The 284,200-nt window shown below is 43.3% G+C and overlaps 2 protein-coding genes and 1 long non-coding RNA gene across 7 annotated transcripts; 1 reads left to right on the plus strand and 2 right to left on the minus strand.

The window, feature by feature from the left end:
- The first annotated feature begins 36,244 nt into the window (after positions 1-36,244).
- SHISA3 (shisa family member 3) lies at positions 36,245-39,839 on the plus strand. The gene is made up of 2 exons (XM_045531735.1): positions 36,245-36,561; positions 38,364-39,839. Exons 1-2 carry the CDS (start codon positions 36,285-36,287, stop codon positions 38,801-38,803), a joined length of 717 nt encoding a protein of 238 aa, XP_045387691.1. The 5' UTR covers positions 36,245-36,284; the 3' UTR covers positions 38,804-39,839.
- LOC123624129 lies at positions 39,833-44,515 on the minus strand. Its single transcript, XR_006730066.1, has 3 exons — positions 43,564-44,515; positions 42,360-42,826; positions 39,833-41,310 (listed from the first exon to the last, which is right to left on the minus strand). It is a non-coding gene; the product is annotated as an uncharacterized LOC123624129 (long non-coding RNA).
- Positions 44,516-45,415: 900 nt separating this feature from the next.
- Positions 45,416-225,273, minus strand: ATP8A1 (ATPase phospholipid transporting 8A1). 5 transcript variants are annotated; one of them, XM_045531741.1, is made up of 36 exons: positions 225,134-225,273; positions 197,728-197,842; positions 196,363-196,462; positions 195,309-195,407; positions 189,161-189,206; positions 184,236-184,276; positions 175,738-175,811; positions 173,165-173,234; positions 171,896-172,023; positions 166,877-166,988; positions 165,375-165,540; positions 163,591-163,718; positions 161,285-161,362; positions 160,250-160,338; positions 148,481-148,553; positions 146,277-146,382; positions 144,986-145,068; positions 143,410-143,459; positions 140,975-141,044; positions 133,613-133,697; positions 130,914-131,053; positions 119,408-119,546; positions 115,370-115,434; positions 100,287-100,459; positions 86,821-87,004; positions 86,624-86,734; positions 80,583-80,657; positions 80,356-80,478; positions 76,979-77,057; positions 73,951-74,012; positions 72,453-72,509; positions 71,447-71,554; positions 58,274-58,362; positions 57,453-57,545; positions 51,913-52,004; positions 45,416-50,104 (listed from the first exon to the last, which is right to left on the minus strand). In XM_045531741.1, the coding sequence occupies exons 1-36, from the start codon at positions 225,180-225,182 to the stop codon at positions 50,007-50,009; spliced, it is 3,450 nt and encodes a 1,149-aa protein (XP_045387697.1). In that variant the 5' UTR covers positions 225,183-225,273; the 3' UTR covers positions 45,416-50,006. The 5 variants fall into 5 exon arrangements, with proteins under 5 accessions (XP_045387697.1, XP_045387692.1, XP_045387694.1 ...); XM_045531736.1 differs by lacking the exon at positions 175,738-175,811 and adding an exon at positions 178,383-178,456; XM_045531738.1 differs by lacking the exons at positions 80,583-80,657; positions 175,738-175,811 and adding an exon at positions 178,383-178,456.
- Between the last annotated feature and the right edge of the window lie 58,927 nt (positions 225,274-284,200).

Here is a 284,200-nt window from a genome sequence, read left to right on the forward strand (position 1 = left end):
TGCTTGTCCCTTCAGGCCTGTGGACACACTAGGGCGTCTCCATTCCTCAGACCTCCTTCTGTTGATTTAGGCCAGAGTGAATGTTCAAGAAAATAGTATTTTTCAGGTCAACATCTCATTGCTCAGTTCAACCTCCGACACCAGCCCCCAGGGCTCTGGTAGCGCAGGGTCCCCGCCTGGGCATCTAGAACGTCAGTCACTCGACGCGTGTTTCCTGAGCACTTACCGTGTGCCAGCTGCAGGGTCAGAACCGGGGCTGAGGCCAAGAATAGGACCGGCGAGGCCCTTGGTCTCCTGAAGGTCACATTCAAGTGAAGAAGACAGACCAAATAAATAAAATAATCACGGACACAGAGTCGCACTGTGAGGGACATAACCAGGATGATGTCATCAAGACTAATGAAGACGGGGATGGCCCAGGAAGGTGTCTCTGGGAAGAGACATTTCAGCGGAGCCTGAAGGGTGAGAGGGAGGCAGCCGGGCCGGGGGGAGAAGGGACCCAGGTGAAAGACTCTTCGTCATCTTAGTGCTGCTGGACCACAATTGGTCATGGCTTCTCTATCCACTGGCTTGTTAGAAACCTGAGCTTTGGTCTCGCTTAAAATATTGCATGAACTTAGCCAGTTGTGATGTTTTGAGAGTCAAAGCGTTATCCTGAGACATGGAGCAGCTTAATTTCAGAGAAATCTCCCCTGCAGAACTGCTGCGGCAGGCGGGGGTGCTCTGCCCACGGGAGGGAGCCCAGCTCACCCCCCGCCGGGCTCATGACAGCCCTGGCAGAACCCCAAGAGCAATGATCTCCCGTCCCCAGTGGAGAAATTGCTTCCCGGTTGTGAATGGGTCACCAGGGGGAGTCGGTTTTCCTTCCAGAGGTCACGCGTGCTATTCAGTGCGTGGTTCCCAGCTCAGGCAGAACTGGGACACCCTCCTGTCGTTTGTTAGATTTCGTGATGACCTCACCCTCCGAAAGTGCCGCGAGGCGTATGTGCGTGTTTTAAACATTTAACTGGACATAAAATTCATTTCACTTTGAGGAGTTTTGAAGAATTGATGAAACCCCAGGTGTTGTAAAACCACTGTTAGGGATTGAAGGATACGACGATCCCGATAGCCAGCAAGAAGAACTAGTAATACCTTCCTAAGACGCTTATGTTTCTCAGGCCGGGAGGCAAGCTAATATTCTGAAACAAGGCAAACTCTGAAAAAAAAAAAAAAGTGCAAAGCTTACATACGAGTGTCTGTTTAGGTGGAATGCTGGGTGATTTGCCTCACTTTTGAGAGGAGCCGCTCCTGAGTTTACCACGACTCCACACGGAGAACTCCGGGGGCTGCCGCTCTCTGCTCATGGCCATGTCTCCACTACATTTTTAACGTCAACAGATGAGACTGGTTTTGTTTTAGGTTCATGTATACGTCTTTATTGAGTAGTAGAGATTGCACCAGACTTTTCCATTAGGTGACTTCTTAAATCCAATCCCCCTTAAGCTTCTGACATTTGTATCCAATTGGAATCTGATTATAGACTACCTCAGAAAATGTGTTGACCAAGAAATCAGAATCAGTCTCTTTTCATTACCTATCAAGTTGTTGTGTTTTCGTTTGTTTGTGTTTCAGAGACACGGTCTTGCTCTGTTGCCCAGGCTGGAGTGCGGTGGCACAATCACAGCTCACTGCAGCCTCCACTTCTGAGGCTCAAGTGATCCTCCTGTCTCAGCCTCCCAAGTAGATGGGACTACAGGCACGAGCCACCACACCTGGTTAATTTTTTATTTTTTGTATAGATGGGGGTCTCACTATGTTGCCCATGCTGGGGTCCAACTCCTGGTTTCAAGTGATCCTCCCATCTCGGCTTCCCAATGTGCTGGGATTACAGACATGAACCACCGCACCCAGCCTGAGTAACTTTTATAGCTAATCAGTGTATATCTCAAGTTCATGATTAAAATTTCCTCAAGTAATTCCAGTTACAGGATTTTAAAAGTTTTTTTAATAAAAAACTTTTCTGTACTTTTATTTATCATGATAACATTCCTTGTTCTGAATAAAATGTTTATGAGGAAAAAGAGAGTGGAGAAGGCCATCTTGATCAATCCAAAAACTGTGGTTACTTGATTTCCTGGGATTTCTTTCTCTCATCATCCCCATTTTTAATTTGTAAAAGTTAGTGCCTCTACTAAAACATAAATCTCTCCCTCTGATTTACCAATTTCCCTCAATTTAGTTTTCATTCATGCTAATCTGTAATAAAATAGCCTCATTAATATCTCACTTCATCCAGCTGGGAGAAAAGATGTATTTTAAATCTGACATTGTTTAGCAAAGAAAATATAGCACACCTCTGCACATTTTTTGAAATTCTGAATGCTTGTTATAAGTAACACAACATTTCAACTTAATGCCACAAATAACCTATAGATATTAATATAACTGCTGACTAATGAATGTGTTTCAAAGATTTGTTAGCAGCCAGACACCATTAGCTTTTTTTGATGAACACACAGAGGTTACAATGGATTCATTTACTGACCTATAATACAGAATGTCCTATTCAGAGATTTATCATACTAATGTCAAACCTACATTCATCAAAAAAAGTGTTTTCGCACTTCATCTTTACCCAAGCACTGTGCCAAACACTCGCGATTGTCAAAAAGTATCGATTTTTCATCACATGTAACAATACGGTGTAGAAATAGTTCTCCTTTATGTTGTGACAGCAAAGAAAGGCAAGGTTCAAGATGATTTCTCTTCTGACGCTCATTGAATTCATGCGGAACCCATCTACCCAGCTTCTTCACCTTGCCTGTTTGTTTCAAATGGTCCAGTATTGTTGGACTAGTAACGTCAAACCTTGCTGCTAATTCACACGGAGGTTGAGATGGATTCGCTTCCACTACAGCTTTCAACTCATCATTACGCAGCTTGGTCTCAGGTCGCCCACATGGCTCATGTTGAAGATTAAAATCACCAGAATGGAACTTCTCAAACCATCAAAGTACTGTGTGTTCATTAGCCACGTCCTTCCCACACGTGTTGTTGATATTTTGAGCTGTCTGTGCTGCATTGGTTCCACGATGCAACTCATATTCGAAAATAACACAAAATTTTCACTTATCCATGGTTTCACAAAAATTGCTCTAAAAAAATTTGAAAGATAATCCCAAGCCAGGAACGTAACTGCTCATTGAAAAGATTCCACAAAATCTCTCTTCTCCTCTGTAGACCCCTGAGCAAGATGGTGACCAGCATTGTGCCTTACAGGTTTGTCGTTGTTCTTTTGCTCTATTCCAGTTCCATGATCCTGTCACATTTCTAAAGAATGCTCAGTAAACAAAGTACCAGGGTGGCAGGAGAATACAGCTGGAGTCACGTTTAGAGACAGAAGCCGGGAGTTCGAGCGTGATGACCCCTTACTGGCTGTGTGACTTTGAGCCGGTCATGTAATCTCCCCTGTATGCTGGGGTGATGGAGTCGGACATCCCAGGTGGCTGTTGTGGGTATCCAATGGGATTGGGGACGGGAAAGAGCTGAACAGACCCTACTTGCTGTTACTGGTCAACTCGCACGGAAAATGATTCCATGCACTTAAATCCCACCGGCTCTCTTGGTCCATCCTTTGGGATCACCGACTTCTAGCAGCCACAGCAAGGTGTGCCCAAGCATGGAAAGAGTCTCATCATCGCCTCCCATAGAAGCAGCGGGAGGGCGTGCCGACGCTCCAGCACACATTTGTAGCGACTTTTCTGGGCTTCACATCAAGTTGAAAACTCACGTCAAAAGGCCTGTGCTTGGCCAAACTGTTTTTTCTCACTCTTCCAGTACCTAAAAAGGATCATATAGTCCTAATTAGGCCTAGAGAGGCCCACAAAAGAAACTTGTTTCCAAGAGCTTTGGATTTATGGACTGAAAACTGTAGGCTACTGTGTATTTTAATATATTCAGAGAGACAATTAAGATAACTTTAGTTATGGTTTTGGAAAACAGTCGGGGCAGCGTTCAACCGAACATATAGCCTTTCTCTGTCAAAAACCAAACGAAAATGACATTTTTGGAACCAACTCACTGTGTTAAAAGCAACCAACCATCTGAAAACACTCAGTGAATTGGAATAAAGTTGTACAAAGTTTTGTGATCCTCAGGAGAGGAACAAAAGTTTGGAAGAAAGTTTAGCTGCCAAACTGCAGAAACGGACAATTCACAAGGAAGGGAGTTCAAGAGCCTACACATGTGAAAAAAATATTCAACTTCACCGAACAAAGACATGTCAGTTAACAACAAAATGCCATTGATAGAGGTAAAAATAAATTCCAGCACTCAGTGTCAGCCAAGCTCTGTAAAAGCAGGCCCTCTTCTACCCTGTGGGTGGGAATGTAAATTGGTATAATCTTTTTGGATAGCAGTTTTGCAAAATCTACAGGAAAAGTTTAACTTTGTAACTTTGCTTCTAGAAATTTGTTCTAAGAAATTTATCATACATTAAAAACGATTACAAATGAGGGTGTTCGCTGCAATCTTATTTACCATAAAGAAAATGGGGAAAACCTAAATGTTCAATAATAGGGAAAGGCTAAATGCATCGGGGTATAGACATTTGTGTGTGACATGTCATGCAGTCTTCAAATTTTATTATTTTGAAATTTACTTAATGACATGGAGACTCTTGTCTATAATGTTAATTATAACAAAAGAGGGTGCAAAACCGTACACAATGTGGCATACCTATCTGGGAAGTCTATGTACAGAGACAGAGTAAAAGAGAATGAAATGTTAATGGTAGTTACCACTGTGTGGTGAGGATATTCAAAGATTCTATTTTCTTCTTTTCATATTTTTGCATTTTCCAAATTATATATAATTAACATGTATACATCATTCTAACACTCAATAAAAATGTAATTTTAAAAAGTAAATATTTGGTATCTCACAAAAATTTCAGCTGAGTCAGCTTCGTATGCAAATGGAGGCCCGACTTGCACAGCGGGAGGGGCAGGTGAGTCCGACCTCTGCTCATTTCTCCAGGAGAGATTCCAGCTGGAGCAAAGTGAGTACGAGAGACTTTCAGTTATTTCAACCACCAAAATCCTCTCGAGTGAGCACAAGAATTAAAGAGGAAGAGGGTAAGAAGAAAAATCCCCTTATAATATCTCTGTTCTTTTTCAGGCCTTTCCCCTCCCCTTCAGTTTAAATTCTATTACGTTTTATCTTTACCTTCTGCCCAATTGATAGTCTGAAAATGAAGACAGAGAGAGTGAGACATTCGGAATTTTCCCAAGAAACTGAATTAAAACGGCCTGGGGAAGCATGACGAGCTCTCTTCCTGCTTAGGTCTGAGACGAAACTGTGTCGTTCCAGGCTTTAGGTGCACACTTGTGAGTCTAGTTGTCTGTAGCTTTGCCGATTTAAAAAAAAAAAAAAAAACAAAAAAAAAACTTTCTCCTTTAGACTAAGTGTAAAATGACTCAGACCTTGTCCAGTATACAAAAAATAGGATGGAATCCAGAGCGGGAAATCAGAGGAAAAGAGCTGGTTGACGTCAGTGTTGGATGTGTCCTGTTGGTCCCTCGCCCTGCCCTCTGTCCAAGACTGACCGTTAGGAGCTGCACCTGTGACCTGTGACCTCTGCCCTCTGGGTTCCAGCTGGCTGTGGCCAGTGGGCGGCATGTGCAGGAGGGGAGAGGCCTTGATGGATCATTCCTCTGGCTCTTTATTCCACTTTCTGCTGGGCCGGGGCTCGTCGGTGGCTTCATCGTCTGCCAGGCAGCCTCCTCCTGTCGCTCTCTCTGGGCTCCAGCCTCTGAGCCATCGTCCTCCCCTTCCAGCCCAGGGAAGCAGGTTCGAGCGGCTTCTGGCTGGTGCTAGACCCTGGGCGCGTTACTGTCCCTCGCTGGTTCTCCTTAGTCCTGGCCAAGCCTTTGTATTAATAAATCATCCTTTCATCAAACACTCCAATCTCTCCTTCTGAACTTGTACCTCCTTCCTGCCAGGACGCTGAGCTTGAACACACCTTCGGGACGGAGCAGCTTCATTCTGTGTCACGGCGACCCCTGAGAATATTCCGATGGCACGTGTGACAGAGCCCACTTTTCAAAATTGTCATGGTGAGTAGCAGAGTTTGTGAACATCTCACAGGGTGACAATCGTCAGCCTTCACCCCTCAGGGTCTATAACGGTGGATCTTAGCACCTAACTGGCTTTTACAAAACGCTGTTGTGCCCAAACAAAGGTGTACTGGAGCAATTTACGAGAATAATGAAGAACTGAGTTTTCATTAGTCATAGAAAAACTGAGTTTTTCATTAAAAAAACTAACAAGAGCAGGTGTGTTTTTATAATCATGACATTGTGACTCACCGGCATTCCAGTTTGCCTTCTCGAGACAGACAGGAAGGAGATAGGGAATCCCAGCAAATGCACCAGAAATTACCCATAATCTGCCAGTCCAGAGAAATGGCGCTGGGCGTGTGTCCCTCATGCAGTATCTCTCGTGTCATGTGTAGTTGTGGGAAAAAGGTGCAGAACTGTGGTTGCATCACGTGACAGCCCGTTAGGGGACTGCCTTTGCCTCAGTGGCTCTAGCTGTCATCCAACCCTTCTCATCAGTCTGTGCAGTAATAACATTACTAATATTTTACTAATAACTGCCTTAGTTGCATCGTCTCACTTAATCCTCATAATGATTCCCATTTTCCTAATTAAGGGTTCACTAACAGGCTGAAAGTGAGACAGGCTGTGGGGTACATTCCACAGTCTCACCAGGGAGCTCTATCCTGGGTCTCTGGGATAAATGTGAGCCGGGTAATACTTACACCACTGCCGCCTGCTGAGGCTGTGACTAACAGATCTCAAAGGGTGAATAGAAAACAGAAGTTCAAATCTCTTCCTCTGGTCAATTTAACTCAATTAAATTGCTAGATCTGAGGTTACTGAGATGAATGAAACACAGTTCTGCCCTACAGGAATCTGAAGCCTCGTTGGTAGACAGAGATATAAACAAATAATGATAGAACTGTAATAAAATGTGATTAAAATGATAATGGAAGCATGCTTAAAATTTAATGGGAAAACAGATGAGGGAGCCATTACTTCTCTGAGAGGTAGAGGGATCTCATGAGAAATTATGTACCAAAGGTGACGGCTAAGCTTGACCTTGAGGAGTGTTTAGGAATTCAGCAGTGAAACTGGTGGAGGAAGAGGTGTTGCAGGCGAAGGGCCCAGCAGGGGTCTGTCTTCTCATTCCTGCCAAAGGCTGAGAGTCTCCCACAGCCTAAGGTCTCCAGTTGCTTTGTCAACACTGCGTTTTCCGTGTCCTGCCCAGGTTTCTGCCTCAGTGCTCTTTGGGTTCAAGAGATTAAAGCACCGTTGGAAGAGAGGCATTGGGAGAGGAGAGCCGGCTTGTTTGCAGTAAAATCCCACCAGTGGTCTTGATCTCAGTAGGACCACGCACCGACTACCCGAGTAAACCCGCTAGACACCCCTGAGTCTGAAATTGGACAGAAATGTGCAGTCTGAGAAGTGGATCACGATGCACAGGGCCTGCCTCTAACCTGGCCTTTCAGACGGCCTTACAGACAACTGTCTGTCAGAGATTCTCACGGCCACAGGGAGTTGGGATCATGAAAGTATTAGGGAAATATCAGGAAAGGAGAATGCACAGTAGGGATTCATCAGCTCAACACTATTACTCATAAGTATATTGTGTTGTATCAGCCCACGAAGGGAAGGGGGGATCTAGAGGACTCTCCGAGTGTCACAAAGATGGATGGAGTTTACTTGACTGAGAAAAGCTGAACAGTTAAATCCAATGTCAGATTTTAAAATATGTGAGTCCTGTACCTTCTTATCTTTGCCCCCGGACACATGTAAATTTCTTCTTGCTAAGACCTGAAGATCTTATTCACCACACTGGCTTATGGCACCTTGCCTTAAACCCTAGAGCTGCTGTTGTCTCTTGTTCTTCCAACATGCTCAGTAGAGACACCCTCAAATCCTGACAAAGAGACGAGTGGACCAGGCAAAGGAAAACCAAAATGTGGGTGGAAAAGAATATATTATTCTTTACTTAGAACCAGAGATCAAGTGGCCAGATCAGCTTTGGCTTCAAAAAGTAATGGGATGCAGCAACAAAAAAGATACAATATTTAGTCATAGGACTCTTAACAGTGGATAAAATTTTTAAAAAAAGAAAAAAGGATACAATACCTTGGAGTAAATTTAGCAATAAATGTGCACATTTGACATGGGGAAAAACAAACTTAAAACACTCCTGAAAGACATAAAAGTAGACTTGGACATATGGAAAAATATCCCCGTTCTTGGATAGAATGACTTGGTATCATAAATATGATAAAGATATCAGTTCTTTCTAAGTTAATGTGGACCTAGCAAAAATACCAATAAACCTTTTTCTGGAGCCAGACAAGCTGATACTAAAGTTCATTTTTAAAAAGCCGAACAAAATTAAAAAACCATGCAAGAATATTTGGGAAAACACTGGGAAAAAAGAGCTACCTAACATATAATATACTATAAAGCCTCTATAACTAAAAGTATCATACTGGCATATGGCTAGATGGTTAGTCCAATAGAATGGAATGTCCAAGAATAGACTCAAATGTGTGTGGAAATTTAGTACACATTAAAGGTGGTATCTACAATCACGAGGGCAACAATAGACTTTTAAATAAATGGTGTGGGGACTACTAGACAACCACAGGCAGGAATAAACTCCATATGGATCAAGAATGAAACCCCCCAATGTTAGGGGAAAACGGGAGACTTTCTCGATAGCACAGTTGTGAGGAGATGCTTTCTAAATACGACTCCAAGTCCGGAGGCAGCAAAAGGCAAGACTGATAATTTGAACTACACACAAACAAGACATATTTGCAGGGGAAATTAAAAAAAAAATCATGACAAAGTCATAGGACAACCGACAACTGGGGGAAAACATTAGCGACATTATCACGGGTGCAGGGCCAATGTCCCTATAGTGTAGCAAGTGACGGGAAGTGGGGTCAGGATGCGTCTCCAGCCTTCTCCTGGCTCATCATTCAGGCTTCCCCGCTGGCTTTCTGGAGAGGCCGCTGTGATTAGCTTGCGTTGGGTCGGTCTGATGTAACATTTCACAGCTACTTGGTTGCCGTTTTTTGCTAACTTGTACTTTCACTCCCTGGGACCTGCTTGATTTATAAGTGTTTTCCCAGTTCACATTCTGGCTGGGCCCTGCACCTGGTGTTTTCCCCGGGCCGGACCTGCTCACTGGGCTCCCAGGGAGACCCGGCCTGGTGTGGGTGGTGGGGGGCTCTGGGAAGGGGGGGACTCCGGGAATGGGGGACTCTGGGAAGTGGGGGCTCCGGGAAGGGGGCTGGGTTAGGGGAGCCTTAGCGGAGATGAATACATTCCAGAATCTACTTAGTTTACAGTCTTGGGGATTTCCAGGTGCTATTAGACACAGAGGGCCCTTTATAGAGTCTCAACAGGAATGGATAAGTTTTCAAAGGAGGGGGGTAAAATAAATAAGTTTTAGGTTATAGATATCTAAACCAAATCTTCATTTTCGTTGTTGTTCCTTGAGGAATCATAGTTGAATGCACACAGACTACATTTCATTGTCTTCACGTTCATTAAAGTGTCAGGGATGGACAGTAGGAAGACAACGGTGTTCTGGCATGAGGGAATGTTCTGGAAAACGAAGGGAATGATGCCAAGACTTCCCTCCATGCTTCACCCCCAGCATCCCCTGTGCTGCCAGGGAGCAGGTTCCGCCAGTGGTTCCTGACGTCCACGTGGGCAGGCGAGGGGTTTCCCGGGAAGCGAATTCGCGCAGAGCTGGGGTCGGATCTCGGCTAGACGCACTCGCAGTTGCCCTGTAAATGCCGCTCCAGCAGCGCTCTGCGTTAGGGGAGGACTTTCTGCTTTTTCAGAGAATTTCCACATCATTTGTCGTATTTGATCTTCGTGTGTGGAACAGGCAGGGGCAGATATTACTGTGCCCATTTTGCAGAGGAGACAACCGGGGCTGACGGAGGTTAGGACAGGCAGGGACAGAGCCCGGCGGAGCACTCTGGGTTAGAAATCAGGAGACCTGAGATAGATTTCAACCTGGCCGTCGCCAGAAACGCTGTCCTGAGCGAGTCGGTTATATGAAGCTTCCCGAATCTCCACTCCAGCTTCAGTTAAAGGAGAGATTTGCACGAGGTGGGCCTTGAGGGCCCTGCCAGGGTTAGTTTCGGGACTTTACCGCTTGCCCCATGTCACCGGGAATTAGTCAGTGGACGGGAAACCGCATGTGGGACCCCTGAACTGCAAACCTTCCCCTCCTGCTACCCTGCACAGAGCAAACCAGGGTCTCACTTGGGACGGGGGGTGGATTTTTCCTTCTGTCGGCTGTACATGGAAGGAATGAGCTTTCCTCTGAGATTGCAGGAAATTTCTGAAATTAGTTTTATTTTCTTGTAATTTTTCCATTCCTCCTATGTATTTTTTCATTAACATTTTCCAGCTTTATTGGAGTATAATTTCCATACCACGAAATTCACCCACTGTAGTCGTATAATTAGATGTGAATTTATAGACTTGTGCAACCATCATCACCATTCGGGTTTAGAACTTTTCCTCCACCCCCAAAATCTCCTTTGCACCCCTGTGCCTCAGTCTCCATTCCTTCCTGCAGCCCCCAGGCAGCCACTGCTATCCTGTCTCACAAATTTGCCTTTTCTGGACATTTCACGTAAATGGAACCGTATCATGTGTGGTCTTTTCCTTCTAGCTTTTTGAACTTCGCGTTCCAAGCACTTCGTCCCTTTTCATGGCCCCACAGTCTTCCGTCGTGTGGATGTACCACATTCTGGTTCTGTGTGCACCATTTGATAACCAGATGTTTGGGTTGTTTCCACATTTTGGCTGTTGTGAGTAACGACGCTGCTACGGACATTTGTGTGCCTGTCTCCATGTAGACACACGCGTTTTATTTCCCCTGCGTAAATGCCTTGGAGTGGAAAGGCGGGATTGCTTTCTAAGGGCTTAAGTGTTTAGATCTCTACCTTTAACCTTTCTACTGGAAAGTGGGGGACAGTAATGAGTAACATGTGCTAATAAGCTTTCTTACGATGCCTGGTTGCTTTTGGAAAAGTGTTGTCTGCCTTAAAACAAGACTGTGCAGTTTGTGACCGGGTGGAGCAGTGGTCTGTTGTGAACTGAGTTGTGTCCTCCCCAAATCTGCATGTGGAGGTTCTAACCCCCCTACCCAGAGTGAGGCTGTGTTTGTGGACAGGCTCTGGAAGGAGCTGCTTCAGGCTGAGGGGCCAGACGGGGGGAGCCCAGAGTCAATACGCCTGGAGTCCCTGTGAGGAGAGGAAGGGACAGCAGGGACATGTGTGCAGAGGAAAGGCCACATGGGGACACAGCAAGACGACCACCTGCTGGCCCACGGAGAGGCCTCGGGGGAAACCGACTCGCTGTCACCTTGATTTCCGGCTTATGTGGCCCCAGAGCTGTGAGAAGGTCAATTTCTGTTGTCTCAGTCACCCGGTCTGTGGTGTTTTGTCGTGGCAGCTCTAGCAAACGAATGCGTGCTCCTGTATTTTAAGAAATTTGCTTTTAAATGCCACCAGCAAGGTGCTTCTGTCACCCGGCACAGATCGTGTCTCCAGTGGACTGAACACTGTTGTCCCTCACGAACCTCTCACAGCCGCCCTCCACTCTGTCCCCGCGTGGGTGGCCGTCTCCTCACGTCACTCCGGCTCACCGTCACGTCCCAGTCACTCTCTGCGGGGCCAACAGCCAAGTCCTCCGTGAACCCTCCTCGCACTTGGGGGCGACTCTCCCCAGACCCCCCTCCTGCCACCCTGAGGGCCGGCTCTGGGCACCTCGGACCCCTCGTGCCAGACTAAGGGTCCCTGGGGACGGGACAGATGGTGTTTGCACTCGTTGTCCTCCTCACCTGACCTCTGGCTCCATGTCTGACACGAAGTGGGAACTGTCTCCGTCAATTATAAAGGACAGCTCAGGCTGCCCAAATATTTAGGAAATTTCGGAGCTTTATGGAAACTTGTAAAAGGCTGGTGGTGAAGTGTGAGCAGAACAGGGATGGCTGTAAACGTGCCCTTGGCACAGCACAGACTCGGGAAGTCCCCGCTGGTCACCGTCAGCCAAGTCCCCTTCCTGCCCCCACCTCTGCTTCCTCGCCCACCCCCGCAGGGGTTGACCCAGCAGAGGGTCCCTTCTGTGGCCAGCGTGGCGTATTCTACAGCCCACGGTGGGTTTTGCAGGACTCCTCTTTTAAAGGGCCTTTTTGAAGGGTGGGAGAAGTTCAAGGTCTAAATAACACTGCAACTCAATTAAAATAAAGTTAAATTTTGAGTTCTGTTTTCCATGCAGTGCTTCTCCAAATGGATAGAATTTAGAAATGCTAGTTAATGCCTTCTGGGGGCCCAAACGTTAAAAAGAGAAAGTGGGAATAGGGAGCCATGCCACCCTCCTTTTGATGATGAACAAGTTTAAAGAAATGTGCACGTACATGCACACACACACATGCACATACATGCACACACATGCACATATATGTGCACACACACGTCCAAGCAGCGTGGAACTACAGAGCATCATTTTCAAATCAGACCCCACCAGGAGCACGGCTTGTGTGGGAATTACACCATAAAATAAAACACAGAAACTCCCCAGGCGACAAGAAAGAGCGAGCTTGTGTGGTAAACAGCCCCAGGAGGGGCACGTACTTCGGCGTAAGTGGTCTCTGCCTTTTTTGGCCCACGTTTTCACGTCTCCCTCGGGTTCCTTTAACTTTTTCTTTCTCTCTCCCTACCACACTCAGTCTCCAGGGATTTGTAGATCTTTCTTTCTTGCTTGTTGTCTGTGCTGAGGCATAGACAAACATTATTTTGTTTTCCTCTCTTCACTCAGCAAATTTCTGAAACACAAAAATCTAGGAGAAAGCAAGGGAGAGATGGGCTGGGGAGAGGATTGCCTGGGCTGAGCCCTCAGCACATGGGAGCCTGGTCCAAGGCTGCCGGCACCGGCAACCCCCACCCCATGCTCTCCTCCCACCCGGCTTCTGCTGGTCTATACCACTGTCTCCCTGCAGAAGGGTCAGTCCACCCAACTATCCAGCACCACCAACGGCAGAGGAAGGCCCGCCATGTGCGCTCCAGAATGGTCCCTGATCCTCCCAGACCTCCTGCTGAGTTGGTTTTCAGCTGTTGCTTCGCTCGCTTGAGCATCAATCCTGAGAGCTGCTGATGCCCTGTCGCTTTCTCAACTCCACTCACCGTTCACACGTTCTAGCTCACAAATGGTGGCAAAGAGCGGACTTCTAGCCATGATGCTTGTGACAAAGCTTGATTTCCTCTCTTCCTTACCCTGCTTTGCTTTCTCCTCCTACCTCTCTGAGGGGAAGGGTCTCTTTGGTAGCGTAAAAAGTCTGGGGCTTTGCTAGTAAAATAACATACTGAAGTTAAAATAAATAGATGGTCAACACTGGCAGGCAAAATGTTTGTCTGGCTTAGAGGGACATGCTAGCGGTTCTCCAAGTCCCCCAGGTGTGGCCCCAAACCGGCAGCTCCTGCGTGGCCTGGAAGCTGGTTAGACCGGCAAATTCTCAGGGTCCTCCCCAGACCCACTCAGCCAGAACCCTGGGGACGCAACTATCCATACAGTGGTTCCCCCTTATTTGTGGTTTTAGTTACCCATAGTCAACCGAGGTCCAGAAATATTAAGTGGAAAATTCCAGAAATAAACAGAAGTTTCAAATCTTGCACTATTCTGGTATTGTTATACTTATTCTATTTTAGTATTAGTTATTGTTAGTCTCTTATTACGACTAATTTATAAATTAAACTTTATCATAGGTATGCACGCATAGGAAAAAACATAGTGTATATAGGGTTTGGTGCTGTTTGCGGTTTCAGGCATCCACTGGGGTCTTGAAATATATCCCCTGTGGGTAAAGGGGGGACTAGTGTATTTTAGTAAGCTCTCCAGAAGATTCTGACGCATGCTTTGAGCCACTGGGTTACACAGTATCCATTTTCCTCTTCTTTTCATAGTGGTAGAACATGGATTTTATTCAAGGCAGCACTGTGCCCAGCTAAAAGATGACATTTCTTACCGTCCTTGCGGGTAGGACTGGCCGGCGAGTGTGGGCAGGGCCGGTGGGTGGGGTCCCCATGCGTGGGTTGTGAGTCATTTAGTTTTTGGGTCACAGAGTGGCTGGCTTTGCGCTCTCTCTGCGTTGGACACCTGATTCAATCTGAGGTCCAAGTCAATCCCTTCATTAGAAAAATAATCCAGGGATTGTTTCACTCTGTCCTTCTGAGTTTTGCTTGGGGCGACTTCCCTGGATCTGACCTGAGAAATAGTCTTAGAGCCCTCGCTGAGCAGAATTTGGAGTGGAAGCAAGGAGGAGCTCCTTGGAGCCGTGGGCACACGGGGTCTCTCGGAGAGGACAGCGCGGCCACCCAGCCATCCTTCACTGAACGGCTGTTACTAAGTGCCGACGTGCTCCAGGAATCATCCCCAGAACCGTGCACGCAGTCCCTACCCTCACAGAGCAGGAGACAGACCCAGGGAAAAAACAAAGATGGACAAAAAATAAAAGCAAGGAAGGGAACGTAAGTGAGACAGTTACAAAGCAGGACCTGAGCCGTGAGGGAAACCAGCAGGACGTTGGCAGAGAAAAGCCGGGTGGGGGACACAGACCCCACTGGCTGTCAGGGAGGTCTCCTAGGGGAGGCGAAATTCTGGGGGAAGCTTGAAAACTGGGAGGGAGGCAGCCAGGCAGCCAGGCAGGGGCTGGGGAAGGGCTGTGAGTCTTAGCGAGTGAGGGGAAGGCAGCGAGCGGGGCGCTGGGGAGGATGTGACAGGCAGGAGCTGGTGGCTTCTGTCTCGGGGAGGCCGGAAGGGCTGAACCCCCAGCTCAGGGCAGAGGGGGGGCTGCTGGCTGAGCAGCCCACGGGTCGGGAGTTGGAGCCGACTTCTCCATCTCCAGCTCCCTGTGCCTTCTCCTTTGCATTTTGTTTCAGATACACGTGTGAGAAGTCACTACAGGACCTTCAGGGCCACACTCGGGAGACAAAGGATGGAAAAGAGAACTGGATGAGGAGGAAGGTGGGCAAGAGCCATGGAAGCAGAGGGGCTCGTGGCTTCTCTGTCTCGGAGAAATCACAACGCACAGCCCTTTGAAGGTAGAGGCGAAGTTATAAATCTTATTTTATTATTCTACTTTCTTAAAGCTCAATTTGTAAAGCAAGCAATTAAAATGTTCAAATTAAAAAGCCAAAGTAAATCACAATTATGAGTCGGCTCTTAATCTACTTATATTTTTTTTTTCCCTCCCTTAAAATGAAGAATTACATTTCACGTCAACTTCCATTGAAATCCCGGGAACAAAACTGTTTTCTGTGAAAGGGAGGTGGAGAGAGGCTTTGTCGTGTAACGTCCCCTCGGCCAGAGTCCTGAAAAGGTCACACGTGGGACAGTCCAGTGGTTCCGTGGGCGTGCGTGTGGATAAGAGTCTTCAGATTAATCACAAGAGTAGCAGGAAAGGGCATCTCGTTACTCTGACCAGGGTGAGATGTCATGAATTTGTCAAATGTGTAAACAAACAAGTTATCACGGGGTGAGCTCAGAGTGCCAGGAGCAGCTGGAGGTCCAGGAGGAAGAGGATTTTCCCAGTGGTCCAGGAGCGAGGGGCACAGGGTCTCCCCCAGTCTACCCCTCTCCACTTGTCACCAGCCAGATGCACGTACTGGAGGGACAAGCTGTCCCTTCCCACCCGCAGTCTCCACTGTGGCGGCCGGGCTCAGGAATGAGCCGCATGACCCGGTGAGAAGCCAGGGTCCCCGAGTCCTGTCTTATGTGTCTTCTCACCAGCACCGGGCCGGGGTCAGGCCGGCCGTCAGAACCCGGTCACCCAGGGTGTCCCAAGATTGCCTTGACTTAATTTCCAGATGCCCTTTTAATCAAGCCAGATTCTCAAACGCTGCACCCTTAGACTGTGTTGTCTTCCTCTCGACTCTTCTGATTAAACTGTTTTAATTAAATTTCTCCCATCGTAGAGCGTGGGGCCTGGGAGTCGGACTTAATCTGATTTATTAAAACAATGTGATGTTGGGTGACGTTCATATCCATTTCATGAGGTTTGTTTGTGCGTAGGTGGTTCACCCTGAAGTCGAGCAGCCGAGTACTTTTCCTTCCGTTCTTCTCTGGCAAGCACAGGCCACGCCGCTCCCTGCTCCAGCTTCGTTGGGGAAACCCCACCGGAAGCCAAAGTGAGGAGGAGAGGAGGAGGAGGAGGAAGAGGAGGAAGATGGGAAGGGGTGAAGGAAAGAAAAAAAGCAGGCAAGGAGGAGGAGGAGCCAGGGCTGAAGGAGGAGCATCAAGAATACCTAGAGGACTGTCGAGAGAGGAGGAAAATGAGGAAAACCAGAGTTCAAGGTGAGACTCAAAGGGGGCAGTCAAGGCCTCTTCTACCATCTTCTGAAGTTTGTGTTTAGGTTTCTGTCTGCAAATGGACCAGATCCTTCCAGCCTTATAGCCATGGGGTGACGCTGGGTCACAAGCCCAGCCCTGGAGCCTGGAGGGTGGGCTGCACTGTCAGGCCGCTCCATTGCTTTCTTGTGTGTGCTGGTCTCCTTCTCTTCTGTCATTTGGCTCTTTTTTAAAAATTTTTTATTATGTTTTTAAGACGCAGAGTTTTGCTCTGTGATCCAGGCTGGAGTGCAGTGGCACAATCATAGCTCACTGCAACCTCGAACTCCTGGGCTCAGGGAATCCTCCCGCTTCTGCCTCCCAAGTAGCTGGGACTACAGGCATGAGCCATTACACCTGGTTAATTTATTTTTTTCTTGAGTATTTTTTGTTTTGTTTTGTTTGCTTGGCTTTGCAAATAGTCTGATAGAGTCCTTACCTTACGTTCCACTGAGCTGCCTCCTCTTTGAGAGCAGAAACGGCATATTTTGATCATTATTTTATCTTCAGGGCCTGGCATGGTCCCTGGCACATCATAGACGGGGCAACAAGTGTCCATTAAACAAGTGAATAGTGAGATATGAGATGGTAACAGGGAATCCAGGAGGAAGTTCTCTAAACAGGAGCGAGACTCAGAACTAAGGTGGGAGGAGAGCACCTGGAGGTGACAGGGTCGACTGTGGGAGGTGCTGGTCACAGCTGTGACAGGCTCCGCATCCCAGAGGGGGGTCTGGGGGACAGAGTAGCCACAGGCTGAGACAGGCCTTGGGGTGGTCTTGGATCGGAGGGTGGGAAGTTGCAGAGGGGTCTGGAGGAGGCAGAGCAAGAAGGATAGCAGAGGGAGGGGTGCTGGGGCCTCGCAGGGTCGTGGAGGTCACGGAAGGAACCGGCTTCGGGAGGGAGGGAGGGAGGGTGAGGCATCTCAGTTGCAGTACAGAGGTCAACAAGAGCCGGACTGGAAGAAAAAAACCCTAGAATTTCTCCCAAAATGAAGTTGTTGGTGACTTTAATGAGAGATTCCTTCTACCATGTGTGAAATGTCTATGAACAGCAAACAGAAAATAGATATATAGACAGAGCTGAAACAACACAGAAATCCACCCCCTGCAGGGGCAGGTCTCCATGTATTCAAGGCACCAAACTGAACTGACAGCAAACTGTGGCTTTTGGTGTCATTGTCAAGAAAATGTCACATGAAACTGGACGAGCAAAAATTATTTTAGAAATAAAAAGAAATCGACACGATCACCTCACTCAAATCCTCCGTGCTTTTTTCTTTTTTCATTCTTTTCGGTAACAAAGAAAGCAGAGACAGAGAACCCTGGCAGAGAAAGCGTATATCTCCATTTAGGGGAAGCGTTTGGAAGCATCTAGTCAGGTTAGTGGTGTATTAATTCACAGCAGTAACAGCCCCATAAATAACAGCTGGATATCGAGAAGAACCTCTGACATGAACTAGAACTTAGACCGCCAGTGGATACACAGAAATAAAAGTTGTTAGTAAAAATGAACTTGGGGTTTCATTTTAAATGGGGATGATTTACTTGGCCAAACGAGGTGATTAACCAAAGAATGATTGTGGAGTCAGAGGGATCCATTTATGTGACGGAGAGTAAGACGACAAGGTTCACTGAGCTTTGTGAGAGATGATAAAAAAGCGGTAAGAACACCCCGTGTTTGCGAGCAAACCGACACCCGGCTGTCTCCGTGAGCTGCTAAACTTCAGATGCACAACCAGAAGCCTCCGAGAAAGGCCTTTGTTGAAACAACAGTGTGACATTTTACGGCATAATAAATACTGCAGGAAGAAACGGGTTAGAAATAGTAGTTTCATGTGCAATTATAATGAAATTATTACTAACTTAATAGTAATGGGGAAGGAAACAAAACAGTAACCCCTTAAAAAGGATCGACCAAAACATCCCAGAAGAGCAATATGAAATGCCCCCCCTTTTTTTTTTTTTTTTCGGTTTCTTATCATTATAAATGATGGACTATCAAAGCAACAGCAAACCCATTAATCAAGACCGTAAACAATTAAAATCTCTTTTCCAGATCCGGGAAAGCATCGGCATTATCAAGACGGTGCCAAAAAAGGGAACATAAATTTTAGCCCGCCCTCTGGATCTGGGAAGTGTTTAGGCTATCCAGCCGAGAAGTCAGAGCGCAAACAGTCTAAACTAAGCTGATAACGACTGATCGTTAATTAGAACTGAAGCCAACTATCTCGGTCTAGAGAAATATCTTGGCTACTCAGCTAAGAGCCAGAAAGCCAAAGGTCCAGGCTGGGTTCACGATAATTAATCATAAGCAAAACCGCCGCCCAGAAAAGCCCCTGTTAGCGAAGGGGGTGGCTTTGAGAAGAAGCAGCCCTGAGACAGGCTGGCAGGGACCCTACTGGGGACAGGGAAGGGAAGATGGGGGCCCTGTCCACTCTGCTTAGACCCCCGAAAAGAAGGCTGAGGTCCCTGGAATTAATCACATGGAACAAATTCTAGGATTGGGAGACAAGCTGGTCATCTGGTAACCTGTGTTTGCTGCAAGAATTCACTTTTATTTTAAATGAGATTCTGGTCTTTGAATGCCACTGAAATAGGAGGAAGAAGGTGTGTGCAGAGGTAGAGCAAGGAAGGGAGCAATCATGGAGATTATTTAAATAAAAGGTGTCCAAAGGGAAATCAAATGTTAGTGGCACGAAAAGTCAGTGACTACATGGAAATATGACGATGACAGTAAGTGACTGTGGGAAGTGAACACGCAGGGATCGTTTAGAGGGAATTTCAGAGCCGGATGCCATTTGCAAGCTCATGCAGACTAATATTTAAGTGCATTTCTGCATCCATAAAATAACATTTTTTTCTGTTTGATCAGACAAGGCACTAAGTGCTTTTATAATGCATATATCCATTTTTCTTGTGAAAATACTGCATTTCGTGGATTCGAGACTGCACATTGTTTTCACATTTTGGTATCTCTGACATTAGAATGTATCTTAAAACCAATGACATGTCATGGCATAATTGGACATGTTTTTGTTAGTGGCCCCTAAAACAGTGACGTTTCTTATCCCTGATGCCATTTAGATGCGATGTAGTTCGTCACCAGTTCTCGCTTATTTGATAGTGACTGTACGTTTCAGTGGGTGGTCGGGCTGTGTGTTATGAAGCATAACAGAGTGTGGGCCACGGTCAAATGCAGGTAAGTACCGTCCAGGGAAGAGACTGGTGCATGATTCAGACCGCTGGGGACAGACAGAACGCACGACAGGCTCTACTAGCACAACAGTTACTGGCAGCGGCAAGATGAGAGTGAGAGTGTGTGCAAGGTCCAGCGCCTTGCGACGTGTCTGTCCCCCACAGCCAGCTCCGACCCCCGTCCCATGGAGTTTGCAAGGCAGAAAACGGGGGGCAGCCCTGAGGGCTACTGAGGTGACAGCTAAGCAGTTCCAGGAAAGGTGCATTTCTGTGCTGGACGCAGAGGGAACAGCCACATGCTGGCCGCGCCCTGAGCTCTTTGCCATGTATGAGCTTGCCGGTACGCTCTGCATGGAGCACAGGGTTCTTCACGGGGACAGAAGGGAGGCGCCTGGGTGCACGTGTACACTATGTGCATATTTTGTGCTAATGACTTGTTAAAGCCTTATGACAGCATAGAGCAATCTTGCTATAGCATCCCCCCCATTTCACAGGTAAGGAAACTGAAGCTCCAACATGGCGAGCGACCTGCCCCAGGTCACCCCGATGACAAGGGTGGAGCCCAGGACCTGAACGCAGGTCCAGGTGGCTTCAGAGCCCATGTGTTTACCCGGGGCGCTCACATTGGCCTGCCTCTGCCAAGAAGACGGTCTTTGGAGAAGGCGAGTATTGGCGCATACTCGGACAGGGAAGGCGGAGAGAGATGGAAGCCAGTTTGAACAGGAGGAGCACTGCAGGTAGGAAGGCTCTCACCTTTGAACTTCCATCCCATCCATGATAGAGGCTGTTCACCCCATGACGATGGCTTTGTGGGTAGTGGTGGTGGACTGCTGTCCCTGTTCCTTCCATACGGTACACGGGCCCCAGAAACCTGAACGAGTAAGGTGTTTGGTCCCTCGGATTCAGACAGTGTGTAACAAAACCTGTGCCACTTTGCCACCAGAAAAGGTGCATGCTTTGTTCCTGGAAGAGGTGACTGAGATTCTCGATGTCTTAATCATCCAAAGAAGGAATCGCACACGCATTATTGTCAGCTCTGAACTCCGTGTACGCAGGCAGAGTGTGTGTGTATGTGTGTGGTGTGTGTTTGTGTGAGTGTGTGTTCAGAGATACGTACCATTTTAAAAGCTATAAAATATAATTACTTGGGTAAGCTTGAAACATGTGTGATATTTCACAAATACCAGTTTGATAGATCTAGGGCATGTTTACATATTTTAAAACATATTAGGGTAATTTCCGTTGGAAAAAAAATGCTTATTTCCCCCCAAAATTCCATGTAAATGGTAATTTTGAATGCATAAGTACATTTTTGGTTAAAGAGAGCCTCATCATCACTTAATATATTACTGGAGATATACACAGATGTTGTTTATGTTTGTGTTTTATGTAAATTGGCTTTCAGTGGAGGAGAAATGTATACATGAGATTTAAACTTGCTATTTTTTACATATTTAGTTTATGTGGTTTGTTTATATTTCACAGAAAGCAAATAGAGGAAAGCAGTAGAAACAGCATATTGTATCAAGCTTTCTGATAATTTTGAATTAAGTGCTTCTTTAGGAATTCAGAGAAATTGTAAGAGGCAATTTAGGAAGGGCATCTCTTCCACGGCTGTCCCTGTGTCATAGAAACTGGTCTTTTCTACATTCCCTGAAGGCGCTGTCACTCCCACCAGCCTTTCTGAGCTCACGATGGCTCTGGGGACCCCATTCCCATCTCAGGATGTGCGTCCTATGGCCTTGTCCATCCAACCTGCAGCGGTTTCCCGCGGCTGCTGTACAGGTGACTGTAAACTTGGTGGCTTGAAATAACAAAACGCATTGTCTCACGGTACCTTCTGGCTCTGGAGGCTTCGGGGAGAATCCGTTCCTTGGTTTGTCCAACTTCCGGTGGCTGTCAGCCGTCCTCGACCCGTGGTCCCACCATTCCCATCTCTGCCTCTCCGGCCACGCCGCCTCCTACAGGCCTGTGTAATCTCTCCTTCTTTCTTCTGAGACACCTGGGATTAGATTCGGGCCCACCCTGACAATCCAGAATACTCTCCTATGAAAATGTAGCATCTCAACCGAGATGTCCTATAAATGTAAAGTAGACACTGGATTTCTAAGACTTAGTACAAAAATGGCGAAATACCTCATTAGTAGTTTTTAATATTGATTACACGCTGAAAAGATAGAACTTTTGATATATTGGGTTAATAAATATAGTATTTAAATTAATTTTACCTGTTGGGGGGTGCACAAAAAACGGACTGGAGTTGATACCAAAGGTGAGGATTAGAGTGTCAGTTACGGACTAGTCCTGCAAGACATCTGGGCTTGCAGAGGAGCAGGGTCAGGGAGCTGCCGGGGAATGAGGGTTCAAGGGAAGACTTTTCATGTAAGGGAAAGGTGTTTTTTTAAGTAGCTACTGGCTTTTGCTTCTCTGTTAAGTTTTTGGCCTAAATAAATCACCTTGTAAATAAGTATCTGTTAGCAAACAGGAAGATTCTAATTTTACTTCATTAGCATTAAGCAATGCTAAGAATTGTAAAGGAGTACCTGTGTCAAAATCTTTGCGAAGACAGTGTTCTAGGATTACCAAATCTGTTTTTAGGGTTACTAGGAATAAAACTAGTAACACGATGGATTGTACATAGTTCCCTGAAATATAGACAATTATCTGGGTTGCAGTACAAGTGCGTGAAATTCTAGAATTTTGGACGAGAACATAAATGGAAACTTCTTCCATTAAGTTTTGATTGGTCATCATGTCTGATTAATCTTAGTAGTACTTAGTGTAGCTCTCGGCGTATAAGTGCTTCATGTACTGGAATGAATGAATGAATGAAGATTCCAAATCTGAAGTACTGAAGAGACCAGCAATACCCCAAATCCACCCGCAGATGGCACCATGCTGTTTCCTATGTGAGTTTGTGTAGAGACAACATTAATGCAAAATCCAATTCTTCATTTCCAGTGCTGGTTAGGAGAAGAAATAAGATCCTCAGGAATACACTTTACTACTTCAGATTTTATGGCGGAATTATCAAAGCACGTTCATGTGTATTTATTTACTGCAAATATCTAAATTCTGCCTCAAAGTTAGGCCCTTTCCTTAGGTCAGACCTTGAAAGGAAAGGAAGTGAGATTGACTTGTAGGTAAGAGGAAGAAAATACCCACAGGTTACCATTAGGAAAATGCTGTGAGCAATAAGAAGTTGAGCTGCTAATTGATTCTCCCCGAGACAACAGTTCCCAACCTCTAAGGCACCAGGGACAGGTTTCATGGAAAACAATTTTTCCATGGATGGGGGTTGGGGTGAGGCGGAGCTCAGGTGGTGATGCACGGCCCGGTTCCTGACAGATCATGGACTGGTGCCGGCCTTGGCCCGGGGGTTGGGGACCACCTAGGATACCCATATCCTCCCACGGCAGTAAAAACAAAGACGTTTTGCACACACCAGGGCACTGGCATGATGCTTAGAGAGCAAACACTGCACTCGGCAGCTCTAGCGTGTTCAGACCGAAAGCAACAAGGAGCAGCCTAAACACGCAGTGTGCTAGAAAACACACAGCCCGACACGGTGTGTAGACAGCAAGTGTAGACTATTTATCGGAGGACCCACATGTAGACAGTGCTCCCGCTGCGACTCTAACGACAGTTATTTTCTGTAAAGTTGGTCGCAATTTTCATAATTTCCCACGTCCATTATTTCACTCACAGGTCTGGGAAGCGAGTGGATGTGTTTTCAGACAACAGTGTCGTGCGGAGGCCTGGCGGCTCCCGCAGCAGGACGGACACACACAGCACATGCACGGTGACAGCCTGCACTGCACAGTGTCACTCACGCACTCACAGTTTGCCACTTTTTTAATGGTCTCATCAGGAAGTTTTCTATGGAAACCTGGACGTGGATACAACCTGCAGATAAATGCGACTGTTCACAGGCAAGAGAGCGGGTGCGTGTGAGCCGGCCGGGCCCTGGGGCAGCGGAGCAAGACAGTGGATCCCAAAGTTCCTGCTCCCTCCTGGTTCTCTTTTCCTCCGGGAGCCCGGTGCCTGAGGTTTCCGGAAGAGCCAAGCAGGGCTGGTCTGGGCCTCTCTGGAAGGCTGGTGAGGTCTACTCAGGTCCTGGAATGTCTGATGTAGCAAATGACCTTGCCGGTAGGCTTATCAGTGAATCTCTGGAGAACAATGTCACTGTTAACTTACAAATGTATGCACGTAAACCACTAAATATTTAAGTGATGCATTAGATAGTCTCTCCATCATCTCTTCTGAGTACACACTTCAGTTGTCTTTGTGGGCGTCTTTCATCCTTCTTTAATGGGGGCCCCTCCCCAGGGTTTGATCGCCAGTCTACACACTCTGTGCAATTCACCAGTTGACTCATTTACCACCGAAATTCCTTAGCGTGGTGCATAGGTCTCACCTCTCCCTCCGTGTGTTCCATGCACCCTTGCTCCAGCGTTACCAGCCTCATGGCCTTTTCAGAGTGCTCTCTGCCCTCTTCCAGGGCAAAATGATCTCTTGCTAGCTACAATCTACCCTATCCCTTTGCCTGGAAGTCTATGTATTCTCCCTCCGACGTAATGACCCTGCTCTGGAAGCCCGTTATTTTTTGACCCACAACATTTGTGAAAGCTGAATATTACACAAATGGGAATGAAATAAGAAATCCCCAAAGTCGATTTTAATATACTATATAAACCGATCTATTACTGAAAAAAAATATGTTTAATTGCAGAAAGAACCATCCAAGGATGAAAGCTTAATTAATTCATGATCCCAGAAATCTGAGCTTTTTAATTAAAAAAAAAGAGACTGTGGAATGACTCTCTGTGCAACACTAACAGACTTAGACTGCCAGCCGGGCAGAGGTGCGTGTGATGCTCAGCGTGAAGGGGCTGTTTGAGAATCCGGATTCTTCAGCCTCCTGCAAATCTCTCAAGTGACCCAAAAACTGGGGGGGGGGGGCCTGGGCTTCCCAAGTGGAAACTAATCAATATATTAAATCTTCAACTGTGTTGGGTCAACTGAGTAAAAAACAGAAAAGATCATTTATTCAGAGAAAACTTTCAACTGCAATTTTGTATCACATAAATAAAACAGCGGATTGATTAATTGACTATTTCTCTATCACTCTGATTTGCAGCTGTGTCGTAGTGGACAGACAGCACGGGGGAGGGCTCAGACGGAAGCCGAGGAGAACTCCAGAGTGCGGTCAGCAGATTTGGCTGTTTGACCAGGGACAAGTCACTCAAGTCTTCTCACAAGGTGACGTGACAATTACACAAGGTGACACATGGCAAATGCCCACCACGGTACCTGACACAGAGTCAGAACTTAAAAATGATTCAGAAAGACCGTCCACACCAAAGAGTGTGATACAAAATTAACCGCCGTTTTGTGAGCTTTATATTTAGGGCAATATGTGTTTTGTTAACCTTCAGGAACCACTTGACCGGATGCAAATTTGAAGAGTGGTCACAAAGTTATCTTTAATGAATTAGAAAAACCCCTCGATGTTCACTCATTATTGCCATTTTATATGACGTTCTCTCCTAAGAAGAGTGTTCCTTGTGTGAATAACTTATTTTTCTTTCTCATAATGAAACCTCTGCGGTGTAGCTATACCATCCAAATGCTAGACTATTTTCATTCAATTAACTTAAATTATGTAATGTGAAAATGAGCGACGGCCTGGAGTTTGAGGGCTGGGGTAATTCTGGTGAGAAATTATATTTCACACGTTGGTTTATTTAGTTAGAATTTTCTCTGGGTAATAAAAATAGTGTTATATAGAAATTAGTTGTGTATAACCTCACACATGGCCATACATGACTCTCACAAATCCTATACTCCGAGTGACGGTGACAGATCCCCCAGAAGGCAAATTTACGGTAAAATAAGGCTGCCCTAGACCTGCTTGGAATAGCTGTCTTGAATAGCTGAAGGTCCCAGATAGCAAAACAATGAATATTGTAACTATCTGGATTGGAATGTTTTCTAATAGTATCATACACTTTTTTTTTTTTTTTTTTTAAACTAAACAGTTCCTACATAGATTACGACACAAACTTTTCTGAATGAGTCCTGTCTTATCCCTTTGTGGCCTGGAGGCTGAAGAATCGGGTCTCAGCCCTAGAATTCGAATCATTCCCTCTGGGCCACACGTGGGTTCACTTTTCTTCTTAGGGATCTGCCAAAGGCACATTAATTGCAACAACCTGTCACAAGGTGTTGTTCTGGCGGGAATGGCTTCAGCCCTGTGAGGGTGGGGGCCCCAGCAGGTCATCTCAGGTCACCTTCTCCTCCTGCCGTTCACCGGGAGTCCCCACGCTCTGGCCTCTGCCGGGCAGGGCTCAACCGGTGGGAAAACTCAGGGGACCAGTGAGGAGAACCGTGATCCTCGTCTTACCCAGCTTCTTCGGGTCACTGAATGTCTTCTGCATATTTGGGAAGATGTCACTCAAAGTGCCCAGGCCACGTTCTCGGGCATGGGACGCTGTTTCTCCCCTAAGCGCCAGTGTGCGGGGTGTGGTGACAGAGTTGGCGTGTCAGACCTGACCTTGGTTGCCGCCGCTGCTACGGTAACTTGCATCATAAATAAGCAGGAAGGAGAGAGAAATTAAAATATACCGGCCGGGCACAGTGGGTCACGCCTGTAATCCTAGCACTCTGGGAGGCCGAGGCAGGAGGATCGCTCGAGGTCAGGAGTTTGAAATTAAAATATACCAATTTTAAAAAAGGGATCTAGGGCAGGGGTTCAAAAACTATGGGTTGTGGGCCAAACCCAGCTTCCTGCCTGTGTTGTATTACCCACAAGTGAAGAATGGTTTTTACATTTTTAAATGGTTGAAAAAAAATTACAGGATAACATTTTGGGACCACTGAAAATTACTTGAAATTCAGATTTCAGTGTCCATACAGAAAGCTCTGTTGGGACGCAGCCATGTCGTTCATTAACGTAGCATCTACGGCCGCTTTCATGGTCTTGAGTAGTGGTGACAGAGACCATATGGACAGCAAGGCCTAAAATGTTTATTAATCTGGCTGTTTTGCCGAAAAAGTTTGCTGACTACTGGTCTAGAAGAATAAATTTTCTTTGTTCTCTGCCTAGAAATTTTTTTTTTTTTTTTGGACTGAAAGGTGGGGCTATTTCTGTGCTCACACCCACTCTTATAAATAACGGGGAACAACTGTCCCCACATCTCATGGTGGAAATACCAAGTATATGCATGCGTGCCTGGGTTTGTGTGCACAGGCACTAAGCATTTATTCACACCTACGTGTATTTCAAGCTGACCGCCACACGTGATGATAATTATTAACAAAAGTGATTCTTGTGAAACGATAATGTTTATTAAATTGGGTCAATAATTTTAACAGTACATTTCAATCTTCATAACCTTCCCCCTGTTCAACCAAGGGTTTCCATTTACCTTTAGGTGTTCGAGATTCGTTAAAGCAGGAAAGAAAGAGAAAGAAACGGTGAACGCCCAGATTTTGGCCACCCGGGGGCATTTCTCTTGTAAGTTCATAGAGAGACGAAGAAGGTCGTGAGAGTCTTCCAAATGGCTTAAGCTCGCCTTTTGTGTGAGGGGCTGTGCCCGTGTGACTTTGGGTTTACGGTGAGTCACAGGGAGAGAGAACTCAGCGAAGGATGTCAGGGAAGTCCCTGACCCACGGGCAGGAAGGGAAACCCTGCCCCGCCGACCACGTGGAGTATGGCTCAAAGTGGGGGGGGGGACACATTGAAGAAGCAACTGGGGGGCAAGTGTGTTCTGGTCGCTCTATTCTAAGTCCAAGTGAGATAGGACAGTGTCAGAAAATTCAGGGTAAAATCAAAAGCAGAGTGGATTTGCCGCGTTCTCTACTGAGGACTTGGGGGACAGCCATGAGGTGTGGCCCTGCTCCACGGTGGGGCAGCTGAGGGGCAGACGGGCAGAGAGAGACACTGAGCCCGCCCTTTGGAACTCTCTAGGCTCCTGTGACTTACGAAGGGATTTAAAAGGTCCCCCCGCCTGTATGGGCAGATTGGACAGACGGCCGGGGTGCTGGCTGGCAGGGCTGAGGGTGGTTCACCTTGCAGCCAGCGGCCAGGGGTCAACTGCTCCTCACAAGCTAGACCCGAGGCAGGGGCTCGGGGGACAGAGACAGCCACAGCACCACCCCGAGAGCCCCGGCGGGCCGGCGAGGAGAGGAGGTCACGGGCTCTATTCCACTCCTAGAGAATAAACCCAGTGTCTGCCAGACATGGACTTCGCCAGTGGACTCATCCCAGAACCCAGGCCAGAGGGGCGCCCGGCAACCGGGAGCATCGGGACAGGAGCAGCTGCCAGCCAGACCCCCCCAGGCCTCCCGCGGTGAGGTCAGCGGCTTCCCCCACCCCTCCCCCCGGGGGAGATCAGGGGTCAAACAGCCCTGCCAGAGAGAGGGACTTTGAACTACCTGGACAAATGACTCCAAAGAAGCATCTTAAACCAGAAGAGTCGGATGCACCTTTAGTTAACTACTTCAATTCCAAGCATGAGTCCCATCCTCCTCTCCCACACGAGAATGCCTAGCCAGGTACGGACAAAGCAGCACTTACGGAAAAAAGGTTGGTTTGTTTTTTTAGAACATATGAATATTAATGTGCTACATTTTTTGACGCTTCTGCTCTATTCAATGTTGTGGCGCAGTTTTGTTCTAAGCGGTGACTTTCAAATGTTTTGATCATACCCCTCAGCAAAAAAGATATTTTATTTAACTACCAAGAACATCTTATATGTCTGAAAATGTCACGAAACCAAATTTACCTTTACAGTGTGTGATGGACTCTCTATTTTCTAGTCTTTTCTGTCTTTTAAAAAATGTCCTTGTCCCACTAAATTGATTTCATGATGTGTTGTGACCTAAGCTTGAAACCCTCTTCCCTAAAGGCCCTAAATGAGATGGGTGAAACATCTGTCCCCTCCTGAGATAGTTCCACCTGCTGTCACATTGTCTGTCCCCCACCAGCAGGGAGCAGTTGTTTATTGAAGCTGTTGCCACAGTGTTTATCATAATAGTCGAGGTGCTTTCGGTTCCGCGTGATCACAACCCAACCCAGACTGGCTGAAGACACAGGTGAGTGTGGAGTCACATCACAGGGTGACCACGGTGGTGCCACCTGCAATCGCAGCCGGGTCACGCCTTTGGGTCTCTCCCTTCCGCTTCTCTGCCTGCCCGGGTCGGCCTCGCCCCCACTCGGGCCTCGTCTCCAGGCAGGGGTCGCGTGCTGATGCCCCGGCAGACATGCCCACAGGTCACGAGGTAAGAGAAACCCTCCCCTCCCTCATCACTGTCCCCGTGACAAAGCTCGTGGAAGGACGTGGCCGGAGTCACGTGCTCACCCCCGAACCAATCGCAAAGTCCAGGGAGGTGAGGAATTTTATTGCTTCAGTGCAATCTCGAGCCCAGCCCTCGGCCAGGAGTGAGCACCATGGCTGGCCGCCCCCCCCGGGCCCCCACGGAGTGGGAGCAATTGGGGTGCCATTGTTAGGATAAGGGGAGAAGAATTCTGCTCAGACCAGGAGAAAAACTGGGGGGGGCGGGGGTAGATCGATACAGAAACATAAGCCCTGTGTGGGCGTATAAGTCATTCTCTCATCAGTAAAGTAACCTGAATTTAGTACCAGACTTTGTAACATTTTGTGGCTTTTTAGGAAGACGGGGAAGTGTGTGGCATGTAAACTCCAGAGCTACTGAGCCCCAGCTTTTGGCTGCTGAGCTGCAATCCCCTTGCGGACGGCTACCACTGTGGTGCTATTTTAAGCCAATTCAGGTAAAGAAGGCAAGAAAGTTGCTAAGGACAAGTTCTCGTTCTGTCCTTGATTATGAAAAGTGCATCAAAGAAGCACAAAGTGGGGGGTGATTACAGAGCGGTGGCTCCACAAAGTCGGGAGGTCGAGCACACAAAGCAGAGAGAACCCCAGTGGGAGAGGGAGGAGGGGACGGGTATATTCACACCTAATGGGTGCGGTGTGCACCGTCTGGCGGAGGGACACGCTTGAGGCTCTGACTCAGGCAGGCAAAGGCAATATATGGAGCCTAAACATTTGTACCCCTGTAATATTCTGAAATAAAAAAATATAAATACATAAAGTTTTTTAAAAAAGAAGAATCCCCAAAGCACAGGTCTGAGCTTAGGCTGACAGGCATTATCTTCCACCTGCATGTTTGGTTGTGTCTGTTGCATCCAACTCTTTTGGCCGATGCCCTTGCCTAGCCCACAGCAGGTGTCTGCAGGCCAAGGTCAAGTGCGCCCTCTGGGTTCCCGAGATGCAGGAGTGGAAATCAGGACCTCTGCCTGGCTGGCCCTTCGTGGCACCAACAGAGCTAACCAAACGCAGACTATTAAAATAAAAGGTCCCTTTGACGGCAATTACGTAGCAGCTTTCGAAAGAATTCTGTATGAATCACAAACTTTCAAGGTGACTTAAAAATGCTCAAAACATTCTGTTACGGCTGGCAAAGGGGAAGTAGGAAGACAGACACAAGACGGGAGTTCCTCTGTGTGTTCTTTCTCCTCTAAAAAAATCCTTTCCCTACCAAAAAAAAAAGACCCCATGAGCAGCAACTTACCATTTTTCCAGGGTCAGCTCACTTTCCGTGCTGCTCCCAACCCTGCTGAAAGCCAAGCCCCACCCCCGGGAGCCCCGGGAATTGGGGTCGGCTTCTCTGCAGGCTGCAAGCTCTGGGAGGAAATGCCCCTTGCTGAGAAGAGGTGGTGTCTGGGGAGAATCCATCTACTGTCAAGGAAGTTTCAATTAAATGTGGGTGCCAATTAATTTAATTTATATTTCTGCATGAAAAATGTCATTCTATTATACATACGCTGGAAGGATGCCAGGAGCCCATGTTAATAAATTACATCTTTGCTGACATAATATGGACTCACAGACTAATCGGATACTTATTACATGCCCACCTGTGCTTGGGGCTACACCTTGGAGAAAGCAGCTGAAATAAATAAGGTCTGCCCGGCAGAGCCTGTCCCTACACCGTGATCGTCTGACACCCACCTTCGTCCTCCTCTTCTCCTGGCTTTGGGCATGTCCCAGGAGAATACCTGGGACAAGGAATAATCGACATTCCATTGCCAGGGGTTATAAATGGGCACATTTAATGAAGGAGGGAATGAATGATGGGGAATTGCAAATAATCTGCTCAAATTAATCAGGGAATAGGCCTACTCTGGTTAGCAGGAAACTTGCTGTGATTGTTGAACTATAGATTCAAATCAGCTGGTGGTGAGTGATAGTAAGACCTACTGGTTGTGGAGCATTAACTTCGGGCTGGACTAGATGCTTTATTTGGGATCCTTGCCGGGTGTTTTGTTTTCAGTCCTTACCATCCTTTCAATCCGTGCAGGTGAGGATTATTCCCTCCCACCCATCATTTTAGAGGCACAAAAGCTGAGGCTCAGCAAGCTGAAATGGCCCTATTCAAGGTCACGTGGCTGGTAAGAGGCGTCCTCCAGCCCAGCCTCGCCCGACTCACCCCCGAGGGCTCTTGCGCTGTTTCTCCTGCACCGGCCGGAGTCTCTGCGTGGGGAGCCGGGTTCTCTCCGACGGGTACGTGTTGCCACTGTTTCCGCGGGGACGGGCCGGTGCCTGCCCCATCGGGCAGTGTTGGCATGCGGTGCTGACGGTTCTTGAGGAGCTGTTACAGCTAAACCATCAGCAGCTGACGATACCGCACCCCTTGCCCCAGCAATTCACCCCGCTCTCCTCTGCCGCAGTTCTGTGTAGTTGTGAAACGGCTGTCCCTCGGTCACACGGAGCGCTCAACTAGTCACGCACCGTTCGCAGGCAGTGACTTACTCAGCATTTACTAAGCCCCCACTGTGTGCCAGCCACGCCGCCAGGTCCCAGGATGCAATGATGACAAAGGAGGTCAGACCAAGGGGAAGAGAGACACCCGAACACAAAACCACAATGTGCGGTTAAACACTCGGAATTACCGAGAAATACGTCCGTTTTGTCATTTATTCCATCACTCATTTATCGGCTCTTTGATTCCTCATCCTCTCCATGATGTGCTGGGAAACGGGCCCCTTCGAAGGTTTTCCAGCCAGGGCAGGAAAAGGCGAAGCCGCCAGCCTGAGTCTGACCCCCGTGCCCCCGCCCGCCTTCCCACCCCTGCGTCCACCTTGTGTCGCGTGGGGGCTCCCACATCCGCGTTTGGACACCCCAGCCCCGTGACAAGTTTGTAAACACCTCCCCGCCTGGAACCTCTTGCAGCCAGGAAGAGCGTCCATAAGGTAAACTTCCGGGCTGTTGGGGTGGGAGTGCTGGGACCCAGGGCCCAGGGCGTGGTACGGAAAGGGAGGACACGGGCTTGGGGGGGCAGGGCGCTTTGGCTCTACTCCCCCCTCCTCTGTGGCTGGGGATGGGGGCGGGGGGAGGAAGGCCAGAGGGGCTCAGCGTGTGGTCCCCCAACCAACAGCCTCTGTGTCACCCGGGGGGCTCATTAGACATGCAGACTCTCGGGTCCCACCGCAGACCCTGTGTTCCAACAAGGTCCCCACGTATTTCATGACCTTTGGAGCAACCTGCTCTGAGGGCCCCGGTCTAACCCCGTCTTGGGATAAATGAAGAGACCAAGGCCACCAGGAGCCCCGGGCAGGAGCAGAGCCTGGCCTGAGAGCGCACTTCTGGGCACCTTACTGTTCCCTAGGGGTAAATATAAGCCACGGCAAATTTGAGAAAAAACCCCTTGGAGTCACTCAGATTGACAGGAGCCTGGAATAGGATTCACGGTGAGGGATCCAGGATCCCAGGAGAATTCCATTAAGTCATGGGCAAAGTAATTAAAGAAATGTTAGTGATAACAGACCACTCCAGGAAGGAACATGAGGAAGGGTTGAGACACTTTCTTGTTTTCTGTTCTGTTTCTGGGTCTGACGCAAGTGAGCGGGACGGACTCCCATAGTAGAAGGGAACTGTCCTTTTTTGTTCCTGTTTTTTCCTGCATTCCTTTGGTCTGTCCCCATCCGCCTTTCCTTAGTACATTTTAGTTCCCAGCCCTTTCTGCTGTGTCCCTGTGGTTCCATTTGCCTTCACTTCTCCGCTTTAGTTTTTCTCAAATCATTCGCTCTGCTCCAAAGAATACAGAAGAGAAAAGTGAGCAGGATAAAGTTTAAAGATATGGTCCAGGGCCGGGCACGGTGGCTCACGCCTGTAATCCCAGTGCTTCGGGAGGCCGGGGTGGGAGGATCACAGGAGCCCAGGAGTTTGAGGCTGCGGTGAGCTCGGATTTCACACCACTGCTCTCCAGCTTGGGTGACAGAGTGAGACCCTGTACCTGAAAACTAAAAATTTATATATATATATATATATGTGTGTATATATATATGTATATATATATATACACACAATTGTATATATGGTCCAGTACTTGTTTCCTGCTGCTACCAATTCCTATCAATTTTTTAAAAAAATATTTTGCTGTGCAATTTTTATTCGTGCATAAAAATAGAGAAAATTGCATTTCTATTTTACCAGTTCTATTCAGCCAGCGACATTTACCAGTGTGTTGCTGGTTGTTTCGGTTCCATCAATCCGTCTTCTGGTCCCCACTGCACGCTGCCTCTTCCTCCTCCTCCCTCCCTCCCTCTTTTCTTTCTTCCTCTCTCTCTCTTCTGTCTCTCTTTGTCTCTGTCTCTGTTTTTCTTTCTCTCTCCTTCTTGCTGGTGTTTATTAAAGCAAATCCCAGACATCATATCATTTAACTCATTTCCTACAGAATTTCCTGGAGGCAGGGCCACAAGAGAGTGCAGGCTGGGGAAATGAGCTCTTATGACTGTTCTTCACCAAAATATGAAATTTGTGTTGCTGAGATAAGAAAAAATATAGAATTTTTAAAGCCTCTTCATAATACCCCAGTTATAGTACTTTATTTTCTATCTCCACGCCCCCCCCAGAGTCTTTGAGGAGAGGGTTTGTGAGAACTTTTAAATCTTCCTTTACTACTATTTTATTAAAAATAGTGCCAGAATGACAGAAACTTTGGATGTTTATGAACCTAAAAAGAGGTGAATATTCTTTCACCGCCATCAAAGAGCATTCTCAGAGCATCACTTTGAAAGTTAAAATTTGTCAATGTAAAGTTGGAAGAGATCTTCTGTGACAAGAAACCAAACACGTTTTTTCCCCCGTGCAAACTCCAAGGAGCTGCCTGTTGTAGTGGGTTTAAAGGCACTTGGAACCGGGACCTGGGTTTGAAAGCGTGAAGCACAGTGCACGGTTGTCTACAGAGGATCAAGTAAATCGGAGGTTTTGTTACCTTCCATTAGCAAGTACCATCCAACTAAATTTGGGCGAAATGCCTCCTAAATAAGTCAAATAGACAGGGGCTTTGAAGGAGGGAATTAATTATTGCTGGTGTCCCAAGGAAAAGAATTCCACTGTGGCAGGAACAATGTAATTAATGGGAGGTAAGCGCCAACAAATCACCCCCTAAAATATTAATGCTATCAAAGAGCAGCTGGATAATGAGAGAAACTTGACCCTGGGGGGACCAGCAAAGGTTGCTGTAGCTGCTGCAGAACTCTATGCAGTTATGATGTCATGAAATTCCTCTACATTTTAAGAAAAATAATATTAAGAGGTGTGGTTCTGGGAAAGTTATTAGCAGTAAACATGTCTCTGTAGTTTTTATCATTTTACTAGAATCATCATCTCTCATTTTTGCTGTGGTTCTAAATGACTTTTCCCCTTAATTGCCCAGGATATTTTTACAATCCAAACAACACTCCTTAAAAAAACAATTAAGTTTTAAAAAAAAAAAAAAGTTTAAGCCTGGAAAGAACATTTCTTTTTGTTTTGGTAGATAAAAACTGAGTACCTAAGAAATTTCTACAAAACAATTTCCCAGTTTAAGTCAAGAAAAAACTGTCCCATTGTTTGTTTGTTGGTAAAAGCTCCAACTTAATTCGGTTTTACTTACTAGCTTATCATTGTCCCGAGAAATACCTCTAAGAGAGCAGTAAAGTTAAATATTTCCACAGTCCCACTTAGCGTGTGAAATGTCGGACATTTATTTTGATAATCCCAATAATTAAAATTAGAAGTCGGAAGTCATTCTTTACTTGGGATATACTTGAACTCAGATTTTTAAAAAGAGAGTGTTTTATGCAGAGCTAAAATAGAAGTTTCGCTAGAACCCAGAGCATCAGGACGCTGCGGGCGTGATAAATGCTTCTGGCCGAAGCACTTGTATTCCTGGTGCTCAGAGCACTTTGTTCCTTTTGTTCCTCTCGAGTCGCCAACGTCTAAATCAGCGTGTTTGACAAATAGGCCGAGAGACACCGAGCACACGCACAGTCCGGGTAACCGAGGGGAGGGAGTGCAGGACGCAGTAAAAACAAGGCACTTGGGCCGCTCGAGGCGCAGCGCCCCTGCATGATCGCCCCCCGGGGACACGTCATTTAGAGAAATGTGTTTCTTTGCCCGAACAGAAGTTCAGATCTGCTCAATGATCATTAATTTTGTTCTTTTATTTCCTTTGCGGGCGGGAACTCAGAAGCCGTGCTCTTTGAGGTTCTGCGAGCTGGCCGGCCGGCGGGGTGACCGGCGCGCAGGTGAGCGGGGGCGGGAGGCGGGAGGCGGGTGCAGTGTGCGTCCTTGGGAACGGTGCTGGGCGTCCCTGAAGAAGCGGAAAGCTCAGTGCGAACGTGCGCGCCCCCTAAACACCGTGCAATTAATTGGTCTCGAGCCTTTAGCACCGGTGTTTCGGGAGCAAGTCCCGGTCTGCAACTGCAGACAGCTTGTTCGACGAGCTTCAGCCACCGCGCTCATTTCTCATGAAATCCGTAAAACGTAAAACCTGCGTCTGCGCTCGCCTGTGCGGGTCTCCCAGGCTGGGGGCGGGCGGGGCAGGGCCTGGCCCCCTCGGGCTCAGAGTAGAGTCCGGGCGGCGGGCGGGGCGGGGTGGCGCGGGGAGGCGGGGACGAACGCGGGCGCGGGGACCGCGGCACCCGCCGTGATTAGCGCCGGCGGAGCGGCCGGGAGGGCGGACTCTTTCTCGACCTCGTGGTCCCCTCCTCCCTCTTCCTTTTTAAAGGACGCCTGGCAGGCAGAGCTGTCAGCAAGGGCGGCCGTTTGCACTTGGCCGCGGCCGGGCCAACTCCTGCTCCCGCGACGCACGGGGCGGGGCGGGGCGCAGCGGCCGCGGGTCCCGGTGCCCGCACGCGGGGAGCGAGTTCTTCTGTCTTCGGGCTCCTCTCGGGGCCCGGCGACGGCCCGGCGTTGGGACGCTGTGCGGCCCCGGAGCCGGCAGCCCCGCGAGGGCCGTGGCGGGCGGCGGCCGGGGGTCCCGCGCGGCGGTGGCGCGGGGAGCGCTATGAGCCGGGCGGGGGGCGGCAGCGGCGGCCCCGGCAGCAGACTCGGCGCCCCCCGCGGACCCGCCCCGGCTCGGCCCGGCGCACCATGCTGAGCCCCGGCCTGCGGAGCCCGCAGCGCAGCCCCCGTCGCCTCCCCGGTCCCTGCTAACTCGCACGGGAGTGGCTTCGGCCGCCGCGCCCCGGGGAGGCGGAATCCGGGGCCGCTCGGCCCTTCGCTCCGGCCGCGTCCCGCCCGCGCGCCCCGCGGAGATGCGGGCGCTGCTGGCGCTCTGCGTCCTCCTGGGCTGGCCGCGCGGGGGCCCGGCGGGCGCCCAGCCGTCCGGGGAGTACTGCCACGGCTGGGAGGACGTGCAGGGCCGCCACCACGCGGGCTTCCAGTGCCCGGAGGACTTCGACACGCCGGACGCCACCATCTGCTGCGGCTCCTGCGCGCTCCGCTACTGCTGCGCCGCGGCCGGGGCCAGGCTGGAGCAGGGCGGCTGCGCCGACGAGCGCGGCGCGCGGGAGCACCCGGGCGTCACGGCGCGTGAGTGCGGGGCCGGGGAGCGGCGGGGGGTCGCGCTTCAGGGCAGGAGCCCCGTCCCTTTGCGGTCCCTCTTCCTGCCACAGGCGGTCTCCGCGGGTCGGCCCAGGGGAAAGTTTGCGAGGGACGCGCACCTGGTGGCCTTGGGGAGGACACTGGACCTCTGGGGAGAGGGGCGTGGGGACAGCGCCAGGCTACCCGTGGATTTTTAGGGGCGGTGGGGGCGCCCTGGTCACTTCGGGGGCTTCGGGAAGTGCGGGCTGCCCGGGAATGCGACTGTGTTCGTCCGTAGCCCCGCAAGGCTAAGGAACTTCTGCCACTCTTTCTGGGGGGTCAGGGGGGGGTCCTTTGCTAGCGTTGCTAAGCCGCTGTCCTGTTCTCCGACTTCCTTTCATTTCTCTGCATCGAATCCCCCTCCCGGCCAAGGACGGTCCCCGGGGTAGGCGACCGGGGTGGAGGGACCCTTAGAGGTGCCCGAATGTCCCCTCCCAGCACGCTGATATCCAGAGGAGAGGGGGCTCTAGTTTCCTTAGTACTCGTTAGACTCTCGAGGTGGGTGGGGGTCAAAATATGCGCTCTCGAGGATTCGAGAAGTAGTTTCTAGAGGAAAGATACTCGGTGGAAAGTGGGAACTCCGCCCCTGGCCTGTCAGACAATTACAGACCCTTTCTTGTGGCTTGGCTGCCCGCCCGGCTGCCCGGTGCAGAGTGAGGGTGGCCGCGGGGTCCGCTACGGGGACCCCGGGCCTGCTCTGCTGCGGTGCCAAGGACGGCGCGGGCGAGGGGCAGGAACCCTGCCGGACGGGCCCCTGGTGTAACCTGGGGCCAGGCACTGCCCTGGGCCTCTTCTCAATTCCGTGGTGGCTCGCAAAGGGCGAGTGTCTGGGGCCCGTTCCCCGTGGCCTTGCCTTCCAGGCCGTGTGGGCAACACAGGAGAAGGCGCTGACAGGTACCTGGCACTCGCTGGCCCTCGTTTTTGGGAAGGTCAGAGACTCCCTGATATATTTCCCCTTCGTGAAAATGGAGCTACCGTGCCCGCCTCGCAGGACCTCCCCGAGACTGGAACCAGTTACCAGTAAGAAAGAGCCAGGCGCACAGTGGAGCCCTGGTCCGCGCAGGGGACCTTCCTTCCCCCTCCACGCTGGAGGCGACATCCCTGCGGCGTTCTCCAGGGGACAGGCTTGGAGAACTGCACAGGGCTGCCCCTGGGGAGGGAAGTTAAAGAGGGAGGGAAACTGGCCTTGGCTCTGTCTGAGGGATGCTCCGGCAGAAACTCGGGTCGCCAACCCCAAGAGCTGCCTCATGATCTAAGGTTCAGTCTGACCTTCCCAGACCTGGGGTGGCAGTTGAGAGAGAGAGGCGTGGAAGAGGTGAGAGGAAGAGACAGAGGGAAGGAAGCAGCCCAGAGCTGACAGTTTGTGACGCAGTAAGAGACATGGTGAATGGGAGCTCCCTATGGATTTTTATTCTTTCTGGAGTCTTATGAAATCCTAGGGGGTCTCATTTAACAAGCCGGGTTCTCATTGCTCAGACTGGAGACTCTGGGTTGGAAGATGGATTGTCAGGCTAGAGAGGGGTCAGAGCCCTAGGTGCACCGCTGCGATGCAGCTCCTAAAACCTCCATTTAAACTCAGAATTAGAGTGACCCCCCCCAACCCATCCTTTCCCTCCAGTGCGTGAACAGGAGGAGGGGCTGTTCTCTCCTGACTCCCAGATGTGCAGCATGATAGCTAACTGCTAGCAGAGGCTATGGCCTCGAGCCGAGACCTGCCTCCGAGCACCTGCGTGTGTGTCTTTGCCTTTCAGAGCCTGTCTATGTCCCCTTCCTGATCGTGGGCTCCATCTTCATCGCCTTCATCATCCTGGGCTCCGTCGTGGCGATTTATTGCTGCACCTGCCTGAGACCCAAGGAGCCGTCGCAGCAGCCGATCCGCTTCTCGCTGCGCAGCTACCAGACGGAGACCCTGCCCATGATCCTGACCTCCACCAGCCCCAGGGCCCCCTCCCGCCAGTCCAGCACTGCCACCAGCTCCAGCTCCACCGGTGGCTCCATCTGCAGGTTCTCCTTTGCCAGGGCCGAGCCCGGCTGCCTGGCACCCTCGCCACCCCCACCTTACAGCACGGGCCACCCAGTCCACCTGGCCCAGCCGTCCGGGTTCCTGGTGTCACCCCCGTATTTTGCTTACCCCCTCCAGCAGGAGCCCCCGCTGCCGGGGAAGAGCTGCCCAGACTTCAGCTCCAGCTGACAAGCGGTGGCCACGAAGCCACCGTAGAGTGAGATGGCAGAAGGGGGGAGCCCTGTCCCATTGCCACGTGCAGCCCTGAGACATTCCCCTTGGCACTCGTCAGTGTCACAGGGTAAGGAACTGTGCTAGGAAAACATGGTGCCTTCTCATCGTAAGGTTCCTGGCTCCACTCACAGAACGCCTGAGTAAGAGAATGGCTTTTTTGGTTTTGTAAACATAGTGACTATTGCATTTCAATTTATGCTACTTGTATTCAAAATATGCAGCAGTTTGACTTTAAAGTTGCAAATTGGCTGAAAATGTTTTACTGGACAATTCAGCTGTACTGTTTAGAAAAGGGGCTGTGTGTTCATTTTTCATATAAGTTGTTTATTGAGTATGATAGAAACATATACATAACTAAGCAAAGAAAAATACCTAATTGTAATTATCAGAGGTTCACTTAAAAATTAACTATTAAGTAAATTTGAGGGGGTACAGAACCACCTATTTATGATTTTGGGAGTAACCTAACCCTGAGTAATATTAGCATAATGAGAACATTTACCTTTTAAATTAATAACTAAATTTTGTTTAAAATATAAGAGTTTTCTTTTTTAAAATACAAGGTTTCAATAACCACATGAGGAGTTTAAACCTATACTCTATTCATTGTAACCAAGAGTCTTTGTAAAATCATTTCCCCCACTGACCTGAGGGAATATTTATTGCAGACTTTTTTGTTCAGCAGCATTTAGTGTTTGGATGCAAGTTGGATAGTTGGGTCTCAAAACATTAATTTGTAAAATGAGTGATGTACAAATGTAAAGATTTGTAACTTAATGTATTTACCACATTGACTGTACTAATTATTAGTAGTCACACTGTAATTTTTATGTTAATAATAACTGTGGAGTTCAAAGTCCAGCTATGGGCTTAATTGTCTAATATTACATATCTCCAGTGCCCCAGAATTCCATGTCCGATGACTACAGGTGTGGGCATCTATTCTGCTGGGTTAGAAGAAATAAAATACTTTATGTTTTCATAAACTCTATTTGAAATTTTAAATCAAGGTGCTTCATTTTTATCTCCTTAGTGATATTCTTTGCTATGTAATGAAAGCAAATGTCTTTACTTAACACACACTTTATATTTTGAAATTTAAAAAATATTTTCTGCATCCAGGCTTGTGAAAGCAGCAAAGGAAGTGAACTTTTGTAGAGGTCTCAGTCTGCCGCATGCAGCCCGCAGACGTGCCCTTGGGCCTGCGGAGATTTAGACATTGGGACATTTCTCATAAGAATCTGGATTTCTGCCTTCTCGTGACAAATAGAAAATATGGCGCCTGCTCTGCCATGCAGACAGGACCCCTGGCATCACCAGCCTCCTGCCTGGTCTCTCCACCTGGCTCAGCTCCTTCTGCCATGGTGCCCACCTGTCCCCTGCAGGTGGGGCTTGGGAGCCCAGAGTTAAATGTACTATCACATGTCACTGTCAATAGTTCTTTTCTGAACTAGTTAGAGGCAGAACTGTGACCCAGGAGAGTTGTTTGGCCCCGTCTCTATGATTTCCAGTGGAGGAAACACACCCAGAGACCTTGTGCCTTTGCCCGGTCTCAAGGCAGAGGGGCTCTGACTGCTAGTCTCCTGCCTTCTCCATACCTAAAAGGGGCCTGATGTCCAGGTATCTCAAATTACTCAACATAGTTAAGGAAAGAAACAGCTAAATGTAAAAGGAGAAGCGTTTATGAGCACGATCTAGAACATACTCCTGTGTTTTCAGACTGGCCTTGTTCGTGGCTGCTGTCAATTGTGTACACTGCTCTTTTTATGGTTTCCAGTTAACCGCTTTTGAGCTCTTACTGTGAGCCAAGCACTAGTCTAAGTATTTATGTGTATTAACTCATTTCATCCTTCCAATAACCCCAACAGGGAGGTATTAGAATTCCTATTTTTACAGATTTGGAAACTGAGGCACAGAGCAGTGAGGTGACTTGCCCAAGGGCCTACAGCTGGTGAGCACTGGAGTGGGTCTGCATAAACAGATCCAGGGTCCGAACACCGGCTTTGAGATTTTGGTGCCTCTCTGTGCATAATCCACCGCAGATTTCAAAAGCACGAGGCCCAGCCTCTAAGGCAGTGATTCTCAGCCCTGTTAGAACCAACGAGCCCTCCTTAGAACAAGTATTTCATGACATCTCTTTAACTGTTCTAAAATGAAATTTATAGATAGTATAACTCAATGCGCACATAAATTTAAAAATAATCAATGCAATGCCCTAATGGTAATTAGAAAGGAGAAAGAAGAGGAGAGTAACTTATTTCAAAATGTCACAGCTTGGGCAGACTTACCAAAAAGCTCAGATGCCAACCCCTGGTGCAGAATCACATGTGGCAGCTCCAGACTCAGACCGACGCAGGTATGCTGGACCGTCAGCTCCAACAACACAGTTTCACTGCTGCTGTTAATGTGATTTTTGAAAAACCAAGTTTGACCTTCCTTTGATCTGCACAGTGGTTGGATATCTGAAAAATTCAGCGTCTATTAAGGCAAACACTACTTTCTAGGTGAAATAGGATTGTTTTTCCACCAACAGGACCGATGATGGGACATTCCAGGGTCACGCTGGTGGCTACCAAGTCTTTGCCGTGCAGACTGCCCACCACTGTAAGGTCTCTGTCACGACCAAGTCCCACCCGACGCATGCCCGCTCACCTGCCTCCACCCCCCGTCTCCTGCCAAAGATACTCCCCCACAATTCCACATGTCCTCCAGACTGCAGCGGTCCCCAACCTTTTTGGCACCAGGGACCGGTTTCATGGAAGAAAATTTTTCCACGGATGGGGGTTGGCGGGAGGTGGAGCTCGGGCAGCGATGCCAGTGCTGGGAGCTTGGACGCCGAAGCTCCCCCCTCTCACCCGCTGTCCTGCTCTGCACCCTCCGCCCGTCCCCGAGTTTCATAAAGACAATTTTCCACCGATGGGGGTGGGGCTGAGCTCTGGACGTTCCCTAACGGGCTTCCGTGGAACTCGCTCCACTGAAAACCATCAGTTTGTCAGCTTTCTCTGGGGGCTGTACTTTTATCTGCCAGCCCTTAGGAGGGCAGTTTATGTCCACTAGGCAGACCAATGCCAAGGAATTCGCAGAGTGGTCACATCTGCAGATTTCCCCTGCTTAGAAGGATGCCCCAATCAGTCAAGTTAACTGGCCATAAATTGTTTAAAATTAGGGAGATACTGTGTACCTCATCGTAATCTAGCTCCAGTGACACAATCAAATCGTATTCCCAAGTACTGATGACATGTGGTACATGTCTTTGACCTTCTCTCTGGCAGCCATGTAGGTGGTAATATTATTATTTACGGTCCTAGGGTAGTAAGGCAATTCTGTGGCAGATGTCTAGATACCATTCTATTTCAGCCTTTGCTGAACAGGACTTGTGGGTCGGGGTTCGGATGAATAAAAGAATAAAATGCAGTTCGGACTCAGGGAGCCGCTGTCTACTATGGACTCCAGCATGGCAACAAGTACTTGTGACCATACGTCACAGGTGTTTGTAAAAGAAGCACGTTACCTTTTTTGCTTTCTAGGAGCTCAGACTGGAGACGAGGATCCCACAAACTGACACTCAGGGAAGGCGTTGTGGTCACTGTGCTGATTACAGGGACTGCAGGATGCCCTGGTGACATGGGCAAAGGACATTAATTCAAAGGACCGGAGCCTGAGAGACACGCAGGGTTCGGGTGAAGAAGACTGGGCAGGGGAAGAGAGCCAGATGCTGGCAATACGGGGACAATACGGGGACAGCACACTGGGCAGGGCACCCTGAGCCCGAGAGAACAAGGAACATTATTACTATGAACCGGAGGCAGAGCGAGGTGGGGAGGGATCAGAGACCGTGGACACTGTGGTGGCCGGATCACGTCAACGCAAGAGGGAGGCTTTGGGGATCTCATGGGCAACGTGATCATATCTTCATGGTAGAAAGATTAGGCAACAAGGGTCTCATGAAATCACCTGAAATCTCATGCTTGTCACAACCTGCCACAGCATCGAAACACAGTGGAGACTTGTCTGATTGATGTTTTTACTCACAAAGAATTTGAGTCCTAACATCCTCAAACCACAATCAGTGCGCACAGTAGGGGTCCAGCACTTGGAAAGGTCGTTATGCCAACAACGAATAACATTTACTAAGCACCAGGTGGGTCCCAAGTACTATACAAGTCGTTCACTGAATCTTTACAACCCTGAAGCAGGGACCATGATTGTGTCTGCTTTGCAGATGAAGTAATCGAGGTGGGAAGGTTAAACCCCACGCCCAAGGGCAGGCGGTAAGAGCAGGACCAAGATTGAACCCAGGCGATCTGCTCTGAAACTCTGCATTCTTCATGACATTAGGTCTACACAGCCTAATTTTCTCAGGGAAAAAGATATCCACTCTACTTTCCAGAAAACCTATAAAGGGAAAAGTGATTAATTGCATCGTATCATACATACCCTATAGGTACCAGGGGCTTGTAGTGGTCAAGCAGAGTTTGTGCTACATTATGAGAATGTGGAATAAAACAACACAGGAATAGAAATAATAGATGATGAACATTTCTCTCTTTACATATGACAAACCTGAGGCACCAGAGAGTGATTTATCACGTATCTTGGAGCCACAGTGCCTGGTACGTTCTCTGAAGTCATTTAAAAGCAGAGTGACTTTGGGCCACTTAACTGAGTTCACTATCTCAGTCTCCTCATTTGTAAAATGGAGATGTTGATAGTACCTTATTGCTCAAGTTTGTCTTGAGAAGTAAGATGTCACAGACACTGTCTCCAATCACTTGCATCCTGCTGGGGACGGAGCTTAGGGATAAGCAACAGAAAGCAGATGAAATACTCCAGGACAAAAATGCAAGGCCACATACCGTGGGAGGGCAGCTGTCACCGCTGACCAGAGCAGGGAATAGAGGAAATGGACCTACCGTTTGACAGAATCAGTCCTGGATAATCCACGGACCCTGCGGTATCTGTTACTGCCTGGGGTGGGGGCCCTCCCACCCTGTTGGGTACTCACGGTCCGTAAATTTATCATCTGCGTTAGAAAACATATTTAACACAGTAAGTTTGTTTTAAAATGGTTACTCATTCCAAAGCGAACAGAATGTACTTTTCATCATTCAAACGGACATATTATTCCCTTATTTTTCCTGTTTATTCTTTGTTGGTGTTATTATTAGCTACGTCTCATGGTGGAGAATTTACAAACCATAGGGTTTTCCCTCTAAAATGAGATACCCAAACAGCTTCCTGAAAGCACATGTAGTCACAACTAGGAATCTGACATCATTCACTGGGCTGGGATCATTTTACCTTTGTATAATCTAAAAAGTTTTAGGATATGTCCAGGGAAAATAGGAATTTACCAGACACGTTAAGCTACTAGGGGAACAAACTGTGAACATATTTTTATAGGTACATGGCTATTTGAAAATTGCAATTAAATTTCATTAGTTATTAATAAAATTGTTCTGCCAGGGAATTCTTATTTGAATTGCTAGTTACAGATTTGGGACTTGAATGTCATAAAAACTGAATGTTAAGAAGTATTTCATATTTTCCAACAGTTTTTATTAGCCTACTTGTGAAGTTATCCAGGTTAGGAATACCTTTCTTCATTAAAGTGAGGTGGCTCTGTGTCACTGAAATGGAAGCTTCAGAGATACCCTAAGCGTGCAAAAACACACTTTAAATGGGATGACGTATTGAATTTATGGAAATGTATTTCCAATTTGCTGTTTCCCTATGGTGCTGTTAGAAGAAATCTTAAATTACAGGGTCAGTATAAACTGCTTAGCTGGATGTGAAAAGTATTTGATACAATTCAGAAGGACACTTCCATAATTATTTTCCCACGGTTTTGCATGGAGACCCGCACCCGATTATCGTCCCTGGAAATGGGGAGCGGACCAGGGGGCTCCAGTCACCTAAGCACGTGTAGACTCCGTCTAATAAAATCGAAGCTTCCCCAGCGCCTGTCTGCAAACCAACCCAATCCTAGCCGTTTACCAAATTGCAGCTTTAGTTTCTCTTTGACCAAAGGACACTTATTCTTTGATACAACTATTGTTCTCGTTGCTGATGTTTCCTGTACTTCTGTCTCCTGTGCTCAACTTTATTATTTTCTGGCTACTTCCTTCAAAGGTGACTGGCAAAACTTGGCCACTTGCTCATGAACTTAAAAAAATTTGATGGGTTTTAGAAAATTTAAGAAATTCATTCTACATAAACAGATGGAGCCACAGATTGGCTGTTTACTTGCAAAATGATTTAAAATACATAACGGTGACAATTCTAGGATGCTTTTCTGACTGTGGAGTAAAAATAATTTTATAAAAAAATTCTTTGTTATCAAAACTACCCCTCTTGCCAAACTAGAGTTAATATACTCCTTTTCATGTTTAAATGGATTAAAATGGATACTTTATATATCACTTGGGTTTGTAAACAAAATATGTTAAAAAGCTATTAAATGGATGGATATACCTTTACAGACTGTAGTTACTATGGATTTAAAGGTTTCATAAAAGAAATGCAATTTCTAAAACTAACCATCAAAACTTCAACAGTTTTCTTTATGTAATGCTAAAGTTTATTTAATTTTTAATAACAATTAGAGGACAAAATGTTTAAAACATGCACATTCACAAAAGGCCAATGACACATAACACTGCATAGAAATGAATATTACTCAACTATAATAACTATTTAGAAAACACAGTACAATCGAACATCAAGATAAACAAACCTGAGAAAACTACTAAAACCACAGATTCAATACTTTCCACTCATGCAGCTTCACAATTTCTACAGCAGTTTGAGCAGGAATGGTTTTTCAGGGAGCTGAAAATACTACTTTATCTTTAATGCAAACTGCAGTTTTCCATAGTAGCTGCCTTCCAAGGTGGACTTTTTCTTTTTAACCTAATAAACTTGAAAATGTGAAAAATGAAGGTTGAAGTAGTTAAACAACAAACTATTTACTGCATTTATGGCTTCTATTCTAGAACCATGAAACATAAAAATATTTTTTATTTTTAAAATCATTCTGCTCACATCTTTGCAAGAGCAGATTTACCTATGGAAAGTTGCTGCTAATTCAAAGTAAGCAAATGTGAAATCTAGCTTTTTTCCAACTTAAGGGAGATTTATTTGCTGAGAAGTTTTGTGAGTTCTATTAAGAAAAGTTCTTAGAGGCAAGCTAAACAAAAGATTCAATTAAATTTGTTCAAATTTGTTTGTAAAATAATCCACTTATTAAAAAAATTTGTGTAGAGGACCAATTAATTTGTCCACTGAATATTAAAATTCCAGGTAGGCCATATAGGATTTTATAAGGCAGAAATAAACATCAAGATTTACAGCAATAGCCATGCATTGGCCTGGATCACTTTAAATATTAATTCATGCAAACCATAAACCTATCAAAAACACAGCTGCTCTCATACAGAAAATAAATCAAGATGAAAAATGGAAAACATTTATTTCCTTTCCTTCAGAATTTAACTTACATTCCATTTAAAGAGCTGTTGAAGGTTAATTAAAATGCAGCAAAGTATAACTAAGTTTCACCAGTGACCTCAGTTATTTTAATGTGAGACAAATCAGACTATGGTTATCTTATGAGGCATTATAGAAAGGTTCATCATTAAAAAGCACTTATTAGGCACCAAACTGCACGGTGTTACCTTAAGTTACAAAAAGAATTCCTGGTCCACGTGATGTGAGTGGGCTGGGCATCTCCTCCATACATTTTGTAGATAACTATTTATAAGGTGATAGATTGATTTAACTAAATAAGTTTTAAAACCAGGAACTATCAAAGGGCAACTGCACAAAAATAAACATGCATGATTAGCTTTGTAATAATAGTGATATTGTTGTAAATAATTTAAAAACAATGACTAATACAATCTACTACTTTCTGACTAGCATCCATTGCCTGAAAAAACATTTTAAATGATAGGTGATAAGCACACAGTGCACACAATGTAGAACAAATTACCATGTGACTTTCCTATTCGATGTTTAGAGTGCTGAATTGCAAAATTAAAACATAAAATTTAACGATCAGAATAAATGCTGATTGATTTCCATAATTCATTTTCCCTTCTGGAAATTATGAGGAATCACTGATTCCATTGAAGGACCCTACAACTGATGGAAATGGCTCACGTTATTTAGCAGAATACACATTCACCTGACTTGATTGGAAACAGTTTTCCATTAAGTTAGCAACAACGCGGACGCAGCCTCACACCAGAGCAGAGTGGAGGGGATGGGAGGGGAGGATGGCAGTACACACATCACTGGAGATCTAACTACGTTCCTGAGAAACACTGTTTTCCTGCTAATAAATTCTAACAATAGAGCATCTTTCCGGGTGTGAGACCCCAATATATTTTTAATATGTATATATAAAATATTTAGAAAGTCCATATGCTCAACACCGTGTCCTAGTCAACATTAAAGAAGCAACTCCCAGCTTTGCAAAGCTAAATGAAGGAGGATTTCCTACTATAAGTAGTATTTTCTGAATTGTAAACATCGTTAAGCAACCGTGTTAGCATTTGCCAGGGTCCCTATAAGGAACTTTAAAATGAAGAGTATGTGTCCTTCATTTCAGAAAACACACGTGAAAAGTCACTTCGGCTGTTTATTGTAATCCTGGTAAACCACGTGACTCTTTAAATTAAGGTTAAAAAAAATCAGAGTGTTTTCTCATTTAAGTTAACACTGTAACGTCAGTGCAATTGCCATGTTATATTTTAAGTTTTACCAAGGCGGTTGCTCCCCACCCCCTGCACCCTACCTCCAACCCAAGAAGCAAACAGATTGACTTAATGCCAATAATTAAAAATAGGACTACGGGACAGAAAGGCATACATTAGCCATATTTCCGATCCTGTCGTTATGCGTTATTAACCGTGAGCATTCTTCTCATGTTGAAGAGCTCCACAGAAACCATCCATACTTCAAGATAAAAAATAAAACTCACGGTTTTCTTAAGTCAGAAAGTTCATTTCTATTATATTCATGACTTTTTTGTACTAACATTTTGCAGAAGGACATCACTAACGACGTGAGGGCGAATGGAGGCCGTTCTTCTGCATTACTGCAATGACGTGTCTCTCTGGAGGGTGCATCATCCTTGCTCTCTCATCACTGTGTGGTTTGACCCCAGCCACCACCGAGTCGCTCCGAACACGCAGGCAGTAGACAGCTCAAGTCTCTGACTTCAGAGTTCTGAAGACGATCTTAGACCCTTTCTTACACCTGTGGTCTTACTGGATGTTCTGATTCATGAGTCTCTCGATCTGAACCTCAAACAGGAAGGGTTTAGGAAATACAGTATGTAAACTTCTTGTTACTTCTAGGTTAGAACTGTGTGTCTGTGTTATGACCCCTTATTTGTAGAAAATGTGGAGGCACACCGATAACTGGCTACAAATACAGAGAAGGAAATGACATAAGATCTTAATTTTAAATCTAGATGGAGAAAAGAGGGTGAAAAGAATGTGAAATTACTAAACTCAAGGGGCGATCTGGAAAATCATCCCTCTTCCCAATTCTAGTCGACTCTCGTAAAAGAGGAAGTTCTCCCCATGTTGCTGGTAAGTCACTGAAAGGCAAACAGGCTTTTGAGTAAAAGGCAAATAGTTTCCTTCGATCTCTGAAGTGTATCTGAAAACGACAATTCCTTTTCTTTTGTTAAATGAAAGCATTTTTAAAAAATGGTGTAGAAAACGGGTGTTGGTTTTTAAACAGCCCCTTCATCATTTATTGTTGGTAGCAAAATAGGCATTTTTCAGGAGATGTCTTGGAAATGCTGAAAATAATTAAACTGAACATACATTTGAAAACACATTAATGAAACCTACTCATGATGAAAACTGTCCTTTAATGGTAAAGCTACAGGCTTGAGTAAAACAGGCATTTTTAAAATGGAGGAAGTGTCCTACTTCTTTGTCCCAATAAGCAGCGTGGGACTAGTTTGGGGACTTCCTTGATGAGTGAACTTGAAGTAATTTTCAGTCTTAAGTAGAGGGACAAGTCACCGTACGCCAGGTGTGCCACGTGAGACAGCAAAGCGTCTGCAGGGGACCAGATAGACCCAAAACACGTCACCAAAGCTGAGCCTGGGTACATCACAAAAGCCCATGCATTTACCTGACCTGTCACTTCAAACATCGCAACAGAAGCCTTGGGAATTCCGCACAAATGCGTCAGCGTATTTTTCTCAAGGGGGAAAACTTGAAGACACATTGACGGCACTCAATCTACGGCACAAGCCAGGGTTTTTAGAAAAATCTAAATGATAATGAAACTTCATTAGAAATGAATGAAACATAAATAACAATTTAAAAAATCAGTCTCATAATGACAGAGTCACTTCTAACACAGGTGTCCTCTAAGTTTAAAAAATAAACAAGACAAATGACAGACAAGCATTTATAAGGCCGAAGGTGCAACATCACAGATTTTAAGTAGCGAATGCCTTGAAATATTCATTTTTGCAAATCACTCTTGCATTTGAAAAGTGGCGCATGCAGATCTTACGGCAGAACTGGCAGTAACTTTCTCTTAAATCTCTGGGCAAATGACTACTGCACTAGAAATACACTTACTGAACTTCCTCGGCAGACGTTTATCGAGACAATTTTTGACACACACACTTAAATAATGCCTTGTGGAGAAAGTTTGCTCAGGAAGGTGAGTCAGTTCCTTAAGAATGCTGGTTTCTTTCAGCATATCCTGAAATCTAAGTCTGGATATCAAAAGTCCCTTTCGCTTAATACCATTTTAGAGTTTTTGCATGGTTGGTCACCTCGTGGCATAGCCAATACGCTGACGGTCAGTGACAGCCTCAGAGTGACGGCGTGAGAACGGTGACCTACTCTCCGTTTGAGAAAGCCACTCTGCAAAGATCCAGGGACATTTTCACTTTCTGTTTACAAAGACTTAGCACACACTTTTAAACATCTGAGCGAGACAACGTCACAGTCTAGTTGCACAGTGCCTACGTCTGAAATACACAGGGATCTGCATGTCCATCAGCGAGGTGAGCTCAGATCCACCTTCCCCCCAGGGACCAGCCTGGAGCTGGTCAGCAGGTCGCCGTGACAACCTGGTGGCTCTCCGTGGAGACGCTGCCTCTCAGTGCCGCCCGTCACCATTCCTCGGGCCTCTGTTTGGTGGTGTCATACGCTCGAATCACCTCAGACTGTGAAACGATGCCATTTTCGTCTTGAGAGAACGCATACCCATCTGTAAGGGAAGGACAAAACAGAAATCGTGGTCACCAACGCGCTGGAAATCACCGTCATTCGGAGTTTCTGAGGAGTCACCTTTTCTAGCTCGGGGAACGAAGGCCTCCGTCCGACCTGCAAAAGCAGGGAGATGCTGAGTTTTATCGTCTGGGGAAGACACAGACAGCTGCAAAATACAGAGGGGGATGACCGCGGTTTGCGGGTTTAGATTCTACGCCTGCTCCCCGGAAGACTGAGCAGGCCCCCTCAATCTCTCAATCCCAACTCCAACCCTCCTCTTTCTTGCTCCCCCACTTCCGGAAGGGGTGAGGGAGTTTAATTAAGTGGGGTCACGTGTTTCCATGTAGGTCAGGTGGCTGGGAGGGAAGGAAAAATGGTACATAGAGGAGGTAAATCAGCTCGATCAATCTCTCCATGGCATCTGTGGGGGGCTGGATTCGGGACCCCCTTGAATACCAAAATCCACAGATGCTCGAGTCCCTTATGTCAGGGGTCCCCGACCTACGGTGAGCTGTATAATTATTTATCTATTACAATGTAACAGTGATAGACATAAAGTGCACAATAAATGTCATGCGCTTGAATCATCCTGAAACCATCCCCCGGCTCCCTGGAAAAATTGTCTTCCATGGAAACAGTCCCTGGTGCCAGAAAGGTTGGGGACGGCTGCCTTATATGACATGGCGTAGAATTTGGATATAAACTGCACACATCCTCCTGATACTTTAAATCATTTCTAGATCACTGATACTGCCCAAGACAATGCTACACGCCAGGTGATCTGCAAAGACTCAGTGCAATACTCGGTGCACAGCAAGTTCAAGTTTTGCTTTTTGAAACTTTGTGAAAATTTTTTTTTCCTGAACATTTTTGATCTGCAGTTGATTGAATCTACAGAAGCCGAACCCAGGGCTGCAAAGGGCCGACTGTGCACGTCTATGAAAATATCACATTGTACCCCATAAATATGTACCATTAATATTTGCCAATTAAGAAAAGTAAGGGGGAAAAGACAAACACGTGCTCGTGGTGGAAAGTGGTCTCCTGCCCGCAGAGCACCCTCTCCCGTCTGGCTCTCAGCATCTACACTCCAGCTCACTGCCGCCCCAGAGTGGCTGGAGGGGCCGCGGGGGGTAAGAAATGACCCCCAAGGGTATCACATCTTCAGAAAAGGCCTCTTGAAGTATAAAGAGCAAAAGCATTAAACATGAGTGTGTAACCATGAAAATAAATTATATGTGGAAACAACATGAAACAAAAGATATATTACTGACACAAATACATTCACTACAGGGCCTTATATTTTATAATCTTCTTCAGATCCTTGAAATGTTAAGAGGGCACAATCCCCCATAATTTCTTACAACTCCAGATATTCATAAATATTTTTGAAAGGGAAAATATATGTTTCCTTGTGCTGCATGAAAGCTGAAAGGCTCTTGCAAAGTTGCTCAAGTAGAAAAGATAACAATACAGAGGCAGCTTTTAAGAGTTAAGATTTACTTTACTTTTTGGGGCGGGGGGGAGGTAAGATTTAAGGAAGCAAGGAATGTGGAACTATTGTTTTTCTTTAACTAAAAGAGCGATTTTAAATTGCTTTCTCTTCTGTTAAAAGCCAGATTGTTGTGACCAGTGGAATCTCTAACCATTGTTATTAATATTTATGTAACATGCTGTAAATGCGCAGAACTTGTTTCAAGGGTTAAGCGGTTAAATATCCCTACAGTCCAACTACTGCTGCTCTAATAATCGCCACGACACAGCAAGGGCAGCGGGTTTATTTAAAACAAGAACCCAAATACTTACGGAGCAGGTTCTGCTGCAGCGATTCAGACCTGTACAAGTTCACGTGGTTCTTCTTAAAGACGTTCTTGAGCAGCTGAGCCCTCTCCGTGAGGCTGCGGAGCAGGTGCAAACGTGTGAAATGAATTGTCAACTCGGCAGAGACCCGCATGTGCAGAACAACCGGAGAGAGTTTAGACTTAAACAAAAGATCGCTCGAGCAATCTGCAGCCCGGTGATTGCTTTCCCCCATTTTCTCAGATAGCAAATGAGATTTCGAGTATCTAGACAGACACTTTTGAGGCCATTTTTCCCATAGCTAAGGAGGAGTTCTGTCCCCAGTAATCCCCTCCGAGTAAACAGCAAGATTTCCTCACCCCCTAGTTACATTCAAGCCAAACGGTGACACAGAACCGCTGCAACATAATTAATAAAAAAAATACAAAATCTTCAGCAGGGTTATTCACTTCTGAAAACTTGGCTAACTTAGTACATACATTCTGAGCATGGCCTTTTTAGAACTAAAAAAAAAACCTTAATTATTACTATATCTTTTTTGTATTGTGCACATATTTGGTGCAAAATATTTTTTAGTTAAAAATATTAATGAAACTAAATATTAACTAAAATTACACAAAGAAGAAATTTTATTGCCTTTTTAATTAGAAAAATTCCATTACCACTCTGAAATGCTATGAAATGTGTTCCTTAATTTCACTTTAAAATAAACTATTTTCAGAAAACAACTGGGCTAGGTGAGATAACAAGGAAGGTAGTTACTTTTCAATGAATGTCTAGAATAATCTTCTCTGCAGATCCAGATAATTATGCAACTTCTAAAAGCACACTGCAAGAAATAACACATCTTTCCCCCACTGCACACCAAACAGTGCTTCACACAGTAGGAACTCAAATATTTGTCAGATAAATCAATTTGAGTAATAATTCTGAAATGTACTTATAAAACATCATCAATCTTCCCAATCATGCCATTTCTCCATGGGCTGATTTATAAAATTTTGGTTTGATATTAAAGAACATAATAAGTGTGAGGAGCAAATAAATAATCCACATGCATTTCGGCAAATGTTTATGCAATTTTGTTTTAATAACTGGAACTGACTCAGTTGAAAAATTTCCATCTTGTGTTTTTCCCACTATAAAAGCTTTAGTTAAATTGCTGTAAGTTATGTTAGTTCTGTAGTTTGCCAGTTTTTTTGAGACCCTGAAATGGAACAATATTTATCGTATATATATATAAAGAATTCTCTGCAAATGAACTCGTGTAAATGATTTACACGAACACGCAGGCCAAAACTGAAGGAAAAATATTTAGAAATGTTGACATTTGCAGTAATCTTCCACACATATTTTTAAGGTCTAGGGATGTTAACTGGTACTATTAGACATATTTTATTGTCATTGGGAATTAGCTACATTAAGGCAAGAAAATGAACTCATCTGAAACTCCAGCGTTTCTGCAAATAGCCGTAAAACTTGTTTTTGTCAGTGAAATAAACAGATATGAGGAATGAGAAGGGGCCATTTTTACAGAGTCACTTTTCTTTTCTTCCTCTACTCTTTAAATGATCTAACATCACAGGCCCTGGGACCCTGGGGGACACTAAAGTGTGTAACTACTTTGAGGAAGTCGCAGTTTCAGCAGGAGGTGGTCTGATTTGGTTAGCAGAGCATCGCAGACGAGGACGGGGTGCTGGACCGTCTCTGGTGCGTAAAAGTGAAACGACCACAGGAGGCCAGGGACAACAATGTATCATTATGTAGCTTCTGCTTTCCCAAAACACATTTTCCAGGTTTCAGGCTGGCCTTCCTAAGTGCATAACACTTTAGCATTGCAACAAGCAAGTGTTAAGAAGGCACACGTGGGCATTTTATCTTTCCTATTATGGCATTTGAAATACGTAACAAAACTTTGTTTTAGAACGGTTCATATAAGGCTGTCACTCAGATGTTGCAACAAGGTAACGTCTAGTGTTAAAAAAAAAAACAAAAAACAAGGAAGTCTCTTTCTTGTGAAAGGAGTACATTGCTCAGGAAAGAGCATGGGCTTTGGAGTCTTGCTCTGGTTTAATTCCAAGTCTGCCACTTATTAGCTGGGTCACTTTAGGTAAACCCTTCTCAGTCATCTCATACCTAACAGGAGGACAATACTTAACTCTCAGGCAGGCGGGGAGGGCTCGGAATTGTCAGCACCGTGACTGACTGCCGCTTAGGAAGCACTCAACAAATGCGGGTCCCTCCCACCCTTATCCTCCAGGTCCCAAGGAATTTATTACAAAAAATCAACTAGAACCGAGAGCATCACAAAACAAAAGATACTTTGTAAGGGGCATTTCGCTGCATCGGTTTGTACCCAGCATTAGCTCAGTGTGAGACGTCTGCTGGGGCAGATGAGTTTTAGTTTATAATGCCCTCACTCTACCTCTTCACTGAGCAAACCGCTAGGTTTTTGCTGTTTTGTTTTTCCTTAGCTACTTCGAGCTTCTTGCTTAAGTCCTTGTAGAGCAGAGAGTCCTTGCTCCAGAATATAAATGCCACTCGAGAAGGGTGCTGAATGAGCAGCAAGGGATGATGAGTTGTGTTTCTCTCGTCTTATCCTACCTTCGGGAACTATCACTTCAAAATTTATGCAATTCTGTGTTCTGTGCCATTGATGTTTATGAGTACTGATGTGGCTATTAAATCACATTGTAAAGTATACTGGTAACATGTCAACATTAGTAGTTATTAATACTAAAACAGTTCACTTTTTGTTGAATAGCATAATACTGAAAAGACAAAAAAAAAAAAAAGAAAAAAAAGAAAGAAAGAAAAAAGACCAAGATACCTTCTCACTAACCATATCTTATTCACAATCCTGGCCAGCACTTTTACTCAATCTTATATGGTCTTTCATTTTCACACCAAGCTATGCAAATTCTGACTTTGTTTAATGCAATTACACAACTACCACTTAAATACTGTTACCTTATTTCCAAACCTACTAGAATACTGCAACTTAGATCTTCGGTGGAGGGAAGTGGAAAGATACCATATTTAAAATGGTATTCCCAAGCCCTGGCCAGCAGTTTGACTCAATCTTGTGTGGTCTTTCGTTTTCATACCAAGCTATGCAAATTCCGATTTGTTTAATGCAATTACACAACCACCACTTAAAGACTGTTACCTTATTTCCAAACCTACTAAAACGCTGCGACTTAGACCCTTGGTGGAGGTTATGTGGAAAGGCACCAAGTTTAAAATGCTATTTCCCTAAGAAACACTGAAAAATGTTAGTGTTGGTATAAACCCATTTACGGTTCTGGAATGTGTTGGACTGTGGTATCTTAAGGAATTTCTAGTGATCTTTGAAGAGTAGTAAATTTTCATCTGTCTATATATTGGTTAACAAGCTATTTTGGTGGACTCATTAAAATGAATCTCCAGGAAGTCAGTAGGTGCTCATTCAATGCATAGCAGGGAGAGCCGTCCTGGCGTCCCGGACCAGGGGGGGACAGACAACATGACAGGCCTGCTCTCTGCCCTGGAGGCAGCAACATTAACGCCTCGTGTGGCCTGAAGACCCTTCCCCCCAGGTGCGATTTTCCTCCTTTCACAGCTCCTGTCTCCCGCCCCTGCCCTGGCCGCCAAGTAGCAGGAAGCCACCCTGGCTGTGCCAGTCACCAGGGGCGGCAGTGGCAGCGGCAACCCGGCGTGCACGCTGCACCCCAGGGCCTGCCTTGCGGGACTCAGCTCGTGGCCACCTGGCTCCCGGGTTCCCAGGCGGGGCTGGGTGGCCCTCTCAGGCCCAGGAGCTGCGCGGTGGCGGGGAGCTCATCTGGCCATGTCCCACGGAGAAGCTGGTGGCCCCTTAGGGCACAAACCGCTGCCTCCCTCTGACTCATTTCACTGATCGGAAGGGGCCACATGTCTCATGGACTCACGGCATCTTCAGGACCCCAAGGTCGTCACATGGGCCTGACATACCAACTGGTGAAGTCACCGATACCGGGCAAACTAAGCGTCCATGAAGGGGCTTAATGTAAGTCTTACTAACATACTCACAACAATCTGAGACATTCACCCCTAAGGACAGTAACAGTATTCGCAGTGGCCTCTCCCTAATAATTGTGAACAAATGGTTTTATTCACAACTTCATCAGCTAGGACTCTTACTACACCTTTTTTTACCACTAGAGAGAAAGATGAACTGAAGAACCTGGTTCCAGGAGGCGGAGTTCACCGTGGTCCTTGCTACAGGAAAGCTGCCAGGCGAATTTCCAGGTGGAGGGGAGGGTGGCGGGGAGGGACAGGTGTTCTCACCACCCCCCCCATGCACCTACGCAGGGGCCCCGAGACAGAGGGCAGCTGCTTTGCCAAGTTGCAGCTACACCACCTTCTTGAAAAAGTGGCAAAAGGAGGCAGAACCGTGCACGGCCGGGTGCAGGGGCTCTGGAGTAACTGGCCTGGGCTCCGGGCCCGGCTCTGCCACTTATAACCTTGGGAACTCTGTCTCTCTCAGCCCCAGCTTCCCCATCTGGAAAAGATGGAGATGGTGGATCTGTGTGGGCTGGTACAGGATTCAAGGAGACAGCACGTAAAATGCAAATGAAGCGCCTGGCATGCAGTGGGTGCTCCGCAAATGTGGGTGCGATTGTTTGCAGAAGAGGTACACACAAGCGTGTGACAGGCCTCGGCTGATGAGGGGGTAAGAGCTGAGGCCCCAGCCCGGCACCTAACTCCATCCTGTCAGACAGGGTGCAAACCGTGAATCAGATTAAGGCGACACATACCAGGGCTTTAGATGTTTCCTGTGGTTTAGATAAAACTTTCGCTCACCTTAGAACGATGAAAGAGAAAAAAACAAAACAAATTCCTGGTACTATCCTCATAATTGTGTTTCATTATAGGCTGGTTTCAACTGATTTTAATTTCTTTTTTACAATGCCTTCTGAATTTAGTGAACTCAATTAGCTTTTTAACTTTGCTTTTCTTGGGAGGGGTGGTGGTAGCGAGGAAGAGAACTTAGAAACATAACTCACTTCATATAGGATAGACATCTAGGTCAGTTCCTAGTAACTACTGGACCACAAATGTGATTTCAGGGCAGTTTGTCCTATGTCAAACAATGATTACGAGTATATACTATTGTATTATGGAGACTGTTTCAAGCTAACAGTCTTCTTTCCCTTTCAGTTTAGTAACACACTAACATTTGCAACTACCATTTATTTCATGCTCATTAAGGACCAGGTACTATGCTACGTGCTTGATAATATTTTATTCAATTCTCTCAACTAACCATGATGTCTGTATTATCATTCCCATTTTATGGATGAGGAAACTGAGGCTCAGTAGCAGTGAGCACCTTGGCTAAGGCCACACACAGCTTAGAAAGTGACAGATTTGATTTTAATTCACATCTCTCTGCTTCCCACATCTGTCAGCACACTGCCTGCTCCATGCTAACTGATAAATGCACGTTTTACCACCTGTTTCCAACCACTAGTAAAAGATAAACTTAAAGTTCACTTGGAAAAGAATATGTTCAGTGTGTAGTGTACCTTTTTCCAAGCACAACTGCTCCTGGGTCTTGAGATTTTGCCTCCAGCTCCTGAACTTCATCTACTAACGTTTTGAAAGCAGTCCTCTTGATGCTGGAAAGAAAAAAAAAAGATTTGCATAGAAACACTCACGTGAAGACTTTATAAGACGAGATATGTCTGGTTTCTTATCATGCCGTTGGTAAGTACAAAGTCACCAGAGTACAAGCAGTTTTAACAGAATTTAAAAATTTACAGTAATTTTGATCATTAAGACAAGAATAATAGTCTTAAAATAAATGGCTTAGGTTTATAATATTAAAACGCTCAGTTATTAAATAAACATCATTATAATTAACTTAAATAAAACCTTTTCTTGTGGGAAGAGATAACATTGTAAAACTTACAATCCTTGAGATAAATTTCGTTTCTTCCATTCTATATTTTATATGTGTTTAGAATCAAGAGAGCAGAAAATCGCTTTTCATAACTATTTAGAAAAGTGTGTTTGGAGGTAGTACAATTTTTTCTTCTACCGTGTATGGGTTTTGGGGCTAATTTTTAAAAAACATACTCTCTGATGTAATTTTCTCCAAAGTAATGCACTCTTCTCTGATGCGAATTGAAACTACCTGCCTTACTTCTCATTTGGTCTTTTACACTAATTTAGTTTTCTACCTCCTGAATCTAGTTCCCACCTTCTTCTTCTTTGTTTAAAATTAATTAATTTTACTAGTTCCCATCCTGCACACTCTCCCTGCTGGGTTGATGTGACAACTAGGGAAGCCTGAGGACTGATCTGCATCTGTATTTCCGCGTGTACGACCAGGCATCGCACTTACACCTTATACACCACGTCGAGCAGCAGGGACGCCACAGGAATGAACACCAGGCCCATCCAGAACACTCCGGAACTGAACAGCATGGCTGCCTGCAAACCAGTGGAAACAACGTTACTTTAAAAACAAAGAAATACATCATTTTTGCTTAGTTTTTACATAACTTTAAGTAAAATCATTGTAACAATACCATTCTATGAGAGAAGAGACAACTCTGATTTTGAACTTATGAAATACCTGCCATTAAGAGCCAAATGTGTTAAAACATGCATTTACCAAATCTCTTCTTCCCTTAAGTAGCTAATAGAGCAAAGTTGTATCATGTACCCAATCTTTTCCTATTTTTATATGAAATTTGTATTATTGTGCTCAGTATATGATGTAATAAACCTCGACCTTCTTTTGTAACTCAGAACACCAAAATCAATCTTTTTGAGCAAACTTAAAAGATACTCTGGATTAAATTCTCTTATAATAATATAACTTGTAAGATAAATCATAGTTAGAAACTAAGTTTACTATTTCTGGCAAATGCAAATTACTTTTGTAAAATTACAGGATATTAAAAAAATCATCCAGATAAATCACGACTATAGTATAATCAAATTAAGATATTTATGAAAACAATAATTTGATTATTTTTGGTTAATATTAATATTAGGTAGGAATAATCTTAATTTTTGTTCAATGATTTATATAACTCATATCAGTGCATACCTGTTATTGCTAAAGTCAAACCAAATACCTAGTACGTAAAACCCAAATAAAACTATATTAAAAATAACTTTAATAATTCCTTTCTATTAAATCCCAAATTGGTACATCAGAGTCCTGTGGGTTGCAAAGAAAATGATTCTGTGATGAAAAAAGTAATACATTCTATTAGTGGTTTGCAATTATAATAAAAAATACCTTTGTAATACAATTAGATTACACAGAGCTTAAAAAGAATAGTGTTGTGCCATAAAACCAAAAGAAATATTTTAGTTTTACTTCTTTTAGTCTATTTGTTAAGAGTAAATCTGCAGCACATATTTAAATCCATAAACACATTGTTATAATTCCATTAAAAGGTAGCCAACTGATGCCTGCACATTTACATTCTACTGAAAAATCATTCAGGGATTTTTAAAAAATCAGATATGGTTCAGGAATTAAAATAGACCTTGAGTTTAATTCTTCCAGGCAATTCCACATTTACACATAAATAGTCCTAATCATCAATCTTTACCAAATATAAAGATTGATTTTAAATTATGTTTCAGATTACCTGTTCATTTTGACTCTCAACTAAGAAACTCATGAACTTCCGTTTAAATTTTTTCTACATTAACTTGGGCTTATTGACACAGACTGTCGGTTCGAGGATGCTAAGGTTTTTCACTACGTAGGATCGAACGGCTTTGAACACTACTAAAATCAAAACACGCGATTCCAAAAAATTTCAGAAAACACATTCTGCCAGGCGGGTTTGAGGGAATAGCACTCATATTCTGGACACCAACAAGATGACAAATATTCTCATAAAAGTCACTTTATTTAATAAGCAAAACATGATCTTTGACATGTTTGCTGACATCCTCAATAGTGAAAACCCACAATAACTATGTAATAGGAAACGTCCATCAAGCCGGTGGGTTTTCTCGGGATTGGAGGAAGCTTTCTAGTAAGGCAACAACTGCAAAAAAACTTTCTTTTTCCTGCTGGGGGGAAAAGGTAAGAGAAGATTCCAAGTCAGGTAACAAAAAATACCCCATTTACTTAGCTTAAGTTTTAATACATTTCGGGGGCAAGAGAAGAAAGATCTCCTCCTGCCTTCGCCACCTTGCATCAAACGTCGCTTGGTGGACAAGGCAGAGACCCGGCTGCTAATTCTGACTATTGTGATGCTAACTACGAGCCTGCAGCCCCCGGCCCCCCATTCAGTCCACCCGCCTTTGGCTGAACAACATGAATTGAGGGGAAAAAAGTTTTTCTGCGTCATATCTGAAAGCCTGTCAGATTTTTTTTCTTCTTTTGCAGAGTTAATCCAAACCTAAGAGATTTAAAGCCGACGCTCGCATGAAAGACAGAGAGTCTCTTTGTGTTTTTTTGGATGAAGAGGGGGGGAAGAAAGTAAAATCCCACAGAGGTATTTCCTTCCTTTCTGCACAAGAAAGCTGCCCTCGCTCAGTTTTGTCTCTCACTTTTCCCATCTCCCCATCGCAGGCAGGTCAGCTGGGAAGGGGAAGGACCCTGCAGACAATGGTGGTGACAGGAGCAGCCTGTCCCTGCGGGCTCCGCTTCCTCCGAGAGCGGTATGCAAATTGCCCCTAACGTGGGAGACCGCTGGGCCCTGCCAAGGGCCCCCGCGGCCCCTCCCCAAGGCCCTGTGAAACCAAATCTGCCACAAAACTGGCTCCCGGGGGACCTGAGAGAGGGGGACCAGCCCGGGGGGCTGCCGCAAAGCTGGTGCTCCAGGGGGCACAGGTCCTGCAGGGGGAACAAGCCACCCCTTGTCTCTGCAGAGTGATGCCGGCTCAACGTCCGGCCACTTGGGCTTCAGACATAAACTGGTGCTGCCCGAAAACGCCACTTGCCACAGAGGAATCGTCCTGGAATTTCCGTGTGAACCTGCAGAGCAAAGGAGGCTCGAGAAAGTCCAGGCTTGTGTGCATCTGGCCGGGCCAAGGGGCCCGAGCCGATGGGGGGCTCACCTGGTGACCCCAGCGGGGCGGTCCACGGGCACCTACGTTCCCACAGCAGAGGGGACCCCGCTTCACCTCTGACGTGCCCAAGTTCACTCTCGCAGGGCAAACCATTCGAACATGCCACCTGCCATAAACCCTCCGCGATGTGGCCCTTCAGTCCACCTCAACCTTTACACTGTAAATACCAGAGTGGCCCAATGTGACTCTTAGTCTTGGATCATGTATAGATGCCTTTTGGAAAAGAAGGCCCTTGGGGGGCTTAAGGCTGCGTCCCTGGACCCCGGCTGGGGCGGGGCTGGTGACACACAGCCCTGGAGGTGGCCCTGGCTTGTCCCTTCCCAGCTCTCGGACTCTGAGGAAGCCACGTCTCCGTCTGGTCCCTCGGCTGTAAAGCAGATCGTAAGAGTCAAACCCGATGATGGCGAAGTGGCTGCTTCTATCAGCTGACGACCCTGATTGTTAACAAACTCTCCCTTCTTCGTTTCAATTGTCAAATTTCTTTAAACACTCCAGTCTGTTGTTCTTTCTAGTGATCTGTCCCACGAGCTTCAAGGAACAAAATTTTTGTCACAATGTCAAATGAAAAGTCGATTTATAAGTTTTATGATTTTCCTCACAGTAATATCACAATGTATGCTTGTCTCCTCTAAGATTTTGAAATGCAATGCTGAAACACAGGCCAAATAACCGATCCCTAATAATGCACTAGCCATCTCAATTTGGTAATTTAGTAAATAGAAGAAAATTATCTTTTTCATACAAATTATTATTGACTATTCACGAATAATGTTAATTTGGGAAAGGAAAATTATTCAGAAGACAGTAGTGCTTCAAAACTTCATTAGTTATAGTTATGTTTTTGGAGGAGAGTGCATTAAGAGAAATTAATACAACTTCTAGAGGGGTTAAGAGTTAATGTTGGCAATGACAACAAAAAAAAATCTAAAAAGTGATTATTAAGCATCTGGATAAAGCTTGGGGCTTTCTAAGCTTAAAAACAGTGAAAAATACTACTAAAGGAAATGCTTTAAAGAACTGATTCACGAAAATGTATAATTTCCACACGTTCAAAAAAAAATAACTGGAAAAGTAAATGATAAACAAGAAGCTGGGAGAATGCTACAAATACATAAAATTCTGTGTTAATATCTGATCATAAAAATAGCCGGTTTAAATTCTTTGTGAGAACAGCTGCAGTCGTGGTAGGCAAAGACCCGGGAAGACGGTCACAAAAGCAGCGGCAAAGTACCAGGAACAGGGAGCAGTGCTGAGTCTCTCTGCGGTCACAGAAACACTAGCACGTTAGACCAGATCTTAAAATGTCACAGTCACAGTTCGGTGCGGTGGGGAGTGGCATGTGTCAGGTGGAACAGGTATTTGTAACAATTCATATTCCCACCAGCAAAGTCCCAGCCTTTGGGGAAGGTATTTGGCAACATGCACCCAGGACAGACATGTGTTCCTGCTAATTCGATGATTCAATTTCTGAACTGTGTGTTACAATTAGGTGCAGCTTTTGCTGACAGGTTAGTATCTCGTGAGACTGTCCTTTGGCCACTGGTCCCGAAAGCATCTTCCCCCACCTGGAAGGGCCCGGGGGCAGCCCCCTCTCGGACACTCACAGTAGAGGAGCATCGTTAGGGCTTCCGGGAGTCACAGTAAAGAATCCTACTGAGTAGTTTTTTAAAGCCAGGTTTCCCAAATATATCTATCGATCGCGGAACACTTTTTCCCATATACTGTTTATTAACATCCCACACAACTAATTTGGGGGAATGAACATATTCCTGTGGGTTCTTTTAAATAACAAAATGTTAGCCAAAGCTAATAGGACACAATGTGGCAGGTCAAGCTAAGGTACGTCCATACGAGAGAATATTATCCAAGTTGACAAGGATGCTGCTCACAGGTTGTGTCAAACACCCCCGAGCCCAGGCTGTTCTCCGCGTGGAAAGCCCCGCTTACACTCATGGCCCAGGTAACCGTAGCACCAGGAAACCTTTCCAAACAATAGCTCGGGGGGCGAGTGCTCTCTCCTGTGTTAGCATCATCATAATTAGCGTCCTACACCCTGAGTATCTGCCGGCCTCCTCCACGGCACTCAAGCTCCTCAGAATGGACTCTCCTTTTCAGCCGTCTGATCCGCTGACACCCTGACACTCCGTAAATCTCAGCCGGATCGAACTGAATAGGGCTCTTATATGGGATAAATTATTAATTTCAGCGTAAAAATAGGGCAGAACATCCAGAAAACCACCAAGGAGAAGGGTGTTTCAGATAAACCCCAATATGTTTGCAATTACTCTCAGCAGCTTTTGATTGCTCAGAGACAAACAGAATGCTTGGCTCGGGTTATCCCAAACAAACAAACAAACAAAAAGAAAATTTGGAAAACATGCAAATCAGATACCAGCTTGCAGCGCTTATGTGCATCTTTCCCCTGGACATTTCTGGGGGGTGGCCAGGGGCTGAGACGGGGGTCAGCCTGTGCATCTCGGAACCAACTGTCAATCTGGCTGCACCATGCAAGAAACCACCTCTGCATCTCTGCCCTCTGGCAAAATGAGTAATGAGAAAATAAATGACTAAAAAAGATGTAGGGGGAAAAGGAGAAACAGCTAGTTGGGACCTGGATCAACCAGAAGTTAAGTTTTCCCAAAAATAGTAAAATTTGACTATATGTATCAGTGCACACTGAGAACGGAACAGGCAAAAGAAAATAGTCTACAAAAGTGCTGAGAGCACTAGAAAACGTGTGGTTCTGAAACATCATTTTCTAGGAATATGGTTCCCAGAATAGGAAAAATAATTAAGAACAGAATTTGTTTTGTTTTATTTTCATATTCTGTATTGTGCTATTTAAGACACTTAAAAGTAACAGAAAAATGAGGGTAGTATTAGTAACAAAATATTTTTTATTAGGAGAAACAATTTAAAAATGTTACGTTACTGCATACATTGTGTAAGACAGGGTACATAATCTCAGTGATCAATATTTTCACTTGTGTCATTCTTACAGGTTTCTGTAATTTTGTGATGAGACAGTGTCTCCTTCTATTGCCCCGGCTGGAGTGCAGTGTTGTCACCACAGCTCACTGCAGCCTTAAACGCCTGGGCTCAAGTGATCCTCCTGCCTCAGCCTCCCGAGTAGCTGGCAGTATACGCACGGGCCACCAGGCCCAGCAAGTTTTCCTATTTTTTGTAGAGACGGGGTCTTACTATGGTGCTCAGGCTGGTCTCGAACTCCTGACCTCAAGAGATCCTCCCACCTCAGCCTCCCAAAGTGCCAGGATTACAGGCGTGAGAAAGCATGTCCTGCCTAATCTTTTAAAAAACCATCTCATGAAGTATCAACAGTTTGATTACTAGTAATTCAGTCTATAAAATACAATGACCTATATTTCAAAGCTATAGAAATGATTTTTAGAAAACTCAAAACTTCAAAAAGTACTTAGCTACAGAAAAGCTACAAAAGCCGATACATGGGTTATGTAGAGAAATGCTTGACTTCCATGGCTGAGACTTTTAGTTGCTCCCCAACCTATTCCTTTCCCTCCATCTTCCTTAGATAGAATCACCTTGATCCTTGGCCAGACACCTTTTCCTCCCGCTTAAAGACTACATTCTTCTGGCTTCCTGGTTGCAGCTAGTTGTGGCCATGTGATTAGCTTTTGGCCAATGAGATCTAAGTAAAAATGCAGTGGCAATACCTAGGAAGGAGCCCAGAACAGAAAGGGCTGATCTTTCTTCCTTCTCTTGTAGACTGGAATGTTGGTAAAATGGCTAGAGCTTAGGCAGCCATTTTAGGCTATGAGGACACACGCCAGGGTTGGCCCTGACGACTGTGCCGCTGCCAGCCCAGTCCAGGACTGCCTGCCTCCCACTTGCCTTCTTTTACACAGGAGAGAAATAAGTCTCAATCTTGTTTAATCCACAGTTAAAAAAAACACTAAAAAAAATGCCATAAAATATCTTGCTTTGGATGAAACACGCTAGGAAACTTAATTGTTAACTTAGAGTCAGGCAGCTTCAGACCACTCACTGATGGTCCCCTTACATCAACACATGACGGAATGCAAGTATTATGTCCAGTTAGGAGCTCTATTGGAACCGATGGCACAAGGTCATTTATAATTTCTTTTATGAGTATTTCTGACAGAGTGGCTGGCCTGTCATTCAAGCACAAGCTGCAGTGGCTCGTGAGCTGGCACGCTGGGCTGGAGGGTGGCCTGTCCCCTGCCACCTCGCTGAGCCGGCTCCCAGTGCTCTCTCCACCATCTCTGCTCCAGCCACGCCGGCCTTCCCCTGACTGCAGAGACTCATTCCTGCCCCAGGGCGCAGGCGCCTGCTGAAAGCTCTTCTTCACAGGCAGGGCCCCTGAGTCATTTGAGCTTCATCCCAACTTCAAAAGGACCTTCCCAGATCTGTCCGCTGTCCTGTCACCTTGCGTTCTTCCTGTCACTTAGTGCTTTGTGAAACTGTCTCTACTCATTCACCATTTAGCCATCTGTCAGCTGGTTTAGTGACTTTCTCCCTCCCATTCCCTCGTCCCCTCAACCTGCACTGCAGCGGGCACATCCTGCCCAGCTAACCTGGTCACCGGGAACAGTGCCCGGCACCGACGAAGCCCTCAACACTCATTCATTTATGGAATGAACCAAGCCAAGAATGAACGGACGCCGGAGCCGATGGTTCAGGCTCTGCCACACCAAGAGCAGGACCCGTTCAGCCTTCGTGCCCGGCTCACCGCGACAACATCCGGGTACAACTCGACACCCATCAACAGCAATGGGGTCCCTCAGGGCAGGGAGCAGTTCTCCATCCATCTCTACGTCCTCCAGAGCCAACTGCAGAGCCTGGCGCCCACGAGACACCCAGTACGCATGTGCTGTATACGGCAGGACAAAGCGCTGCGTCTCAGAAAGCAACGCCCGTCCTCATAACGACTCTAGAGACAGCTCTAGCCGTGCAGTGTCTGCAAACGTTCTGACCCACGATTGCATGTCACATCCCTGCCTCCCCTTCCTTCTCTGCATTTCTGCATATGCTTCTTACAGTTGGGCTTGGGAGTGGCCACTGGCCAGCTGCTTGCAGAGGTGTGAAGGTCTGCCCGTCACATGCACTGTCCGGGGCACGAGGACTGTGGCCAGTGGCGAGTTTTACTGGCCGGGCTCGCGGTCGCTGGCTCCGTGAAGAACATCTGACAGTTCTGGGCAGTTGTTCCCCTCCAGGCCACCGGGCCAAGCGCAGCAACCTCCACCCGCCAGGGCTGCTCTGCGGACCGTACATTATCCCAGGCTACTCGGGCAATCAAAGGCTGATAGATGAATAAGGGCTATTTTAACCAGGAAATTCCTCCTATGAAAAGTAATTTATTATGTCGGATAAAACGGGCAACAGCGCAATTTGCGCAAATCATATCGCTAATGTCGTTTATTAATACCTCTCCTGCCGGGTTGACACCAAAGGGTTCAACAAAGGTTTTTCTTGTTTTTCAGAACGCCTTTACAAACCTCCGCCGAGAGATCTGAGGTTCTGTAAAACACATGCTCGTTCCTTACCTTCAATTTCCTTCGGTAGTTTTATAGATCCCCCCGGCCGGGAGGGCAGGAATGGATGGGGCCGGGGGGCCGGGGGGCCGGGGCGGGCTAGTCCGCGACGCTGCGAGAAATTTAAGTTCTGCCGATACTAAGCTTCTGGTATTAATCCTGATGTGAAATGATCCTTGCTGTAGTTTTTTTATTTTTTAATCTGCTTGACTAATCATATTGGCTCTAAAACATTTTCTTCTAGAAATTAAAAAAACAGCCAGCCACGTCCTTTAGGCAAGTCGGAAAAGCGGGCCAGCATGTGTTTATATAACACGGGCCTTTCCCCCGGGGCCCTCCCTGCCCCATAAATTGTTGTGCTGGTGTGAAAAAAACACAAGTCGGGTTTGAAAAAAAGCCCTCCTCCTAAATCACAACCGTACTTGTGAGAGGCGAGGAAGACAGTGACATATTCAAAGTCACAGCCAGGTTCGTCCCACGATGTTCTCTTTTTTCTTTTCTTTTCCTAAGTCATTTCTGATCCGTGTGACCCATTCCGCCATGTCAGAATAATGTCCTTCGGAACAGTTACGTATTTCAGTCGTTGGCAGTACTGGGATACTTGCTAATCCTTGTCATTTGAGTAGTCACTATTACAGGCAGCACCGTGGAATTGCTGTAATGCAAACAAAGTGCAGAGCTGTAGGAAGGAATGTTCCCCAAACGGGAACTCCCTGCCCACCAACCGAGAACAGCCAGCTCTGGGCTGGGCGGGAGGAGCTGACGTCTGCAACCCAACTCTGAGATCTCTGGGAAACAGCTTTCCGGTCACTTCGTGCACGTAGGATGGGCTGCAGCAGGGGGTGGGCTGGGAAGCTACTCGGTGGCATGAAAAGACCCCCCTGGTCAGTGACAAGGGCAGTCAAGGACAGCTGACGATGGAAATATCACCTGCAGATGACGACCGGTTAGTTCACCAACCAGACAGAAGTAAGTGCTTTGATCGCCGGCACCAAAGCTAAAAGGGCTTTAAACCTGTAAAACTGATAAGGCCAGGAGAAAAGCCACAGTGGAGGGGAAAGGAACAACGAAAGAAGAAATGGAAAAGGAACAGACAGCAGGGTGTGCGTGGGTTCCAGGGACAGACTCGGGCTGGGCTCAACTGCAGCTCAGACACTTAGGAGCTGTGTGGCCTTGAGAAGGCGAAGTAACCACTCTGTGCCTGAAATCTCCGACACGACCCATCCGACGGCGTTGCCTGAACGTGAAATGAGCGAACACACGGCAAGCGCTTCTAACAGCAACTGGCCCTCTGTCAGGACCTGTCACCGCTGAGTGGCAGCCACACACCCTCTGATGACGCAGGATCCCTGCGGTTTCTAGTTCATCGTTTTGCTTAATGAGATGGATGTTATTTACACCAATATTGCTGTGAACAAGAGGCAAAAAGCTGGGATATGAAGTGAGGTGGAATTTCTATAAATGGGGTTGAGGGAGTTAGGTAGGTGTCGAAAAGTGGGAATTAAAAAACCTGGGCATGTTTAAGAAAGAGACAGGCGCACTTTTATATCTGGGTAATTTATGGGAATTCTCCAGGGCCCTGGGCAAGCTGGGAAGTAGCAGATCAACTGGGTGTAAGGACGATGGCTACGAGACAGAAGAGTTTCCACTTGCGAGTAAAAAACAGCACAGCGATGGACCCCTAAGAGATGGGATTGAATTCTTTAAAATTTTAGAGGAAACCAACGGGATTTGGAAACAAAGACCTGGGTTGAATTCTCCGGGTCGCTGGCGATTTCTTTGCTCACCACAAAGGTTTGCAACACGGATTTAACTGAAACAAGGAGTGCCTGGCATCAAACACAGTGCCTGGGGAACACAGTAGGTGCAAAATAGAGGTTGGCCCCGTCCCCTGACGTTGGCAGAAACGGCTCTGTCTTTAGGCAGGGGCTAAAAGGATGAACTAAGAACATAAACTGGAAATGACTGTAAAATCCCGCTCTCTGTGTGACTCTACATCAGGCTGAATATAGAAGCACGAGACCCGTACCCGCAAGGTGCCTAATTTGCCTAATTTGCACCCTGAGACGCTGTTAACTAGAGTAAAATGGTCCGTGCCCTTTCAACATTTAAAATGTTCCTCCAAAGGGAACACAGTGAAGAGGACACAAGAGAATCTCGATCTTAGGAGCTGGAAGGCGACTGCGGAGGTGCCTCAGAACCTTCCGGAACCGGCACGGAGCGGGACGGGGCTGCCCTCCGCAGTCTGTCTGCTCCACTCCACCTGCACCACCCCGGAGGCCCTTGCTAAGCTTTTAGGAAAACAAAACATACATACACAATTAGTTACATCATTTTGGAAGGAACGGCTGCCAATCGACACAGGAAAGGAGCAGGATCCTACAGGTGGGGTCTTTGGCTTAGACACTAATGACCCTGCTAGTGGCTGTGGCAGAAAGGTACCTGCACGCCACGTGGAATCCTGCAGAACAGCCCCAAGGAACGGGGGCTGCTCTGGGTTGTGTTTCATGGTGTGGACTGCATCAAAGGTGTAAGTCAGCTGGTACCTGCTGGTGTTGCTTACAATTATATATTACTATATATACAGAGTATATATCTACTATGTGCATAGTATATATATAGTATATATAGATGTAATACTATATTATATATAATAATATATGTAATACATAATATATTGCAATACTGTATTGCTATGAAAGTTAACAGATGAATAAATGGCCAATTTTGCACACATACATGTAGATACTGGCACATAGATGTATTTTTCGCATATATACACATGCGCGTCTATACATATGTATTTGGCTATACTCTTAAACGAGATATAGAATTTTAAGATATAGAAGTTTAAGTCTGTAAAAGTGTGGACCTAAGAACAGTCACTTCCTTCTGAAATTAGCTGGGTTGTAGTGGAACTAGCGACTGTATACCTATAATAAAGATGTTAAAAACCGAATGTAGCTACAATGTTGCTTTAGGACCTGTGCCTCCAGTGCCCAAGAAACAGTTTCAATGAAGACGATCTTCCCTTGAGCGCGTGCCTGGCATTCTTGCTGTGGCCTTATCATGAAGTTGCTGTGAGGCTCACGGACACAAACACACCCACCAAAACGCTTTGCAAGCACTACATTTAAAGTATTATTCTTTTTTTTTTTTTTTTGAATAATGAAACAGACTTACATTTGGACAAGCTAGTGAAGTCTACAGCTGAATTAATCCACTCTTCATATTTTCGATGGAGAACCAGCTATTTAAACACTGTATTCAAAGTAGCCGTAGCAATAAAACAACAACAAAAAGAACCCGTGTCAGCCCTTGCCACCGTCTGTGACGTGGACAGGAACGTGCCGGAGAACCGACATTCGTCTCACTTTGAATCCAACACAGCATGACCACAGGTCTCAGGAGAAGATGTTAAGTTTTGTGTTTGGGTAATACTGGGAATTCTACAGGCAACCGTAGAATCATATTTGGCTGGCAAAAAGCCAATCAAACTTCACACTTGTCCTGGAAGTAGGTGGTCAACAACTCAGTTCTTGTCATCAAATCTATCGGCCGCAGTTGCTTCAACTATCTGGGTCTGAGAAATCTTGTATTATTCATTTTGATAATAAAATAAACATTAAGAAATAACATAAAACGAGGCAAAGACGTATGCCTAATGAAAAACATATTAGATTAGCGCTGACCTCAGGAAAAAGCAGGTCCAATCAGAGCACATCAAATCAAAACGAAGAATGGAACTGGATTTTCCAAATGGCATCATACATTCATCGATTTTATTTCTTTCAGAGAAAAAAGGACTCAGAGACCAAGGTACAGAGGAGATGCTGAAATTCACAGCTTTCTCTTTTCTTAAAATATATACTGTAAATTCTCTAGCGTTCCCAGTACATGTTTCAAAAGAAGGCTTCATGTTTATTAGAAGGAAGTACACACTCCTTGATACGTCTGGTTTTGCTGTAATAGTAGAGGATGCCTCTCTCTAATAAATTTAACCGCAAAATTTTTTAAAATGTGTCTGCATTGTGCTAATTTATAAAAAGCAGGATGCTGTCAGATAAAATTTCATGAAAACGATCTGTAAACCAGACTGTCAAAAGCAAAAGGTACTCAGGCAGTATTTGGGGACAACAAACACACGGAAACCGCTGGAAAGCGGCCCTCTGACTGCGGTAGAACAAGGCACCGCACCGGGGCTCACGTTACCTTGATTTGCAAGTTACCGTGAGGTCACAGGAAATCCTGAAATGTTTTCCACATTTTCTTTTATACATTTTATGTCAAATTTCCTGCAGTTGAAATCATAAACCCTCCTACTGCTGGAATCTCTTCTGAAGGAAGGGAGATCCTCTGACACCCACCCGTGCACACCTAATAACTCAACTCCTACCAGTGCAACAAGAAACCGAGAGACAGCATTGAAAACGGGCTGTGATAAGGTTGAAATGTCAGGTGCCCTAATTCTTTCAAAATGAAAACCGGACTGCTATGGTTAAGACAACGCAGTGCACTTAATCCAGTGGCAGCAAACTTTTCTTTAGAATAAGAGATAACAGAACAAACAACAGCCTGTCCTGAAGACAGACTCACCATTGCCCCAAATCTCTTATCCAAAATGTATTTGTGAATTTACGGTCAAATTTAAAAACAGCCTCTTCTCTGTAGACATTCTTAACGAGATTCAAGCTCCTGATAACCGTATTTTATTGTTCCAGCTACGTTTAGGAAAGGACATGTCAGATTCCAGTGAAATGTTCAAGTTTAAAATATTCTCTCAAGACTTATCACACTCACAACCGTGGAATTTCAATGGTCAAATACTATTTTTATATAAATCAGCAAGATGGAAAATCGTGCCAAACGATTAAAGTTCATTAACGAGTACCGATTTTCGGGGTTTTGTTGGACTGTGAGTTGTTAGCGCACATTACCTCTCCCGACATGTCAGGGGCCATCGGAACCGCCGGCCACAGGGACGAGTAGATTCCAAAAAACACCACCCAGAGCGCGATGCTGCCCCATATGGCTACGTGGCTGAACTGCGGGGCGGGAAAGACCAGTCAGGGAAACTGAGCACACAAACACGGACGAGACTTTCTCTTACTAGCTTTTTATCACAGCCATAAAAATATTATCTATGGGCATTTCTACATAACTGTGTGTGTGTTTTTAAATTGGATCTTTCACTAAGTGCTAATCTCTTCTACGAAAGTTACGATGTTTGCAGTATTGGAATTTAGAACGCATTGTTCTTTCTCTACACCTTTGGGGGTTTTCTCCTTTTCCTCTTATCTTTTTTACCCTCTGCCGCCTTTAAGCCTCTCTTACTTTTGCTCTGCGTGCTCTTGCTGAAAGAAGTTAGTCACCTGTGAGAATATTATCTGTACGCCAATGACTGTCAGATCCAAATGTCTTGTGCCAATCTTTCTTTTGGAGATAAAACTTGAATTTCTTTTTGTTTAATGGGTCTCTACCTGGATATAGACCTACTGCAAACAAAAAAGGTATCTAAAATGGAACTTGTTTTATCCAGGTTGTGCATTTATAGAAGTCTGGGAACAAATCTTTCATTAATAGTATCAGTCTTCAGAATAATTTTCGCATGGGTGTTCTGCAGAATGCCAGTCTGTGACGCCTCTAAGAAAAGATTTGTAGTCAAGTAAGTTTGCGAGTTTCCCCGCTTCCTGGGACACTCACATTATTCAATAATATACTAAGGGCTCTGAGACGTCTTATGGTAACAAGTTTAACTTTGACTCAGTGTTTCCGGACTAAAACTCCTAGTTCACCCCCATCACCCCGATACCCCATAATTAACAACAGCCTGCAAACTAGGATAAAGGGACAAACTAAGTTAGAATGAAAAATAACCAAAAAACCGGAGCGAACGCGTAAGGACACGAGACACTGGCCGGCTGTCATGAGCGATGCTCTTACCCACGTCCAGTACGACGTCTCCAGTCCGGCTTTCAGACACACGGTGATCACCACGAACTGAAACAGAGGGGAAAACGCCACTTGATTCCATAAACACGACAGTTCATCGAACGACTGAAAGTGGGATTTATGAAGAATGGATAACTCTGAGTTAAACCCTGGGACTACGAGATCGTTTTCTGCTTGCTTTGAACGCCCAGCAAGCCAGGACGCAGGTGACTGAGCTGAGCAGCTACGCGCTCGTGACGTTCGGGTAGAGCCGACAGCTGGGCTGTCTCAGCAGGGTGTCTAATGGCAATTTAGGGTTAATATCGGTAGAAATAAAACTCTTATTAAAGTACAAATATTAATTAATAGAAGCTATATAAAACGCTCTAAAATAAAGAGATTTAGTTTGACATAAAGTTAAAGACAAACACCCTTCTGAGACCCGGGTGCTTCCAAGTGTCCCTAGGAGACATCCACGATGTATACTCTGATTTATTTTTATCCACTCTGTTAAGTATCTACTGATTTCTGTTTTTCCACTCGTGCTGTATGAGAACAGGCCACCAGTCTCCTCAAAGATATTTTTTGCTTTTCTTTAGCTACTTCCAGGGGGTTGATGTTGACAGAAAGGAGCCCCCAGATTTGTCAAAACCTTAATCTCTCTGATACTTAGTGGTCTTAACTTCCTATCATTCCATTATTTAAACACCTGCTACGTAAAGACCATATTGCAATTTTTCCATCCACGGGGAGTGCCCCACGGAGAGCCTGGCATCTCGAGCAGCCGCCCTCTCCCTGCGGGGGGCTGAGGGGTGGCCATGAGCAGAGAGGGCAGAGCCTGGGTCGGAGAGTTCGGCGTCGAAGCCTGGAGTAAACTTTTGTCAGATACCGATTGTGCGCCCTCACGCACGAGCTCTCGAGTCGTCTCTTAAGGGAAAAGGGTTTAAAAACGTGTCTCAGCTCTTTAATGGCAGTGAGCAGAGCAGGGACCCTCTGTGCGTGGTCCACAGAGCTTGGGGTGGTGACCCACGGTGGTCCCGAGCCGCGCGTGGGTTAAATGTGCCCAAAGCCTGGAGATTCCCTCTCATTTGAGTCATCACAAGCTCCAGAATAATTACTGGTTACACACCCAAGAATACTTCGATGATATTTGCCGTAAATTAAGGAACGCAACAAAATATTAACGATGGTGGTCATGTAAAACTGAGGAGAAAGTGAAAAGGAAGAAAAAAGAAAAACCAGGGTAATCAGAGTAAAAAGAAAATAGAGAAAACATTGAACATTGAAAACAACAGCAATTGAAGCCTTTTAAAGTTGGTGAACCTACATGACATTTTAAAAACCTAATATAAACGTCCCTTAAGAGTCAAAACATAATTATTTCATCTTTAAAGGGAACTGTAAACAACTCTTGCATCCAGAAATGCATACATTTAAATTTTAAAATAAAATAAGCACAGATGAAAGGCTCTGATTTTATAGGCAAAGGAGGCGGAAGTCCGGCACTCACGGTGTAAACAAAGTTCCCTAGCAGCAGATAATCCGAGGTTTTCCCGTTTCCAAACACAGTACCTGCAGGAAAAGGAGAGAGGCCTGTGAGAAAGGAAAATGAACCCACAGGTCCACTTTGCACGGCTCTTTCACCCACGGGAGACTCTCTAACCTCGTGAGAGAAACTGGCTCAGCCCACAACTCAAACTATCCACTATTGCTCGACACAATCGCGCACTTTGGTGTGCAGCAGAAGTGCTTTATATACACGTCCCAGTTTGCCACACAGAACAGTACGATGTGTACCAAGTTTCAAGACTCAATAAACACGCTGGTTTTATGGTGTCTTCAAGCACACGAAGCGAAGCCCGTGCACGGCCGTGAAGAACTGCTGGTCCTCTGTCCGTGTTAAGGCACCGGCAGCTGGACCACCCGGCTTTTGCACCAGCAGTGAAAAAGACAAATAATGTTTTAATACTATTAAAAAAATTTTAAGCTATGAAATTTTGACCTCATGGACCCCCAAACAGGTCCTGGGTATTCCCAGGAGTCTACAGACTACTCTTTGAGGATTGCTAAGGCAAGGGAATAAATGAGTATTTGTTATGGCTACATATTATATTGCATGTTTATTGTTCTTCTGTATCCCCATCTTTTCAAAAACTATAAAACAAAACAAGCCCCCCAACCCCTCCTTATTTAAAAATGAAAAATCACGCAAAACAACTGCAAACCCCGCAACGTCAGCCCTGTAAAACACAGTTTATGACGCACGTCCTTCATCATTTAACAGAAGAAAGCGAGTGCTGGCTGGACCAGGTCTCCACGGGCAGAAAAGCCGCCTTAGCTGGAGGTGGGCGGTCAGGCATCTTCCCAGAAAAAGGCAACGAGAGATCTAGAGTCTGCTCTCCAGAAGAGGAAATTACCCAGGAATTCCTTTCAGACTCTGTCATTGCTGTTTTGGATCTATTTGGTTTGAGTTATTGTTGGTATTCGATTTTTTTTCTTATTTAGAATGTTGACACAGCAGTTTAATAGATGCACGTGCCTTGTCTTTCATACCTATATTGATTTTGCATTTTGAAAATGAACTTTACCTGGAAAATTTGTCTAAGGTCAGGGCATCCTGAGTGGTACTCTGGGGTTCAATCTGCCATTGATCCAAAAAGTGGGAATGATCCAGTTGTCCACCAATGGATGAATGGATAAAAAAATGTGGTACATCTGTACCATGAAACATTATTCAGCCTTAAAAAGAAATGAAGTACTGATTCATGCTGCAATACGGATGAACATATTATATAATTCCACTTATATGAAATGTCCAGAATAGGTAAATCCACAGAGACAGAAAAATTAATGGTTGCCAGGGGCTGGGTGGAGGATGGGGAGAAACAGAGAGTGATTGCTAACGGGGACGGGGTTTCTTTATGGGATAACAATGTTCCGGCATTAGATAGTGGTGATATTTGCACAATTCTGTGAATATACTAGAAACCATTGAACTGTACACTTTAAAAGGGTAAATTAATCACCCCCACTCCCTCCCCCAACTCCTTGCTACCCTTCCCAGCCTCTGGTAACCATCATTCTACTTTCCAGGAGATCAATTGTTTTTAATATTTAGCTCCCACATATGAATGAGAACATGTGATTTGTCTTTCTGTGCTTGGCTTATTTCACTTAACATGATGTTCTCCAGCTCCAGCCATGTTGTTGCAAATGGCAGGATTTCAGTCTTTTTTGTGGCTATATAATATTCCACTGTGTATATATATGCACCACAATTTCTTTATCCATTCATCCAATGATGGACACTTAGGTTGATTTCAAATCTGAGCTGCTGTGAATAGTGCTGCAGTCAACATGGGAGTACAGGTATCTTTTCAAGACACCGAATTCCCCTCTTTTGGATATATACCCAGCAGTGGGATGGCTGGGTCATACGGTAGTTCTATTTCTAGCTTTTTGAGGAGCCTCCGTACTGTTCCCCATAGTGGTTGCACTAACTTATTATACATGGGTCATCACTCTTTTGGATGGGGTGATCTGGGAGGGCCTCTCTGATCATAGATCGGAGGTGAGGTGGGGTGGGGTGGGTGGGGTTGGGGGGCAGAGCCAGCTCAAACATCTGGTGGAGAATGGGGAATAGGGTGGAGGTGGAGGATTTCATTCTAAATGTGATAAGTCTCAGGGGGTTTCTGCGGAGGGAGGCACCTGGTCCGATCTGTGTTCCACCAGGATCACTCGGTTACCTGTGGAGAGGAAGGGGCAGGTGGGCAGGGGCAGCCAGGAGCTCTTAGTAGGAACGGCCTGTCCTTATAAGGGATGGACAACTCCTGGGGCAGGGCACGTGTCGTATTTTCCATTACTGCAGTTTTGAAACACTGAATGGCTGGGGTCCTCCCCGGGACCTCAGGCGAGGTCCGCTCCGGGACACAGCAGCGCCAGCCGAAGAACCACAAGGACCTCTGTTCTAAAGCGGCTATTTCATCATTTTTATGTGTGTAGGAAACACGCCATGATCCTATCTCTCCAAACTGACAGAATATAATCATTCCCTCACAATGAGCAGAGAAAGAGCCGACACTTAAAAGATGAACATAAAAACATCTTAAAAACCTCATCCAAAACATTGGCTCAAGTGTGCTTGAAAATACTAGCGTGTCTGATCAGGTTCAGTATAAAGAGCTCGATACAAGCCTCACAGGTACAATAAAATAGGCTACATAAAATATTAGCACTTATTGTCCTCAAACTATACATCAACAGGGGGAGGAAAAAAAAGCCCTAAAATTTAACTCTCTGCAAGTTTGGAAAACATGAGAAGTAAAGAAGAAAGGCTTTGCATATATTAAATCACTTTGCTCCCAAAGGAATGATAAAAATCCTTAACGTGTGTACAATTTTTGGATGCATGCATCTGAGGTTAAGGAAAAATACCATAAAATGAAACAGTGCTTTATTTTTTAACATATACTGACAATGGGATATTTTTCTAAAAAAGTAAAAAGTCATCTCTTAGCATTCATATCCTTTCTACTTACCATACTGAAGGGCTTTTAGTGGAAACCAAAACAGAATAACTGAGTGGAAGAGGCCATTTAAACAATGAACCCAGAAAACCTGAGGGAAAACAAAAATCCATGAGAACCATTTGCGATAAACTAGCTCTGTGAACTCTGACCTTTCTTTTTATCTATGAGCTAGATGCACAAAACGTGTTTCTGCTGGGGCACAACTGTGAATTAATAGAACTGACAGACACTTTCTGCCTCTTAGACTTTCATGGGTCATTTATTTATTTTTATGTTTCTCAAAATGTTTTTTCAGCTTCACTTGAATTTCTTGTACTTTTTAAAAATCAAATAGCAAACATTTAAATTTCTGCCTGAAAAAGAAAATAAAATTTAAAATAAGTGCAGATTCTGAAATTTCTTACATGGGACTATTTTCCTAATTCCACAAGAACTGACTTTTAAAAAGATTATAATTTGGGGAAATCCCTTTCTCTTCCCCATGTACAAATACAAACTTTTCAGGGCTAAAGATACAATGTTTTCTCCTATAGAGAGATACAAAGATACTCGCTACTCTATAAAGATATATACTTGTTAGAGCGAGTATAACATTTAAATTGTATAACCATTAAAATAAACCATTGTGACTAAGACTGCATGTATTTAAGGCTTTCACAAATTTTTAACACTTGTTAATACCAAGTTTCAAATAATTATAACATCATTTAATAGCCACTACTTTTTATGTCTATTGTATGCTAAGAACAAGAGAGCAAGTATCTCTGATACGGTCTTTGTAACATAGATGTGAAAGATTAAGTTATAGAAGGACTGTTTAGAATTCTTATGGCCTTCCGAACAGTTGCAGTTTTGTCATTTAAAAGTGCTTCTTGCAAACAAAACTTATGCTAAATAAAATTGGCATGCATTAATAGTTTTAAGCTGTTCAAACAACAGAAATTAAGTTGCTTGCCTCCCAAAATTTTCCACTGTGATCTCAATTTCTTTTGTTAGTTCACCCAGCCACACTGGATCGTATGATCCAATTTACGCTCCGCTACATTACACATTTGAACTTGTGTTACTCATTAACCTTTGTCTCTTCTCCTCACTGTGTCATTACCACAAGTTTTTATTTGACAGAAAGCACAGGTGGGTGCAAGAAAAATTAGTTCTACTTTTCCATTTTCCTGACTGATACTTATTGTCACATGCTAATCCTTTAACCCCTGTCACGACCTCAGAACCTCCGACCCTTTTTACCATAACAAAAGCAAGCGTCATGATTCAGGGTGACAATGCTTCCACACTTGGGACCCACAGCCACCACTGCGGATACAACTGTGCATTTTGTAGCCATTTGTCCCTGAATTTCCAAACACTTATATGAGGTTTAATCAAAGACTTTTCACTGAAATCATTAGAAAAGTCCATAAACCGTATAAGGAGTGGTTGGTAACTTGCGTATATAAACTAAAAATATTCAAACGGCTATGGACATCGTGTGACCTCTTTGGGTTGATCTGATGACTTTTCTGACTGCCTGGGCTCTGCCGGTAATGAAATACATTTTCAGTAACTAAAGATACAAGAAATGATGCTCCCACATTTGAACCATATACTACCTGGTGAGCCCTTTCCCCGCCACTACTGTGTCCAGACTGCCACTCCCAGAGCACGGGAAGAGATGTGGCTTTTTAGGAATGACTTCGGGTAATCCTGCGAGGATCAATTTAGGTTTTTAAGCAAGAGTGACACGGCCAAGTTTGTGGCTGGAAGTTAACTTCCCAGACGGCACCACGGAGCGCAGGCTACAGCCGACGGGCTGAGGCCGAGGCCGAGGCCGGCACGACTGCCGGGCGGGTGGGAACTCCTGCCAGTTAGTGCCCACCCCCAGATGGCTCCTGCGGGCAAGTAAGAGCTCTAGTCCCTGTCTCTGTGCCGACGGTGGCTCCGTCATTCGAAAACAGCCGCCACAGGTAACGAAAAACATTACAGCAAGGTGGTAGAGTTTAATACAAACTGGGCATCATAAATGAATTTTAAAAATCCAAAAATAAAACATTTAAAAATAGAACCAGAGACACTGAATATTATAAGCAGTAATAGTTTCACAAGAGATCATTTAAAATACTTTTCAGGAGAAATAGTTAAAGAATCCTTTAGTGTGTCTGTTTTTTAATTAACCAAATTCAATTGTTTAAAACAGTGGCATCGAGTTGCACGTGTGTGATAGGTGGACACATGCACGGTGTGTCACGGAGACTGAGTCTCAGAGGAAGGACGGCCTCTTGGCTGTGGACTCAGCAACGTCACCTGCGGTGTGAGGTGAGAGGCACTAAATAAGGCACCTGTTGCCCTTTACTCACTTGGTTTGCTGAGCATGTCCTTGGAAAGCTTTAGGAATTCATAAATATTAAAAATATCCTACATTAACTGTCCTATATTTAAGACATTGAATTAAGATGACATCTAATTATCAGTAATATGCTAATAAACATGAAGTATATGAATGGAAAACTTCCGTGAAGGTGTATTGTATGTGTTGCTTTTATAATGCTATAAAATACACAAATGCTGGAGTTTCGAAATGGCATCGACCTTGATTGTTGTAATACTAAATTTTTCCCCCTTTCTCACACTAAATATAAACTTGAATTATTAACAAATACCAGTAGAAACTTTAGAATATGTACTTGCAGGAAAATAAACCATGCAGAAGATGAAATATTCTTCGTTGCTGGGATGGATACATATTATACTATAGATCATAAGAGATGGCAATATCCTATCGCTTGTTATGTAGCATATAAACCCAGAATGTGATTTTAGATAAAATGTTAGATATTTTATCTTGTGTTTTTTATTTTATGGTTTGGAAACACCGTGTATTATGATTCAATGAGTTACTTCCCAGAGACTACACTGTTAATGCCAGACACAATCTAAAATTCTAATGAGGACAAAACGGAAAATTAGTGAAGAATGCTATAATACCCCTCACCCCTTCACACAAGCGAAGCCAGCCCTTGTCTGTGCTAGATGACTAAGCTCTAGGAAAAGTGAACATTCCCCACAACACTGCAAAGACAGAAGGCCGGAGGACCAGAAGGATGATGACTTCAGCATGCCAGACCAGCCTTCCTGCTGCCTTGCAAATCCCAGTGAAGCACGGTTACGTTTTAATTTAATAAAAAAAAAGAAAAAAAAAAAACCCAAAACAAGCCAAACAACATAAAACCTTTTCCGTTCATATCAGAAACTTAAAAAATGATGACTTGCCCAAGGTTGGCACCTGAGGCTGTCTCGGGCTGGTGTCTCCTTGGCTCTGGAAATCCAGAGGCCCGATGTTGGCAGCGGGAAAGCCAGAACCACTGAACGGGAGCCGGGGCACCGGGTCCTACCTTGGTGTTGAAGTCCAGGGCGTTCTGAGACGTTTTGTACAATTCAGGGTACTTCAACATATTCTCTTTTCTGCACGATCTCTCGAATATTCCAAGGGTTAAGGGCGGCATCGCTGTAAACATCTAAAGTGCACAAACTGGTCATTATGTCAAGCGTCAAAGGCAGGGTAAACCTTTATCTCAAAGTAATTGAATAAAACAGAGATTATCAAATGGTCTAAACTTACCACATTATAAAGACCTATACACCATCTTTCAAAGAGGATCTGTCCAGAAAAGCCATTAACAAAGGCAAACCAGATCTAGGAAAAAAAAAACAACCCAAACCCCCCCAAATTAGAGCTCAAAAACATAAATGCATTACTTAGAATCTGTTGTATCCTAAACCATCACCTAATAGCAGCATTAACGTATTATTGTCACGACTCTTTTGAAAACGTCATCTCTTTGCTTTACTTTTTGATTGAAGAGAATACTTTCATAAGGCATTTGTTATTTAAGTCAGAATTGGTTCTACTTGTTGAATCAAAAAAGAACTATATGAACAGGCAACCACAGATTAAAAACATTAAATACGATCTTGTTTCTCAAAGGTACTTTAGGGAATATATTTATACACTATTAAGTTTTCACAGCTTGAATTACCTTTTACAGTATCTCTCAGGATGTAGTTATTTAAAGATCATTTTAATTATAAAAGTAATATGTGTCTTTAAAAAATAATTTCCTGCAATAACGCAATCACTATTTTCTTCCGTGTTGGTTGTATTCATACAGTTCGTTTAAAGACCGTCACAATTTACCTTACGGGAAACCTACTGTCTATAGGGTCATATCCTCATCATTCTGTAATACGTGTTTTCTTAAGTTGTTATATATCCTTTAAAATGATGTCAACGGATGTATAACCTCTCGAGTGGATATGACCATTTTGGACAATTAGCTTACTAATCCAGGTTTGCTATTAGAAATAATTCTAAACTGAAACCCTAAACATTTCTTTTTCCTTAATGAATTCTTAAAATAGAATTAATGCATTAAAGTATATGAGGTTTTTTTTTTTTTACAATTCTTGATAATTACTGCCATCAGAATGTTAAATTTAAATTTATATATTAAAATATTTTTAACTTAAATTGTATTTTTTAATAAAATCAAATATTAACTACTAGAACATAACATTCTTATACATTTTATAATTCTTTTTAAAATAGAAAACTTTGAAAACAAAATTAAGGGACAACATAGAGAAATTTTTCTCCAACATGTTTAAAACATAAGGGAAACTGAAATGACTACAGTAAATCAATAATAACATTATTTTTTTTAAAAAGCAGACCTAAAATATAACTAAAAATGAAGTTATAAAAATTAAGAGTAAAAAGGCTGGCCGGGCAATGAGATTACATAAGCACAAACACAAAAACAAAACCTAACAACAGCACAAACTGTTGGAGGAAAGCATTCTTGACATGCGCCTCAGTGAATCTGTGAACTAGAGTCACCGCGACTTTGCTACACTTCACGTTTCATTTAACCCCATTACGGAAGCATGAACTGCTACAAATTCACCGTTTATCAATACGAGCCCAGGCTGGCCTCCCTGTGAACAGCTCGGTACCCACACTGATCTTCCTCCTTTCTGTAGTGTAAGAGGATGATTGAGCATGTATGAAAACAAGTGTCTGCTTCATGAGATGGAAAAGGAAACAAAGTAGCGATAGCACATGAAAAATATGTCCAAATCGCATTTGAGTTGCGACACACATAGCAACGACAATAACAAAAGCACAGAAATCCGAGTCAGATCTGAAACTCCTGCTTGCTTGGCTACATGCATTTACAGAAAAATTTTGAGCATTTGCCTGAAACGAGGAGCCGATTCACTTGTACATGCAAATTCAAAAACAACTGAGCATCTTCATGTGACATTAAATTTATTCTTTCCTGGTATTTACAAGTTGACAAAACAGATTTTAATGCTCTCTATTGTGTTTTCACATTTGGCCTTTTTGAGATGTGGATTATAGAAATACATATTTGTCATACTCCTGGCGACGATACTATTTTCCCTGAAGGCAACTGTGATCTATTAGTGTAGAATGTACTAATACATTCTGAGAAGCTCTTTCAGATTTCTTGGGGTATGACGGAAATATAAGGAAATTTTAAATACCAACTTTCAATTATGTCTCTCTAGGCTGTAAAGACATAGTCCAATCTTTGTTGGTTTGAAGAAAGCTGAGGCTGTCTGCATACGATATTCATCTAATGGATACTATTTGGCTCAAGGTTATAGTTTTAAATGCATCTTCAATAATCAATACTAGTATGAGAAGTTTATGTTAATAAATTTGTGTATGGGTAAACATTTATAAATGTGAACGGTCTTCTAGCTTCTTTGCACATAACATTTGGTGCCGACTCAAAGGCAACTATGAGCTTGAAATTTAAGACCTTCCCTCAAATCAATCAATATTTACAGAAAGTTTCAAATTCAAAATGCTTTGCAAATAAAGCAACATGTCTGAGTTCAAAGTGTATTTTAAAATGCATAAATTAACTGCTTAACGACAGAAATTTTTTAAGTGGAAAGCTATCAACACACTTTTATCATTTTATTTTTCCTACTGAGTGGTAGGTGAACATGTTTTTAGGAATTTACTTACTGCATTTTTAAAAGTTACTGTTCTAATATTTTTTTCCTCAAAAGAAGAAATGACTAGATAAGAACAGAACCTTTCAATAGAGTACCCTACATTTTCACACAAATATTTTGACATTCAAGTTTACATATTTTAAAGGAGAAAGAAAAGTTCTTTAACAGTGAGGTAGTCTACCAGAAGGCTGATTTCAGGTTAGATTGAGATTTCTAGTTAAATGATATATCAGGAATATATCTCGTGCTAAATAAAACAACACCTAAATTACTATAAACACATAAAAAATCCCTCCTTTGACTCAACCAAAGCCAAGGGTGCCAAAAGAAAATACCAGTCGCACCGGGGAGGTGGCCAGATTATTTTAAATTCACAGAGAACCTGTCTCCCAGCACAGCTCGCTGGGAAACTATCACCTTATTGACTTCAATCAAAGCTTCTGGAAATGAGAAACACTACATTGTTTCGGGATCTTACCAGAAAACCTGGATGTGACCAATCATTTGAAAGAAAAGGTTTTTTTCTGCTAGGAAGCAGTCAGACATTTCAGAGAAATTAAAAAAAAAAAAAAAAAAAAAAACTCTTTAGAAAGAGCCAATAATTTAAACGAACACCTACGGCCGTGGTGGGACGTCTACTGCGAGTAGGAGCTTTTTCTGTGCCCACCTGCCAAATCTGTATTTATCTGTCTGGCTGGGATTTACGGCAATGGAGTATCTAGACAGCGACATTCCGAGCAAGACAGCAATGGGAAAGGCAGTTGGGGCAGATAATCTGCAAAAACCCCTAGTGTTCAAGGCTAATATGAGCAAAGAAACTTCAGACCTGCCTCTCCTGGTATTATTGTCTAAATTCCACCTCCCGGCACAGGCGTGGCAGCTAAAGCTTCACATGCATTTTCTCCTGGAGCATTTCTGCATGTTAAGCAGCAGCTTATAGACAGTCAATGAGCCCTCTGCTCCCACGCCCGGTCAGCACAAAAAACTGAAAAGAGAGACTGGAGGCTGGCGGTTGTCCTCACTGGAGACATTCAGCGATGTGTTTTCTGGCTATTCAGTCACAGTATTGACATGAGCCATTAACATCCGCAGAACTTGTTTTAGCTGGCAAAGAGTTGGGTATCTGGGAATTGATTTAAAAGGTCAATTCATTTCCAAGACAGCTGAATTATATTCAAAATACATTTCCACAAAGTGCTAAAAGAAAAATAAAAATGAGATTTCCAGTACAGGTCAGATCTCACTTCCTTTTCAACGTGTAAAGAATTTGATCCGGGTTAAATATCTCATGAAGAGGCTTTAAATTCAAAGCCAAGTGAAATTTAGAGCTAATTCACAGAATTATGGATTTGAAACACAGCATGCAGATTTAGTTTTCATGTGTGTTTAATGTATTTTGTTTTCCCCATTAGTACATAAATGTTGCCTGCTTCCTTGTTGATTGTCAATTAATCTGGATTTAAAAAGTGGCAAGTTGAGTACTCTTGTTTCACTTTATAAAATTAAATTTTTATAAGCAGATGTATTGTTAGCAGTGGCTTTAAAATCTTGGCATCTTCAAAAGTTTATGTGAATCAACTGTATTGATCGATATTCTTTTAAGTAACAATGTTTTGGAGTGAGAACATAGAATTAGAAAAGCTAGATACTTAGAGCGGATTAAGAATCAAAAATAATTATTTTAGAGAAGAATCGCAAATTTATATACACAACAAAGAATATTTTCTTGGCTCTCATAAGCCACTTTGGAAATGCATTTTTTCCTCAAAACAGACAATTCCAGACCAAATCTCGCAATAACGAACAATTACGTAAGTTCATGAAGTATCTTGTTTATATTTCCAAGTGTTTGGTAATTTTACCTAAGGAGTGGTAACCTAATTGCAGATTTTTAGTGACCAATAAATGAGATTGCCTGTCCACTTCAAAACTGATTTTCAATTTGACTAGCCTCGGAATAAGAACTAAGCTCAGGCAACACTTTAACAAGGAGGTAAGCTTGCTGACCGGGTCACAAACAACAGCTGAGCCAGAAATGCAGCCATCTCCAGCTAGTTGTCAACAGGGCAGATGTAGACTCTACTGGTGGGTGGGTGTGTGTGTGTGTGTGTTCAGAGTGTCACTTCTCTCGTGTGAAGTATGGAATATTATTTCCACACAGCAAATCGTTAAGCTGTGTCTTTTCTGAGAGATGTGCAGAAATAGTCAGTCAACGGATTAGAGGGCAAAGTGGCAGGAACAGACACCTGACAAGGAGCCCTGGGCAGATCTATGGGGTGCGGTGGGTCCCCGACAGGAGTGGAAGGCGGAGGGTTTTCCAACGGGGAGCTCACTGCCATGCTCTGCAGAACTCCAAGGGGACCATGAAGCTGATTACACTGGAGTTTAATTATTACAAATATAGCTCTGATTATAAAATATGTCCAAAAAAGGCAAATAACTTATCACGTCCTGATGAACCATTCGGTTCACTTATGCATCTGCTATTGTTGTGTTGCCCAGTGGGATAACCTCTGCCCACATGTGGTTCTTGAGCACTTGAAATGTGATTAGTCCAAACTGGCAACATATATGCCAGGTTTTAAATACTCAGGATTAAAAAAAAGAATGTAAAATATTTCAGTATTTTTTTAATAAGTGATTACATGTTAAAATAATCGTTTAATATATCGAGCTAGATACAATACATTGAAATTAATTTATGCTTTACTTTTTGCTACTGTGGCTCCTAGAAAATTGAAAATCATACACGTGGCTCACATTGCATTTCTGCTCACAAGCGCCTGAAGGACAGGAACCACGCTTGACTGGCTTCATAGTTGCTGGACTAAGCCTAGGGCCTGCACCCAGCAGGTGCTACAAAAATGGTCATAGAACAAAACGCATCCTTTTAGAAGTGGTGTTCCTGACCTGGGCTTTCATTTTTAAAATGATGTTATATTTGATCTAGCACGAAAAGGATTATAGAAATCTCGTGCTATCCAGACACAGGAATAAGATATTCTGATAATTTTTAGACAGATTCCTCATTATCCAAACTCTTCCTATTTACCAAGCTCAGAAACCAAAATGTATCTGGATAGCAAAGGGATCTTTGTATAGAACATGGATCTAAATTTTGAAAGATGATAACAACCACAAGACAACCCAGTAATACTAGCAAAGCCATCTATATATCCTTCCTGATTCTGTCCTTTGCCTCCTCCCAGGATCAGAACTGCTGTCCTTAGTTTCGTGTTTATCGCTCCTTCCCTTTCCTTTTTAAATACAATTTTCCACACACGTCTTATCCCTCACTGGTGTACTGCTATCTTTTATATGTTTTTGAGCTTTATAAAAGATGCAGTCCAGTGTGTAGTCTTTTTAAAACGGAAAACGTGACTTCATTAGCCGTTCTAATTCAACATTTCCTATCAAAGCAGCATAACATTTTTAGCTAGAATTTTAACATCGATTACTCTCTGTGACGGGCAAACTTTTTGTTTTAACAAGTTATCGAAAGTGGGCAAATGAAGTATTCATTAAAACAACGAGGAAACATCTTCGTAAAGAAAATTTCCTTAGGTACGTGTGTGAGGGAGGAGGGTTTTCGGTTCAGCCCGCCGTTACCTCGATGATGTAGAGGACGATGTTCTTGTAGAAGCAGTACAGGATGCACTTGGAGACCCTGTTGTAGTTCCAGGCACCGTGGACCATCAGCAAATTCTTCAGGTATTTGAACTAGAACAAGAGTGGAGAAATGAGCCTCCCCCCGTCACAGTGCGGCTGCTGGAGAGGGGCGGCGGGCTCCGGGGGCGATGCCTCACCTGGGCGATGGAGTAGTCCGAAGAGTTCGCCGCCTGCAGCCCCTCGTTGCCGCTGATGCCCACACCCACGTGCGCCGTCTGGATCATGCTGACGTCGTTGGCGCCATCGCCGATGGCGAGGGTCACGACCTTGACTTGCTTCTTCACCATCTCCACGACTTCAGATTTTTGAAGAGGAGAGACCCTTAAATCATAACAAATTATCAGTTACCTCTGTTTTTTTCTTTTGTTTATTTTTATTTTTTTTTGAGACAGAGTCTCGCTCTGTCACCCGGGCTGGAGTGAGTGCCGTGGTGTCAGCCTCGCTCACAGCAACCTCAAACTCCTGGGCTCAAATGATCCTCCTGCCTCAGCCTCCCGAGTAGCTGGGACTACAGGCATGTGCCACCATGCCCGGCTAATTTTTTCTATATATATTTTTTAGCTGTCTGTATAATTTCTTTCTATTTTTAGTAGAGACGGGCTCTCGCTCTTTCTCAGGCTGGTCTCGAACTCCTGAGCTCAAGCGATCCACCCGCCTCGGCCTCCCAGAGTGCTGGAATTACAGGCATGAGCCACCACGCCCGGCCACTTCTGTTTTCTGAACAAAGGAATTCTGAAATGCCACTGTCTTGAAGGATAAAAGCAGCAAAAGATCCGAATGGATAGTTCGCTGAAGAATCATTATGGAAAAGTCTTAGGTTTGCGCTTGTTTAGTTCTAGTTCTGCCACGTTAAGGAAATAATAATGATAATAATAATAAAAAATCTCAGAAGCCAAGCCCTAGGAGGGTAACAAAAGAAGATACAATGCTTAATTAAGCACCAACTTACCAGGATGTTTGCATTAATTTGTTAAAGGAGTAACATTTGAGTTCAGAAATTCCATCACTTCCTCACAAGTAACATCAAGAATTTCTAAATTCTTCACTTCTGATTTAAAAAGAATGTCATACAGGCTGCTACCTAAACCCTACAGTACCGGGAAGGTGAAAGTTTTGAGCTTCTGCAGGCTGGTCGTAAGATAACATACTATTAAAACATGCTTAAAACAACTTAAAACTCCACCTAAACTAATTGGGCATCGGCCAATCAACCTGTTCTCAGGCACCACGGTGAAGCTGTCCCAGAGTAAACATCAAGTGTTTGATGACAGTTCATGGACTTCACTTTCTTCCAAAGCCACTAACGGTCAAGTACAAATCAAGCAACCTCTCACCCAAACGTGGATCAGGAATGGAAGACACCATCTATACCAAATCAGACTTGGTATTAAATGTGGAGTAACTTTTCACAGACTTCTAAAGCCACTTAAGAAATAAACCCCAGGACAATGACAGAAGTGTTCAATGACAGAATTCATTGCATAATTAATATATCATCTGTACTGTATCAGTGATTAAGACAGGAAGACTAAACAATGACTTGGTCTAAAACACTATTAAGATACTAAGTAGTCAGAAATGACTAAACACATATAATGTTAGTAAATGAGAAAAATAAATAGCTAAATTCTTTATCGAGATTAAGTGGCATAGCTGTCTAATAAATATCTGCTGAAACATATGATAAATCATTTATTAATCTACTTAAAAATGAAGATCATTACTCGGAAAGAATCAATACATCTTTGTGCATTTTCCTGATTATTCCACAGGAAAAATTCCTGGCAGTGGAGACTCTGCACAAACACGTCCCTTCGGGAGGCCCCCCCTGCTCTCCTGAACTGCTTCAGCCGGAGCAGCTCTGGTTTTTATTTCAAGTTTGAGAATCACTGCATTAGACTGTGAGGTGCCTGCACAGTGAACTGGTCTCCTCCTCTTTGTATTCTTGGTGCCTAATCCAGAATAGATACTTAATAAATGATTGCCATATGAAAGAATCGTTTTTCGTCTTTTCTGTGGACTTCCTTTCAGAGTCTGGCAATAATAGTACAAAATAACACAACTGTGAACTCAGCGAGGGAACGGATGAGTATCAAGCCATTAACGGGCTATTTCACTCTTAGCCCCCATTTTGGGGGAAGCAATTTTCATATTTTATTTAATTTTTCTTAACAGGCTAATATACATTGGTAAGTCTACTGGCTCTTGGCCAACGTTTATACAGGGACTATGGACGACATTTAGTAAATGCCAAAAAAAAGTGCTCACCGAGAAACGATCTAGAAAGCAAATGGGAAATGGGCATGAAAAGAGAAGCATTTGAAACATTATCAAATTCCCTGGGCTAACGCTATAAATACATAATGAAGTCACACGTGTGATCAATGGAACTAGGAAACGGCGGTACTTTTTTCATAAACTGAATCTGTAATAAAGAAGAAATATCTGCATGGTGAGCTAATATTAGTGATTTCAAGGAGCCTCAGAAAGAGCTGGAGTGAATTTAGTTTTCTTTCTTCGTGGTGATTACAACCAACCGCTGCTTTCTCTGCTTGAAAGTGCAATTTTCAATAAACCCAAATTAAGACTGGATTTTCAATATGCCCAAATTAAAATTAGGATTTTTCCCCCTAATCCGTGGGTATGGTTAACTTTGGTGGTAAGAACAAAGAGTAAGAAGACCCTTAGCAAGAAAAATGCCCACTTAAAAAAAACAGGTGATACAGTGAGAGGCATTCCCCAAAGTAAACCGTAAGTGCTTCTAGCAGCAAGGCATCCGCCTTCCTTACCAAGCTGAAAGTAGATGACTGGTTTGGAAGAAACTTCAAACACAGCGCAAGCCCTCGTACCTGATGGTTTGAGAGAGCAGCTGGTTGCCAAACGAAGATCAGATGTAAGTTCAAATTCATAAAAAATAAAACACACATTCTTAAAACACGTAACTCAAAATACAAATATACAAACTTGTGATGTAGGGCAAAGGACCTCACTTTTCACAGGGCTCTGCTGCTTAAAACCCTGTGGATTACTGCTGCAGAAATCTCACGTGGGAGGCACAGCGCATGGTTTGTTCCACTCCCGTGGAGGCTAGAATGTCATGATTCCTTTTACTCCAGATTATAGTTTTCTCACCCTCCCCAAATTCAATAGCAATTTTTTTTTTTTTAGCAACTCAAAGAGTCTTTCTAGAGCATAGTATCTGGTTTTTCTAGCAGTAACTTTTACTAGATTGTTTCAATGATTTATGAAATATTTAATTAAGTTATTAAGAAATACAACAGGAATAAATGTATTAGTGAACAAGCACCACTTGGAAAGCACGAAATCAAGTCGTGGAAGCAGAAGTTTGCGCATGGGTGCACCAAAGCAGTTTGTGCACATGGACGCCAGAGAGCGTGGGGGGCTGCGGGCAAAGCCCGCCGTGGGTACCTGGCAGGGCCTTAGGGGGATGGGGCTGAAGGGAAGATCTACTATTTTTACAGCATCTATTCAAAACCGTTGTTCGTTGCTACAATACAAGCGGGTTACAATATAGCAAACACAAAATAATAAGACATTAAAAATGAGTGTAGCACAAAGCTTTTTAATATAATTGCCAGTACTTAATAATTTCAGAAATCGGCACAGACTGCAAGAGGCCTCCTTGACCAGGGAGAATGAGACTTGGCCTCGAGGAGGACAGGAGAGTGACCTTCAGGTAAAGGAAACAGCAGGTATTACATTTCACGAACTTCACATGCAAAATTCACGTGCAGTGTATTTCTTCCTCCTGCTGGGTTTCTACCTCTTAAAAGATTACTTACTCCACTTGGAGTTCACTTACTTTCTTGACTTCTGTAATCCTGCTTCTGTATTCGTACAGTTTTCGTAATAGTCTAGAACAGCCGTACCACCCAAGTTAATTCTTCCCAGCGTCTACCCAAAACCACACATCCATGGCGGAGAAAATCTAGGACCTAAACTTTACAAGTGCCAGTAGAGACCCAATGGAGACTTTGGAAACATCATAAAAATGCTGTTTTCTTTCCCCAGATTTTTTTTTTTTTTTTTAACCACTCGTGCGTTTGCATCAGGGTTTAAATTATTCACAGTTCTCTTCTCTTCCACTGTTGCGTTTTCTTCTTCTGGAGAACTAAGAGACTCTACGGAAAAAGACTACACATCCAGCATGTGCCGGAAAGCTCCATCTCTCTTCCCTGAGGCTCCACAGAGGGTGGTCCTTTGCCATACAGCCTAGAAGTGCACTCAGTGCAATGCGCTTTTCCAGTGTTATTTTGGCTGCAGTTTCTGCACATGTTGTTCATTATTTTTCTTATTTGCTATGTAGTAACTCTCGCTGCTCTGAGGACATTTGATCAGAGCACTGGAAATTTTTACCATTTTAGCTAAGAAGCATAGAGGTGGTCCATCTTACGTAAGCCTTGTTTTGCATTCTTTTAATGGGATTAGCTAAATGAATCGCCTTTCTGAATGAAATATGAATAGAGATTATATATATATAGACATATAATAAAGAAAAATTTAAGGGATTTTATAGGTAGCCAAAAGGACTATAATAATTTATCCTACTGGATTGTGCTTTGGGATTAATAACCTAAAGAAATTCTTACATATAACACTTAAAATTACACCCATAATACTATATTATCTCAAACTCTTTATACTGTAAATTTAAAAGTTATTATAAAGCTGCCTTTAGAAGGTGAATCTAGAAAAAACTTTAAGAAGAACATGGAGGAATGTAGTATTTCTTAATTATCCTGAAGTGTTTTATACAGTGACCAAGCCCCAGTGTTTACCAAGCTCAAGGTTTCTGGTAACTATCTAGAGCTCAGAATCACTAGCGAGGGACTCCGCTGTGCTTCCGTTTGCAGCAAACTTCCTGAGATCTCCCCTGTGCCTATCAGTCTGTTTCCCCTTGGGTCATATTCTGTTGACTAATAAAGAAATTACAAGGAGAGAGAAAAACATAACTTAGAAGACCTTACTTGAATCTTTTTAAACTAAAATTGTGTTAGGTTCACTTACAAAGTTTTAAATTGAGAAGGAATTAAAATATGGCAAAAAATCTGTCTTACCTATACCAAAATTACGTAAATATTATAACTTCTAGAAACTCACCATCAGTTTATTCCCGGAATGAAAACAGCAGCTTAAATAGCAAATTCTAAAAATGGTACTTAGCGTGTGGTACACAACGAAACATTCAACCGGTTCTAGGTAGGAGAACCACGCTATTTATTCACAGGACTGATGAGTGAGCTCTCTGCTCGCCTCCAAAACCAACATCTGTTGATGAACTGTGCATCACAGGCATTCAAGAGATCTTACGTTACAGGGCCTGAGTCTACAGGAATAAAATACAGATAACCTTTCCGCAGGACAAAAAAGGAAAGCAACTTTAACAGAACATTTCCTTTCTGCAATGCATTTTAGATATAAAACTTCTCTTTTGTGGAATTTATCTTGTTACAGGTAAACCACCACTGCCTTCAGTTTCAATAATTAAGGTAATATTTTAAATAGGGACTGTTCACGTTGAACATATGTGTTTGAATATCTACATATATAGAGCATGTGTGTGTGTGTGCACACAGATACCCCAAACTACTAATTGGCACATGTATCTTATAAAAGGCACTAAAAAGAAAACTCCTCCCAATAGAAATTTTTATTATAATATTCACACTGGGAAGCATCGTTTGTCCACGATCCTGTTTTCCATTTTCTTAAAAGACAAAACAAAACAAAAACATCTAGTTATTTTGACTCTAACATTGTACTTAGCACACAGCAGATGTAAAAACGGCCGTGGAACTAAGTAAACGAAAACTTTATAAGGAAGAGAAATTCATCACATTATGCCATGATACTAACGTTACAGCTCTAGCTCATTTTTGACCGTTTGCCGTTAAGAAGCAAACTCTGTTTGATCTCCTCTGTACTTAGAGCGAACTCTGTAAAGGATTCTCCAGGCTTTCTCCCACGGATGGAAAAGACAGGTAAAAAATTATCACGTCCAGAGAGAAACATCTACTGCTCCAAAGGAAAGTGGGCATATTCAGATGGACTAGAGCCCGATGACAGGTGCCTCTGCATGTCACAGTAAGAAAGTTCGAACGTCACAGCCAGCTCTAAGCAACAGGAAACGTTAAAAGTTTTTGAGATAAAAAGAGCACGGTAGAAGCAGTTCCGAAAAATATTAATTTGGATTGCTCACCTTCAAAAGACCTAGAAGAAGATGGGACCCTTGGTAGCACAAGCTATTGACAGGAACTGGACCACAACCTGGAAGATGCTGGCAGTCGGAAAAGGAGGTCAGCAAATTTCAGGGTCACAATTATCAACTGACAAAAATCTGTGAGAAACCTCTGGGGAACTAGATAGTGGTGAGAACTTGTCAGAAGCTGCACAGCGAGAGGACAAGAGTGGAATGCTGGGGACCCCTGAACCACACACAGAGGGGACAGCTTTTCAGCTGCCCTGGTCCCCCAAGGTGCCCTGTGTGACCCGAGGGCACCTGGTGTGATGGGGTGAGACTCGGCTGTGTGGGGCTAAGGGGCTTCCCTCTCCTTGCAACTGTGAACTTTGGCTTAGGCTGGGGACTGTGAAAACTCAAAGTCCCCAAAATAACATGCCTGAAAAACAGAACACCCCCAATTCCAGGAGTACATCCCCAGCGCCCTAGAGCTAAAACAACAGGAACAATTGCTACCCTGTGCCTTTGAATGGACAGTCAGAGCTCTCTGGTCACCCTAAGGGCACGGTAACCAGGCAGGGACAGGGTGTGCTGGCAGACTCCTCAAAGCCACCTCACCAGGGAATGCCACCAGACTGCAGCTGCCTCTGACATGAGCAGCGCTCAGCTACAGGAACCAGGGGGTGCAGGTCATTAAATTCAGATGCAACCCAGCCTCCAAATTTACCCACTTAGGACCCAGCTTTCCCCCTTCCCCAAAAAGGACGCTAACGCCTGGTAGGGCCAATTGGGAAAAATGGTCTCACGAGGACAACTTCTAAGACAGGGAAGACTCATGAGCACAAAAGAAACATAACCACCTATAAGAAAGTAAGTTAGCAAAAACAGATGTAAAAAAGCAGGATAAACAACCTTGGAACCAGAACAAGTAGTTATGATAAAGAACCAATTGGAAATAGTCATATAAAAATATAACTGCTGAGATGGAGAAGCCAGTGATGAACTGGACAGTTAACATGAAAGAGCCTAGTGGTTCCAGTAAAAAATCTGTCCCAGAAAATATCAGAAAATTAAAGATTGTGAGAAAAATGAAAAGAAATGAAGTAGGAACAGAGGTGACTACATGTATATAAATGATAGTCCCAGAAGAGAATGAGGAGAGATATGAAAAATAATGACTACTAATTTTCCAGAAAAAGGATACATGTCCTTGGATTGAAAGGGCTCATAGTGCCAAAAACATAGGTAAGGAAATGACACCTTGACACATTATGATTTAATTAAGAATAAGAAAAATTTCTAAAAGCTTCTAGAGAGAAAAATGAGATGACCTACAAAGAAATAAGATCGGACTGACACTAAATGCCCATACAATATTACTTCACTTCAGTTCTAAATTACTTCAGTTCTTATCTCTTTGTGGTGGGGGGGGCAGGAAAGGAAGATGTACTAATACATGTAAACATTTGAAGAGAAAAATAAGCATAAATATATAATATAGTGATCAAAACTTTAGAAAACGCCAGACATAGAACAGAGTGCCAAACTTTCAAACCACTGTAAGAAAATCTGATCTAGACAGTAGAAGTTAGGGGGAGAGAAAAAGAAACAAAAAGCAAAATACATGGAAAACAAAAGGGAAGAAATGAGCAGTAATTATAATAAATATGAATGGGTTAAATTCATTGATTAAAAGAGATTCTTAGGTTAGATTAAAACAACAAGATCTGGCAATATGGTGTCTAAAAGAGACACATTTTATAACAGCATCTAATATAAAGCTTATTTGCACCTACCATGTTCTAAGCCCTTTACTTAACACATTTGATTCTCAGAATGATCCTGTGAGATAAGCTCCTATTATTGCCATTTTACAAATGAGTAAACTGAGGCACAGAGAGACTCTATAACTTAATTAAGGCAGAACAGGCAAGTGGTGATTCGCTGCTAGGATCCCATCCCAAGCAGTGTGGATTCAGATGCAGCATCGGTAACCATCATATTACACAGAAAGGCTAAACACAAGGATTTAGAAAAAAAAGACAAGGCACCTATGAAACAAAAGAAAGCCAGGTTAGACGTTTTAATATCAGACCAAAAAAAAAAAAAAAGAAAGAAAAGAAAAGAAAAGAATTCAGGACACAGAAAAGGCCATAATGGTCAGAGAGAAATCTTTATATATGACAGCATTGCTCTCACCAGAAATATTCAATTAGGCTACAGAAAAGAAACTTAGGTACCATTTATAGGAACAAAAACATTTCAATAATAGATACCACGTACTGACTTATGATTCTTCATAACTCTATGAGAGGATCAATTTTTTCTCTGTTTCAAAGAGGAAAACACAGAAGCCGGATGAGTGACGTGTCACTCAGCTCCTGAGAGGTGGAGCCCAGACCCCGGAGGGCCGGACACAGGTGCCCGAGTGTCACGGCACCGGCCAATGCTGTTCTGTCAGAATTGTGTGACCCGCAGTTCTGGCTGGGGTGTTGGGCGTGGCTGTGTGAACTGGAGGTGGGGATGGAGATGTTGATCTATCTGAAAGGAGAGACACTCTTTATGATGTCGGGTTATGGTGGGATTCTTCAGCATCTAGATTTTGCGTATATTTTTAGACATCTCCTTGCCAAACGTGGACTTCACTGGTGGTGCACATCGTAACCGGCTGCCAGGCTGCAAAATCGCCACGAAGTGACTATTAACCCCGCTCAGCAGAGGTGGAGCAGCAAACGAGGGCAGGGCTGAGCGGATGATCATCACACTAAAGCAAAATACGGGCATTTTATGAAGTTATAAAATTTGTTCAGTGTGTCCTCGTTTAGCTGTACACGTATGAAAGAAATATTCTCTCAACATTTCCAACATTTATTCATATTTTCTTGGAAGCAAATATAGGGTTGACATTCATTAACAGTTTGTAAGTCTTTTCAAAGCCAAACATCTGCTTGGCATCCGATGGTGTTCACAAGTTTTTTTTCTTTAAAGGAATGTCTGTTGAGCATTTATTAGCTTCGTTTGTGCTTCATGACTACCTTTTAAGTAAAACATTTATTTAGAGAAATTCTTAAAGCTAAAGACAGTCCCCCAAGATTCAAGAAGTAGATCTGCCCTAACCCTTTATTTAATGCACTCGTGCTATGACAGAAAATATTCAGTTTCCTCTAGATGTCTCACAGGACCCCTGATCTAAGTGAGGTGACAGGTTTTGCCTGGAATGCCCTCCCAAGTGACAACACTCTCCGAAGCTCTTATTTTATTTTTTTAAACACTACGGGGAAAATGGCCAAAAAGGGGGTTAAACTTTGATTGGAGATGTTGCAAGTAGGAAAAACTGCTTATTTCAATTTAACTTTTGCTTTTCAGAAGACATGAATCCATAACTTATGCAGAAGAACGGTGATTACTAGACGGCCTAAAAGCTGCAGGCTGTGAGCCAATTTTCAACCAACTGTCACAGAACATAAGTTTCAAAATATGTTTAAACTAAACTGACAACTACAGAAAAAATGTAAAATTCTTTGAAAGGCTGGGTTACGTGAACTGACGAGGACCTCAGAAACCACATGCTATTTAACACACATCACGACTCCACTGTGGGACCCCCGTTCTGTTCTGGGGGGACATTAGAAGGGGTGGAACAGACGCTTCCCCAGATTAGGCTGATCCAGGCGGTAGAAAGGCCATTCCCGGCGGAGTGGCCGACAGAAGCAAGTTCATCCAGAAACCGAAAGGGCAGCGAGGGGTCCTCTGGCCCAGAGGCTTTCAAGCTGGGACAGGATGACCAGGAAGGGGGCGTGTGTGTCTATGTGTATGTGTGTGTGTATGTGTATGTGTGTATATGTATATGTGTGTATGTGTGCATGTGTTGTGTATGTCTATGTGTATATGTGTATGTGTGTATATGTATGTATGTGTGTTGTGTATGTGTGCATGTGTGTGTATGCATGTGTTGTGTATGTCTATGTGTATGTCTGTGTATATGTGTGTGCGCATGTGTTGTGCATGTCTATGTGTATGTGTGTATATGTGTACGTGTATGTGCATATATGTTGTGTATGTGTATATGTGTGTATATGTATATGTGTGTATATGTATATGTGTGTATGTGTGCATGTGTTGTGTATGTCTATGTGTATATGTGTGTATATGTATGTGTGTTGTGTATGTGTATGTGTATATGTGTATGTGTGAGTGTGTTGTATATGTCTGTGTATACATGTGTATGTGTATGTGTGTATGTGTATGTGTGTATGAGCATGTGTGTGTTGTGTATGTGTATATGTGTGTGTGTGTGTGTGTGTGTGTGTGTGTTTCCCACCTATGTCAAAGCAGCTCCACTTTTGTTTGCTTTCTACATCCAGGTTCCCTGAAAGATTGGGATTTCTGCTCTATTTCAATCTCCTCATTTCACAGGTCACCAGAGAGATTCCAGTAGGGACCCAAACTGCCACAGCGGCGGCAGAGCTACACCAACAAGCATTTCGAGAATCCCCTTCATACCAATTACACAAACTGTGAGATCTCAGGGTGCAACGCACTGGTTACTGAGATTGGGAATTACTTACCTAGCACAGAGGTTCCCCAGGATAACTCTTGATTTTAGCTGTGTCCACAAATCTCCGTGAGTCTCAGAGCAAGCTTATTTTCCCCCTCTACCTGTCCAAGCAGTTTCAGTCTGTAAAACCTCTAAAACGGTGTATGCAATTTTATGTGTTTGTGTGCGTGTGCATCTTCTTCAGGAGATGGTCCATAGCCTTTGTTTTTTCTTCAAACTATCTGTGATTGCACCAAACGATAACAATCAGTGGGCTTGAGCAAGGGAATCAGGGAAAGGAGGACCACAAAGGAGTTTATAAACAGAAAAACTTCTCAGATTCTGAATCATGCTCACGTGTGCAAACTGACAAGGAATCGATTGGAAAACAGCTTAAGTTTAGGAGGAGAAAAAATCCATAAAACCAGCATGAGCATAAACGAGTTTGGGAAACAGTACTGCCCTGTGTTTCGAAATAACACTATTTATCGGGAGCGTCTGTCTTATAGTGGAGCGAAATGGGGCATTTCCCGATGCCAGGAGATGGTGATCAGCTAGAAACGAGCAGTGACACTCGAGGGGTTGACTTGGAAAGAAGGACACGCAGAACGGCCCCCCTACCCCCACCCAGGGACAGAGCATCACACGGCAACAACACCTCGAGGGCAGTGAGCAACAGACACAAGGACGGTCTGTGCCCGTCGTTTAGGTGCCAAGACGCCACGGAGGGGCACATACAACCGGGCCGCGGCACTGAGGCAACTGTGGGCTCAGGCCGATTCTCCCAGCCAGGCCGGACGCCGGGCCACAGTCCTTATGGGGAAAGAGAGAGTGGGAAGGTAATTAGAAGAAAAAAGGCTGAGCAAAGATATTTTACTTAAGGGAAAAAAACCCTTAAAACTCTAAATAAAACTCAGTGTCTGCACAGGGACCGTCACGGTCCCCAAACACGCATAGAGCAGGGCCGAGGGCGGAAGGGCCACACACGGCTGCACGTGCAGGGCAGAGTGTGTCCCTCCCGGGGGCCGGGGCAGCCCGCAGGGCCACGTGACTTGTGAGCATCCCAAGCAAGGATTTGGGAGGGGTTTTCACAAGCGCACAACATGGTTCTCCCCTCCTAGTTCTCCTCTCCCTCTGCTAGCGTTTAATTCTGTGGCTCGACTCTGAAGACTGGCGGGCGCTGCGGGGTTGGGCAATGTATCCCTCAAACCAGCCCGGATCGGACCCAGACCACAAGGCAAGATGCGGGAAGGACAGCAGGTCCCAAGCCTGGCTCATCTCTCCAGGCGCAGCTCCGCGCCCCACACGGGACGGATGCTGACCCCGGAGAACGGGCCACTGTGATCTCAGCAGCTCCGGATTCTGCTCCGTGCTGTTTCCAGACAGGAGCCGACAGTCCCAACACTCACGTGCTTTTGAGCAATCTTTTGTGGGTCCTCATGACCCCGTTAGTGAGGATGACAACATGACCAAATCTGCCACAAAATGATCCTGATGGAAGAATGTCAGAGCTGAACGTTAGTGACACTCAGTCCAGATACTAGCAAGGAACCAAGAAAAGTCTCTGTAAAAGCCGATTTTAAAAAGCGTAAGAATCCCAAAGTAAAAACGAGAGTCAAAATAATCTCCAACTCTTTCTTCAGTTTGAAGCAAGGAGTGTGGTTATTGCTAATACTAAACATCTGTACAATAGATTGTTCAAGGGCTTTACAGTAATATTATATATTAATACATGCCACAGAGAAGAAAAGACGTTACATGACTAGAATAATTAGACTCCTGGGAACCATAAGCAACTTCGTTCTCTGATTATGATATAATTTTACAGGCTGAAATGATGCTTAGGCAGGATACTTATTTATTGAGTATGGTTTAAATTATATTTCAGAAAGTATATTTCAACTGAAATTTAGGAATGATCTATAAGGTCAGAGACGATAGCATATACAAGATATTTAAGTGAATAAGTCCAGACCAAAAAAAAAAAAAAAGAAACGCGTAAAAAGCAAAACCTTCCTTTACTAGTCAATATATTTTTAAAGACAATGATAAAAACAAATGCAACAGTTTTAAAGATCATGTCAAAAGCACAGATTTCAGAAGCCTTGCTAACATTTTGTCTCCCGGGAAGAGAAAGCAACCTGAAAAACCCAGTCTGACCGGCTGGTAAGATTCAACAAGCGGATGACAGAGAGGAAAGTCCTTCAACCAGAGGGGAGGCAACCAGAGAATCATATTTATGAACCTACTTTGGGTCTTAGGGAGACAGAGTTTGAACAAGTTAGACAAATAGATGTGGAAGATTCTCTCACAAAAATCTCAGGAAGGACTGGAGTCACCTAGTTTACAAAAACGCAATTCTATGAATCAGGCCTTGATAACTTAGAACAGATTTGAATTTAGGATGTAGGCAAGATTATAAATTAGAGGGCAAGGGACTTCACAGTCTACTAATAAACCTCAGAAAAACGCCCAGCTCTTTGGGAAATAACTCACTTCCATCACGCCATTCTCCCAGAATTAAGTCCTAGAAGCGGGATCAGAGATTTAAGTGCAGAAAACCGAACCCTTACAGAAACAATCCCGGGTGGAAATGCAGGTAAACAATCGATTTAAGACACAGGTAATAGCGAGAAGCCCATCAACGCAAATGACGAACAACATTTATCAACGACGGTTAGGACTCACGTTCAGGAACTCTGCTGACAAATCCCATCTCAGTTTGTAAACCCTGAGTCTTGAGTGAATGAGCAAGTGACCTAACATGTACGCATTCTGGGTAGGATAACTTTTTGGAACTTTCAAAATCAAGAATTTAGGATCAAGTCACTCTTTACGGAAATCTGACCTTGTGAAGGAGATTTTACCTGCAGCAAATGACAGCCTTGCATGACAAAGCCAAGTCCAGGAAGTACTGCCGGACTCCGAAGGTCAAGGCATACTTGAGGGTCTTCCCGTCAATTATGAGTGCAAAATCATTCTCTTTCCGAAGAGCATCACCCAGGGTCGTGCAGTGACGGCTGAGTGTTTCCCTTGTGGCCTGGAACATCAGACAGACAAACCATCAATAGCTGCTCCGGTTTGTTCTACTAGGACGCCTTAAGGACGTTTGCAACTACATTGAGTTATTTTTAGTGTTTTTTATGTTTCAGATTGCTTTTATGTATCTCATTGGATTCTTGCAAAAGCCCCTCAGGAGGCTGGACAAAAGTTATCAGAAAAAGCACGTCACTCAACTGAAGTCAAACGTCTCGAGCAGGGTTGGGACTAGGCTACGAGTCACCAGTTCCTCAGGTAACCCAGCAGGCTTTGCTCATACTTCTAACCACACAAGCACAATGCTGCAAAAATATTTTCAGTAAATTATCTTGTTAAAAAAACCTTGTTCTAATTTATAAAGTGATCAAAATTGCTTCATCATGAATCAAGGGGAAAAGTTGGGGAGTGTACAGTTATGCACTTGAAAACATTTTGGTAAACAGATTGACATAGGATGGTGGTGCCATACGACAATAATACCGCATTTTTACTGTGCCTTTTCTATGTTTACATATGTTTCAATACACAAATACTTACTGCTGAGTTACAGTTGCCTGCAGTATTCAGCACGGTTACACGCCGCACGGGCCTGCAGCCAGGAGCAAGGCTACAGCACCCAGCCCAGGTGTGCAGGCGGCCACCCCACACAGGTGTGCGCGGGCACACCTCCACAATCACGTTTGCACCATCACAAAACTGCGCCTCACCTCGAGTTTCTCAGACCATATCCCGTCTTCAGTGACCCGTGGCTGCAATTTAAATAACTTATGGGTATTCTTTCAAAAGTACTCAACGCGATTGAAGTTTAACTCCCAGTCACTGAGAGGAGGAAATGCAGAATCTGTAATCTCTTGCCACCGCATGAATTGGCTTCTGTAACTCTAATCACGATTTCACGATGCCATATTTTAGCTAGGGAGGGTGACAGGTGGCTCGGTAATCTTGATGGATCAAATAAAAGAACCCTTTCCGTCAATGAAGAGTTCACTCTCAGGCATAATAAAAACCTTTAGTGGCAAGGAAAGCCTTGTTCACCCCTACCGTGCAGAAGGGATGTATTTGTCTCCCTCCGTCAAGAATGGCTTTCCCAGCTCTTCAAAGGGAAAAAGACTCCAGATACTTAGTTTTTCCCCCCAAATCCTACAGATGCTTCCCATAACCTAACGGAACCGGCTTTCGATTTCCTAAGAGCCGTAACAGGGTGAAGAAACAACACTGACCTTGCACGAGGAAATACAAGGAACGATTTCCCTATCAGATTTTTGTTCTGAGTGCTAAGCCTGCAGTTACTTATATAATAAACGCAAATATATATTTACATAACAGAATATACCTACAATAAAAATATGATATGCTTCTCTAACAATTTTTACTGTATTCATGGGAGATGTAATTATTGTTCCAATTTAAGGATGTGGTGTAGCGATTTCACAGTTATTTCACAAACAGGAAAGCAAAGGCACAGGGAATTAACATTTTATATTGGGGATTTTTGAAGGTGCTCCTGCAGTGGTATTAAAACGTGGATCACGCTGTAGTCTAGAATATCAGAATCTGTTTACCAAGATCACGGAACCGTGTTGTACTGCAAGTGAGAATGCCCAATTTTCCCAGCAGCAGGGCTTCTCTCCACGGTTCCCCTGCTCCTCATTAGACACAGCGACCAAGGACCACCATGCAGCAGCATTCTTTGCAACATTTTTTCTTTCTTTCTTTTTTTTTCTTTGCATCATTTTCTGCTCACACTTTACATTGGTGGGAGGGGTGGGGAAGAAGCTGTTTTAATTTACTGGTCTCACTCTCCTACTTCCTGCTGGAAATTTTTGTCCCAAGAGGACTTAAGGAGGAAAAAAATAAAATAAAAAATGTCAGTTATAATTGGGCAAGCAAAATTTACTACTGACAATCTGTAGTGGGTTACCCTGCACTGTCTTAACAGAAAATTCATACAGATTAAACAAACAAGTCAATGAACTGATAAAAGAATTTACAAATGATGCTGAGACCGTGCTACACACCAGGCACAGCTCTAAGGGCTGCGCGGGCAGGTGCAGCATCTAAGTTACACCTGCTGCAACCCTGAGCCCAAGGCAGCACTGGGGTCTCCAGTCCGCAGACGAGAGCCGTGAGGCACACGGTGCACCCATACTCCTCACTCGAGAACACACGGCTGTGCACAGCGACACCAAACTGAGAATTAAATTTCAGCGGCGGCCTTTCTCTGCAGGATCCAGCAAAACGCAAAGCAAACTCCAGACAGCACCAGGCACAGCGAGCTACAAACGGACGCCCACCCCGTCCCCCCACCTGTCCCCTGGGCCCTCATCATCTGCCTCCCACTCGCCATTCCCGCCAGCAGAGGTTTCTCTTTACAAAACAGATTTAAAACACAAATCATGTCTCCTCTTGGTCTAAAATCTCTCTGGGGCTTCCTGCTGCCGACACCATAGAGTCCAAACTCCTCAAAATGGCCCTGTTTTCCGCAGTCCAAGCCCAGCTAACGTTCCTTCACAACCTTGACTCCTTTACTGTCCTCTCCAGAGGACAGGCGGCTGCCTTCTGGAACCCAGCTCACCCTACCCGGCCCTCCGGGGCTTACTCCACGCCACCGAGCGTAACTCGCTCCACACTAGCGAGGCCCTCAGTTCCTGGGGGGACCGTGTAACCGCCCCCCGCAGTGCAGGCGGGTCTGCAGCTACAGGTGTGCAGGGAACCCATGCTCATCGAGCGAGCATTGATGAGTCCTGATCTCAGCCCATGGCAACGCTCCACTTTCCCCCTTATTATCGCTTCGGACTGAGGAAGTGGGAGAAAGTCCTCTCCTGGCTCCCTCCTTTTCCAGGGAACAAATAATCCGTGACTTCAGCAGTCTTTCCAACAAAGGCGCTGCTCACCAAAATGCCTCCGTATTTTTTTAAGCTATTGCCCAAGTGACTTCTGGGCCGAACATCTTCAAGGAAACCCGAGATGGACCTCAGGAAGACATCCAATCTCCCTAAAGCTCAGCTGCAAAGCAAGACCGAGAGGCAAGTAAACCCCAGAACCACGAACCGCCCTCGTCACCAACCTGCGGGACCACGGCTCACACTGTCCCCGCTTCGCTCCTCTCTGAGGCGTCTCTAACACCTTAAAATCTGCGAAAGTTCTCCTATTCACGGCACCAGGACCCTGGGTTTCCTTGGTGACTATCACAGATCTTCAGCAAAGCAAAGGGTGTCAGGAGAGGTGACAGAGATGACACTGCAGGAGTCAAACCTCCCCACGGTGAACGCTCCGTCAGCCCACCTAGGGTGCGAGCTAACAGCCACCAAGAAAGCTGCAAACATTTTCTTATTTTAGTTTATGGTTTTCCTTTGTAAGTAGCTCTGTTGCTGGCTGTGGGCTGCCAGATACAAGTTATATTTTATCCTTATTTACTGCCGGGAGTATTTTCGAAATTCTTTTATTTATGAAAGTTTATTGCCTCTCCCCTAAGCCCCGAAGCCATACTTTATGGCCATATTGCATTCAAGCTTATCTCCTGGAGCTAAAGATAAATTTATTACTATATTAGCTGTTGTTCTGCTTTCTTTCTGGCTACCGAAGGGGGAAATGTTTAAACCTTTAAACTCAGTGACTTGTGAAAGTGAAAATATATAAATGAGAAGCTAAATCAGAAAAAGGATAAAAGGCCACAGAATGCAACAAAATAAAAGGTCTGTAGCTCCTTGTTCTGCATGTTTTTATTTGTGGGCTGAAAGCAAAGGAGCAGCAGGGACATTGGGAGGTGAAGGCAATTTGGGGGAAGGGGCCAGCTGGGGTCCGGGCGGCCGGCCAGGGCGGGGAAGGGCCACGGAGAAAGTGGGTTCGCTTGCGGCCACCCACCCTGCACCCCCTGGGGTCTTTCTGGATGGCCCCCCAGCCCCGCTCTCCTGTGCCCACCGCACCACACGGGGCCACGTGGTCCCCGGGCCTCCTACAGGCTCACCTGCCTCGCCAACTCACAGCTCAGCCAACACGTCTCAGCGACACGGCCAGGAAAAAGCCACCTGAGCTGAGGGCTCGACCCCAGCGCTTTTCCCTCACCGGGTGTCGTTGCTGCCAGTCTAGATTTTCACCCACGCCCGGTGGAGTCCGTCTCGCCCAGGGGCCAAAGGCCAGACCTTTTCTCCCCTCAAGACCCCAAATTTGGCCCCTGTCACTTCAGCAAACGAGGACCCCCTAGAATTCCCCCAACCTTTGCCCTTGACCTCAAAACTCCCCTTTACCTAAACTCCCCCCTTGATTCTTGAGCTGGGGGAGCAGCAGTCTTCTTTTCCCACTTCTGTTCCTCTCCCTTCTCTTTCCACCTTCTCTTTCCCCACGGGCACTATTGTCCCTTTTTCCTTTAAGCCCACATGCAAGGGTCAGCTTTCTTATTCCAAAAACAATGAACAAATAAACCAAGAAATGTTCCCTCGACCCTCCTTTTCCCTGAGTCCTCTAGGGGACATGAATGCTTTTGTCTTTTGGATTCTCCAAGGATTTCATCTATACTCTACTTACACGGTGGAGCGTGATTTGGAAAACCTTATCTCCTTACAGCTCTGTCTTCCCCTTGCAACTCGGGTCCTTGATGAAGAGGCCGTAAAAGAATAACCACATTATTAACGAGTGGAGAATACCCCGTGGGATGTGAGAACGGTTTTCTCATGTGACCCTTTGGAGAACTGTTTTCTGTTGCCTGTAAAACTCCCGTATAGTCTTGGATACTCTGAATTAGGATAAAGATGATGTTCACGTGCTTATCTTATTATAGAGGAAATAGAAAACAAAGAGGTAGTCATGATCCAACACCTACCTCTGCCTCAGACAAGATAAATCGCCTAGTAAGTATAATAAAATGATGTACATTAGACTAGTTACTTAGTCATCAAGCCAGGCTGTAGCATAGTAGGCCAAGGAGAAATAAACAATATTTATTTGGTTTATAAGAAACATGCTTAGAAAAGAAAAAAAATTGAAAAAAGAAACATGTTTGGCAAATAATTAGGCCAAGCAGAAATCCTCACATTGAATCTTTGGGGTATAGCCTGGCAAAACAGATAATGTGTTCATAGAACACACAATAAAAATAAAATAAAAGCAAACTTTAAGAAATCAGAGACTAGCAGCTCCATGGTCTTTTTCTTTGTTTTTACATGACCCACAGCGAGGAAACCCTTGATAAAAATCAGGGGGTGTCCTAGACGATGAAATCTAACACAGTTTTACGGTGAGAAATCGAAAGCCCTGGTTTGTTTGGAAGTATCACAGTGAGTTGTCGTTTTCGTTCTGGCAAAACTCTGCTTGGAACAGGGTAAAGAACCCACAGGCCAGATGTGCGAGGAGCGTGTCAGGCCTCAGAACTGTGTTTTCACGGCCCCACATGCAACTCTGCAGAATGCACCTGCAGGAAAACGGCCCTTTCCGGCTTCCAGCCTGTTTTTGTTTTTTCCCTGATTCCTTTCAGAGGCTTACAGGAAAGACAGCACTACTTAGGAACAAATCCAAGGAACACCCTAGTAGAGAATGTGGGACCGTCCCTAAGGAAAGGGAAAGAAAACCCTCTAGCATTTGCCTAGAAGACGGATTAGCCAGGGGTCAAAGGGCAGAGGAGAGGTGAAGATCATGGGTAAAGACTCCCACACGCGTCACCCAGTGGTGGCCCTTCCACACCTTGCTCTGAGGCCGCGGTTGCTTGTTTGCAGTGACAGCAAATACCACGCGGTCTCCACACATAACCCAGAGGGCGTCGGCCTGCGAGGCTAACCCCAAACAAAAAAGTTAAAGAAAACGCTTCCTAAATTTACTGATTCAAAGCATATTTTGGGGTTTGGGTCCAAATCCAAACAAGCACCTGGCATTTATCCTTCTTCCTAGGAATCTGTTCAACGTGTGCAGGTCAAATAATAAACTTATGCTACAAGGAGGATTCCGTTCCCAGAAAGAAGACAACAGTACGTCAAAATTCTGAATTGTAACACTTTGACCTTCAGACACGACATTTAACGACGTGTCTCCACTATGGAACGAATGTCTGTCCCCTCTCCCGCCAAATTCACGCCGAAATTCTAACCCTGATGTCACGGCATTGGGAGGTGAAAGTCATGAGGGTGAAGACCTCAGGAAGAGGATTTGTGCCCTTATAAAAGAGATTCTGGAAAGTTCCCTGCCCCTTCCATCACGTGAAGACACAAGGAGACCCTGTCTACGAACCAGGACATAGGTCCTCAAGAGACACCCAATCTGCTGGCACCTTGATCTTGAACTCAGCGGCTTCCAGAAATACCTGTCTGCTGCTTAAGCCACGCGGTTTACGGGGTTTTTGTTACCGCAGCCGGGGAGAACTAAGGCAATTTTGTTATTCTTGGATCTGTTCTTTGCCTTCATCCGTTGGCCACCCGTGCAGAGAAGGAGCACATAACCGGGGCTAAGGATGGGTCACTCTTGGAAGGTGTGTGCCTTTCACCTTCGTCAGAAAGGACTGACGTTCACGGAGCCCGTATCTTATCAGCAACAGGGTCTCTGTTCTTACTTCCTCCCCTTAGCGAGGGCAAAATGCAACAGAGTGTTAGGAAACTCCTGCCGGAGCCTGGCTGAACAAGGACAGTGACTCTTTTGAAACAGAGTAACGAGCTGGAGGCTGAGCCATGTCACAGGTCCCCTAAGGACCTGCCGGCTGACGCACACACAGATCAGCATCGGTCTGCGTGTGACACACGCGTGCAACCGCGGGCCGGGGACAAGCGAGGCCACCCGTGAGGATGCACACGGAGCCTCCGGACGCCAATAACTCCCAAAGTGAAACAAAACAATGAGGCCGCACCGTGAAGAACCAAGGTCCAGATGCCGAAACTTGCGCCTCGGCCCAGAGCCCCGTTTTCTCACCGTCGGGCAGACACAGAGTCAAGGTAAAGCTAAGCTACTCAGACACCCTTCACCCGCCTTGGAAAGAAAAAAATTCCCTCATGAAAGGCAAAAATTAAGTGAGAAATACTTTCAACCACTAACTTAAGCCGCCAAGAACTCGAAAACCCTCTGGATGGGGGGTGGCTACGTGGGCTTCGAGCTCTGCACGGGATCCCACCACACGTGGCATGGGAACCTCTGACTGTCGGTAAACTCCTTGCTGGGGCACGTATGTTCTCCAACCTACCTCCTCGTTACTTTGTTTATCTTGTTGTCATTCCACTAACTCTGGATGGCAGCGATGAGCGGTCGGAAAGGCTCAGGCTGCATCTTCGCTTTGCCACTTCCGGGCTGTCTTCCTCGGGTCGCCTGTCTGAACCGCATTTATCCCACTCACAGGACTCTGTAGGGTCACCGTGGTGATAAAATGTACTACCTCCTCTTCCTGGGAACCAGGTGCCCTGCCCCGTGCTTGGCACAGAGCTGACGGCCGAGAAAGGCAAGTTCTCTCCCTTGCCCTGGTGTCAGGTCTGACAGACGGACTCACGCATGATGGACAAAGATCTGTGCCCCGTCACCCACGGGATGACATTCGTGTGATCCGGGTGGTGTGCTGTGTTACTGGGATAATTTTAAGTTTTCTTATGCAATCTCCCCATGGTAATTTTATCTCAATCTGCCTTTTGACTGCGAACATTCAACTCTACCAGCTACTTCTGCTACATAAAAAAATAGCTGGAAACCTGTCTTCGCAATTCTGGGAAAGATGGCATTATTGCATCTCTTAGGACACACAGCTCTTTGTACCTAGCAGGAGGACAAATACTTACATAACTAACCGCTGTTTTTCTTTCTCTCTTAATTCCTGCCTTCAGCTCAATACAACCCTTAAACTAAAAATAATTTGAAGGTTACAAACCGGTGTACTATACTATCTGTGTATTTTTTGCATCGATAAGCACACCAATGCACATATCTGCTCTAATAGAACTAATTATAAAGGAAACACCCAGGGCTTGTTTTGCCGACATGTCCTTCAGGCAAAACACCAAGCTAATTTTTAAGTACAGATTGTTTTTAAATTAGAAAAATAAATGTTTACTGGGGGAAAGAACCTCCTTTACTTTAGTCTGCTGAACAGCTACCTTTTAAAACCTACTACAAGTTATTAAAATGTCAAGTGAGAGGATATACATAAGAATCTGAAACCAACACATATTTTATTAGCTGTTTCGGTGGGTCTTGGCCCCCACCTCATCAGCATTTAAGACATGCGGTATTTACAAATTTATGGTCAAATAATGTTTCATTCTTTCTCTACTTTTATACTCTCCAAATGTTCACACTGTAAAATTACGAATTAACGGAACATTCCAAGAACGTTCTTAATACTGCATTACGACCGTATCAAGTATGGATAATGTTAGCACGTTCTCAAAGCCTGAGTTATGACGCCCGTAATAACATATGGATAAACCATCGGGTATTACTCGCTTTTCCACAAGGTGTTATTGATTCAGCGGAACACGGGACATTCCACACACGCCTACGCCACACGTGTGTCCACGACTCCGGCAGCTTCCGCGGGCGTCAGTACAAGAACGGGCGCCTCCGAGCGGAAACGGCGTCTGTGTCCAACCGGCCCATTTAGTGTCCACCTCAGTCACCGTCACTGCCTCTCTTTGACAGAGCATGTGTTTTCCTCCCACATTACAAAATTAAAAAACTTTCCTCCCACATTATAAAATTAAAATCTATTTTTAAAGATTTTATTTATTTATTTATTTGACGTCGTTCTTGATCAAAAAGCTTTGGTGTTTCTGAACGGCTCGTCTGTACTGGAACACAACGTTTCAGAGCGTGTACGCGTACGGAACCAAACCAACATAAAGTAATTTTTCCAGAATGGGTGAGGGCAGACAGGAGGCGAAGTCATTAGAAACACATGGTCAAAGAGGTCGTCCAAAGCAGCTCAGTGGAACGCAGCCAGACGAATGCATTTAATCAATATATATTGCTAAAGATAATGGAGGGAGGGAGAGAGACCGAAAAAACACAAAAAATTCCATGCCATGTTGATGCACAGATACGGGTTTTCCAGGGTCGGGGTAGATAGAAAAGTCTGTAATTGAGGAAGTGGTCCAATCTCCCAGAGGGTCGTGCCATCTAAAGAAGGTCAAGGGTCACAAAATGGAAGCAGGTAAGAGGAGGAAGTTGCGGCACGTGGTGAATTGCTCTCGGCCCCTCGACAGAGGTTTGGGACTTGGGATTATGACAGATTCCATCAGGCAACCAGCTGCTCGTGAGGCATCTAGCCTCACTGGGGCCCAACAGGGGGACACGCAGGGAAGGGTGAGTCCGTGCCCGTCTGCATCTCGTGCTGGGTAGAGGCATGTGGCCCACAAAGACCAACCCGGGGAAGGGAAGGAAAGGAAGAGTGGGGTAGGGGATACAATCATATCATTTAAACAGTTTTGTGGATAAAGGCTTTTACCAAAACCCTCGTGGCAATCATTTTAAACCACCACCGAACGCCTCCTAAATGTTTACTTTAACCTGGGTGTTAAATATTCTCCAGTGGCGGCCGTGATTCCAAGGCGGGAGGCAGCATCCTGGGAGGAGCGGGGCTGGCAGATGCCCCGTCTCTCAGACCACGGCCTCCGCGTCAGCCAGGGAGGTGCTGATCGGAACATACAGCTCGTTTTCCAAAAATAAGCAAATTAAAAATCAACGATTTGGAGAACGTAACCACCAGGGCCCGTAAGACATTGTTACCCAGAACCCCAGAAAAAGTGAGTGTTGGGCCCATTTTCTTAATAATTTAATTAATGTAGGAATACAGGAGAATCATCTGCTGTATTTTCAGTGCAAATCCCAAATGCACACCATTTCCATTATTTTATATGTCCAATAATATCTTATGTGCAGTTGCTGTATTAGTGAAACTGAGTATAAGGTCTTTCCTGAATTCCATAAACGTGCGATGTCCAAACACCGCCATTCCCAGAGGACAGCCCTCTTCCAGCTCCTCTGTGGTCCTGGTGGTGAGGGGCAGAGCGGGTAGGGAAGTGGGCTAGGAGGAGGTTAATGAAGGAGGTTAGTAAATTTGGGGGAGGCTTGCCAGAATGAGTCACTGCAGCCACTGGGGAAGGTCTGGTTATTTAAAAACAAGAATGGGGAGGAGGGGATGGGTGAATTCACACCTAACAGGTACAGTGCTCACTATCTGGGGGATGGACACACTGATCACTTTGACTCAATTTATACAAAGGCAGTTCATGTAACTAAAACATGGGTAGCCCCATAACATTCTGAAATAAAATAAATAGAAGACTGACTTGGAAAAAAAAAAAAAACAATAATGAAACCAAACAAACGTAAGAACAGCTTGGGACTTCGAGCAATCAAGGTTTAAATCTAGGATCCTGCACTCAGCAGCCATGCAAAGTCAAAGTCTTCATCTGTAATTGGGACAAACACCGTCAGCCCCACAGGGACAGTTATGTCTGCAGACACACCCAGCGCATAGTAGGTTTCCTACAGACGGTCACTTTTACGGTTGTGCCGACTCAACCAAAGGTACGGGTGGCAGAGATGCAGAGAAGGCACAAGGCCTGGCTCAGTCCCCTGGGAGATGTCAGCAAGCTCGTGGGGCTACTGGCAAGGGGCAGTCTCATCCGTTAGAAAGCACTGATCTGTAATTCTACGTCTCAGGGAGCTCTCGGAAGAGTTCAGACATGGAGCCAAAAATGAGGTAAAGAATATTCAGGCTTGGGAGGAGGACGAATTTCTTGTAACAGAAACACTATGCATTTGCGAACAATTTCACTTAGGATTCTGCACACAAGCCAGGATCACTGAATTTTGTTTAAAAAAAAAAAGGGGCGGGGGACGCATTTAATTCCATGAGACCAAACTATGGGTTTGGTGGAACTATTTCAGCCGCACACTTCGGCTTGCAGCAGATGCTGTCTGAAATCGGGGGAAAGGGGAACATGATTATCTGTTCATATGTTATTTTCATTTTTTGGAAATGTTTACATTTTTTACTGACCCATTTCTTTCAGATGTAACACCACTGGGCTTTCTTCACCGAGAGCTACTAACGGAGAGCAGTGTGCCGGGCAGCATTAGAACAATCTTCCTACGAGAGGATATTATAACAAAGTATCTTCGCTTCTGATAGGGATACATTAACACCTTCTAAGTTAAACTCAGCTCTCACAGTTTCAAGCCAAAAAGCTGAAGCAGCTCTGCTGATGGTAAAAGAAAATTCGCAGACATGAAGCCGCAACGCTCGCAATAGAGGAAAACTCAGTGTGGTTTAAAACTCGCCTAAACTATTTTCAAAGCAATACAAAACATATCGTATTAGACTCACGGGACGTATCAAAATAAGACCTGAAGTAGCCCAAATTCTCTTTTTCCCCCTTCTTTTCTGGAGTCCAGTCAAGAACGTGCTTATTCTGGATTTCTTTCAGAAGCCAGTCAACAGTGGCCGGCTCCCAAAACAGTGGGGTCTGTCTGCATGATACGTGTAAGCAGAGCTTAACAGGGTACAGATGACAACATCAGCCTTTATGTCCTGCATGTCCTGCAAGTTATAGTCGAAACTTACATGGCGTTAGAACGTCAGGTTAAGCTAGAAAAAAATCGGCAATTCCATAAAGGGTTTTCTTTTACCGTGGTGTTGAAAAATATATATTCTAACGCTTGTTAACTCAATATCCAATGTGGTTAACAATCCATTTTCTGTAAAATATATAAGCAAAGGGGAACATTGGTAAACCTAATCAAACCCAGGGCTGGTTTGGGGTCATATTCTTAAATTAAGTGGAGAAAGTTAAGTAATTTAAGAGCAGGGCGGCTGGTCAAGGTCATGTCTTACAGCAGCTGCCCATGCATAGCCCTCCTTCTCCAGAAATAATGCTACATAAAAGACGTAATAATCATGATGATCGCAATACCTAGCATTGTTGCTAAGTATTTAACAGGCATTGTTCTGTTTGACCCTCACGAGCTCACCCGGGTCCGAGATGGGTATCTTCACTGCTCTTGTTTTATAAATATGGCAGCTGAGAGAGCAAGAAAAGCCTCTTTGCTTCTCATGCTCTGGAATCCGATGAGTTAGACATCCACACTCCACGCTGCTCTGCCACCTGGCTTTGGTCCAGTGACCCTTTCTGGGTTCCTTATCTGTAAAATGGGCACAGCAGTATCTGCCTACTAACATTGTTAGGTTTCAATGTGATGGTCCCTGTAAAGTCCTGAGTCCAGTACCTGGTGCAAAATAATAAGCACTTAAAAAGTGCCAGCTATTGTTGCCGTGGGGACAGCAGTGACAGAACCCGGTGGAGGCAGCAGGGGTCCCTTCTCACAGAAAGTCAGCAGGCGGCACTTCCCTGCCAGTTCACACGCTGCTCCCCGAACATCAGCTGCTGCTGCTGATGGGGCTGAACCTGCGTGTTCACGGCACAGAGACAATCTAGAAAAATCACCCCCGAGGGTCACAGGCGGAGGTGGGCAGGGCTTCTCCAGAGTGAAACCTGGGAACACTGGAAGCCTTTGACTTTGAGGGTAGGAAATTTATTTCTCCAAATATCATGGGTGTTGATTCAATAAATGCACAGGGATTATTCTCTCTTTCTGCGCCCGTTCTATTTCCTGGGCAAGCCGGGCAGTAGAAAGGAGGAGAAAAAACAGTACGAGTGGCTGTGCCTCAGGGGACAGATCCCACAACTCCTCAGAAAAGAGATGCTAGGAGGAGAGACCAAGGTCAAAGGTGTATCATGAGAGATTCAAGAAAGATAGTTTTGACACTGATAAGACATTTGTTTCTTCAAGTCCCAGTTAGTGGCTTAAGAAATTATGGTTCCTCCTACCCTAACTTTATGGGCAGCAAAACTGTGGATCAGAGAAGCTGATTTTAATTTGCTGAGGGTCCCCCCGGTTAGGCTGGGGCAGAACTGTGCTCTCTTAACCACGGTGCTCTTGCACAGAAAAATCTGAGTACCCTCATTAAAATCTGTCACTTGAAAAAATGTACATTCACAATTTATTTCCTAAGATATTATGTTCCTAAGTTTATTACTTAATGTTATTTATTCTTTATGCTGATGGAATGATAATCCCCTATCGTATTATCCATCAGTAGCATCTGAGCGCAGATTGGATGCTTTTCTTTCCCACAGCAATGAAAAAATAAATAACCATTTACCTACAGGCACTCTTGCACGTCTAACGATGTGCCTGAAATCTCCGCCACGGATTTTATGACACAAGATTGGAAAGAGCTGCGCAAAGTGATGCTTCCTTTCCTGCTGGGAAGCAAATGAGCGCACCCGGCAGGTCTGACCCCGACAGTCAGATCTGTCAAGTCACCACTTAACGCCCTGCGAGAAAAACCTTCCCCAGACAGCAGGGCTAGAACGCCTGGCCCTGTGGAGCCGGACAAATTAGCCTTCATCCATCGAGCCACAGCGTCTGCCTGGGATTACCAAGCTGCCACTCGAATCGCTAAGGAGATTTTAACCACCTTACTTTTGCAACATCAGATATGATCTATTCCTGCCAAATTTAAAACTGATAAAAAAGGGAACCCCTTAATTTAAAAGCGCGCAGTGACTCAGTTCTCAAATATTCATAGAGTACTTCCTACGCTAGACCGTTTGCTGGGCGCTGAGAGAGAACGGTAAACCGTCCCTGCCTTCGTTGAAACTGAGGATTCAGCTGAGACCCCTATCACGTTTGGTCCAGCAGAAAGAGGGACTGAAAGTAACTTCGAGGTGTTTATTGAGTGACCACCTGAGAAACCTCGAAATGAAAATCCATGCTGCTGTCTTAACAATACATTGAATATTGTTGGTATTTCACTTTAGGTTTTTTCCTGAGATTACTCTTTATACTTCTTGATGTCTAAAGCACTTAACATGTTTATCCCAAAACTGGAGGAAATGATGGAATGGAATAAAACAAGAGCAGCAAAGGCTGCCAGCTGCTCCGTAAGGTGAGAGCCTAAACCTAGGTAAGAAGGACCCAATGTGGGAAATCCAGGACAGTTTGTCCTGTTTTTGCTTCATCATCCTAGGTCCTATCTCTGATTTCCTGCAAGTGTAGGAAAAGCCACGTGTCATCTGTAACCCACGCTGCCGACAAAGGCGTGAACACCGTCCCTTTTACATCATGGCCCCTCGGCCTCACCAATGCCCCTCATCACCAGGTGTTCTCCTCTCTGCTCTCTGAGTCACAATGACTATTTCAAGCAGTTGCATAAGCACATCTCCTGTCCTGTCTTCCACCTCAAATTACTTTAAAATAGTTGCAGGTCATTTGGCCTACATATTATTTCTTTTTTTACTTCTATTTTATGCTGTATTCCTAACAAATCCTTCCCCGTTTCCCAAATATAACCACAAGTGATCGTAGCCATGAAAAAAGATATCCTAGAAATTTAAATTTCATCCCAGAAGCTAGGACATTAAAAAACATCTGCCCCACTACAGATGGTTATTTTGTGTGTTCAGCAGCATTCACGATTTTTTAAGAGTCAAAATACATATCAACACTAGCGGTCAAAGCAGACATACGATGCTTGATGCACAAAACACTCGGATACGAACACGTCGCAGTCACTTGGCAACCTCCTCACTTAATGCTTTTGTAAAGCGGCTTTTCTGTCTCACGACATTAAGCAAATCGTCTCGCAATTTCTTTCAACTGTCACAGATGCAAAGCTTGAATCAATTTACTTTTTCAGTGTGGTTCGAAACAGTGTACGTTACGTTACAGAACAAGAGCGATAAGAGACCCTTCAACCTCAGGAAGATAAACTATCGCCACAGCTATCCGAATAGGAAATAAAATACAGAACAAGAGCGATAAGAGACCCTTCAACCTCAGGAAGATAAACTATCGCCACAGCTATCCGAATAGGAAATAAAATGCTACAAGATAAATAAGTTATTAAAGGAGTTTTTTTAAAAAAAACCATAATTTTACTTACATCAAGAGAGCCTTCATTGATAACAATCATTCCCATGTTCTTCTTCAACAGTTTGCAGGAGTGCCCTGGGTCCAAACAGAGTAAATTAGTTGATATAATTAATTTCTCCAGAGAAAACCCATAAAGATGTTAAGGTAATAATACGCACTAACGAAATGGCTAAAGATGGATTCACTAGGAGTGACGGCAGCCAGCTGTTTTCCAGGTTTACAGGATGTTAAAATGAAATGCTGTTGCTAAAGGAGGGACGTGCTACAAGGACACGTCTCGGCTGTTAATGCTATCGCGATAAAAAATATGAAGAGAGATCATGGCACGGATTCTCAGTGTCCTGAACGCCGACAAATGTCCACGGATGCCCTTCGTGGTGATCAACACGAAGAGTAAAAGATGGGCCAAGGATCCTTTCCAGGGAAGGGCGCGGGAGGGCAGCGACCTCCCGGATCCACCGGCTCCAGCCCCAGCAGACCCGGGACAGTCATTATCATTAGGTCCTTTCCTCTCCTGCCCTCTCTTGTTGTCCTGCACCTGCTGCCGGGCACAACCATCCCCTCACCAACCCAGCTGCCGGCCCTGTGCCTGCCCCCTGCAGCCGGACGTGGCTGGAACACAGGTGACCCTGCTGCCGACGGGTCTCACGTTCAAAAACCACCGTCACCCTTACAACGACGCTGTCGACACTCACTCCCCGTGTGATCTCATCCCACCTTGCAGTTTTAACGCATTAGCTGCCACAGGAGTTGGATTTAACTCACACTGGATTCGAGCCTGCGGCCTCACGACACGTATGTAACTCACGTTTAACTATGTCGCTTTCCCTGGGAGCCGCGTGGTGCGCAGGCAACTCACGCTGCCATGCCGAGCTCCTGGAAATTACTGCTGATGTTCTTATTGCTACAATTAACACTGACAATTTAGTTGCATGTAACTCACGTGCAGAAAACAATAAAGAATGAATTTTTCATTAAATTGGAAAGGATCGTTTTGTTTTGGAAGTTTTTATTCTATTTTCGTAATAAAACACCACGGCCTCAAGGAAAAACTTTTTTCCTAGTGCGGCAGCCAATGTGTCAAATACCACCTAGACGCGGACCATTCTGGAAGCCCCGTCTCCTGCTCAAGACCTTTCCGGAGCTCCAGACGTGGATACCCAGGCGCCTGCTCGCAGCAGACGCGTGAGGACCGAGCGGGCATCTCCCGCATCTCCGACGCGGCCTATCCACACCTGGGCTCCGGCCTTCCCCTAGAAAACCCGCTCTGCCTTCCGTCCTCCTCGTTTTGGTTACGGGCAACCTCCTCCTTCAGTTGCTAAGACCGAAAACTGTGGAGTCGCCCCGATTCCTCTTCCTCCCTCGCAGTCTACGTCAAATCTATCAGTCAGTCCTGCCGGCGCTGCCTGTGACACACACTGAGAACCCAGCCACTCCCTGGCCCGCCCCCGTCCACCCGGTCGCAGCCACCGTCACCCCCGCCGGCCTCCCCCCTGCACACTTGCTCCCCCGCCCAGCCACTCTCAGCCCAGCAGCCAGAGCCACCGTTTCCACGGGCAACTCAGATCCTGTCTTTCCCTGCTGAGAAGCATCCAGTGATTTTCCTGGTCACTCGGAGTAAATGCAAAGTCCTTACGATGATGGCCCGGGGGCCCCATCCCACCTGGGCTCTGCTGCCCGCTCAGCTCTTCCCCGACTGCTCCCCCTCTGCCTCTGTGCTCTTTCTGGAACAGGAGACCAGCCCTTCCCTGATCATCGTGAGACCAGCTCCCTCTCTGACGTCATTCCTCAAATGTCACCTTCCCAGTGAGTTCTTCCTGACCTCCGTGTTTACAGCTGAACCCCTCTGTGCAACACACTTTATCTTCCTTTTCATTTTCTTCTAGCAACCACTGCCATCTGACACACTGAGCACTTTTTTACTTTATTGTCTGTTTCTCTGGCCAGTAGCTGAACTCCACAAGGACAGAGGTCAGGGCTTCTTCCGTCCCCTGCACTTCCCTGGTGGCTGGCCCTGTGAACACTAACTATACCCACTTGCTGAGGGAACGGGTCTTACCCACCTTGTTCTAGGAACAATCAAGGCCCAAGATTCTAAAAGTTAAGTGTCCCCAGAAACCAACGCCTTACTCTTTCCTTCATAGGAACATTGGCAATCGCTACACATCTTGAACCTTCTGTAGCCTTGACCGCCCATTTTGCTCACACGTTACTCTCTTTATGCCACTATTTGTCGTCTTACTGTTTCACTGTATCTGTGTTTTTGCGTCTCCCAATTCTAACGCAGCCTGCAGTTACCCTCATTCCCTTCCCATCTTCTTCCCCTTTGTCTCTAGCATCAGTGACAATTTTTACAATCAAAATCAACAACTTGTGTGGCATGGAGATTTAAAGTTCTACTGGCTAGTTTTTTAAAATAAGAATCAGTTTTCTATTAATAACATCGATTTATTATAAATTTGCAGATCTGCATTTACAGGATACCTTAGGCTGACTGCTAACACTTCTAAAATAAATATTAGCTATATTTTTAAAAATAGAGAACACTTGAAAATGACTTTCTGAAAACATAGTTTCATGCTGTGAACTCCCCTGAAATGTTTGTTTCCAACGTTGGGAAGTTTTATATGTAATATATATGATGGATATCAAGAGGCTGAATCTATGTCAGGGTTTACAGTGCTCAGGCTACCTAACTATTACCAAATTTGGGGAAAAAAAGAGTGTTTTTTTGGGGGGTATATCATTGACACTACAGTCTTCTAAGACCAAATACTAACTTTCTTCTCAGGAACACTGCTGTTATGGACGGAATTGTGTCCCCAGCCCTCCAACTCATACGCGGAAGCTCTGACCCCAGTGTGACTATATTTGGACACAGGGCCTCTACGGAGGTTACTAGGACTAAATGAGGTCATAAGGATGGGGCCTGCTATGGTCTGAATGTTTGCGTTCCTCCTCCAGAGTTCATATGCTGAAACCTAATGACCCACGGGATGAGGGTGGCAGGTGAGGTCTTTGGGAAGTGGCTAGTCATGAGGCCAGAGACCTCATGAATGGGATTGGGATTCGTGCCCTTCTAAAAGAGGCCCTAGAGAGCTGCCTTGCTCCTTCTACCAAGTTAGAAGGTGCAGTCTATGAACCAGGAAGGTGGCCTTCATTAGATACCAAATCTGCCAAGGCCTTGACCTTCCAGCCTGCAGAACTGTAAGTTTTTGTTCATAAACCACCTGGTTTTATGGGATTTTGTAACAGCCCCCAAATGGAGTAGGACAGGGCTCTGATGCAATAGGACCAGTGTTGTCCTAAGAGGGGGAAGAGACGCCAGGAATGCAGGTGCACAGAAGAAAGGCCATGCGAGGACACAGAGGGGCCTCACCGGAAACCAACTCTGCAGCCACCTTGATCTTGGGCTTCCAGCGTTCAGAACTGTGTGAAAATAAACTTCTGTTGTTTAAGTCACCCAGTCCATGGTATTCTCTTACAGCAGCCGGGGAAACGCTCTCTAAAAAATTGAAATTAGCTCTAGAATGAATGCCAACTAGCAACCTTCTTACTTCCTTTCTCAGAAATAGCCTTTGGTCACATCAGTAAGTGTCCGTACACAAGTCTGCCATGAGCCCAATCTCCAGATTTTCACACACAACTGCAGAAATGCTGCCTACCTGTGCCGCTCACGGACAGAACACGGGGCAGGAGGAAACACAAAGAAGGGGGAAGGCATCACGCGGCTGCAAGAGCTGACGTTTAGCTGTGTCTAGAACCACTCAGCTTTAAAGGGGTATCAGAGCCACAGTAAACAGGTGAGTCTAATATTACAATAAATCTGGAATCCTGAAATACCAACTCTTTCAAATCTTGAAATGTCTCAAATCCATCTTCCAAAATGTATCAACCCTGATTTGATCATTACACATTATTTGCTTGTATAAAAATACCACATGTACCCCATAAACAGGTGCAACTACTATATCCATAATTAAAAATTAAAAAACATATCAACCTATTAAAAAGCACCACGATTTAACGCTTGAGTTAGGTGACTTACCAATGTTAATGGCAGTCTCTTGCTTGTCTCCTGTAAGAATCCAGATTTTGATGTCTGCTTTCATCAGCGTTTCTATGGTTTCAGGCACTTGATCTTGTAATTTATCCTCGATGGCTGTCGCTCCAAGCAGCTGAAGATTCTGGAGAAAATGAGTGGTAAGAATTTTAAGAAGAAAACCCGTTTAGAATCCTTAAGAACAAAAAACCCTAAGTGTGTCTATGTTTTAAAATCAGAGACTAAATGATAATTGGTGGACTTTGGTGCAAATTCCAACTACACCACTGAGTTTTCTCACTTAAGGATCCTTGACTTTCATCCAGTCTCTAGGCATGAGACTGAGGCTCCCTGAAGCTGTCTTACGAAACCCCTCCCTAAGGTAAGGGACTGAGTCTAAAAAAAAAAAAAAAAAAAAGCAATATAGAAGAGGTGCTGGTGGTGGGGAACCAGAAGTCAGTTAAAAAGAAGCAGCCATGTTAAGAAAAAAATAAACAAAAAACTATGGGAGATTACCACGGTGAAGAAGGAATTTTGTTGACCTGTTTGAAAAAGACAAAGGGTAGATGCTGATATTATTAAATTGTATTATAATGTGATACAGTGTCAGGAAATGTTAACACATGACACAATCAGAAACAATGAGGAAGAGAGCAAGAAACAAAGTGACAGCATTAGTCTCTGCAAGGAAGAACAGGCTGAGTGTTTGTCACATTGTTACACATTTGCATAGTGGAAGGTCAGACACTATCAAAGATCTCTCGCTCATTAGATGGCATCTTTCCTAGGAGACTGAACACGACCAATGCGCTCTGGGGAAAGCTGTCCTGATCTCTCAGGAAGAACAACGGTTTCTACTTTCATCTTCCCAAAGAGGAGGAGGAGGTGTTTGGGGTGGGGATGAGAACAATCTCTTGGATGTTAAGGAAACCCAGTTTGCCAAACAGACACAGGTGATGGTGTTCTTGGTCCTAAACACACAGGAATGCAGAGTGATGGATTCAGATTTAGCTGTTTCTTCCCATCACGTGACCAGGCGCTGTAACCAGCCGGACGCCCTTCCCAACAGCGCTCTGCAAGCCACAACCAACCGATTCTCCATCTCCCCCAGTCTCCCCAAAACCTCACCTCCAGCGTGATCGGCTTCGCCATTTATCTTTCTTCTCAACCTCTTTCTCCCTTCTTGACTTCATTTATTATTTAAAGTACAGGCAAGGGCAGAATGCATACCAGGGCAATAGTGTACTGAGGAGATACCTAGAGGTGGTGGTAACAAAGCAAGCCATTTTCTACTTCTTATTTTTCACCACAACTGGAGTCTAAAACAATCTGAAGTTGTGGTTAGGCAGGGAAAATAAAGTTGATTATATATATAAACATGTAAGAATGTGTGTGTGTACATGTGTATAATTTATGCCTGCATCAGTTAGGAATGCTTTTAGCTGTAAGCGATAGAAAAATATGACTAATAATGGCTTCAATAGAGGTTTAATTTCCGCATGTGAGCAGTACTGAAGTAGGCAGCTGTGGACATGAGGGTGGCAGCTCATCCTCCTGACCTCTGCCCGTGTCTCACGGTGGCGATCACTGGTGTAATTATGACAGCCACACTGAAGACAAGAAAGTAATGCCAACTGCATCTGTCTCTTATGTGCAAAAGAAAAGCATTTCTAAAAGCCCTCAGCATGGTTCCAAATATGGCTAATTGGCCAGACTGTATTTCACAGCTAACCCTAACTATTAGCATGTAGCTTTTCCAGCCTCCATAGTGGGGGTGTTGAGGCAGACGGGGGATGGGAACAAGTGCTGAGTTAGCCAGATGACAGTCTCTGCCACCACGGGCACACAGAAGGGCATGCCTGTGCATGGAGTTTGTGCATACATGAGTATGTATGTATGTATGTCTACAGGTAGATGCAAACACACATACCCCGCTGCCCTGCCTACTGAAACTTGCTTCCTCCTGCAAAGCCAAACTCAAAAGTTACTGCTTCTTTTAAGCTTTCTTTTTCTTCTTAAAACAAAACTCCCCCTCTGCTGTGCTCCTGTACAACTTTGCTCATCTTTACACATCTCGCATATTAAGACAAGCTGCTCAAATGCACGACTATGGTAGGTTTGCTCGAAAGTAGGGACCGTGTCTTGTTCATCTTTGCATCTCCACAGCACTGAGAGTCCGCATGCAGTAGGTTTCCTAAGTGAACTAATGACAAAGCAGAACCAAACCAAAATCCAAATAGTGTAAAATATCGCTGCAATCTAGACCATTTTGTTTTCCATATATTCAAAACAATACGGACAGTTATTAAATACACTTGATGCATGACTTCTTAGTATATAATATATAAAACAGGAAGGCAAATTTTCCTTCTTTAAAAAGATAGTATTATCTTATTACCTTTAATGGGAAGCAGATTTGAAATCTATCATAACCTGATGAATAATCATCATCAAGAAGTTCAAGGAAGAAAAGGAAGAACAGTCTGGCATCAACTATGCCAGTGCCACAATTGCTGGATTTCAACATTTAGATCACGATTCTATCAATTCCTTCAGCTACTTACAGACATTTTCAGTTAAATCATGCTGGCTCACATCCCAGTAAAGATTAGGATGTAGCTATGTTCAAATTTTAAATATTCCACAGAAGGCATGATGAGGTTTTTAATGACCATGGGGACAGTTTAGTAACAGAGGCCCTCAAAATTTTCTAAACCAAAAAATTATTTTTCATAATATGTTTCATAAAACACTGGAGTAACTAGATAACATGAGAGCTAAGATATGAACACATCCGTTGGAAATATGTTTGTACATTTTCTAGCTTTAAGGGAAGAAATGAGCTCAGGAAGTATATAGACACATATTGACAGACACAAATGCATACAAATAAAATTATTTCACTGGGGAGATCATGTTGAAATCATATTTGAAAGAAGGAAAGCATCTGATTTTGCACGGATAAAAGGGAAACATTTTTCAAACCAGGGAAAATTAATATAAAGGACGAAAGATGTAGTAGGGCCGGCATGGGGCGCTGAGGAAAGTCACAAGCAGGTTACCATGGAGTGTGTTGGTGGTTGTGATAACAGGAATTTCTAAAAAGGGTAATAAAACATTTCTGAAAATTCAGCAACATTACAATGGGTCTGCTTTGGTGCCTAAAAGGGAAACACTCCACTCAAACAGTTCTTTAATTTTCCCTTTCTCCTAAGAGCTGCTTGAGAAAAGAGCTTATTAATTTTAGTGGTGGGCTCTGCAGACGTCTTTCCTCTTGTCCTGGTGTCATTCCTTGTGAGATTAAGATCTTGAGGGACAGGCTGTTCTGCCTCTGGAAATTAATACCTTTAGCTACAAAACGATCGTTAGAAAAAAGATTCGAACTTGGCGTGCTTTTCCTGAGCATAACACAAGAGTGTTTAGGCCATAATCAATTTCATCCCAAATATGTATTACCTTACACAGACGGGCACTAATGGGCACTGTGGGAATTACATATTCAGCAAGTGTTGAAACGTGGTAAAATTCCCAGGGCATTTATGGAATTAAAAAAAAAACAAAAAAACTAAACACTAATTTTACTTTCAAAATGTCACCATGCCAACAGTTATGAGAGTTTTAGGTTGATTATTCTTAGATATAATACAGATTTAGTTATCACTGAAAAATCATGAAATAATATTTGTTCACCTAAGTAAAGCCTCCAATAATCTTATTTTCTCTTTCAGATGTTCCTAATGTATGCAGGATTTTTAAAAAGGCATGTAAGTATAAAATTTCTACCCTACTGAAGATAAAAAGCTTCATGCAGAGTATTTAAAAACCTCATGTAGAGTCTGGTAAAACACATTATAATAGATTCAGAAAGTTTGTGTTTTCCCCAATAGATGTATATTTTGCTAAATAACAGAACCTCAAAGTGACCTATTTCTATATTAGCAACTATTCTGTCAGTGCTTTGATGATGTCACATTTTTAAAAAAGTTTGTGGTATGTTCCTAAATGAGAAAAGTATAATAATCAAACTCATATCAACTTAGGCTTCAGATTATGACATGGGCTACTGGGCAGACATTTCTTTAAAGACAAAGAAGTAATATTGTTAGGCAAAAGCAAAATGTCACCTCTGGAGTAAATATGGATAGATACTAGTAACGTGTATTAACCTTTACTTTATTATGTAATAAGGTTATGACTAGGAAGATGATGAAACAGCAAGTAGCATTTCCTGAGCAGAGAAAATGGACCAGACACTGGCTAAGCATTTTACATTTATTAATTCAGCTAGTAACTTCAGAGAGGCTGAGTATATTATCTAGGGTCAAACAGAGGAACAGCTGAGCTATGACGATTAAGAAAACACCAGGAATGAAAACATACCCAGAGGAAGCAAATGCGGAGTAAAACTGAGTTGGATGGAAAATCACCAGGTTTTTAAAAACATTTGTCTTTGCTCTTCAGCCTTTATTCGCACTTTGTTTCTACGAATGCATTTCGGCTGCAGCCCTGAGTCATCCTTGCTGGGTGGACTTATTTCCTCATTGCAACTCACTGGCCCCTGTACAGGTGCACACGCTGCCCGCGTCATTCACAGATACACCCTGGACAGCTCAGATTTACTGTTCAGAAAGTTCGCGAGTGGCTGTCCAGGGATGGATTAGGAAGAATGAAGGCTGTAAGACCAGCGAAGAGGCTGTTGCCATCATCATCCTATTTGGCTTGAAAGTATGGTGACCCTGGAATCTGGACGTGCCGTGGGACTCTCAGCCACTGCACAGCACAGGGTCTCAGAGTTGGCTGGGCTCCTCTCTGCTCTGTGTCCCATGGGGCATCACTCTTATTTAAAAGAAAACATCTTGGGAGGCTGAGGAGGGAGGATCATTTGAAGCCAAGAGTTTAAGACCAGCCGAACAACATGGCAAGACTCTGACTCCACAAAAAATTTAAAAAAAAAGGAAAAATTAACCAGGTGTGTTGGTGTGTGCCTGTAGTCCCAGCTACTTGGGAGGCTGAGGCAGGAGGATCGCTTGAGCCCAAGAGTTTGAGGTTGCAGTGAATTATGATCGTGCCACTGCACTCCAGCCCAGCAACAGAGTAAGACCCTGTCTCAAAAAAATAAATAAATAAAAGAAGAAGAAGAAGAAGAAGAAGAAGAGAACTTGTATCTCCTTTCCTTTCAGTTTAAGCTGGGCTACCGCATCAAGACCAAGAGGATTAAACCATCGGAACGGTTTAATCCTTTGCTTGCTTCTGGAGAATCATGCAACCGGTTAATTTTTCCAAGGCCAAAAAGTAGGTTTTAACTTGGTGTTTTTCAAACCACAGAAACCACATTTGAACTTACAAAGCCAAGGGCTTAGCAAAGAAGGCCAGAATTCACACACCCAGCTGAAAGGAATCAGGAGTTGAGAGGCGACTGGGCGTAACTTGCAAAAACAACACATTCATCTTATCTGCGTTGAGAAGACAGGCAACATCCAGTGTGGAAAGATTACCAGGAAGCATCGTGAGGAGGAACCTAACATGCCGGAGAGGAGGAGCCCATGCTCAGAGATACAAGGAAATCTTAAGTACTTCAAACAAGAAGGTTCTAAAGACCAGTTGCGGGAAAATACAAACAACACATTTCCATCTTATTTTTCAAGGAAAACAGAGTATGTTGGATGACGTGCATAGAAGCTGCCTCAGTAAACAGACAGATCACGCCAACTCATCCCCCCGCCCGCGTGCCGATCTAGGGATTATGCAACTGCACACTTGATTACATTTTATTTTTCAGGTCTGCAATATTTTGTACACACTCTTGCTTTCTTCTAAACCAAGCAGGCAGCATAACATGCAGATTACTAACGTGGGATTTGGAATTAAGACAGAGCAGGGATTTGCATCCTTGCTCTGCCAACCACCGGATATAGCTCCATCAGCAAGTACCTTACCTAAGAATCAATTTCTACAACAGGCGGATAAACCTAATAACAGAGCTGTTCCGGGGATGAAATTAGATCAGTCATCTCAAATTTTTTTGAGTAGTGTATTTAAAAAAAAATGTTGAGTATTTATGACAGCTACATTTTTGTATGATGTATTTGTTCTGCTAATATTAATAAATTATGGGCATTACAAAATGTGAAAACAGATTATAAAAAAAGATGAGATAAAACATAAGCAGAAGTTCTAACATTTTCTTGCTCACTGCAGTGGAATATCTTGTGGACTCCACATTAGAGACCCTTGAACTAAACATACAGGGTAAAGAGTGGTAAATGCCCCAAAAGTGGCAGGTCTGATTAGTAGACGAGTTGACTAACTGCAAATGTTCTTAAGCAAATAGTAAAGCAGGAAACTACTGAAATTTTAAACCACAAAATCACCAGTCTATTATGTAAATTTTCATTTAGTCCATAGTACAAATGAAAGCGGTATTTGTGGCTACTAAGAATAGATGTGGTAGTTTTATCTGAAAAAGCGTTCCATTCTAATACAGAAGTTACTGAGAACTTGGCGATCATAAATGTTCAAGAATGTCCTGTTTCCCATTGAGTTTTATATGTCTTTAGGAATCCTCCAAACCATTTGTTGCCACATGTTGCAAAGGGCGCTACATTGTTGCTTAGTCACACCGAGTGTAACGGCTGAACCACGTTAGGCATCAGGCCGTCTAGAAAAATCCCCAAAATGTCAATCATATTTGAGGCAGGAGAAAAGGAAATAATGTAAAAAAAGATCACTGTCCTCTCTTAGTGTCTCATCTCCGTGCCAGGGACTAAGCCCTGTCTGGGATTATGGTTTTTTTCGAGGTCACAAGTTTACTGCCTGTCTCCCATCACTAAAGCAAAGGCGGAGATTTTTCTGTCCCTTCCCCGTGTGCTCAGAGCCTAGAACAGAGCCTGCCACACAGCGGTGCCCAGACGTTCTGTCCAATCTTTCAGCCATATCTCCTCACATTTATATATTAAGTAATTTTGAAGATAGGTTTTATAAATAAGTCTAAACTTCTAAAGAACGCATTCTGTAAAATTATTGGCTTCTTTTCTATTAATAACATATCACTAAATTAATCCTCAGTGATAACACAATTGACACCAGCGCCTTCAGTGTGTGGGAACTATATTATAATACAGGCCAGGCTCGCACTAAGCAAGCACTTACTAAGCTCCAGCTTCTGAATACATTATTTAATTGAATAATTCATTTATTCATCAAACATTTATTGGATGATTAACATCCACTAGACAATCCAGTGCTGGAGATACAGGGATGAATGCGGTGAACACAGTATCTGCTCTGATGAGGCTTCAATGCAGTGGAGGAAATAGGCTAATTGCAAACATGAAATGCACATAAAACACAGCATTGCTGTCTGATCAAACGAGCAGGCGAGATGCCAAAATTGCAGTGTTCCGATTTTACTCTTAAGCTCAGAAATGATCCTCTGACCCACAATCCATTTTTTAAAAAATTTAACAGATAAAGCATTGGATAAGTTTTCATTTCTTAAAAACATATTTCCCAACCTACACCTCATAAGAGAAAAAGAAAAACTTTATCACCAGGGAAATACTGCTTCCATCAGTGTTCAATCTGGACAGGTATTAGAGCTTATACTGTTTTCTACTTTCTGTAATTCTCAAGATAAATGATTGGCTTTTGTAAACAAAGAAGCTATTAATAGGCACTCTATGCAATGCTAAACACATAATTGCATTTGTGTATTGAAGCAAATAAACAGAAATTTTTCAAAACCCTTTTTATACCACGAGGGCATGCCTTCATATTGCACCAATAGCTTAATTATAAAATAAGATCAGAGCCCTCTGTAGTATTAATTTTCAAATGAATCCAGCAGCATAATATGAATATGAGGCAAAAAAACAATCTATGTGCCTTAGCATAAAAATAAAGGGACAGATCAAAGTAAGAAATTTCAGAGAAACCACTGAGAATTAACCACAAGCCTTCAGAATTATCCTGTTATTTACAATTCTTCCTGAGCAAATGCAAATACATTTTTAACAATTGTTTTAAAGACAGTCTGATTTAAAACAAACACAGACCAACACAGTAAGCGGTTTCATAATCTACAAGTATGAGTTCGACTATGTCAACTGTTTTTCAAAAGAACAAGGTTAAGGAAGATAAAAGAGGTCAAGTCTGTTGTCTGAAAGAATGAGACAACTGTAAATTCTCCCAAGTGACGAAGAGAGTCTAAGAGGTGTCACTGTCAACCATATCCAGAGTGAAGTTGCAGTTCTAAGTGGGTCAAGCCAATTGAGGTATGTGATAATTGTAATAATCCCTTTTGCATTTTACTTAATAACTCCAAGAACTTTCTCGTTCCGGAACATTTATTAAGTTCCTGGTAATAAATGTCACCTCTTGGTGCATTTAGTAACAGAAAAAAGAAAAGAGGTGTCAGAAACTCATTTCTGAAACAACTCCCAGCATTAGAATTGCTTTACTACCCTGAAAAGTTTGCCATCTGAATGCAAGTGTGGAGGCCAAACAGAACAATCTGGGAGGAGTGACGATAACTACATTTTATAGAGGATTTGAAAGTCCCAAACCCTCTGGTTTCCCAGTGACCTCACTTAGGGGTAACAACACCCGAGGACTTTTCCAAGCCCCCCATGTCCTCCTTCCTGCAGTGCCCCAGAGGGTGGAGGCCGTGGGCTCCAACTAAAGTTTAAGAACAGAATTTCTAGTTTGAACAAACAGTAATTTGGAGGGGTGAGAGTAGGGTTTAAAAGTACAAACTTCATGTTGCAAAGATTTCACTTCTCTTGTAACATATTAAAAATACTGTTTTCAGGAAAAACTCTACAAATCTTCCAAATTTTGAGTGTCTTTAACGTGACACTACCATTACCGTGTCAATGGGATTTTATATCATCAATTCAAATACGTTTGCAAATCCTGCAAGTCACCATGATGGTGTTCTGATCTTTTATTTTTATTTTTTTATAGAATCTGAGGCTGATGTTCTGATCTTTCGAGAAGCTCATTTTTCTAAAAGGTTCACACATGGAGGTAATATTTGGTTGTCAAACTGTGCTCAGTGGAACCCCAGAGTCACAAAGCCCCTCCTGGACCCCCATGAGCACAAGGCAGAGGCTGGGGGGACAGCTGAGTGGGGGCCTCTCTCCACCCCCCACCCTTTAGCCGGAGCGGCTCTGCTTTCCTCGGTGATTCCCACTACGGTTCAGGCAATAGTTTGTTCGGAAAATGGGTTTTGCTCTTTAAAAAAAAAAAAAAAAGATTTGAAAACTGCCCTCATTGTTCAAAATTTTAGTCTTAGATGCTAAGTCCAATATCATGGTCTGCGTAAAAATAGATTCCAGTCACATCAAAACTAGACTGCATCATCAACACGTCTCAGTTAAAGGAGAGAAGGAAGAAGACAGAAGCGGATGAACCCGAGGACGGTAGTGGCTAAATTTAAAGCCAGGGTGACAGACTGGCAGAACCCGACAGGCCCAGACCTGCCTCACGAGGGTGGTTTTAATGGAGTCAACCGTGACTTCTACCGAACACTCCCCCGGCTGATTATCACAAAGGATGGAAGCTGAGACCAAGACAGAAGTGACAGCTCTGGCTCTAGATATATAATTATAAAAACTCTACAGTCCCCCAACGATCAAGGTTGGCAGAAGCACTTTGCAGAAAAACAGCTTGGTTGCAGGGACCCGTATGTCATTTTGTCCGTTCTTTTTCCCTACAAAGACTTGGGGTCTCTTCTAACTAGTAACATCCTTTGAGGCCCATTTTAAAAGCGACCACCTCTCTGAAAAGCTTCCTTCGGACCAAGAATCTGGGTCCCTTCAGAACTGCTCACTTGGGAAGTTTGCTCAGACCATGGCACCCGGGGGGCTGCGGCCAACCTCCCCGTTGGCTCGTGCACCCCCAGCACCGGCTACATATTAACCGTTTACCGGAAGTTAATTAAGTGGATAACTGGATGGAACCGCAGTGTCGGGACCAGGGTTTGGAACAGGCTGGTGGAGTGAGGGACCCAAACACTTCATCTTTCTGGGTCTTGGATTGTTCAAAAACAGAGAGAGCATGGCTTCTCATGAAGTAAAGAGGAATTAGCTATAAATTCCCCTTTTTCATTTATTTTAGGTAAAAGGTATAAGGGAAATTTCTGTATTTGGAAACTAAAAGAAAAATACATATACTTTCAGTTTCCTCTGGCAACTTGTTTCAATGTAACTCTCGATCGCCATCTGCTGGAAAAGGCTGAACATCTATTTCAGTTAAAAGCTGGAAGTCACAAGGCTTTTAGCCAGATATTAAACAACAATGAGGATAAAAGTTAAACCTAGAAATTGTAAGCTATGAACTCTAGGACATCCAGAGAGTAAGAATGTTGGGCACATCAAACATTCAACTCCAGATTTTCTGCGCTGTGAGAAACGGGAAACAAACAATTTCATATATTTGGAATCCATTTTTAAATATATTTTTATTTCCACTTACTGTATATAAACTGTATCTCATGAGCATTATGGGAAAGGTTTTACTACATTCTGGCTGTGTAGAAAAGGGGACAGGAAAAAAAAATCATTTCCAAACAGGATAATTTAAAAAAATTTTTTTAAATGAGTAAGAAAAACGAAAGATTAAAAATTAATACCATTAATGCTTTAAGACGATATGTCACTTTGGTTGGAGAGACTGAAAGAGATTATAGTTATGATCTCAGATTATTTCACCACATAATACCCTGAAGATATAATCATATATAAATATGTTAGGAAGCAGCAAAAAAACCCTAATGCTCCCCCCACCCAAAAAAATGAGAGAGAGAGAGACACACACACTGACTCTGACTCAGTGAGTCAATTGCTAACAAGCCCCCTACTGCATAGACCTAAAATCTTGGGGGGGGGGGTATCAAGCTGTAAGGCACCATATAGAAATGTCTTCTTAGAAGTAAGAGTAACGTGGGATGAGCAAGTCTAAAGCTCTAAAGTACAGCACGAGGACGACAGTTAACAATAGCAGATTGTATTCAGGATTTTTGCTAAACTCATAGATCATAGCTGTTCCTGCCACAGGAGAAAGAAACAGGGTAACTGGGAGATGACGGATATGTTACTATGTTTCACTATAGTAACTGTTTCACTATATACACTGACTCGTAACATCTCACTGTGTACCTTAAATATGCACTATGAAATTAATTTTACAAAAGGAAAAGCAAACGTGGCTGCCAGCCAGCACTGCCTGTGAGTGGCCCCGTGCTGCTGGGAGCACAAGCTCCAGCCACCTCCCGGGGACAAACCCCAGGGCCAAGCCAAGGGTCACCCCGCAGAGAAGGGCGTAGAACTGAGCCGCTACAAAAAACTACATGCAAATATAAGGGGCGATATCGAGATATCCATCGGGAGGGGATTAAACAGGAAGTGTCGTGTCAAGATATTTTGATTTTTGTCCCACTGGTCCCTTGAGTAAAGACCGAAACTTTCTGGAATCAAGACTTTCTGCGTGATCAAAAGAGCCATCCACGTACCTTTTCGATTAACTCGTAGCTCTCTTCGAGCTTGAGCAGCCTGTTCTGCACGGACGTAGAGGCTCGCTGGTACACGCCTCGCCACTCCTGGAAGTCGTTCTCCGAAATCTCGGCCACAGCGAAGCATAAAGTCCTCAGCCCTGGGAAAGGCGGCACACACTCCTCAGCGCACCCAAGATTTACCCAGAAGTCTACGGTCTGCATTGTCATTTAACAAAGTCTCATTTTGAACAGACCGGTGCAATTCAAACAACATGCTGAAGCCCAATTCAACTGCGACAACATCTTAGTATGAAATGTAGGTTACTATTCCCCCGGCCTTTAAAACTGTCACCCTGCTTATAATCCACAGCCCTTTGATCCATCTTCAACGCCTAGGTAAAGTTTTCTAAAATCCTAATCGTATCAAGCTATTTTCTTTGTGTGACATCTATTTTTTCCCCAGGATGAAATGTAAACCCCAGAGCATGGCTCACACACATCTCACCAGGTGCCTTTAACCTGTTCCCTGCCGTTCACTTCCCTACATAAGAGGGTCCTCACACCAGCGGGTCCCCACTTCTCCCTTTCACGTTCCCAGACACCTCCCCACCGTCTGCCTTGCACGTACTTTGAGACTCGGCTCCTAAAATCATCTCTCTGATGCACTCTCCTGTCACCCAGATCTGACAGGCAGAAATCCCCAAATACACAGTGTCACTGTATGAATGACAGTGTCTCAGACAGGTTTTCCTGTGGGTCTCAAGTAGATTAAGCCCCTGGAGGGCAGGTGTGCAGAATTCTTCACATCCGTAGCTCCAGTGCCGAGCACAGTGGCTGACCATAGAGTGGCTTCACAGGTGGTTATGGGGCCGGGAGAGACCCCACTGCGGTCTACGGGGAGGACCACCTTCCTCTTGCTGGGATACAGGACGGCCTGAGTTACTGCTCTCTGCCCTTGCACATGTGCAGTAACAAGAGTCGAAGGTTGAGGGACAGTGGCGGGAAAGGCCAGTCAGCAGACACGCCCTGGGGACACTCAGACCCGGTGTCCAAGGCGACCTCCCGCCAGGGCTGGGCACCTGCCGATTTCACAACTCGTTTCCCTCCAGCCAGAAGAAAGTCGATGGACTGGAAGAAGGGAGAGGGCAAAGCACCTCAGTCATAGGAGGACGCGGGTATCTGGACGCCCTCTCTCTGCTTCATTTAACTCCTAGAATGACGGGGACCAGATGCCAGGCTTAGTGATCTCACGACAAACAAACAGATCCAGGGACACACGTCAGACGCAGGAAACCAAGAGCGCAGGGTGAGAGTTGCCCGGAGGACTCCACCTCCCTGGAGAGGAGGAGGGTTGGCTACTGACAGCTCACCGAGTGGCACTCACATCTCCAAGGCCATATTGGGACATGTTTCTCTTTGGGACACTTGGCTGTAAGAGTTAGTCCAGGGAGTCGCAGAGTAGAGGCAGCGTTCAGCCCAGGGCCGGGAAGGGCGGGTGGCGGCGGGGCCAGGCCAGCTCACATCCGGCCGGAGTGAGAGGAGCTTGAGCAGCACAAGGGGAGAGGGGAGAGGGGAGAGGGGAGAGGGGAGAGGGGAGAGGGGAGAGGGGAGAGGGGAGAGGGGAGAGGGGAGAGGGCCGGTCTCCCGCAGGAACAGAGAGGCACCGGGCAGCACGCTGGGCGGACCGCACCCGCCACGTCCACCTGAGGCCGGGCCTTAAGGAATCTGAACTCCATGGATGTATGTGTCCCTGCTCTTGCGTTTTGGCGCAGAGTTAGAAGATTCTTCGTGTTCTTGGTTTTCAAAGACAAGAGGTTTTGTTTGTTTGCTTTTTGTTCTCCCTCCTACCCTGCTCTTCCAGTGCTTTTAAAAACATTCCTATCTTTTCTCTGCCTGGACTGAGAGGAAAATAGGTTTGATTGGAGGTCAGGCTTGGAGCCTGGCAACAGTTCCAGCCGAAACAGGCAGGAGGGAAAACCGAGACGGGAGATTTAGATACGGCTGTGACCACCGCTGTCAGGTTCAGAGATGAGACTCTACAGATTCTTGTAGTAACTGACCGTGATGCTCAACCACCTTCGCTTCCTTTTGTCTAACCTGGACCTCCTCCCTAGACACGCACCGTCTGCCGCACACATCACCCATTCAGGAGGGCGAGACCCAGGGCTGAGCTTGTTTACCACCGATCGATTCTCAGGTCTCACACGGAGCCTGGCGTATCGTAAGGGCATAACAAAGTCTCGAGTTGTAACTAAGCTGAATAACTACTTTAACGGTTACATAAGTTTTTAATAAAAAGTCTTGAGTTGAAATTAAATTGCACAACTATGCTAATAGTTTTTAGATTTATTTCTTCTCTGTCTAATTCAGATCAGAATATCTCAGTCCTTTCACTCTTACTTCTTTTCCTAACATAAAATTGCTCACGATACAAGGCAAAGTACCTGAACCGTAAGTGGTACCCATTCTAAAAAGTGAAAAAGATTTACAGGCCCTAGCATCTATCACATAGGGACAAAGTTTTTAAAAATACTGTTTTAGAAAAGTAAAAATAAAAATACTAAGTGGGAACAGCATGCAGTACAATTTAAATTATCAACAATAATCGATATCTTACTTCAGAGATCTCTAAGTAAAACGGTAACAGTAATCCTGCGAGATATCAGAAGACCATTTCTTTTTATTTTAATCATGCTTTACTGCCATATTACACTCACCTTCTGTAGCAAACTGCTCTAAATGTTTGAGGGTAATTTCTTTGTATTTTGAAGTCTCTGCCAGCCGATCATAAATTACAGTGTCCTGGAAAACAAGCAGAAGGTATAAAATGCACTTAATCAAGAATTCTGAGTGCAACAGAGCTGATGTTGGCAACATCCTCAGTAGCAAATCAGTACAACAACCCGTCATCTTTTAGCATTAGTTTTAAAGCACAAAATATTTTCATTTAATAATACTGTTTCCCTAGTGACACTAAGAAATAAGGTTCTAGTCCTGCATTTTCAACTTTCTTCTTTCTCAATCAATCTCTAGTTGTTCCAATGCTCAATATCGCATCGTCTATTGATACCTCACCTGCCGTTCACACACGCTGCAAAATCTGCCCCAATCCCGGAAGGTTCTGCAGAAAACTGCGCAGTGTCCGTAGGTGCTACAGGAAGAATGGCCCAGTGTGGGCTGGACTGAGCTAAGCGGAGAGCTGCTCCTGCTCCGGACTCCTTAGGATTTTTAAAATGCCAGTATATGTGGTGGAGCTTGAAGCAGGCTATATGGCATGTGACCCAAAGTCATTAGATCACAGAACCCTCAAGGGTTACTGGTGCTCACCGAAAACCAAACTTTAAGAAACAGAACTCAATCCACTCAGAGGACCAGTGGGTAGATTGGGGAGAACCCTGGACAAATCTCGAATTGCCATAAATAGCCCAATGTTTCTGATTGAGTCACTTCAGCCTTAAGATTCAGTTTACTTAATCTGTAAAATTCAATCACTGGATATTTTTCAGGTTCTTCTGAGCTTTAACTTTATGCACCACTTAGGTGTCTCTGGTTTTTGCTCTTTTATAAATTGCCTATTATTCCTTTAGTTATTATCTGGCTTTGGTTTAATGCTTTCTGAATTTTAGTATCCAGCCTGCATGGTTTTATTAGACCAGGAAAAAATAAATCATTTACCTGCAATTACTTTCTCAGTGGTATTACCCATTTTGGGGTCTCCAGTCTCAGGGCTGAGATTTGGAAGCAGACTAATGGAGTATGATTTAGAACCCTTGAGAGAAACAGAACTCGGTGACCTCAGAACAGATGGAATATTCCGGGCCCCAATTATGAATTTCTTTTCATTTTTCAGTGGCTGAAGGAGAAGGGGAGCAAAGCAAAAGGAAATGATAATTTCCCCTCATGACTCCTTCCTGAGAATGAAAAGTAGAACTTATAAACTCTATTTTTTTTCCAGAGGCTAATAAAATTTTCAATGAAAACAAGACAGGCCACCTTAAAACTAAGAACGCTTTTAAAAAATTAAAATAATGACAATAAAAGTGATAGGTAATAAAGTGGAAAGATGAGATTCTGCAGCGTATCCAAACATTCTAGTGGAAGAAATTGATGCTTAGAGAAATTGAGTTTTCTACCTTCTTGATAGTGTCAAGAAAAGCAGAGGAAAGGATGTGACATTCTGCGACAAATGTCTAGTCTGTTTTTAAATGACAATCACAACTGTCTGGCCATGCTTACACGGGAAAAATCAATGAATACACACACTTTTCCACCCACAGTAACACTCCTTTACTCAGAGGCTACATCAAGTTTTTGGCAGTTCACCGTTCAGGACCAACAAAGGCTTCTTCACAGGCCCAAAAGCACGTTTGTGCCCTAAGATCACACTAAGAACCTACTGAGTCTACATTCCACATTTGTAGACACCTCTCACTGGATTTAATTATCTGGCCCATGAGAGATAAAAGGAGGAAATCCTGAGCTGGAGCAAGAATGGCACAAATTAGAGTCACTGCCCAGAGAGTCCAGGGCTTCGAGGAACGTTAAACCCATGATTAATAATTCCTCTTTGGTGAATTTCCATTCAAAAAGTTGTGTTTTCTTATTTATCTTTTAGACTGCAGTTCAAATAATGGTCTGCCCTCACGCAGAGTGAACACAGGTTTTTGGACACTTACCCTATTTGCTAAGTGAATAAAACATTTGATGCCATCCTCAACCATCCTGACATGGCACATTGGGTGGAAAACCACACGAAACCACGTTGCCAAAGAGAGACCGCACGATAAAATGCAAGCGTCAACCATAACAAGGTAGCCGTAGAGGTTAAAAAAAAAAAAAAAAAAAAAAAAAAAAAAGGCCTTACACAAGTTCTTACACACTATGATTTATACTGAAGTTATCTAGATAATCCTGCTATAAATTAGCCAATTGCGGTCAAGGAATCTGACTTTGTCGTCGTGTAAAACAATGAGGCGAGACTGACCTGCCCCATGAAGCTCGGCCCCTTTTGAACCAGACCATTTGCCAAAGGCATGAGACACGCTCATACTCCAACACAGACATTCTCCGTGCTCGTGTGCCCTTCAGAATCACGTGTACTCTGTCTCGGAGGTGGCGGTAAACTGCTAAAAGTAACTAATTTCAGATGTGGTTTTTGTATACGGCACAGAATTTTGTTTCAGGGCCACCTAATTTGAAATTTCCAGTCACTTTAAGGCCCCTAAAGCGTTAAGTTTATTAGTCAAGTTTCTAATTTCTTCTCCGGTATGTAAGTTTTGGAGTCAGATTCTCGTTTTCTTGAATAAATTAAATTTTATCTGTGTAAATGTACTTTTCCTAAGTTGGGTCCTGTTACAGACATAAATTACATTGCATACTTTTTTCATTTAAAAATTAACAAAGCAGGACATCTTCACTGCAGAAAGTCTAGAAAAACAAGAAAAGCCACCCATAAACACACACAGTCACTGTCTCTCTGTGCTGTCTTCCAGGTGAGCTTTCAACACTACCTTCCAACTCATGGTCGTACTCCCATCTCTTCAACCGTGTCTATAAATACTCTATTTGCTGATGTTTTAAAAAAAATTATTTACGATTTCTAATTTACATGTATCCTCATTTTCCCTCCACTTTCTTTTTGATTAAAAATAGCTGGGATTTATTTTTCCTACTGAGCTGTAAACATCCCTTGTCAGCCTAGTCTACACAAATGATTTAATCTGGAGCGAATCCGTGTTCCGGCTGCTTTATGTTGGAGGTGTCAGATTCAAAACAGAGTCCCTCGTGTCGAACGCTGGCAAAACTGAGCCAGGGAAGGCCCTGCAGGGAGGGCTCTTACGCATGATTTGCCTTAAAACAGGAACTATGACAAGAAATTTTTCGCAACCACAGCTTACTATGTGAGTCACACAAGGACAGCTCGCAGCTCATACAAAACACCTGGCACTGTCTCACAAACCGAGTCCAACCAGGCAGCCTGCGATGACTCTCAGATCACAAGTTCTACCTAGCAACCGCTGCCACTGACCAGTCAGAGCTTGCCAATCCCACACCACCGGCATCAATTAACTTGCAATGAACTTTCTTTCAAAACAACTTAAGGCCACCCTGGTCTGAGCATATGCCCCCAAATGCAATTGTGTCATTTGTATATTCCCAAATAAAACCTCTTGCTTAGAGATTAATCTATTTTTATTCGGGGTAGACAATGATCATCTCCCTTGGCATGAAATTTCCTCATGTGCCTATGAGAGCTGCTCTTGCTCACTCACTCTCCACACGCATCCCAACCTGGTGCTTTCATGACCCCACCCCCAGGTTGCATGAGCTTTCCTCGGCCTCTCCCCACGATCTCGGTGAAACTCACCACTGTCTTCGGCTTCAAAGTGGGGAGGCCAGCTCCCACCTGGCTTTTTACATAAAGTACTATTTGCCTCATTTCCCCACAGAAGCCAAACTCCAGCCACTGCTCCTTGATTCTGAATCCACAGCCTGTGATGCCTAACTCAAGGCTTTAGTTCAACGAATTGCTTTGATTTGATATTTGTCTTTTGGTCTACAAAGATATTTATCTTGTTTTTGAGACTGGTTTTGTCTTCGTATTTTCTCTTTAAACTAACCATATCCATCCTTGCCATGAGACGCACTGAAGTGTGAATTCCAGGCTATCTCGACTGGAACGTGTTACCCATGACTCCCTACTGGAGCCTTAACTACTTGGGTTTGCTGCTGTCCTCGTCACTGTGGATTATTCTACCAAGAAGTCAGGAGACTTCCCAGATTCCCCTCCAGATTTCAATCTCCTTTTTGGTTCCTCTACTTTTCACTTTTAGCCTTCTTCTCTTTTCATGTGAATGTTTTCTTCCTATGGGATCTCACAAGTCCCCTGCTTTTCATTTCCAGCTACACTTGTTACCTCCTAAGTCTGTATCTGCACCCCAGATTTCCTCCCCAGTGAGATCCAGATATCTCTGCCTCGTGGCCCAGATGCAGCATCCAACTCTCTATCTTGGTGAGCAGTGTCACTTTGTCTCCTTAGTCAGCCAAGCAGAAAGCTGGTGATACTCCTACATAATCGTTCTCCTCTTCACCCACGTGCAACTGATTACAAAGTCCTAATCTCTCTCCTCTCAGTCTTTGCTGCAGTTGTCTTGGTTCAGATCCTCATTGACTCTTGCCTGCACTGTTGTCGATGATCCCAATTGGTAGCTCTGTTTGCATCTCTTTTCAGCCTTCAATCATCTTTCCAAATGGCATGAGAATGATCAGAAGAAAGTGCAAGTTCTTGAGCACGAAACAAACAAACAAACACATGAGCTACCTTCCACCCACTTTTCCAATCACATACTCAGTTATTCCCTGACCAACTACAAGCAGTTTTCAAATGTTTTACATGTTTTTGTCTTTTCATTACTTAACCACATTTCATAGCCAATTTGGGAGTGAGGGCAAACAAACCAATAAGTTAATATATGCAAACTTGTCATAAAAACAGAAACGTAGATCAAAGGATCAAAGCAGAGAGCCCAGAAATAAATCCAAAGATATATGGTCAACTGATTTTTAACAAGGGCACCAAGAGGATAAAATGGGGAAAGGATAGTCTCTTCAATAAATGGTGCTGGGACAATGGGATTTCCACATGCAAAAAATAAAATTGAACCCTTGTCTTACACTGTGAATAAATGTAAACAAACTCAAAATGAATAAAAGATAATGCCAAACCTGAAACCATAAAACTCTTACAAGAGAACATGGGGAGAGAAGCTCCTTAACGTTGGCCTTGGCAATAATTTTTCTGGATATCAGACCAAAAGCTCAGGCTATAATAGCAAAATAAATAAATGAGACTACATCAAACTAAAAAGCTTATGCACAGCAAAGGAAACAATCAACAAAATGAAAAGGCAACTTACAGACTAGGAAAAATATTTGCAAACCATATATCTAATGAGTTAATATCCAAAATTTATAAAGAACTCTAACAACTCAATAGCAGCAAAACAAATAATCCAATTAAAGAATCTCAAAGGATCTGAACAGACATTTCTCCAAAGAAGACATAAAAATAGCCAATAGGTATATGAAAAGGTTCTCAGCACCACTAATTAAAAGGGAAATGCAAATTAAAACCACTGTGAGGTATCATAGCCATACGGATAATGATTATCAAAAAGAGATAGATGTTGGCGAGGGTGTAGGGACAGAGGAATCCCTGGACACTGTTGCTGGGGATTTAGACTGATGTAGCCATTATGGAAACCAGTATGGGGGTTCCTAAAGTAATTAAAAACAGAACTGCCATATGACCCAGGAATCTCTCTTCTAAATACAGACTCAAAGGAGATGAAATCACTACCCTGTGAAGATATTTGCACTCACACGTTTATTGCAGCATCATTCACATAGCCAAGATATGGAAAAACCCAAATGTTCATCAACACACGAATGGACAAAGAAAATGTGGTTCATATACACCATAGAATATTACTCAGCCTCAAAAAAAGAAAGATCCTGCCATTTGACATGACATAGATGGACTTAGAAGACACTATGCCACATGAAATAAGTCAGACACAGAAAAAAAATATTGCACGATCTAATTTATATGTGGAATATATATTTTTTTTAAAAAGAGTTCAAATACATAGATGTAGAGAATAATGCAGTGGTTACTATGGGTGGGTGGAGGTGGAGGGGAAATAGGGAGATGTAGGCCAAAGGATACAAAATAGCAGAGATGCAGGATGAATAAGTTTAGAGATCTAATCTACAACACGAAAAGCAGAGTTAATAAAATTATATTAAGAAAAATTTTTTCCAGAATAAAAAATATATGCAAACTATCGCTATGATTATTACTAAAGTAAATGCAATGTTTTTATTTTTTATTCAATGTTTTAACTTCACAAAGTTTCTAGGTCAAAGACTATTCAAAACTAAAAAAGAAAAGATGTGATTTGCGTGTCGTAAACTAGATATATACCAACCATTTAAAGTGGGTGGTCTTAATGACTCTATCCCTTATCACTGAATGTTACCTTTGGGATGTAGAAGATTTTTACAGTATACTTAAAATTGTGTCCTAATCTTCTCTTTATGTAAATATTCCCCTGACTAGTCTTAAGCTTCTGACAAATCTTAGGTCTTTTCTCCAGTTCAAACTCTGATAATAAAATATACAGAATGAATCAATGTTAGGTGTTTGAATCAATGAGAATACAAAACTGAAGGAATCCTAAAACTAAATTCATGAGACATCATGAAACAATTCCACCAAAATGCTTTAAAACCAAGGCATTTAACATTCTCAAAAGGAATTTAAACAATAGTCTTGGGTTTCTTAAGTTCAATTACCAACTTTCCAAGTGATAAAGCAAGGTTGTTGATGCTACTTAAAATTGGAAAGTTCCAAGCTGGGAAGTTTATAAACTAGGTACCCCGAAAGGGCAATTCAGAAGGAAAATAATGATTGATCTTAATTTTAAAAAAGGCTCCCGTCAGTAGATTTCTCATTTTTCCATGAGTGTAAACATATTTTAACTGGGAAAACTGAGTTAGAATGATGTATTTACTATTTCTGTCAATATAACCTGCCAATACACCAAAGCCAACCAGTAGAAATTCTATGATAATTTAAGAAATGCAAGACAAACAGTAACCACATGAGGAAATTACAGCAGAAATTGTAATCCAATTTTCCCCCCATTCCTATGGTCATTAAAAAATTAGATTGAAACCGAAGTGGATCAGTGTATTCTAATAAAATTTTAAAATAGTTTCTACATTTAACTGTCTTCTAACATAGCGTATACAATATAAACTCCAAATATTATGTATAAAAAATTGAATTATAAAAATAACCTAGGCCAAACTTTTTCAAAGCACCAGATTTACCCAGAAGGCATTCCACATTTCACCAGAAGAGGTGGAACACTCTTGCTATAAAACACCAGCAACAGTGGATGTCAGCAGCTTCATGGGACACATCTGTGTCACATTTCCACAGCAGAAGGCCTGACACATACATTATAAACCATCATAAATCGAAACTGTAAAAGACAAAAATAAAAACTTACGGCTCCTTTGCAGTAGAGTCGTAACTTCCCGGATGGAGTCCGAACAATCACTGACATTCTCTTTCTAGCGCTGAAAGAAAGCGGTTTTCCATCATGTGTCATCATACCAAGGACATGCATATATATGCTTGTCATGTCCCACATGTTTTAATATTCACAATGAAAAAATAAATTTGACCAAATTATGAGCCCTGACCTTCCACATACACAAACTATCCCCTGGGTGTGCAGCTGGGTGCCTTCGAAAGGTACATTATGGTTTTCAAAGCACCAGGGTACCCTACACTGCCCTAGTGGGATAATTTACAAAATAGCTCCCTAGAAACCTGCAAGAGTTAAAACCCACTAGAGTAGAGTCCTGGTTGAACGTTTTCAAATTTGAAAAAATATTTAAGCCAGTATCTTAAAAGATGGATTGTATGTTATGCTTTTTATAAAAACAGAAAAGATAATAATAAAAAATCAATTTCTATTGAAAACAAATGATAACCAATGATACCAATCACACATAAAGGCAAACAACCAGCACTTTAAAAAACAATTTAAATACTTACAACTATCGTCTTTCAATAATTACTAGCAAACCACTGGCAACATGCAAAAAACCTAACTTATGCCGGCAAAGTTAAGCTAATGAGCACAAACATTTTAACACTGTGTTGGTTTTATTAAACACAAATTTAATAAAAACTGTTAGTCAAATGTGTAATATCTTTCAATGCATTAGTAAGAAGGGACAGCAAATAGCACTGAAGAAACAGGGACAGAATGACACAGGTTAGAACTCATTTTGACCCACGAGTTTATAAGCAATCTCTCTAGAACTGTGGGACACAGGACTTCTCAAATGTCCCCATCTATCTGGTTTACCTGATAATATTCCGCTGCTAAAAAACTGAGATGAGCTCAATATACAGTACAGTCAGTTATGGTGTCACAGCCTACAGTCAGGAGTTTCTTCCAGAGGCGTCTAGAAATATTTAGGTTCCCTCTTTCTCCATCTCTGATCCCCCTGGTCCTACCAAGGCAATCTCCATGCTGTACTCCAGGAATACATCTGACTGGCCTCCTTTGTAATGACACCTGGACGTTCCCTCTCAGCTCTCCCCGATTCACGCCTCTCTGAACCCACGTTGGTAACATGGTCCCAAACGCATCACCTTCCCTGCTCTGCTCTTCTCCTGGGGAAACCCCCAAATACTGGGTGACCGGGGACCCTCTTCCGTGGCGCATCATAGGAAGTGGATGTTGCTGGAGAAGGCGCCGTGGACATCAGTGAACACCGGGTATCGGACGGCACCCGGCGCTCGCGACTGCCCGGCAATCCGCCTTCTCCCACAGCTCGCCCTCTCAGCCTGCCCCGGGCCACAGTGTCCCCTTTCCGCTGTCAGAGTCTCCACGCTCCTCCTTCACCCCCGATCCTTTGCATTTTTGCAATTCACTTTGATGGAAGCCTCAGATAAGAAATTCCTTTTCTTCCTGCCACTAAACCTACGTGTCTCTCTCTGTGTGCACCATCCCCTCCAGCTTTCTTCCCGAAATGATGGAGGTAGTAATTCTCCTATCAGACCTTCCTTCCACATGTCTGTGAACCTCCTCTCATCCTTTCTCGGTACCTTACTTCCAAAAGTTATGCTGCTCTCCCCTGAATCTGCCTCTTCTCTCTAAGGATCTTGCGCCTCAGTGTTTAAATACACTCTAGTGTCTCCTGCAAAACTCACCCCAATCCCCCATCCACCGAGCCCCCTCATGGCCTTGACTTTTTGAAATGTCCTGTGAATGGTGATGCAATCTTTAAAGATCCTGCAGCAAAGCCTCACCTGCCTCAAGAACGCAGGTCAGCTGGGAAACTACGTGGTCCCATGGGAGTAAAAAGGCAAAAACTCAGAGATACCACGGATTATAACCGAAGGCCTCTGTTATCTGACCTTAAGAAATGAAGTCAGTAGGGGAATCACTTTGCATTTTGTTCTTTTCTACTAGATGATGAACTAGGTCTTATGCCTAACAGAGACACAGATACAGTTTCTGAAACCCCAAGACAATTAGATGGAATGAGCGCACAATTACAACGCTGGCGTCCCGACTCTGACTCATCTCCACTCCATGTAAATCTGGTGCCTGTAAGCATAACCACGTTTCCAGACCACTCGCCGTGAGACCCCTCGCCACACACACAACACGTGTGAATCCGACACTTACATTTCAGGAAGATTTTTAAACCGCCCCCAGGAACCACAAATTGCAATACTTTAATGAAAGCTGTTTATGATTTGTCTACGGCTACGACAGTTAAAAACATACTGAAGATTTTAATACAGCTGTACAAATTTAAATAAAAACCGAGCATATTTTCTAATTATTTAAAAGGGAAAAAATAAAAATGGATATAAATTTATCTTATCCATACAAATCACAGAGCCGATGTTTTTTACCTGGTGAACTCCAGGACATTCAGCAATTCGTATCTTTCTTCCTGCCCAAGCTAGGAAGAAAAGGAATATGTGATTATATACAGTTGGAAATATCTGAAACTGTTTGGAAATAAACCCTAGTCATGAAGTTTCATGTAAAAAATGTCAACACAAACCTTCCCTTCTGAAATAAAGGAGGGAACTTGCTAACTTTCAGGTTAATTGAGACATAGGAAGTAAAAAGTCCAAACGAGGAGAAAATCGAAAGGAATTCCAAATGCTATGGAATAAAAATTTATCTTTAGGGAAATAATTTTGTGTCAGGAAATACAAAATTAAAAAAAGAAAATACTGAATACAACAATGTTCAGCTATGAATACTGGTATAACAGAAGCAGTAAATAATGATTTTAAGTGAGAAATAATTTATATACAATAAAATAATAGATCTTTAATGTATAGTTCAATGAAAATCGCACAGTTTGACGAGGGTGTACTCCATGTAACCACCACCTCAACTGAGATAGGGAACACCCCACCACCCCATCAATTCCCTGGCGCCCTTTTCTGTCAATCTCCCCCCTCCCCGCCCCCCCGTAGGCAACCACTGTTCTGAATCCTGTCACCATAAATCACTTGTGCCTCATATTGAGCTGCACATAAATGACATCAAGGAGGACGCACTCATTTGTGCCTTTTTTTTTTTTTTTGGCTCAACATAATGTTTTTGAGATTCATCCATGTTGTTGACGAATCAGTAACTCATTCCTTTTTATTGTTTATTATATTCCATTGTAGGAACGTATCGGTTTGTTTATCTGTTCTCCTATGATGGGCATTTAGTTTGTTTCCAGTTTTTAGCCACTATAAATACAGCTGCTATGGATATTCTGCTACAAGTCTTTTTGTAGACATAAACTTTCATTTCCCCTGGGTAACAAGTACAATTGCTGGGTCAGCTTTAAGTTGGCTTTTACTAGAAAATTCTGTAAGGTTTTCCAAAGGGACTGTGCCACTTTTAACACATGTGCTAGCAATATACGATTGTTCCACTTGCTCCACATCCTCATTAACATTTGGTGCTGTCACTATTTTTAATTTTAGCCTTCTTGGTGGGCGTGTCGTGGTAGCCCATTGTGGTCTTAACTGCATTTCCCTGATGACTAACTGTGTTTTCTCATGTGCTTACTGGCTATTCCTATATCTTCTTTTGCGAAATGTCTGTTCAAATCTTTTACCCATTTAGAAAGTTGAGCTCGAATACCTAACTAAAAATTGTTATAATTTTAATAATTTTGGGAGTATGAGGAAGGGTAAAACAAAGGGATAGTGATTTGAGAGAGAAAAATCCTCATTTAACAGAATAGTCAGTAAATAAGACTAAAATTGAGGAATCAAAACACATATCATTTATCACATATTTTCTGAAAATATGAGATGGTGTAAATGCCTGAAGAAACAGGTACCAGCACAGACAGTGGGTGCTTCTGGGGTGGGGAACCTCTATTTACCATGAGCTTTTTGATGTTACTTTACCCTTGAAACTATGCAAATGTACTACTTCGATTAAAAAGCATTTTAAACACAAATAACTTACTGAGTCTATAATCACAGAGTCCGGTGTTCTCCCCGTGAACACAAAGTTCAGTTGCCTGGCTGCTCGGACCAGCGCCCCCTCGTCTGTTGTGGGAAGAGAGGCGAAAGCAAACACGTCATGGAAAACAGTCCATCCCAAATACGAGAGAAACACAGGATTGTAACATCGTTTTCTGTTTAACTAAAGCTCTCTTTATTCTGGCCCATTATCGAAATCCAGTCTTTCAAAAATGCCGAAAGAACGAGGGCAGTAATCTTAAGTGTCTGACATATGTATCGACCCCAGAGTCATATTTCTGAATATTAAGTCTTGCTATTAGTCATAAATTCCTAAGAAGGATAATTTAAATGTACCCCTTAGTCTAGCATATTCTCCAGAAAACCTTTCTCAAAATGAATGGCACAAGATTGCCTTAAGTTTTATTCTTTTCCTCCTAAAAAGTCAAATAGAAAGAACTAATGCCACTAATTGAAGATTCAGTTTAAACAGATTTATTTTTCTACGAAGTAATTAATTTCATGTTATATGAAATCTGTTCAATGCCAAAAGTAGGATGTGGCATAAGAAAACATTCACACAGTTTCTATTCTAATTATATGAGAGGTAACAATGCTCAGATTTTTAAGCAATTTGGTACCTTCTACAAATCACAGGTGCCGGTTTAGAATAGACTTTAAAACACTTCAAGGTCTCTAAAATGTGTTCCTTCTTTTCTAGAATTTTACAATCATCTAATTATCCAATTTTACATTGAAAATAGGCCTAACATCAAGCATAAGTATTAAATATTGGTAACTATACTAATAAATATTTTATGGACTCCCTTCAAAGGTATAAAACTTTCCTCACCCAAATAAATACACAAGCTCCCTGGATTGTCATTTCCAAAGAGGAAAGTAAATTGGTGTTTTAATGTCATATATGCTCACAATTTTTAGGCAAACATACCTTCCTTTTCCTGTTTGCCTAGATGCAAAAGTAGTCTAATAGTTTGTTCTTGGTTATTTATAAAGAAGGAAAAAGTTATTATATGTATGCAAAAAGGTATTTTTCACTTGTGAGAATTTTGTTAAATTTCCATGTAAGTTACGTCATATGCCAAAAATTACAAAGTTATGCATTTTAACACGTCTGTATTTAATCCTGACAGCCAAGAGTTTCTAATTAGTAAATAAATTTTTTAATCTAAAAAGCATACTCAATTTGGCTATCTTATTTTTGAATTGATTTTTTCCTAGACAATCCCAAATTTTGGAACAATTTTCCACAGAAAAAGACTTCACAAATGTACCTGGAGACGCAGCTTGATAAATGATCTTCTCCCCTTCTCGCTCGGGCACTGCCGTGTGGCAGACAGCCATCATCGTGAGAAACTCACATATTATAGGCGCAGTCGGCTGCGGGAAACACACACACAGTTCAGCCCTTTCCAGTTAAACACTAACGACAGCAGGACTTGCCGTCTATTCAGAATGCAGGCGTTAAACACTGGGCGTGCGGATTATAGGCAACTAAGAAGCCAACGTCTATTAAGAAGAAAAAGATATTTTTAACTCAAATTACTCATTCTTCCACTTTCTCATTCATTTTGTCAAATAGAAATCGTACAGTGAAAAGGGCAGAGATGGTTGAAGCCTATCCTTGGGGAAACGTTCATTTACCCGGTTGTAATTCCTGATCCGATTTAAACTTTAGGTTTATCATCTCACTCCCTTACTTCTGCTTGGAGTGATGACGACAGGGGTTTCTCTGAAATGCTCCATCCTCCCTCTCTCCAAAAACGGTAACCTTAGCCTGGTCCGTGTTTCACTGAATAAAAACAAAGAACTGAGCGGCTATGTCCAGTGGACTTTCGTGGCCCGAGGAAGATAGGAAGGTGGATCCTTTCTGCAAGGAACCTGGAGTTCACAGGAGGAAAGTAGCCAAACATTTTAAATTAAATATCTTCCTGTCTAGCTCTCAATCAAGGCGAATGGCATCCAAATTAATAAAGGAAAATCATTTTTTTCTAAGCTCTTGGGCAATAAATAAGTGAAGTGACTGGAAAGGTAAATCCGAACGTTGTTGGAAAAACCTGTGTTCAGGGTAGAAGAGTGGGCAGCGCAGGCAGGGCCCGGCCACCTGACGCTCAGGCTCAGGGGAGACAGACCGGAAACAAACACACAAGCGTCGTTTATTTGCAGCATGATAAGCGCCGTAGATGCAAGGAGCAAATGTCGTGTGACGTGACTCGGGCGAGCCCGTGGTTTTTAATCAAGATGAAATGTTTGAGCTGATGAGGTTTTAGCGTCATGAGGAACTGAGCCACGTGGCTTCCAACATGCAGGAAGGAGACTGACAGGGAAGGTCCTAAGGAGGAAAGAGGAACGAGCTGGAGAAAGGGGAGGCCAGAGTGGCCTGGGGGGGAAGGAAGGAACAGCAGCTCAGGCTGAGGGTGACAACGTAGGTGGGCCGGATCCCTGTGGGAGGACAGAGAAGGCGGAGAAAGGTTTCTAACAGGGCAGTGACGGGACTTGGTTTCCAGCTGCGATTCCAGCTGCCACGAGCAGCAATAACTGGAGGGGCTGAGCCTGGAACCACGGGGACCGGTTGGGAGGCAGGACAGTGACCCGCACAGGGACGCTGGTGGCCTGGGCTGGGCGGCGAGCGAGGGTGAACCGCAGCAGACACGCAGGACAGACTCTGGGAGTCAGGTTTCACAAGGGCGACTCATCAGAGATGCGGATGCAGAGAGGAAAGAGGCATCAAACGCAGCCCTCAAGTTCCAGAAAGAGCGAGAAGACGGGGGACGGTGCAATCCACTGACACCGAGAACGCAGGGGGAAGACGTGGTCTGGATCTAGGTTCTGCTGATCCTGGAGCAAATACTTTGTTGATGGCTCTCTTAAAAACACAAGGATACACCCTGCCAGGGCCTCTCCCAGGGGCAGGGGTGGTGGGTCCACCTGTGTGGGGTCAGCTACACGCTTTGGGGCAACGACTATGAATTCGGGTTTTGACACACTGAGCTTAAAGCGACTGTGAGAAAAAGTTACGGGGCTGAGACTCCAGGAGACGCTGTGATTCGACCTGATAGAATTTGATAAGTGTCGGTAGCTTCACAGGCAGGATGTGGCAATATCTGCAGGGTCCACGTAGATCTGGCCTGGCCTGTGATGCTGAGCAGGTAGTTCATTCCCGCAGATACTGTGAAATTGTTAGTAAGTAGTGAGCTGTTTCATAGAAAATTCTATAATCGTTTCACAGAGAATTCTATCAGGGTCTTTGAAAAGAGAGAGTACGGATTAACGACAATATTAAAACTAGATTTCTAACCACCAAGAATGCATGATGGCCAAGTAAAAAGGATTCAGCCAGAATAGATTTTGAAATTAATAATTATTAAAAATGATCATGTAAGTAAGAAAAGAAATATATAAACATGGAAGATAATTCAGAGAAACACCCATTAGTTTTCATTCATTAATGAAAAGGTAGTGGTTCTATGTCGCTTACATGATTATTTTGGAGATTTTCCAGCAATGATGAATCGCTGAACGTCTTTTCGTCCCCCATCTGTGAGCTCTGCCTAAAGGAGAGAAAACCAGAGTCAGCCCAGATCATTTATACAAGCCTGCTACTTGTTACTTACTTTTAAGTAAATCATTGTGTCTCTAAACCCTTAATAAATTAAATATAACCTGGCCTGCATTTCTAAACACAGTATCACAGACTTTGTGACTGTATCCTAAAATATATTCTAAATGTATCTTAAAATGTGACATCACATTGTAATGAAAAATAATATTTTATAGCTCATTCTTCTGGAGTCAAATTGTATTGTAACAACATGAAGTTTTAAAAAATTAATTTCAAAAATATAAGGAATAAAAACAATTAAATTTCTTCTACTTTCATAATATCTTCATTTTAGAATTCTAAGAATAAAGTTATTATAAAAACAATATTGACTAATTCTTTCACTTTAGCCATATGAGAAGTCTTTATAGTGATGATCATTATAATATGAAATATAAAAACATGAGTAATAAACCATTCACATTTTATAACAATATCTATCACTAATATCTGAGCAAATATTTCTGAACGTATAATATTTGTTCTGTATATATAAGAACAAATCATAAAACTGTATGGAATTTTCTGTGTCGTGGCTGTCTCCAGATCAGCATGTGTTAAGGATCTCATATGATACAAACGGAGTCTGATCCTCTCTGTAAACTATCATTAATCTCATGTCCCTGCAAGTTAATATAAAAATATTCAGTTTCAAAAGAAAAACAAGAAACATTTAAGTGGGAATGTAAAATAAAAGAGTATAGTTTGCAATGTTTAGTAGAAAAAATACATTAATATATATACACCTGAGCTTTTATGCAAAGAAAATTTCAGAATCCACTGAGAAAAAAACATGTCCAATATTAAATCATTATAACCCAGAAAGCTTTTCATCACAATTTTCACAGGTTACAAAGAGTATTACCCATGCCAATGTGTCAAATATCAAGACTTTCATATTTAAAAGCCAGCAGCTTGGGCCGGGCGCGGTGGCTCATGCCTGTAATCCCAGCACTCTGGGAGGCCGAGGCGGGTGGATCGCTCGAGGTCAGGAGTTCGAGACCAGACTGAGCAAGAGCGAGACCCCGTCTCTACTAAAAATGGAAAGAAATTATCTGGCCAACTAAAAAATATATATAGAAAAAATTAGCCGGGCATGGTGGCACATGCCTGTGGTCCCAGCTACTCGGGGGGCTGAGGCAGGAGGATCGCTTAAGCCCAGGAGTTTGAGGTTGTTGTGAGCTAGGCTGATGCCACGGCACTCACTCTAGCCTGGGCAACGCAGCGAGACTCTGTCTCAAGAAAAAAAAAAAAGCCAGCAGCTTGAAGAGAAGAAAAATCATTGAAGAAAATAAAATTTGAAGAAACAGAACATCCACAGAATTTTCAGTAAAATACATTTCTCCAATAAACCAAAGGAGGAAGTTAGAATGTTTATAATAAGATACAACCTTATTAGCATGTAGTAGTTTAGAATTCTCAAAATATCCCTGGGAGGCAGAATGAACACATCATCATTGTTATTATTGCTCTAGTTTTAAAGATGGAGGGAAAAATCCAAGAATTTTTAAATGATTTATCAATGGGTACACAGAAAAGTTAACACATCTTTCTTCTCCAAATATCACCATTTATTAAAATAGTTTATTATTTGGGGCTTTATGAAATTTCTCTATTATTAAACTGTATTCATTAATGGTTTGTCGTTATACCTCCCTACTTATTTGCTAGATAAATCAAAAACATCAAGGAATACTCACAGTAGCATCCTGCATGTAGAAGTCTATTTCCTTTCCAAAGAATTCCAGACTAAAAGCCTTCATAAATCTGAAGATATGTCTTACTAATCTCACCAATTTTTTCATTGCATAAATTTCAGTTACCATGACTGATACAACTTTCCAATGTATTTATAATGGAGTAACTTTAGACACGCAATTGAAATATTTACCAGGACACAGCCCATTCTCCACTCACGAATGAGGGCTTCTACCACGGATACTACTACAGAAGAACTCTTCTCCCAGAAAGAGCCTTCCTTCCCAAGATCATAGACACACAAGTTACCCTGGCTTGAGGTCTGGCGCCAAGACGTGGGTGGATATTTGCAGTCCATGGATGCAGGGTCTTTGCAGGGAATGCCACAAGTGCCCATGTGACAGGGAGTCACTCTGGCTCTGGCCAGAAGGGGTTGAGCCCTGGTCCTGCTCCTCCTCCTCCTCTTGGAGGAAGCGGATCTCAACGGGGGCCTTGAAGACCCCTCCCCGCCTTTGGCAAGACGCTCCCCGGGCTGTCGGCCTTGGCTTTCTCTGTGCCCCGCAATTACTCCCTGGCGTTCTTCACAGACAGTGGGGCAGCCTGGCCTCCTCGGCCTCCTCCGGGTAACCCCAGCAGCCTGGGGGCAGGCGAGCGCCCTGGAGCGTCACCTACAACCCGGGTGCTGCCGAGCAACAGGCCCCCGACTCGTGCCTTGGCCTCCCGGATCGCACACCTTGTCTTCGCCACTCGCTTCTCAGGTGTGCCCGGTTTCCCTCTACGAGTACAGAGCTGCAGGACTTTAAAGTAGATTTCTTGAATTTCTTCCTCAGTTGCTCCAAACAAAAGAAACCAATGGGGACGACCGCGGAGAGGGGCCTCCAGGGTCCAGGCAGTGAGGTAAATGCCCGAACAGGCGATGCTTTCTGAATAAAACTCCACAAGACTGTGTGAAGACCATTCTTCGTGCAATGCCACGAGGTCTGGGCCAGGTGTTGGCCACGCTCACTCTCTCACACCTGAAGGTACCTAACGATTATCTTGCGATGAGCCTCACATGGATGCAAAAGTCCACTTCTCTGGGCCCTCGTCTTCCCCCCTTTGTCATCTGGTTAACATCATTCCCACCCAATAGTAGAGGCCCAGGTTTCCTTCTCTCCCAGCTGTCAAAAGCCATGAAACACACTGATGATGGCCCCCGTCTGTCTTGAAGCTTCTTCTGTGTTGGAGGCCAGGTGACCACAGGCCATTGGCACACGCTCCACAGAAAGCTTTGCAGCGGACTTGGCATGAAAGAACTGCTAAGACAACACCACCCAGTGGCCGTGGCCCCCGCCCCAGGCAGAGCGGGATGCCGGCACCTGGAGGAGCTCACGGCCCGCCAGGTAGGTCAGTCTCCCCATTGGTGCTGAGGCCTCTCCAGGTGGATGCTGTTTCTGGAAGGATCTGCACCTCCCGCTTTTCAAGGGCACTCCTGGTTCCCAATCAAAACTCCTTGTAGAGAGATTTAATTCTTAGAAATGAACTTGTTATTCAGAGTCGAGTCAAGTCCCAGAATATGAACAAGGGATTGAATTCAATTATAATATTTTTGTTCAACACTGGTTTTGACCACAGTAATGAAGCCTGGTTTTCCGTGTGACTCGAAGTATTTCTGAAGGCAGTTATAGCCGAGGAGTTCCAGAAACACCACGTGAAACGGTTGCAGTGCTGGAATAGACTGACAACAACGACTACCTTGAACACGAACACTAACCTGGAGGTGTTAGATCTCATTATTGCAGAGTCACACCTGGAAGAATTTTTCAGTGAGCCTATTTTGTGCAGCGGAATAAATAAATGCCACTCATGTCACACATAATTACAGGCCAGAATGAAATGGGGAAAATAAATAAGATCAGAAAATAGAAAACACAGTGTGGTCCCACCCACTGGTGTTAGTACAGCGATAACACTACAAACCACAGTGAAACGACCAAGCACAGATGCTTTAAGGGAATCCTTCTGAACAATCACCCATGTGAGTATTTACTTAAGTTATTCTTAAAAATATTCCTAAAAATTTTAAGAATAATATGGGAACCACATTAAATAGTTAAGAAAAACTAAAATAAATCTGAGATTTGCTTCAAAATAACAGTGGGGAAAAGGCCCAGATGGATTGAAATTGGTCTTGAGTACCGACATTGAAGCAAGTGGACCGGTACACCTGTCTGCTTTTGTCTATGATTAAAATTTTCCACAAAAAAGTTATAAAAAGAGAAAAATGGTCATACAAATATGTAGTTTGGAAAGTGAGCATAACTCAGGGCTACACAGATGCTGAGAATAACAGATTTTTTTCTCCAATCTCCCAAATATTGATACCATCAATTTAGAGAATGGTAAGATTTTTAATAAAAAGGAATTACTCTGTGAGGTTATATGCTGGCGGATGGTTCTTGGCAATAACAAGAAAACTATATCAATTTTGGAGTCAGTAGCTACTGGCTGGGAAATGATTTTAACTCTGTAAACTATTTATGTTAATATATTTAAAAGAGCAGGGCTTCGGCCACCATCTAATTACTGTTAACGTTAAGAGGATCTGTTTCAAAGGGTTAATACATTACAGATTTGCCTTCAAACTCCACTACATATGAATAAAGTAATCTACATACATTTCAGTGCTAAATATTATTTTTTTTAACCTGACATTTCTGTGGTGAGCACAGGTTCAAGCAGGGCAGTAAAATACACACAGCTCATGCGCTTCGTACACGGAATCGAAAGAGCTTCTCATCACAAGGCGAAGCTGTGCACCGGCAGGGTGGAATGCACTTCCCCGTCCTGGACTTACAGACGCGTCTACACTCTCTGCTTCTGAACAGCGGCAGCGTGAAGGAGTGGTCAGATGCCTGGAGAACGAGAACTCAACCAGGACCCCACTTTCGATCTTGGTTTCGTTGGCAACGAGAACCCAACTTGGGTGAGGCTGGGAAAACGCCAGGTTTGTGAATCTGCAAAGTTGTGTCTCCCCATCACGATAACTTTCCTCCAGTTCATTAAATGCTACCTGCTCCACCTGTTCTTGTCGAACACCACAAGAAATTTCACGGAAACACATTCCAGGTTGAAAAATATTAAATGAAACAGAGAAAAAAAAATCATTTTGAAATTGCAAGGATAGCTTGTGCTCTAAAAAGTAGATATTCTTTAAAGTTCTTTGAAGTCTATAGGATGTAATGTAACCAGCATACATTCTATAAGCAGGCCGATGGAGGTTTGGACTCTGGCTCCCACGTTTAACTCTGGTTGTATACTTTGGGGGCAAAGTACTTATCAGCTTCTTTGCCTAAATGTCACCAACTTTCAAATGGCCACGTCAAAAGTGTCATGAAGACCAAGTGAGAACCACCAGAGCCAGCACTCCCTGTGGGCTTACTACGTCTAGACACTATGCTGAGCACTTGAAAAAAAGGACTCATTTAATCTTCGACACCTCCTCATGATGTAACTACTATTATTGTATTATTTACATTCTTCCAGACGAGGACACTCAGGCAGAGAGTGAAGCCACAAGTTCAAAGGCACCAGCAGAATGAGGATCGGAACCTGGGTGATAAGAATCCGAAGTTCACTTCCCTGACCACACCACCTACCCCAGAGTGGGACGTAGAAGTTCACAAAATAGTTCTTTCTTCACCCTTGCAGGCCTACAGGTAATTATTTTGTAGATGAAGTAGTCAAGCATGTATTTAAAATAAAGCTAATTTTATTATAAAGGTGGCAAAAGGCTTCCCTAGTGCTTCTTATAAAAATCATTAATATCTAAGTTTATATGTAAGTGCAAGTGAAAATGTACAATTTATTAAAAAGCTGACATTTTTTTATTTGGAGTTATCTAGTTCAGAATATCAAATATAGAACTTTCCAAAAGGGTTAAAAAAAGAATTTATTGAACTAGATAAAATAACCTCCTCTTTCCAACAGTCATTAAAGTCTTAAAGCAACCTCTATGGAAAGTAGGGTATTTTAAATGATCTGAGTAATCAAATACCAATTTTAAACATTTCCATCCAGTCTTAAGAAGAATATGGTAACAGTAATTTTCTTCTACTAGGAGTAACCGAGTTATCTTTCTTAGAGAAAATGTGTATCAATTCTACACTAATGACTAGTGTTTAAAATTAACAGAATTATGTGAATGGTGCAGAAAAGCAACAAAAAAGATATAGTCAAAATTTTAACTACACTCTTAAAGGATTAAATAAAAAGGAATATATAAAACATTAAATTTGAATTATCCACCAACAGTAAGATGCTTTGGCACATTTAAAAAATCCTAAAAATTATTTAGTTGGGTGTAGGCGTCAAAACGTGACACTCCACTCAATGAGCATGTGAGGACTCATTGTTTGTCACGTGAACCAAACAGCTGTCTCTGTCATTAACCCTAGGTATTATGAGGTTTACTGAAAATTATTATATATTATTATTATGCCAAATCCCCACTTTATTGAAATAAATTCCCTGTTTAAAAATATTAAATGATGCTATTCAACTTCAAAGCATATTGGAGATGTGGCTTAATCATAAAACACACATGTAATCTGAAAAGTAAAATGTAACCACCTGTAAATTCCCAATGTTCTCTAAAGTTACTCACATCAAAAGAACCAGTTTTCTGAAATTTCATTTCCCACCAAATCACGACGAACTTTAAAAACAGCAGAATACATGTCTACTATTCCTAGATGAAAATGGGAATCCATGGGGGGGTGCATTTTAAGGTAAAACAAACAAAAAAACCCCCATAAGTTGTGAAATTAGACGTATAAAATGCTGTCTTCAATAATTCTAAAATTAAATATATTCAAGTTAACTCTAGTCCTTGTGGTAGCATGGTGTTCCAACATTTGTCTCAGACATTTCATTTAAAAAATGTTCGTTTTGTAGCCTGCAGACGTATTAGAAAAATGGAAAGAAATGTCAAAGCAAATTCCTTGCAGGAGCGTCTTTCCGGGGCTCCGCAGAGGACACACCTGGTGGCAGCAGGTGGCGCTGCTGAGCTAGGAACCCTCAGCGTCAGCAGCTGCAGCTGAAATCCCAGGCAGCCCGGGGATGACTCCGGAATGGACCATTAGCCTTTATTACAGATAAATACTGTAAAACTCTAGCAAGCTGACCTTTACATGTCTCTAAAAGGACTAACGGTTATTCAATACAAAAATCAAGGGTATCTAACAGACGACAAGAAATACCTACTTTATAACACTGGCATCCTACCTGGTCAGCAATGCTTTTTTTCTTTCAAAAGTAGTGAAATGTGTCTAGAAAACAACACGACGCAAACCTCTTAAAGAGATCGAGGACCCGGAGAGGGCCAGGCCGCTTACCATTCATCGGGAGAGCTGCCGTAATCCTCGGGTTCGGGGACATGGCTTCAGAGAGCAAGCAGAGGGGCAGAAAGAGGAAAAACAATCACAGAAAGGCCGGAAACATAAAACCGTGAAGCAGGGAAGTACTGAAAGACAGATCTCCACGAAGCTAAGAAAATGAACTTTTAGTTGCATCCGAAAGCTTGGCAGTTAGCGTAGTAAGTAGAGCACGGTGATTTGCAGTAACTGGGCAGAATCGCCAAGTTCCCTGTAACTGGGAGCCAACGTGCCTCTTTCACCACAAAATTTACTTATTCTGTGCACCCAATTCAGGATTTAGTAGGAAACATTTCAACTTAGCAGTTTAAACTGATGCTAAAGTCAATGGAAAATTAATCATATGTATTGTATAATCAGAATAAAGTATCTTAATGAAACAAACATGCTCAAACCTAGGAACAAAGTATCATACTGATAAAATTTGCTAACTAGATTTCAGAGGTAACTCCCGCTACCATGAGACGATGGTCCCTTAAACACCGACATTAAAGTAAAAGGTAACTGCATTTCTATAACTGAATGGAATCACATTTTAAAAGGTGAACTCATATTCAAACATTTTCACTTAAACCATAATTCACTCATTAAACTATTCTCTACCACAAACAGGAAACATGTTCATCAATATTTTCTTTAATCTCATCCACTAGCTCATTTGAGGACTACGAAAGCCTAATGGATGCATTTCATTTTAACCAGCCAGGCTCGTACTCAGGTGGAAATGGTCCCTGCTACACGACAGGGCAGATTTTCCTACTTCCCTTTTCTTTCATTATATATGACCAGTCAGAATTTTCCCTTTAAGTTAAATTTATTAGGTACAGGTAGAGTTTTAACATATTGACTGACACACTATAAAAAATTTTTTTTCCCTGGGGACATGGTGTTTTATTAAAACAAAAGAATCTTTCCTAATTTATTTTTTTATTGTTTTCTGTGCACGAGTTATACGTAACTCAATCCATGTTTTTAGGATTGTCAGTATTAATTGTAACAATAAGAACATCAACAAGTAAGATTTTCACAAATCAACTGCAGCGTTTTGCTTCACGAGGCCCCAGGCTCAAAACTAGCCTGAGTTAAACACAACCCACGTGGCAGTGCGTGTGTTAACATTCAGAGCTCACTACAAACGTGAAGTCATCGCTGTCTCTGACGGATGCACAATAAACCTTGTTGAAGACTCATGAGATTCTTTCACTCCCTAAACGTCCACTCCTCTCTCTTCACCCTTTCGTCAGCCCAGCCAGGGCAGGGCCTCACCATCCCAGGTCGACTCTGCTACTTCCAAACACTAAACCGCTGCCAGCACGGCATCCGCTGTGTCGCTCCCATCCCAGAGGGGCCGGGCCCTGTGAACCCCTGTTCCCTCTCCCACCGGAGCGCTTCCGTGCATGCTAAGAGGGAGGGCTAACCAAGCTTCTCGTGGGCTGCACGCCCAGAAACGGAGCTGGCACGCTGCCAGGCTCCGCGGGAACTGGCCGCAGCCCCGTGTTGGAAGCAATCGCTTCCCATCGACCTCAAGGCTTGGACCTCAGCCCCCGGACTGTGCCAGGGGAGGGCCCGTACCACCCAAGCGACAAACCCCGGGCAAAGTTCTACTGACTTGCACGGGCTGTGCCCCAGCCCCTGACCTCACATTAGGGTAGGGGCTGGTGCTTCCCGGGTTACGTGGCTTGGAAGTCCCAGAGCTCAAGGGTCAGAGTCCCCCGCCCGCCCGGACTCTGGCACTGCCCTGGCAGAACACTGAGCCTCATTCCAGAGTGTGAGGAGCAGCAGTGACCCGCACGCCTGCTGCCCATCCTGCAAGTTTCCTCGTGGTCACTGCCCCAGCAGCTCTGGGGGCTGCGTGCTGTCCGGCTCTGGCCTCTGTATGCGTCACTGCTGTCAGATCCACCCGGTAAGTTCCGCATGTAATCAAGTTCATCCTGAGATCTCAGCTCCAGTCTCACTTCCTCAGGGACCATTCCCTGACCTCCCAGGTTAGATCAAAGCACCCACCATAAACCCACGTAGACCTTTGCACTGTGTTATGGTTTTATATCTGCCTACGTGATCACTGAATTATCATCCATTACCCCCAATTAGACTGTAAACTTGAGGAGGGTGGGAACGATGTGAACTTTTGCTATTTTATCTCCATCAGCATCTGACCAAGTGCCACATACACAGAGACTGGACAAGATTTGTGGAGGTAGGTGAATAGATGAATGAATGGTGCTGACATTTGTCACCAGTCATGGTGAGCAGTGACACAAACCTGTTGGCTATAATCTAGTACTTCAATTGTGAAGTTTCTCATGGGGAATCTTTTCTCAGGATTAAAGCAGCAACTGATCCTTTCAGCAAACATACTGCTACACAAAATATTATCAAGTAAAGCTATCCACACACTGCATTTATATATAAAAATTGCTTTTAAGAACTTTTACTTAAGGAAAATGTAAATGATATTGTTAATACTAATTAAATGTCTTACTCACAAAAAAGTACTGTTTAGTTTGCTTAACAACATTTTTTCTTTTAAACATCAGAGATTATAACTTGTTAAGCTTCTGGTATTCCTGAAAATATGACACACTATCCAAAGAGAAAACATATTTTGGTTTATACAGTTAAAATCCGCAAACAAGGGAACTTCTGGTTTTTATTTCTAAACCTTATGTTAGATTTCATATCTGGAAAAGGACCTTAGACATCATCTGGTCTCACCATCCTCATTCTAAAGAGCTGGAAATATCTGAAAAGAAATTGTCTAGGGTCACACGGTGAATTCAAGACAGAGCTAGAACTGTGCCTATCACTGTCCCTCATTATTAAGAAACGTTATTTCTCCACAAGGAAATTCATTTCACTTGCAACTTAATCTAAGTGCTGACAATACTCAGCTCAAACCCACCCTATCCTGTGTATCAGTTGCTAATGGTCCATCACCAGCAGACACAGGAATGGCTCCTCAGAACTGCTGCCCAGGAGTGTTTAAAGATCTATTTATTCCAGGAATAAAACAACCTGGTAACATTCAGAAAAGAGGCTAGATCTAATTTTAGTTTTCTGTTCTGATAGTTTCATAATCAATAATTACTAATTTGAAGAACTTGCTTATTGAATTGAAAATTCGACTAAGCAAAAAAGGATGACAATTACTACACAGGTGACTGTAGACATACTATTTATGAATGAATGCAGAATTCGTGTAAAAACAAACATCACCATAAATCCGACAGCACAATAAACTCTAAAATCACAATACGCCTTTTCTTTCCTCCTCTGGGAGAATTATAGGTGAATATATAAATACAAGATGTCAAAAAGTGTGGCTGCAACTCTCCTGCTCCAGGTGCAGTTGGGTAGGGGTCAGGGGAGGGGGGACACAGCTGGGAAGAGCCAGGAGAGCCTCCTTTGTCTACGGAAACTAGGAGATCTTGGAATGAAGGAAGATGCCAAGTAGCATCCAGCCCAGGAACTAGTAACTAAGCTTCTTAAATCAACAGCCTCTTTGCAGTCTGAAAAAGCCAATCAACTGTCTTTTTAACTTCATTTACACACATGGTTTGAAGTCATTTTCAGTCCCACTCTCTCCTAACCCAGAGAACGAGGATATCTAGGAGTAACCATGCACTTGTCAACTTTTTCATGAAATGGTTACTTATTTACCATTTGAACCAGGGCATTTTGAAAATTCAACGCTCTTTGCATCCTGGCTTGCTGCGTGGAGACAGAGAGTGTGAAGAGCCGGGTCAAGACAGAAACCCCAGGAGCAAGTGAGCCTGCGTGAGGAAGAGGCTAACATGGACTAGCCCACAGGGACGGCTGGGAAGTTTGATAACAGCCGCAGTTACCCAAACAGGGGAGTGTGTTCCACCTCTGGATGTCCTTTGCAGAAAATGCAGTAACTTTCTCACATGCCCCTAGAACATTATTTCTGAGGGGCTACTGACCAGTTTAGGGGGCACACCTGGAAGTAAGAAATCAACCAAATGGGCGCTGGACAAGCACCTTCTAAAGGACGTTAATAGCCTGATAAAGGTTCTGATGGTATCCTTTATCCTCCAGATTAAAGCGTTTCATGTCTCTGCCTCCTTCCTAGCATCAGAATTTTAGATTGCTCGGTGACTGCAAAAAGGAGAGATGGTAAAAGAAATAAAGCAAAGGGAAAACCGTGAGAGGAATAATACTATTTTAGCTTGGAAACTGCCCCAGGCCTGACTGCATGTTCTCACCCGTCCAAGCTGTGCTCTAACTATGGCATCCTACCGGGAACCTACTTGTGCCTCATCACCAGGGCCAGAGAGACCCTCAGCACCACTGAACACTGGAGCAACCACTGGGCAGGGCCCGGCCCTCACCCCACGTGGGAACAACAGCAAACTATAAACAGGAAATGTCCAGGTGTCCTGAAATTAAAATACCTGCTTTCTAGGTTAAAAAAACCCTACAATTCTCCCCCAATAAGAACTCTCAAATATATAAAAATGGCCAGCAGTAATTAAATAGGTACTTCTTATTCTAATTGAAGAGAAAATCTCACCCATAAGCGACTCCCGCTATGGTGCATTTCTTAAACTGCATGACGTTGCAGGTCAGGGTGCCGGTTTTGTCAGAAAATATGTATTTCACCTAGAAAGAAGTTTGATATTTCTCATTCATATTTCAGAAGTTTTTTTATGCCAGTTTTTTGTAGAGGAAAAACATCCCTTAAATTGTGCTTTTTATCAACTTTGTTACATTGTAGGGGTGCAGTGAATGTATTAACTGAATACTTTCTGCACATTCATCAAGGAATACATCCAGCGATTTTTTTTTAAGTATTTTAGCAATGAATCATTTCACAGATGAATACTAAAGACTATCAACATATTAGGAAAACCACGTTATATACAAATATGCCTTAATATGGTCTGAATTTCCACTAAAAAGTGCCACTACCACCACTTCACATTTATGAAGCACCAAAACATCTACCAGCATTCTCAGTGTAACGAGCAATTGTAGAATTGGTGATAGCCTGTGCAATTAACTTCATGCAACATCTGCATTGGTAAGAAAAACAACAATTCTGGACTAAATGCTATTTGAAGAGTAAAGAGGTGCAATATGGCAATGGTACAGAGCAATCTTTTTTCAGCTAGCATGTGTAAATGGATTATAAATATACATGTATGTGAATATAGTATGAATTAGAAATCTAAAATTCCTATTTGACTAGACTCACACAACCTCACCAATGAACTTGAACTTCTCCTTCTGAGTTGAAAGCTATGAACAATTCTAATACTATATGTAAAAAATAGCCAATATTTTACATACTAATCAGACCATGCACTGAGGGACATTTGTAGGCTCATTAAGTACCTTACACTGAGAGCAAAATCTGCTTTAAACAGTCTTTTTAAAACTTCATTTACTGAAAAGTGTTAATCACTTCCTAACAAATATATTTATGCTAATTATTCAAATAATGGAAAATTAGGAGCCATCCATTCGTTTGAAGTTGCCACGTTCGGCAGATTATTACAGAGTCTGACTTCTAATTCACCATAGATCAACAAGCAATGGAGTCTACCTGGCCAAGTTCCTCATTCAGATTGGATGTTCGAGCCATCGCAGCCGTGTCTGTGGGTTCATAGTGCATGTCAAGATCCTTAAAAAAAAAAAAAAAAAAAAAAAAAAAATTGGTAAAAGAAATCATTGAATACAACTGGTAATAAGGAATTGGGTGAAATTTTAAAAGAAAATAATAGTATGGAGATACCTCAAAGAACTAAAAACAGAACTACCATTTGATCCAGCAATCCCACTACTGGGTATTTACCCAAAGGAAAAAAAGACATTCTATAAAAAAGACACCTGTACTTGAATGTTTATAGCAGCACAATTCATAATTGCGAAGATGTAGAAACAACCCAAGTGCCCATCAATACATGAGTGGATTAATAAAATGTGGTATATATATATATATATATACCATGGAGTACTAATCAGCCACAAAAAAATGGTGAACTAACACCTCTTGTATTAACCTGGATGGAACTGGAGACCATTCTGAAGTATCACAAGAATGGAAAAGCAAACACCACATATACTCACCATTAAATTGGAACTAATTGATCAACACTTATGTGCACATATGGAAATAACATTCATTGGAAATCAAGCAGGTGGGAGGGGAGAGAAGGGGGTGAGTAAATTCACACCTGATGGGTACAATGCACACTATCTGGGAGATGGGCACAGTTACAACTCAAACGGCACAAAAGCAATTTATGTAACCAGAACATTTCTACCTCCATAATGTTCTGAAATAATTAAAAAAAAAAAAAAGATAAGATAGAAGAATGAATAGGCATGATGGCCGAGCCCGAATACTTTGCAAGGCTATCATTCAAAAATAAGATTAAACATGTTCATAAAAGATCCATTGAGCAGAAGAAGAATCAAAGGAAGACAGTTATTAATCTCATTTAATCAACAGTAATCTCATTTACTAATGAGTAAAAACAGTTACTAATCTCATCGTAAAGCTGCCTTATAAGGAAGCCTGGAAAACCTTCCCAGCCCATCTGTCAAGGACGTTATAAAATTTCTGTGTATTAAAATGGTCATTGAAAAGCATAAGCCTGCTGGGTTCATCCAACACTAAAATCATGTAATTATTTGAAGCAAATACTATTTTTGAAAATCCAAATAAAAATTAAAGCAATCAACTAGTTATTTGACCTTGACAATGAGTTGCCTTATTATTGCTATAAGAAACTTTACATTTTAATTGTATTTGCATATATTTTATTAATATTACACAATTTTTCTGCTACGTATCTCCTGCATGAAGTGAGCTATACCTGCAGCACATTTTAGATTTCTAAATTACACTGATCTTTTACCAATGAATCAGAGATTGACAGCTTAGGTGGATCATTCACCACAAGAAGATAATGAACAGCTGCAAAAGTATCAGCAGTTATATTTTTTTAAATCCTAACATTGTTCATATTGAAAGACTTTAAAATGACATAAAAGAAAGAAACATCAAAATGAACACCAAAATTTCTCAGAATAAAAGAAACATTACATTTTCTGGCAGGTTAGGCCTGAGGATTTATTTAATTTAGTCAAATAACTAGTCAATCATTTTATTTTTTATATCTGAGCTCAGCTATTGTGCCTATTCAGTAAGAACAACAACATATTATATTAAAAACATTTAGGAAATAGATGTCCAAAATATTTTTTCCAATATTAAAAAATATTTAAGAAAAAAAACTAAGGGAAGAAAAATTCAAGCACAGCTGAAATTGTTCACAGTGTGGAAAAATAAACTGCATAGATGAATACACACAATGGATAAGCTGCTGTTGTTACCTGTAGCAAATACAAAAGTAACTGCAGGGTGCTTGACTATTTATGAAGCTGTTTGATAGATCCAGGAATCTCTTGACCTATACAACTACTATGGGATGCAGGTAAGGGAGGTTTTGTCATTGCTACATTAGTGTCAAAGAAAATAAGTTTCAAAGAAGTGACTTAACAAAGTTTTACACACCTAGTAAATTATAACACTAGACCCACAATCCAAATATTTTATTAATAACTCCAAACTCACGGTTTTCCTTCCCCAACGACCACTATACATCCCAAAATAGGCTTCTTGCATTAGATACCTATTTCTCCCTGGTGTCTGGCCTGTAAACTTGTGTGAGTCTGAAATGAGGGACTTTGTTATAATTCTGCTAGGCTCAAAAATGTTACCTTGTATTCAAAAAGGTAGGTATAATTTAAGCGTTTTTCTCCCTGAGAGATCAAAAGATTCCATTGTAAGAAAAAAGATAAAATGTATGTGTAAGGTGCTGACAAACAATAATTCATATTTACCCAATTTATGAAGTATGCCTGGGTAAATTTCACCACTTCTAACGTAACCAACAAGCTGATAGGAATGAGATTGTTGAAAAGGATGATGAAGGTCAAGAAATTCAGTCCAAAATTATTAGCACCACCATCTGTTGGGAGAAGTGGGAAGAATGTCATTTATAGTTTTAATATTTTATTTGCATTGATCAGAAATTTTAGCATAAGAATTTTCCACATTTATATAATATACCCAGATAGTGGGGGAGGAACATTTTTCTGACTAAATAACGTAATTCTCAAATACATCTGTTAAGATGGAATTCCATTATTTGCGTTCAATACATTGTTAATCCAGTTAAAAAACTGTAAAATAGTACTAAAAAGTGAAAGTAGCATCAAGTATTGCAAATCCGGTTCTAAACAGGAAGTTCAGCGATATTAAGGATAACACTGAGGGTTTATAAATGTAAAATCTCAACTGGGTAAATTACTTTTACATGAATTCTAAAAAGCATTTCCAATTGAAAGAACGCTTTAAAAGCAAACGGATAAAGAGCAGCTTCAAAAACAATCCAAACTGTATGAGTACTATTCAGCCCCAGGTAAAGTACTCTCCTAGGCAAATTACACTCTTCCTTCTCAATAATGAAAATAAAACAGCTATACCAAATATATTGTAAAGTATATGAAGAAACAAATTGATGGTAGTAGTAACAGTTCTCACGTTGAAATAATAAACAATGACTATAAAAATAACTCAGAATGGCTGCAAAGTTAAATAAATGTAATAAAAAAATTTTCAAAAAATCAGTTTTTGCTACAAGATCTTACTAGAACTCTTCACACTTCTGGAAATTATGTATTTATTTGTCATCAAACAGAAATACGAACTCACTTCCTAGAAATATCAGGGGGTGGGGAGTTGGGATTAATACCACAATAATAAAAGGATAAATGCTCCAAAAGGGAACTATTAATTTTTTTTTTGTTTGTTTTGAGACAGGGTCTCATTCTACTGCCCGTACTAGAGTACTGTGGCATCAACATAGCTCTCTGCAACCTCAAACTCCTGGGGCCCAAGCCATCCTCCTGCCTCAGTTTCCCCTGTATTTGGGACTAAAGGCACATGCCACCATGTCTGGCTAATTTTTTAAACTTTTTGTAGAAATGGGGTCTCACTATGTTGTGCAGGCTGGTCTTGAACTCCTGGCCTCAAGGAATCCTCCCACCTCAGCCTCCCAAAGTGCTACAATTACAGGCACGAGCCACTGCGCCTGACCAAGGAAACTACTTAATAGCATTTCCTCCAGGACAAGAAAGATGACCATTTAACTCACTGCATTACTGAGTTCAAATCAAAGTACGTTCAGTTTAAACATTTTTAAATTATGTGAACTACTTTTTGGTACATTTTACTTAAATGTAGATATACACACATATGTATGTGTATATAGGTAATGTGTATTTTATTACATCCTCCACACATACTCGATCTACTTTCTTTACCTTATAGTTAACCATTTATGTTAAAATTACTGTAAAAGAATAGTTTTCATTTATGTATATCACGTTAATGGCTATATTCAGTGAATATTTATACTACTATGGACTGCTCGTTATATTTTTAAGGATTTGAAAACCTTACATTTGCTGGAAATCTCACTGAAAATAAAGATTAAATGCCCATCTATCCTGGCAACAAGGTCTTCCTTTTAGAAACAATAGGACATTCCAGAAATCAAGACCGACTGCAAAGCAAATATACGTTGTAATAAAAGAAGGTGCAGTGAGCTCTGCCTGCTTACAGTTCAGATTGAGATACCAGTCCTTTCCGGAATGCCGCCGATTCCAAATGGCCGCGCCCACGGAGCAGACAAGAGACATGGCAATTAGGATACAAAACAAAATCAGAATTTGTACGTTGGTGATCCGTTCCACATTGGAGAGCTTCAGTGGTGGACTTGTTGAGTTCTGTAGAAAGAAACAAGATGAGTAATAAAGATACACACGAACGATTTAGTGACGTGCACTTAGTATTTTCATGAGGACGAGAAGTCAGTCACAGCGCAGAATCTAGATGGGGTGAACAAAACCCACGACAAGTATAATAAGGTGTATCATGAGGCCTCAGTGGTTAACTACCTCCTTTTGTCAAGGTCACTACGCCACCCAAGCTTTTTTTTTTTTTTTTTTTTTAAAGGAAGTAAAACAATAATAATAAGAAAAGGAAATAACATTCCTTCTGCAGACACAGCTTTTGCATTGTGTCAGGTCAGATGAACTACTGGCCCACTTAGGCACACAGGGCATCTGGAAGGATCTACTCCGTGTCTCAGCTCAGAAGAGAGCAAGAGAAGGTGGCCTGAGCCTGCACAACCAGACAACGGGAAATTTCAGAGTATGAAGGCCACGTTTAAAGGATCTCTGATTTTCAAATTTCTGGCAGCATTTAGCAATCGTTTTACTGAACACAGCGGCAATGCAAGTCGTGCTGGCTATCGAGAATAACAAAGGCAAGTTTCCTCACTTGTGTCTGATGATCCAAATGGCTACGTTAGATCTGTGCTAACCAAGACATCCACAGGACAGAAAATTAAATGCCATAATTACTATAAAAGGAAGATTTATAGAAATTTATGAATGACTAGAGGTAGAATCACTAAGGACAGTCCCACTTGCCTGCTGACAACATCTTCACGCCTGCACCAAGCACAGAGGTATTATAGCCCTTAGACCAGATTTCCACTGAGTATCGTAAACCTGAGTTTCCCACGCCCGGCTGACGACTGCACATTGACGGTGCTGCAGTGGACGGGCACCCCGGACACGGGTAAATGTCAGTGCTTTGATGAACGCCGATGGCAAAAATAGCCTTACACATAAATGCTATGAAAGATGAACATCTGATTCGCAAACTTTTTCTTTCAATTAAATAAATTAAATTTTAAAATTTGATCATTGCATTATAGCAAAATTATAAGACAAATATTGTGATGCAGAGCACTCACTGCTACACAGACAACTCGTAACAATCAGTACAAGAGCTAGCAGTGCTGCCAGCGGACCAACACGCAAAATCATCGACAGTCCATGTACCAGGTGATCCTTGGGGAAACTTCCCGGTGCTCCTGCATGCTGTGAGCCACTGTCACTGAGACAATTTCAAGGCCTCACTCACCGGAGTGCCAGAGTCTGGATGTGCGGGGTGGGCTCAGGACACACAGTGTGCTGTGTTTGGGACTATTGCACTGAGATGCATTTTGCAAAAGACTTAAGCCCCAAAAGGTTTCACAGACAAAAATCCCACCTGCATCAGCTTGGTGTCGTGTCCAGTGTAGACGACTATTCCGTGAACCCACTGCGTGTTTCTCAACTGAGCACCTCGAAGAAGAATCTGATCTGCTCCCAGGGGAACGGTGCTAGGACAGATTATGTCGACATCAGAAATGACATTTAATGAAATGCTTAAGAACTCTACAGTCACCACATAGTTTCAAAAAGTTCCATTATTAAAATCACCCTTTACTTGGAAAGCAAGTAAATTTCCCACCAATAATTCCCTTAAACGGGAACAAAAGTGTCTAAGTTACTTCTCCTTAACACCAAACCCGCCGTTTCCCGTAACTTCACCATCTGCGATGGACTGAACTGTGTCCCTCCAACATTCCTGTGCTAGAGGCTCTTCTCCGGCAGTGTCACGGTATTTGGAGGTGGCACTTTCGGGAGGTAACTAGAAGACGCCCCGAGGGTGGGGCCCGCATGATGGGCACTAGTGGCCTTTACAAGAAGAGACACCAGGAATGTCGCTGTCTCCTCTCTGCCATGCGAGGACACGGCAAGGTGGCATCTTTTGCCCACCAGGCACAGGGCTCTCCCCAGAGCCTGACCCCGCTGGTACCGTGATCTCAGATTTCCAGCCCCCATAAATGTGAGAAAAATACATCTCTGTTGTTAAAGCCACCTAGTCTATGGGATTTTGTCACGGCAGCCAGAGCGACTAATACACCATCCCAAATAGCAGGGAATGTTGTGGAATTCAGAGGCTGATGCTGAAACCTATGCATGACTTTTCCTGAATTAATAAGTCAACGTAGGTTTCTGAAATATTTGGAAGTGGTGAGGCTAAGGGATGCCCCTCCACCGACACACACACACACACACACACACACACACACACACGCTTGTCCTTTGAATTAGAAATAGCCTTGTGCATAATAAAGGTTCAAAAACGTACACCAGGCAAGATAACTACACAGCTCTCACCGCGTGCTTACCGACCACCCCAGCCTCACAGAGAAAAGTTCCCGTACTGAAAACCTCTATGACAGTCAGTTTACAGTATTTGAAGATCAGTTCTCCAAAAATCGTGAATAAATGTCCGATGAGCCGTAAGCATTTTGCAGCTATTCATCCCCTATCATTTAAACCACACTTTTAATAAAGGAGGCACAGTTTGGGGTCTTTTGCGGGTTTTTCCTAAGGCTGCCCACTTTGGTGGGTTGTTGGGCGCCACAAACTCACGCCGGGACATAAGAAGGAACAAACTCTCACAGACGTACTGGGGTTCTCGATGGACACGTAATATATGCAATTTAATGGCTCAAGGATGCCTGTGACCAATTCTCCATTTTAATAAGAAAAAAGGCAAGAAAGAAGAAAAGGCAAATATAAAGAAAAATACATTTAAAAACTTTTTGGAGGCTGGGCGAGGTGGCTCATGCCTGTAATCCTAGCACTCTGGGAGGCCGAGGCGGGTGGATTGTTTGAGCTCAGGAGTTTGAGACCAGCCTGAGCAAGAGCGAGACCCTGTCTCTACTAAAAATAGAAAGAAATTATATGGACAACTAAAAATATATATAGAAAGAATTGGCCGGGCATGGTGGCGCATGCCTGTAGTCCCAGCTACTCGGGAGGCTGAGGCAGGAGGATCGCTTGAGCCCAGTTTAGGTTGCTGTGAGCGAGGCTGACGCCACGGCACTCACTCTAGCCCGGGCAACAGAGCGAGACTCTGTCTCAAAAAAAAAAAAAAACCGAAAACCTTCTGAAAAAGGAAAGAAATGATTCTATAAGAAAGTCTGCAGAGAACACGAGACTTCCTTGTAAGTGGAGGAAAAGTGAAACCGAGGCCTTTCTATCTCGTGAGCTTCTGGGGTCCAACAGGCTCTCAAGGCCGTGGCCCCCCGGGCCTTGAAGCTTCTTGCAGGAACGGCACAAATTCTACCAGCTCAGGCAAAACCAACCCAGACAGCTGCGTAACAGCAGCATGTGAATGAATTGTTATGAAATAGTATACTGCTAAAAATACAACTCTCATTCCTAATGTAAAACATTATGCCTTCAGGACCCATCTGGAAGGGAACCCCCTTGTGTGTGTCTCAAGATTCGGGGTGCACTGCCGAGTTGGGCGGGGCCTTGGGCCTAAACCAGGTTTCCAAGAAGTTCTTGCAGAGTTGCTGGTCTCTGCTCTGGGGCACACATGGAGCAGGTGCTCCTCACCTGCCCAGGGGAGCGTAAGGCACCGGCCGCAACTCCCACCTCAGCGTTTGTGTTGTTGTGTTGTGTTGTGTTGACAGGTGCAAACTCTTCAAAAGCAAACTATGCTACTTTTCAATTACAAGGACTCAAGAAGAGTTAGTTACTGTTAGTTTCATCACAGCTGGAATTCCGGGGCTTCCGGCATTAGCCTATGACCCCGGTCCCGAGCTATCAATTACACTCACTCCAAAAGGTCTCCGAGAGCTCTGGGTACTGTAACATAAGAGCTAAATGTGCTACCAATACAAAGGTCTTGAAAATCTGTTTCTGCCTTTCATATAAAATAAAGCGTATTACACAAATTTTTATCTGCACCCTAAAGCTTGGCACCATCCTACAAAGTTCTCCTTCACAGCACAGATTCACTTGGCATCGATCCGATGGAAAACTGACACGGATGGAAGCTGTCCAGTGAGGAACGTCAGACGCGAGAAACGCGACTCGTATACATGGCCAGATCTATCGTTAGTCTACAACCGTATGTTCACGGAAAGATCACCCTGTGCCAATTTTGGAACTCGTAATTACTTCACAGATTACAAAAGAAAGCTTTTGGAGGCTCCCGATGAGGACGACAGTTCAGGGCACACTCCAACGTCCTTTGGAATTCAAACCCTGGGATGAGGCAGTTACAAAACAATGAAAGCGCCAGTCACATTCTCGTGGGCTGAAGCAGCGCATCTAGCCTGGAAGGTAAGTATGATGTAAAGTAGAGGAAGCAGGGCAAGAAGGGCCGGGAGGAGGAAAGAAAGGACAAAGGGGACAGGGAAGACTCTACCCTTCCCGCCGAGTCCCGCCCCATTTCTTTGCTCCCCTTTGCAGCAAACTCTCTGAGAAAGGAGTCTACACTTGGTGTTTTCAACTCCTTCCATCATCTCAAACTCGCATCAGGTGCCGCCTATTCTCATCAAGCTCAAGGATCTCCACTTGCTAAATTCGAGGTTCAGTCTCGTCCCCACTGTGCTTGACCATCAGCACCAGCTACTCACTTCAGTCACTCCCCGCGCCTTGGCACAGTCTCTCCACTCGGTCTCCATCCTACGTCCTTGGACTCGGTCTCTTTTGCTAGTCCCCCTCTTGTCTCAACATCTTAATGTTGGACGGTTTTAGGACAGTCCTTGGATGTCTCCATTTTTCTATCTACACCCTTTTATCCTCAGTGATTCCTTCCAGCTCCACGGCTTCAAATATCTATGCCAACTACTCCCAAATGCATCTCATGAACTCAGACTTCTGTCCCCAACTTCCGATGTCTATTCAACTGCCTCCTGGACATCTCTGTTTGGACATAAACTTATGAAGTCCAAAACTGAATGCTGATCTTCCCCCCCTTAAAGTCCTCCAAGAGATCCCCATTCCACTCAGAATAACACCCTCAGGACGGCCTACAAAGCCCTATATGGTCTGGTCCACTATGACCTCTTGGCCCTTCTTCGATTCTCCTCTTCCCTGATCACACCACTCCCACCACAATGGCCTAACATTCCACAACGACTCCAGGCACTTTCCCACAGGAAGAATGTGCAATGAGATAATTAATAATTTGCACTGACAATTCCTTCTTTCCGGAATCCTCTCCCTCTAGATATTCTAAGGCTCACTCTTCCTCACCTCCTGCTCACTGTTGCTCAAATGCTGCCTTTCGATGAGGCTGACTGCAACCCCCCTAACGAAAAGTGATTCCCTCCCACGGACTCCCAGCCTCCCTTGCCCTGTGCTATTTTTTCCCCAAAACATTTATCACTTTCTAACATAGTATAACACTTTCTTATTTATCATTTTGTCTGTTTGCCCTTCCCTTGCCGCCAGAAAGGAAGCTGGCAAGGTGCTGTGGTCTGGATGTTTGTGTCCCTCCACGATTCACATGAAACCTAATCCCCGATGTGGAGTACCAGGAGCCGGGGCCGCTGGGTGGTGATGAGCTCAGGAAGGCTGAGCTTTTACAAATGGAATCCACGCCCTTAGGAAAGAGACCGTACGTGGGCACCTAACAGATGCCACCTACGGGGAACAGACCCTCACCAGACGCCAAGTCTGCTGCCGCCTTGCTCTTGAACTTCCCAGCCTCCAAAACCGAGCAATAAATTTCTGTCGTTTATAAATCACCCAGTTTACGATATTTTGTTGTAGCAGCCTGCACGGACTAAGACTTAAGAGCAAGAGTGTTTGTCTGCTTCGTTCACTGTTGTCTTTCTAAATCTGTAACGGCCCAGGCTTCCTCGGTTGAATGAATGAGGGAGGAGGTAGGACAACGGAGAGAAGGGCAGGGAGGAGGTAAGAGCAAAAGATGACTGTCATTGATGACATGGCCATGCAGAGAGCGTCGGGAATTACCCAGAGAAGGAGACAAGGAATGACCCAGTACAACGAACCCTTTGGGAGCGGAGTCTGAATTCCCGGAGGCATCTAGAGACCACAGCAAAGGGCCCACGCCGTGAAGACTGGATAGTTAAGCTTACAGCATAAGTATCTGGGCCAAAGAATCATCTACAAGTCATTTATCACCAAACAATGTTCCAGAAGCCTGGACTATCCCTGCCAACAACCAACTGCCAGATTGACAGGCACCCTGGGACCCTGGGGAAGTCTCCAGCTCTACCACGTGAATAGGGTTAATATCCAGCGTTTTCACAAAAGGACTTGGGGTAGGATATAAAAATGCTTAGAAAAGGGGTTTTCAGTATTCAAACTTAGTGCACGAGGAAACAGTTCGCCCCCATCCTCGGAAGACACTCGGCAAACACCAGGGCACAGTGGACTCTGTGTTTTCGGGAAGACGGCTCTTACATACCCGTGTCCATCGAGCCTTATGTTTCCAACAAAATCGTAGAGATGCCTGTTTGGACTTTCACATTCAATTCTGCCAGAAATTCTCATCAAACTGTCGATGTCTTTTATATCCGAGGTTGCTGGTAAGCCCTGTTAGAAATTTTTACATAAGCAAAGAGCATATTCAGTAAGTTGTGTTGGGGGAAGAGGAGGAATTTTGAATTCACCCGGGTCCTAAGGTCTAAGGGATCCCATTTATTTTATAGGCTTTTCTCCCCTCACCCCCTTATTCAACACTCGGTCAAATCATAATTCAAGGATACCTTCCTCCCTGACTTGAGCACAGGTTTTTAGAATAACAACAAGGCAGCTTTTACAAAAGTTCCAAAATATATTCAATAGACTATAAGCTAGTCTGCAAAGATATTTTGAAGCAAGTCCCCAAAGAACCATTTGCTTCCAAAAATAAAATTAATATTTAGCAGTATACAGGCTGAGTCTGTCTTCTCTATCTAAAACAATGGGATAAAAATGGATGGAATTTGTGTTCAAAGAAAGTAGTTTTGTTTCCTTTTCTTTCCATTTTTTGTTTGTTGTTGTTGTCGTTTTTTTAAAGTCCACTGAGAAGGGAAATTCCAGCATGGTTCTTCCCTCGGCCAACAGAAGTGACCGACACTGAGCACGACCCCTCATGCGTTGGCCGCCTGTGCCCAAGTGCTCTGTGGTGACTCAGTTCCACCACATCCCAATCTGCCCACAGGCCATTTTCATCATTCACTGGAACCAAAGGGCATACATTTTTAAGTACCTTTTAAAACTTCATAAATTTTACAACTTTTTTCTGCTAGAGATGGTATGAAAAGTAAATACAGAAATATAAACTATTCTCCAAGACGAATGAGAGTTTTAGAACAGCAATAGAAAGGATGACTTTTTAATATGGCAAAACCAAATAATTATTTGGGCCGGGTGAATAGGGAAAATAAATAAGCTAACACGTGTCAAAGCACTTAGAACTACTGCTATTACCTGAGTACTGGCTATTACATAAAGTCATTAAGAATATGACAAATAGTATCTCTACAACGGGCCATGTTGCATCAGGCAAGTCAATCCGACTCTTCCGTGATACTCAACATCAGTTTATAAAACATCTCTCTTCACAATGGTTCAATGAGGAAATATTTGCAATTAGAAGCACTTCAACTCAAGACAGCACCACTAAGAAAAACTCTTAATTCCTTATGATAAAACAGCAGTGATAATATAAACCTGTAGTAGCTCTTCTTACCTGTCTAATTTTCAAGTTTGTTTCACCATCTAAGTTAGACGTTTCGATGTAGCACATGGCCTGGGGCTCGCTGTTGTTGAGAGTTGAGAAGCAGAGATTTAGTGGAGGGAGGCAGGCATGACAACAACACCTTACTTAAATGCTCAGACTCTGAAGCCTTTCCTCCTAGACAAAGTAGCCGTCACCTAGCTTCTTGATGACTTGCGATCTAACAGCAAGGCGCTGTGAGGCGCAACCATGCATGACAACCCATGGATCAGCTTTTCAGCCAGAAGGACCCAAAAGCAACTTCCTGACAACAATTAGTAACAGTCTTCAAGGTGATGCAAATGATTTGCCACGTCTTATTTAAATTGTTCGTCCACACAGACACAACACAGACTGTATCTGAAATGTAAAGCAGCTCTGTGTCCAGATTTATCTTCAGCTCAGATACATCAAGTGAGGTTTCATGCTCACGGCTCACATGTAAATTGGTTGAGAAAAGTGGTTGATGAGAAAATTCCAGATTGCCACTTCTACAGACTTGCATTGACTCCCTTTTTAGCTATGATGAACGGGATTATATGAACCCATAGAACTAAAATTTTAAGGTTACTTTTAAAAACTATATGAACAAATGTTACAATGAAAGCAGATATGCACTTTTCTCTCTATATATTTTCTGTTTCTATTCTCATAGCAGCAAAAGCTGAAACTAAAATCGGTCAGGTTTGCCATATTGCTCTTTGAACTCAACCTGGAAGATCCATGTCATGGTCCCCACCAGGGTCTTAGCAACGTCTGGTGGCTGGCAGAAGGGGCCTGTGTTCTCCAGTTTTGTCACAGGGTCATCCCCTAGACTGTCCTAGCTCCTCCCTCTTCACCTGCCTATCTACTTGCCCAACAAGTATAGACATGTGAGTTTGCAGCCCAACTGTATTGTCTGATCCTCAACTGTAAGGAAAAGCATTCTGAAACCAATTTCATTAGCCCCTGGTTATACAATAAGCCTAATTTTACTAACATCATATAAGTAACTATAAATGCAATCTCTGATAAGCATGTGGACTTGAAGCTAGAAATAAACTCGCAAGTAACAAACACCTGGAATTTCCTAATCAGCTTCCAATCTGTACATGTGCAAAACCGACTGTTCCACGTTTCAGAAATGGGCATTTGGCTGAATTTTGTGGCCCAAAAATTTGTGAAAGCTGCTTAAAACACATGGACATTAATAAAATATTTAACAGATTCACTTTAAAGTAACCTTTGCAAGTTCTTCAAAATACTCTACAGGCTTTTCCTTCACAAATGCTGCTTTTTCCCAAAGAGAAGTTGTTGGATATGTACATTTTCACTCTATCAACTATTCAACATTTTATTTTTTAATCACTGTCACAATAGTCCTTTGCCTCTGGCAATGGCTCTAAATTTGTGATTTACCCTATGCATACATTTGAAATAAACAGTTCATGGATTTATAAAACACATCTTCTGACAATATGGAAGCATGATGGCAAACAAAATGCTCAATGACAATGTTGATTCATACTCTGGCAGTTAAATGCATCAAATCTTACTGTTCAAGATGCTTATCCAAGGCCAGTGCCATATGAAAATGAGCACAACATTCTAATTCTACTTTTTTCTCTCTGATAAAGTAACTTTGCTAGGACTTTAAACGGCTAGGACATCAGGCAGTTTCAATGGCTGACTTATATCTGAAGTGGGACAAATAAAAAAACGCATACACATTCTGAACTTTCTTAATAATCACTTAAGACAGCTGGCACTGCCGCGGTGCTTCGTGCTGAGAAAGGGCAGCAAGAAGTCTCAGGTGAGGAATCATGCTAGATCCTAAGTACTGCAGCAAACTGTGACGACATCCAAAACACAGACTAGTCAGAGAGGCAAAGCAGGCTTTTTGATTAGTAAGTGGGAAAATGAAACAAGATGCATGTCACAATACAGACACCGACAGACAGCTGAAATGTACCACAGTCACGTGCACTATGTCACCGGGAACGAGTGAGAGAAAAATTGATCCCAAAGCATGCGGTAGGAAATGTACAACGCCAGCTTTGTGCCGGGGGTCCTCTGTGAACCCTACGTAAGCCCAAATGACAGTCATGATCTCTGGAAGGATTCTGTAGGATTTACAGACAATTTAAAACGAGAATGACAAATCTGTTTAAAATCGAATCGATTTTCAACGACTGTTTCATGGACAACTTAACATTGTTCAAAACAATACCCTGGAGAGGTAACAAATTAAGCCTTAGTATTTCGGCATGTTCTTAAATATGAATATATATTAATGGTGCAGGAAATTAAAATCTATGCTCAGTGGCACGTCTCTTGGACTCCTATTGATGGCAACAGGAGTTGAACCTTCCCAATTGGGGGACAAACATCATTCAACGTGGTGCTTGTCAAATGCCTTCAAAACATCTGTGCAATGTCTGTCACCGAGAAGTATAAAAGTTTGTGTTTAAAGGAGGACACAGAACTCAAGCGTATGTGGGTGCAGCTGCTCCCCGGTTTAGGCTGAGGACCCAGGCACAGGCATCTCGCACAACCCGGGCTCTCACCTGGAGGACAGACTGAGGATGTCTGCTGGGAGATGGTCCCCATTGGTCACTTTCACTATCTCCCCTACTGCCACCTACACGTCCCAGTTTCAAATAATTAAAATGGAAAAGAAAATGAACAGAGAAAAGAAAACAAACACATGGACAAAAAGAGACAGAAAGTTTGAAATTATCATAGAAAATAATACGTGTTAATAAAAATGTCTAGTGCCGATTTTTTCAAAACTTATTTTGATCAGGTCTGAAGGTATAAGAAAATATCTAATATTTTAAGAATGACTTATGTGATTTTTAAGCCCAATTTTTAATTTTCAAGGTGAAAACTTTTCATTTTTAAAGTTTACTCATAAGCTTAGCCTATCCAATTAAACAAAAAACATGTTTTATATACAGAGCTACTTTATCTTATGGATGTTCCTTTCTCAAATTCCTCAACTTCATGCCATCCACTGTATTGTCTATTTCTACCCAAAAAAGGAAAGAAATAATTACGGTTTTAAATTTTTGAAAAATGGAGTATACTATATTTTTCATTAAAAAAAAACTTTGTTGAAAATGTGATTATAAAACATTTTCAAAGTTAATTGTATAAGTATCTTATTAACCTTAACATAAAGTTGCAAAGACAAGTTGCGACCTTTTATTTCATAATTAATAAAATCCAGGTAATGCATCATTACCAGAGGGTAAGCCTTTGAATCCAGAGAAAATTTTTCAGAGAGGGAATGAAATAGACATTGCAAGAATCTCTTTAGACTTGAACTAATAGCTTCAGTTATTTCACCCTATTTTATACTTTTTTTAACACATAAATGTAGCAGTTATTTATTAAATGCTAAAATTTATCTTCTTTTCAAAACGAAAGCCAATGAAATACAGTAACTTTCAACCATGTTCATGCTTTCATTTCAAACTACCATGCAGAAGATGCACTATTAGTAATTCATAATTGAAAAATATTGAAAGTTATAATATTATAAACAGTGGTTTATTGTTACTGCTAGATGGTGCTCACATGTAGCTGAAACTCACCGTATTTATTTTGACAGTGGACAGGGTAGCATAATGAAAGTAGTAAATTAGGCATATTCCAACCCTGACCTAGTCATTAGCTAAAGTCAAAATTTCTCTTCCTGTTAAATGATCATGAAAAACTATTGCTTATTTCTTTAAAGTTAATGTAGGTTCAAAAGACCTAAGTAATGCAAAAACCCTTTGGGGGGGGGCGGGAAGAAAGGTAGTATTCTGCTACTTGGATCAAAATGTTCGTCTAATAGAACAACCTTTGAAGCCTACTAAATAACAAAAAAGCAATGAATCAGATCATTTTAACGTATAATAATTTTTGGAGGAAGTTGATCACTGTGGATACTATATTAAGATATAGCAACTGTTTTGATCTACTGATATTGACAGCCACCAATAGATGTTTTCAATGCTTAGGAAACAAATCCTGTAAAAATTCTCTAAGAGCTTGCTGGGGAGTTTCTGGGATTGGATAGAGTCAGGTGACACAGATTTTGAAAATTTTCAACTTTAAGTATAAATTCAGGGTGAGATAGTTAATTATCTTTACATTTTTGACCTCTTTCTCACATGGCCAAGTATGGACACAGTTAGCTTTCCTTCAGTTTTAGAAACTCACCCTGATAAAGTTATAAGCAAAGGAAACTAAGAAAAGAAAGGTTGATTTAAAAACATCCATATTGATTTTTCTAAAAACAAAAACCGACAGGCACATGGCACAAAAACGTTGCCAAGTACAGATGGAAACGTTATTACCTATAGTCACCTGCAAAATGCCTGGAGACGCACTTCTATCAATATCTGGTTGAATCTTATTTGCTCAATTAAGTTTCACTAACTTGTCATGAATCCAATCACCTTAAATGATGACCTGATTAAATAGATTTTGAAAAAAGGACACTGTCCATATTTATATGTGGATTTTACAAATAAAACTGTCCAAGGAAATGATGATAAACAACCTCTAAAATATTAAAAACATTTCTTCTCAATTTGTGAGGACTAGTTTTGCAGTTTTGAGACCTAAAACCATTTGAAAGTCACATTCTTTAAACAGTGCCATGTGTTCTGAATACTAATCCATGACTATCTTAAATAGGAGTAAAACAAAAATCATCTAAATTCAGTAACAGAACTTAAAAGAGCAAAATAATTTTTTTCTTCGAAGAGTATGGCATTTCAAAACTGATAACAAAAAAGAATTTACCCATTTTTTTTTTTTTGTACCATTTCACCATAATGATCAAGAAACTTTGCAGGGATTTATGATGATCATGATTGAAAGATAAAGTCAATAGAACCCAATCCATGTATTATATAAAATAAATGACAGGGAATCTTAGAGTTAGTGGTGCACACAAAAGCATCCGGATACATCCAGAAGGAGCATAGAGTCTCAACTGTAACCTTTGAATTATAAAGTACAGTCCCTGTCACTTATTCTATATGGCAAACATGAAAGAGCCCTTGAAGTCCAATCAATTTTTTAAATGCTTAAATACACAATAAAGAGGTTTAAAATTCTTCGTTTATTCCTTATTTCCTTGGAGAAATCACAAGGTCAATGCAGGGTAGAGAAACCATCCTCTACACTGTTGAGCGTCAGCAGGTATCTCTACCTTGATGAGAGAAGTACAGTGTCAGCAGGTATATACTCTTTGCCTTTAATTATAACTATATCTCCAACATTTACCTGAAAGAAAACTGGGAATTGGTTAATGATCTGCATTGAAACATATTTGCAAATATACAACCTATTGCATCAAAGCATAGAACACAGTCAAAATGGTTAATGGCAAACAAGAACCAGTTGTCTTCACAAAACTGAACGAAATTATCTAGGGATGAGGCCAGGACTGGGGGGATCCTCTAAAAACCGAACATTTTTGTTTTATCAGCTATATAATTTAACAAAATTAAACTATCCATTTTATCCACTTCATAGACATCTCAACTTCTAATACTCTCTCTTTGACACAAAAGCAAAAAGGAGGAATTTACCAATTGAAATTTTTACCCTATTTAAAGAATTTCTTAATGCAGTCTCTCAATACAACTGGAGGAACCATCATGTATCTCATCATTATTCCTCACAATGAACTTTCTGAAGTAAGTATTAGTTAAAATTCATAATTTAGAGAGGAAGAAAGTGAGTCTGAGATTAAGTTATTTGCTCAAGATCACAGTTAAGCGGAAGAGCTTAGACTGAAACCCACATCTGCCTGTCTACAAAGCTTGATTTTGTATAAGTAAATTTAGTGGAACCATCACAGTATTTTAAATTAAACAGCTTAATTTCTTTATTTCACCACCTGCTAGCATTTTTCTAAGCATGATGTGAAGACAAATTAAAGACATACTATGGCCAGAAACTGTTAAAATATAAGTGACAGGTTTGTCACATAGCTTCTGGCAAACAACCCAACTTCAGCTAAGTAACAACTCGGCTTCAACGCATTGACCGAGTGACACTCAGAGCCACTCCCATTATATCGTGGAAGGTGACTTCTCTCTCGGTAGACCAATGAATCTAAAAATAAGTTTCACTACTTAATAGATGGAAGAAAAGCCTGTTTTAATTAAAGCTTTTTTGTTCTTCCCCTTCCCTATTTTTCCTTGAATGCTAAAATAACACTATTGCGAGGAAGGAGAGAATAGTATTTTTAATGGAATTCAATAAAAAATTATTGCAGAGACAGCCCACTGTGTTCTGTTCTACCCAGTTGGTAGGGGGGCTTGTCTTCTTATCAATGGACATGCGCTGATTCCCCAGGGACTGAAGCTCGGGATGCCTTGATGTGAAAAGGATTCATTACAGCTGAAATGTGAAATTTGGACTATCTGAAATTGACAAATTATCAGGGACCTTGGAATCAAACTACCTCAAAAAAGGACAAACAAGAAAAATAAACTGTTAAGTAGAAATGCAAACTGGTCCTTACAATAACATGCCGTGACAGTACTGTGATAGTACACACGGGCGGGAAGATATTAAAAATTCTCTGCAATCACAGCACTTACAGATAATGCTTCTTAGGTTACCATTTAACTGTTCTATTACCTCCTGTTAGTGTTTCCTGTCCAGTTAAACTGTAGGCTTCCTAAAATCAGCATCCCATCTGTTTACAGGACAGGGTTAGAGTCTAACAGACTTGCCAAGAGTCCCTAAATTCATGGCACTGCTTTCTAACATCTTTATTCATTGTAAGACAAAAGAAGGGCTTGTGGTTACTGAACTCAAGAAAATATTAACACCTTACATGGGTTACTGCAGTTACCCCAGTGGGATGGCAAAACCTAGAGCTCGCTAAACACTAGAGTTCTTACTAAAGAATGATAAATTAACGAATGATAAACTTCATTACTGCAAGGAAAGCAGGGAACTTAACCCCTTATGCTGTCTACGTTTCAGATCAATTTCTCAAGGGACATCTGACTACTTCTCTTTCTGGGGTTCTGAGCTTCTAATCCGGCATACCCTTTCCAGCTGGTGTGTGCACAAGATGACTAGACAGAATAAAAGGTCAAGATGGCAAAAATGCCTTGACCACGTATTCTAATTGGAGGAATAGCATGACCAAGCAGTTTATAGAATGATTTAAAAACCCAAATATTTTTGTGCAATCCTAGGTCCCAGTATAGTTATATTTTTATTAAGGGATCTTTAGAGATGCAAAATGTTAATCCAAAGAAACACATTTTGTTGTGGAAACTTCGTGCACTAAAGCAGCTTTACTTGTACACTTGCTACAGCCCACCACGCTGCGCTTCTCGACTGTGCCAGAAGAATCTGCCGATTCCCAGATTCTTCCTCTAGATTCACCACCTGCACACATCTCAAAAGCTGCATCTCAAGGTGAAGAACCGCTCTTTGCGGTGGGGGCGATGAAGCCAGGTGCTTACCTGCCGAGAGTGGAGACGCAGTCCCTCGTGCGGGGCTTTGCGATTGCAACGCTTTCCTTTAACACTAGATACCTGCGACTTAACCTCTTGCAACAGGGAAAAGGCTCAGTGCAGTAACTGGAGAGACAAACTATGAATGTTTCACAGCTGAAGTCTGCGAGTGACTAGATGTCGGAGGGCAGATCTGTGGGTCCCCTGAGGCCCATTAGAGCAACCACAGCAGCCACACGATCAGAGAGGCCGGCAGAGAGAGCCCTGAAGTGAGGCCCCTTCGCACTAAGGCCTATCGTATTACCTTGGCACGGAACCACCATCTCGGTTTTGGTTTATTGATTTTATTTTTAATTGTACACACTATTATATAAGCCAAAGAAAAGACCTGCCTCACAATCTGGATGCCCCAAAACGAGTCAGGCTGCTTTTGTGCCTGTCCACTTGCTCAACAGCCAATTTTACACAGCTGATGTCAGGTCCTGTCCTTGTCACCTATGATTATATTTCATGACACAGGGACCTTTATATGCCCCGCTTGCTGCTGCTGTGAGCTCAGGCGTCGGCTATACATTAAGTATTAATTAAATGAATGGTATAATTTTTTTCTGTTGCCACAGCACGTGAAATTGCAGCTTTTACTTGTCACAAAATATACAACAAGAGTGTAGAGTGCCATAACTGACTTATAAAATACTTTCCCCATTGTTGTATATCCGTGTATTCTCATTTTCACTATTATAAATGATGCTACAATAAAGCATTTGTATACATGTAGGAATTTTCTTGGGATAAATTCCCAGAATCCCCTTTTTATGGTTCTCAATATGAGTAGTCAAATTGCTAATCCACAGTAGCACAGAAATGAAATATTTCATAAAAACTCTGAAATAACCGGTTTTGAATAGACAGCAAATAAGACTTCAATATTGTTTAAATTTGCAACTTTTATTATTTCGGTAAATATTATACTGACTCTGGTTATTTTATTTCTTCCTGTTTATTACCAACTTTTATTTTATGTAACAATGAGCTCAATCTTTTGTCATATTTGGTACAAATATTTTACATACACTGCCTACTTTTTTGTGTTGGTTTTTGTTAGTTTTAAAATCTGTATAATCAAAATCCATAGATCTTGAGATACTGCTGTTCTCCAAGTAATTGTTAAAGTTTTTATCTAACTCTTTTCATATTTTCCAACAACGTTTAAACATTTAACTTTTAGTCAGCTGGAAATTATTTTTACAATAGCTTGTAACTTAGCTATAAACTAAACATTCAAGTATTATTTCTTGAAATTGCTAATCTGCAATCCCAGCATGATTAATTAATCCTTTTACCAATTATTTTTGCCTCTTTTATCAAATATTAAATGGGCTTTATGTGTGGGCACTACATTCTATTCCATACTATTCCAATATATTCCATGCTATTCTATTCATCAGTGTCTATATTTTTACAACTCATCCACACTGTTTTAATAACTTTTGATTTCCATTTTACTTATAGTAATCCTTGCACACTGCTCATTTTTTCAAAGTATTCTATTTTTTTACTATTCATTTTTGCAAATCAGATGAATAATATAGTCAATTCTTGAGGAAAAAACAATGTCTCTGTGACTATACTACATTAATAATTTGAAACATTTTTTCATTTTTTTCTAGGAATATGACATATTTGTACTTGTATTAACGTGAATTTTTAACACTTAAAGCATGGATGCTTTCTTTACAAAGTATGTTCATACACATCTTTTAAACTTATTTGTAAACATCCTACCTGCCACTGGGAATGAGACTTCTTTCTCACTTTATTTTCTAACTTGATATTGCCAACGTAAGAATGCTATTAATTTTTACATATTTATCATGAATTCATCAGTTAGCTTTTATTAATTTTAGTTCATTATCTAATTCTAATTATGAATATTAAAAAACTTCAGCTCTTGTGGCTGAATGACTTTTGACAACACTTTGAGCACCATCTCTCTGTACCTCAAAATGGGATGCCCAGGTTAGATGTAGTGCTTGTCTCCAAAGACGACTGGAAACACCATCATTGTGGGTGAGCATGACTGGGATTTAATTTTTGTCAAAAATAGAAAAAGTTATAGTTGTAATAATCCAAGTAAGTTAGCACAATTTTGAAATAATGATGATTTATTAGGAAAATAAGACATTTTAAAGGTTAGTTTTAGAGTGAAGTAGCAGATGGTTATCTCCTGACTTTACAACTGTTTATTTTCTGAGCAAGCAGTCTAGGTAAGAAGTTAAGAAACTGATATGTAAATCTGTTGGGAGGTGTATTAATACTTATGCTAACTACACTGACAACCCTTGTTAAAAAATTTATAGTAAAATTCAATTTCTCGTACTTAATTACATCCTATCTTCTCTCTAAAATGTTTAAATCCATAAGTGCCGGACAAGAACATAAAAGAAACTTATTTTGAAATTGTTTTTAGCTTTTTTATTTTTTGTCTTGCTCTTCTGAGAGATGTCTACCACAGAAATAAAGCAAGCACAGTCAAAGCATGTTCCTCCTCCTTTTTGCTTTTATGTCAAAGACCAAAGTAAAGAGAGGGGTGAATTTTCAACTATCTGGAAGAAGAGATGTCAGACTCTATTCTAGCTACTGATTTAAAATCAACCAAAAAATGCAATCAATTTTTGATTGAGAGAGATACAAGGTATCTCTTACAGGAATAGAAGGTGGCCATGAACATCACAAGGTAGAATCAAGAGCACAGGCATGAACTGGCCGGGAAATACTGGAATGCAAACAAATCGTGGGTTAGACCTCTACTCTCCTAACAAGATACTGTCTTGTGAGATACACATCGTTAGTGTCCTGGCATCCCGGGAAACAAAACCCGGCCTCCAAAAAGTCTTTTGCCAAGTTACAAAAGTTACTCACTTGTGAATGACTAGAGGTCAAATCTTCTTGCAGAACTAGGGGAGAACTAATAATCATTGCTTACCTTTTGAAAGGTGAGGTTTGTAAAGGACAAACACCTACGTAACACTGGCTACATTATGACTCAACTCATAGCTGCCATGTTAGAGTCCTGTGTGCAAATTAACCTCTGATATTACAGAACTGACTTCCAGTTCATTAGAAGATGATGTTTAATTTGTGAGACTTTTGTTTTAAAGGAATTAGCAGTATGCAAATGTGATTAGTCTCAATATAGGAATTTGAGGTAAATACACAAAAGTAAAATATCAGAACTCAAACTTTCATTTTTACTTGGACAGTAGATGACTAAAGCAAAAAATTATAACGCAAAACAGTTCATGGTTAAATAAAATCTATGAAAACAGTACTCAAAATATACTATGAAAGCAACAAAAGTTCTAGATTTTTTTTTCAAAATAGTCTTTCACTAGAATATTGTGGAAACATTAAATGGATAAGACTAACTGAAGACTCTATGCATGTTTACGTTACTAAAGAGCGTTCCTATTAGTGGAATTTTCACATTTGCTTATATTATATACAAAAATTACATCTACTGGCATACATCTCTATGCATTTTTTTCTCCTGAAACAAAATAAAAATCGATGCATACCTTTTCCCAGTGAACAATTTCCCAAGCACCATTTCTCAAAACTGGAAAGACAAAAGGTAACATTTTTAACTACATTTTTTATTAAACATGAAAAGGCCATTTCTAATGAAAGGACCATTTTTCATGAATAACTTCAAATAAAATAACTAGCAGCAGTTTCTGCAAGTTTTAAAATTATGATAACAGGAATATGCAAAATTATACAAGGAACAGAAACAACCGAGGCACATTGGGGTCCCACAGTCACACATCTCTACAGAGGACAGCCTCTGGTGCTACCAAGGGCGTTCTGCAGCACACAGAGGAACCAACGGGCGCGGCTGGAGGACGCAGCCACAGAGACGATGCGGAAAAGGAAGAGACAGGCTTAGAAACATTTCAGACGCCGTAACAGTAGCAATGTTTAAAATACAGAAAAGAATCACAAGCAGGGAGGTATTAGGTTTTTAATAGGCTAGTAACAATGTAACACATGAAGCCAACAGATGAAGAATCTACACCTTTAAGTTTATGATAATGCAAAAAGCCCCAAATTTTCTGTATTTGGTTTACTGAAGAAAAGTGAAAGAGGCCACTACTCGGTTACGGAGCGAGGTGGGATCTGTTAGTGTCCCCTACCGCTTCACGGCCGTGAGGTCATTCAGCAGCTCCCCCCACCGCGCGTCTGTCGCATACGCTGAATGTGTAGGCGTAGCAGAAATGAGGACACGTTTCTACCCCTCCCCGCATTTATTTCATGAAATACAAAACCAGAACATAGAAATAAAGAAGGGAAGTGCCTAGATCCTACAAACTTGAGACCAAACCCATCTTAAGATACAAACAGTAATACAGGGTTCTGGTGAGGTTATTAATAGAAATCAGCTCACAATACATAAAAAGTTTCTGTACAAATCAAGACTCAAACACTGGCCAAGGATACCAGTCAATCATATAATTCATTGTTGTTTTTCTTTTGGAGCTGGTTCCTAGACACCTAATCCTTAGAACGGTGAAAATAAATGTCATCACAAGTATTACGCCGGTGACTGAATTCGCATTCTAGTTATCTGTAACTGCCGACCTCCTCTGACCCAGCTCTTACCTAGGCTTAGAGAAAGCAAGAAGCAACGGTGACGGGGGCTTTGACGGGACTTTTGCTGTCTTGGGTCAAACGTAGCAGAGCCTCTACCCCGATTCTGGAGGGTAAGAGTTCAAGGTGCACCGTGCAGATGATTAACGATGCCCGGTGAAGAGGATGACAGTAAGTTACATGGAATTGCCACAACGGCCCGTGGTGCGGTGCTGAGCAGCTAACTGCGTCAGCAAAACTGCTCCAGCCCTTCCCAGTGCTACCCAGACACACCTGCCTCGGTTTCCCCACAGCCTCATCAGCCTGGCGGGATTCACGCGAGTCAGACTCGAGTCTGCAGGGCTCAGACTTCAAACACACCCCTCGGATGTAACTCACTTGTACTGAGCAGGATACTCGCTGACAGCTTTGTTTAATGGGTTTCTTTATGGAAATGAAAACACTCTGTTAGAGCAGCGGTCCCCAACCTTTTTGGCCCCGGGGACCAGTTTCACGGAAGATGATTTTCCACGGATGGGGCGAGGGGTGGGGGGTGGGAGGGGAGCGGCTGTAAATACAGACGAAGCTTCACTCTTGCCCACCGCTCGCCTCCCGCGGAGGGGCCCGGTTCCTAAAGGCCATGACCACACCGGTCAGCACCCGGGGACTGGGGACTGCAGTGTTAGAGAATCTTGGACAGAGGGGAAAAAACGACAAGAACTTCTGCCACGTTAGTATTTTATCAGCGCCTGGGACCCAGTCTGGGACCTGCCAGGTCACTGAGCCACCTACTTAACCAGCTTATCTATCTCTGGGGCAAGAGATGGCTCGTTTCCAAAAGTGGTGCTGATGACGGGCACAAACGTAAGGTCTAAATTCCATAACTAGATTCCTGATTGAGCTCATTAATCAATCAGTGAAAATGAGGCATCAGACAAAGACACCAGTCTTCAGTCAAATGGTTGAAAATGTAGGAAATAAAATTACAACTTTGTATTTATGCAGTTGCATAAATGACAGAATCACTCTCTCTTGCTTCATACAAAATAGGGAAAGAAAATATTCATTTCTCTAAGAACATACAAGGGTTAATATTTGAACTGAGGGAAAAGCGACCTTACGTGTTATGTGGTCTTGGTAAACATTTGGAAAATGAAAATTTAAGTTTAATCCTTCAAATGTCTGTCAAAAATTAATTACCTGTCAAAAATACTCCCCTTCCCACTCCTACACACCCACCCCTGCCTCAATTCAGGAGAGTCAATTGAATTTCGTTCTGGTGTGATGCCAACAGAGGACTTTCATGTTAAGCAATCGGAGTTGTCTGACAGCAAACAGTACCCTACTTAACCAATTTTGTTATCTCCTATCAGCTGCCAAACCAAGGAGACCAATACTCAAAAGTAGGCAAAGGAATAAAACAAAAAAAGATACCGTGCTTTTAGAGAACCATTTCAAGTATTAAACTAAAAGCCTGGGTGTGGGATTTCCAAGCGCAGCTACAGATACACAAATCTCCGGAAGCTCAGGCCCTGGTGTACAGTGGTGTAGTATTTGCATACAGCTTAGGAACGTCCTCCCGTTTACCTTAAATAATCTCTAGATTACTTGCAATGCCTCGGTCAATGTTACTATGTAGCAACTATATAGGAAATATGAAAATAGTATCTATGTAAATAGCTGTTCTACTGCATTTTTATATTTGTATTACTTCTTACTGTTATATTTTTCTTTCTCTCAATATTTTCAATCCGCGGTTGGCTGAATCTGAGGATGAGGAAACCCACAGATGCAGAGCAGGCCAGCTGTATTCTGTTGACTAAAAATGGTTTTTATAGCTAAGCCCTAATGTTTTATTTTTGAAATGAGTTTTATAGATGCTCACTATCGAAGCCTTCTCTCTCTCCTGCCTAGTCTTCACTGTTAGCCACAGGGTCACTCTGCAAATGCATGGGGAGGACTGATGAACCAAGAAAGATAACCAAGAAAGAACATTTTCCCTGACCGGTAGACAAAAGGGAATACTTCTGGAAGTAGATCGGGACCCAGAAGATCGGAGCACCTGAGGATACGAGGTGTGGTGGCCCCAAAGCATCACAGCTCTGAGGGCTACCCCTTGGCTGTGCTATGTTGACTTTGTGAGCCGAGGCTTGAAGATAAGTAACCACCAGTCACGGAAGACAGTAACGCTCTGCTGCATTGGAAAAGCATTTACTTAATTTTATTTCAAAAGCTGTTAATGAGTATTTTGAGCAATATGGCAACAAATGCAAAAAGTGCATATTGCCAAAAACACCAGTACTTGAAACATCTGGGTTTTTTCTCTTTCAATTCCTCTGGTTGTCCCTTCACACCCGGACTCCTGGGGCAGCTTCCTCCCTAGGCTACCACGAGGCCCCTGCTCCAACTCGTCCTGCCACCCATCCTCACCCTACGACTGCATCCTGTCTCTTTTTGGCTCACAAACCTTCAACAGAGAAGCTGGAATTCCCTTAGCTTGACCTCCCAAGGCCTGTACAATCTGACCCCAGCCTACCTTTTTAATCCTGTGTTTGTTTCCCGCTGGTATGAATCTCCGTTCCATACCTAGCACTCTAATAGCGGTTTAGCAAACCAGTCCAGAAGTCGTCTTCCTTCCTGTCCAGGAAACCTCGCCGCCTCCTTCCCCACACGTAAGATGTCTTCCCCGTGGTCTCTTGGCTCATCCAAAGTCGTCCCAAAATTCAAGATCTACCCCCAGATACACCAACATTTTCTCTGAGTTTCTACTGCATTTGACATGGGAACCATGATTTGCCACAAAAATCTAGAGAGATGCTGAGATCACGTGGTCCAAATCCTTCATCCTCCACACAATCTCTTACCTCGCACTTGTATGTGTCTTTCCACGCAGCTCTCTCGCCAAACAGGTTAAAGGCTCTTCACGGTTGAAGTTCCCGTCTTACACTTTTTTCGTATGTCTCATAATAAATAATATAATCTCAGCAAATATTTTATAATTCTATTAGATTAATTAAATGTATCTTCCTCAAATATATCAAAAATCAGCACAGGATGCCTTAGGCGTGAGGCGTTAAGAAAGACACAGGGCATTTCGACGGGGCCCCATGACAATAGGAGCCAGGTTCAAATCCTGTGCTTGGCCACCAGATCACGTTGGCAGACTTTGCTGGCCCTCATCCCGCCAGGAGAACCTCAGAGAGGGATGGGGCTCACAGACGGGGCAGCGCAGGGACAGGATATGATGAGTTTCCATGTCCCTGGGCATATTTTTTAAAACAATCTTAGAGCATGATGGTCTGTTTCCTTCTATTGAAGGTCATTTTGTTTTTGGCAGCATGGAAATGAGCTTCTCACACGAAAAGCGCCATGCCAAAATGCCGTGCACGCTGTAGAAGCCGGCCTGGCTTTAGTCCTCTTTATTTCTGGAGCATACACCATCTGCAGGTGTGGAATAGCTCGGAGCACCTGGCTTCCAAATGCTTTTCACCCCAGCAACATCACATCTGATTATTTTCTGTAAATCTTTTCTACGGTAACATCTGCAGATTACACACGAGGAGAGTTCACAGTATTTAACGCCGTCCAGAACAACCGCAGACTTTATGGACTATATTTGGGAGCTCATCACTACGAAGCACTAGGATATACTTAAAACATTGGCTTTCGAAAGCATTATCACTGTAAATCTCTTGAACATGAATTTAAGGGTCAGAGTAATAAACAATACAAAGCAAGAATCAATCTACTCTGAAAAAAAAGCCTAAGAGAGACGCAGCACTCTCCACTGAATTATATTTAATGGAAGCGATTTGAAAATATTTCACGGTGAGTGTATCTGACAAATATGAGAAATAAGACATGAAATTCCTACCTTGTGTCTGTTTCTTGTTCACTGCATTATCAGCTTTGTGTCGTTTCTAAAGTTCAAAAGCAAAAAGAGCAACGGTGAGAAAGTGAATGGAATCAGTAAAACAAAAGAGCATCCACAGCAAAAGAGAATTTCTTTCAGCTCATGTTTCTCCATCCAGGTCGGTCCCTTCCACGTTCCCGTCAGTGTTAAGGAAGTTGCATCCATGGGGAAGGGTCCCGGGGAGCCCGGGAAGGCACTCGGGAATTCTAGGATTGGAAGCACAAGCCACAGCCTTTCCACAAGGCTCCTCCTCTGGGAGCCCAGGAGGATCTTACGTTAGCATGTGGGTACAATTAAAATTTTAATGCACAAGAAAAGTTTGAACTGAAAGGCTCATTTCACCTTTTGCTTAAATAACTCACTCAAAAATGAAGACTGCCCAAGAGAATTACCTATAATAACTACCATTTTAATAATGGTATTGAAATATTCTCAGCTTCTTTTGAAATTCATTATCTAATTAAGCTGAGGCCATCCACTATAATTTAACGAGGTGCTGATGTGTGTCGATGGCTAGAACCAGGCGCATCTACCATGTGCAAACGCCCTTTTCTATTCCCCGCTCCCCAACACCCCACCTCCCCTGGCAATCCCGAGCCACCGAATCACAAGATCCTATCCTGTTCTCCTGGCTCCCAAAAGCACCTACAGAATTAAAGTGTAAACAGGTGAGTTACTCTAAGTCTAGGTGGGTAAGTCCGAAGAGTTACATAAGCCAAGGTTTTATGGCAGTTGAGTAAGAAAACAGAAACACAGAAGGTCAGATGAAAGGTGAGAATTTGAGCGACCAGTGGAAGTTATCTTCCCTACGGTCCAACAAGAGGTTTTCTATGACTTCCGTCTAAACTTACAGCATCTAGTATAATCCATCAGTCTCGTTAACGCTGCAGTAAAGTGTTGAGTGTAACTAACTCTCTGCTCAAAGATTCTATCATATAAAGCTCAAGGTCAAATGTAGCTGTGCATACCTGACTATAACATGGGTTGGAAGAAATGTAAAGCCAGTGAGCTCGTAAGTTTTCCATTCAAGGAAAAAAACATGGTTTTTAGAATCACAGTGCACACACGAAAACACTCTCCAAGAGAGAAGTCTAGAGCTGTGGATCAGCCCTCTGCCAAGACACAGAGGCACCTGGGAGGAAGGAAATCATAGCCAGCAGGGTGACCACTATTTGCGGAAACAATCGGCCGCTGAACTGGGTAAAATGCAAACAGCGTTCAAACCGCCTCTTCGGGAGAACTGCTGACGATGGTTCTAGCCACAGCCACCTGCAGGATACACTGTAACTCGGTCCTAGCCACAGCCACCTGCAGGATACACTGTAACTCGGTCCTAGCCACAGCCACCTGCAGGATACACTGTAACTCGGTCCTAGCCACAGCCACCTGCAGGATACACTGTAACTTGGTCCTAGCCACAGCCACCTGCAGGATACACTGTAACTCTCCGTAGAATGTACTCACCAATAAACAGATATTAATGTAGACTTTTAACAGGCATGTTATTGCTTTCAAAAGTAAGCATGATTTGCCAGAGAATTTCTTCTTAAATAAATTTTTAGTATTCTTTTAAATTTGTATCATCAGAGAATATTTTATTGTTGTAAAACTCTAAAAATACTTTTTTTTTTTGCTTTTTATAGTTTGTAAGAAAATTAGAAGGTAATATGAAATAAGTTTCAGTCCAAAATAATGGCCCAAGGTAAATTTAGATATTCAAAGGAGGTACAAATATTCCCAAATTCATGCACATCTATGACAGACGATGGCTAGACTGCCAACAGAAGGAGACAAATTAGAGCTAATTAATGAAATACTCCACTTCAAACAGGAAATTTAATCTTGGTGAAACCTAAGGCAATTCTAAACATCACTTCCCATCTGGAGAGAATTCCTGCGAGGGGCATCTCTCCTCCCAACCTTCCCCCACAGAGCAAATAAGGCCACCTGTCAAGAATTAAGCGTGTCGATACAATGTAAGGATCCACCTCAACGGGCCAACTCTAACCTTACGACTACAAAAAGAAAGCGTCCAACTTTTGTATCTTAAAGAGGTCATTATTCTTCCTAAACCTAATAGTTAAAAAAATTAACAGGTATTCTCTGAGTTCATACCCCCCACTGTCTTAGAATAAGAACTCATCTACTATCACTGAGAGCTAGTGAATTATTTAACATGATCAATATTTGACGGTCTACAACAGAGTACTGTATAAATAGTAGCATGAACTTCAGGATGCTTAAGTACGTGATACTGACCACGCTCCCCTTCTGGAAATCCTTCCCTCCCGAGGTGTTTTTATCACATCATTGCCGGGTTTTCCATCTGCATCTTGACCCCGGTCTTGTCCCCTCTGTCCACTTGCTATTCAGGGACACGATTCCTTAAGACTTACTCCCTGACCCTCCTCACTCCACATTCTCTTCCTGGTCCAACTCTTTCCTACCCGCAGTTTTACAGTTATAACCAGCACACAAATACATGCCAGGCAGGACTCCCATCTGAGTTCCAGTTATAGCCAGTCACCTCCCTGACATCTCTGTGTGGCCATCGCAAAAGCATCGCAAACTGTGTCCACAGGCAACCTGGGACCTTACACCTTAAGTCTTGGTCCTTGTCTCAGACATGGAACCAAACAGCACTTATTTCCACAAGCCAGGAACTTGTCAGAGTCATTCTTGTACCTCCTTCTCCCTCTCACCACCATCCAACCCACTTCTTCACTCAATAAGTCTGCACCAATAAGTGCCAAGCCCTGTTACCACTGCTGAGCACTGAATAAGGGATTAAACCCAGGGCTCTCATGGAACTTACATTCCCAAGGTTGGGGATAAAATATGAACTATAATATAAGTTGGGTATGTAGCATGTTGGTAAATGATAAGTTGAAGTTTTGTCAACTTTACTTTTAAACATACAGTGAATTCATTTTTCCACTTGTCCCTACCTCTACCAGTTAGTCTAATAGATCTTAGTTTTTTTTTTTATACTAACTACTAGAATATTCTTCTCACTAGTCTGCCCAAATCCTCTGTTTTCCTTCCAATATATTGTCCACTCTTTAGCCAAAAGCATCTTTGGATGATGACTATACAGTTAACGTTTATTCATCATTTACTATACACTAGACACTGTCCTCAGGACTTGATGTGTATCATTTAATCTCATTGAACAGCCCAGGGTCATTACCTGATTAATGTCTGTCTCCTCTACTGGTCTATACCTCCATCACGGCTACTTCTACTCGCTAGATTTATCCTCAGTATTTGTCCCTGCATATTGCAGACTATGAATAAGTATTTGTTTTATAATGAATAAAGTCTACTAGTGTTTAACAAGCTTATAGGAAAGAAGGAATGTTTTCAGTGTTGAATATTTATCAATTAAAAAAAAAACCCTTGATCTTTACCAGAAGAATTAGGATTTGACACGATGCAACTTCTTAAAAAGAGTTCTCCCCATCAATTTTAGAGTATTTTCAAGTATGTATGCCACTTGTTACTTACAGACAAAAATAGGAAATCATAGTATGTGAAGCTGTCTGAAACATCAAGAGTTAAAATGCACTGGGGTAGATAGTTTTAATATCTTACACCTGGGGGCTATATTTATGTTTTATTCTTTATTTTTTTAAAAAAACATTGTTAAATAGAATATAAAGGCAGGCTCACTAGAATGTAAGCTGTTTCACTCACTGATGTGTGAGCGGCAGACACTGCTGGTCTTTATCAACATCCAGTTCTCTACTCACACAGACCCTGAAATGACACCTTCCCTTTGCCATGTGTCAACACGGGGCTGTACACAGATGCGGTGTGCACCATCTAAAGGCCTAAACACAGACGTGAGCTCTCCCCTCCCTCTCTCTCCCCCGGACGCCGCAGAACCTGATTCGGGCTGTGTCCCTGAGTAACCGTGTGTGTGACAGGGGCCCCTCCCACCCTCCATCCCCAACGACCACCTGCAATGTCTTTGAGCAAGTGAAAAACAGTGTTAAGCCACTGACATGTGGGACACGGTCATTATCACAGCAAAAGTTTAACACCTCCTAACAGGTATCCTACGATGCCAGGCACCTAAGTCATGCTGCAAATACTCCTGCTGAATGAACCAATGAGCAGATGTGGTCATTACAACTACTGATAAAGACAGCTCTGTGTCCAACTATCTAAACTGTTATTTGATTTTTTTCCTTCTACGGGGAGTAATATTTCAAACTTTCTGTCAATTTATAGTGTGGTACAAATTTCTCGTTAAACTACTCTCATAATTTTTGGTTAATTTCTGAACACTGATTTCACTAGAAAACTACTCCATATGTCACTGTCATTACTTCACAATGCTATTATTACATTCTTTGCCTGATTAGCTGGTTTCTAATAATACTCAATTATTACATTATGCCAGTAAGAGTTCTGTTAAAAAAGAGATTCTTGGATACAACTTTATTTACCATCTATTTTCAAAGATGGGGTACTAGAAACCAAGGCTAGAGAGCTTACAGCTTTGCTATAAAAACTGGGAAGGCAGTTTGGAGGAGTGATTGTGAGGCAGGGCTCTGGAGCCAATCTGCCTTGTTTGAATTCTCACCCCTCTCCCTCCTCTTTCTCATCTGTAAAATGGGCATAAGATCAATCAATGACACCTTAAACGGTTATTATTATAAGATTTAGTAAATGTAAAGGACAAAAGCAAGTACGTGCAACCCAGAAACACAATCAATGTTATCAATATTGTTGTCAGTGACGCTTCACAATAAAGCATAGACAGGAGCACCGGATGAGATGGAATTCTGATTCCACCACTTTCTTGGGCAAGTTACATGACCTCTCCAAGCCTCAGCTTCCCTACCTTTAAAATGGGGTTAACATCCAACTGTGAAAGTTACTGAGGAAATTCAATGAGGAAAGCACTTGTAAAAGCAATAGCACAATGTCTAGCAGATAACAGGTGCTGAATGAAAACTAGGTTAAAGAAAGAAAGAAAAATGGGTATACAAAGCAAAGAAAGAGACTAAATTGTGGTAAAGACCAATCCTGATGGACAGACAAAATTGTGGTAAAGACCAATCCTGATGGACAGACAAATCCAACCATAACTGAAAGGTTCGCAAGTCTGTGAGAGCAATACAGGCGAGAAGAGAATCTCTTCAATTTCTCAGCGAGTGGAACCCATCCACTATGCCATTTCCAGTCAGGAGGACTATGATATTTCACACGCATGCACACACGTGTGCAAGACCTGTATCTGCTCTTAGGTCCTTGCATGCTTTGGAGCCCAACGATCTGAATGTTCAATTGACCCATTAGAAATGGGTCGGGATGCGACGGCTCATGTCTTCTTCTTAGTAAGATTCTCTACAGAGAAAAGGTTAATGTTTGTAAAACTTGAAATTGGCACTTTCTAAAACACTTCTCAGCCTCTCCTGGCCTTGACATCTAACTTTCCGAAAGCTTGACAGAAGGTCATTTCGGGCAGGCAAAGCAATATTTACAAAGAATAGGAAAACAAAGCAAAGCAAAACCTTGGCATCTTCAAGTAAGATCGTTAAAATAGGTAAACTAGAGGGGGGGAAAGAGCCTGAATTTATTTTATAAAGGGGAAAATGACTTCTCCTTTTTTCTACTACTGTGGAATGATAAAAATAGCAAATTTGCTTTTACTTTCTTTTAGTAAAATCAGAGTAAAGAAGAGGAAACTTAAGAACTACTAAAATAAGGTAAAAGAGAAATCAAACATTTAAAAAGGTGGAAAATATAATATTTAAATTAAAAACAAAAATACCCAAGACCCCATTACATTTAGATAATTTGGAGATTACTTCATTTAGTAGAAAATAAAACTGATACGGTTTTCTCTCCAAGCCAATTATTTAACTTAAATAACAAAGAAACATAACAGAATACTGTCACAAGCATTCAGCAATATTAATCCCAAAGAAATCAACAAAAATTAACCTCAAGGGTTAAGAACATATTCTGTACATTTTTAAGTTGAATGGGTATTTTAAGTAGTCTATGCCAAGATTAAATAACTTAAGAAACTAATATTTTAAAAAATATTAAATAACAGAATCACAATTATTTATGAAAAAAACCAAATACTTACAATATCTTCTATTATCTCTTTGATAGCTGCCACAGCTAAAATAAATAAGAGGGGAACCAGTGTTGTGTAGCGACCAGTTGGTGATACATCGGGTATTTGCTATTTGGAAAAAAAAAAGAGAGAAATCCAATGAGAACTAGAAAGTTTATAGCAGATTTAAAAACAACAAAGTTTTAATGCCTTCTAAAATATGCCTTGCTGATTCTATTATCTTGGGAAACTAACACGGGATGAGGCAATTTGCAGGTATTTAGTAAGTAGCTGGAAGAACGTGTCAATTAGCTCTGCAGGGTAAGTAGTATACAGGACTAACACCTACAGTGGGGCACTGGTTAAATAAGTTACAGTATATCTGTACACTAAAACATCATATGATCGCTAAAATGATATTTTAGGAGCACAATGAATACCTGGGAAAATACCTACACATTGTTATATGAATAAAGCAGATAACAAAACAATATGTATTCTATGATTCCCCTTTCTGTAAACTAAAACAATAAGCAATGCTTGGATGGGGGGAAAAAAGTCAGGAGGGCATATGCCCAAATTTTAAGAGTATTTGTCTCTGGTGGTAGAATAATAAGAGTTTTAAATTTTTTCTTCATGTTTTGTTGTGTTTTTAAATTCTTTTCTATAACTAACACGTGCTACTTTTTAATAAAATGATTTTTTCTGATTATAACTAACAAAAATACAAAGAGAAACTCAAGATTGAAAGCAGTGACTCTGGCATTCTAAGGTTCGGAGTTGACACTTTTACTGCCATGAAAATTCGTATTTTAAGAAAAAGTCCCATCCTCCTTTGCCGCCCAAAATGAACAGTTCTTGCCACATCCAATTTACAGAACATCTGAAAGAATCTGATAAAAATGAATCAGGCTGGAAGAGGTGGCGGAATTCTGACACCGTAGCAGGGGCCGAACCTCCACCCAAACCAGCTCGTCCCTCTGCAGTCAGGTAAGCCCGGGGGGGCTGGCCACATACTCAGCAAAAACAATTGTTAACACCTGAACGTTTGACTTGGAACGAAGGTTTTATGGTGTGACTTTACCTGAAGCAGTGCAATGAAGAGAAAAAATGAATTAGCAGCTCTTCTGAACTGAGAGTAGAGAAATCTTGGAAGGAATGTGATTATGTTGTATTTTGCAGTGCTGGAAAACAAAAATGAAAGAGGCATAAAACTTAATTACTCCATAATCAGCACCCACATTCACAAAGTTCTGTCACTACCGTATAAAAACCAAACGATGAACATTTGCTGCTTCAAACTGCAAGAATGTTGCACAGGGTCATTAACTTAAATGAGCAAGTGAGAGGAACTGGCTACACAAACAGCGAAGAGAGAGAACACCAGGTTTACTTTTCCGCATTATGGCATTTGTCCTCTTTGGCCAGCCATCCTGCCTGACATTACTAGGAGCAGCTCACAAAGAAGAGCAACTTTAGATAAGATCGAGTATGACATGTTGATAGAAAATAAAATCTTGCCAAAAAAAAAAAAAAATCAGCAATTTGAGCAGAACCAGACATTGTGCACAGAGATGTCTTTTCTGGAGAACTTCAGAGAAATGGGGAAGTTTCTGGGGCTTCTGCCTGAACTTTGGTCACGGCCACACCAGGAACCTGGCTGGGACTCCACACTAAACACACCCGATGTGCCCACATTTGTGAGCTATCGCCACTTAGGTCTTGGGAACTTCCAGATCTTCCTCTGGTTTATCAAATCGAATCGAGAAAGACTAAAGGAGATGCATGCCACACTGCCCAGATGGAGAAATGTTACTCTGGGATCTGAGGGTGTAAATATTAATTTTAAACGGGCACTTCTTAAATCCGGGAATTCTGCCGCTCGAGAGACACCGGGCTGGCACTGGGCGCATTGCCTTGGTCTCAGGCCACTTAGTGACCGGTGCTCACAGGGATAGATTTTAAATTACCGCTGGAATAAAACAACGGTGCGGTGACATAAGTCTCACAGTCCCTCCCCATTCCTCAACACCACACCAAATTTCACAAGTATCAAAACCCTGTATTTGCAGACTATTTAAAGAAAAGGAGTTCTTGGTGCAGAATGGCCTCCCCTAAAATGTTAAAACTTGTTCACCAAAACCAACAATATATTGCTCTATTAACAGGTTTGGGGCAAAGGCATTCACCCCCAAATACCTTTCATTATTCAGATACGCAGAATTAGTAGGGTGTGATGAGTGCTTATCCTTCTTGCACTTTCCTGCTTCCAGATTCTTATTAATATTTCTTTATTGGCCAGAAGACGGAGAAACAGCCCAAGCACAGCACCACCAGGGAGCTCTCAAACCTCACCAGACTGCACTAAGAGCACTTTGCAAGCACTTTCATCCTGACCCCTCCGGCTCTGCCCTGCCGGCCGGCCCGTGGCGTTTCTGGCAGCTCCTACCTGACGTGGTTATTGCAGAATTTCGTCAGCTGGGGCTGGTTGATGAAGATAGTCCTGACTTCCTCCTGGTCAGCCAGCGAGGTCTTTTCCGAAACCTCGTCTGTCTTCTCATAACCTTAAAAAGAGACAGTCTTCTCATTTGACAAGAAATGTTGCATTTTATTATCCATACCAAAAACACATTTAATAACGAGTCTAGAATGTAAAACCTGCTAAAAGCTACACGCTTCCTCTTACTGGTGTTATTTTATAATATTGACAAAAAGTAAAATATCCCCACCTAAAATTTCCATTAGATTTAAATGGCAGCATTTAACAGTCATGTAAAAACTGACCCATTTCAAAAACAGCAACATCGATTTTAAATTTTTACTCATCTTTCTCCCATACATGTTCAACTTATTTCCCCCATTATATAAAAAGATGTCTAAAAGTAACACTTTTAAACTTATTTACATTAGATTTTCAGACAAAACAAGATAATTTAAAATATATTCAAAAATTTAAGCATACATATTTATGCTTTTGTTTTTGTTTTTTTTGGTTTTTTTTGATGAAGACAGAAAAAAATAAATACCAAGGTTTAAATAGGCAACCACCACATTGATCTAACTCACTGTGATCATCTTTTATTTTCTCCAATTAGAATTTATGTTCACAAACGAATTTTAAATTTCGCAAGATCACTTCAAGTCATCTCACAATCACTGGAACCACGTAACAGATTTAACTGGGTACCTTGTTACAATGTTGGCAACACCTTATAAAAATACAAGTTCTAGAACAGATAAGGAACAGAAAATATTTTAAACTGCTTATTATACCTTCTCGTGAAAATTAAATGGAATGGGATTAAACCAACTCCTTACTCCGGCCCTAGAAAGAAATGGCAACAGTGTATCTCCAACTCCCGTTTTTCTTCTTTTTTCTGCCTGGCCAATGTCAACTCCTCCCCCAAGACCTGCCCAAAGACACGTGGTCTCTTCTGAGGACTCTCTGATGTCAGAGTGAGTGGACCGTCTGTGTCCCACAGCCTCTGCACCTGCCCACTCTCAGCGAAACACTCACCAGAAGGTTCTGCCTCTGTCTGCTTCTCAGTCGGGTTCCCCCAGCAGGGGGAATGGACGGTGTGTCACCCATCTTCCTAACACCACAGCCAACAGACAGCAGATACTCAGTACACGTTTGCGGAATACACACATACCAAATGTCAAAGGACTGGTCACGGGGCTGCTTTTTGAGGGTAAGCAACAGCTGTTCCACCCACTGACAGAAACCCTCCCGCCAGCCAGCTGCTGGGAACAACCAGACAGCTTTATTTTTATGATTTTATTGTTTTTTTTTTTTTTTTACTTCCTCTGCAAATCCCCAAAGTCATCAGCTACGATGACCACATAGAGAGCTCTGCACGCACACCTGGGCAATCTCTACACATATACCTGGGCAGTCTCTACATATACACCTGGGCCATCTCTACACATACACCTGGGCCATCTCTGCACGCACACCTGGGCAGTCTCTACACATATACCTGGACCATCTCTGCACACACACCTGGGCAGTCTCTACACATATACCTGGGCCATCTCTGCACGCACACTTGGGCAGTCTCTACACATATACCTGGGCCATCTCTGCACGCACACTTGGGCAGTCTCTACACATATACCTGGGCAGTCTCTACACATATACCTGGACAGTCTCTACACATACACCTGGGCAGTCTCTGCACGCACACCTGGGCCGTCTCTGCACGCACACCTGGGCCATCTCTGGACGCACACCTGGGCCATCTCTGCACGCACACCTGGGCAACGCCTTCACTGAGCTACTGCTATCTCGTGGTAACAAAATGATCAAAAAGAGATCCCCTACCACCCTGCCCCAAAGAGGGCAAAACTAAGGTGACACAGTTTCCTTTCCTTCCCATACACTGTTCTATGCTTTAAGGAGGGAAACCACGTCCCTTAGGATTTATTATAATAACTTAGAGAGCTTGTTCACATAAGTCATTAAAATTTACAAGTAGCTCTTCCTCTCCCTGTCTTGACCCCTCAGGACAACCAAGAACTGAGTTGCTTTTCTGTCGTCCCCTCACAGAGAGGAGAGGGGAGGACAGCGAAGTCACGGATCTAGTTGACAGCTCTTACTGAGCCTTTCCGGTAGGTCAGGACTTCAGAAGCCTCACATGTGCCTGAGTCATGCTAAAGGTGAATTCTACCAACAGAAAGAAACATGTCTTAATCAAACCATGCTCTTTGTTATCTCTCACAGTATCTCTTACAGCTTTTTCTAGCAAAACATTGGACAAAGAGGGCACACACTCTTGCATATTTGATGGAAATGGACCCCAGGCATTCGGCTGACTGCTTCTGGGGTCCCTCAGTGACCCGCCTTCCCTGGGCCGGTACTGAGGGGGTCCCAGCTGAACCCTAAAGCCCACTGTGGATAAGGTTCAAATCCCGTATCAAGTATAATTAAGTGGACAGTATTTGGTAATGGCAAAGTCAAGAATAAAACATGACCTTGGATAGTTTCTTACTCTCATTAGTCTCTAGTCCCTAATCTGTAAAACAGAAATATTACATGTTCATCTCCCGGAATAGTTGGTATTAATAATAAACATATGCACAGTACTTAACAAAATGTCTAATATTTTAACAGATTACAATAAATGTAATCTCTTATACGCAAAGAATTAACAGGGGTAGATAATGATAAATTCATAAGCTGGGCCTCTAGAACTGGGGGGCTTTGTCTAGATTCGAGGTCCGGCAGTGTCTCGGGGTGGGAATTCTTTACCTCGTGGTGTAACTGCCAGTCCACCTGCTTTACCTGGGTATTGCACCTTTGGGTCACAGTAGTCTGCAATAGCTGACGAATTAACACAGAGCAAACCAGATTAGCAGTTGCCAGGAAAAGATCCCTCCCTTTTAAGTAGGCAGAGGTTACCCAAGCCTGTAAGATTGATGTATGAATGCATACAACCATGGGTAAACTGATAGTGATAAATAACTGTCACAGGAACTAAAATAACTGAAATCCCATAATCAACTCAACTCTCGCACCTGCCTACGCTGAAAGTTAAATGACCAAGTGACAGTGTGTCTGGTGAGCACTGAAGCCGTCACTCACCAGCGATGAGATGAGAGTCTCACAGCATCAGGCAAGCACGCTGCACCCGATCCATGAAAGGGGGAGATGTCCCCGTAGGACCCCATCTTCCAAGTCTGCTGGAATACCTTGGCAACGCGGCCAAAACGCTTCAAGCCTGTTATCTAACACCTCTCCCTTCCGAAGAGCTGAGACGAGCGCTGACAATGTTTAACTCTAGGACTCGCGCCTTTCCGGACCTCCTTCCTCCACAAATTCAAACTGATATATAATCCTCCAGTGGGATCACCATCAAACCTGCACACCTAGGATCCAAGCTGGCCCCCGTGCGGGTGACTTTGCTCCTGTCACGTATTAGTCTACAAAGAAGTAAGAGGACACTCAAGGCTCCAAATTTCCAAGTTCTTGGAGGCGTCTCAAAATGGCGCACAAGTATAGACACATTAACTCATGGTGTTAACAACACCAGCTACTCACTGCTTCCTCATTTTGGATTCTCCAGAAGAATCACTCACTCAGGCATTCACCCCGATGTCCCAGTGCTCAGTGAGACATCTGATATACACTAATTCCATGATTGGTCTTCTTAAATTAAAAGTTTTCCAGAGCAAATGAGCAGACACATTCACACATGCATCACTACACGGAACTGAACTGAGCAAGGCTCTTTCTCCACCAAAGCACATGGTACAGGGGCTTCTGGGACATCTTAGCTTTTTCAACGTTATGCTCTCCAAGGTCCATGACTTCTGAAAAGTGGCCAGAATCAAACCAGCGTCTCTGAATATTTGATTCTGGTCCAGCTTTTATTGAAATGAGCAAGGAAAAGAATGGAACAGACAGTGACTCAGCAATTCAGAATTCTAGCTATATCGAAAATTCCACATTAAATGTTTGTGACATTCTGCTTATTTCCCCCCCTGCAGAAGAGCAGTTTGGTTTTCTGAATTGTGGTTTATTTCAACTAATGATAAAATGACTTAGTATTTCCTAAGCACACACTGAACCAGAGATATTACCAGGCCAAATTCTGCACTCTTAGTGCCAAAATAACCAGAACTATTTCTAGACTCCTGAATTTCTAGACTCAAGAATTTCAATATACAGAGTAAACAGTCACACGTTATTTTTAATACTGAATATGCTAACGAGAGGACATTACTCTGTTACCAAATAAGGACATACAAGCAACCACCTCTTGGTGACCATTTCAGCTTCCAGCGATAATTTTCATTGTCAAGAAAACAGAAGATGCTGGGGTGTCAGTATCCTAATTACGACTGAAGCGAGCAAGTGTCCGTCTTTCCCTAACAGTGTTTGATCATTTAACTCACCCAGCGGCTGTGAGGTGAGCTCTGGTCACTCTGCCAGTCACTTACGTGACCCCCACAAACCACGTCACCCCTGGGGGTTATTCTCTTGTAAAACGAGGAAGCCAGGCTCATCACAGGAGGCTCACTTTCAGCTCTAAAATCCTGTGAAATTAGTGTCCACTGGGCACCAAGGAGGGGGATCAATATCCCAATTTGTTCAGAAGAGCAGGGAAATTTAAACAACAAAATAAAAGAACTTCCCTACTTGAGACTTTCTGAAGATATTTTTCACGGGAACAGCTGCCCTACTTAGTCTGCAGCCAAAACGCAGTCACGAAGTCAAATGGTGCTTTGTGATCATAACTAAATTCCCACATTTGAAAACAATAAGCAGCGACTATAATCTGTTCCCAACAACTCCCTGGCCCCGACTGACCGGTGACTACTGAGTGAGCTGCCATAGTCTTCCTCTCCTCTTCTGCCCAGGTTCGTGGCCACACGCTTACGCTCACGTGTACACAATGTAGCAAAGAGGAAAAATCATGTAGCAATCGTGTACCATCATGCAGCAAAGCAGAAAAATGCTCAACAGCCACTTAAGTGAAAGGCTGTTGACCTTCCTGTACAAGGAGAGCAGAAGTGTTATCAGGAGCAAAGCCCTGGAGGGAAGGATGGACCTGGCACTTCCAGGAACGTGAGGACCAGTAACTGCCAACAGGCGGAGCATAAAACACAAGGACGCAGGGCCAGGTTGGGAGAAACAACATGCAACCTGAATTTACATTCTCTATGCAGTCGGAATGCACTGCAAGCTTTAGGCAGGAAGATCATTCTGCAGATACTGTGATAAGGATCTCAGTGTCATCCCCCCACTGCACGGTGCAACACACCCCTGCCCCCCATGTGACTCCAAGCAAAAGCCCAGGACAGGAAAGACATGTAGGATTTAAAAAATCCATAATCTTTTATTTGTTTACATGCTAAATTTATAGTATTCTGGATGCGCTGGGTTAAATAAAATAGTGTTAAAATTAATTTTGCCTATTCCTTTTAACGTAGGATTTTAAATACAACAAATGATTAACCACTTAATAAACAAATCTCTTTACAGTCATTGTAACACGGCAATCAGTAATATTTAAAATACAGAATATAATCAGGGAAGGCATCACAGAATCATGCCTAAGAATGAGAGAGACGGTTTAGGTCTATGGTTACTTTAGACAAGTTATTTAATAATTAAGCTTTAGCTGCCTACTCTCTTACATGGGTTCTGTCGGGATCACATGAGACAACATACATGTAAAGCACTTGGGACAGGGCCTGGCTTCTCACACATATGCAAAAATCCTGGCTATTATTCTCATTATGAAATCAGAAAGGCAGACTGTAGGGAACGAGACATAGCCTTTGTAGTCAGGTCTGTGTTCAAATTCAGATTAAGGCATTTCCATATAACACCAAGCAAGTTATTTATCCACTGAGCCTCAGCTTCCTTCCCTACAAAACATGGTTAATGCCATGACATTAGCGATGTAGCACTATACTTGTCATTCAAACAGTTCTTGTCACCCTCCCCTCCCCAGAGATTCTAAAGTTAATCTCCCCTTCAAAATGCTTGATAGAGGAAAAATAAAAGTCTTAAAGGCACTAATGCAGGTCTTAGTATTTAATTTTTTGGATAACATTTAATAGCAGTGACCAGTGTGAGTCAATGTAGACAGTAAAATAATGAACTTTACCATACAATTTTATAAATTAATATTAAATAAGTACATGTTTCCCTCCCTCCGCCCCAAATTGTCATCTGTGTAGGGGGTTATGCAACAGACATGCAGGGGTGGATAGGTGGGAGGGAGAAGAGAACAAAGACACAAAATCATTCTGTTGCCTGGTAATGTGGTTATAGAACCATTAAGCTTCTGCAGACTCAACTTCATTGCAATTATAAGTAAGGCTGTAATTGGAATCAGAATATCTATTATATTATCTCCTAAAGATATTCAGAGAGTCTAACTATATAACCTTTTACTCAATGGCCTCCAATATTAGACCTTAAAGAGGCTGTATTAATTGCTCAAGTTTCTTCACCTAGATTAAGGTCATTAAGCAAACAGTCACGCTTGCAACAATCACAGAATCTAGTAAAGGAATATTAACTGGAAAACGAGCTGGAGACTTGAGGGTTCACCTGCAGAACTCAGGTGTGGTTAGAGCTAGGTGCTACTCAGGAGGAGACTATGAGCATTACCCACGGTCCTTTTCAAAGGCTTAATATATTTTTATTTTTTTCTCTGGGAAAAATAATAATTAAAAGTCCTCATCTAATATATATATTTTTATTATTTTTTTTTTTGCTCGAGCTTCTGGATCAAAACCATCTTTGGCTGGATAATTTATATGTTTGTATTTTATTTATTTTGTTCTTAATGGTATCTTCTGATAGATACTGATACATAGTTTATTTAATTAGAAATACAGAGGCAGTTACTGTAGCAACAAAGGAGATTTGAAATTCCATGTTCTGCGTTGTCGGAGCAGAACGGTCATTTCAAGGGTTCGACTGTGAGCCTGACAGCGGCTGTGCACAGACAGCACAAAAGGAAGGAACCGTCACTCTGGAAACAATGAACCAGATGCTCTAAGGGCTGAGACTTCCATATTGCATTTTTGAATATAGCATCGAAGAAACGAAGCACCTTCGAAAGCGCGGAAGTTAAAATTGAAACTGTTCAGCAATACCTCCCAAATTTCTACACCACGACTGCAGTAGCCAGAGGGAAAATAAAATTTTCAGTTGCGTTCCTATAGGATCGCTGATTTGGGCTCAGTGCAGCAGACATCTGCTGCTCTTCCCAGCTCAGCGTCTGCTCCTCTTGCAAACAGCTCACCGCCTTCCTCTGCAGAACTGCCCCCCTCCCCTGCCCCCACTGCAGGCTCGGGGGACCGATCCATCACTGTGCCCCCTTTTGACCTGAAGGTGAGCACGTGGCCCAGGCAGAGCCTATCACAGTCAATCTGCCGTCTGGGCACACACAGGGCTGCGTCTGGCATCTTGCACCGACTGTCCACTAGTCAAGCTGCCTTGCTCTTCCCTTGACCTTTCTGGAAAGCTCTTCACTTGACTCAAGAACTACCCCACCTACTTAAAGGATATGCCCAGCTTCTCTGTTATGGAATCTCAGCAGAGGCATTTCAGTCCTCTGCTGGAAGCCAGGTCCTGTCCTAGTGTGGAAGGAGAGACAAGGCCACTGGCATCCTGCCTTCTTCAAGAAGCTGAGCCCCGTTCCCTGTGCCTCACCTACTGGCCAACTTGGAACGACGACCAGAACCACAAGGCAACTACCTGCTCAAGAGATCATCAGCCTGCCTGGGACCTTCCCCACCAGGCCCTCCTTGCCGGGTAAGATCTCCTCTGACGTTGCTTCCAGCATGTTCTGGATAACCCTGGATTGCACCCTAAGGAACTTGCACGGAGCCAAAAAGCTTCCCACATTCCTCGCATCCTCTCTGTTGCCCTCTTGTTCATGCCACTGTGACCCCCACTCTTCACCTGCTAGTCCCTCTGAGATATAAGAAGATGCAGTAACACAGAGACATTCACCTGGATAATGTCAAACATGGTTACCTCCTTCAAATATTCACTGTTTTTCATCATACAAAAGGGCTCACTTTTTTAAAGAATTATTCTCAAAATGATGAAGAGGAGGAAATGTCACTGCTCATGTGGGGATTTGCCTGTGGTCAGAGCATGGGTGAGCACGACAGCTGGACAATATCTAGACGTGGATAAAGTCCACCCCAACTCTAACGCTCTAAAGTGACAGACGCATTCATTCATTCATTCAGCAATGAAGCCTGACCTCGCTTCTCCCTCTGTTTCTCCTCTCCTGGGTCTATCCCACCTCAACACAGTTTTTCCAATCAAGACCCTCCCCTGCACGCACAGCCTTGTTAGGTGCTAAACACCAAAGCACCTGCCCGGCCATTCTTCCTCCAAGTGATGTAACCAAACACAAACCCAGCTGCTCTGCCACGCAAAATCCCAGACTCAAGAGACAAATGTTGGTGACAGGAAAGTGGGTTTATTCGAGAGCTGGCACCTGAGGAGACAGCAGACTGCCTTCTCCAACACCCTCTCAAATCCCTCGGCCTGGCTGAAAGGTTTCAAAGGGAAAGGAGTTCTGGGAATTCAGGTGCAGGAGCTATGTGCCGGCCAGCATAGCTTCCGATGGTTATCTTGAGTCGCGGCCGTCTGGCATCAGCTAGACCGTAAAAGAACTGAAGGTTAACTGTTCAGTTAGTTGTTCAGTTTCTGGGAATTCTTAAGCAAACACAATTAGGCATTGTAAAAGAAAGAGTTATTAGTTAGCTTTAAGATGGAGTGACTTACTATTTCAGTGATGCCTACCAAAGTTCTGAATATATCCTACATGTAACAGGCCACTGTACCTATGATACTAATCTTTTGAGCTACATACTTAGGTCTGTCATGACTGAGAATAATAGATGTTATAGATGCACCTAACTTAGGTACTGAGGATGGGGCAGGCATAACGGTACAGGTAAGTGTTATATTAGGAATGTTACTCTAATATGAAGAAGTAACATAAATAACATTCAACCAAGTCCCTTCCATGTACTAAATGTTTACTAAATTTTGTATTTTAATATGAGGCATACAAAAATTCTCAGAACTTTATAGTCTTGTCCGTATCCTGAAAACTACTAATGTATTTTCTTATTAAGACCTGTCGTTAGCATTCATGGTAACTAATATCTTAATTGCCTTTTTGGGAACTGATCTAAAAATAAACAAGTGTGAAACACATCAACAGCATTTCTTGTCCTAAACAGGAAAAAAAGGAAAGGCTCAACACTTCCTGAACTCAGGCTGAATTGCAGCGAGCTCCGCAAGTACTGCTACAAGTGCTAAGTGTCAGACACTGAAGAAAGCATCCCTGACATTCGGAAGAAAGGCTGTCCTGACGCAGTATTGCAAGAAAATCTATGGCATGTCCAGTGTTGGGCTTCACGCATAGTGAGCACTCAGTCTCCTTGGCAGCGAGCCTTGGATGTTAACCTAGAAAAATAATCATCTTGGGCAGGCTGAGCTGTTTGGAAATCATAATAAAACATTTACTAATGCCAACTCATGCTTAAATGGAAACGGAAGTAAAACAATGAAAGACGAAAGCAACTTAATGACATCGCCTTGGGAATATCCCATAGAAGAATGAAATGGTACGTCCCCAATATAGATTTAAAAATTGTCACAGGAGCAGACTGCACTAGAAACGAGGGGTTTCAACCACCAGAAGTCTAGAGGCTCAATTAGCTAAAAGCATCGCTGACGTGCACGGCATCGAGCTCATCTCTGGAAGGTGCAGGAAACGAGACGATGAACAACTGTTACTGCGGACTGGATTCCGATCAGCGCACAAGCAGTACAGCAGTAAGGATCCGCTTCAAACACACAGCTGTACCAAGGAGCTCTGACTGCCAAAGACGGGAATACCAGGCCAAGTCAAATATGAATTCCGGGCTTCAGGAAGACACAGTTCAATTTATTATCAAGACCCAAAAAGGTCAGAAGCCCAGACAGCCCTCTGAAGCAACACCCCGAGTAACTGTGAGAGGCCCCGACAAGAGGGGAAAGCGAGGTGTACTCAGAGAGGCCACTGCCCTGCACAGGAAGGGCTTGAACAAGCACAAGAAAATTAAACAGAGATCCTGGGAAAGGCTGAAAACAGGCTCACATGTTCGACAGTGACTATTAACAGAGGCACAGATATCTGAGAATGGAGGAAAAGTGTTTTGAAAAATGTCAGAGACCACTAAAATGTCTTATCCCTTCATTTAGAACACAAGGAATTGATGGGGTGGGCCTGCTGCCTGGAATCTATGACACGATGTCAACAGACAACGAAATATTAATAAAAAGCAGAACAGCTCGACTCCTACTTCTGCTACTTTGCTTCCATGGTCTATCAAGGATAATCATCTTAAGACTAGAAAGGTTGGAATGAACATTAGTCGGAGGAACTAAAGCAAAAGAGAAGGTAGGGGATTACGGAAGAAAGAAAAAAGAAAAGCCAGCACCTGGCTGCTTTAAATGAATTTGTATCTTACAGAGAAAAAAAAAAAATTATATATATATATATATATATATAAATTGTTTTAACTATAGAACTGTGAGAACCTGCAGAATTAGATTATCACTAATTACAGAAAAACCTCCGTGAGTGAGAGAGAATCTAAAATACGAAGATAAGAAAATTCAGTGGTCACTTGATATCCGCGGCAGGTTGGTTTCCAGGACCCCCTTCCCACTCCCACCTCCTGCAAATAGCGAAATCCGCAGATGCTCAAATCCCTTAGACAAAGGTGTAGCACTTGCACGTAACCTACACACGCCTTCCCGTAAACCATCTCCAGATTGCTCACAATACCTAATGCAATGCCTACACATCCTTGTTCACATGAATTCAGCACAGTACTTGGCACGTGGCAAATTTAAGTTTTGTTTCTGGGAACCGTGTGATTTTTTTTTTTCCTGAACATTTTCCATCCACAGTTGGCGAATCTGTGGCTGCAGAACCCACAGATAGAGAGGGCTGCCTGCGCTCTGCCTGTGCTCCAAAGGGGAAGAAGAGGGACCGGGCAGGTCCTAAACCACTGTTCAATAAAACGAGGGTAGTCTACAGATGCTCCTTGAGAGTTCACAGATGTATACAATGGGATCTACTGCTTCTAAAGGATTTATGGGGGAAAAAATCCGAAAATAATTCAGAAGTTAAAAGAACATTTCCCATGCGCACTGAGAATTCAGTTAACACGGAGCAGAACTTGGCTGTTTTGAAAACAGCGTTTCTCGTACGCAGGACATGGTCTCAGAGACCAGACGGAAATGTTCCCTTGAAAACTGTCCTTTACATCAGTCAAGTCCGAGCAACACTGTTACTGGCCCATGAGTCTGAGGTCGATGCCAGTCAAAAAGCAACTGCAAATGACTGACGGGATGGTTAGATGGATAGTGGCCACCGCTGGGGCCTTCCTTTCCTTTCTTTTTGAAACAGAACCCTTAGAGTTTGGATTTCACCAAGGCTTTTGGCCAGACCCTATTGTCATATTACAAAATGAAGACATGTGGTTCTATGGATCATGCAGCCATGTGGATTCACAGCCACGTAGCTGACACACACACACACGGAAGAGGTGTCTCCGGGAGCTGTCTTTCCGTCCCCGTCTGTGAGCCCTTCTGAGAGAGCCCACCCTGTCCCCCCCCCCCCCGACTCTCCCTGTCCCCCCCTCTCCTGGCCTAGTGCCCCAGCCTGAGGTGTCAGGGTGGACACGGGCACTGAGCAGCCAGGCCAGTGGGGTCCCCGTCTGGGAATGCGGCCTGGTGGTCGGCAGACTCAGCACTGAATGGGGACCGTCACGGAGAGCTGACCCGGAGGGGGTGTCACGGCACTCTGAAGTCACAGGCGTGTCAGAGTTACACAGCGGAGGACAGAACAGACACACAGACAAAAGCAGGTTAACACTGGGCAGAGCGAGCGATGCCAAAGACCCCGTCCCACGAAAGGGCCCCTCGGATAAACGCGTAGCTCAGTGAGGACGCGGGAGCCAGGTGGCCCGGGCTGCAATGACAGGGTAAGACACACAGGACGTGACCCGCCAATGTGCAGGTGACATAAAAACATTGGAATTCAAGATTCTGAGAGGCTGAATTGAAGAGCAGAAATAATTTGCAGCTCCTACAAGTGTGTTGTGCTATTTCAAGTGTGTTATGCTATTTCATTGAACTAAGTGTGTTGAAAAGTAAAATAATTTGCTTACAGCTAACGGCCAAATTCCGCTTCTGTGAACGGTGCTTGCTTACTCAAATGCTTGGTAAACAAGGCCCAGGCCCTGGGGGGGGTGACTACAAACAACTTACTGATAAAGGGGCCGAGGCATGATCAGCACGTAAACAGCCTAACAGCCAGGACAACGTTCCTAATCACATGTAGATGGCTTGTGCAGGGGGTGTGTGTGTGGGTTTGGGCAATCAATATTGGACAATCTTTTGTAACAAGCTATAGCAAAAGTATAAAAGGGCATATGTCCCATTGAACGGGGTCCTAGTTCGTAAAGAGACCACTGCGTTGGTGCTCTGGGACTTGGACCCTGGCTCGAGCCAGCCAATAAACTCCTTTGCCTTTTGCAGCCTTGGACTCTGCCATTCTGTTCCTGGGGCTGAACGGGGAACCGGTTCTAACAGAATAAATTGACGGTCCTATATTAAGGCCTAAAATAATCAACTGTGCAAATACAATACGGGGACATTGGCATAATACGACGTGTAGAACGTAATTTTTGATGGCTTTTATCGCTTCTTAGCAAGAAAGAACTCGCTAAGAATTAGAGCTGAGAATGGAAGGAGGTGTCTTAAAAGGGGGCATCCTTCCTTCTCTGAGAAGTATCCAAGTAGGAAGTGGATAATCCATTGTTAGCAGGCTGTATCAAGTACAGCGTTGCATTAGATGATTTCTAAGTTCTTTTCCAACTCTGGAATTCCATGATTCCTTTCAAAAGGATTTTTATTTTGAAAAGACAATTATAACAGTATCAAAGAGCCACTAATACAATGCCAGTGCAGGGGGCTAGTTTTCATCATTTTGTACATGAAAAAGTATTATTGAATTCATTGCCATGAATGCCTGCAGGATAGTTAACCCCACTGACTTCAGTAGCAATGTATTCACAGGAAGATATAACTGAACTATAGTTCTGAATGAGCTAGCCCTTAAAAAGTACTGCAAAAATATTAATAAACAATGGTGAGAGTTATCTGAGCTATTACGACTTTCCTTTTTAGAACTATTTATGCATTTTAAAACACAAAAACCAGGCAGATAGATGACTGATTCCAACAGACTAGTCCTCATTTGATGAAAAGCAGCAGAAACATCCAAATCACATCATTTCCCTGCTGTGTTATTCTCAGAACGAGTCAGTGGAGTTTGCCTAGCACCTGCTTCTTACCTCCATCGTGACTTTGCAAGAGAGAAAACATAATGCACCTTTGCATTTTAAAGGCCCAACGATCAAGAATAGGCAGCCAAGAAAGTAAAGCCGACCTCGCAGTTGGGGCTTGAGGGGGGCTGTGAGCACAGCACACACACCAGAAACTCCTCACAGCAAGAACAGCAGCTTCCTACTCTCTACAACCAGACGCCGCTCAGGGTAAGGGAAATGTGACCCTCATCTGCCTGCTGAGGACAGGTAGTGTCATAACCTGGCCAGCAAACATCCAACGAGTCCACTGCACAAGGCGAGAACAATAGGGAGCCCACCGAGGAGCACCGAGCACCCCAGCTCGCCCAAGGCCACCCTGACGATGGGAGTGGTTTGGGCTGGCTCGTCTGCCATCAGCATGCGGGCAGCACTGAAGCACCCACAGGACCAGTCAGACCAGACGGGCTCAAAGACCTAAGAGTCATTTGCACAAAACAAAGGCCTGGCTGGCATCCTCCCTTCATCAAGGATGTGGCTGAAAAAGAACACAGAAACCTCCACTCACCAGATTAAACCAGGACACGGGAATGACAGCTGGTGGGCTGCAAAGACTGAAAAGACCCAGCGCTGTGCTCCGTGACATGAAGGCACCAACACCTGCACAGGTGTGAGACTGCCGCCAGCCCTGCCCGGTCCACAGGTAGAACGAGAACAAATGCTGCAGGAGCCTTCTGACTCCAGAAATAAAAGTCACCCGGTGCAGAAAGAACCTCCTAATGCAACGCCTGCACCTCCAGAAGCCACCGCCACTCCCCAGAATCACGAAATCGGCGCCCAGATCTGCTGGCGCACCTGTGGCCGCTGTCAAGCAAGGTGCCGTGGGCCTAACACGGGGATAGACGAAAACGCCACGAGACTTCAAAACCACGTCAGCATTTTAAAAGCTCGGCTTCCAGAATTCGAACAGCTTGATCTTATCCTAATCACTTGCCAGATGCAGATTCAAGAAACATTTGCCTAGCACCTACTTTACAGCAAGTGCTTTCATTTAGTGTATCCACTCTGGAAAACGTCCCCGCAGCCTGGAGCATCTCAAGAGCCAAAAGAACACAATGATGTTCTCATCAACTCTGATTACAAAGCAAAAAAAAAAAAAAAAAAAAAAAACTCCTGGCGATAGAATTGTCAATCCAAAACAGATTAAATCAAAGCAGTTCCTAGATGCCTAAAATTCATAGCAATGGGGAACAGGTAAGACATGAATAGTTACATTTACTGAAGTCCAAAAAAATATTTAGAGAAAATAAATCAGGGCAAGGAGAGGAGGGAAATCTCGAAATCTGGATTTTAGGACAAACGCAATCCTCTTTCTAAGAGGATAAAGAAATGTCTGCAGACGTCTGCCTTTTGGCACACGGGGAACTTCTCACGCTTTTCACTCCTTCATCCCAGTGTTTTCTATTTCAGTAAATGGCACCATCGTTTTGGGCTTAGGGCCCAAAACTTTAGTCATTTCTGACTCCTCTCCTTCCTTCACACCCTATATCCTTCCCATCAACAAATCTGTTAGCTCTGCCTTCCAGCTGTACCCCGACTCTGACCACTTCTCAACCTCCACCCATACAGAGCGGTCCAAGCCTTTGTCATTTCTCTGTGTTTCACGCCTGTCCGAAAGATGGAGTCAGAATCTCTGCAGGTGACACACAGGGGCTGAAAGCTCCTCGGGAGACTGCAATGTGCCTGGTCTCCTCACTAGCCAACAGGCAGACGATTAGCGGCAGGAATTAACATCTTGTCAAAGAAGAACAGAGAGGTTAAGTGGCCTGCCCAAGGCCACACTGCTATGAAGGGCAGAACGCAAACAGCCCTCCAGGACTAGAGGGAGCCCCAAGTGCCTCCCTTCACTTTCTCTGAAGTCAATTATTTACAAGGCGTTAGCTTAAGATGCGACAAAGAGAAGGGACAGCACTAAATGAGTTACAGCCTCCAGTGTTGTTATGCCACAAAACGAATGCACCTTTCTTGTTAAGTGACACCACATCAAACAGCCTGGCACCAACAGACGAAAAACACATGAAACATGGAACAATAAGGACGTTGATTCCATTAGTTTGCTTCCATGAAATTTTTTTTTTTTTTTTTTTTACAAAGGACAGAGCTGGACACATGGAAAAATGTCTGACACCTTATAAAGAAAACCATTAAGTTCAGACTGAAGGCCTTAGTACCCAAGCTTAATTAAAATTAACATATATAGGAACGTGGTTCACCAACCCCAAGGGTAAATTCCACAGGGAAACCCACTTAATAAGACCAAGGGAGAGTCAATTTGGCACCTGGGGAAATTAAGAGGCTTTTTTTTTTCCTCTTTTGCTAATTATATTCACTTGGAAGTCAACAAAAGGCCAACTCAGGTGATGATTCTTTTACTGAACTTTAAACAAAAAGACAACAATCAGTAGCCATCTGGGGTTAAATGAAGCCAACAGTTCAGAACTTTCCCTCCTCTATTAAGTCAAATTCTGGCCTTTTAGAACTATTTCTATCTGTAAAGTACAAGTTACATTATCACCTAATAAAGGAAAGTCTAAATGTGGAAACATTTAGGATGGAGAACTATAAAATGAACACTCACACCCAGGCTGGACACAACACACTCAGTCCAAGGCACCGTGGTGTTTATTTTCTGATGCCCAGAGCCTCACGGGACCATCTGCACCTCCAGCATCCTGAAGCTGGAACCCAGCGCCCACCCATGTGGCCACAGAGAAACACACACAGGGGCCCAACCCAGTCTCAAAAACAGGCTTCATCTCAGCAGCCAGGGAAGGTAGGTAAATTGGGACTTGGGGTAAGTTTTTGCACTGTGTACAGTAACCCGTAAAAGACTGTTTCACAGGTCATGGTGGGACAGATCAGTAACTGCAGGTATAAAGAAAATATATCTCTTGGGAAAAAAGTTTCCACAAAAGTTTCAAAGACTTTTACAAAGTCGTTACGCTATTTTTCTTCCAGCTGCAAATGACTAAAAGATGTGAGCTATAAATATAGGATGAGTAAAGCAATTGATTACTACAAGTAAGCAGGTGAAGCAAAAAACCAGTCATGAGACTGCAGAAAAGTTCATATTCAACAAGCTCCCAGAGTAGGTACAGCACCAGCTAAAAATAGACTAAATGTGTGTATGCTTCATTTGACTGTATTGAATATTCAATTCTGAACTCTAAAGAAAGTCTTTAAAACCTAATCATTGAGTATCGTCACATGACCTTGCCCATTTCTGAGGGGGAAATGAAGAGAAGTATAATTAGATCCATTAGGTAGATGGGTGATAAACAAAAAATTATCAAAAATATCCATATGCTCTTGTTTCTTGGCTGACAACCTATACAGCTTTCTATACAATCTATTCCCCATCCTCTCTGCAAGTAAGTAAATTCAAGGACCTACATCTTTGGGTTTTTTTTTTTTTTTTAAACATTGTTGCACATTAGAATTCCCTGGGAGATAAAAATATCAACGCCTGGTCCATCTCCCCGTAGACTGGACTGATGGTCTGGGATGGGTCTAGGCATCAGTATTATTTAGAAGCCCCTGTTTGAGTCACTGTGCAGCCAGGGTTGAGCACTAGGGGACACAGGGTGGCCACAAAACAAACCATATTCACAAGCCACCCACTCACCCATCCCCCCTGGACACACTGTGCATCCAAGATGGCAGAGTCATTCTTCAACACGCCATTTCTCTAACCTTTGCCAACAGTGAAAATAAAGTTAGCAACGTTGATTAAGGACACTTGAACACATTTATCACAACCGTTCTGGCATAGGTGGTAGACTGAACCCAGCTTAAGCTTAACATATCGAGCTGCATATCAAATTTGGGTAAAACTTATGCACAAAGACCTGTTTCATTTCTTTGGTCAGACACAGGACATAGCCTACGGCCTAGGCAAAAAAAAAGTAGAGTGCGATAGACTAGAAGGTAACTGGAAAGAGTCAACTAGTCACAGCCGTTGGGATGACAAGGTAGCAGCACAGCAAGAGATGCAGAAGAAATGGTCACAGACAGCAGACACACTCAGAATCTCCTGCATGGGACAAGTTTGTTCAGATGAGCTGGCCAAGAGCAACAGTGTGGAAAGTCAAAGCAAATGCTATTTGGAAACTGTGGCAGGCCTGGTTCAGCACCCAAAGTGCTCACAAGTTCTGAGCCCTAGAGCCCAGGAGAGGGTCAGGGACAAGGGTCTTTCTGAGGGAGACGGCCACAGCAAGGCAGGGCCCCCAGAGCTCTCCGAGCTGCTGTGACAGGCACTTGGGGTCAGGGACACGGGGACAGGGTGTTCATGCCTTGTCTTCAGACTGCGAAGTCGGAGCTCCTGAAAGGTCCCTACATGGAAGATTTTGGGGACTAAATCTGTCTGGGGGTGAGGAGGGGACCAGGGGAAGGATGCTCTGCAGAAGCTGGAAGATTGCATTTACAGCAAATTAGCTTTACCTTAGGAGCAGGTTAGCACAGGGACCGAGGCAAATTACCGAAGCTTCACTGTTCTAGACCGGCGCCAGAACAAACCATCTCTCCGATTCGCCCCTGCAGACCCACGTTCGCTTTGCTCCGGTCCCCAAAGCCAAGCTTGTACTCCAAACAGGTCTGGCCCACTAAAAGGGGTTCCTGGTCCACAACCTCAGCTGGCTTTGGCCTTCTCGGTAACAGCCCCTGCCACAGCTGTCACTTGACTGATCTGACGCAGCCCCAGCTGGATCAAGATCAATCATCTCCTTCAAAGATCCTCACACGAAACCACGAACAGAGGCTCGATTTGAAACAGACACCTCCTTTTGCCAAATCAATTACAAGTGTAACTAATCCACGAAGCCAAGTTCCATACAGGAGTCCCTTTGGCTCAACAAATGTGACAGTGACATTGTCCACAGCAGCAAACCACTCAAGTCTGTATCTATTTCACATTTCATGTAAATACATAAATTAAAACTAATAGGAAGACAGGGCAGGATGGTTTTTGCTTTTCAAATCTATTTAAAGAGAGATTAAATAAAAACTGGAAACAAAACAACGGGCTACAGAAGATGCCATGACGTACTTACATAAAATCCCTGAATTGCCCCAAGGGCCGGGTCAAAAGCAGCATTGTCTAAGCTCCAACACAACGTGTGAGGTTTTATACACACGTGATTGCCTTCTGCTGTCAGGGAGAAGGTGAAGGTTCAGATCTTTACTTGAGAGAAGCGTATCTGCACATGTATTTTTAATAAGCTTACTTTGAGCCATGGACGTCTGTTATAAAATTTTGTACTCTGAAAAATTCTAGTAAATCCTAACGTGTAAGCACATGCTAGAGGTATAATCTACGACTGTGCTGCTAACCACGTGAGACAGGGCTAGTCTAAACTGAGATGTGTTGTGATTACAAAATAACCACCAGATTTAGAAAACTTAGCACAAAAAATGTAAACTCATTTTAAATTTTTGTATCAATAAAATGTTGTAATCATGACATTTTGGATATACGGGGTAAAGAAAATATATATTTATAATATATAGATAATTTATTTTTATATTATTAAATTTACTATGACTTATCAGATTTAATATTTGATTAATATTAAATAATTAAGTATGGTATTAAAAATAATTTCACCTGTATCTTTTTGCATTTTTAAATAAGGCCACTAGAATATTTTAAAGGACATAGGTATCTAGCATTTGTAGCTCACATTTTGTTTCTCTTAGTGCTGATCTGAGTTCTGAATGCCAACTTCATATGGTAAGTAGAGTCCACAGAAACGTTAGTTAAATTCTGGCTGGTCTAAATTCTGACCTTACGCCTAGCAGAAAACACAAAGAAGAGTGACATCTTGGCTATTACGTGAGGGCTACTACATGAAGGCTGAAACGTGGTAAGGTGGAAGCAGAGACCACAATGTATCAGCAGATAAAAATGAATCAATCTTGCTGCAATAACAGTATCACCACTGTATACCTGGTCAAATCTCATTAACTGAAAATCTCATTTAAAAATATTTTGCTTTATGATATACAATTTTAAAAACTACAGAGATAAAAAAATAGTTGAAAAACTACCTGAAATGAAAGAATTCAGACAGATGGTCAACTTCCAAATCAGTAGTGTCCACCTTTTATATGCTAACAGTCACAAACAAGAACATAGAAATTTTATTTTTATTAAAAAATGTTTAAAACATTAATTTTTTTCAAGGATCCCATTCACAATATCTTCACAAAATATAAATCATCTAGGAACAAATAATTAAAATGGGCAGGACTTGAGAAAACTTTCCCCAGTATTAAAAAGAAAAATACCAATAAATAGAGAAACTAAGCATAAATGAGTCATTATAAGATGTCCATTCTGTCAATATAAATTTATAAACTTAATGCAATCCCAATAAATATCCCAAAATATTTAACTTGACTCAATGTATTCATAAGTTCAGGTAAAAAAATACACATTAGAAAAAGACAGAAAAGTTTAGAGAAAAAAGCAGTGAGAGGACAGCTAAGAGGACTTTTTTTTATTATTAAGTTGCAAAAAAGAAATTTGATACCAGAGGCCAAAAGAGACCAAAATAGAGAGAGGTGGGGGGAGAAGGGGAGGGAGAGACCGACTCAAAAACAAACTAACAAAAAAACAACTCAAATATGTATGTAAAGAAGCATTTCAAATCAGTATGGAAAAAATGGATCATTAAATATTTGGTTATTATGTCAGGTAGAAAACCATTTGAGAAAAAAATTAGATCTGGATCTTATATCTCACAACAGAGTAAATCCCACAGGAATTACTGATATAACTGTTTAAAATGAAACTCAAAAGTACTAGAAGACCTACAATATGCTGAAATAAAAAAAAAAGTACTAGAAGAAAAATAAGTGAAAAATGACTGCTATCTTGAAATGAAAAATGACATTAAAGCAGAAATTCTAAGAAAAAAAGCTTAAAGATTATACTTCATAAAAATTAACATATATATGCTGAAGTACTACAAAGTTAAAAGATAAACTATAAACATGGAAAAGAGTTAGTATCTTTAAATATAATATAAACATGGAAAAGAGTTAGTATCTTTAAATATAAGAAGCTCTTAAGATTCAATACAAAACTTCTTAAAGGAACATGAGTAAACAATTCAGAAAAAAAAAAATCACTAAAATTACCAAACTCTGTTCAACCTAATAATGAAAGCAATGTAATCTTAAAGACTTATTTTTTGCATTGTATATTCACAAGGATAAAAAAGAACATCACACAATGCTGAGAAGAGAGAAACAGGCACTCCTGTTCATTTTCAGTGGGAGTATAAACCAGTATCATCTTCCTAGCCATTCTGAAATACATATCAAAAGTTATAAAAGATACACATATTCAACCCAGAAATCCTATTTCTAGGAACTTCTCACAGAAATCATCAGAAAGGTGTACAAAGACGCATGTTCAAGAATTGTTCGTTTGAAGAAAACCGAAATGACATAAATGCTGACAGAGGGGATTCCTTAGTAAATTATGCTAGACTAACATAAAAATGCTGTCATAAAATTCACAAAATCAACCTGTGCATTCAACAAATAATTATTGATCCCTACCAAGTGATTGTTCTAGGCGTTGAGGAAGTAAGTAGCAACAGTAGACAAAAATCACATCCTCCACAGAATTTACACTAATCTATGTTGGACAGGCACAGTTGTCCCTGAAATGCTGAATGGGGAGGAAAGAATAGAAATTATGGAGAGTATGACTTCATTTTTCTTAACAAATAAATATATCTCTCCTCTGCTGAAAAATAGCTGGGAAGGATATACACTAAGAGGCTGACATTTCATATATATAAATTTATCTACAATTTATATAAAAATATATAACATATTATGATACAATCACAATGGGATTACACCTGGATGGCATATTTGTGAATTTTACCGTCTCCTCGAAACCTTTCTGCAGCGTGAGTTTTCCCAATGAGCAGGCAGTGCTTCCACCATCAAGAGAACCAAGTTAAGCTCTTCCATTAGACACAAAGCGCAACAGAGTTACCATTTATTTAACAACTAGGAAGTGGCGGCCACATGGCAGGAAAACCACTAGATGCGGAGGGTGCAGCAGTGAGCAAAGCACACGAAATGCTCCCTTTGTGGGGTACTGAGTACATCTGGGTTTAGCTCAGAGCATTTTGCAGACTGGATCATGAGGCATTCTCAACTCTAGGTCATAGATCCAGTTATTCACTCAACCCGATGTCCTACTATGGGCCAGGTAACATCCTAGGGGGAGCAGCACATCAGGGAGCAAAACAGACAAAAATCCCGGCCTTTTAGGGAGCTCACTAGCCAGACGCTGAGATCTTTGAAAGGTTGGGCTCCAGGAAGGAGTGAAGAAGGAGGGAGAAAGTCGTGGCCCTCACAGCACTTCCATTCTAACAAGACCAGGAGAACAGACACCTGCACAGCAAACATTTCGCCAATTAAAAAAAAAAAAATCACTGCAAACTATAGCTGTTATGTAGGCAACGGGCTTCAATTCTCACTGTTTTTGACATAAAATGAAAAAAAATGAATTCTGTATTACAGATGAGAAAACCTAAAATAGCTCTAATGCATTTTAATATCTCCAGAATTCCACTAAGTAAAATGACACAAGTTTTGACATTTGCTAAGACTGATTACACGAGGTATCACTACACTCACAACTTCTCACACGGGGCCGCTTCACTTACAAACCTTGGATGCATTGACCTTCTTGCCTTAGGGTCTCCTTCATTCACTACATCCTTTCTGTCCCATCACCCACTTAGCTGGCACACAACAAGTGCATAATACATGCTTATTAAAGGAACAAAGAACTTTAGTCATCTTTTACCTGGACAATTGAAATAGCCTCCTATGAGTTTTCCTTTAACAATGCTTACAGAAATTACTTTTCTTGTTCCTTTTGTTGTCTTTTAAATAAATGAAACACAGTATTCTATGTAGTTACATTTTAGAGTTGCCACTTAAGAAAACAATCCCTAAAACAACTTCTAAACACAATCACTTAGCACACGTTTTCCAAAACGAAATGCATGTTCTTACATTTTAGCATTATTACCTTCAGCAGAAGAAAATGCAAACCACTGGATAGGTACGTGGTTTTTGTGTACATTTCTTTACTTTGAATAATTTAATGCTTATTTTGTAAAGTATGACCTCTAGAACAGTGTTATTCAAGCAAGAGTCTTTGGCCATCTGATTACCTGATTGTGACCGAGCCTGTTACCTACCCAGTGACCATTCTCCCCTCTCCCTTAAGAGCACAACACTGAGCATCCCACCCCATTGGAAAATTCCATTTCCCAGCTTCCCTTGCAGCTGGGAGCCAATACAAAATAAACAGCCGTTTTTGTGCGGTGCTTTCTACAAAACTTGTTTGTCTCTCGCCCTTACATTTCTCCCTGCCTAGAACTCCTACACAATGGCTGGCACCCAAGCAACCATGTTGGGACATTATGGATGTCATACACTCAGGGTGGTGAAACAGAAAGGCACAAAGAACCAACACCCCTTGTGACCATGCGTGTGCAGCAGGCATAGCTGACCCTGACCTCCCTACACACTAGTTGTACACAACTGACAACAACCATGTTGTGTGCAAGCCTCCATTATTTCCATCCCAGTTTCCAGATCATTAATGCTGTGTTCACACACCCATTTGATTTAGCCGAGATAGGAGTGGAGAGGCCTAAACTTCTTAGCCTTCCGGTCTATCTACTCTTGCTTTCTGGCAAATTTATCCAACGATCAAGGTTTCAGCTATTACCTCTGAATTCAAGATTCCCAAGTTTGATTTTCTCCACATCTGACCTCCAAATTTCTGTGTACCATTAAAACAAGTCCAACTGGATGTCCCACAATTACTTCCAAATTAGAATACCTTCTCTTATGGTATTGACCCTCCTTTTCAATTAGCTTTTAGTAGATTTTCTCAGTCAGTCAGTTTCAATATGACGCAGGAGAGCGCCTCAAAATGTTTCGCCAGCACCAGAATACCCTGGAGGCGGGGAGGACTCATTAAGAATGCAGATTCCCAGGGCAGCACAGATTTATACAGAATCTTCATGAGGCAGCACAGGAAACTGCATTTTAATGAGATACTTAGTATCTCATTAAAATTGGAATTTTAAATTATTGCTTCAGAATTGTTTTTTAAAAAGATCTCTGTCTCTCTCCCACTCTATATTCACTATATAGCTAAGTCCTATAACATCCTCCTATTCCTCCCCTCACCGTTCCTTTATCAACTCCAGACTCCCTCCTGCTTCGGGGCCTTTGCTCTGGCCGTACCCTCTGCCTGGATCAGCCTCACCCCAATGCTCCACCAGGCTGGCTCCCCTCCTCCTTCTGCCAGCATTTCCATGAGGGCTGCCCAACCACCCTACTTACAATTGCAACTCATCCACCAGCCTCACATATCTTATTTTCCCCCCAGCACTTACCACACAACAGATTCTATTATTTGCTTATTTTTTGGTGTGTGTTTTCTTTGTCTCCTGCCTCACCCGGTTAGGGAAGTACCTCCAGGGCAGGGTTTTATCTATTCTGCTCGCTGATGTATCCCAAGTGCCTGGAACGGTACTTGTAGGAGTTCAAGACAGATCTGTTCAATGAGTTAACGATCTCTTACCCCTCCCTCCCCATTCTCACTATTCCACTTCAATACTAGTCTCGACCCTTCGATGATTTTCCCTCCAAACCATCCAACACACTCCCAGACTTAGCTAAGATGCTACTTTTGGGATGTCACTTCCTTATAGTGATTTGGCTCCCAAGTGGCCCTGTCAGATATTATGTATCAGTGTTATGCTTACATGATAGATTAGATGAACTCTAAGATCCTTTTCAAATATTCGATTCTGTATCCAAATGACTCATCTTGGCATTCTAAATGCTCTGTGATCTAGCAGCACACTACCTATCCAAACTCACATCCTACCGCTTCCAAGTTTCCCTCTGTTCCTGGCCAACGTCCTTAAGAACTCTGAAATAAGCCACGTTCACTCTCACCATTTCTTCATGTCACTACTCTACCTCCAACGCCCTCCCGACTACTGCAATAGATGGCAATAACCTTCAGACACTTGCTGCTCAGACTGTGCCCCGCAGGCCGGCCTCATCCAGCATTACCTGTGAGCTCATCAAAACTGCAACAACTCCAGCCCTAGCCCAGGTCTTTGCGATCAGAATCTGCAATTAACAAGACCCCCAGGTGACTCCTATGCACCTTAAAATTTGAGAAGCACTGTGTGAGGACTCATCTCAAATCACACCTCAATGAAGTATCCTTGGCAGGTCTCGTGCTCAGAAATAAGCATTCATTAAACTCCCAATCTTCCATAGGACCTGCGCCCCCCGTCGCAAGCATGATGTTCAATGAACAACATCCCCCCTTTCACAATTTATTCCCTATTTCATTTAAGTCCTTTCTCAATTTGCCCGTAAACAGCTTACAGGCAGGCCAGCTGTGGACCCGGCCAATCTAGATACAGGGAGCAGAAACCCATTCAAATCATTTCAAGGAGGCACGGAGTGGGGAAAGCAGCTTAATTTAATGGTACCTGGAAATGGGACTAGAAAACTCAGGTAGGGAGGGACGGCTGCAAGATCTGGCCACCTCTCTCGGCATCTGTGTCTGCCCGTCCATTTCATGCTCTGTCCTATCTCTACTCACTCATAATTTCCCTTCCTTTTATCAGCACCATTCACCTCCCAGCCTACTCACCTCTGTCCCTTTCTGCTTTGATTTTCCCTCTAAGTCTCTAACTCTAATGCCTCCCGAGAGAGATGATCAGAGCTGACAATCCTTTTGAGCCAAACCACAAGGCCGCGAGTGTCTGAGTCACCTAGGAATTGGCTGCCCCTGGGTGAGGAGTCTACGCTGGTCCAATCAGCTGGGGCCAGGGGGGCTGCAGCTCAGAGCAAGGCCCCGTGGGCAGCAGGAGCTCTCAAAGGAGAATGTGCCTTAGGAAAGGAGGTGTGGGCCGAGCGGGCCATGAGCCCAACACCAGCCCACAGAGTCATTATTTATTGTGTCTTCACCACAGTCCCGAGCAAAATGCTGAACATGTAATTAACTGAAGCCAACCAGTACGGGAGGGAAGGGTCATTCACCCAGCACCGCTATGGACCAGACACTGTGTGGATGCAAAGAGAATACAAAGACTAAGTCAGAAGCAATCCTTGCTGTTCCAGAGCTCTTACTTGAAATGTGTCACTGAACTAGTTCCTCAACCTTGGGCAAGTCACTAAACCATCTGGGCCGCAGTTTCCTCAAGTATCAGATGGTACTCCACCTTCACCAACCTCCAAGAGTGTTGCAAGGTTTCGTAAGGTAATCCTCCTGCAAGTGCTCTGAACAATCCATACGCCAACCAAGGCTACTAATAGCATCCACTCGCATGCCACAGGTTTTGAATTGCTTTCAGCTGTTTTCTCTTGTCCCTGTTTCTCACAATATAGGACCCACCGACGCTATTACTTAAAAGCACAATACCACCTATTACCATTATATTTTCATTACCCCTACAGTTCAAATGGCGACTAGCAACATTCATTCATCTCACTCAGAAGTACAAAAAACAATATATTTTTACTGTATGTATTTTTATGATATTATCACCTATGCAACGGTGCATCTAAAACAGCAATGTCCTACATAAATATTTTCTGGTATATTATCAATAAGTATGTGCTAAATACCCACGTAGCACACGGCTCAGCTTTGACTCTTGTGTGGCCTTCTCCCCAGAGCAGTTTCATTTTAATATTTTCTGAGCACTGGAATCAGAAAATTCTAGATATCAGAGCCCACGGGTCCTGTTTTTACATGGGGGCTCTGTAAAAACAAAATGTCCTGTCTCAAGCCCTGGGATCCGGGACTTCTATCTTTTTTTCCTAAAACCGCTCGACCACCTGCCGCACATTCCAGGGTGGGGGCGGGGCGGAAGGAATCAGTCTTGACCGCAGGATCCTCAGAAACGCATCATTCCACCCTTTGCAGGATTCAAGTACAGGTTTATGGGAAAGAAACAAAAGCCACCAAAATTCGAGCTGTGTTCAGTTTTTGCTTCCCCCTGAGCAAAATCGAGGACGATTCACTGAGCGCCTGCCACGTGCCAAGCAGGACGCTGCGGGGTCCCGGCCTCCGCGCGCTCCCGTGCGACGCACCCCGGGCATCTGTTGCGGTGCTGACAGGTGCGGCCACGCAACAGCTGGCCCCAGGTGCAGCGAAGCAAACCGCCTCCACCTGGAGAACAGTCAGCCGGGCCGGCCAAGGCGCGAGCTTCCGGCACAAGGAAAAACAAAACGAAACCTCCCAGCGCGAGCCAGCCGGGCGCGACCGCGCTGCGGGAGGCAGAACCGCAGGGCTGGGACGGGGGGGGACCCGCTGTCACCCACCCGCAGTTAAGGCTCTGGGCAGGCTGAGCAGCCGGGGACTAGGGACCCCAGGGTCCCGCAGCCCGGGAAGGCGCCCACCCGCTCCGGGACGGCGATGCGGCGGCTGCCCAGGGCCGGGGCCGGGGATCTGCGCGCCAGGCCGGGACGCGGACTGGAACCCGGGCGGCTCGCGCGCTGCGCGGTGCGGGGCGGGCAGGGCGAGAGACCCGGCGGTCACGCCGCGGGGCAAAGCCAGCCCCGGCGCCAGCCGACGACGCCAGCACGAGGGCCCCGGAGCCCGGGAAGGGTCAGCGAGCGCCCCGGAGGCAGCGCCGCGGGAGGGTCGCGGGGACCCGGAGGCAGCGCCGCGGGAGGGTCGCGGGGACCCGGGGGAGGGTCGCGGGGGGCCGGGCGCGACACCCAGACTAGCAGGGCGGAGAGGAAGGACGGGGTCTACTCCCGAGTGAATAAACACCACCCCCACCCGGCCGCGGGCTGGCTCCGAGCCGCCCCCGCGCGCCCCGCGTCCTCACCCTCCGCGCGCGAGCGGATCTCCGACACGGTCCTCCGCATGGGCGACATCGCGGCGGCGGCCGCAGGTGGGTCCCCAGCCCCGGCTGCACCTGTCACCGCGCGGAGCAGAGCGGTCGGCGGCGGCCCGGCCCCCGCACGCCGCGGCGGGAGGAGGAGGAGGAGGAGGAAGGGCCGCGGGGCCAGATGAGCTCTCCCGGCGGCCGCGCAGGGGGCGGCGCGGGGCGGGGCGGGGCGGGGCGCCGGCGCGGGGGAGGGGTCTGGGGCGCGCGCTCCGGGGGCGGCTCGCGGGGGGCGGGGACGCCCGGAGCCTGCTCGGCCCGCCCCACTGCGGACCGTACCACTGCTCGGGGGGGGGGTTCCGCATCAGCCTCTGAGTGCCGGGTCCCTCCTACGGCGTCCGCGACTCCCCCCAGGCTTGGCCCCGGAGGAAAAGGCGGTCTGGTTGCCGCTTCCCCACGTGTCCGGCCACCCTCTGGCTTTTAATAGCAGTGGACCCGCCCGTCGTCTGGAAACGGGGGTTGGGTCTGGGCGGGTAGGCGACGGCGACAGGGTCTGGGGCGCCTGGAGCTAAGTCCCAGTTGGAGCTGGGACGGGACGGCGCGTTCGCCCTCTGGGTGCAAAGTCCAGCCTCCGCCCGCCCGGCTGGACTCGTGGCCCGAGTGGCACCGGCCCCCGCGCCCCGCCGACCCGCAACAGGCTGCGAGGCCGGGAGGCTCCGGGCTCTGAGTCCCGCCGGTCGCCTGGCCCGGTGCGTGCGGGCGCCTGCGAGCCGAGCAGGCCCCGTGCCTCGCCCAGCTCCCGCTGCGGCCTGGCACGGTGCTGAAACTGACGTGTAATCAACTAACTGTAGGTGCTGAAACTGACATGTAATCAACTGTAATCAGCCAACCCAGGTGGTTCGCAAAGAACTTCGGTTATTCTGGATTTTTGCTTTTAGTCAAACCTGCGGAAAGTTGGTTGCAGTAGTTTTTTTGTTGTTATTTGTTCTGTTGTTTTGAAACAGAGTCTCACTTTGTTGCCCTGGCTAGAGTGAGTGCCATGGCGTCAGCCTAGCTCACAGCAACCTCCAACTCCTGGGCTCAAGCGATCCTCCTGCCTCAGCCTCCCGAGTAGCTGGGACTACAGGCATGCGCCACCATGCCCGGCTAATTTTTTCCATATATATTTTCAGTTGGCCAGATAATTTCTTTCTATTTTTTTAGTAGAGACGGGGTCTCGCTCAGGCTGGTCTCGAACTCCTGACCTCGAGCGATCCACCCGCCTCGGCCTCCCAGAGTGCTGGGATTACAGGCGTGAGCCACCGGGCCCGGCCTGGTTGCAGTAGTTTTATGTGAAAAGGGGAAGAGGGGTCTTAGTATAAAATCCATAACTATATTAAATTTTAATTTGTCCCCTCTCCTAGAGACCATCACAACAAAATGTAAACCTAGATCTATGCTAACAAGCTGTCCAGACAAGTACGGTATTTTTAATTCACTGCTGACATCGCCTTCAAGATGAGATGTAGGGTTTTGTGTAGACTCTGGGGACCCGCTGAACTGGCGAGAAAGGTATAAAGTGTAAGGTTGGTGGGGGGTCACGTAGCCCCATACCCCTGCTATAAACCTTCTACCTGAGCAGCGAGCCCGCTTGACTTTGCCACCTGAGCAAGCACCTGGCCCCACCAAGCCCAGCCACATCCTGTGACTGGCGGCACCCCCAGCCCCCACGCTGTCTACCCGACCCTGGTGGGGACATCCTGCTTCCCCAGAACTTGAGGACCCAAACCTAACTTGCTGCAACAACCTGAATAACAAGCCCCCTCGGCTTGTGCCCCTCACCGCACGTAAAAACCCCTTTCTGGGTCCCGGACGGCGCGACTTCTCTGGCCCCTCTCTTGGGACCCGTGAACCTCGCCCGGGAACGCTTAATAAAAGCCACCCTGTTTGGTCATTTTGTGTCTGTCCACTCCTTTCGCTGCCAAAAACCTTACATAAAGCAGAAGCGATTAATAAATTAGAAACAGTTGACCTCTTCCCTCATTTCGTGCTCTTCCTCACCAGCCAATGGAGGAAGGCCTCACGTGGAGGCCTTTTGTATGAGCTCCTTTGAGAGAGACCCCGAAGGGAAAGAAAGATCTGGAGAGGTGTGACCCCAGAGAGAAGCGATTGTTACCAAGCCTCAGGGAAAAATGAAATAAAATCTGCTAACAGCGTCTTATCTCCATCTGGGGCACCTGCCCTGCGTTCACGCTCGGGCAGCCGGAGCATCTTCGTGCGGAGCCCGCTCTGCTCTGCTCGAGTCGGAGGCTGGAATTAGAACAAAGGAAATGTAGTCTCAGTGTTCACGGGGTGAAGCAGGACTCAAATGTATCTGTTTCGGATAGGCATGACTTCAAAGGACGGCCTCGTAGACATAAAGAATGGGACGGTCGTCACCGGCATTTGTATTTCTCCTGTGTCCCAGGACCTCCTTGTATAAAGCAGGCTTCCTCTGGCTTAATGAGCACGAGTCTGGAACAAAATTAAGTAAGCAAGGAAATCAAGGAAATAGAAAAAAAAAAAAGTCACCTATAAAATGAAAAAGAAAGTAGTGCTTTTCTGTTAACTTTATAGGTGTGATTTTATGTAAAGCTAGAATCACTTTTTATTCAAAATCAATGTTCAGCAGAATGACAGCATATGATTTATGAGCAATCACCTTCGTAATTCCTAATGAGCCCTCAAATAAGGTTCAATTCTGCTTGTCTATAAATAGCAATTACCTGCAGGGATTTCCAGGGGTTACCTGTTTACTGCAGAACGAGCCATTCTACACATGTGTGTCCCATTAGCAACCAGCAAAGTTGAAAACATGTCATTCATATAGCAAGTGACAAGTCTTTCATACAGAGAAGAATATTGCATGGTATAGTCTATAGATCACCATGTGTCCTTTCCCAGGTCATGTTATCACTTTACCCATAAGGGCAAGAGTATCCTAACTGCCTCATTTATGAAAAACCACTCACTCCTGATTGCTAGAAGTCACACCCATTTTTATTGGCTTGGAAACTTGATTGAGGTTGTGTATTGCACTAATCTACATACACTTGATTTAAAAGCTCTGGGATCTTCTCACCTTCCATTGTGCAAGAAGTGCACTGTGCCAACCCCTGGCAGGGAACTCCGGTTCCAGCAACATGACCTTGTTACAGGTATAGAATTCAGATGTCAGCAAGATCATGAAAAACTTTCAGGTCCTATGACTACACTGATGATGGACTTGGAAGAGGGTTATTCAAGGACAACTTCTCCAAGGACCAGGCTGTATCGTCCTCCACAAAATATGCATTGAATGCATAATTTATGTGTAGGCTGAGCCAGAGAACTAGGTTCCGGAGGCACCTAATGAAACCTAACCAGCAGAGCAACAAGGTGGCTCACACTTCATGCCAAACAGACAGCAGCCACCACAGACATTGAGAGAAGAGGACTGGGGTGACCAAGGTTGTTGAGCTAGATCTTGAAGTAGGGGTTGAATTTATAGAAATGAACAGGAGACCTCTCTCCAGGTAGAAATGCTGGGCATATAGTAAATACTCAATAATGATTATTTAAAGATTGCTTAAGGTCATTGAAGTGACAGAAGAGCATGTATGTTTGGGAGGAACAAAGAGACGTGATTTGACTACAATAAAGGTTTGCATCAGGATTCGAGCCTGGGCACTAAAGGTGCCAGATTTGGAAGAGTCTTAAACGTCATGCAAAGGATACACATATTTTTTTCTAATGAGTCTTCTGAACAAGTGATGTCCCAATATGCCCACTTTCCAGCATTTTTATGACATTTTCCCTTGAATTTTGCCACAAAATTTCCTTCAACTTTACTCACTAAGTTGCACTCTAAGATAACGAACATTGTGTGGCAAATGCTTAAGCTCAGGAGTTCGAGACCAGCCTGAGCAAGAGCAAGACCCCCACCTCTACTAAACATAGAAAGAAATTATATGGACAGCTAAAAATATATAGAGAAAAAAAATTAGCCGGGCATGGTGGTGCATGCCTGTAGTCCCAGCTACTCAGGAGGCTGAGGCAGGAGGATCGCTTGAGCCCAGGAGTTTGAGGTTGCTGTGAGCTAGGCTGATGCCATGACACTGTAGCCAGGGGAACAGAGTGAGACTCTGTCTCAAAAAAAAAAAAAAAAAAAGATAATAAGCATATTGATTCCTTCCAGAAGTTTCCCCTTGCCCCATGGTATGGTTCTTATCTGAAACTAGAGATGCTTTTTCTTCCTGCAGTTTGAGAGCCCCCCAAGTTCTAGATACCGAGCTGGGTATTGGAAATTGAGCAGTCAGCTGAGAAAGACAGGATCCAGATGCTTATAGAAGTGACGTCACATCAGGAAGGCAAATATTAATCCAATAATTATGTAAACAAATAAATATAAAGTTGCAACTGCATACTGTGCTCTATAGGAAAGGTAGTCTGTATCTGTATATTGACTGTACCCTCAAATATTTCTAGGCTATCCTACCTATATCTAGAACTCTCTAAAGTTGTTTATACGGGCTTTTGCAATATATCTGAAAATGTACACTAAGCGTTTTGTTTCTACTGTATGTTATGGTTTTTATCTTGAAAACACTGTGATGTGTGATATATGGAAAGGCTAACCAGTGAGGAAAAGAAATATTATATAATTTATTTCCTTAATGTTGACCAGAAAGTCAATACTGGAAATGAAAAAATCCCTCCCCAGAAAATCTCGCTTTTTTTCTTGCCATATGACATCACATACAATTTCAGTGAGGAAAAGTGGCAATAAATAATGAGGCTAAAAGTATTAGAGGGGAAAAAGTCCAGAATTTTTACTAAAAATTGAGCACAGTAATAAATGAGATAAACATGATTCTCAAATACAGTTTTGTAATTCCATGACTTTTAATTTAGAAAGAATGCCAGGCTTAAATAAGATGGTTTCCTGATTAATTGAAATGACCCGTAGCTTTCAAATGTGAAATATTTGCCAGTTGTGTTTGGGCCTCTCGGATGATATAGCCTCTGCTTGGGGGTTCATAATTCACTGCAGCGCTTAGTAGATTTATCGGGAAATCATGGTATTTGTTTTTCCTCTGACCCCAAAAACTCTCAGAAACAACATCTGCTGGAAGGAGGGACCATTTATCACCGTAGATTCTTGCCAACTTTGAACTCCGAGGAAATCCACCAAATGGAGACAGAGAATCAATACTTAATCCAGGATTACACTTAGGTATTTACCCCAAAGAAAAGAAACCAAGGGCAGGGAGAGACACTTTAAAGATATAAAGGACGCAAAAGGAGGGTTGTGGAAGAGGGAGGCGTTGGAGGTGAGAGCAGGGCAGGCTCGTGCCGACCGTGGGTGCAGAGGCTAGTCCTCTGCTGCAGATCTGCCCGTCCATGCCAGGCTGCGAATGGCAGCTCCCTCTCCCTGCTTGCGTTCTGCCGTCTGTTTCACATTTACTCTGAACTCTGGAGGACTGATCTTAGCCTGTTAAACTGGAACCTTTCCCCTCCTGTTCCGCAGTCCTGTGCATGCCTCCCAGGCTTCAAAAGCCACATAGCCTCTAACTGAAGCAGCTGCACTCTGTTGCCTGCATAAGCCCTCGAAGCTTCCCATGCCCACCGGTTTGATTTTATACCCAGTCCTCGCCCCTTTTGGCTTCCCCTGGCTTGTTCTTGGTCTAAACGTGTCTGTGCAGAAGGCAAAGGGAGACCTGTAGGTTGGGAACACAAGAAAGAAATTTGAATAGGGACACAGGAGCCAAATTCTGAAGGATCGTGCAAACCAGCATAGGTGAGAGGAAAGAATGCACAAAGTGACAGGGAGTCATGATAGACTCCGGGACACAGGACAACATTGTGCTTTAAAAAGATTCTTGTGATAACAGAAAGCAAAGCGTGCATCAGAGGCAAAGATACCAGCATGGAGATGATACGGCTCTGTTCAATTAATGGAAGAAATGATGACTTAAAGAAAGGAAGCTTGAATGTAATATTAAGCATTTTTAATAATATTCTGGGACCACAGAGAATAAAGAACAAGAGTGTATCAGCAGAAAAACCAGATAATCTCTCTCTAGTTATAGACGTAGTTGAACTTTTGTAAAGAGATACAAAATTCTTGCATAGATATATTTCAACTCTTTAGATGTTGGGTTAATTTCCTATTGAGTCAGAAATTCTGACTTTCAAGGAGGCAGGGTTACCTTTGTTACTTCCTTTGAAAGATGACACATGTATGTTCTATCTGAGCATCTGCATAATTATTGGAAGTGTTTTATCTTTTAATGCTACTAGAGCTTTCAGTGGTTTAGAAAATGTATGATTAAGCTAAAAACCTCATTGGTATCGACCCTGATTTAATACAAAGACCTTGTTAGGCAGGGACCCAGTCTGCAGGTGGCAGATACAGGCCGGGAGGACGGTTCCTAGGAGTGGAGGAGCCACGGAAGGGACAGCACAGCTGACAGTCACAAAGAGCAGGCACTCGAGGTTCTGAGGCTCACACACCTGCGGAGCTGCAGCCTTGTTATAAGAACACCTGTCAGTCATGTATCTCCATCACTTTGTAACATCCCGCACCTCTCTTCAGTCCGGCCCTGGACCAGGTTAATAAAAAGGAAATCTCCTGGGCATCCTCAACGTCTTTCTCCACACGTGGAGACCAAACCATCCCTCTCTGGAAGGTGCTCTGGCTTTGTATAGCACCTGTCTTTTCTGCAGTAGAAGCTGTTTGTGTGGCATTGCTTCCCATCTGGGGTCATTCTGTCAAACTAGTCCTGCTTGTGAGTTTTCCAAGCAAGGAGCCAAAGAACCGCGGCAACCGTCTGCCAACTTGACCACCTGGAATCACAAGATGTGAGTTGTGTTCTCAGTTCTGGCACTTTCTAGTGGTTTGATCTCGGGAATGTCATTAGAAGACCTTTTGGAACCTCAGATTAGCTCGGTGGGGTGACATGCAGGCTCTGCAATCGGACTGATGGATTCCAGCCCAGGTCCCGCCACTCACCAGCTGTATCACTGCAGACACGTTATCAACTCTCCTGAGCCTCAGATTCCTCATCTGTCAGATGGGAATCATTATAATGCCTATTTTATAGGATTATTGTGAGAAGTACATGAGATCATTCACTACAATGTATGCTACAGGTTTTAGCTGCCATTATTATTTTCATTTAGTACACCCAATGTCCTTTTCTACTCTGTGAGTGATATGAAATTACATGATTTTAGGTACTGGAGGCATTTTCCTCAATAATACATTTATAATCTAATAACACCAGTTTATGTGATCTATCATGTGTATGATAAATGGCATCAACGTTGGATATGTAATTTTAATGCAGGATTGTATTTATCACCTGGCTGGTGGGAGTTTTCTGTGCTCTTGAGGGTGGTTGTTGGAGCCCAGAAAGATTATCCAAAGCAAACTTTATTTTAAACAATTAATATTCAATTTAGTAAATTTATATCTAACATAGTTTAAGCTTCCAAATTCAGCTTAGTCATTTTAGTCTACTTACAAATCTAGTACATTTTCATAATTACTTTTAAATAGGTGTTTGATTAATATTTGGTTCCATTTATAAACTTAAACCACCTTGCACATTTGACACGACGTAGATGGAGTTGCCTTCGGTTGTCCTGTCCTTTAGGCTCCCTTAACCTGGACCAGTTGTCAGTCTTCCTTCGGATTTCACAACATTGACGTTTTTGAATAGCACAGGCCGCCTGTTCTGTTGAACGTCACTCAGCCCGGGCTTCGCCAGGAGGTGACATCGTGCTGTTCTCAGTGCGGCCTGCCGGGAGGTACATGACGCGGATGCCCATTACTATTGATGCCAACGTTGACCACCTGAGCTAAGACCGCCACGCTTGTCCACGGTGAGGTGGCCGTTTATCCTTTGTAATTAGTATAATCTGGTGGGGACGTTAGTTTTACATTTTTAACCAATCTTACATTGTAATTCCACTCTGCATATTTGGAAAAGAAGTCCTGTTGTTTCTTTTACGTTTTTCTTTTCCCCAAATCTACTCCCTGCTTGTCCACGTGGTTATTCTCAGCTCTGCCACTGGTACCTGCGCTTACATCTCTGCTGGCCCAGACCTGCAACCCCGTCCACACTGGCCACTGTCTACCCTGGCACAGTGTGGATGGGGGAGGGGGAACCCACAGTTCCCATTGCTCCCTCATCTCGTCGATTCCCAGAACATGACTATAAAAACGATGTGGAATGTACTTCACTGAGAGTTTGGGGGGTTACTGAGAGGAATTATATAATGTGGAAAATAACAGGACGTTTCCTTCTAAATTTATGGCATTTCTAAAAGCTTTTTGTGCCCCGTAGTTTGCCTTATATCTTTGATACAAAAGACATTGAGGCAATTTTTGCCGTAGACCCTATATACCCCTCCTCTTCTGTTATGTGACAGTCTTAGTTTCTGCATGAGATCAAATAAACTTAACAAAAAATACTATTGCACCTAAAAATTAATATTAACGCTTTCATATTGTCACACGTCTAGCAAAAGCTCAAGGTACTTTTGCTTTTAGTGGTTCTTTACAGCCAAGTTGGATGTAAAGCTGGGAAAATTTTCTCATTGTAGAAAATCTCTTAATAGTGACACAAATGAACAGTGATAGTAAAAGGAGACATCTTACTCTGACCTATGAGAAATTTTGTTGTTTCTGGTTTTCCTCCCCAGAATAGATGGTAGAAAAATTTGTAGAGTAAACTGGAAGTATTTCCTTTTGAATGTCCTTTTTCAGACATGTCGGCGAAGATGTTCAGGGAATGTGAGTGAGAGCTGAGGTGCCGTTTTCAGTAAGCGCCAATCAGAGGAGTTAAACACACACTGAAATTTCCACCCTGCCAAAAACCTGGTCCAATGAATATTTCATCTTAAATAATAAGAGGAAAAGCTAATCACACATTCTCTCCATTGCATTTTAGATTGCTTTCTGGCATTGGGAGAAAATAGGTCTTTTTTCTTAACATAACACAGTATGCCTTGGAAATACTGCCAATCGAGAGTGTGGAAGCAGTGGGTGAGTTATTTGGATTGGTCACCTTGAAGAAACCTAAAGAATCTGGCAGGCATTCAACAGCTGGGGATTGAACGAATTAAGGGTAAAATTGATCTGTCTTGCAGCTTCCGTCCAAAAGACTGCCTTCTTTTGCTGCAGCCTGGGAGCCTGAACTCTCTCGTTTCAAACAAGAAGTTTTGGAAGCCCTGACAAATGCCCAGTACGGTCTATCAGGCAGGGTCAGGGAGCCCTGTTTCCTCTCACTCTGACACAGGTATCCGGGCACCTGGCTCAGGCATACAGAGCGCCACTCCAAGCAAAGCGGTCTGGCCCCCTCCCACCGCCAGCTCTGTTCTCTGATTCCCTCATAGCACATTCAACCGTCTGAGCATCTGACTCAGACACAGCAGAGATACTGTTGCTGCCAGAGGATGATAGTTTGTTCTGTTATCCTGGAATGCCCTTGCGCTGAGGAAAGTAGAAGCTGGGGGACTCGATGGATTTTTCCATCATGTGCGTTTCTCACTAGCCCTTCCTGGCTCTATTTCTTTGTGCCATTTTAGGGGTAACAGCCATCCACTGTGCAGGCTGCCAGCTTGTCTGTGGACTCGGTGGGGTGCATTTAATGCAGATGGAAGAGACGCTTAGAGAACAGGTAGTAGAATCAAGAATAGGATGCTTCATTTTTCTGATTCCTTGAAGAATGAGATATTCCACGAAAGTGTGTTTTTCTAGACAGCTGAAATCCCTGCCTTAAACATCAAAACTTGTTTTTTTAACTTTGAGAAGTGGTGTAGCTTAGTGGTCAAGCACACAGACTGTAAGGTAGATTGTCCGTATCTAAATCCTGACTCCATCACTTTCCAGCTTTGTCTAATAACTTTGGGCAGTTACCCTCTCATGCCTCAGTTTCCTTATCAGTAAAGTGATAGATAAACCTTACCTTATAGGATTATTGTGAGGATTAAATGGGATTAAATGAGTTAATATATGTAAAGCATTTAGAACGATGTCAAATACATATACTCACCATTAAATTGGTATTAATTGATTAACACCTTTGTGCACATATAGTAGTAACATTCAATGGGTGTTGAGCAGGTGGAGGGGGAGGAGGGGACGGGTATATTCACACCTAATGGGTGTGGTACACACCATCTGGGGAATGGACATGCTTGAAGCTCTGACTTGGGTGGGGCAAAGGCAATATATGGAACATAAACATTTGTACCCCCATAATATGCTGAAATAAAAAAAATCCTTAAATGTATATAAAGATAAGTGTTTAAATGTCTCAGTGTATGAATTATTGTCTACATGCTGAATGGCTTCTTCAGGTTGCATTAACAGAATTGGGATAAACAGGTTTAATGAATATTGCCAATTTGTTTTTTTAAAAATTTAAAAGTTTACACTCTTACCAACTATGTTGGAGATAGCATATTTATTACAAACTTACTAGCACTAGTTGTTTTCATACAGTTTTAAAAAATATGAAATTCCCTTTATTCTAAGTGAGGATAAGTATTTATTGTCTATCCCTAGATTTTTCCATTTTGTTTTCTTAAGGAATCATGTTAGATGTTAATTCATAAAGACACTTTTTTCTGTCATATTCACTGCTTATAAGTTTCGATACTACTTTTTAAAGTCTTTTTAATTCAATTAATGTTGTTTATTGAAGGAAAGAGATATAACATGCTTATGTAATCAAATTTACTAATAATAAAATTTGTGATTTTTTTAAAATTGTTTTTACATGTACAAAATATTTTCCATCCTGAGATCCAGAGATTGGATCCGTAATCACCTTCATTTTCTTCTACTTTATTTTTTCTTTAACTTAATTTGGTGTGTGGTATGAAGTAAGGCTCTAAATCCATACATTTTTCCCAAATAGCCAACTGTGAATCCCTGGTATTTATTAAATAATCTTTTTCTTTTGCACCAATTTGTAGTGTCTCATTCATTATCTACACACACAAACAAAAATAATACATATAGTTTTAACGTGTCCTCTTTCACTGCTGCCAGAAATGTTTTTGTAGCAGAATACTTGTTTGTGATGTGAAATGTTGGCGAAAGTGCCTGGATGTCCTCACAGCGAAGTCATCACCATTTGGAGCCTAGAGACAAATGAAAGGAGTTCTCTCTTTTTAAAAAAGTGAGTTTAGAAAATGCTGCTCCCCTTGAATGTCCTGTGGGCACTGCAGACTCAGTAGGGAAAGAATCCCTGTATCTGTCGTCCCCTTATAGCTCTCCTGCTGTAATGTTCCCACGTGGGTGATGGCATCGCTTCCGTCCAAGCTCCCTAGATACGAACTTCAGCATCACTTTCCTTCTGCATTTCTGCCCACGTGCAACTAACTATCCCCCAGTGTTTGCCAGTCTGTCCTGCAGTTTGCTGGAATCCACTTTCCCCCTTTGGCTGCTGCTGCCCCTGCTCTCCGGGCCCTGCCCTCCCTCCCCGGGGCATGGAGAGCGGTTTCAAGTCCTTGCCTCCAGCCTCCACCTGTCCACCCTTTGCACAGGTGTCAGGTGTCTCCCTAAATGACGGATCCAAACACGTGACTCCTCCTGCTCCTGGTCCTTGGGTGGCTTCCCACTGTCTTTGGATTCAAGTTCACACTCAACAAGGTACTCAAAGCCGAACTGGAAGTGGGTCTCCTTCGGACTTTCTCTTCTCAGCTCCCCTCATTCCTGGCTACCCAGGAAACTTCTGTTTCTGTCACCCAGGTGTATGGCTCACCTTGACTTTTGAATATTTATACAGCCTTTTCCCTTGGGCTGTTTTGCCCATTATCACCTTTGTCTCTCTGCGTTTTCTTAAGCCACTGTTTAAGTCCCAGATCAAATATCTCTGGCTCTGGAAAGCTCTCCTTATCCATTTAGTCAAACTTAATTGCCCCGTACTCTGTTCTCCTATTGAATTTGTGCACACATTTATCATAGCTCAGATTACCTCCTAAATTATTTAAGAGGCAGTATATCTGGTGAGACAGTGCATTTTAAGGGGACCAAAGTGGCCATCTGTCTTTGTAGACACAGAATATTACCTTATAGCAGATTTCTTTTTTTTTTTTTAGTTCTGGGGGAACAACTTTAATATTCCTTCTTTTTATATAGCTGCAAGGTGAGTTTGCACCTACAGCATGGATCATATCAAAGCCTTTCCCCTGTAGTACCCCTCAGCATTCAGAACTAACCCCCGGGGAAGAGGTAGCTATGTTTGCAGAGAGGCCGGGGAAATCCCAAGAACGTACGGAGATGCCATGCTTTTTCCTTCTGAGCTTTAATGGTGTAAGTTTTCTGATGGATTGAAAAGGTTCTGATGTCCCCGCCACCTCCCGTCTCCACCCCTCGGCCACAAAAGCTATGAAGGACCCGAAGGGCAGCTCGCTGTGAAGGAAGGAAGGTCTGATGAGTGACCTCGACTTGCTACCCTGGCCCTATTTGTGGGGGCTGATAGTTTCTGATGCAACTTGCCCAGGAGCTCTGGCCCGGCACCCTGGCTGGCGGGGTTGTGAGTGCAAACGGAAGGAGATGAAGCCTTGGGATCCCAGGCACGAAGTATCACTGCAGCCTCTGCCAGGTCTGACTCAGCAGGGATGACTTAGCAGCCAAAAGCAACAACTCATTTTCAACAGTGATACCAGGCGGTAGCAACAGAAGTAATGAAAATGATAAACCGAGGTTCACAGGGCCTGGATCAAATGCTCCAGTTTGGTCTCATGACCTACGAGCAGTCCTCCCTGAGCTGGGTAAGCCCCTCTCTCTCCACCAGATTCTTGCTGGGCGAAGAGCTCACAGAACTCAGGGATGGGGCAATGGATTATTAAAAGTGCGACTGTGTTTGCACTCCAAGCTGGTGAGGCAGGTTTTCCAGGTGACACTCGGCTGTGTCTCCCCAATGTCCCCATGAATGTCTGCAGTGTGGCCCTTGGGGCACAATCTTTATATCTCTCCAGTGATGGGAACGGTGATTTGGACATTGTAAACATTTGAATTGAATTGTTTCTATCCCATGTTTATCTTAATGTTTATAACCACAATCATAACACATGTAACATTTAAAAATTTTGTATAAGGAGACATTTTGCACTTGCAAACATGCCTGTTAGCAGATGAGCTGGCTGGAATACAGCATGAAGCAATAGTGCCTCCCTTTTTGGAGTCTTAAGCTGCAGTTATAACTGCGTATTGGTGTTAGCATTATAATAAAATGCTTAGATATTCAGTGCCATTACATTTTCAAAAAATTATTTTGTCTACTTAGGCTGGCACTGGAGAAAATCACAGCACAAAATCAGACCCCAGTTCTCTGGTTTCAAGTTTTTCAAATTTGCCTGGTCTTGCTCTCTCATGTAGAACTTAGTCACCCTCCACCGCAATTTAGAATATCATTTTTCTTGTTTAGAGAGGAGGTTTCTAGGAGTGCCCCCGTACTGAGGAACGCTTACGCTGACCGCCTATAATTTAGAACACATAAATGCGCTCCCTGGGACGTGTGCCTGGTCAGCATTTTCCCCCTAGTTCTTCAAAGAGCCTTTTGTGCCGGTTCTCCATGGCTTGTGTTGTTAGTTCCCTTTCTCTATTGTTTTCTGTTTACATGAAAGGAGGCTCAGTGGATTGTTGGAGTTCCACTGTTCACGCCCTGTGTGAAATCATGTGCCTTATATTCCAGTGGGAACTATAATATGCCGTATTTTTACTGAAATTTATCAGAGTTTTTGTTAAAGAAAATACAGAGGTATTTCTGTAAGGAAAGCAGTCAATGTTGACCTATTTACAGATCTATGTATGTATGTAACGTTCAGAGCTAAGGCAGACCTCTTGCAACGGAGCTAAAAGAATTTCGGAAATTTTGACACAACATCTGACATCGTGGAGTTGCCAAATCTGGAATCGGTTATTGCCAGTATTCTTGTTGAGCAAAACGATAAATAGTGTTATACTTTAAGCCCCTGTTTGTCAGACTTCTATTACTTGCAGCCAAACACAGCCTAGTTCATACAGAACTCAGCAGTACTCCTGAAGAGAAAACATCTGTAGTTCAGTAAAATTGTGGGCCTGCCTTTTAAGAGGGCAGCAATACTAAGAGAAAACAGCCTCTATGCAAGGGGTTTTGAAACCTTGTTGCAGGAACTGGGAGGACTTATCCTGGAAAGGATAATGAAGGGGAAATATGCTAATGTGTAATATATTTGAAGGCCTCTCTGGTAGGTTGCAAACATGGCCACAACTTCCTCCCATCCCTGTGAGCCACTTTGCAATGTGAGAGACCAGTAGGCACCAGACACCTCTTAGTAGAAGTATGAACACTACCTTTGCAGAGCTCTTGGCAAAAACTTTATCTTGAATCAGATCAAGTCCCTAAACTCCTAGCTTATAGGAAATACAGGGGTTAGAAGAACAGATTAAAAGGCTTCATAGAGAAGCAGTCATTAAAGTTTATAGTGTAGGAAACTTTATAAGACAAATGATCTGATTTCTTTTTTTAAAAAAAACCAACAAATTGCAAAGGGGGAAAAGGCAAATTGCAAAGGCATGGAAAAATTTTAAGAGACTTAAGAAACACACAGTCAAGTGCAGTGTGTGATTCTTGTTCGAACTGATTCAAATTAAACACTTTAAATAAAATATATAAGATAACCAGGAACATGCCAACACTGATGATTTGAAAATTATTGTTTAGCTATGATAATAAATGACACTGTGGCTATGTTTGAAAAAAACAACCGTTATATTAAGGATATACAATGAAATGTTTATGGATAAATTGATACTGATATTTGGGGGTTGTTACATAATAATGCTGAGGAACTTGAAACCAATCAGTTTCTTTCCAAGTCTAATGATGAAATGATTCTGTTGCAGTAAAGGAGGAATTGTGGAGAAATAAGGAATTTGTCAGAGAGGAGCATAGTGCCCAGTTTTATTGATTTGGGGGGGGGGAGCAGGTAAGGGGCAAGTCAGCTATAAGCTTGGAAAGGTAAGTTAGGGCCAGAGCTTGGAAGGCCTTAAAAATAGGCTAAGGAATGTGAACAGAAGTCATTATTTCAGTATGTCGGGCACCATGATGTTCTGTACCAAAACTCTGTGATAAAAATCAGTACTAGTTTAAGTGCTAATCACCATGGTTTGTCAAAATATTGGAAGCTCCCTTTGATGGAAGACAAACTTTGAAAAAGCATTAGCTCTATGAAAGGTGAATAGTAAATTTTAATAACATTAGCTTCTTAATAGTGCTAGAAGAACTTTTTAAATAGTTTTATTTTGTTCACCTGGATTATAAATCTCCAGTCTTAAAGCCTCGGAGAACCAGAATTGAAGATCAGATTCTGTGCCCCGAGTAGCAGAGAGCTGAGCCCAGCAGTTTTCCCAGTGCTAATGATTTGCCAATTAAGATTTAAATTCTTTTCATTTTTATTTTTCCCTCAATTTCATGTTTTTGAATCCATAATATTATACATCATTTCTAGAACCATTTCCCACCACAGAATAACGCTGAATTGTGACTTGTTTCACAATATATTTTTTAAAATTGGGCTTTTGTGGACAATCGTCTGAACAAGGATTGCTAATCAGCAGGATAAATTTTGGGACAGAGTGTCAATTATTTTAGAAGTCATCCCGTTCAGGTGTAGGTGGCTCTGCTGCACATTTCCTGGCAGGCAAAACAACCACCTGGGAAGCTGAGCTGTCCGTGTGAGTACACGTTTCCTGCCTTTAGGGAAATGACTTTGGAAAAGACATCAAAGCAGAGGCAGAGCGCTGGTTGCCTCTCTGAATTAATAGGACCACATTCTATTTACCAGACACTGGCTCCTAACTCAGATAACATGAGATGCAAACATTAGTGACATACGGTTCGTGTCACCCACAGACTGAAACTTAATAGTTTGCTTTCAAGTTTCAGATTTGATGAAAATGTATCACGTTGCACAGGTGCGCGTGGCGGAGCAAGGTCAGGAGCATCGCGGGCAGCAGCGGGCTGCGGGGTAGGGACGCTCGTTCCGCTGGTTTATCGAGAAAGCACAAGTGAAGGGAAGAGCTGAGCCAGGACGTGGTCTCAGCTGGAGGGGAGCCTCCGCCTGCACTCAGGGGCGCCGGGGAGGACAGGCTGCACGTCACAGTCACTCCCAGGGTCACTGGCGGTGCTGTTCCCTGCGGTGGGGTGACGGTGGTCGCAGCCCCCGCGGTGGGGCTGCCCCTGCGTGCGTGGGGACATTGTCCAGGGACAGGAGCAGCTGTGAGCTCGTCAACCAATGCTCGCAGCAGCCAGGAAAGGGGCCCGTCCCCCAGCCATTGCCGTGATGTGGGTGGGGCACCAGTAGCATCCTCTGCAGCCCACCCTTTGCGCTGGGACACACATGCATCCTGGCACAGGTCCCCCGGGATTCCGATGGCCACAGCATCTGGGAACACTCGCAAGAGGGCTGCAGGGATGAACGGCAGCTGTGGAGGCGGCAGTCTGTCCCAGGGCTGTAACAATTGCTCATCATCTCCTGCTTTCCCTGCCAATTCTAACTCTCTCTTCCCAGGGGTTGGCACTTCTGCTAATCCGTGTGGGTTGCCTGGGGGCGACCTCTATTTCTGAGAGACGTGAGCCTTTGGGTCCCCCTGCTTTTCAGCGGGCTGTGGTTGCTGTAACTTTCAGCTTTCCAGTTACCACCGGGAAGGGAAGCAGCAGTGGACCCCTGAGGGCGCCACATGTTCCTCCCTGAGGCTTGTTGCCACAGCAGTTGCAGCTGCCTGTGGTTGATCACGGGCAATGACGCTGCCGGTGTGGTAACCCTTTCCTGTGCCCGCTGGTCCTGGCATGAGGATCCCACAGTGAACAGGCAGCGGTTTAGCCTTCAGATTAGGGGGGGCTCTGTGTCCTCGGTGGAGGGATTCCACAGAGCCTAAAACTGCAGGGATGCTATGCACATTTCCCCAGGGGGTCTCTGGGAGGGATGGTAAGCGGGGTTGCTTCTACCTCTGCCCCTGGTTTGCTGGAGCCATTTACTGTCCTTGTTATGTCTGTGTAGCACAATGTAATCACTGCGGGATTGAGGCCAACACTGCATCCTAAAAGGCAGGTCTTATTTGTTCAATGTGCTCTTTCCAAGCTGCTGTCTCAGCTGCACCTTCAAGGCACCAGTTCAACCTTCTTCTGGGCCAGCAGCCTGGATGGCACAGTGTGTGGTGGCAGCAGTGGATGCCGTGGTCACAGGACCACTGCTGCTTCTCCTCGGCTGTGTGGTGGGAGCCAGGTGCCAATGGTTGCAAGGTGACGTGATGCAGGATCTCATGACAATAAATTAGACGTTCTGGGAGCTCCCGGTAGTGGAGCTGGCGGGAAGTGTGAGCAGGAACGGCAATGTCGTGCCTGCAGTATGGGTCAAGCACAGACAGGACGAGACAGAGCCCTTTGCAGGGCGTGTCGGGCTGGTCCCCTTGCAAGACGGTGCCATATTAGGGCTCAGCGTGCTCTGTTGCTGGTGGTTGGGCATTTGGCTGCGGCAACGGCCAGATCAGTGCAGGGGAGCTGGAGCTCAGGCTGATGACCCTTGTGAAGGTCCAGTTCTACCAGCATGGCTGTTGTCGCTCTCGGCTGCTCTCTGCAAGCTCCAGTGAAGCTGAAGACAGACCGGGCGACTGAGTCACCCTGTCCTCTTGGCTTTCGAATGCCTCCTCTGAACTCCGTTCTCTCTAGAAGACACTAATCTGTGATACAAAAGTCCTTACATTACTTGGACCTTCTTTTAGATGTGTTGTTTCCTTAGTGGACATGTTAGGTGTTACAACGAATATAGGCAACTGGGATAACCGTCTACCTGAAATGACATTCTAACACCTCAAGTGGAGGATAGAAATCTTACTTTCATGTAGGTCCCTTAACCCTCCTCACTTTCAAAAAATTATTTCCCCTGCACACACTGAGTAGCACATCAGATGGTATTATAAGTTATTCTTATCAACCATCAAACATGATTGAAAAGCTCACAAGGAGAAGGACGGTCTCTTGCATTTTATCTCCATTTTTACCTATTGCCTTGATATTTTTTCCTTTCATTTCCTTTCTGTTTGGAGAATTTTGTTTAGGCATTTATCTTCTGGAGACAGATTCTCTAGACTGAGGCTGCAGGATCGATTGAGGCCAGGAGTTCAAGAACAGCCTGGGCAACATAATGAGACCCCATCTCTACAAAAAATTAAAAAATTAGCCAGGCATGCTGGAGTGCACCTGTGGTCCTAGCTACTGGGAAGGCTGAGGCAGGAGGATCGCTGGATTGCTTGAGCACAGCAATTTGAGGTTACAGTAAGCTATGATTGGACTATGACATTCCAACCTGGGCAGTAGAGTGAGACCCTGTCTCTAAAAAGCAAATGCAGCTTAGCAGATATGAGAAGCAGCCATTACCCCTAGGGCTAGATACAGCACCCACATTCTGTCCCTCTGCCCCTCTCCTCCAGGGCTGAAATCTGAACCCTGTTGCAGAAGCCACAGCCTCATTGGGTGTCAAAGAAATCACTGTGATGCTACTGTGGGGGAATTTGCTGAAAATCTGCCGTCTAGGGTTCCAGGGAAAGTTGTTTGTGAGGAGATGCCTCCCCTGAACAATGCTACAAAAGTGCTCCCAGGTGGTGATGGCCCCTGGGTGATGCTGCTGCTCTGCACACAGGAGCCTGGAGCTGGGGCAGCTGTGCATGCTCGTGGAGAAGCTGTGGTGCTGGAGGAGCCTGGAGCTGGGGCGGCTGTGCGTGCTCGCGGAGAAGCTGTGGTGCTGGAGAAGCCTGGAGCTGGGGCTGCTGTGCGTGCTCGCGGAGAAGCTGTGGTGCTGGAGAAGCCTGGAGCCGGGGCTGCTGTGCACGCTCGCGGAGAAGCTGTGGTGCTGGAGAAGCCTGGAGCCGGGGCTGCTGTGCATGCTCGCAGAGAAGCTGTGGTGCTGGAGAAGCCTGGAGCTGGAGCGGCTGTGCATGCTCATGGAGAAGCTGTGGGTGCTGGAGAAGCCTGGAGCTGGGGCGGCTGTGCATGCTCGTGGAGAAGCTGTGGGTGCTGGAGAAGCCTGGAGCTGGGGCGGCTGTGCATGCTAGTGGAGAAGCTGTGGTGCTGGAGGAGCCTGGAGCCGGGGCGGCTGTGCATGCTCGCGGAGAAGCTGTGGGTGCTGGAGAAGCCTGGAGCTGGAGCGGCTGTGCATGCTCATGGAGAAGCTGTGGTGCTGGAGAAGCCTGGAGCCGGGGCGGCTGTGCATGCTCATGGAGAAGCTGTGGTGCTGGAGAAGCCTGGAGCTGGAGACGATGCCTGCGTTTTCGGGCCTGGACGGGCACACACCGCAGGAATCTGCCAAGTGAGCGCTCAGAACCGGGAAGCAAAGCCCTTTGCTCGCGCGCGGCCTCTCCGGCGCCCTCTACTGACAGCGCTGGACATTGTGCGACTGACAAGGAAAAGTGTTTAAAGGGCTCAGGTCTATTTCCGCAGAGCAGGTAAAAAGCGAGAATTCGGAGCTGAGAGGCAATACATTTGTGACTGGCATACAGGAGTGGAGAATTTATGACTGGAAATCTATGATAGCACTTGGTAAGAGTGATCGCCTTAATCTTATATAAAGCATTGGCTTAATTATGCAAACCTTGATATCAGTGTACTGATGTTTCCTAGTGATATCGTTATATTGAAATTGCACCTCAAAGCTTTGCATCAGTTAGAAGCATCTTTTATAATTAAAATTGTATGGCACAGGTTATAAGATTGTAGCAAATATAATACTCTTATCTCCAGAGTTCCTAAATTACAAATTACATTTTTAAAAATGGATGCTGATTAGAAGTACTTGGCCTGCAGCGTAGATGTTATTATATAAATTGCAACTTGGTTTGATTTGATCCAGAAAGGTTTATTTTAATATCAATATCAGGAGTCAAATGTTATTTAATCCAACTGCTCAGGTGACCCACAGTTAAGCCCCTGACAACGCACGACCAAGAGGAGATCCAGGTTTGTCCCCAGCTTGACAGATTGGACAGATGGGTTCAGAGACATCTCATGATCCTAGCACCGCAGTGACGGTGGAGCATGGGGAAAGGTCAGCAGTCCTGACGAGTATTATTAATGGATTTTATTTAGAAGTCAGTGCAATGTAGAAATTTTTTGGCCTGGATTGGCATAAATATAGATTTGTATCCATGTTTAACTCATACTTATTTCCTTTTTTATTTCAAACTATTACAGGGATACAAATATTTTTGGTTCCATGGATCATTGTTGAAATGCGAGAGTCATGCTTATAAGTGAGCCTGTCACCCAGGTAGTGGTCACTGTACCCGTTAAGTAGGTTTTCAACCCCCCCCCCCTTGATTTCAGTTAAGTTTTACTTCCCGCTATGCACATGTGTGTGTGTCTGTGAAATCTGGAATTTTTGTCAATATATTTATCTTTTGGAAATTCTCTCTTTTCTCTTACAAGGCGCTGTTTGCTTTCCTCTTCTAGGATCTTTTCTGCAGCAGCATCTTCTTAAGTGTCAACGTTTCAAAGAGCTCCCTCTTTGATTCTCTTTCTCATTTGATACATTCTTTCTGGGGTGTCACAGTAACATCACAGTTAAAAGCACAGAACTTGAAGTTAGAGACATCTTGAATATTATCGCTGCCACTTCCTGCTCTGTGATCTTGGAAAACTTAACATCTCCAGTGGTCCGGAAAACTTGGTATGTCCAGTGTCATTTTCTCATCTGTGAAAATGAGCCATCCTCTCTCACCTCTCAGAATTGTTGAGATGTCAAAATGAGATATTCCATAAAGCCCTTCTTACAGTGTTTGGCACATAGAAGGTGCTGAATAAATAGTGCTAAAAACTGCTCATTTTTTCCAACTTCAAATTATATGCTTATGATTCTATATCTTTAGCTAAATCCTTTCAACTGGGCTCTAAATCTCTACATGAAACCGTCTATATTCGTGGTTTCCAAATGCCAACTTGTGGCCTGCTGTAAGTTAGTGATGAATATTATGCTCGTACAAGAGGAATTGAAAAAAAAAACAGGGACACTAGGTTGAGTTTTAAAATTAAAACAAATCTATTTAATTTAATAAGTTATCTGTTATATTTAGATTCACTCTTTAATTTTTGGTGTTGAGATATCCTTTTGTAAAAATTAAATGTCCTTATTAGTAGATGATAGGTTTTTGTTTTGTTTTTACATATCCTGACTTAGCAAGATAAAAAGTTGGCCGTCTGCAATTGGTTCCTCAGATGTATGTGAATTTTGCCGGCATGTGAACCCTGCAAGCTTCGGAACCTCTGATCTGCTGGACAGCTTTGCTTGAATAAACTGTGAGAACCTCAAATGCAACGCTGTGAAAAGCATGTTTGTTATCCCCTCTTCCCTCCCACAACACTCGATTCCTTTTTACTTCCTGTCCTAAAGGACGTCGTAATCATCCATCCCGGTTGGTTGTCAGAAACCTGAGTCATCCTCAAAACCCCCTAAAGTGCTAATACTCTCACATTCAGCTGTCACTAAATCCTTCAGTTCTCTCTCTTGGTAGTTCTTGATTCATACCTTTGCCTCTATCATAATTTTTAGTTGGAATTGTTTTCTTTCTTCCTCAAGACTCTGACCATTCCAATTCATCATATCCTAAGCTTCCGGAAAGATCTTTAGCTTCCCTGCCTGAGATCCCCAAGGTCTGTCTGTTGCTGCTGGGGTTAACCTTTCAGGACGGCCCCAAAGTCCCCCCCTTCCCACCTGCTGCTTCCCCGCCGCCCCCAATCCTGCCATGATTAGCTACTTGCGTCTATGTTGCCTTTGCATCTTTGCACACTCAGTCCCATCTGCTGGTAAATGTCCTTCTCTCCTAATCTAGAACATTCCAATTAGTTCTTCAAGATTCAGTTCATCTGTCCCGCCATCCCAAGCCTGCCCAGACACCCCGTCTGAGTTTTGCATCTCTCTTCTCTGTCTCAAACCTTTGTCGTAGGAATCCACCACAGTACGATGCAATTTTTTAGGTACAGAACTGCATTTCTTTCTCACCTGTGCAGACTGCTGGTGGGATCCCTTCCTCCGTCTCAGGGTTTCGGTGCTTCACGCAGTTTCTAATACACTTAGGAGCCCAGTAACTCTTAGCTGCATAAATGACTATAAGCTTAATGTTATTGAGTTAATGGCTCTGTTAGACCTCATTTCTTCTCTTGAGAACCTTGAAGATCGAGATCTTAACAAAAAATGATAGATGGCCATTGTAGTGTATTTATCTCATAACCTCTCCAATAGGGAACTGAAACATGCATAAGAACAGTACTTGGTGTGTTGGTGTATGTTTCTATTCTTTACTTTCATTATTAAATAAAAGCGTTTGAGGTACGATGAGGCGCTGGGCAGAGGGACTAGCACGGTTAGCACGGCTATATGTCCCTAGACCAAGGTTTGTTTGTGAATGTGAACTGTACCCTCTCCTGTTAGGTATTTAAGCACGTCTCCTATGTTGTGTGTAGAAATAGCTGGAAATGTGTATATATTTAAAAGAGATTATCAGGTTAGAGCATCTGATCCAATAGCCCATCTTCTTGAGTAAAAGTCCTAAAATCTTAATGGTCAGTATTTGTGGACAGTGTGCTCTTTGCCGTGAATTACACCTCCAGACTTAGCAGGGACCCAGAGCAGTATCCGCTGCTTATCGATAACTGCGCCTTCCACGCTCTGTCTGCTTCCGTCCAGAGCGATGTTTAGGAGACAAGACCCTCTTCGCCTGCCCAGCAAGGGTGGTCGAGTTTGCTGAAAGGCTTACATTATCTAAGCCTGATCAAAGGCTTGCATTTTCTTATGTGTAATTGGTGACATCATATATGTTCTTGATATGTAGTTGGTTATATCATATATGTATGAAAATGCTCTGAAATTATTTTAGTTAGAAGGTGTAGACCTGCCATGAATAAACTCCCAACTGAGCATCTGCGACAGTTAATTCTCTTAGGTGACAAGAGTCTGAAGGAAGCAGTGAGTCTAGTTCATCAGCTCAGGGATGTCACCGAGGACCCCATTTCTTTGTACCTTTCTGCTCCTCAGTGTACTTAGTTTTTGTTCTTCTTTGTTGCACCCTGGTGGCAAGAGGGCTACTCATGTTCTAAGCATCACCATGACACACCGTCACCCCAAAAGAAGGGAATCAAAAGGGAACCTTAAATCATGATTGGTAGGATTAACCATAATTCAGTCCTTGGGGTTGGTACGTTATCAACCCAAACATAATTCGGCTTCTGTTAGCAAGAGAGAAGGGCGAGGTGGCTGTCGGGTAGGCGGCTAGCATTGCCTGCTCCTTACGATTCTTCTCTTTCAACTGTGTGGAACCTAACATGGTCACGTAAAGGCTCCACCTTGGAGTTTTACTTCTGTGATTCTAAGTCTGTGCCTACAGCAACCTTCCTCTTCTCCTTTCTTCCCCCTCGACTCTCCGTGATTTAACCTACGCTTCTCATGGCATCTCTCTGTCACCACCAGTGGATCAATATAGATACTGTTATATATACTGTTATATATATATATATACTATATATATATACTGTTAATACTACATATTAGGTGGAATGACACGAACTTACCAATATTAACAATAATTTTTCCCACAAAAAGTTCATAATTCACCCAAATAACTTGGGATTAATGGAAAACAAGTAATAACTATGGCCAGTAAGGGAGTAAAATCTACTTAAAACCGCCAGAGAATGTTTTTAACAACGGGGAAGAAAAATCTACCTAACTTATAAATTAAACCAGTGAAAGACATCTGACATCTTCATTTGGAACAAAGAAAAAGTCACCTGCTAACAACATTGAATCATCTTCTTAGAGACTGGCAAGGTGCATGGGAAGATGTCCGTTTCTATTCCCACAATCTGAGTAAGTTAATCGAGTCGTAGCCTGCACCGAGAGAAAACGTACAGCCTTGTGACATTTTTTAATAGTGTGACCTGCCATTTACCTCCTGCCTTCTCTCTATCCCAGCTGGGAGTATCCGAATGGCTGCGCGCATTCGAAACCACGTGGACCTCAATGAAGAATAATTAATCTTCTGACAGCAGGACACTTAAAATTAAAAAAAGATGAGCGGAAAAAGCCAGCCCAGAGGTGAAAGACAAGATAAGTGTCTCAAACATCCCAACATGGAGAAGGTCCAGCACTTTGCAGGGAGCCGGGCAGGCTCTGTAACGGGACAGGAAGTCGTCTGGAAAGCGGCATTTCTCACGCACCGGCTGTAAGTCGATCTCCTGGGTGAGAGTATCGGGTTAAACCGCCCTGGCCGGGCTCTCATTTCTGTGAATGTAACGGGACTCCAGCTACAGAATCATTCTTCTGTCGCGTGGTTTCCCACCTGCTGCTCACAGGCTGCTAAAATCGTCCCCTTCCCCAAAGTCTTGCTCACGACGTGTCTCATGCTTAGTCCCCTAAGTCCCTTTGGTGGACGAAATAGATCAACAGTATCAGAAGTCACCCTGAGGGGCAGCCATATAAGAAGGAAAGCTAAGTCCTGGTCACTAAAATGCAGGTCATTTAGCAGCTGGACTGAGACAGCACGAGAGCTCCTAAGGAAGCTAAGAAATGGGAGGGAAGAAAGAGAACGCAACGAAACACACAAATGACACGAAAAGAAGTGAGGGTTTTCAGAAAACGAAGGATTAAAAAGCCAGCTTTCTCACACACGAGGCGATAGCAAAGCAAGAGAAAAGAATTGCAATAGTTGGGAAAACGTGGATTCCAGTTCTGGCTTCACCAGCTATTCGTACGATTTTGAACGGACCACTTAATCTTTCCTTTTAAAAGGTAGTTTCACTGAGACGTAAGTCACATTCCATAACATTTACCCTTTTAAAGTGTACAGTGCAATGCTTTGTGTTAACAGTGTGTTCACAGAATTGTACAAAAATCACAACGATCTGATTTTAGTGTGTTTCATCACCCCCAAAGAAACTCCAAACCCGGCGGCAGTCGCTCAGTTCCCTGCCCCTCCAGCCCTGGCAACCACTAACCTACTTCCCGTCCCTATAGATTTGTCTATTCTGGACATTTTACGTAAACAAAGCCATATGTTATGTGGCCTTTTATGGCTCCTTCTTTAACTTAATATAATTTTTAAGGTTCATCCACAGTGTAGTATGTATCAGAATGTCTTTCCTTTTTACTGCCAAATCATATTTCATTATACAGATGTAAGACATTTCATTTATCCATTTATCTGCTGGTGGGACTCTGGGTTATACTCTCTTCTTAGCTGTAGGGATAATGGTGTTGTGAACATTCCCGTAAAAGGTTTTGTAAGCCATTGAGTCTTGCTGTAGCCGCATCTGTAAAGCAAAACTAAGAGTCTATACTCTGTGTTTCCATGTTTGAGGAAATCTTCATTTTAGGCTTCTTATTGATTTACAATATAGACATTGAAGGCTACAACATAGACATGTTTTCAGCTGATATTTCCAATAACACAATTAGCCATAGCGTATTTCAGTTTCAGCTTTCAGTTAACAAATAGCCAAGAACTCTTTATTTATTAATTAATAGATCCTTAAATTTTCTTTCGTATTAATTTATCCATCCCTCCATCCATCCAATAGTTACCAAATGCTTTTGAGTGCTGATTCTATGCTATTCCCACAACATACACGATGGTAAATAAGAAATTTATATTCTAGGAGAGGAAAGAGGACATGTGCAAATCAATGAAATACACGGTAGAAAGTCAGAATGACATTCACAGCCTCAGCCAGGAAACACTGCAGTTGGAAGGGTCCACACCACCATTCTCCAAGACAGCCAGGCCACAAACATGGGAGCCATCCCTAACTCCTTCCTCTCAGCCTCCCATCTAATTGGCTCTGCAAGCATCTTTCCACATGGTCCACAACTCTGATCCTCATCAACACCGCTTTAGTTCACGCACTGATCATCTCTAGCTTGTATTGAGACAATACTCTCCTCTGTGGGCCTCACCAACACAAATCTGACTACAGCAATCTATTACTTAAAATACCTCAATAATACCTAACTTATTTGCTTTCAATCTGGTGCCTACTAACTTCCCTAGCACCTGCTTTACCAACTCTATAGTTTACTAATCCTTGAAGATCTCAGACCATGCAAACCCTCACGTCTTCAAGTCTTTGCACAGGTACTCTGGGTTCAGCCAAGCTGGAGCTTTAACCCCTGCAGCTACTTCAAGGCCAAGGGGTATTTGTTTATAAATTCATAGTTAAATAGAAGTCCCCAGATATTACGGGTACACGTCTGGTTTCTCTTTATTTCCTGTTATTTACAATGGGAGCTATTAACAGCACTTAATTTCGTCCCTCTGCCTAACAGCGTGAGAACTGCATCCACGCCGATGAGCCCAGAACTGCAGAATAGTGTTGGGTGAGAACCCTTAACAGTGAGGCAGAGCACAGAGGGTTTTCTTTCTGATCCTCTTCATCGTCACCTCATGATCTCTAGATGGCTCCGGAACCTGCCGTGCAAGGGAAGAGCAATGGGCTGGAGCGAAGTGGAGAACAGGGCTGCAGGGGCGTCTGGCTGCGCCTGTCCCTTCCTTTCATCAAGAAATCCTGACTCCCTGCTGACGTGCACCTCCCTGGCCAGCACCACGTCACCCAGGGAGAAGAGGCTGTGCAATGGCACCGAGCGGGCACACCCCCGTGGCTGACGTGTGTGCTCCCCTGGATACTAGCCAGGGACCACTGCTCCTCTACACCCCACCTGGTGTTACGGCAGTCTCATTTCTCGGGTCAGGGCTTTGGCCAGAGAGCTGATTGGAGGATGGGCCAGACAGTCTGTGTTGGAGCAAAGTTCTTACTTATCCAATGTGTTCTGCGCAGAAAATAATCCCCAAGCTCCTAAGTTCCATTGAAATTCTTGATATTCCCCGATGCTTTATTTTTAGTTACTCTCACATTGAAATAAGGCTCTATGCGGTCTTCCAAATTCTGGAGTCTACTGGACTGGAGTCTACTGGACCATCTATAATCTTATAGGTTGTAATAAAAAATGGGAATACACTTTGGTTTGAAAGCTCTTGCATCCTCAACTTGAAACCAATATTTTTCTAAGTTAGGTACAACTTTGTGTCCTCGGCCTTCCGTATCTCCTAAAATTGATCATTTATTAAAGTCCTTAGAATGTTCTTTATCTCTTTCCTGGGTAATTGATACAGCTCTTGAGCTGTTTTCCTTCTGGCTAAGCCAGAATCAGCAGGATATTTAATAATGGATTATTTTGAGGCCCCGGATTTCATTAGGGTTTATAAGTGAGCCCTCCGCTCTCCCCCTGAGGACAGGCATCCGTTTCACATGGTGGCAGACGCAGGGACAGAATCTTTTGTTCTTTTCAGAACCGTTTGCACCAGCTTTAATAACTGGAGGATTTGGCTTTATCCACCTGTTTTTTTCCATGAGCTATTAATATTCTTCCCAATATTATACATCTCCTATGTCTAATTGCAAAGGTCGGTCACCTGGCATAGCCATGAGGAAAGGAACACTATGGCTACAGTTATTATCTAGAAAAGAGACATATTTCTTCACAAGTCTCTAATGTCGAATCCCTTTATTTGTTCTTCAAATAATGAAATAGCAAAGTGAGTCATATACCCGGGGCAAATCTACCGAACAGAAAAAATGCAAATTCCAAGAAAGAAATATTGGTGATTTTTCTAGTATTGGGACAAATATTTAATAATATTTGAATTTTACTATGTTGTACTCAGAAGTTATCTTTATATAATTTGCTACAGACCATAACTTACTGGGCTCTGGTACCAATGGTTGATTTACTGTTCTCTCAGTTACTTAATTAGAATGAATTATTCATAGTTTTTCCTGATGAATGACCTAATTATTATGCTAATCATGATAATCTAAGTCTTCAATATTTTCTAAAGCAGGCTGCCTAATGGAGTTATCAAATATGCGTATAATTATGGTCTTATAAAAATTCAGAAACATGCTTTGACAGGCATTTTAATTTATACTTAGACTTTCAAGAACATCACATGTAAGATATCTTTTGCCTTGAATGATGTATGTTCAGAGCGCAGATGAGTGCCTGGCACACAATGAAACCTATGTCATTGTTCGCAATTAGTTAAATGAGGTGCTAATTTTCCTTTCTTGTGTGTTACCTGTACAGGTATTCTAGCCCTCAGAGTGAGCTGGGCATCTGTATGCTTTTCCAAACCAAGTACATTTAAGCAAAGAATGCTCACCATCTCAGTCCTAGAGGTTTTGTGTTTTTCCTCCTTTTAAAAAAAGACAACAGTAAATATCACTGCTGTCATAGCAAATCGCCACAATCTGGGTGGCTTAAAACTAGAAAAGTTTATTCCTTATGGCTCTTGAAGGCTGCAGTCAAGGTGTCAGTAGGGCCACGCTCCCTCTGGGGGCTGGAGTGAAGGACCCTCTTTGCTTCCCTTCTAGTCCCGGTGGCTGCTGCGATGCTCGTGCCTCTCCTCGGCTCCTGGCTGCATCTCTCCAATTTCCGCTTCCATCTTCACGCGGCCATTTTCCCCGTTGCTGTGTCTCTTTTTATCTTCTTGTCTTCTCCTGGTGACAGCAGCCGTATTGGATCAGGGACCCACTCTCGTGGCCTCATTTTGACGTCACTCATCATATCTGCAGTAAGACTCTGCAGTATTTCCAGATTCGGTCCCATTCTGAGGTTCTGAGTACACATGAATTTTGGGGGATGCTGTTCAACTCAGTACAGTTACCAGAAGGTTTCAGCCCCTTTTCTGTATCTCCCGAAGCAGCTTACCCGGGGATAAGGTTCATCACTTAGCCATTCTAAAAGGTGTGTAAGGGTATCTCCTTGTTGTTTGATTTGCGTTTCTCCGATGAGGCCTGGCGTGGGGCATCTTTTCACGTGCTTATTTGCCATCTGTGTGTCTTATTTGGTGAGGTGTCGGTTAAGGTTTTTGCCCATTTTTCAGTCAGGTTGTTTGTCTTCCTACTGTTGAGTTTTAAAAGTTCTTTGTATATTTTGGATAATAGACCTTTATCAGATGTATGCTTTGCAAATATTTTCTCTCCACGGCTTGTGTTTTTATTCCCTTGACAGTGTCTTTCTCAGAGCAGAAAAATGTTAACTTATATAAAGTTCAGCTTATCCGTTCTTTTCCTCCTGGATCTCATGGATCTTGGGCTTCGGTGATACATCTAAAAGGTCATCGCCAAGCCCCGGGTCATCTAGATTCTCCCCTGTGTTATCTTCTGTAAGTGGTCTGGTGGTGTTACAGTGTAGCTTTGCACATTTAAGTCTGTGGTCCATTTTGAGTTAATTTTTGTGAAGGGTGTCATATTTGTGTCTAGATTCAATTATTTTGAATGTCCAGTTCTTTCAGCACTATGTTTTGAAAAGATTATCTTTTCTCCATTGTATTGCTTTACTTCTGATCAGCTGACGACATTGGTGTGGGTCTATCTATTTCTGGGCTCTCTAATCTCTAATATATGAGGCAGCTCATATATGTTCATCTACGCTTCACCTTAGCAAGGTGACTTGAACGGATGTTGCCAGTTTGATAGTGAAAGGCCAGGTGTGATGATCTCAGACTGATGAGGGAGAGACTCAAGGGCCAACCTAGAAGATTTTTCTATCCTTTTATGGCAGGATTTGGCTTTCATTGGCCCCAGGCTGCAATCAGGTATCTACCTCACAGTTCTACTCTTGTTCCCCCAGGGTTTCCATGAGCCTGTGTGTTTTGTGTGTGTGCTGGCACCTGAAATCCGTACCCCACTCTTGCTTCTGTGTCCCTCTAGGGTTGGGTGGAGAAGCCCAGCAGCCCACACTGTGTTGCTGTCTGCTCTGGAGCTGGGAAGCCGCGTCTGTGCTTTCTGCTGGGTAATGCGCAGGTTGGCTTAGCGGGGGTGACATGCCCGGGGAGCACGTAGACTCGGAGAGGAACTTCCCGTGTTGGGCGCATTCCCAGTTGCCGTGACAAAGGACGCAGTCACGGCCCATTGCTCTGCTGGGCTTTGACTGGAGGCCTTGTTATGAACCACCTTCAGATGCAACTTGAAAAGAATATTTTTCACACTGGCATTTGAGAAATTGTGCTCCAGGAAGTGGTATACACTGACCCTGTCACCAGCCAGAGAACACAAAGTACTGTGGGTTGTTCACGGCTCCCCGAACAATTTCAGCAAAAGAGAAGCTGACGTTTTAAATTTATTGCCTAGCTTAGGAGTGGCAGAACTTACTAAATTCTCTAGCTCAACTCAAATGTTTCCAGTGAGCTACCGTGAATTATACTATTAGTTATATAAGGAGAATCTAAAGTGATCAGTCATTAAAGCAAATTAAAACATGCTTCTGAAGGTCTTTCATTCCATTATGGTTTGTCTAGTCCTGACGGGCAGGTATGATATGGCAGGTATGATATGGCAGGTATGATATGGCAGGTCATCATTGCCGCCAGCAGTTATGGAATGAAACCAATACGTTATTCCACAGAGGTTGCTAGACCTTTAGTGGGGGTATGTATGGAGATGTAAAGCAATATGTGTAATGTGTTTTTTTTTTTCTTATTTTGGTCTCAACAAAATAAAACTCTTGCAAATCAACTTTCAAACCTATTGCATCTGATGAGGACTTCGCGAGTCTGTTGAACTTAAAACAAAAAACCCTTGAAAATTGATTGCTTCTTTCTCTTTGCTTTCCTGTTATAAAGATTCTACCTCCTGAAGGTTGTAAGAATTCTTCTATCTGCACAAAGGTTCACATACAATATGCCTTCTAAAAAAGAAAAGTATCCAATTTAATATTTCATGATACAGTATTTCAAAGGGAAAGCAATAGAACTATGTTTCCGTGTGCTGGCCAGACAGGAACTGGCAGGCACTGCTCAACACAGAGTCAAACAGCCCCAAACACCTGCTCAGAACCAGAATGTGGCGACGGAACAACGGAAACCAAGCAAGTGGGAGGGGGATGGGGGGTGGGAAAATTCACACCTAACGGGTACCGTGCACACTATCTGGGGGATGGGCACACTTACAACTTTGACTCAAATGGTACAAAAGCAATTTATGTAACCAAAATGTTTGTGCCCTTGTAATATTCTAAGATAAAAAAATAAATAAATAAAAAAGACTGGTCGAAACCAAGATGGCAAGGAAATTAGCACCTGCTCAACCTTACGGCTCATCGTACCCTTGTTATAACGTATCAGCGTGCTCAGAGAAACTCCCACCGGTACCATGACAGTTCTGGGAGGGACCTTATTCAGTGAAAATAGGGGAGGGTTCCCAGTTTTAGGGAATCCCCAGCCCTTTCCAAGATATGACATGAATATTCGTGCCCTGCTTAGCCTACGATTAAGCCAGTGCTTAAGTAAAAAAAAAAAAAAAATAAGAAAAACCAAAGGTGCTGTTCTCAGCAGGGAGAATTAACCTCTACTCCGTGGAGTGGATATATTTCCTAAATAAAACTTGCTTTAGCTTTACATGGTCAGCTCGCTCTGGAATTCTTTCTTGCATGAAGCCAAGGATGCACCTGGTCTCCGAGGGATGCCCAGCGTCGGGAATTCCTTCCCTGAGCCGCTGCCCAGGCTGTGGTGGCTGCTCCAAAGATGCCATCACAGGGGAGCAGAGTGAAGCTGGGGGGACTTGGACAGGGGAAGATGTGGGTGCGGCCAGACACGCCCCCCGTGAGCCGCCCCTGCCCAGCGGGCTCTGGCCGCTCTTCTCCACGTGGGAGCGCAGCAAAGCTCATTTATGAACCCACTGAAAATAGCATAAAACCCAGACAACACTGCGAAGGAAATAAGTTAGGATTGTCTAATCCCTCCATCTTCTGGTTTGACTTGCTCAGATCACAGGAGCTACACTCCCAGAATTGTGACAATTGTTTTTACACCTCTGTTCCTTGACCTCAAAACACTTATAGTCTATCTGGGGAGACGGGTGCTGAACAATGAATACATATACAATGAATACAAACATACATTTTAATTAGAAATTGTCCCAAGAGCCATAAATTAAAAGAAAAGAGTGCCATCAGAGAGAACCGCAGGGCTGCAGAGGAGAAGCAGTGAGAAGTGATCTCTATAGAGTGTAGGAAAGTTGACTGGGGCTTGGACAAACAGACGGAGGAAGAGAATTCCAGTCAAAGATCCAGAGGAAGCAGAGGGGCCGGTGTGTTAAGGAAGAGAAAGGAGCACAGTTTGCTTAGGGCAGACGGAGAGATCAGGGCAACGTGAGGACCGGGGCTGGCATGGAGGAGAAGTCGGGCCATCATTCCAGGTGCGGGGTGGAGGCCGCTGAAGGGTGTCATGCTGGAGGCAGGGCTCTGCCAGGATCACATTGACATTTTGCAAAGATTCGTGTGGCTGCCGTGGTGGGAGGGTGGGGGCAAGAGCGAGGGAGCTGAGGACCACTTAGGAGTGCACTGAGGGAACCAAGTCAGGGCTGTCGTGAGTTAGAGCAGGGCACGGGGATGGAGGCAGAGACAGGTGGGCGAGTTCGCAACACCTGTTAGAGCAGGGTTTCTTGGCCTTGGCCCTGCTGACGTTTTGGGCTGGGTGATTCTCTGCTGTGAGGTGTGTCCTGTTCCTTATAGAATGTGTAGCAGCGTCTCTGGCCTCTTTCTCGGCTGGTAGGACTGTCCCCTGTCCCCCAAACCCCCTCGACCGAGTTGTGAAAACCAAAAATGTCTCCAGACTTTGCCAAATATCCCTTGGGTAGCAAAGTTGCCCCTAGTTTACAGCCATTGTATCAGAAGGACGATTCACTGTCATAAACAATGGATTAGGTGTGGAGGACAGGGAATGGGGGGAGTGTCCTGAATGACATCCATTTGCTCGAGTGAGTAGATAGACACAGGATTTATGGAAATGCAGTGACTGGAGGAGGATCTGTTGGAGCACGTGTAGACATAGCAACAGTTCATTTCATACCTGGCAAGTGTAGACGTCTGGAGACTGCACACGGAGCTATGAGGGAGACAGCTGCTCACGTGCACCCGGAGATCTTGGCCGGGAATGTGGGGTTTGGGTGCGATCGTTGATGGGGAAAATACAAATGAGAACAGAAGAGATTTGGGGACTGAACACAGAAAACAATCTGATGTTTCTAAAACCAGGAGAATATGTTATGGAAAGGGAAAAACCCAGCGTGTTTCAAGAAGTAGGTAGGAAACTAAATCGAATGTGCCTGAAACTTCCAGTTATGTGAGGATTGAAAATATCTGTTAAAGTTGGCAAAAGAAGAGGGTAGCGAAACTTAGCTGGTGGTCAGAGAAGTTTCGGTGGAGCAGGAGGGGCCGAAGCCACGGTAGGGTGGGTGAGATGAGAAGGCAAGTTGGGAGAGCAGGAGTGGGGACAGCTACTGCAAAGTGGTTTTTAATCAAGGTAGGGTGAGCGGGAGGCAGGTGACCAGAAGGAGGTCTGAAATCGGGGGCCTTGTGAAACAAAAGGCAGATGGCAAAACAGGATTAAATGCTGCTAGAAACCAATCCAGCAATTAGGCACAGAGGTTGGAAATAAAGGAGAAAAAGAGAATAATAGATTCATCAAAGTCTGTGTGGCACTTCGGGCCAGTCATTTGCTAGGGGAAAGGTACTTGTTTTGGTTAAAATAGGGAGAATGATAATATTATTGATGACGAGGATGATGATAGCTGACGTTTATTGAGGGCTGAGTCTGTGCCAGGCCTCTCACGTGATTTATATTATTTAATCCACCCCAGAAAAACCTGTGCAGTAAATCCTGTTGCTGCACCCCCTGGAGAGAGAAGAGAAAGGGGTTAGACGAATGAAGTAACTTCCCAAGTGTCAGAGCCTCAAAGGCGAAGGAGCCGCTCTAGAGCCCAGGTGGAGCCACCTTGCTCCTGAGCCCAGGCTCTGAAAAGCGGCAGGAAGAAAGAATCATCTCAATTAATCCAATTAACCTCCCCAGAGGTTAAAGCCCCTGAGCTCTCGGCTGTTGCCTTAAAGTTTCGGCCGGCTTGGCTGGAACGGAGGCTGCGTCTCACAGTGAAATTCTCCGTGGTCCTCGTCTCTCAACCCTGTTCTAAGGTAAAGACTGGTTTTCTCTCACCTTTTATTCTTTATTTAGTTTTTATTTGTTTGTTTATGCGTTCAAGAAATCTCACAGACTAACAGGGGGTCGGTCTGGGCTCAGGCAGGACAGACTGATCTTTGAGCAGAGAGGCTGCCGGGGATGTGGATTTCTTGAGCTGATTTCTTCCTCAAATGCTCTGTTTTGGACCCAGAGAAAACATGTTTCCTGCTCTGGCTCTGGGCCCTGCCGGCCAGACCCGCTGTGGATGCTTCTGGTAGCTTCCAGAGGCTGCTCAGAGTCTCTGGTGGTCGGCACGGAAGGGAGGGCCAGTGACTCCCCCCGCCCTGGCCTTCCGTTGACAGTGCCAGCCTCGCCCCTAAATCCTGTGGTGTCAGTCCTAACAGCCACGCTCCCTGATACTTGTGTCCACCAGGACTTGGCCTATCTTGGCCTTAGGTTTTCTGTTGACTCATTTCCGGGAAGGAGCTGTGTGTGCGCGTGTGTCTGAGTGAGCAGGTGCGTGCCCGTGTGTGTGCTTCGATGCGTGAGGCTCTACTCGTGATTGAGGGCACTTTTCTGACACCCGACGCCCTGTTACGATAAAATGTAACCTTTGGCCATTTTCTGAAGAGAAGAAAAAAAAAATGAAACAAGTGGTTCAAAGTTTTATCTAAACAGGTAAATTTGTAGCATTGCCCTTTTATCTTACAGTGTTTCTCAGATAATTCAGTTCCTTTTTTAGTTTCCAGGATGATGACACACAAATAAACTGGTATTTTTGCCTCAACTGCCTCCTTTGCTGAGAATAGAGGCTGTCACGTCAAGGTGAATGAAGAGGGAGACAGGGGCCCGGGGGTGGGGGTGGGGGGTCGGCCGTGTGATTTGCCTAGACATGCTTGACACTTCTCTTTTAATGTTAACAAAAAAAAAAAAAAATTAAAAAAAATAAGAAAAGAGAAAACATGATTAAAAGTGAAAGCGAAAAAACAATTGTGTGGCTTAAATGTTTAATACGCAGAGGTTCTTGAGTCACCAGTATCTTTTCACCCCAAATCTATCCTCCTGCATCTTGAATATTCCTGGCTCCACTAATGTGTGAAAGGTTGCCGGGGTCTTAGAAAAAAAGCCTGGAATGTAGCCTGCTATATAAGGTGAAGCATAGTTTTTCTCTGTGTTAGAAATTGCAGTTAATTTTTATTATCTTTCATATATCATCATTATTATTAAAAGAAGAGCTTTTAAAATAGTAATAAGAAATAATAAAGAGAAAGTGATGTTTTTAAAAAAAATCCAGTTTTTTTAGTCCACGGATCTGGTGACCAGGTATTGGGTGAATTTACCCAGGAAATACAGGGACACTTGGCCAGCTGGTCAGCTGTCCCTTCCGTTCTGTCTTCCATTGCGGTTTCCTTTATAGTTTTGGGGAGGAGACGTTCCCTTCCACTTGTTGGGCTCAGTAGACCCGTGCAAGTCTTCTTTTCTGTGAATCTTGAGCTGCTTCTTTCCAAATCTATGGGCAAGACTGAGCAAATAGATTTTTCATGCCCTTGCCTCTCTGCTCTTAAAAAAGTTCTAAAGACAAACAGAAACCAACTGTCCAAGTATTTATTTTGTGTTGGTTTGATTGGTACATTCCATAAGTGAAAGTGGTATTTTCCTTTTTCGTCATCTGTAGATAACATAGGCATGTGTGTTGGGTTGTTGAGTTGCTTTTATATTAACTTTAGCTAATGCCGCATACTCCACCATAGAACATTCCGTGATTACTTAGTAAATAACTCCAATCACCTCTTAGATTTCTACTTCATCAGTTTGTATAGCAAACAGAACCTTGATAAGACCTAGGTTGATGGCAGAATGGATTTCCTGTGTATGTTGCCAAGAAATTCTTTTTGCCTGAAAGCCTAGTTATATTTAACAGATTTATGTGCCTTTCAAAATTTCCATTGTGCCCCCTTAATAGAAAATTTTGAAAGATATTTAAGAATGCCGTTATTAATGTAAAACACAGGTGGTTGGGTTGGAATTAAAATATCTCTGAAAAAGATCAGAGAGAAAAAACGTATAACATGATAAGTGTTTCGGCTAACATGAAACCCTTCTTGTGATGAGATGAAATACTGTCAAATTCAAGTGATTAATTGTGTTATGGGAGGACATTAACATTTCATGCTGTGTCCTGAAATCTAAGTTATAAAGTGGATATTTCATGGATGACATTGTCCTTCACTGCCATTGGTATTTTAAATTTTCTCTGCTTTATTAACTCCTTAAGCACCCACACTTTTAAAAGTTAAACCAAGGCCGGGTGGGGTGGCTCATGCCTGTAATCCTAGCACTCTGGGAGGCCGAGGCAGGAGGATCGCTCGAGATCAGGAGTTCGAGACCAGCCTGAACAAGAGCAAGACTCCGTCTCTACTAAAAATAGAAAGAAATGATCCGGCCAACTAAAAATATATATAGAAAAAATCAGCCAGGCATGGTGGCACATGCCTGTAGTCCCATCTACTTGGGAGGCTGAGGCAGGAGGATCACTTGAGCCCAGGAGTTTGAGGTTGCTGTGAGCTAGGCTGACGCCACGGCACTCTAGCCCGGGCAACAGAGTGAGACTCTGTCTCAAAAATAAATAAATAAATAAATAAAAGTTAAACCAAAGCCTCAGTAACACTTTTCCTTATCACTGCATCGACAAACTTGAACATGATATTGCTTTTTTCTTCCTCTCTGTTTGCAGTTCACATCACATGGGCAAGAGGGCTCTCCTTTCTCTTTCTCTCCCAGACTGTTTGTCCGAGTCGTTCTCAAGCTACAAGGGTCAGCAGAGGAATCCACAAGTTGGCTCTGTCTGCTGCGTCTGATTGGCCGCACCCGAAGGCGACAGCCTGGTTCTTTTTCCCCCAGAGAAGAAGGGAAAGGCTGTGCACTGTCCCCCAAAGATGCGTGATGATGATGATGATGCGTGTGGGGAAGGGTCTCCGAGAGTTCAGGTCAAAGGTTTATGTAAGTTCACGTTATGACTTGCAGGCGAAGAAAAATTTAACGTGTGTCTTTTCTTAAATTTCTACGACCAGCCTGTTGAATATTCACAGCTGCCTCGGATTTTCGGTGCGTGGTGACAGGTCTTTGCGTGTTTCCCGATGGGCACAGCAGTAAGTGGCAGGCGCTCACCGTGGTGCGGATCCGCTCTCTCAGTACCTGGTCCACTGCTTCATTCTTAGCTTTGTGCAGTTTTTTGTTTCTTTTCTATTTTTCATTACCTTCCCTCCACCCCTTCCAGCATAGAACTTTGGCGGTTTATGCTTCTGTGTTTTCAGGTCACATGTGGTTCAGCACCTTCTGTAAGACGTTTCATGCCTACACCCCTGGGCGGTTTCTCCAACAGCTTGACTTTCTGTGCAAAGGACAAACATAAGGGCTTCCTCTTAGTTGTAACACTGTTACCCAGAGTGGTGTCTGCAGGCCTTTTTGACCTTTAGAGAGAATATGCAGAAAAAAAAAAAATATATATATATATATATATATATATATATAGCGAGTAACGCATACGGGTCTTGGCGCCATGCGGGGCATCCTCGGCACGTCCAGCCTGCACAAGTGCCGTTTGTTACCCTTGGTGGGTGCGCTTGTGTGTGGGCAGCCGGCATGTGTGGAAAAGATACAGGGCAGCTAAAGGGGCTGGGAGGGTCTTTCTTCCCTTGGGGACATTGAATAAACTGTGTTATGTGCCTGCGTTTAAACTGCCACCCATCACATGAGGTCAGGTGTGGAATTTTCCACTTGTAGTGTTACGTTGGTGCTCAGAAAGTTTTAGATTTTGGAGCATTTCAGGTTTAGGATTTTTGGATTAGGGATGCTCCAACTGTGTTAGGTATTGTAAGCTATTTGGATATGATTTAAAGTGTACAGGAGGATGTACATAGGTTATATGCAAATACTATGCCGTTTTATATCAGGGAGCTGAACATCTGAGGGTTTGGGTGTCAGGGGTTGGGGGTTGGGGAGGGGGTCCTGGAGCCAATACCAAGGGATGATTGTACCCTGTTCATGTACTTGTTTTTAGAAATTCACTGACAAGATTCCTTTATGATAGCATTGCAGTGTTTTTTCTTTATTGAGGAAGAAAAAGAGACTGGACACTGATCTAATCAAATTTAACATTTGAATGAGCCTTTTAAAAACTAGGGAGTGCATTTAAGAAATACGATATTATGAGAGAAAGCCTCCCCTTGCTTCAGCTATCAACATGTACACAAAATCATGTGTTGCTTTTGTAATGTAAAAAGAGTGATAATGGAAAAGTCAAGTTTGGGTGTAATAGAAATACAGCAAACACATTTCATCATAGGGCTCGGAGGACTATGCACTTATTTCTTTGAATTACAGAATCAATTGTGAATTTGACATTTTGTGATGAAAACACAAAAAGCTGGAGTTGTTTCTTAGTTTGTGAGGCAAATGTGCTTCGTGTATAATTAATAGAGGCAGGCCACTGCAGACAACAAGGCATAAAACTAAACCAAATAATCATGCGTGCCTCACCTCCCACCACACACACACACACTCACTCACACACACTCACACACACAGCCCCCACTCTGGCCTTGAGAGCACACATTAGATCACTAACAGCCAACATGTTAATTAAACAGTTTCAGGAAGAGTCAGACCAGAGTAGCTGTTGCTGTTCCAGGCAGGTATACGCAAAGCCAGAGCAATTTTCAGCTGCGACCGCAGTAGCCGTATTGCCCCTAAATCAGTCTTCTTTTAGGATGCCTCGTTATCTTGGATGATGCGACTCAGCTTAGACACATCTTTCCAAATCATTTCCATCACTCCCATAAACGTGTCACGACCATATGCTGGCTCTGGCAACGCGATGGATCTCTCCTCTGCTGTGAGCCGTGTGCTCAGGCTGTGGGAGTCGCCGTCCGAGGAGCACATGGGCTGCAGCAAGCAGCTCTCTCTGTTGACTGTGATTCTTGGAAGAGCATTAGAAGATGTCGCATGCAGTAATTAAACAGGTGATGCGGGCAGTTTAAGGTTCCCTGCCTTGGGGTGCTGCTGGCTGGCACCCTCTCCGGGGGATGCAATTGACCGGCTGAGCACAGGGCAAGTTACTAAACACCTCCGTAAGTTCGACTGTTTCAAAGTGGGAATGATACCTTTAAAAAGTGGGGGTCTAAAATCTGGTCTCTTCTTTCCCTACAGAACTTTCCTGTTCGCGGTCCTAAGCCTTGGGGGATTTATTTGTTCTGGGTGGTCTTGGGTTCCCAGTGTCAAGACTGAGCACTGGTACTGTCAAGCCGATGATGGAGTGATCACAAACACAGGGCAGTTTTACACAGTTTATCACATAAACAAAGAATGAAAGTGCAGAAGGAGGCTACACAAAGTGAAAATACGTTCCGGAGACAAGGGAACGCGTCAGTCTCCAAGACTGGAGAAAGACCCGGAAGTCTGAGCACAGCTGCCTTTTATACGCTCGCTGGCTTGTCCCGCCTTCCTCCTGGCAGGATTGGCTGTCGGTTCCCACCTTTTGGGATGATTGACAGGTTGGGGTTACGTAGCCGGTTATAGAACAGGTTACACGACAGGGTAGGCTAACAGTTTCCTTACTACGCATGCGTCTTCCCCAGAATTCTTCACGAGGCTCCGCCCATGCCATGCTGATTAGATGGTAATGAGCTCTAGGTCTGTTAAAGGTCTCTAGGAAGTTCTTACTATGTATGTTCCCTCCAGGGAACAGTTCCCAGCGCAACTTGGTTCCCGCTCTCCGCCCTTAGCCACCTGTGTACCCTCCGCCAGGCCTAACAATCTGGTGGCAGGTATTTGCCAAGGAGTCAGTAGGTGCTGCAGGGTAATGTGTTATTTTTTCCAAGTAAAGTCAACGAAACTTACATTGACTCATCTAGGAGAGAGAAGAATTTCAGGCAGATCAGAAAGGGGGTAGTTAAGGGAATCATTTGTGCAAAAGTCCATCTCCTGCGAGGTCCCTCTGATGTCACCGCTGAGAGAAGGGAGGTGCTGCAGAATCACGGGCTTGCATAGCTTGGGAGGGATTCTTGATCGATCTCCCGACGGCTCCTAGCACACGTCATCTACAAGGGGTGTCACCCAGTGCTTGTGAGCAAACAACATTAACAGAGAAATAAAAATTTCTGTCCTCTAATGACATCTGCTGTTACTATTTGTGACATGCATGCACTGCAGTTGATGGAATCCATAGCTGACATATAAAAGTGACTTTTTACAGATTTTTGTGGGCCTGAGTTGTTATAAGATGCTGGCACTTCAGTCCATTTAATTCAAATTCGGTTGGTATACGTGGAGCGTTCTCAGAGCGGGCTCTGTCTACAAATGGGAAAAGTAAATTGACTACTTAAGGGATTTTAAAGGCTGCTGAAAAAGCCCTCTGCCATCTGGCCCCTAAAACACCTCCTTTGCTTTCTCTTGCCTGAAATTCCACAAATGGGAACTCTAGAATTTTCCTTATACATCCTTCCTCCATAAAAATAAAATAACAAAATTGATTGACCTGTGAAGCTGTTAGAACACTCCCAGAGCATCTGCTCTTGTTACTTTGGACTGGGGCCCAGGTATTAGTATTTTTTAAAAAAAGACTCCCTGGGTGACCTGAATGTGCAGATAGTGCTGATAGACACAGTGTCAGGGGGACACTAGGCTGTATTTGTTTACACGTGGCATATCTGAATGTGTGCATTTGGTGTTTTCCTTTTTCTTTTTCTTTTTAAATCAGATATCTTCCTGAAACACAGGTTACTAGAGGGGAGAAGGATAAGAAAGGGAACTGAGGACTCTAAAGGAAATTGAGAGGTCAAACCAAAGGCAGACTCAGCGTGAGAGACATGTGGATTCCAAAAGCAAGCACTGGTTTACATTGTTGTAGTTAGTATTAATGGCAAACAATGAGGAAATTACAAGCAGTAGGATCTCTTCCCTCCCTTTCCTCCAGCATTTTAGGAGCATCCATATGCAGGTCAGGGTCCTGGGAAGTGGTGAACACCCTGGTCTGCAGGCAGCAGAAGGAGCTTTAAGATGCTGCTGCAATACTTGCTGCTGCTCTGCAAACCCATCAGGGAGACATGCTGTCTCTTCTTTGATTTGAAGTTCCAGATTAATGGGCCTGAAAATTGAATTAGTTCAGTGATTGCTGAAAGATCATGGTAGAAGAAAAACAAGTCAGAATAGTTACAACCTGTGGCTAGTTGCCGCAGAAGCTTTTTCGCTTGATGTTTTCAAAGTCCAAGGGAATCTGAAATGGTAATACAACACGGGCAAATTGAAGTTGGGCTTATAGCTCAAATGTTAAAAATACGCTCAAGTGCCAAAATGTCGTTGAATGAAAAACCAATTAGTAAGAAAAACCAATTTTTTTCCTCCCGGCTATAAATCATTTGCTCTTCTTTGCCTAGATATTTTTCAAGTTTTTCAAAGCAACAAGACTGGCCAAAGAAAGCCAATTAAAAGTGGGATAAAAATAGTCCTCGTAAGGCGTTAACTTATCCTTTTAAATTTCTTGAGAGTTCTAAAAATATTTCTCCCCTTATAAGCAAAAATTGAGGCATCTGATTAAATCGGCTTCCTGACGTTGCTGTGGGATGGGTCCCTCCCTGAGGTAGATTTTCTCTGATGCTGATGAAGCTGAGGTTTCAGGGCACTCAGGTGCAGTAGTTTCAGCCAAGGTCCTGGGAGAGAGAGCACAATGACTTAGAATGGTCACAGGTTTTGCAAAACTAAACCACCAGAAAAGAGATTTTGACAGCAGTCAGGGCCTCTCTTTCCACTCTAAAATTTCCTTGGACATACTTTCTCTTATGGTGTGTGGTATCAGAGGCACTGCATGCATTTTGGGCATCTGGCTAAAAGAGTTATGAGACGATTTGTACAGTTTGCAGTCACTTCAGAGTATACCTAAGTTATTGCTATATATAGCTCACAGGAAAACCCACTTGATGCTCACTATATGACTCACTCAGCCTCATGACCTAAGGGTGCAGTGTCATGATATAAATCTAGGTCTGGAAGTATGTTGGTAAGAGAGGAGAGGGTGAAGCAAAGCTTGAAATGTGTGGAGCCAGAAACTACTCTATGGAACATTCTCTCAAGTGTCCAACATGTAAAACTGTAAGGTGAGGACACAGTTTGTATAGATACCTAATAAAAGCACAAGTTCTCTAATCAGTAACATCACGTCTTTTTTTGATAGTTATTATATGAAATATAATCATCCTGCAAGTGTATTTATTTAGGTGACAGGTATGAAATCACAAGGTACATGTGGGAAGATTGTAATAATTTTAAATAGTTATTAAAGTATTTGTTAGGCTTACATTTGTATTTGCTAAAACAAAAATGAGGCATTCAGCACAACTATTTTGAGATTCATCTGTGTTGCTGCACGTATCAGTAGTTAATTTCTTGTCATTGCTGAGTAGTATTCCATTGCAGGGATAGACCACAATTATGTTTCTTGATATCTTATCAACAAATCTTTGCCTAACCCAAGGCACAGAAATTTTCTCCTATGTTTTGTTTTAGAAATTATATAGTTTTATATTTTACATTTATATCTATGATCCATTCATGAGCCAGCTTTTGTATATGATGTGAGGTATGAATTGAAGTTCATTTTTTTGTATGTGAATATCCAATTGTTCCAAAACATGTGGTAAAAAGACTATCCTTTCTCTACTCAATTGTGTTTGAAGCTTTGCAGAAAATCAATTGACTATATATAAATTGGTCTATTTCTGGACTGTCATTCTATTCCATCGATCAATCGGAGCCAATAGTTAGGTCTTGATTCTAGTAGCTTTACAATAAATCTTGAAGGAAGGCAGAAGGACATTGTTCATTTTGAAAGCTGTTTTGGTTATTCTAGGTCCTTTGCATTTCTAAGTGAATTCTAGAATCGCTTGTCAGCGTCTTACAAAAAGCTTCCGGGATTTTGATTGCAATTGTGTTGAATTTATACATCAGTTTTGGAAGAATGCCACTGAGTCTTCTAACTCACAGAAATGGCATAACTCTTCATTTAGTTATGTTTTCTTTAATTTTTCTTTTCAATATTCAGTAGTTTTCAATATTAGGTCTTACACATACATTAGCAGATATATTCCTAAATAGTTCTTATCTCTAATTTACAAATTGTATTTTCAAAAAATTACAGTTTATAACTGTTGCTAGTATGTAGAAATACAGTTGATATTTTGAACATTGATATTTTGTTCTGCAAACTTGCAAACTCATTTAGTCCTAGTAGCTACGTACATTTTCTGTAGATAGATTATCAGGATATCTGCAAATGACTAGATACGTCTATGGGTGGTGGCATTATCAGGGAAATTTGGGGTGACTGTTATGTTTGACTTGGATTGCTAGATTACTTGTGGTGTTGTTAATAAGAATTAGACACGTAGAGTTAAGGGTATGTTTTGCAAGAGAAAATGTGATTCAATTCAATTCTGGGTGTGTTGAATTCTAGGTTCTCATGAGAACACAAGTGGAAATGTTTAGCAGGCAGTCAAATCCATGTTTGGGGAAGCTAACAGAAATGAAGATATACATTTGGGAGTCATCACCTTAGATGGTGGTCTGCTTTGCAGAAATATATAAAGTAAAAAGTAAAAAAAAAGAGAGTGAAGGATTGAACTCTGGGGAGCATCATGTTTAATTTAGGATGGAGAGGCTTGGATATTTTCATGGGCTGAGAGAAAAGAGAGGAAATTAGAGGAAAACACTTCATTTTCCTTTTCTTTAGCACTTTTTTCAGGATCACTAATATCCATTTGAATGCAAGAGGAGGTGTGTCGATCCCTACTGGGGGGTCATGTTGCCGTCTGTGGCTTGTACCTGGCCTCAGGGTCAATGAAAATAAACTTGTTCCTCAGCCTGACATGGCATTTCTGATATTGCAAATCTCAGGGACAGGTTCCCTGTGATTGTAAGTCTACCTGTGTGTTATAACTTTTTAAAAAAAGTTTTTACTAACATATTCTTTTTATAATTACAGAAATAACACGCATGCATTGTAGAAAATTAGAACACAAAACAAGCAAAAAAAATCCCATTCCCATTCCCCCGGGATCATCCTTGTTAATACCTTTGTGCATATTAACATTGTGCATCCTGTTTTGTAAGCTGCTTAGTGATCCTCACGTTTCCAGTTCAGTAAAGTTTTCTCTTATCTAATTCCCAGATCATATTCAAATTCCCACAATTGGCTCAAAAATGTCCTTTACAGTTGGTTTGTCTAAGTCAAGACCACACCGTGCATGTGGTTATGATGTCCCTTTGGTTATTTTAATTTGATAAATTGCTTTTTGTTATACTGCTGACTTATCAAAGAGATAGTTATGTGTCAAAATCTTAAAGACTCAGTTTCCAAAAAGCAGCTGGCCTATTTTGATAGAGCTGTTCACGAAAAACACAATTGTAATCAAAATCAACAGTTAAGGTACTACTCAGTTTACCAGGGTACCAGTCGGTACTTTGTAAAGTCAGCATTTTCATGTATGATGCAGAGGACAAGAGCACTGTCAGTGATGGGTGACGGGCACTGCATCTGTGGGGCCCCTGGACTTGGAATGGGAGGAGCTGAATCACGTTCCACCTTCTCAGAATGTGTCAAGCTGTGCCCGTTTGGCAATTCCAGCGCGGTTTCCTTCACTCCTCCAGCACAGGCATGTGTGGCTCCAACTTCACTGTTCTTGATTCTTGTAACATCAGCTTTTTTGGTTCCCCCAGACATAGGGGTGAGGTGGTAGCTGCTGCTTCTGTCTGGTGGTTTTCAAACATGTCCACACCTTTGTTGACATTCCTCCTACCAAGAGATGGGACCCATGTTCTCTCCTTTTGAATCTGGGTGAACTTACTGACTAATCAACCAATGCAGTATGGTAGGAGTGACATTGTGATGTTTGAGGTTAGGTCATAAAAGGTGATGGAGCTTCTAACTTGTTCTCCGGATCACTGGCCTCTGAGGCTGAGCTATCAGGTGAGGGGTCTGAGACTGCTCTGATGGGGCCAGGCCACCTGGAGAAGCTAGGGATGGTGTTTTGGTCAACACCCCCAGGTAAGACCCCTACCATTAGCCAGCATCAACTACCAGACACGTGAACAAGTGAGCTTTCTCCACCGTTGGACTGTAGCTAAATGAGAACCGAAGTGAGAGCTGCCTAACTGAGCCCACTCAATTCCATAACTGGGAAAGGTAATAATAAAAAATTACATTGTTTTGAGCTACTAAATTTCAAAGTAATGTGTTATGCACACATAGAAAAATGAAATACTCAGTTACTCATGTCTGAGTGACCTCATCACCCCCAGGTTTTCCTCTTTGCTCATCTAACACCTGTATAACCAATTTCCTCTGTCAAATTTCCTCTCTTGGAAATTCCTAGGGTCATTTCTGTTTTCCTGACTAGAACCTCACTGCTAACCCTTCCAAAGAAGGGCCTATGCAAAACAGCTGGGAAAGACAGAAAAACAAAACCAAACCAAACCCCACACTAGAGATCACATGTTACTCATTTTCAGTTACATGGCTTATGATGTTTATTATTAATATCAACTGGTTTTATAGAAACAGCATCATAAAATGTTTCTGTCCTCTTAGAAGCTACTGTGTATGTACCCTTTTCAGAATGTGTAGGAAACAGCTACATTTGAGTAAGTACAAGACACCAGATTTTCAGAATTTATTATTTAATTTTCTTATAAAATAAACAAAATCCCTTAGTGACTTCCTTTTTTTTCTTTACCGTGACAAACTGCCTTTTGTTCCTGTGCCTATCTTCCTAGATGGAGAAAGGTTTAAAAATGTACCTTTAATTTCTACCTTAATGCCTTTGCCTTAGGAAAATTATAAAATCTCCATCTCTGTCTCTGAGATATGAGAAAATACAGTGAGGACGATCCTGGCACACAGTGGCTCACACCACGTACAAGTTGGTTTTGGTGTGATTGGCAGCATCCGCAGGAAGATGCCGGCTGCTCTACAAAGTAGTAGTGCGTTGTGAGATACTGAGGATCAGGGGCTGAGATTTATGTATCTGGAGGTAGCAATTCCCAAGGGAACTGTGTGGGACCCTTCCTCTCAGGATGCCCAGTCTGCTGGGCACCACAGGGGTCACGTTCTGCAACCGCGGAGTGCCAGGGTCCTGGGCCCGTCAGATTCCAGGAAGCTGGACTTCGGTGCCTGTTCTGCAGAGAAGGGTGTAAAAACTACTCTGAGCAGGCTTGGCCTCAGAGTCCTGTTGCTTTGTGGGCAGCAGGTCTGGTTCCATGTTAATACTGTGATATTCAATCGCTTTCATGTTTTTCTCTCTCATCAAGTTATATCTTCTGACTCTGGTGTGCACGCTGCACGTGACGTGGGCAGCCTCAGCCTTCCCTAGCTCAGCGCTGGGCACCGAGGTCCCACTCATTTCCTGAGCCAACACGACACAGTAGAGACTGAAGTAGTCAAGCAGCAGAGGACAAGACAATTCTGCTGCCAAAAGCCACAAAGCACACGCAAGCCCCACTCAGCACAGAAGTGCAGCCTCGACCTCATTTCTGTGCTGTTGGTCCGCTCCATAAACTTGGGTTTCTACCGGTCCCAAGTTCATTGCATCAGTCCCTGCTGGGACTGGGTGTCAATCCCGAATGCTTAAACACCCTGAGAAGTCTCAGGATCTGCCCAGTGCTGGCCTCACCCTTGCCAGCTGTCTCCATGCTACAGCTGTTTTCCATTTACCTGGGCACACGATGAAGTCCCTTCCTAAGGAAGGATGATGCAAACCCTGACCATTCCTCTCCCCCACCTCACCCTAGTCTTGCTTTGAACGCGACCCCTGCCAGGACTCTTCCCCTGCTGTTCCTCCCTCCGACCCCCCCCCTCCCCTCGCTGTATTCCTCACTGGATGCAGGAACTCACTCGAATGTCAGGTACATTTGCCACACTCTTCCGCAGACTGATCACTCCTCTTGGTCTGTTTTCTCCAATCCTGCTGCCCTCCGTTCCTAGTTTTTTCTCTTTTTTATCCCTCTCTGCAATTAGTCAGGTGTTGAAGCCGGCCTGCAGAATGGTGCTCTTCTTTAGTCTCGACCTTTTCCTTGGCCTCTATCAGGCTCCGTTTTCATTCTTCTTGTTCCAAATAAAAGCACATAAAAGCTTTGTGTTGTAATTGAAGTGGGGAGAGAGGTAAATGCCTAGGTAAATTTGTAAACCCAACAGGTGTGGAATAGAAGGGAAAAGAATGGGGAAGCAGGTGACCAGCATTTGTCAGGAGAAACTATTAGGAAGGAGGATCCACAACAATGGTTATAGCCTCGGGTGGCTGCATGTTCAACAATGCACAGGTGCAGCAATAAACAATTGGAGTATTATTTGGGGTGTGCCTCTCTAGGATAATAAGAGTCCTATGAGGGCTCATTTCATGATTAAAAAAGGAAGGAGTGGGTCTTGCTTACACACCCAAAGTAGGACAAAAGAGAAATTAAGGTCTTTATAAAGTTTCCTATGACTCATACACACATCTTTTGGATATCAAATTTTAAGCTTGCTCACAACAAATCGATTGTTTTAATTTTTAAAGCTCCAGTGTGCTCTGCTATATGTATAGAACTAGCTGTGCTTCACTTAATAGATGGCTGAGTTGGCAAATAACTACTGATGGAGTAACTGATCCACTTGACTGCCAGCATTATCACCTGATTGAAAATTAGTTTTTTCTCTCGTTAAGCTTTTGGGGTTCATTCTGCAAAATCAGCCTTTTCAGATGGCCTTTTCACTGCCTGATGCGTAAGACACAGCAGGTGAGAGCTGCTTGAAAACTAAACCACAAAACGAATGCAAAATCTTATTGTCATAACCTTATCACGAGTCGAGTGCCTCTTAGATAGTTCGGTAAAATACGCTTCTCAAGAGTTTAGTCTTAACTGTGTTTGCTCATCTTCTAGATTACAGAGCATCACTTGGTGATCTTTGCAAATTTTTAATATGAATAGGAAATCTGATGAGAGAATCACCTTAAAAGAGACAGTCCCTTTGCTGGTACTTCTAATTGATTCTGGAGTATATATCCTGTGCAGACTAAGTATGGGCAGACTTTGATCTATTTTTGACAGATGCCTGTAACAGAAAGTCAGCTGGGCTTCAGGGATGGCTCATGTCTCCGCAGGCTGCAGAATATTAAGGCTTGATTGCAATCGCCTGGCATGAGAACTGAATGAAAGGGCAGGCACTGCCGCCTGGCAGCTCTGAGGGCAATGGCACACCACACGGAAGGAACCAGCGTTAGGAAGAAAGATGCTGACAGAAGCTGGGCGGGCGGACAGGGCTATTTAATTCAAAGGGGTGGGTGTTAATTAATTTATTTTGGGTGAGGGAGATCTGATTTCTAAGCCAGACTACAAGCTGTTGCCGGCGTAGTCGGGGACAATGTCCTAACAGCTGCAGGAATATCATACATCATCTGGGTGCCTGACCTCATATCATATCCATCTTCCCGTGTCCGGGCTAACCTCGCTGTGTCGGTCGGACGCCAGCAGCTCATTTTTCTTACCCTTCAGCGTCACTTACTCTTACTGTACGTGCCTGTCTAGTCGCTTGTGTCTGCTCCCGGCTCCTCCCAAAACTCCCCTGCAGCCCCAAAGCCATCCACAGCAGATGAAAAGAAGGAAACCACGAATGACTTGCAAGTTGTCACTCCTAGAATGGCATCGTTTTAAATATGTGAAGTCTGTTCTTTTAAGATAGGTCCAGTGCTATCCAGAAAAAAGGCGAGTCATTAAAATTCACTGAAGGGAATGTCAGGGTCCCTGTGTCCTGGTTTCCTGTCTGGTCCTCTGCTCTTTCGCTGCCAGGGATTCTTTCCCCTCGATTCTATTGTTTCACATAACAAAGGACGTGTCTGAGGATGTCCTCCCACTTGCAATTCTACGGAGGCGTTTATTATAGTAATTAATTTTTCAAGGCAAAAATTGCTATGATGTTTTATACAATACAGGCAGAAATGTATGAAAGTTTTTGAGCAATCTTTAAAAGTATTTTGATGTAATGGAAAGGGTACTGGATTTTGGTACATTTTTGGTTGAAACAAGTCACTTAAAAATCTAAGGCAACCTTGTCCATGTTTGTTAAAACATCAATTTTTGGCGTTAAAAGTGTGAATTTTAATACATGTAAATTGTACATAAAGTGACTCAGTAAATGGGACTCCAAAATCTGAGAAATGCTTTGTTAATTAAATACGAAGATAACACGTGCTTATCTGAAAATACAGATAACACAAAAAAGGAAAGACTTGCCATAGCATGTTGACCATGAGTTGATCACATATTGATTTCCTGGGCACAGGGGGGAGAGTTAATGCTGCTCTACTGTCTATGACAGCTGTCACTGCTGTCCACACAGGGCCCCTCTGTCCCCTTACTCCCCATTCCCACGCCCATTTTGCTCCTCTATTTTATATGCACCCACTGTTGTTTGTATTACCCTTGTAAAACACGTGGCGTAACTTCATGCATGTGTTTGTTTTTATTCTACGTAAATAAGATTATTGTCTATAGAACCCATTCTATTTCTAAATTATTTTATTCAATACTGATACTATATTTTAAAGATGTATCAGGGTTATATGTCATTTTAGCTTATTGAGTCCAATGTTTATAAAGCATTTGGCAGAGCTGTTATTTCCAGCTTCCCACAATGCCACACAACATTGCGATGTGTCCTTACACATGCTCTCGCATGGTCTGGGGAGGACTGCTCTGGCTTGTATGCCCAGGAGTGGAATTGCTGGGTCTGGGACCCAGGATGTCTGCATCAGTGCACACACCCATCAGCAATTTTAGGAGGCTCTCCATTTTCCGTGCATCCTCTAACATTTATGTATTTAACTATCTTTCTCTCTATAAAAAAATAGAAATCCTTTCTTGTTATATAACTTACTTTTAAAACTGCTTTACCATAGACATTTCTCCATGTTTTGAAATAGCATTCTAATATTTATATTTAAGACTAGACATTCATTATTAGACTGTCATCGTTTGTTTCATTGAGACCCTTTTTGTGATATTCAGGTAAAATATGCCTCTGCAATAGAACATAAACAAGCCTACAGTTGAAGCAGCATAATTATCAAATTAATAAATTAAATCATTCACTGATGTTTGGATTTAAGGGGTAGGGATCTACTTCTCACCAATCTTGCAATTTTTTTTTTAAGTATAACTGTTTGGTTAGAGGAAACTAATGAAATTTTAAATGTATTAAGAGAAATTATTTGATATGTAAAAGGATAAACTGAAAAGAAATGGAAACTTGACTTCCAGAGCAATTCTTTATATATATTCTACTATGACCTGTTACTATGCATGCCGTTAGTCCATGGAAGTAGGAAACAACTATGAGGTGTATTGTGCTTCTTATGCACAGAGAGACCTAGACTCGTTGGCTAGAATTACCTTGGAATGTAATGTAATTTAAAAAATAAAATTCCTCAGTTTTAGCAATATGTTTACTTTTCGTATGCTAAATTTCCTTACAGATTTCCCTACGAAGTTTAGGGAAATTAATCCAGTATTTGTGTTACATTCTATAGCGATTCAATATTTTCAGGGTTTTAATATACACATTGATTATTCTTCCATTCTCTGACACCATCTCTGATACAAATCTTCAAGTGATAGGATTGATAGGATGATACTTTCAGAACATCAATGATTTTCTATAAATTGGCTTTGGAGAATTCAATATTGGTATGTTGAGCAAGATATCTCTATGCAGAAGGGTTTATTTCAGCTTGCAAAAATTAAATAGATCCATAGACTTAGATTAAGAATTTTTCTTTCAAAGAGTAACCTTTAACTTCAAAGATTTCCTATGTATGTAGAGTACAAAAAGCTATACATACACAGAATTCCAGAAACCCAAGTGTAAGAAAATGAAAGATAAGGGTGTTGATTATGGCTCTTTTCTGAAATGCAATTCTGTGCATTTGTCTGAAATGTAGACTTTTATGGGAGGTGATAAACTTCTGAAAAAGATGAAATAACCTTTCATGGAAATACTCTTTTTTAATGATTGGATGTTATTTGCATCAGGACAATATAACTTATTTATGAAGGACAATTATATTTCTTAATAAGGGCGTTCAAGCAAACTATAGACTGGCAGGAAATGTCTCACACTTCTCCTGTGTACTTACTTGGAACAAAGAGAATTATTTCCCGTGGAGAAATACTAGTTTTAGAGTACTATCGTTTTAACCAAATGATTGGGGGTGGTTAAAATATTCATGCTGAAATGGTCTGTGTTGGTATTTGGACTGGGTGATGAAGAGGAAGAGGCAGAGCAGGTCATTTCTGGTTGGGTGAGGGGTGGCCTGGTATCAAGAGCATTGGCTTTTTTGTGGGCAGGGCCACAGGCAACGCTGGGCACATGAAATGCACTTAAAAAGTATCTTCTGAATAAATAAATGGGTTGAGAAATTAAGCGATTGTGTTTGTAAGGGGACAAGTGAAAGAACAAAGGTGAGGATTGATTCTCTGACTTTCTGAAAGGTCACTGGCCTTGAACCTCAAATCCAATGTTCCATTGATATAGGACACAGACTGGTGGCATAGACACTAGGTAGAAATACCTTTATCTCATCGTGTCTCACTCTCTTCAATTCAGAAAGTGAATTTTTAATATTTATCACCTATCTTTATATTTCCTATCCCTCCTTTTCCCTAGTTGTTTTATAATATATAATTTATTTATTTTATGTTGCTATATAAACTACCTCATATGCATTTTGTATTTTATTTTAATCCCTATCAGAATTGGGTAGGGAAAATATAAATAATGAGAGCCATTTGTTCTTATATTAAATCAGATCCCCCATAAGTAAGCCTTCATAAACTCTTTGTAAACAAACATTTGTAGACTTATAAGAGGAGTCATTATTAACATTCACTCAACTTATCACTATTTTAAGTGAAACATAAGGCTATTTTCTCCCTGTATAAGTAACAGTTAATGTGACCCCACAGACCCTCATTCTATCGGTCCATGTCAGAGTTAGCGCATGACTCGAAAAAGTTAGTCTCATCTCAAAAATGTGTGTTTCAAACTTCCTATTCTCAGGAATGCTATGAGATTAAATAAAGTCGACAGGCAGTGTTCTTTGTTCCACCCACTCATTCCTTCCCACCCTTCCCACCCTCAACCCAGGAGATTTTCCCCCTGAAATAACACATTGCATTTATGCTGTCAGATGTGAGCAAGGTTGGCAGGAGCCCCTCCTGCTGGTTTCAGGGATGTTCCGTTCTGAGATCTCTGCAAGACCCCCCTGTAGAGGGGTCAGAGGAGCCTGACTCAGTGGCTTTGGCCGCACAGAGTGACAAGCAAATGGAGCTGGGGCTGTGGGCGGAGGGAAGAGGGAAAAAAGAAAGAGTGTAGGGGAGAGATGGGGGTGGGAGAACACCGTGGCTGAGCCTCCAAGTGTGGGTTTATGGAATAGAAAGGGGGACCCTACAGAGACTGCAAAGAGATGAATGAACGTCCTCCACCTTCCCATGCATTCGGGACAGACAGCTGGGAAGAATGTGTCCTTTCTGGCAATAAAATTATTTCTTGCCTTGTATGGATACTGCAAGGCATTAGATAAAGATTACATATGTATGGAAATTGTGGTATATTCCCGTGTTTCATTGAACCTAAGATGCCATCAGCTAGAAGATGCGTTATTATTTTATGAACCACCATGAAAGAAAAAAAAAAAAAAAGCCCTGCTAATTTAACACGGCATAATATTTTATTGTCACTTAAAATTTTTATTTTAAATATACGGGAAGAGCCCTTTTGGATGCATTTGTATGTAGATTTCTCTCATAGATCACTCGAGCATACATAGAATGGCAAATACATATAAAACAAATTGATTCAATATTCCTAAACGTGTTTACACTCAGTCTGAGATTTCCGAATTGCTTTTGTGCTCAGAGTCATCAATGGTGTGTTTTTCACACGGTGCTGTTGATTCTTCCTGTAATCGGGGGCATCGATGAGGCGTCATTTCTTAAAGGTGCACTTTGCTATTATCTCTGGAATTTTCTTCCAAGGCAGTGACGCCACCTCTGCAAGTTTGGATGCATGTGTGCAGGTGGTGACAACCCCGTTGTGAAGGTCACCGATGGCCTGAGGGTCAGACGCACACCCATTGCAGAGATGATAAATGTGGAGACCAGATGCCTGGCTTGGGCTCGATAAAATACGGTGGTCAATACTCAACAGCGCTAGGTCCTCAGGATCCTCCTTTCGCCCCCTGACCAGCATTCTGGATCGAGCCTTTCACATCCACGCACCGCGGGACACGTGCTGCAGGACTCCACAGCCTAGGGGACAAATGATCCCTAAATTATAATGGCTCTGACCCTGCAGGACTCCAAAGCCTCCGCAATGCATTCAGGACAGGGTGGGGCAGGGTGAGTCCCACGTGGGAAACCACACAGCAGCCTGTGAGTCGAGCCCCCTGTGGCGGCTGCTTGCCCCTCTGGCTGGTGCTTAACGACACCCACCACCCCTGAAGCTGCCTAGATGTGCCTTATGGACGCCGCTGCCCCTGCCCCTTGGGAAGAGACAGTGCCCATGCAGAAGGTGCCGTCTTCTCATTCCCCCAGGGACTGCTAACCCTTCAGGGGTCAGAGACGCAGGAGTTTCCATGCACCAGTGAGGACAAGGGTCTTCTCCTCGACTGCTTGTCTCGTTTTATTCTTGGGTCCCAGAGCAGCAAGGCATGTTCCTAGAGTCCATAGAATCTTCCAAGAGACTCCCAACTTCCAGCTGTCACCCCCACAATCTTAGGACTTCAGACCATTCCCATGTTCCGAGATGGAGACAAATTCTAAGATATTGTCTCCACTGTTGCCTCGCGTTCCCCATCTAAACTCTCTCTTGGCCTCCCCGCCCCCGACCTTGATTAATGACAACAAACAACCCTGTCTCTGCCTCCCCCCACCAACAGTTCTCTTAGCCATGAGCAGGAGTCTCACCTGTGCGGCAACGTGTGCAAAATGCAGAGGCAGCGGAGGCAGAATGACCACGTCCCGTCCTGCTTGTTTTAGCCCGACAGGAATGATCTTTTACTCAACTTGCACACATTTGCCCTTTTTTGTAATGAATTTAATTTAAGATTGTTAACTCCTTGAGAGCCAGCATTGCCTCAAATATCCTTTGTGAATATTTTCTAATGGTGGGCAGTTCACATAGATGATCAGTGAATTTTATTTAGTTTCTAGTCTGACGGATATAGTCATACTGGAAAAAGGTTCTGCTTGCAAACAGAGAAGATCAAAACCAAATCAGTCAGATTATTTTAGAGTTCCGAGCTAACATATGCACAAGCTTTGGAAACTGTATTAATTCATTTTGCAAGAGAAGCTGCAGGGCAGGAAAATATACCCTCCTATTCTTCAAAAGTCCCCTCTTCAGTGCGTAACTGGAATTTTGGGAGAGTTGAGTGAACTCCGTGGTTTCCTGGGGGCTGTGCTTTTCTGGCCGAGGGACTCATAATCAGTATTCCACGGTGCTTTCTCTTCGGGGGAAGTTTGCTCTCCCTGGTCTCTCTCGCCGGCTTCCTCTGTGGGCTCTTGAAAAACCTTCCAGTTTATTTGTGGATTCGGAAGTTCAGTCCCACTAGAAAAAGAAAAGCGCCTCTAAATCTCTAAATGAACACAGGTTTTTTCCCCCCTGGCCTGTTGGCTCCCTGTTTTCTCTCTTCCTGCCAGGATTAACCTTCATCTCAGACAGCAGCATCAACAGTCCCTGTTACCTTGGCAACGACGGTAGGATAATAGAATTAGAATGTCCCAGGGCGCCATTTTAGCATCATGCTCTTTGGAAGGAAAGAAAAACAACACAATTATGAAATATAATTTGGGAAACTTTAAAGGTATAGTGTCTACTCATTTTAAATTTATAGCTTTTATTGGTAAAGATAATATATGTTAAACTTTTGAGTGATGTTTTAAAAAAAAATTCAACCACAACAATAAAACAAGACGCTTATCTTAGGGTAAGGATTTCTCTAACATGTATTTTTTCAGTCAGCTTCGCATGTTTAACGTTCTACATTTTCATCAATTTAAAAATAATGACTAAGAAAAATTTATCAGCAGGGCAGTCTCTGAGAGTATTGCCATTGTATATATCAGTATATCTGAAAATTCTTAAGGTGTTGTACACTTTCTACAAGCACATTCTCACTATAGAAAAAGAAATTGACACTCTAGGGACTTAATACTGTCAAGCTCCCAAATGCAGAACCGACATTCTTTTGAAATCTGCTGCTGAATTGAAACACTTTCAGTTTCTTCGGCTAACATTTCTAATACTGTGACTCTATTTCCCTGTCCTCTTGTTTCTATACTGATTCTGATGATACGTGTAGGATACCTTGAGTATCTCTGGTTCCGACTCAGTATTTCTGGTGCTTTATTCGTTAATCTTTATTCTTGAATGCCTTGTTCATTCATCCCATCCGACCTCTTCCCCAGCCCGTGGCAGCTGGCTTTCCTTTTGGTATAGTTCCAAGCAGAATTTTGAGACGTAACCTTCCCATGTATAGTATAAAAATATGCAAATTTTATTCATTATCTTTTTATTAAAAATTGAGATGTCAAATCCCTACACTAATAATGCAGTCATTTAAAAATATTTTTTACCACAAGACATATTTATAAGTATTCTACATAGTGCTGTACCTTATTAAGAAGTACGTAAAAGAGATCTCTTTTTTTTCCCTTCCAGTTTGAAGGATCTTAGCCACACAATGCATGAGAAGTTCCCTATTCAACGGGAAACATCCTTGTTTCCTGTTCAAGAATTATGCTTGGGCTTATAGCTACTTGTTACTAAGAGGACCGGATGTTTGAGCCACTTGGCTTTTTATAAGTTGAAGACAGACAGTCAAGTTTTCAACACCTAAATAGATGCACTTGACGCCTTGCTCTTTGATTTCTTCTGGGACTTGGGTTCTATAGACAGACACACTATCTGCTTTCTAACATTCAACACTTTCTAGTGCAGCGTAGGAGGTGAACTTAATGAGACCGGTAGTGTCCTATGATTCAGATCTTTTGCCTTACCAGTAAGTAAATGTTATTTTCCCTCATGTAGGTGGACTGGAAGCCAGGCAGACAGAGAGGGATGTGATTATTTCCCTCCCTCCTAAGTGTGGGGTCAGTCTGGGTCTGACATGAAAATCTAACTTAGCTCATTTTAATTCAGCAAACACTTCTCTGAGCACTGTTTATATGCAGAACACGACAAGATACAGGGTGGGATTCAAAGATGAAAACTAAACTGTAAAAGTCTATTTTGGGAAGCTGTTGCTCAGGGAACTCTATTGATCCTCCTTCATCTGTGGTTGTGTTGATTTTCAGACAATTTAGATGATTGTGTAACAGAAGAGCTAGGTAGGTGCTGAATCCGCAGCTGAGCAGCCGCGGGGCTCTCAGACAGCCTGAGCCCACTCAGGATCCACAGTGACAGCAACTAAGCCAGCCTGAAACCCCCTGCCCCGGACGGCACTTTCCGGGTAGTGAACACTCAGCATGGAGATGCACAGAGTGAGTGAGGCTGCTGAGAACCGGGCCCTTCTCTAGGTTCTGAGTGATGACAGATTGGTTCAACCTTGGAGTCCTAGAATTGGACCAGAAACAGGAAGTGCTTGGATTCTCCGTCAGAGGTAATTATGCTCACAGGGCTCCACTCCACTCTCCGTCCTCCAAACGGTGTGTGCAGTTAGCTAGTTTCAGTCGCTGATAAGAATGGTAGCCGTTGTCCCTGGAGCACCATGCTAAGCACTTCCTATGTGCATCATTCTACTTGATCCTTTCAAACACGCTGCAACAGGTGCTGAAATCCGTTCTCTACTATGCCGGGAACTACCATAGGAACTGCTACAGCACAGAAGAGGAAACTGAGGCTCAGGGAGGTAAAGCTGTGTGCTCAAGGTCACTCAGGATGGCAGATCCACGGGTCAAACCCAGCATGTGTGCAAGCACATACCCCATTCTTAGCCATTAATTTATAAACCAAGAATTCATACATCTTTTTAGTTGTATCACATGACAAAGGTCCTTTTTCCAAAGAAACTTTCTTGAATGCACTCAGCTGCTTTTCTGATCAGAAGTGCTCTGCACATTAACACTGAGCTGTGAGTTTGGACCTATGAATTCATGTTAAGAGAGGTTCACTATTCTATAGGCTGAAAAGTCTCAGGGAGAGCTTATTTTCCCTGTTCCACTGATGGCTAGTAAATCTTCTTTCTTCTCTGATCACCACTATGCTGTAGTTAGAAAATAAAAATTGATATGTTTTCTCCATCCAGACAGAAGTTCTCAGAACAGCATTTGGGGAGGGAGTCACTGTTTATTGCTTTTCCAGTGACAAGCGTTGCTGGAGAAAAGACAAATACATCACTGAGTGGCAGAGCCTCTGCTTCATGTTCATGATCGATTTTTAGTGTTTTCAAGAGCAAAAAATAAAATAGTGAATGTGGTAGCTATAAAGTAGCAGCAAATGGAGGCATATTGCATACATAGACCATGATTCAAAGGATTTTTAAAATTTATGCCCCAAAGCAGGGAATATGGTTAAAATTACTTCTCATCATGCAGTAGTGATCACACACACACCACAGTACTGGGAGGCGATATTTTGGAGGCAGGATGAATCAATGAATAATTATATTTTGATGCCATAACTTCTCTAGCAATAAAGAAATAGTTAGATATTCTACTTAAAAACTGACACCAACAAGAAAGATCCAAGCCTAGGTCAATCTGCTAAGTTATTGTTTCTACTGGGTATTGAAGCAGGGGTATTTTTAATCTTTAAATGTATCATTCATAGTATCCTCCAATGTGGTTCTAGTTTGATTAATGCAGCATTCTATCTTTTATGCGATTTATAATTTATTGTTTTAAATAAATAGGTACCCATTGGTGTCAATCCTATGAACATTTGAAATATTTCTGTGTTCATAGTAGGACTTACAGGTTTTCTGTTTCATGTTATGAGGGATCACATAAATTACAGATTGGGCCAGGAAGGAAAAATCTTGCTGGCCTTGTCCTCTTTTGAGAGGGACTTTGTGGGATGGGACTCATTCTTGTTTTCAGCCACTCTGCCTTTTGTTCATCCTTTGAACAAACCTACTGTATTTCTGCTTCAGTTTTTGCTGTGCTGCTGCCACTAAGAAATTAGCTCCAAGTGATCCTGCCCTCTGTAACATTTTCATGTTCAATCTCTTCTAATTGTGGTAGATCCCAGCTTGATGTGTCCTCTTCAGAGAGGCTTACTGGTCTCTTTGGTCTAAAGTAAGCTCCCTTCTTTTATCATTTCTCATCTTGTCCACTTTTTCCCCCTGGCAATTTTTATTGTGATTTTAATTTTATTGTCATTTCTTTATTATACATTTTCTGCTCACTTCTAAAGGCAGGTATCATGTGTATCGTGTTCACCTGTATGTACCCAGCAACTCCCTGACTTTAGTCGGTGCTCAATAAATACTATTAAATGGATAAATGATTGTGTGAGTACATCTGAAGGAAGAGAAGAAAATTCTTGGTAAAGGGAGGAGTTTAAGCTGGCAAAGTGATTAAGATATAAGAAATGATAGGCTCATACTAGGGAAAAGTGACAGACAGAGTAGTGAGAATTTGTTCTATTGACACTGAGTGGCTGAGAACAAATTTTAAACAGAATGAGGATGAAGAGTATTAACAATAGTAGTGATATTATATATTGGAGCTGACTAGAAATTTGGTTATTTCAAGGAAAGGAGATACTATATTGCTTAAAATACACTGTATCAAACTAGAGCTATTTTGTTTAATCACTATGTCACCCACAGATGCCGTGGACCATAATTTCACAGCCTTTATATTTACCGTAGTGTCTTGCCATGTCTTATTCTGGGGTGACAATCAGTAGATCCTTGTGGAATGCT

This window comes from Lemur catta, chromosome 19, assembly GCF_020740605.2.
Source record: "Lemur catta isolate mLemCat1 chromosome 19, mLemCat1.pri, whole genome shotgun sequence".
NCBI lineage: Eukaryota > Metazoa > Chordata > Mammalia > Primates > Lemuridae > Lemur > Lemur catta.

Bases quoted from the DNA above. Each gene is read 5' to 3' on its own strand.
- SHISA3 (XM_045531735.1), top strand. From the start codon at position 36,285: ATGCGGGCGCTGCTGGCGCTCTGCGTCCTCCTGGGCTGGCCGCGCGGG. The intron at 36,562-38,363 runs GTGAGTGCGGGG...TTTGCCTTTCAG, and splicing joins GCACCCGGGCGTCACGGCGC to AGCCTGTCTATGTCCCCTTC.
- ATP8A1 (XM_045531741.1), bottom strand. From the start codon at position 225,182: ATGTCGCCCATGCGGAGGACCGTGTCGGAGATCCGCTCGCGCGCGGAG. The intron at 166,989-171,895 runs GTATGTAAGAGC...AATCTGTCCTAG, and splicing joins ATAAGGCTCGATGGACACGG to CACCGTTCCCCTGGGAGCAG. The intron at 57,546-58,273 runs GTAAGTGCGATG...TTTTCTTTCCAG, and splicing joins CTCGACGTGGTGTATAAGGT to CATCAAGAGGACTGCTTTCA.